Source organism: Pagrus pagrus, assembly GCF_965226575.1.
Source record: "Pagrus pagrus genome assembly, chromosome: 21".
Taxonomy (NCBI): Eukaryota; Metazoa; Chordata; class Actinopteri; order Spariformes; family Sparidae; genus Pagrus; species Pagrus pagrus.
The window spans coordinates 16901197-17187418 of record NC_140208.1 but is presented as its reverse complement, the minus strand read 5'-3'; the positions used below and the strand labels follow the sequence as shown (position 1 = coordinate 17187418).

The 286222-nt window shown below is 42.1% G+C and overlaps 18 protein-coding genes across 31 annotated transcripts in view; 7 read left to right on the top strand and 11 right to left on the bottom strand.

The window, feature by feature from the left end:
- Positions 1-14499: 14499 nt before the first annotated feature.
- rhbdf1b (rhomboid 5 homolog 1b) lies at positions 14500-54011 on the bottom strand. The gene is made up of 20 exons (XM_084341387.1): positions 53676-54011; positions 29765-29906; positions 29518-29663; positions 29116-29262; positions 22736-22964; positions 21514-21720; positions 20140-20262; positions 19404-19546; positions 19040-19288; positions 18821-18932; positions 18635-18709; positions 18321-18482; positions 18099-18199; positions 17860-17923; positions 17328-17422; positions 17042-17117; positions 16597-16697; positions 16301-16454; positions 15988-16211; positions 14500-15520 (listed from the first exon to the last, which is right to left on the bottom strand). The coding sequence occupies exons 2-20, from the start codon at positions 29876-29878 to the stop codon at positions 15325-15327; spliced, it is 2718 nt and encodes a 905-aa protein (XP_084197513.1). The 5' UTR covers positions 29879-29906; positions 53676-54011; the 3' UTR covers positions 14500-15324.
- A 10304-nt stretch (positions 54012-64315) lies between these two features.
- hbae4 (hemoglobin alpha embryonic-4) lies at positions 64316-68244 on the top strand. Its single transcript, XM_084342685.1, has 3 exons — positions 64316-64616; positions 66928-67132; positions 67985-68244. The coding sequence occupies exons 1-3, from the start codon at positions 64525-64527 to the stop codon at positions 68111-68113; spliced, it is 426 nt and encodes a 141-aa protein (XP_084198811.1). The 5' UTR covers positions 64316-64524; the 3' UTR covers positions 68114-68244.
- A 3588-nt stretch (positions 68245-71832) lies between these two features.
- On the bottom strand, positions 71833-72632 carry LOC311250456 (hemoglobin subunit beta-1-like). Its single transcript, XM_084342151.1, has 3 exons — positions 72495-72632; positions 72170-72392; positions 71833-72063 (listed from the first exon to the last, which is right to left on the bottom strand). The coding sequence occupies exons 1-3, from the start codon at positions 72584-72586 to the stop codon at positions 71935-71937; spliced, it is 444 nt and encodes a 147-aa protein (XP_084198277.1). The 5' UTR covers positions 72587-72632; the 3' UTR covers positions 71833-71934.
- A 2454-nt stretch (positions 72633-75086) lies between these two features.
- On the top strand, positions 75087-77065 carry hbae5 (hemoglobin, alpha embryonic 5). Its single transcript, XM_084342684.1, has 3 exons — positions 75087-75209; positions 76303-76510; positions 76848-77065. Exons 1-3 carry the CDS (start codon positions 75115-75117, stop codon positions 76974-76976), a joined length of 432 nt encoding a protein of 143 aa, XP_084198810.1. The 5' UTR covers positions 75087-75114; the 3' UTR covers positions 76977-77065.
- Positions 77066-77228: 163 nt separating this feature from the next.
- On the bottom strand, positions 77229-79484 carry aqp8a.2 (aquaporin 8a, tandem duplicate 2). The gene is made up of 5 exons (XM_084342165.1): positions 79064-79484; positions 78843-78969; positions 78468-78682; positions 77481-77615; positions 77229-77388 (listed from the first exon to the last, which is right to left on the bottom strand). The coding sequence occupies exons 1-5, from the start codon at positions 79327-79329 to the stop codon at positions 77346-77348; spliced, it is 786 nt and encodes a 261-aa protein (XP_084198291.1). The 5' UTR covers positions 79330-79484; the 3' UTR covers positions 77229-77345.
- A 2686-nt stretch (positions 79485-82170) lies between these two features.
- Positions 82171-86426, bottom strand: aqp8a.1 (aquaporin 8a, tandem duplicate 1). The gene is made up of 5 exons (XM_084341820.1): positions 86111-86426; positions 85321-85447; positions 84005-84213; positions 83565-83699; positions 82171-82429 (listed from the first exon to the last, which is right to left on the bottom strand). Exons 1-5 carry the CDS (start codon positions 86377-86379, stop codon positions 82387-82389), a joined length of 783 nt encoding a protein of 260 aa, XP_084197946.1. The 5' UTR covers positions 86380-86426; the 3' UTR covers positions 82171-82386.
- Positions 86427-89588: 3162 nt separating this feature from the next.
- On the bottom strand, positions 89589-98734 carry lcmt1 (leucine carboxyl methyltransferase 1). The gene is made up of 11 exons (XM_084342249.1): positions 98350-98734; positions 97142-97233; positions 96778-96899; positions 96566-96642; positions 94596-94657; positions 94370-94472; positions 93132-93252; positions 92653-92754; positions 92452-92543; positions 90995-91092; positions 89589-90762 (listed from the first exon to the last, which is right to left on the bottom strand). Exons 1-11 carry the CDS (start codon positions 98433-98435, stop codon positions 90740-90742), a joined length of 978 nt encoding a protein of 325 aa, XP_084198375.1. The 5' UTR covers positions 98436-98734; the 3' UTR covers positions 89589-90739.
- Positions 98735-101740: 3006 nt separating this feature from the next.
- arhgap17a (Rho GTPase activating protein 17a) lies at positions 101741-141180 on the top strand. 4 transcript variants are annotated; one of them, XM_084343206.1, is made up of 22 exons: positions 101741-102343; positions 113302-113341; positions 118895-118999; positions 119209-119241; positions 119685-119761; positions 120454-120565; positions 121322-121398; positions 121860-121977; positions 122785-122853; positions 123052-123133; positions 124198-124325; positions 126291-126402; positions 127260-127341; positions 127514-127594; positions 127678-127791; positions 127995-128086; positions 129710-129857; positions 130163-130447; positions 131139-131287; positions 136283-136816; positions 136915-136936; positions 138607-138710. In XM_084343206.1, the coding sequence occupies exons 1-21, from the start codon at positions 102291-102293 to the stop codon at positions 136917-136919; spliced, it is 2496 nt and encodes an 831-aa protein (XP_084199332.1). In that variant the 5' UTR covers positions 101741-102290; the 3' UTR covers positions 136920-136936; positions 138607-138710. The 4 variants fall into 4 exon arrangements, with proteins under 4 accessions (XP_084199332.1, XP_084199331.1, XP_084199330.1 ...); XM_084343204.1 differs by lacking the exon at positions 136915-136936 and having other exon boundaries at positions 101742-102343; positions 138607-141180; XM_084343205.1 differs by lacking the exons at positions 119209-119241; positions 136915-136936 and having other exon boundaries at positions 138607-141180.
- Positions 141181-142243: 1063 nt separating this feature from the next.
- Positions 142244-183676, bottom strand: grid2ipb (glutamate receptor, ionotropic, delta 2 (Grid2) interacting protein, b). Of its 8 annotated transcripts, none has more exons than XM_084341585.1 (26): positions 183589-183676; positions 180213-180466; positions 179362-179691; positions 178275-178429; positions 167205-167483; positions 163929-164014; positions 161429-161498; positions 158075-158227; positions 157744-157899; positions 156944-157095; positions 156639-156773; positions 155231-155316; positions 154805-154955; positions 153808-154109; positions 152706-152750; positions 151448-152191; positions 149222-149374; positions 148723-148810; positions 148144-148233; positions 147444-147640; positions 147203-147358; positions 147043-147129; positions 146832-146961; positions 146415-146533; positions 145585-145749; positions 142244-145347 (listed from the first exon to the last, which is right to left on the bottom strand). In XM_084341585.1, the coding sequence occupies exons 2-26, from the start codon at positions 180456-180458 to the stop codon at positions 145276-145278; spliced, it is 4347 nt and encodes a 1448-aa protein (XP_084197711.1). In that variant the 5' UTR covers positions 180459-180466; positions 183589-183676; the 3' UTR covers positions 142244-145275. The 8 variants fall into 8 exon arrangements, with proteins under 8 accessions (XP_084197711.1, XP_084197706.1, XP_084197707.1 ...); XM_084341580.1 differs by lacking the exon at positions 183589-183676 and adding an exon at positions 181240-181358; XM_084341581.1 differs by lacking the exon at positions 183589-183676 and adding an exon at positions 181240-181358 and having other exon boundaries at positions 148144-148221.
- Positions 183677-184503: 827 nt separating this feature from the next.
- Positions 184504-187103, top strand: zdhhc4 (zDHHC palmitoyltransferase 4). The gene is made up of 7 exons (XM_084341590.1): positions 184504-184686; positions 184974-185103; positions 185192-185265; positions 185380-185558; positions 186126-186251; positions 186357-186601; positions 186690-187103. The coding sequence occupies exons 2-7, from the start codon at positions 184981-184983 to the stop codon at positions 186987-186989; spliced, it is 1047 nt and encodes a 348-aa protein (XP_084197716.1). The 5' UTR covers positions 184504-184686; positions 184974-184980; the 3' UTR covers positions 186990-187103.
- A 710-nt stretch (positions 187104-187813) lies between these two features.
- pgp (phosphoglycolate phosphatase) lies at positions 187814-191099 on the top strand. The gene is made up of 2 exons (XM_084342315.1): positions 187814-188819; positions 189962-191099. Exons 1-2 carry the CDS (start codon positions 188225-188227, stop codon positions 190285-190287), a joined length of 921 nt encoding a protein of 306 aa, XP_084198441.1. The 5' UTR covers positions 187814-188224; the 3' UTR covers positions 190288-191099.
- A 622-nt stretch (positions 191100-191721) lies between these two features.
- bricd5 (BRICHOS domain containing 5) lies at positions 191722-197393 on the top strand. Of its 2 annotated transcripts, XM_084342317.1 has the most exons (6): positions 191722-191948; positions 192202-192339; positions 192427-192576; positions 193725-193832; positions 195053-195203; positions 196704-197393. In XM_084342317.1, the coding sequence occupies exons 1-6, from the start codon at positions 191895-191897 to the stop codon at positions 196796-196798; spliced, it is 696 nt and encodes a 231-aa protein (XP_084198443.1). In that variant the 5' UTR covers positions 191722-191894; the 3' UTR covers positions 196799-197393. The 2 variants fall into 2 exon arrangements, with proteins under 2 accessions (XP_084198443.1, XP_084198442.1); XM_084342316.1 differs by lacking the exon at positions 191722-191948 and having other exon boundaries at positions 191970-192339.
- Positions 197263-201879, bottom strand: mlst8 (MTOR associated protein, LST8 homolog). The gene is made up of 8 exons (XM_084342314.1): positions 201118-201879; positions 200645-200818; positions 200209-200260; positions 199552-199790; positions 199284-199436; positions 199059-199183; positions 198783-198946; positions 197263-198008 (listed from the first exon to the last, which is right to left on the bottom strand). Exons 2-8 carry the CDS (start codon positions 200771-200773, stop codon positions 197890-197892), a joined length of 981 nt encoding a protein of 326 aa, XP_084198440.1. The 5' UTR covers positions 200774-200818; positions 201118-201879; the 3' UTR covers positions 197263-197889.
- Positions 201880-202218: 339 nt separating this feature from the next.
- meiob (meiosis specific with OB-fold) lies at positions 202219-209866 on the bottom strand. 3 transcript variants are annotated; one of them, XM_084342311.1, is made up of 14 exons: positions 209808-209866; positions 209369-209483; positions 209076-209133; positions 208771-208902; positions 208335-208407; positions 207972-208167; positions 206208-206308; positions 205952-206004; positions 205669-205764; positions 205381-205473; positions 203374-203518; positions 203075-203261; positions 202748-202834; positions 202219-202661 (listed from the first exon to the last, which is right to left on the bottom strand). In XM_084342311.1, exons 2-14 carry the CDS (start codon positions 209423-209425, stop codon positions 202548-202550), a joined length of 1392 nt encoding a protein of 463 aa, XP_084198437.1. In that variant the 5' UTR covers positions 209426-209483; positions 209808-209866; the 3' UTR covers positions 202219-202547. The 3 variants fall into 3 exon arrangements, with proteins under 3 accessions (XP_084198437.1, XP_084198439.1, XP_084198438.1); XM_084342313.1 differs by lacking the exon at positions 209808-209866 and adding an exon at positions 209770-209792; XM_084342312.1 differs by lacking the exon at positions 209808-209866 and adding an exon at positions 209699-209789.
- A 25019-nt stretch (positions 209867-234885) lies between these two features.
- On the bottom strand, positions 234886-258190 carry LOC311250789 (heparan sulfate glucosamine 3-O-sulfotransferase 6-like). Its single transcript, XM_084342837.1, has 2 exons — positions 257374-258190; positions 234886-236745 (listed from the first exon to the last, which is right to left on the bottom strand). The coding sequence occupies exons 1-2, from the start codon at positions 257850-257852 to the stop codon at positions 236127-236129; spliced, it is 1098 nt and encodes a 365-aa protein (XP_084198963.1). The 5' UTR covers positions 257853-258190; the 3' UTR covers positions 234886-236126.
- Positions 258191-276408: 18218 nt separating this feature from the next.
- Positions 276409-278967, bottom strand: msrb1b (methionine sulfoxide reductase B1b). Its single transcript, XM_084341566.1, has 4 exons — positions 278777-278967; positions 277862-278004; positions 277605-277722; positions 276409-277364 (listed from the first exon to the last, which is right to left on the bottom strand). Exons 1-4 carry the CDS (start codon positions 278829-278831, stop codon positions 277348-277350), a joined length of 333 nt encoding a protein of 110 aa, XP_084197692.1. The 5' UTR covers positions 278832-278967; the 3' UTR covers positions 276409-277347.
- A 1002-nt stretch (positions 278968-279969) lies between these two features.
- neurl2 (neuralized E3 ubiquitin protein ligase 2) lies at positions 279970-282097 on the bottom strand. The gene is made up of 3 exons (XM_084341837.1): positions 281988-282097; positions 281077-281901; positions 279970-280296 (listed from the first exon to the last, which is right to left on the bottom strand). The coding sequence occupies exons 2-3, from the start codon at positions 281864-281866 to the stop codon at positions 280181-280183; spliced, it is 906 nt and encodes a 301-aa protein (XP_084197963.1). The 5' UTR covers positions 281867-281901; positions 281988-282097; the 3' UTR covers positions 279970-280180.
- A 4051-nt stretch (positions 282098-286148) lies between these two features.
- tex2l (testis expressed 2, like) overlaps positions 286149-286222 on the top strand; it is a 17226-nt gene continuing 17152 nt past the window's right edge. Inside the window, exon 1 of the mRNA XM_084342113.1 lies at positions 286149-286219. The gene's annotated coding sequence lies outside the window, so the exon portion shown is untranslated. The remainder of the gene's footprint in view (positions 286220-286222) is intronic.

Genomic DNA, 286222 nt, shown 5'->3' with positions numbered 1-286222 from the left:
TTAAATGACTCTAAATCTTTCTGCACTGCAGCGAGTGCCCGTGTCGTCCCAGTGTGTCCGACTGTGGTCTGTTTGGACGCCTCCGGTGTATGTTAAATGGATAAAAGGAGCGAACACAAATGAGGCGATTGCAAATAAAAGCTTCTCAAGGTTTTCGGGAAGAGGTGAATAGATGATGTCAGGAGGCTATACGAGAGAAAAAAGCAGGCAAACACATGTGACAGGGGCGGTAAAAAGGAGCGAGACAATCACAAGCAACAGTAATTACACATTGATTGGTCTGGCAAATTAAATGTAAGCATCTTTGAACCTACGAGCAGCCTGTTAAAGTTGCAGCAGACATGGAGGAAACTACAGTACAGTACGTTCACCGCGGCAAATTTCATTTTCTCGATGTCCTGTCAGCAAACAAAGGGGAGACCTCTTTTGTCGAGGCTCCAATTCCTCCGCTACGCCCCTTCTGTGCTTCCCTGTGATTAGGTTCAAAGCACATCATGGGGGTGAGGGGCGTGAAATCATTTGTGGTTGTAATTATGGGCTCCCCTCTCCAGAGTAATCATGAGCTATTAAAAACCACCCTCAGCTCAGCACCCCAACAATGCCAGTTAACATCCATGTTCCTCTGGGAGGCGGCGGGGAAGAGGCCAACGACCCGCAAACTGCAGTGGGCACGGCGGCTTTGTGTGTGTGTGTGTGTGTGTGTGTGTGTGTGTGTGGCAAGCACATGCTTTTGACTTTTGTGTGCACTGAGAGACATCAAGTATAAACTGACATATTACAATGAGTCGCAACAGGTAGTATAAGTTAAAGTCTGTTCACGGTAAGTTGGACCTCTGCAGTGTTTTCACATTACCTCAAGCAGCCAATGACTGTGGAGACGTTAGCTGTAGCTAGCTAGCGACCTTCACACCAACCAGGAGTCTGTGTGCTTGTTCGTGCTGCAGTTGATCCTCAGATATGTCAGAACTCACCTGTAATCCAACTTTCAACTTGTGCAGTTTGTGCAGCGTGGAACGGCCTTTGTGTCTACCATCACCACCCCTAAGCCCCAAACTCTTGGTGGCCTACCCCAAGATTTTCAGTGATCCCTTCTGGCCACCCCTGGACTTCCCTTGGCCGTGCTGATACGTCTGGGAGTCTTCAAGAGCGGTGAAGTCTGGACATTTGGATGCAGCCATTAGCTTCGGTTGAACTCCATCTCTTAGGGCCCAGGCCTTACCAAACCAAACATACGGCGACGAAGGCCGACTGTGGCGTCGCCTCACATTTGGGACGCTCACAGACGGCCCTGACATTGGTCAGCCTGGTGTGTCATTGTGTTAGGGCAGTATCGCTACACAATCTAGCTACTATTGACAGGAGGAATGAGGAAGAAGGACTTTTTATTACACAAAAGTGTCACCTAAACATTTCCAATGTCAGGAGGAGTATATATCCTATATGAAGAAGGAGGGTAAGTGTCTCTTTCCGCCCCCCACTCCCTCCCTCCCTCCCTCTGACAGTTTCATAGGCTTCTTGCCTCCCCTCGTAGCACCCTGGTTGAATGAACACAATCCCATTATCAGTGACAGTCAATTAAACATCTAAATGCCAAATTCTGAATGCTTGATGCTGCGACACAGAGGGCAATTGAAGATCGCTGGCCAAGGACTGATTGGCCCTTCCAAGCCAGGGAGGGGAGAGTTATGGCAAAGACGATTTGTGAATGAGTATGTTCAGCGTGGAATATCAAAGTCCTTAGATATCTTTTAAAAAAACAAACAAAGGTATGACAATTTACCAGAATAAACCTCCAAACTGATGCCCCATAATCTGCTTTACTAGGACAAGAGCGAGCGAAGAGAGGGCTGGAGGTGACAGAAAGCTGGCATTTCAGATCAGTTCTCCTCGTCCACATGACAACTCGAGATCAACTTTCTTTCCAAAAGTACACCTGCCATCTCCGAAGGAAAATGACAGATAGTAAAGGTTGGTTGTCAGTACAGTCGTAGCCTTACAGAGACACAGAGAGGGCTGCGTCTCACGAGGTGGTCCTAGTGCCTGCAAAGACTACAGCAAACAACGCAAGTGGGAGAAGAAGAGGACGAGAGACTGGGAAGAAAGGAAAAAGGTCGTATCGGCCGTGTGCTTTATTGAGAGGGAACTAGTGAAAATTTCTGCCACATTGTGTTGACACAGCGGGGAGCGAGGGACGGGAGAGGAGCAAAGAAAAAGAGTGAGAGGAGGAGTGTTTATTCTCTTTTTCTTCCCTCCTCTACTCGCTCTTTTCCCTCCCTTTTTGTCCTTTTCGGCGGTGTATGTGCTTGTGCGTCCGTCTGTGTGTGTGTGTGTGTTTGTGTGTGTGTGTGTGTGTACGCACACTCTGTGGCACACTTGAATCTTTTACTGATTACCTCACACACGTCACGTCTTTCTGAAGGGCTTTTAACGGTGGAGGATTATCAGGCAGCCGGAGCCTTTTAACCCTTTCTCTGCCCTCCCTGCTCCGACCGGGCGGCTCATAAATGCTCCTATTATGTCTCCCTCCAAAAAAGGTGCAATGTGCAATTTTTTCCCTCCACCTTTGTAACAAAAACTACAAGGGTGTGGTGGCATAATGCACCGACTGGCAGCCAAAGGACTAACGCTCTGCAGCTTCAGTCCCTATGAAGAGCTTCTGGATGTATAGTAGCCGATAACCCCACATGTCATGGAGAGTTCAACGGCATATTTAGCTAACACTGGTAGCATATTTCAAAAATATGGCAGGCTAACGCACTCATTTATTTGTTGCCATGAATTATTGGTCCTGTTTTTGTGTATATATAATGCTCAAGAGATTCACATGGTGGCCATTTTCCTCTGGCATCACGCTCAAGTCCTATAAATGTTGGGACTCAGCTAGCATTAGCATTCAACCGATTCCTAGTTAGCATTACTGTTTGATACGGTTTCAAATATGACAGGAATTCCTTCTGAAATATCATCACACATCTTGGAAACATTTATTTAAGCCTGGAAGTGAAACACAGTGGATGAAATCCAACGCTAACATTAGCTTGGAAGTGGTTAAATGCTAAGGTTAGCAGATGGGCTATCAAATATGTCATTCTACCCTGATTTATGGCACAATGTCCTTTCAGAGTTTCACTATCATCATCTTTTCAGCTGCCGATCAATCGGGAAGAAGTGAAATGTTAAACATTTTGTCACATTCACTATGTTTATATGTCTTTCCACAAAAACGTATCCTCTCTCTCACATTGGCAGTGGCGTTTCTTAGCTCGCTGCTCCTCATCTTCTCTTGAGGTTACACTAGCTGCTACTAGCATATTTGCATGATAGCCTATCTGTGGTTTTGCTATATGTAGCCAAAAATACAAGGTAGAAAATGAATTTAATGTCAATAAACATAGTTATTCATAGATTCACAAGTGAATTTCACACTTAAAAGACACAAATAAAGCAAAGCAGTAAAAAACAGTTTGGAGGGAGACTATGTTGACAGGCTGGTGGATATTGGCTCACCTAGCATGACGTTTTCACTTATTTTGTGGGTTACAAAGTAATCTGGGTTGAAGAAATTACAATCAAAGACATGTCCAGTTGTCATCAACCAGTCAACACTGCTGCTGCCCTTAGATGCCATTAGGCACTAAGCCAGTCATTTTTCATAGTAGCTATAATTATGAGCCATTTCTCTTATAGATAACAACAACACAATCCATGAACAACCCTTCTAAATATAGCATAATTTTAAAAAATAAAATAAAAAAAACCTAACTGCATTTCCATTAGCAGAGGTGAATCCTGAATATCAGTGCTTCAAAGCTTCCTGTTACAACAACACAATAAAGCACTTGATATTATAATGCACCAATTAATGGCCTTGCAATTGGAGCTGTACTGTATATAATTATATCTGGGATGATGTTTGATGCTATGGAGGTCAAATATGTTGCATTCTGTGATGAAACTGAAATATTCGTGCCAACCAATTAGTATGTAATTGATAAATGTGTTCAGAGACCTATTTCCATTTCCCATTTTTTGCTGATCCTCACTCCTCTGACGAGCAGCTAACGGTTGTACTTTGTCTTTATGGAGCTAGGTTTGAGTGAATATACACTGTGATATATGCTCAAACTGAAGACCCTCATAAATATAGACGCTCAAGGCCTCTGTTAGCTTCCATGTGTGCCATCTCTGAGGTGGTCGGGTGTCTCTTCTCCCTCCCTCCCCTTCCCATGTTTTCCTCTGTTTTATGTGTGTCCTGCCCATCCTCTTCTATTCAACCCCCTGTTTACCATGACAATAGCTGCCTGCCGAGACCTTCTCCCTTCTTCTCTGACCACCGCTGGCTGCTGGCAGGGGCCCATTCACTGCTGCAACCCACCCCGGACCATAAAGAGCCTGGCAGGACCGGCTAAGGTCCCCCTGTAAACAGCCCAGCACCGCACTTGTTGTGTCTGCTCGCTATACTATGAGGGACGGAGGCAGGATGGTGGAGCTGTTGGGTTTATGTACTTGGTTTTGTCAGGGGTTAAAGAGGAGGGGTTTGGTTTTATGTACCTAATAGCACAGACCTGCAGGTTGAATGGACAGGAAAACTGTTAAGGACAAATTGTTCGGCATTTAACTTGAAAGGAAGAATAAAGGAAATGGTGGATGACCAGATTGTTTCAAGACTAGACATGGTAATAGCAGGCTGAGTGCTCCACAGCAGCATGTCACTGTTGGTTTTTCATCCAACGTAGGAACTATTCCACATGTGTGAAAGGTTCACATTGTGCATTCAGCATTAAAGTTATCAAAAAGAGGGAGAGTAGGTTTTGTTTGTTTTTTGACATTGATACAAAAAATTAAATCGCGTTAAATCGCTTTAACAGCCACTCAGAGCGTCAACCAGCTGGGCCCCACACACTACCTTTGCTTTGATTTAGCACCACGACTCTGCACTTGAGTTACTTCCTGTCATGCTCTGTATTGTGGGGTAACGTACAGAATGTTACAGGATTAGCCCGCTCGTTCCTGTGAGTTTTGACGGTCTGGTCATTTGCCCTCACTAGTTAACCCAACAAGGAGAAACCGCTAACGCTAGCTAGACCACGTTCTGCATTACGTGGGACGAACACAACGCGGAGTGTGCACGGCCCACAGGTGAGTCAACGAGCTAGGCTAACTAGCTTCCGCTCTACATGTGGAAGCTAGTTAGCCTAGCTTGCTAGCTTCCACTTTCCGAGTGGAATAGGAAATTAACAGAACAAATGTTATTGTGTCTTGCGTCTTGCAAGCTTCGGCAAAAGTTACGTCGGAAAGACGTAGTATGGGGAGTGTTTGCTAATTGGGAAGACGTCTGGCAAACGTCTTCCCAACTATCTGGGAAGCGGCTTTAATTGTAACATAACAACAGACAGCACAAGAGCTAAAATTAACATCACGCCGGCACAGTAGCTCTCAGGTGACATTCAGCTGCTGCTGAAACACTTTGGACAGCCTAAAAACTTCGCTTCTAAATGGCTTCCGCTATTAAAAAAAAATAAAAAATTAATTTTTCAAATGAAAATTTGCACAATAACTGCATTACAGCTCACTTTTCCTCACACACAAACTGAGGAGAATTCAACTGAACTATAACTGTAATGACGACCCCACAGCCAGCCGTCCCCACAGATTCTGGAGATTACTCTGTCTTGTGCCCATGATTGCCAAATTAGGAGAAAAAAACCTCTTCCACAAAACGTTGCCCCCCTCTCCTTGACGATGGCTGGAGGTCAGATGGGTTAGCAGGCGACTGTAGCCTCTTTAGCAGAAGCCACACATGATTGGCCTCGTCTGAAGAGCAGCGCTCTCGCCAAAATCAGCAATTTAGTCGCAGGGCATTCACGAGGTCTCGATTTGATTGGAGGAGAGGTCGTGTTTGTGTGTACGAATGTGCGTGTGCATGTGCATGCCTCAGACCTTGGGAGGGCTGACTGTGCAAGCCCGAGCTTGCCCGGGCCGATGCCACAAAGCCTGTCAGAAATGAACGATGATGACGGCGCGAGAGCCGAGAAAGCAGAGGAGGATATTCGCCAGTTATTTTTATTAGAACAAATACACACCCAACTGTGGAAACAAAGGCTGTGATATACAATACGGCCGCGCTCATCGGCATTTTTCTGTCACAAAATCTGAGCTGTAATCGCTCCGTTGAACAGAGAGAGAGAGGAAACAAAGAGCGAGGTGCTTATCTGGAGGAAGAGCTTCATCCAACTGTTATTGACGCAGGTGACCCGCAGTAAACAGATTGTTTGGAGTGTTTGAGATAAAACTAGTACAGGTTGTGTGTGCAGAGTGTGTGTGTTCTCTCTACCTCACACAAGCAGCAAGAAAAGTGATTAAGCAACAAACTAAAGTGGGGTTTACAGATAAGCCATGAGAGGAAAGAGGTTGATTTAACCACAGTCCTTTTAAACAACGCAAATGTAGGGATCTGTTGGAGGTGAGGGGTCGCTTGTGTGGAGCTTTCCGCTGGTTTAAAGGAGCAGTATGTAGCTTTTGGGAAGACATTTTAATCAGAAGAGAAAGATCTTCATTGACTGATGTTTTACACCTAAACAACCTGACCTTAAAGGACAATTTCATACTGTTTTATTTTGTTTATATGTGGCGGACCCTGCCACCTTTCTAGCTGTAAACAGTGTTCTGGGGACCTTATTTTCCTCTGAGAACAGCTTGTTTATTCAGTTTTGAAAAAATAAATATTTATGAGTTTGTTTTATTACCTCATTAATGTTAGATATTAAAATTCTGAGTTTGAATTTCTTCTCCCAAACTACATAATGCCCCTTTAACCGTGCCAGCGGAAGACTCTTCCTCTCATACCAAGTCCAAGACACTTCAGTCGGGAGATTTTTAGCTGATTGACCAAGTTCATGATAAATTTGAAACTCCCCTCGAAATGGTTTTTCCTCCCCAACGGACGAGGACCAATCAATACTGTCGCACACCAACATCAGAACTTTCAAGCAAGTTTCAGAAATGGAAAGTGAGGCGGGGGAAATTGCACTTTATATGGAGTTCTGAAGATTATAGCGAGGACTCTGATGATAGTGTTTAGCGTGGGCTCATCTTATGGTGCACGGCGCCTTCCAAAAATATTCATGAGACATTGATTTGGCTGTCAAATTGTGTCTCGGACGGGCGGGGCTCTGATTCGCTGCTCTGGAGGAGGCAGATGAGATGTTAAGACATTTGGAGAAGTGAAATTGCCATTGAGGTTGATTTACATTGTGATGAGTACGACAGTGAGGGATGAACGCTTGCTCTTTGCATAAATTTGTTATATATTAATGGAAGCAAACATACAGCGCCTGATTTTTGGGAGCTTTCAGAATCTGGTCCTATTTCACGGTTGTCTTGTTACGAAAAAACGCTGATGATTGACCAGCAAAAATGTCCCTCGGTCATGCTCGGGGAAGTGGAACGCCGCGTCCTGCTCTGAGACGTGAAGGTGTGTAGACCTTGTGGTTAATTTGTAAGTAGCATTTTACTGTTGTTTAACGTCAAGGTGGGGTTTGACATGAGATAACAGGGAAACACAACTATAAATTAACCAGATTTGAGCTTTTGGCACTTGCATTTTGGGCAGATTTAACCTAAGCAAACTAAAAATGCAGCAGCAGAGTCAAATGCTCAAGTCTAAGTGCACAGTAGTTGTGATTTCACCTTTGCTGCGTGTGCATGTCCTTCTCCTCCACCTGTGCTGAGTCATGACGGCCCATCACACCATCTCGACTGATTGGCAACAGCCAGCAGCCGCTCCTCTGTCCAGGCAGGCCTGGACTTGCCTCGTACAATGATTAGTCCTGCTTGTCTTACACCGGACACAATGGTCCCCTCCGCGCAGCTATGCATCGCTATTGACCCATCGCTAACTAATTGGAACAGAATGAAACGAACACGGCGAACCGGACCGTTTCTTTAAGAACAATAAGACAAGCACAGTGTGGGAGAGCCACATTCCTCTGATGACTGTAACGACTGTGGGCCACGCTGGACATGTGACGAGCTCACTTTCACTTCACCATGTGAAAGCTGTATGTTTGTCAGTGAAAAAAAACAACTTTTTTTTGACTTTTTAAAAGAATTTCCAATAAATTACCAGAATAAGGCCGGTAGCTCTATTAAAGGGGTGATATGGAAGAATTGTAGTTTAACATTTAACTAAAATTAATTGAAAATTAACTGAAATTTTCAACAGAATGTAAACAAATAGCAGTTTTGACACAATGATGGCCCAAACACTAGCTGCACGGCTATCAAAGCTAGCTAGCTAAGAGCAGCTACAGTTAGCAGCTACAGTTAGCAGTTACCTCGGTGATATAGTGCCTCCAATTTGTTTCGAGTGGCCTATCAATTTGACAGACAATTTTTTACATATTGCACCTTTAATATTACGCTTGATTGTAGAAATGATTCAAATACAGACGGTCTCCTGGATTCATAGACTGGGCAGAATCGGGTCAGCTCAGAAACACAGGGCTGTCGTAGCTTGGCAATGTTCATGTGGTGGGAAGCCAGTGAGGGATCACATCCACGACACTGTTCCAGAGAACGCTACTGGATGTGGAAATGTTGTCATGTTTTGTAAATATGTTGTGTTTTGCAAAATATTGTTATATTTCCATATATATTTTATATATATATGTTGCATTTTGACCCTCAGGGCCACCGTACTCTCAAAATGAAATTAAACAAAGTCACATAATGGAGGCCAAGTCATAAATATCCAAAGATAACATGAAATTCTCAAAGGCCAAAAGCTCATGTTCCTCTAGTATCCTACAGTACACCTATTGTACCCCCAATGCTACTGGACAGTGCATCATTAACATTAACACACTTGGGCACCTGCTGGGAGGCAGGTTGTCTCTGGATGGAGACAGTGTGATCCTCACATCTTCTCTCACCTCGTTTCTTCTTCGTGTTCTTTTTTTATTTCTTGACATGCTTCTCTCTTCCTCTGTTTCCTCTGTGGCTCCCATGTGTGCTGCGTGAAGATCGGATAACAATTCCATGAAAATTAATCCGGTGAGACGTAACCCACACAGAGGGGGAGGAGGGGGGAGGAGGAGGAGGAGGAGGGGGAGGTCGCGTGCACTTACGTACACAGAATAAGAGCGAGTACGAGAGGATTACCAACCATCAGAGAGATTCTCAAAGGGCATTCAAGGAAAGAGTATTGTTAGAGTGATCACTAATGAGATGTGTGCGTGTAGGTGCACCTGTGTGTGTGCGCATGCATGTGTGTGTGTGTGTGTGTGTGTGTAATTAGCGACTGGGAGCCAATGAGTGGAGGATAAGAGCAGGCCTTCAGTGCGGCTGGAGGACACATGGCAAGGAATAGGAGTTGTCCTCTGGAGATGACAGGGAAGTGTGTGTGTGTGTGGAGGCAGCGGGTCACTCAGGAAGCAAGTCATGCTACAGCGCTATATAGGATCAGGCTGTCTCCCCTGTTGATGCATCTCCAAAGAATTCAACGCAACCTGATGTTGCTGTTGCCTGACACAAACTCTATTATAGCTGCTTAATGCGAGACAAAGCCATTGTCTTGTCTTGCTGCCGCTTCCTTGGCTGTTAAAAGCAGTTGTGTGACGCACTGAAAAGACGTCTAATAGTTCTCCTCACAGGGTCCAACTGGTCACGTATGGACTGAAGGGTCCTGACACACCGGGCCGACACACCGGGCCGACGGGTGGCACGATACAATAAAGGTTTGTATATCAGCAGTAATCTTCCGCCACCAGATATTAGTTTAGATGATTACGTTGATCTTAAAAATTGAGGTGAATTATGACTTGTAATTACATGGACAGATGGAAGACATGTGCAAGTACTGCGATTAAAAGGAGCTCCTTGGGGAGGCTGCTGGAAAGTAAGGAAGCTGAACCTATTCAGAAAATGAAGGATGATCTTCTTAATTAACATGCACATTGGCGGTATATATAGACTTACCTTTGCATCTACAAGAGAACGGGTGGATGAAAAGAGTGAGGACTAACTGGTTGCTCAGGTCACAGCCACTTCCCTGTGATTTTCTATAGGAACCATCAAGGACTAGCTCCCTTGCAGTGGATGAGGCAGCCGGGTATGGCTACTTCCTGGAGGCAGTACAGATCAAGTTGCTCGTACAGAAGTGGCAAAGTGAGTCCTAAAGTATTTTGAGGTCTGATTTTTAGGTTGGCTTTAAAAACAGGAGTGTAAATCGGAGTAATTATTAAATCATCTAGATCTAAATTTATTCTGTTACAGCAGCCGGACAGGCTGAAATTGAAATGTATCAATTTGCCGCAGAGTGAACTAAATACCTGAAATTATAACAATGAGGTCATTAGTCTTAAACACGGATGAAAACACACACACACATGCAGACGACGTTTGTCACTGTCAGTCCAGGTGGTGTATAGGACCATGTGGTTTCGGGGGGGGGAGGGACCTATAACATTACTCTCCATCAACCCTGCCATAGGTGGGATCATCAGACAGGTGCGTGCTAGGCCTCCCCCACCTCCTCCCCACTCTCACACACACAAATACAAACACCCTTCCCCCCTCCTTTGGTTGGCCCCCTTCACCTGATGGCCACGGTGCTGAGTCTGAGGAGATTGAGTGTGTATTTGTCAGTGTGAGTGTGTGTGTGTGTGTGTGTGTGTGTGTGTGTGTGGGTTGTTCCAGGCACAATGAAGAGAGAGGGTCTGTCAGTGGCCACCTGTTGGCCAGCTGTCAGGGTCCCATTTCAGGGTCGCCTTTCCATGAAGACGTAACAGCAACTACGTCTATCTATCTATCCATCTATCTATCTATCTATCTATCTATCTATCTATCTATCTATCTATCTATCTATCTATCTATCTATCTTTCCGTATGTCTGTCTGTCTGGGCATTGATGTGGGGGACCTGATTTTTAATTTGCGACAACTACTTATTAAAAGCTGACATGAGGCGAGGAGGACGAGTAGGAATAGGGGGAGGACTGAGGAGTATCTACGAGGCATCTAAAGTGTGTCTCGTTTGATGCTGATCAATGGCTCGTAGATACCATCCTCTTCATGTCACATTTCCATCTCTATAGGAGCCGTGATGGAGGGTCGGAGGTGTGGAGGGGGGAATTGGAAAAACCAAGTAATGAATGAGTGATGGAAATTGGGAGGCATGAAATGGACAGGAGGAGGAGGAGGAGGAGGAGGAGGAGGACGTGACGGGATGGAGCTGGACTGGAGAAGGGAGAAGTGCTTGTGTGTGGGAGGAAGGGGGGAGGTGGGTGGAAGGCTGGAGGAGAAGGGAGAGATAATTTCCTCTGAGGAGTCTGCGGGGGATGAGGGGCGGCTGTGAGTGGGGGGAGGGGGTCTAATGGCTTCGGGTGCTGCCTCGATTAGGCCGAGCACCCACTGGATGAAAGAATAAGACAAGTCCTGAGATAATTTTGCAGGATCTGTATGTTGGCGGGGTCATTAATTTGTCGCTATTAGCTGCTCCGCCACACAAGAGTTTAAAGAAGAGGAGGCGGACACAGAGCGTCAGATCACATAATGTTGTATGTGTAATTTGATATTTAGATCACGCTTAAAGCTGCTGTGAGCTGTAATTTATAATAACAATCAAATCAAATTCAAATGACACTGCACAGCTTTCTTTCACGTCATTGTTTTGGGTTTCTTGCCCACGACTTTACTATTTTAGTTCGCTCTTATGCTCTCAAAGCACTAAACAGCTGAACAACACAGTTATCGACTAGCTGGAGAACATGATTGAGCATTTAGCCCTGCCCCTTTTTGGGACTCAAAAAGAGGCGGGCCTAAATAATCCAAATGGCTTTCGGTCTTTCTGGCAACAGGAACGTGGTGTATGCACGCTCTCCTCTATAGAAAAATTTGTCTGGCCCAGTGACCAGAGTTTGGTTCACAGGTGGTTCAGATCTGGTAGCCAGAACATGGCCGGCCATGACAGAGAAATATCTCAGCCAAATGTATGATAATATCTGGGCCAGAATCCAGGCCTATGTCATGGCCACCTGTGTTCTGGCTATAAGATCTGGATCACCTCTGGACAGTGATTCACTGCTGTATTTGGGTCAAGTGTAAGTGGGCTGTGAGGCCAATCACAAGGTCAGACCAGTTTGCCACGTGGTACCTTTCAGATTTGAGCAGACTAGTAACTAATTGGGCTGTAAAAATACAACGGAAGGACGGCAAGAGGATGTTTTTGCCCAGATATTAACTGGACATCCGCTGGCTGCATCAGAGGCCCAGACATGTTGGCTGTTAACACTGGAGGCTAAATCGTCGTCAGACCACCTCACATCGAACTCTCCTATCGTTTCTCTTTTTGATTCGTCACCTCGGTCAATAAAATGCCAGCGGTAACAGGCTCTTCCCCCTTCAGCACACACGAATGTCAAGACTTCATAAAGAAGGTCACTCCAAAAAGCCGGACAGAAAGTCCTCCATCTTCCCTCAAATAACCTGATGACCAAAATGTCAAACGGTTTGACGATCAATAACACTGGATAGCCACGGCAAAGGTCTCATCGCTCTCTCTCTCTCTCTCTCTGTATTTCTGTTGCAGTCTCAGAAAAGTGAGTTTTCTGAGAAGTAAAGCATCACCCAGAATTTTTACTTCCTGCATTTTATTAAAACATTTTGACTGTGTGACCTCTGACCTCACTGTGTAGGAGAGATCGCTGCAAAATTAGAATCAATGCAGTGTTTCGTGCCCGAAATATGCAAGTTCGGCTGTTGTACTTTGTATGCAGACCGGCGTCGTCTGTGTTTGTGCTCTCAGGGCTCCTCTCTAACATGAGCACACTCTTATTTAGACTCAATTACAGACAAGACTTAATGAATGCCACAGCAATCGTGTGTGTGTGTGTGTGTGTGCACTCAAAGAGAAAGCAAAGGAAGGGACAGGATGAATAAACCCAGTGGTATAACACACAGGGAGCATCGGGGAGCACCAATGAGAGTTCTGCACGCTAATAAACCTTCCGCTCAAATTAATGACATTGAAATCCCAAAGAACAACACGGCAATGTCGCAGTAATTCGGGCTTTATACCCTCTCAGCAGCGTTGACGTTGTACCCTTGCTGCCAGGATCAACCTGGAAGTTATTGGGCTTGGGTTGCCATCTAGTGGGGGTTCACAGAGCACAACACACCTCCGGTCTTTTCTCATTTCCCTGTTTGTACCAAGTCCTCAGGTAATTTAAGGGAGAGGATCAACTCCTCAGTAAGGAACCTGTGGGTAAAGTTTAGATTCCTTTGTTTTGTTTAGAACTTATTAGGAAGAAATTTTTAAATAATTTAAAATTCAGAGCCCATCTAATGAAGGAAAACAATGCCTTACTAACGAGCTGTTGATAACAGTCACAGCTTACTGTGATGTACTGTTTGTACTCACAATCACAGCCTTCTTGCTGTTGCTGCCTTTCAAGTTCATCCTAGTATCAGTTCAAGGCAGCTGCTGCATGAAGGCCGAGGACCATCATCATAGAGACTTTAGCCATTTGAGCAAGCAGTGCAATCTTACCTGTAGTCATGTGATCAGTTGTATGGAGGCTTATTCTTCTGGGATTTATTTTAGTAGAACTATCGCAGTAAAACTCCTATGCTCCAGGTGAGGCTCGAACTCACAACCTCGGCATCACTCTGCAGGTTACTGTCTTATAAGTACCGCGCGCTGACCGATTGCGCCACTGGAGCTCTACAGCATAGTGTTACTATCTTGACCGACCTCCCACTGTTGACTGTCTGTTGAAAGGAAACCTGTTTGATCGATTAACATGACAAGAGTATGATGCCTTAGAGCTGCTGTAAGGATTTGCACTCAAAACCTAAAGCTGGTTGCATCTTGTTAGTTCACCGTCAAACAGAGGTCAGCATTCATATTTTGCTCTTTTTGTTGAGAAAGTACAATCATTCAAAGAGATGTGATGATCACTCAAATGAGTGGCGGACTATTTTTACTCAGCCACCATGGTAAAACTCCTGTGCTCCAGGTGAGGCTCGAACTCACAACCTCGGCATCACTCTGCAGGTTACTGTCTTATAAGTACCGCGCGCTGACCGATTGCACCACTGGAGCCTGTTGAGTTAAGTGTTCCTGAAACAGACCGCTGACTTTACCTGCACAATATTGGCATAATTGACTGGTTGACTATTTCTACTGAAGTAAGCATAATGGACTTACAATTGAGTATTTTTACCTTTAGGGTATTGCTAAGAAGTTCCTTTGCTAGTCCACAAGGGGGAGCTATGAGGTATAAAATGATGGGTGAACACAGCTTCTCCCACTACTCCAGGTTAATTTCATACAGATTATTTAGATTGCATAAAGCTGTGAATGTGACTGTACTGTCTATTTCCTTGTTATGTGATGTTCAGAGTGACGCCAAGCCTCATCTGGAGCAGCAGAGTTTAGCTTTCCTCCTATGAAGATGCATCCTATTGGATCAGACAATAAAACTGACTGTCTCTTCTTTCTTTTATTGTCAGGTAGCTAAAACGCCACCACATTGAATATAAAAAACACAAACTCACCTCAATAAAAGCTATTCACAACGGAGCTGATTAACATACAAGTGTGTTCTGAAATGATGTAACACAGGGTGAATATAAAAAAACAGTTCATTTGTGATTGAAGTGCTTAAAGGCTGTGGTGGGAACTATGTCTCCAGTGAGGTGAGGGGGAAAAGGCAGTTCAGCCATCAAATACTGAAGTAAAAACATATTTTACATGACTCAAACGATACAGTCTGGTTCATGGCACAAACATACATCGTGTGTGGTCGTGTGTCAATAAGGCACATTTACGCATTTTAGAGTCTCATTTCTTGGCGAGTTTTAACTCTGAAGACATCCAGTAAATGGACAAAACCGTTGAGACATCAGTAAAAAAAAGTACAAAACAGAGCTTGCTGGAGCTGTCTCAGGGTGTGTGTTCCTTTTGGCCACTGAGGGGCGCTGTTCAGCCCGTTTCACCACAGAAGAGGTAAATAAAACAACTGTCTGTAACTCTCCTGCGGTGTGACTGCTCGTTGATTAGCCCAGCTAGAGATCAGTCACACATAAATCGACCGTCAGTTCCTTTCAGTCAACTTTACATTGTTAGTTTGGCTTTCATGCATAGCCTTTATTCAGAGTGGCTCCGTTGTACCTTTAAAAACAAACAGGTCCACATGAAATACTGCTCATTATTTCCAAGAGAAAAGCTGCTGCACCATATCCAACTTCATCGACGTGACCAGAAATGTCATGACCAGTCCGGAGTCAGCGCACATCCAGCTGACGTTTCATTGGCTGACCATCAAAGGAGGTGAGCGTTCAGGTCGTACTTCTCGCAGAACTTGTCCGTGATGGGGATGCAGGTGAGGTACTCGCACCAGTCGCACTTCACGGGGTAGACGTAGAAGAGGACGGCCAGGGCGGAGAGCAGACCCAGGAAGACCAGCAGGAAGATGCAGATCTGGACACGCTTCCGGTACATGTCGGACTGCCCGAAGCTGAGGAGGAAAAACCTGTGTTATGCTAGATCCTGTCATACAGAACACCCAAATAGACATTTAGGAGGTGCAAGCTTTTCATCCCAGAGTGTTTTATTCACGTACTTGCTGAGCGTTGGATGAGAACATCACTACCATTCTCCTATATGTTCATAAATTATGAAGCTACAGCCAGGAGACAGTTAGCGTAGCTTAGCATAAAGACTGGAGGCAGCAGGAAACGGCTAGCCAAAGGTGAAAAAACATTTGGAGCTTTAGAAGCGCTGGTAGGTTTCTTTCCTTTGGGCGGAGACAGGCTAGGTGTTTTCCACTGTTTCCAGGCTAAATGCTAAGCTAAGCTAATCACCTGCTGGCTGTCGCTTCATAAATAATTATCTGGCTCCTTTTCCTAACTATCTAACAACAGAGAGGGCACGGAAACATTCTCTCTGCGAGCAAACCCGACACACATCCCCATCGTCACCTACCTGATGTACGGCAGGAAGGCGAAGGACAGGAAGAACCCCGACACGAAGCCGCAGATGTGGGCGAAGTTGTCGATCCAAGGGAGCAAACCAAATGAGAAGAAGAAGACGGAGATGGCCAGCAGCTTGGCGAAGGCTCGCCACGGTCGCTCGAGGATCTGCCAGCTCTGAAACAGCTCCACGAACAGACAGGCAAGGATGCCAAACTGGCTGCCTGCAGGACCCACCTGAGACAAAACGGAGGAAACAGGTCGTTGACAAAGAGTATTCATAGTAACAGCCGGCAAAGCTTCTGGGGTTTTTAGATACGTCGTACCTCGGCTCTGTAGGGCAGGAAGATGGATGAGGCCAAATTGCCTGTGACGCCGCTGAGCATGTAGATGATGGAGACTCTCAGCCAGCCAGCCAGCTTCTCTATGTCCCTCAGCACCGTCATCTGGAAAAACACTGACACCAGGCAGTGAAGGATCCTGCAGAACCAGACAGAACCGTTATTTTTAATCTCTGGATCAAATCCACACAATTTACAGTCGCAACTGTGATTCAAGCAGATAAAACAGATGCTGCTTTAAATATTCAGTCCTATTGTGAGATGGAGCGAGGTTCAGTCACCCAGCATGAAGAAAGAGAGACAGCCAGAGTCTGGAGAACTGGTCTGGGATCTCCGGGTTGAGGAAAGGCAGCAAACCGCACACGTCGTCCATGCAGGCCACCTGGAAGAGAGAGTCGCAGTCAGGAAGATAAAGCCAGGACTGAAAGAGGCAGCTTCAGATCCACTGCCACCCTGTGGAGGAAAACCAGACTGCTGAGTTCAGTCCAAAGTGCTGTCAGTCCACAGCTCTCTGCAGAGCTCCAGTGGCGCAATCGGTCAGCGCGCGGTACTTATAAGACAGTCACCTGCAGGGCGATGCCGAGGTTGTGAGTTCGAGCCTCACCTGGAGCAGCGATGTTTTAAACTCATAGAAACAGCCACTGATGTATGAACAGCGAATAAAAAGCAGCGGCCACATTGATGAGAGAAAAAGGATTTGAAAATAGGAGTGAGTGTTCGTCCCACCTGAGAGCAGAGAGTAGCCTCCTCGTGGAAGTAGCCGTGCATGAAGTCGCAGTACTCTCTAGAGGTGATTTCACATCTGCAACATTAAACACATCATTAGCTTCAACAGCAGCAGCTCACAGGAAGCATTACCAATGTTTCAGGATTGACCATTAGCGATAAATATAAAGCCAGTCTTGTTTGCTTATGTAGGTCGTACAGAGGCATCACTATTAAAATGTGATTGTTTTGGTTCACTGTAGTATACTTGACATCTAAGCATGAGAACGGTCACATGGATCCTTACCGTCCTTTGGTTCCGATGCAGCAGGGCCGGCCTGTGATGGTGCAGTCTATGTGGGGGAGGTTGGTGTGATTCCCAGAGTTGTACCTCGTACAAACCTGCAGATTATAACCAGGAAAGTGTTGATTTTTTAAAACATTAAGTCCAAACATCTGGCCAGTGTGTAGAAGAAATCTGCAATCAGACATCAATCTGTTAAACTGAGGGACTCGAGTCACTGTTTTAATGACTTGACGGAGAAATTCATGATTCGAGACCTGATTTAAACTTAATTGTTTGATTACATTTATTCGACTGAATTTCAATAATCGCAGTACAAATTCAATTCACTACCTTTTGAACAAGTTGGATAAATTGGCTTATTATTTCATTATGACGCACATACTCGAGACTCACATTTCTGATGGCTAATGAGATGACTGTGTGACTGAAAGGCACCTCAGATTATCTGATCTGAGTAAGGAACAGTTAACATACAATATTAAAGTATCAGCTGTACGCTCCAACTGTTTACATGTGAATGCACTGTACTTACCGGCCACTTGGTGATGTCATCAGGCCACTCATGAGGTGAAACTGACGCTGGCTCCAGACAAATCCTACAAAATCAAGAGCAAAAGTAAAAAAACAGAACTTTCTCGTAATGTGGACTTAAATTATGTCTGTTTTGCATTTAGACGACTTGACATACTGTGTCTCTTGCCTGCATTATGATCCCTACAACAGTATCGACAAGGGTACTACTAGTTCTAGATGACAGTATTTTTATGTTACCTGGGGTCCTGATGGCAGACTGAACCATATTGGCGGAGCGTACCATTCAGATGGGGAGCACTGTGATGCTGAGGCCACTTCACCCACACTGCCAGGGTACTCTGCAAGAAGACAGGCACATAAATGGAAAGAGGTAAGAGCATTTATAGCTGAATGCTTTGGGTCAGAACAATATAATGACCCTTCTGTGAGTGTATAAGGTCGTCAGTCGGTCCCACTGACCGAACACTCCTCCTGTAAAGTCTGCAGGCAGCCGGAGCGATCGTTCCTCACGCAGCAGCCGGACTCCCTCTCCCTCGCTCTCTTCTCCTGGATCAGTTTGTGGATCTCTCGGTCTTGACGCATGCAGGGGGAAAACTTGGCTCCCAGGTGGATCAGCGCCTCCTGCAGGACGACATCACAGCTCGGTGAGAAGCACCCCTTGATTGGGAATCACGGATCTAGACAACTCGAGCTTTATACGCTGGAGGTTTTTCCCATTTGACCACCAAACTTAAAAGATAGAAGATAATAGATGGAGGATAGAAAATACTTACTGAGCTCGGACCAACCCAGAAGTTTTGTTGCTGCACGAACTTAACGTTTTCATAAACTCCCTTGTTCCTTAACACCTAAAAAAAAAGTTTTAAATTAGTATTTCTGATTATTGTCAAACATTCTCCAAAGGAATTCAACACAAATGTACCGATCTCATCATCATGAATGCTATAAAATATACTCACAGAGTCGACAGTTTCATGTTGTGAGAAGCCCACAGGAGCGATGCCGTAGATAGTGACGGCCAGAATGGTGATGACCAAGTGGACAAATGTGATCCAGTAGGTAAAGAAAGGCCTGGGGAGGACAGAGGGACAACTTCAGGCTCCATTTGCTGGCGAAACAATTTAATTTCACATCACCAGGCTGTCATCTTAAGAAGAAAACAGAATCAGCTGTCATACCTGTGATCATCCATGTCCTCTATCTGCCTTTTGACGAAGCTGTCGATGCGCTTGCGGTACGTCCGGTTTGTGAGACGACCGACCATGCCGAGCCCGTAGGGCCTCTTCTCTTTGGCAAACAGTTTCTTAACGGGAACCACGATCCTCTGTCCCCGCTGCTGATTGACACTCACAACTTCCTGTTTCAGACGCACCTTAGGTTGGACCAGGGAGCCATCTTTTGCCTTCCGCCATCCCCGCTCTAAGGGCCTGGATTCAGGAGGAGGAATCAGGCATTGTAAATGAATGTGTCAAATGGAGAATGTTTCAGTCAGAGCATGACAGTATAAAACACATGCGCATATAAATAATGCTGTCAACCCACAGCATGAGGTGACTCCTCTCCAGTTCGTTCTTATCCAGCGCACTTCCTGTGAGCTCGCTCTCGTCCAGCTGTTGGAGGGCTGCCTCCGATGGAGTCTCAAAAACCTCATCGGCATAGCTGGACAACTCATCCTGCAGGCCCTCCTGCAAAGACGACAACTAAGTTAGTAGGATTTCAAATCTGACTGACTCTGAATATATTCTGTGATTTGAATCAGCTGATTGGATCTATTTCGCTTTTAGCTTTGCCCAAAGACGATACTTACGTTGAGCTAACTAGTAAAAGCAGCAGTTTAACAAGCTTTTCTGACGGCAACAAGCACATAGACGAAGAATGGCTTAAAGGTGCAATATGTAAGAATTGGCCACCATTCAAATTCATACACGAAACAAATGCAGGGCAGCATTTCACAGGCATAACCATTAGCTGCAGCTAACTGTAGCTGTAAGCACTAGGGAAGTGTTTCATGTTTATAATGCTAACACATGAGCTTTGGACCAAGACAGGCCAGGGCTAGCTGGTTAGCATGCTAACTTACACGATACATATATATATATATAGTATATATTTATTTGTCACAACGTCAAAACTATTATTTCTTCACATTTTGTTGAAAGGTTTTAGTTACTTTCTTAAAAAAAAACTTTTCAACTGAAATCTTACATATTGCACCTTTAAGTGACAATAAAAAAAAAAGGTAATCCTGGCAGTGTGTGGAAGTGTGTCCACTGCTCACTCTGGTGAAGAAGGAAGTGTCCAGATCATCCGGGAAGTCCACAGTGTCGTCTTCAAAGAAACTAGGAGGCATGAAACTCCGTCTGCGACATCGCCCGGCGGTGCCGTCGCCTAACGTCCGGCCCTAACAAGCAATCACACACAACTGTCATCACTGTTATTACACAATGATGGTACTGTAGAAGCGATCAGACGCTGCAACACATACAGTACATCCTGGGCCTGACAGTTTATCTGGAGGAATCCCCTAGTGCACGTCCTTAATGATTGTGTCTGATGGTTACGTAGCAGCGTTGACCTCTATCTGTGGATTAGCTTCTGCAATATTCTGCAATCCAGCAGAAAGCTGAGCATTCGCTGTGTATTATCACGGACCATCTGCTGGTGAAACTCCCCCAGTATTTCCCCGCCCAACACACACTCGCAGATACTATCACTGAACATCCATTCATCTCTTTATGTGTGTGTGAGACTCATCTGTGCTCTACTGTAAGATAGTTCGCCCGAGTTTAATCCGCAATAAGACAAGCTGATCTCATATTTTATATAACATGCCCACACACACAGGAGAAATGAAAAACATCCATTCATGTGTCCTGACATCAGAATATAACAGATGTACTTTTTCTAGGAATCTCTTCACAAAACATAATGGAGATTAAAGTGTGTGCATGAGCGTGATGAACTGCGTTCATATATCCCGAGTTCAATCTCTTTTTCACAGAAAAACGCTGCAGTCTTTATCAGACTGAAGAGAGTGAGCTGATGCTGATTGTTGTTTGTCTGTACTGTAGCATTTCAATAGTATCAGTGTGACATACAATAGTGCCAGTGGCGGACTCAGGATGTTTGAGGGGCAGGGGCCATAAAAAAGGGCACCAGCTGTATGTGGTGGGGCACCAGCATGCAGAAAATCAAAATATTTATAGTAAAGAGAGGGCACTTGACCACATTTTGCCCACTGGAAGGGCACCCTGGTGGGTAGTTTGTCATGTTTTCTCCACTTGAAGCGCACCGTAGAGGTCACTTTATTACGTTTTCTCTACTGGAAGGGCACCCTAGAGGACACTTTATTATGTTTTCTCCACTTTAGGGGCACCTTAGAGGATACTTTATCTTGTTTTCTCCACAGGAAGGGCAGCCCACATGGCACTTTATCACGTTGACATTTCATCATGTTTAATCTACCATGGGGGCATCCAAGAGGGCACTTTTGCAACCTTTTTCTGAACATGGGGGCACCAGGGGGGGTGATTGTCCCATATTCATATTGTGCAGAAAAGGCAAGTCATTTCAAGCACATATTTTGCAAAGCACAGAATTTCAGGGGGAAAATTCAAACTGAAGTCTACTGTATATACAGTAAAATAAACACCTTCATTAGCGCTGCTGCAGCTTTGAGGCTCATGACTGCGACAGACTCCCGTTTGCGTCGTCGTGGCAGCCGGTTGAGGGCGGAGCGGGAGCTGGAAAAGGAGCAGAGGGAGGCGGTGCCGGGCGTGATGGGCGTTTGCGGAACACTGAAGCCGTCTACCTCTTCCACCATGCGGAAGGCACGACCCCGGGCCAGGGGGTCTACGATCTGCACACACACAGCACGCACGTGTTGGTTCACAGCTCTGATTTCATAATTAATTGTTAAGCCACACACAACAGTAAACACACAGTGACAGAACAGGGACAAGCAGGGATGCACAGAGCACACATCTAAACCAGGGTTCGACTGATGTACCAGGAAGAAAGATGCCTAATTGCAATTAAAGATTTGAGTGACAAATGTTATGAGCTAATTTTTAAGATCTATATCGTTATAAACATTATTTTAATTGGTTGACAAATGCTTCACAATGTCAGCAGAGATTTACCTACTACAAATGTACACTACCACCCAGTGCTGCTATGGGTAACCAAGACTGAACATCGTCTATGGTGTGTTTGAAGGTGTGTAGCTTCTAAAAAAATGTGTATTCCTATTTTATTCCAACAGAACAATGTTGACAAGACGTCACTGGAGGAAGTTAACGGTTTAGTCTACTAGAGCATCTACTAAAAAGTGCTCTGCATTTACTGAAATATCTGTAATACGTAGACGAGGACTACAGTTTCTTTTAAACAATTCTACTTATTATAACGTATCCGAAACTCTTTTTTTTTTTACATTTATGATAAAATAATTAGAAAAAGTTAGGAGAAGCAAGCCCAAGAGTTGAGTTAAAACAAGCATATTTTAGGCTACTAGCACTTAGGGCGCTATGCTAGCATGCTATGAGCTAAAACAGAATTTATAGAAAAAAATGGGCTGTTAGAGGCTCGCGTAAGCATTTCAACGGTTCACAGAGTAAACCAATGTGCCAGAATCCAAACACAAAAACACTGCTAAGCTAACAGAGCAAGCTAGCTCACTGGCTAACTTGCCAAAAAAGTTCATGTTTTTGCGTCATGTATAAGTCTTCAAAAAAGTCGTCAGTTGAACCCGAGACAAGATGACAAAGCAAAGAGCGAAAGCGAGCGCCGGAAAGCTAATGTGAAATAAAGGCAGAGAGTGAACTGTGTCATCTCTTCCTCCATCCCTCGGACGGCCCCGGGCGCTGGCCTACCCTCTGCATGCCATAGTGGTGGTGACTGGGGTGGTGGGGTGGGAGGTAGAGGGGAGGGGGGGTCTCAGTGCTGGCCAGGGAGAGGTTGTCCTGGCTGTGTAGCTCCATCTCCCGCATCACCTGCGTCTTTAGACCCCCGTACAGATGGCTGCAGTGCTGCAAGCTCTTCCTCCTCCATCGCTGGGTGCTGTCGCTGTCTTTGCTCACCCCGAACCAGTCAGCCGTACCCCTAAAGAGAGGACTCCGGTTAGTACATGAGCACAGTTTTTGTTTGATCATGGGAAGAGAGAAGTTCACGGCAGAGAGCAATCAACTGTTCATTGGACTGAAAAGTGTTGGCTGGTATTTTGGGACAGCAAACTTCTTTCATATTTTGCCGTTTCCATCAACCTTGACCATGCTAACATACTAATACTGAGCTGCTATAACGTTTACCATGTTCTCCATCCTAGCTTAGCATGTTAGCATGATAGCCGTTGCTAAATAGGGGCGGCAATAGCTCAGTCCGTTGGGACTTGGCTTGGGGACTCAAACGTGGCCGGTTCAAGTCCCCCCTCGGACCAAAAACTATGATGTGGCCTAATAATGGAGAATACTGGTTCACATCCTGGGCATTTCCAAGGTGCCCTTGAGCAAGGCACCACACCCTAATGTGGCAGCCCTTTCACTCATTCTCCTCTATACACTGTGTGTGGGTGTGCATGTGAGTGATAAAATAACAAAAAGGATTTCTCCTTGTGAGATGAAAATAGTATAATAAAAAATACAAATGAGGGTGATGCAAATGTCCAGTTACTTCTGACTCTGCAAACAAACACAATACAAACACTGTTGTCTTTATTCTGTTTCATTTTTTTCCATAATCTGCTTCAGCCTTTAGAAAATCTGGGCCCCGCTGAGTATTTCTCTGACAGACTGAGTCATACATCCCTCCTGATTAGCAGAACAATGTGCTGATCAAGTTGACTGATTGCAGCTGGTTGTTGGACACTTGATGGTTTAATTGGTTTTGCTTGTCGATTGCGTTCTCGTTTACTGATGAAAAAGACACAGAGCACCTGGTATGCAGTATTTTGATACAGCATGTCAACATATCAGATGAAGAAACCCTCATAGATTCAGCTCCCTTCTAGTACTTTTCTCTTTCCTCCATCTTTATCTGTATCCGTGCAGCTTAGAGAGGCTGAAGGAAAAAAATACTTCTTGATCCTCGTACGACCCACTGCCCTCTGTCCTTTCAGCAGTAAAGAAGCAGCTGTTGCATGACAGTCCTCCAGCTGATGACCTGACTTTGCTGTGTGTGTTTGTGCGCATCCCTAATTTAAAAAAATAAATGTGCATTCGCTGTGTGCATCCAGGTCCCTTTTTTTTCCCAGGAAACAGAGCCTGCGTGCCAGGCTGCGTGCTCGAGAGGGGGGAGGCCACTTTGGGGAGACTGTTTGGAAAGCAGAACACTCAGTAATAAACACTCAGGCCTCATCACCAAGAAAGACGCCAGCTGGGGAAGCCTTTTAAGGCTGCACAGGGGCAGAGCGGGGGTGGCGTAACGCTGATTGTTGTCCCTCCAGAGAGGAATGTCTCAGAAAGAAGACAGGTTTGGTTTCAGGCTGGGCCTCTCGCAGCAGGAAGGTGTAAACAGAGGTCGGAATATGAATATAATTGAATGATAACTCTTCAAAACATCTCGGTTGGATAACAATTGAGATTGAAATAACATCCGCTGACGGTAAAACCAACGCAAACACTCGCCCACACGGTGATTCAATTCCTCTTTCAAGATAGATGACATTTGTTTGTGTGTGTTTGTTTAGATAAGCAGGTTTTTGTTTGTGTGCACACATGCACCGCAGGGCAACGCGGGTCAAACCGGCCTACGCAAAAACCATAAATAAAATATTTCATGACCGGTTGACGACAACACAAATCCATCAGCCATGAAAGATTAAAGCGAGGGTTAAGCCACATTAGCTTTCATATCCTCAAGGTAAGGCTGGTACATATGAAGCATCAATCCACTGTAGCATAATTACAGGCTCAGACAGAGTGCATTTCATCAGGGAGGAGAGGCCAAAGGGCAGATATACAATCCGAACAAACGCGGTGACTGAACAAACAGAGAATGGTAATAGGTATTAGGTTTCTGATTGGATACATACGCCAACAAGAGGGTTTTAATGCTACATCATGTCGCAGGACTCCAGAGTAACTTTTCGTTTAGGTGCGCCAAAGAGTACACTTTAATTGAATTTCTTAACATATCATGAAAATGATTGTAAACAGGAATGACGTGCACGTAAATGTTTTTCTGCAATTAAATCACAGTACATGCAACAAGTGTTGGAAACCCCTGAAGACAGGCCTAACGTTTGTACAGAAAATATCCAAAGTGGTGATCAGCAGCGTACTTTAAGACATGTTGATGGAAAAGTCGGGTCATGTTGCGTAGTGCACAAAGCTCTTCTGGAGCGTCACAGCAAACAATAACAACAACAACAGCAAAAAGATTCAGACAGGGTGCATGCTAACGCTTGTAGGTTAGCAGCTAAGCTAAGGGTGTAAATAACTTTTCATTAAATGTTGGGTTTTCCGGAGACTTGGAGCTGTATTTTATGTTTTTCTTTACATTTTAAAACAAGTCCCCATTTACTGCAGTTGTTTAGGAGAATGCTTCAACATTGGTTTCCTGTGAAGCTCCAGAACTTCCCCCAACTTTCCCCCGGCACGAGGGTGAGGAGATCATTACTGAATTTTCAGTTTTGGGTGAACTTGTCCTTTAAGTACACTTTGCTGCTCTGTTAATACTACTATGCACCTTTACTTGATCATTTTAAATGCAAGAATGCTGGTTTCTGTACGTCGTAACATGTTTTTCAGGCAAACTGTTTCCGCTCCTTTTTACAGTTTTTATCTTGAAGATAAGCTAAGCTGAGTAACTGCTCGCTCTTGTTTGTGTAATTTTATTGTCCTGAGCAGAGTGCTATCAGTCTTCTCATCAAAGTCTGAAAAAAACTGTTTTCCCAAAATGTCATTCTGCTCCTTAAAGTTTCTTTTCTACTTTGCCTACTGTGAAAAGAAAGTGCCAGCAGTATTTCATCAGTCTCAGCTACATTTTGTACTTTATTCTAACAAAACTCCACAATAAATGAAAAACAGCAGCTTTATTCAACATTTCCATCCTCTAGCCAGACTGTCTGAAGCTGACTCAGACCAGCATACTTCAGTTCAGTTCAGTATCTTCCACCGCAGCATACTCACCTGTCTAGAGAGCTCCAGGAGGGGTTTAGGGTCTGGGTCATACCTGAGGGGGGCAGGGACTGTGGAGCTGTATATCCTCCATCACCAGCATCACTAACACACTGTCCCCGCTTACCCCCTGACCAGAACTAAACCCTGATCCGCCGAGCGCAAACTGATCCCCCGCGGCTCACACATACAGTGTTCCATGAGGGGATTTCCTGATATCCAGGGCAGCAGTACCTTGTAAGGCACACTGTTACGCAAAGAGAGGATGATCACCACATGTCCAGACCCTGTGTAGCGTCCCGCACCAGCATAATCAAAGGCTAGAGGAAAAGCCGGCTGTGATCTCCTCTGTCTGCCAGGAAACGCATCTCTGCAATGAGCTCCCTCGCTGAGGGCTTCCAGTCTTCCACCAGCTGGACCTGGTCAGTCTGGCTCTTAAATTTCCTGACCTTGCATCCCCAGCGCACAACGAGTTTCCAGATGACTGTGTGAGAGAGTGTGTGAATGCGTCTGGCGCTGGCAGGCCTCCAAGTATCCCTCCTCTGGAGTTCGCGTAAAAGGATGTGACCTACTGGGCAGAGAGGACAGCAGCTCTGGTCCTTGTCAAACTCAATACTCCCCCATGAGGAGCCCCAACGGTCTCTGTCAATGAGGTCCCCTCCTCTCTCTCCGTGTGTGTGTTGTGTGTTAAGTGTGTGTAAACACCAGTTCTCCCTCTGACACACCAGTGCTCCACAGGAAACGGGAGATTAGAAGGAGGGGAGACGGGACATCATACATATTAGGAGGGAGGAGGAGAGAGGGAGGGAGGGCACTGAGACATGCCTGGACACGACACACACACTCACACACTTGATGGTTTAGCCTGAACTCCACCTTCATGTCAGCAGTCAAAAGAAGTCTAACTGGGCGTGTGAAGCTCAGTGCAAACAACCTATGATCACGAGCCACCGGTGCAGCTGAGGTAACTTATTGTCCAGCCTCTCAGAAGTAAAGGGGCACTATGTAGTTTTGGAGAAAGGTGGCGGGGTCCGCCAAATATAAACAAAGTAAAACAGTATGAAGTTGCGTCGTCCTTTAAGGTCAGTTTGTTTAATGGCTCCTATTCATGAAAAATGACTCATGACGAGCTTTTTTTTTTGTTGTCCCGCAGCTCAACAAACACCAGCGCGCCCTCCCTCCGTTCCCCTCCGAGCTGCGAGTCTGCAGCGAATCACACACTGACACACACACTTTGTTTGAAGAGCGAAGATTTATCCTGTATTTACGCTCTCGTCTGAGGAGGAGGAGGAGGAGGAGGCACCTCAGCTAACCCCCAACAAGTCATGTGCACACACACACACACACACACACATAAAACATCTTCTCATAAACATCAAGCGCATTAATTCTCCCTCACACACACACGTACGAGGCTAGTAAACCTCTGCATGATAAAGTTAAGATGCTCCTTTGAAGGCAGCGTCTCAAGGTTTTCGTTTTGGCTCGGCGTTCAAACGTTTACGTTCAGCTGGGACGGGCCACTTTGATGTGGCTCGCACGCCGTGTGAGGAACACAGATAGCCTCTGTGAGTAATTGTATTATTTCGTCTGCCTCCAACCATGCGGTCCTGCGTGCCACCTGGACTGATACTAATGCAGCGTGTGTGTGTGAGAGCTTATGAGCAGCTTTCATGTGTCACACACGTTGTTCACAGCGTCACATCTGTGACACAAAGAGGACGGATACAGACATCAAGAGGGGAAAAAGAAGGTTTTGTTGAAGAAACAACAGTACATTTCCAGTCGGGCTGGCCTGGATGCTTTGAACCTTGGATCGTTGCCATGGTAATCATTGTCCATATTAGTATTTGAGTGCTCTGAGGGTTTTCTGAAAAGGAAGACGCACCGAACACTGTTGTGTTCAATTCGTCTCAAAAGCCGCACAAATGAAACCAGGCCTCTGCAGGCGATGCGTAAAACATCGTTGCGTGGGAACATTTCTGCCCAGCGTGGGCAGATGCAGTCTCGGGAACACGGGGCTGCGTTGTGACCTTTCTCTATACACATTCAATAGTTCAAGACTCTTGAAGCATCCAAGGCCCAAAAATTGTATTTGAGACAGCCCTTATTACCTTTGCCAGGTAGATAATATTTTAACCCATGTCCGTTTGTTGGTTTGTCAGCAGGATTACACAAAAACTAAAGAACGGATTTCCACCAAACTTGGATGGAGGATGAGTCTCGGCGCAGAATAGACCCCATTAACGTTTGGTGCAGATTCGGATAAAGGGACAGTTCCAGGTTGTTGTTTTTTCACACTGGAATATTTTCAACATTTTGGTTTGGTGAAAAACATCAGGTGTATTTAGATGGCTGGTATCTGAGTCAGTAGAACATGATGTGGCTCTTAGATCTGGCAACTTGAATTATGATTAAGCAGTTATGGGTGGTTTAAAATTAGGGCTGTTGAGTTTGACTCAAAGGGGCATGCTGGACCTTGGCGGAGGTATGCACTCTTTCTAGTTTTATATGTGCTGAAAATATCTGACAGACATGGTTTGTTGTTTTGGCCACATGAGGCAGTCCAATCAATGACATACAACCTCCTCAGTTAATATGGTGGAATTTTTATACATCAAGCAGATATAGAACACGTTTAGTGTCCATTTGGAGTCGGGTTTCTGGCCACCTGATGAATTAACTCTCAGATTTACTCTCCTTTTAGCTCTGTTTTTTGTCTCCAAAGCTCCTGAGAGAAACATCTGGCTTTTTAGCTGCTACTATGCGCCATTATATTCAACAGCTCATGCTAGCTTTATGTGTTGTTTGGTGTTGAAAAGGTAACTTATAGGTTTGACTGTTGCTAGAAACCTAAAACCACACTATGAGTGAATTAAAACAGTAAAACTGCGGTGCACTGAAACCAAAACAGTAAGCTGAACAACACTAAAACAGCAGAGTGTCAGTTTTAATTTTCTGTGGGTTAGTCACAAGGACAGACTTGTCCTACCTGTACATTAGACTACACATTTGATCATTTGTTTTTATTAGAATTTCGCTAATAACAGGTGTAAGTTGGACCATAATTGCAGTAAAATGAAAGGCCCGTCTCTTTTTCTTCACCTCCCTCCCTCCCTCCTCCACCTCGCCTGTACCTGATGATCTGTTTGGGTATAGATGAGCGCCGCCGGGTCAGTATTTTGGGGATGCAGGACCGCCTCCGGACGGTCGACACCCTCCTGGGGCCCCTCTGGCCCTTCGGGGGAACTGTGTTGACCCGCTCAAAACGTACCCTTTTCTCACTTAACACACATTGACGCATGCAGAGAAGAAGACAGGGAGGCAGAGGGGGGAATCAAAGAAAAGGGAGGAGAAGAGAAAAGAAAAGGGAGGAAGATTAATTAGTGCGAATCAGAAAGGAGGCAGCAGCTTAAATTAGTTTTGTTAAAGATTTATTAGCGGGGAAATATTATTAGAATTAGAAAGAAGGTGACATGCTGAGGGAAATTAGCAGCTGGAGAACATCAGCAGAGAGGACAGAGGAACCTGTCTCTTACCTCCTGACAGACTGTGTGAAGGAGGGCAGTCTCTCCAGAGGAGGTCTGAGGTAGTTGTTGGAAGTTTCCAAGGCAGCCATGCAGGTCTGAGGGTTTTCCCCCGGCATGCTGACACTGCGCAGGCGCTTTACCGGCTGCAACACACACTAAAACACACAAACACATGATGCATTAGTATGTGAATGTGAAATATGTCATAGTCTACAGTTGTAGTATTCTGACTTGTATTTGACTCTTGTGTTTTTACCTGGGTGTGTGCGGGCGTGTCGTCCGGCGTCAGCTGGATGGTCGGGATGTCCAGTTTGAGCCATGGCGGCTTTTTCCTCTGCAGGCTGCTGTTCCTGCTGCCCGGCTCATCCATGCTCGCTAGCACCCCCTACGCCTGCCAGCTGCACAACACAGACAAAGGAAATGGGTTTGTGGGACGACACTCAGTCAAAATACCATCGCAGACACATAACGGCAAAAAATAAAAAATAAAAGATCCGTCTGTCTGTTGAGTAATTATGGACAGTGGACAGAATGTGAACAGAATCAACAGTAATCCACGTCTCGGGACCGTCTGGAACAGATTAATCCAAATGTTTAAAACTACCAGTCTGCCAGCCGCCGTCAGCATCTTCTCCAGATAATCTGCCACATAAGGCAGAGTGACAACATCTACACTGGACTTCTCTAATTAACTCGATGGACCCAGTCCAGTCCTTTCAGTCAGGGCGCCATGCACCCGGGGGCGACACTGTATTGTCTCTAGTTGTCCCAATTGGATTACTGGATGATTAATTTAAAGATTTATTCCAATACAGTCACTTATTGACTTGTTAAAGTCACGTAATCCAAGTATCAAGTATCAAAGTAATGTAACTTGTTTACTTTCCGCTACTTTTGGATCACCTCAATACCAAACATGCAAATAAAGACGAGAAAATAAATCATTCAGATGTCTAGTAGTTGTTTAGTCTAAATCTAGTCTATGTAGATAATATTAGAAAAATGGTAGAAAATGTTGATCAGTGTGCCGAAGCCCAAGATGACGTCCTCAAAAGTCTTGTCATGTACAAGTCTTTTTCAGTTTAGTCGTAGAGGAGAAGAGAAACTAGAAAAAAATGTACATTTAAGAAGCTGGAAACACTCAAACTGAAACTGATTCACTGATAGTCAGAATAGTTGGGGATTTATTTAGTAGTTGAAAAGTAATCGGTTAATCGTTGCAGCTCTGATGTCAATGACGGTTGACTTTTGAGTCTCATTCCCAACCCTTTCATTTAGCAGCCTACCCGACCAACAACCCCAAAGCATCAGTATTTTATGAGTTTGTAATGGGACTCAAATCAACCATCTGACAAACAGAACCTTTGAGTGTTTTCTCTAAGTTCACTGCATGAGCCGATGGCGAAATGAAATGTGGATGGAGCCAAATGGGCTGTGACTGAACAGAAAGAACAACAGCTTTTTTTGGTCAATAAACAAAGCCAGCTGCTGTGTCCTCAAAAAATGCCTTTATTTTGAAAAAGTAAATAACTTCACAACGTGAACATTTAGCCAAATATACATTTTCAAGGACGGCCCAAAGATGAGTTGGGATGAAAGCACTTTACCTTTAAATAGACTGCATTATAGTTTTATTGCTTGCTTTTTTTTTAGGTGTATTTGTATATTAATGCTGGAACAACATTTATTTTAATCCTATAATAACATCTTGAGTGATCGTCACTGAAGATTTGCATATTTCTGTAGGTACCAGTGTCATTTTGTGTGTATTTTGGGTTCCTGCATTGTTAAGCTGACAAACTGAGAGGGCGGCCTTATACGTAGCCCAATTGCGCTGAATAATATCATGTGAATATATTAAAATGGGCTGTAGAGGGTTCATATCAAACCAGGTGAATCAATGTAACAAATAACAGAAGTGCACTTCAGGTCTCTCTGCTCTGATCCCTGCAGAATAATCTCATATCCACTTTCTGTAAACACGTCAGAGTTTTGTCCTGTGACGGCCCAGATTAAAACTCCAGTGCTCCAGGTGAGGCTCGAACTCACAACCTCGGCATCGCTCTGCTGGCTACTGTCTTATAAGTACCGCGCGCTGACCGATTGCGCCACTGGAGCTCTGTACAATGCAGACAATTCAGCAGTGTTTTGGAGGGGCAGCAGTGCAGCTGTGCTCCAGCACCACTAGATGGTGCTAGGCTTCTAATAAGGCCACACGGCATGGCCTCCAGCATAAAGACAGACTGAAGGATTGGCGGTCAGAGTGTAGGAGGCCACCTACTAACAGACAGTGTGTCAAACAGAGAAAGCCTCGTAGATCGAACAACGGAGCTGCACAAACAGAGAGAGCCGCAGAATAGTCAGCCAAAGCCTCGACTTATCCTGTCGTTAATGGGTTTACGGGTAAAGCAAGACATTTGGAGAGAGAACGGGGTTTTCCTGCTTTAACTGTTCAGTGGGAGGTTTATGGGAATAATCAAGTTTCAGGCCAGCGAGCCAACGAGGCAGCATTTATAGTGGTACCTTTAAATGTGAAGGGCCAACACAAACATCATTTCTTTCCATGTTGACTTGTGCATTTTTTGAAAGCTGCTGAGCACACACTCAGCACCTTTTCTGCTGCTTACTGTGTCATCGGTACCGCATAGTACCTTTATCATGACTGAATGGCTCCTCGCTTCATTGTATAAAGTGCTGAGGCTCCACTTCACCACCACATATTTAGCCGCGTCAGAAAAGAATAGCTACGCCTATATAAAGCCTTGTGGACGACCAATACACAATCTGACTGTCTGTTCTCATGCAGCACATAATGCAGCTCACAGTGATAATGATACCACATTTACCACTTAAAATTCATTTTTTAAACAATGCTTTCATTGATTGTAGACAGATTCTTGACGCAGAAGCAGGCACATTTCTAGCCGATGACATGAAAATGTAGCTGTAGCTGGCAGATTGTATCAGCTGTGGCTAGCTGGCTTATTGAGTTAACGTTAGGTTCGTGATTCGGTTGGAAATGCTGCCTCAAGCTGACACTTTTACAACATGACAGAAAGAAAGAAACAGCATTGTTCTTGTATTGCAACCAATGTGTGGTTCGATATCTAATTTTATTGTAAAACTATGCCCTGAACGTAGGAACACTTGATTATCACTGTAGGAAGTTGGCTAGTTAGCCAGGCATGCTAACATTTGCGGCTTACATTATCGCAAACACATGTATGGTTGAGTTCTTGTGTTTTAGGTCCTCAAAAGGCTAAAGGATCACCACTCTACAAAGGTCGCACATCACCCAAGAGCCCCACGAATGCTGCTTAAAGGTGTGATTTGTAGAATGCGACCAGGATTCGGAGGTAGCTCCTAAAACACAGGGGGCAGCTTATCACCGGAGGAAACAACAACTGCTGCTCTTCGCTAGCTATCCTTGGCTATCCTTGCCTGTACAAGGTGGTATTACGAGACAGGACGGGCCAGGGGTAGCTGCTAGCATGCTAACTTCAGTAGACACCTCTGCAACACAATACATAGACGTCTTCGACATAACACTGTGTTCTCACTCTGTTGATAATGGTAGTTCATTTTTTGAATGTTTTAAACTAAAACTCTCGCCATATCTTACAAGTTGCTCCATTAACAAGTAGAAAAGTCGAAAGCTTAATAGACCTGCAGTGCTTTTTGCTGTGTACTGTATTTACTGTGGTGCAGAGGCCAACGCAAAGATGTGAACAGCCGTATGTTTGTGTCTATTTAATCTATTAAACAACGCAAATAGGAGGAGGGAGTCGGGTTGCAGAGCCAAATCTTTTGGAGGAATAAACACCCAGAATCACATCGGACTCTGCTCTGATTTGTCGCTGTTTAGCAACAAAACAAGAGCTCAGAGATGCCTTTTTAACTCTGTGGGTGGGATGTAATACTGATACTAATAAGCTCATATCAGTTGATATATTAGCTCGGATGATTTAGGCTACAAGACAAATAATATAGATTTTGTCTCTTGAAGGAATCATGAACGAGGCGAAAGTAATAATGGTCTACCTCTAATAAGAGCCTGTAGTATAGGTGAAAAAAGACCTTTATTGGTAGTTTTATAGCATGTCTGCTTGTCTGTATCGTCTGTCTGCACACTTGGTCTTTTCCAAATGTTTTTCCCCCCGTCCACTTTACTAAAACGACATTTAATGGGAAGTAATGTCTCTCGGGCCAAGGGGAAGTCGTTGAGCAGAAGTGGAAGGACTATTACCAAATAATGGGACATCTGCGTGGGGCTCGGGTGAGCTCTAACGAGCGACCACCAATGAGGAGCTCCTGTAGATCTCAGCTGGGAATCATTCTGATTCACCACCGTGAGTGAAATTATATAGTCTCCCCTCTCTCGCCACGAAGCAATCAGCCGAACAATAATCTCCTCCGTCATACGTGGAGCCGATATTAAAACTTCTGGCCAAAGCCGACTCTAACGAGCCGAAAGACGTCGAACACGGGCAGCTGGACGACTTCTTGATTTCCAACGTCGGCACACTCGCGTTACATCAACAAATCAGTTTATGCGCCCGTTTACACTAAATGGTATTAATCTCTTCTCTGGTGTATCAGCTCTCACGCAGACTGCCTTTCTATTAAGATAAGGATCTCCTACATTTCCCAGGAAGCTCTGCAGCAATGCCTGCAGAGCATGTGTGAACCTGTGGCTCCTGGTAGAAGGTGGGTGTGGGACAAATAAAAAGCGTGATTACTCAGCTATCAGATGGGAGTTACAGTGCAACAAGAGCATGAGCCGAGCACGTGTTCCCACGCAGTTAAACAACTGTCAAACACATCGCGGCTTGTTCGTCACATACTGATCTACTGAGGTTACAGGAGGTGTGGATGTTTGTATTTCTGTCTTTTACAGGGGATTTGACCCGGTTTCAGTCTTTGATTTAGATTCAGAGTTACACACTAGATCACTTTATTCTCCAAATCTTTTGAGCTTCGTGCCGTTTATCAGCGTCTATATATAACTTGTGTAATCCCACAATTTAGGGGTAGTTAAAGAATTAGATATACAAGGTGAAATTATAGATGTTAAGTCTTATTTTAATACTGAAGGTTAAAGCTGTGTAGCATTTCTCCACAACTATTGGATGGGTCTTCTTTGGGGGATCACTCTTCCTCTTGTGCCACTTTTAGATTCACACTTATTCTCCTGAAATGTCTCGACAATGATTTTTCTGCTAGGAAATACATTCGTAGTGCCCAGAGGATGAATCCTAATGACTCCGGTGAACCGTTAACTTTTCCGCTACTGTCATCGTCAGGTCACATTCCCATCAGCCTCAGATTATGTTGTTAGTGCTAAATATCAAACGTTAGCCTCAGAGAGCCGCTAACATGCCCTCAGAAGGATTTGAAGGACGTGATAATGACAGAAAACATACACGTGATGTCGTTAACTCTGCACCTCGACTAAACAAATACCTTGTGACAGGACGCAAAGTCGAATTATCCTCCTCATTTTTCATTTTTAGGATATGTTGATACACTGTTTGTCGTTTGAATATACACCCATGTAGCTCTAAAGCCACGCTACACCAAGTTGACTTTAATTCCTTTCTCCTCTCAGCTGCCCGTGTCGGTGTTTTGGTCTCTCTGTGGTCACATGTGGAAGCCAGCGCGTTCTGTTACGGTCACAGAGGATAAACACAGCCCTGCAAATAGAAACCTCCACCAGAACAATCCATAACCACATCCTTTGCTTATTCTGTGGTGGTGATGGTGTTTGTGTGCACGCTGACAGGAGCAAGGAGGCACTCAGATGTAACTTCTGCAGTCGAGCATCCTGCAGGGTGCACACAAACGCATACGGTACACGAACACTCACTTGTCAGCCTCGGCTTCAGTGGCACGCATCAGGTTCTCTTGCGGTTCTCCATGCGGCTAAAGAAGAGCAGCTTTGTGCCGCTTTTTCATCTTGTTTCCATCGTCCGCCATTTGATACTCCGTGAATCAGGATCTCTATCTTTTTTTTTCTCTAGTTGGGTTTTCATGACAGGCAGATTAGGGGATGTAATCCCTGTGCTGCACACCACATGGCATTACCCTGCTGTCAGCCCACAGACGTCCTGATTGGACGGGGCAACAGCAAGCCAGCAGGAAGTCTCAGACACCGAGATACTCACTGTCAAAGAGGAAGAAGTGAAAGTTACTGTGATCACCAAAATGTTCTTTCGGGGCCAGCTGCTGGGCTTTCAAGGAGCTGTTTTACTTCGTTTATATGTGGCGGACCCCGCCACCTTTCGCCTGTGAGAACAGCTTGTTTATCCAGTTATGGAAAAGATAAATTTTTTCTGGGTTTGTTTGTTTGTTACCTCATTAATATTGTAAATATTAAAATTATGAGTTTGAATTTCTTCTCCAAAACTACACACTGCCCCTTTAAGATTTAAATGATGTTATTTTGATTCTACTTGGACTGAGATTAGAAAAATTGCTGTTTTATCAAATCAAAATCCGAGCTGACAAGAAAGCACCCTGAGATAACTGTTGTGGTTCACGCCATCAGTAGCGTCAGGTGATAGCTGCTTCCTTCTAAGAAGTATCACAGGAAACTGCAGCGCTGCAGCCTGATGTGCCTATAGGCGACTGCGGCAGCAGAGCGCCGTAACTGGATCCTCCTCACACAGGGTGACAGTTCCTGACATGCCGGGACAGAATCAAACAAAGGCACCCGAGCAAGACTTGTCCTGACACTGCTCCCTAATTCTGGTCTGTGAGGCACCGAGTCACTGCAGCTGCATGTCGATAAGCTTTAATATTCACTACATCTTTATGTTTAGCAGACCTCTCCCCCTCCCCCTCTCTTTCTTTCTTTCTTTCTTTCTTTCTTTCTTTCTGTCTTCTCTTCTCTCTCTCTGTTTTTTCATTCACTCTGCTGCTTAAAGGTGCAATAAAGAACAGGCAGTAGCTGTCTCTGCAGCACATGATATCAAAACTGTTACTTCTTCACATTCTGTTGGTAATTTTAGTTTTGAATGTTTTAAACTTAAAGGATAAGTACCGTTTTTTACAACCTGGACCTTATTTCTGGCAAAACATATGGTCATTTACTCACCCAGATAACTTTGGTGTCATTCGGCGTCGTTCGGACGAAATTAGATCCAGTGTAGCGGCGATATATCCATATAATGGGAGAGACGGGGCAGCGACACACAGCCTCTATATAACGCATTATCTGCCACGAAACTAGTTCATTTCATCAATATTTTGTTATGAAATGCTAGGGCTATTAGCCTCTGAGTCCGGGCTCGTCTATTGTCAACATCCGGGGTCTGTAGGCTGATCTACTACCTCTGACCTGGAAGATGTCGTCTCTGAGCTGCGCGCGCACCCGCGACAGCGCGGCTTGTTTACCTGTAGCTGCTACTGCTAGTTTGACCCCGGATGTTGATAACGGACGAGCCCGGACTCAGAGGGGAATAGCGCTAGCATTTCATAACAAAATATTGATGAAATTAACTAGTTTCGTGGCAGATAATGCGTTATATAGAGGCTGTGTGTCGCTGCCCCGTCTCTCCCATTATATGGATATATCGCCGCTACACTGGATCTAATTTCGTCCGAACGACGCCGAATGACACCAAAGTTATCTGGGTGAGTAAATGACCATATGTTTTGCCAGAAATAAGGTCCAGGTTGTAAAAAACGGTACTTATCCTTTAAATTCTTCATTAGCCTATTGTTGAATTGAATTAACCTATGATTGACTGTAGCCAGCTAACTGCTAACACACCTGCTAGCCAGATGAGTGCCAGTCAGTCACAATAGTAATAGCATTTTTTTTCATTCTACACTATTTCATTCAATAAAGAGTTATTTGAGAAAAAACTAAAACTAAGCGAGCTATCACGCTTGTTCACGGTCAGTTAGAAAGCTTGTTAGCTTAGCTCGGTCGCTAATGGATAAACTATAAATAAACTACATGCAACCCACTCTTTTGTCAGGGCTGGGTATACACCATTTATACACGGTGAGGTGAAATAGAAGCAACTTGTGCAACACAGATACAAATCTACAATAGCTTCCTCCATTCTGAACTCTCCGGTTCTTCACTGCCTCAGACTAAAGCGCTGTCGAGCTGGCTCGCCATCTGTTTGTCAAAGGTTCATCAAAGTTCAACTTGACACAAATAAGTTGCGTGCATTTACTTGGTCTCCGCGAGCTAATCCACTAATCGCTGCCATTCTATTGGAATTAACTGAATTAACATTGAAATTGCATTTCAAATGCAGGTGTGACCAGGCTTAAATACTATGATTACACGCTTTGTAGAGCCTGACATTCTGATTAAAAGAATTCTTAGGCCTGGCTGAGTCTGACTTCCTTGAATCTTTTACAGATTACTCTGTCCAAAGCCATTTACTCAAATCTGTATGATATTGCCATCGAGCAACAATAGCTGCCAACCAAAATCTGTTCCTTATTGAAAGACCTATAACTTTGGCTACTTTGGCTGCATTTGTGCAGGCTCTGTGCAAGCCAGATACCTGCTAAATTTCAGGCCCAACCAGATATTTCTTTTTATTGGACAGGTGAATGTTACATTGGGAGTCAAGAGTCGACCTCTTTTCCTTTCTCTCCGAGAGGAAGGTGCTGTAAAACTGACAATTACCAGAGCACGTCCAAGTTAATTGGTCGGGGACTCCGCAGCGGATTAATTCTCAGACAGTCCAGGTAGGTTCGAACATCATTACAGACATTGTTCTGCTCTAATAGGCACTACGACCTGCTCAACAGCACCCGTGGGTCAATTTAACTTCAGGTTGATGCTGTTTTTCCAGGATGGTGCTTGCAACTTGCAGAAGTTGTGGTCATGGGAACTCACCGACTGCAGTTTAACAGAAAGTTGCCTGCTTCAGGTGAAACTGAGGTCTTGAACAACATGGGTAAGCACACTGCACTGATTGATTCCTCTAAAGCATGTTTCCTCAATGACTCAAGGTGATGCCTTCAAATAGATTTTATCTGACCAACAATCCGATAAACAATTGAAACAAGTGTAGAAAATACATTCAGGACAGTATTTCATATGTTGTTTTGAAGTTGTACAGTAGTTTGAACCAGGCTAGCTGTTTCCCCCTACTTACAGTCTTTATGCTAAGCTATGCTACTTGGCTGCTGGCTGTAGCTTTATATAAGTTGTACAAATGTCAGAGTGGTAACGATCTTGTTATCTAAGTCTCAACAAGCGTGAGCGTGTTTTTCCAAATGTCAAATCTGTACTTTTAAAGGTGCCATATGTAAGAGTTGGCCACCTGTTGAAATTATACTACCATCAATTCAAAAGGCTGTTAGCTTGTTAGCCCAGTTAGCCGTGCAGCTAGCCAGACTACCAGGGGGAGTGTAGGCGTTTCGACCACTAGCATAGAAGCTCTGGATGACTGGAAGAAAGAGGTTTTCAGGCTAGCTGGTTAGCATGCTAGCTTCAGGCGACATAAGCGACATAATATCAAAACTGTTATTCAGTATTCTGTCATGATAATGATAACTTTAAACAAAGATTGTTACATACTGCATCTTAAAGATATTTCAACCTCCAGCATCCAAAATTCCTGCACTGTGATGTCAATAAATTGCACACAACACACTCATGTTCTCCACTAATATGTCTTTGTTTGTGTTTTCCTCTTAAATCAGAATGTGTTACTTCCTGTTTGTGACCATACCTTACATCAAAACCCGTTTGGACATAAAGAAACACATCGGGAGCGTTCATGTGCCCTACAGAACGATCTACAGAGCCTTCTTCACGGGCAAATCCATCATCCTGTTTGCTCTGATGTAACAAAGCATGAGCGGGTCACATAGATTAACTGTGAGTTATGCTGTGTGTGCTTTTACACTCCACCCCCACCGTAGGACCTGGGCCAGATGTTACAGTCATAACACAGCAGGTCATTTCCTTTCTGTTTGCATACTTCTGCTGTAGTTATGAGTGTGTGTGTGTGTGTGTGTGTGTGTGTGTCATCTGCTGCTACCTACTCAAACAAACACAAATAAATGATTAAACATCTGCCACAACTGGAGCAGAACATTTGTTATTCCAGAGAGCAATACTGTACATGACGAGTGGCATCAATGGCAATCAATATTTCATTTAAATTCTACTTGACTTATTCACTTCCTGAAACCTTCGTGACTCCACATTATCATCCCTTTTATATTGTCATCAATGGTTTCCTGTAATCATGCCAACATCCTCTACGGAGTAAAGTACAACCTGCTAATCGTCTCATATCTGCAGTCATTATGCAGAGGAATTCAACGAGACATCTGATATTTACCTGCACCCATCCCGGGAGAAGCGAGGACGGGATTTGGGAAGTTTAAATGGTTCGATAATTCTCCGAAATCCACAGACACCTGGGCTCATAATGAGTTGAAACCTGTCCGTCTGTCTAAACGCGTCTTGCGGCGTCCGTCTTTCATCTTCTTGCCGCAGATGACGCAAGAGCAAGCGGTTCATTAGTCAACCAGGGGTGCCGACACGAGTTCTACCAGATTACACGCACACAAGACAACACACACAGGACGCTGCTATTTAAATCTACTGTATATGTGGTATTTATAGTACACTTACAAAACAATACCATCAAATGTGACACATCAGTAAAATTAAACAACATTAAAATTACTGCTGTCACTATCTTTGTCATCGCTTCTTAAAATGAAAACCATATTTTCCTAGACCCCTCTTACCTCCTGTCACACAAAGGCCTTTGAAGCCTTGTATCCCTTTACCCACTCCCTGGTGACGCTTGGTTTTCTCATTCACTTTACTGTAGAGGATGAGCATTTTTTCCATCTGCTTTTCAATCCTTACACCATCTGCCTCTGTGAGAAATTCTCAAAGGCTTTGAATCCATTTTAGTAGTAAAAACAGTGCCCTGTACCCTCTCCTGTAAAGCATCGGCAACAGTCCACACTCAAATACAATCTGGTCTTTCCATCGGCGGTATCATTTGTTTACAGTCAGTATGAATTTATTGTTCTATTAATGTTTGATTGCGAGCTTGTGAGATTAAATTGTGGTCTGTTATTAAGTGCTGCTATGTAATATCGGTCAGTGTTATGCAATGATCAGTAATTGTGCAAGTTGTAGCTGTCAGCTTCTTGGCTTTCCCTCCAAGGCGCTCGCATTAACTGAGCAAAGATTAGCTCTGAGGTAGATGACTAATTCTTTGTGTGCCGCAACCTGCAACCCTTTCCTGCCTGCTGCAGCACGAGAGACACGAGAGCTGTGATCGTGGTTGATCGGGCTGGTTGTAATACAGTATATCATCATCCACAACCCAGTCCGTACACCTGTCCCAGCCTTTCTCCCATTTCAGTGAGATGGGAATGTCAGGGACCTGTCTTTGGTGACTAAAAGTGTGTTGTCGAGGTTGTTTATGAAGTCATACAGCGGTGTAACATAAGGGGTTCCTCTGCGACCGGTGATGTGCCGGTGAATAATGAATGATGAGGTGTATGAAATATTTACACCATAAGGAGCAGATTACATCATAAATGTAAGTAAACTGTGCTGTGTATGTATAAATATTTGCAAAAGGCTGCCCGAGACAAGCTCATGCACAATTCAGTTAGCTCATCTGGTCCCAAACACGGCAGATTGAAGACATGAACGCAGGCAGGGGTGAAATGTTAGCAAGGCAGGCTGAATTTGTATAAATACAAGGATGTTCAGATTAATTTCAGCGCTGTCTACAGTGCATGGCAATTTTTGCTTACTTGTCATTCTGAAGTAAATACTGATTGCACAGTGTATTGGCTGTAGAGAAATGACACCATCCGCAAAATTAAGGTCCTATTCAGGCACAACGGAAGTGCGTCTGCCATTACACAGTCAAAACAGGAAGAGGCATTGTTTTCCCCGGTCACTATCCTCAGGTAATAGTGAAACAACTGGAATAACCATGGAAACTCAGAGAGTGATTAGAAACAGAGGTTAAACCAGCCATATTGCTAACACAGCGTTAGTACCACAGGGAAACGCTAGGAGGGGGGCATGTTGCAACTTTAAGCAACAAGCTAACGCTATCGTAAGTTGCAGTTTCACTTTTTAAAACGATGATAAGCAGGTTCCCGTTTATCCAAGTTTCCCATCTGTGGCGTTGAATCCGAAATGATTCCACACGTTACTTCTGAGACCACGATCATCAATTCAGGCCGTTAGCTGTTTTACGTTAGCCAAGTGAGCAACAATTAGCCTGGTTTATTGAGTGCAAGAGCAAGTACATTCCCTTACGGACAGTCCATTTTAGGAAACACCTTTGCTGTGAGGGAACAAACTCTTGCACTTGCACAGAGTTTTTAATTAAAACTGATTTTAACAGATCAAATATTTAATAGATATTAATATTTTTCACATTGCAGCAGTAGTTTAAATTTCAATAAAAGTAACATTATGCATTATCAAGATTTGGCCTGACAGATGTTTCTAGAGAAAAAAAGACAAATTCATTATACAAATTAAAAAAATAAATAAATAAATAACTGTTTATGCTGTTTTATTTTGTGAGATAAAATGCTTCTTTTCTACATTTGTAGCATCCCTGATTATTAATCAGTTTTTACAATCTGAGCATGCCGGGCACAGTGACACTCGAAGCCTCCAGACACTAAACTCATTTTATGTACATGGCTGCCAGCATGTGAAGCTACCAGCAAACATTTAATGGTTCCAGCTTCCCAAATGTGAAATGATGCTGCTTCTGCTTGTCTTATGTTATAGTAACTTGAATATCCCTGGATTGTGGACTTTTGATCGGACAAACCAGGACATCTGATGACATCCCCCTTGCGCCGTTTTACTAACTGCCAGATTAACTGTAAATGAAAATAATCTGTCGCTGCAGCTGATATGGCTGAACTGATCACGAAGCCTATACGCTTAAGAAACATGTTTTTCTCCTCTGGTTGAATGTCCTTTGGCCTTAATACAAAAGGGAACAGCACAAAAAAAGCTGCTTAACTACACAGAGATAAACAGCAGCGCAGACAATCAGGACGGATCAGAGGTCAGGCCCACATGCTTTGTCTTCCTCCGAGGGCGATCATGTCTCTACTCAGCTGTGTAAGCAGGGGAGATTTAATTGCCACCTTGAAACCAGGGCTCACGTTCATCCACTCCTGGTTTTGCTTAGTCAAAAAGTCTCCGATCTTTCTAACAGTGACAAATGTCTCCTGGTGAATCAATTAAAAGATGATGAAAGGGTTGGCTGAGGCCATCAAGTGCTTCCTACTGTAGATTGACACGTGGCCTCGGGGAAAAGCAGCTTTTGAAATCACCGAATATTCAAAGCCCCCGACCGACCGACTGCACTTCACTCCACACCCACACCTTTCTGTGGAAGCAGTCTGCACAGGAAGACGAGTCAAGAAAAAAAAAGTGCTATCAAATTAAACCTCAAGGCAACCGTTGCTGGCACCTGTCACGATCTTAAAAAAATATATATGTATTCAAAAGTCCTGTATGCTTTCATTATGGCTGGAAATGCTCCACCACAGTGTTAACATGATAATAATGACAGTAAAACTCAGGCCTCCAGCCTTAAACTGTCTGCATCAAGGCAGAGAGAGGAGAAAAATACAACAACAGATGGAGAGAGATGACAAAAGCAGAGAAAGGACTGAATGTCATGTTGGGAGGAGATGTAAGGTAGTAAGTGAGCAGTAAAAAAAGAAAAGCTGCACCAAGTCGAGGAGAGAAGAAACAACAGGAAGTCCACTGCTGCAGAGAAAATAAACAACACCACACTGTGTGGGGGGAAATGGACGTGGAAGAGACGCGTTTTCTGTCTTGATCAAAAACGGTTTACAGCGTACATGCATGTCTAAACAACATGTGACACCCATTTTGCATAGTTTCACTGTGCGGGCTTGCAGGACGATGTGTGCATAAGTGTGTATACGCATGCATGTTTGCGCTTGTTAATTCATACCACTATGCATGGGGTGAGTAGGCAGGTCTGCCTGTCTGCTAGTGCCAAACATCTGCATTAGTTTACCAGTATGTCTCCGAGCCACTTTCACATCACACTGAGTCATTTGATCCATTGTTAATATGATAATCGCGAGTATTGATTATAGCGGCTTTAGGTTTTCTGGTCCGCCTCAGAAAACATCCGTCTTCTACAGTATTTTTCAATGACTGGATCAAATTGTCAAAACAAGAAAAACATGTCTGTGGGTGAAATCATTTCACATTCTGATTAATTCACTGACAGGTTAAACAGCAAGAAATAACTGGCAGCTGCACAGCAGTGCAGCAGAAATGATTTAATGGGAAAAAATATTCCCGAACAGAAAAAAGCAAGCAACTGCCATTCATCACTCCGAATGCTCCAACACCTCATGGCTCATTCAGCTGCCAACAATGCCACTGGAGAGAGTATAATGGTTTCTCAGCTCCTCCGCTAGTGTAAGACTTAAGAGGATAGAGCTGAGTTTCCTCAGCAGAGAGGACGTCTGGCTGCTGCCTGACAGTCTAGTCTTTTATAAAGTAGGAGCTGGTGACAGGAGAGACGGCAGGATGATGTGAGGGAAGACGAGCAGATGAAAGAGGGAGAGGAAGAGTAGCAGGGATTAAAACGTAAGAGGCACAGAGAGTGAAAGATGAGAAATATATCTGACGTTAATGCTGCACGATTTGTATGCTAATTATTTTTTCTAAATGATGATGAAATGCTAATGTGATGGTGGTTAAGGTAGTGATAGATTTGTTTTATTGCAGCTCCACAGTTAACAGTCGTCCCACAATCCCTTCCTTCTTTTAGCATTTGTAGTCCAAAAGAGGTGTTAGAACAGTTAGCTTAGCCTAAAAAAAGCTTTCTTAGCTTCCTAATTAGCCAAGAGGCTGCTAGCAAACGCACTCACAATATTTAGCGCAAATTGATTGTAAGCAGCAAGATTGAGTCTTTTCAGCCAAAAAATAGCCAAAACTCTCGGAGCAACCATGGTCACTCAACGTTGCTAACATTTAGCATCTCCAACATGGCTGCCTGAGGGTGTGCTAGTTCCAATTTCTCACCAGAAGTTCATAGAAATGTGAACTTTGGACTACAGTTGTAGTCCAAAAGAGCTTCAGTGTGAGAACAGTTAGCTTAGCCTAAAAAAAGCTTTCTTAGCTCGCTAATTAGCCAAGAGGCTGCTAGCAAACACACTCTAAATTAGCACAAAATGATTGTAAGCAGCAAATTTATTCTTTTCTGCCAAAACTCTCGGAGCAACCATAGTCATTCAACGTTGCTAACATTTAGCATCTCCAACATGGCTGCCTGAAGGTGTGCTAGTTGCATTTTCTCACCACAAGTTAACATAAATGTGAACTTTCTTCCTGCCTTTTCTGGTGCTCTTTTATATGCTTCATAATCTTTGTCGCTCTCACTCTTTTTTTTGTTTCAGCGTACTATTAGCATTTTTTTTTTCTTCCTTCCTATGACAGCTACACCTGTGCTGACACAGCATTCGTGCAAATCAGTGACAGTGACATAAAAGAGTAAAAGCAGGTTCACACATGCTATTTTTACTTCGCAGTTGAGTCTTTTGTATTAAACTCGCTCCTTTTCCCTGTTCCTTTTTTAAAACTGGGTGTTGCCCTGAATATAAATGAATGCACTGTAACTGGGATGACAGTCTTTTAAAAAACATTTCCTTTCTGATGCTCTTACTTTATATTGTGGGAATATTCTGATGCCACAATTTTACTCGGCGATTTGTTCTTTTCCTTTCAGCAGCATTAACTACCCTCCTGTGCTGAAGAGCAGCTGAGGCCAGAGTTCCCTCAAGTTCCCAATATCCTGAGGAGATTTACCAGGGATTACAGATTATATTAGAGGTGCAAACAGAACGACACCAGAGTTACGTCTGTACAATACAGCATGTTTAACGGACCTCACAGAGAATGTGAGTGCATCCTTGTTAGAGTCCATGTACGACCTTCGGACTGCTGGCCCCTCTGCCAAGAACTACAAGAGCTTCAATGAAGAACACAGAAAAGGCAGAACTCCAACACTTTTGTTACACAACAGGGCAAACTAAACTTATAATTATGAGGTTTTCATAATAGAGGTCAAGTCTTTTTAAAGTCTATATAAGCACTACCATGTTTTTAAGTCTAGCATGACCATCGGATCAAAAGCGATCAGTACAGCCACAGTGTCCTGTTTACGGACTTGCAGGCATCATCACCCTCGTGCTTATGCCCGTAAAATCAATTATCAGCCAAAAGGATAACAGTGGAGGACTCCATTGACCTGCATCTGTAGAATAAGCAACGCTGAGGCCCTGTGAGTCACTGGGAAACAATTTTCTGAACACCCTGCTTTCAGAAACCACTCAGAATTACGCAATCCTCATTAAAACATCTATCCGAGGAAAGATGCCAAAGCAAAATCTCCCTCGTCAGCCCTGTCTTCTGGAAATCACATGAGAAATGTTGTGCCACCCACGTTACATTTTTGTATCCACATAATGCCAAATGTTCTAATTCCCCTTCGATATCTGTTACTGTGATGGAAAGTCTGCTGGAGGCAACAAGAGCATGATTATGGTTTCTGTGGTTTTGGTTAAAAAAAAGAAAAAATCTTATTATTTGAAGCCCAAGACAGCATGTGTTTATTTTACTGACACTCCAAACCACAATCTTTATCTAATGATAAAACAGCAATAACCCATATTTTCATGTTAACAATGGATTACACAGCGTCAGCTTCACTCTTCTGGTTCACTGCTCTCATCGGCATTCATTTTCCTGTAACTACAGCTAAGCTACATGACCGGCACCAAGCAGTTGACAAACAAAAAGAAGTTAGCTGGTGAACAAAGTGGAGCATTTAGCAGCTAAAGAGCTAAATATTTTATTGTATTAGGAGTTGGTGGAGACCAAAAAAGAGCTAAAAGAAGAGTGAACAGACTTGTGTTGATCAGGTGGAACGAAACCAGCCGATATCAGAATTTTAAACATTGATACAATACTAGTATAAAAGAAAAATGTCAAAAGTCAGAGGCGCAGTGCCCTACAAAGGCATAAAACAGTAGTTTAGTTTAGTTCTGACTGAAAATGATATTTTAAATGTCTGTTTTATATCGTGACAAAATGTCCTGAGTTCATTCTTGTTCTCAGAAAAAAAGCGAAGACATAAAAATGACTTGAACAGTACATATTGTTCTACCTTTAACGCATTTGGCTGGACAGTCAAAAAACTGAACACCCATCAACACCTTTGTGGATCTGATTGTAGATCAGTTTTTTATTGCTTTGGTACGTCTGACGCTGTGGAATGAAGATATTGTGTCATTTTAAACGTGTGGTATCGAAATAAGTAGGAAGGGAGGTTTTTGCTTGTGTTACCCCCCCTTTTCCCTCCTATCAAAACAATTCATTTCTATGAGACAGGTTTGCCCTCAAATTCACACAGTCTTACAGTGATTTCTGAACAGATCCACTGGAAGTTTCTCAAGGGCACAGTATTGACGAAAGAGTGGAAAACACCGCTTACTGACTTTCCCACTACAGTCATCTCTAGCCACGGATTTAAACCGGCATTGTCCTGCTCTCACACGCTCCCACAGCTGTGAACGAATCCAGTGTTTTCTCTAAATGTGCCTTTGATGGCGAATCTGAGCCTTGTCGATCAGACTGCAACAGACCTGCCGACGCATGGAGACATTTCTTTTGTTCCTGTGTTGACACTTCCAAAATTCAGTACATCCACTCTGGGGGAGAAAGGTATAAGATCCCCACAAACAATTTTCCACAAGTGGGCTGCCAAATCTGTGATAGAAAGCACAAGGGAACGTCAAATAAAGAGCTATTTCCAGGCCAACTTCAAATTGCTTCTTTTGTGCATCCAACAAAAACCCAAAGACTCTTTATTTACTATCATAAATGACAAGGAACAGCAGCAGATCCTACAATTGACAAGTTGGAACCAGCAAACGTTGCTGAAAAGATTACTAATTCATTATCAAAACAGTCGGCAATTAATTGACAGATCGTTGCAGCTCTGCCCTCGTGTAAAACTGCTTAAATCTGTCGCTCTAGAATGGATGGCTGGTGTGTGATATACAGAAAATTCACGTATACATTAAATCCCGTAGTAAAACAGAAACAGACGTGGAAAGAGCGACTGAGTGAGGAGTTGACAGGCAGGACGAGAGACAAAGGGAGCCGCTCAGCTGACCCTCGTACGAAGCCGCTTTGTGTCGGCTGCATGGTGACAGGAAGGTCATCGTCACAATAAGTGTCTACTCAAGTATGGCCTCGCCTGGAGACATGAATAGACCTCCTCAGCAGCCATCCATCCCTCCCGCCATCCCTCCTTCCTGCCGCCCGTCTACGCAGCCAGCAGACTCGTGCTGCGCGCTCCAATACAACAGCTTCCTCTGTTGGCTGGCCTTGTATGAAAACTTAATGGTAATTGCCCACAGATGCCACATAGGGGACGATAGTGGGGAGAGAGAGGATTGGCTTTGAAAAGAATATTTTGAGGAAAAATGGAGGTCATAATTGTGGTTTGAAAGAAACAGAGAGGATCTTCATGGAGAAGTCTGGAGTCTCTCAGGAGAACACTGGCCCGGGGACAGGATTGTCATCAGATGGACACTGAAGGAGAGTTCGGAGAGTATAATATATGCCACATAATGGGCAGATTAAAATTCCTTTTTGGCAGGCAGTTTGCTATTCATCCAGGCTTTTTGTTACAAGTTCACCAAAAAGACGACGGGTTCCTCGGAAAAGCTTAATGGACTAAATCTCAGCGATGGATAAGACGGGCATTATTCCACGTTTCCTTAATGAATAATGAAAACAACAAACAGTTTGTTAATTTGTCTCTCAAAACATCTGAGCTGAAATAGTTAGATAAAAGTAGGCTAACAGAAAAGGCTTGATGTGATTGAATGAAATGTAAGTATTTAGCTAAAAGCGATGCATAAATGGCTAATAAAGATAGCTAGATCAGAGGTAATGGTTGAAACATCTAAGAAGAACGAATGCGAACACGACCACAAAGAGCTTAACACTGACTCATCAGTCGCACGAAACAAATTATCATTACAATCAATCAAAAGTGTTAAACAACATCCAGGTTCACTTTGCAGTAATTCATCAGAGCAGCGAGTGGCCATTTCAGGAGAAAATAAAACTTAATGAGTTTTTTTAAGCAGCTAAAAGTAGATACAAACATGAGCCCACAGTGTGCAGACCAACTCCGCTCAGCGATTTCCTCAGGTAACCCTGAAGTGGTTCAATATTATTGCACAGGTGCATCTATTGACCGTGACCGAAATTAATGACCCATATATATATATATATATATATAAATGTATAGTGGCCCATGGTGGTTATACTGTACAACCATTAGTGGTTACAAATACAGTACATATTCAATAGTTTTCTTAAATACCACCAGTTTCAGTTGACACATTCAGAAGCTTCTTTCAAGTCAGGTCTTCATTTATTCTCCCGTGTTCCTCAGGGAACCTGTTTAAGCAGCTTCAACCGAGCATATGGAAAAGATAAGTGCACGACGGTACATCTGGACATTTTTCATCAGCCCTATCCCATCAACCCTTAATTCAGTGATCTACCCCTGACCTCTCAGTGACCCATCTGTCCAAACACTGATCCTTCACTTTAACTTTCCACAATCTATTTGATGTACAGTGCTGTTTTCACTCATCGACTCTATAGCCTTTCTATTTCTGTCTCCATCTCTAGGATGGAGGAGGAAAATTAAACCAGCAGCGACACAGTGGGGAGCGGACGTCAGATTAAAATAATACTGCAAAGATTAGTATCTGCAAATGTATGTTTGTAACTCAGATAGCAATAGTACTGAGTACGGATTATTAAAAATATCCCTTAACTATCATGATCTGATGTTTGGTTTTTCATTTATTTATCTGTAAAGTAAGAATAGCATGAGTGTATGAACTCACTACAGATGTACTGTATCTGCCATGCTGATAGGGCCACTCTGGCTCTGATACAGGGTGATGATTATGATATGTGGGGAAAAGGAAGAAAGAGAGAGAAGAGAGAATTAAAGAAACTCTGTCCAGATTGTTAGGGATCAGCTCATATCTTGATCATTTGGTCTTTCGGGGGACGCAAAGACATTGGACTCTGGTGGACACAGCAGTCCTGACACACACTGCACTGTGAAAATAGATTGAACCTTTCCTAGGGTGCACTGAGGTGACTTCCTCACCTGCAACGGTTTGATATCTCGGTCAATAGACACCATCTGAAGGCAGCGCCTATGTTCTTTAACTGAAGTGATGACGTCACTATCAAACCACAGTTACGCACAACAGATAGTCGCAGAACAACCACAGACACCTCTGCAAACTTTCAGGTCTGATGATAACTCTGATCAGTTTCAGCTGAACATGTGTCAACCAATGTGTGAGACTTTGGAAAAGGTCACAGTCAAATAAATATCATCACAACACTTCTCTCTCTGCCTAATAATGCCCTCAGGACCGTCCATCCTCTCCTGGTATCTTCATCCAAAGATCATCAGGCAACCAGGTGAAATGTCTGGGGCGCCATCTTCTTTTCAACAAGCCTGGTCAGAGAGTGTTCCTCGAGCTCTGCATGGCTGCAACCTGCGTTGCACTGCTAGGTTCACAGAAATAGAGCCTTCGGCCATGCTAGCCACTGTGTGGGGCTATACTTAGGCAGAGCGGTGCTTTGAGCTAACGTCAGCATCCTAACACACTTTCAGCGATGATGCTTATGTGCTGAAGTTCAGCAGGAACAATGGTTACTGTTCCCAAGCTTAGGTTAGCACATTAGCATGCTAACATTTGTTATATATTATTTTGGATACGGACTATGTTCCGAAGGAGTAGGAAAAAAATCTGAATACGGCAGCTATTTAAAAGTCGAGTAAGATATCGAGAACGTCTCCTTTAGCTCTACACGCTGCTGTTTCCTGCTTTTGTTAAAGTAACTTTAGTCAAAAATTCTATTTAAATATCTTGACAGGCGTGTTTTAGATGAAAGAGCTTCTTGTGCAGTGACAAGCAGCAGCAGAAAACACAAGAAAGAGAAACAGTGCAGCTTGTGGGTACTGGAGAAGAACCACTCATGGGCAAACTGCCATGAAATATGCATTGTAAGAATGCTGGAGGGCTCCTGTAAAAAAAACAAACCAGTTTTTTTAGCCTGATCCACCCGTACAAACAGGAAGATGCATTTCACTTCACAGAGAATTAAAGCTGCTGTTGTCGCTGCCGCTTCTTTTCTATCAAACCTGTTCAAACACGCTGAACACAGAAGACACAAATAGATAAAAACACACCTGCAAAAAGCCACCGTGCACACAGACACCTACTTTATTTACACTTACTCACGCACAGAGTGGCAGTTCACACCAGATGAAACATCTACCAAGGCTGCTGACAGCTTCCTGCTTAGAGCTGTGTGTGTGTGTGTGTGTTCTACTTTTGTCTTCAGACTGTGTGAGGCTGTGAATGTGTCAGTTGTGATTTCAACTCAGTCACAGTCAGGACACGTTTTAATATTGTAAAGCAGAGCTAATTTTCACATGTGACGATGCTTGTAAGTTCACAGATAACACTGAAAATCATTAAGACCTAATTTGGGCTCAGCTTAAAGGATAATTTGGACTTTAAGTGTGATTTCTCATGCCAGAAATAGCAAATAAGACCTTTTCCAACTCACAGGAAGCGTGATTGAAACAATTGTGGATTTTTTCCCCTATCCCAGAAAGATATGGGGTTCAGCCAGCCCTTTCTCAAGCACACAGACAAATATGACCTAGTGACAGTTCTCACATGAGAGGATTGTCTTCATGTAATGTTTGTAGTGAACTGGATATCTTTTGGTTTTACACCCGAAAATAGCAGCAACGATTAGTTGATCAATTGATTAGTTGATAGAAAGACAATTATTTTCCAACCATGTTGATTAGATTGATTTTTAGTGCCGATAGTAGGAAGTAAAAGATTCTGATATTGGTCAGTGAACATTTTTTGCAATGGTACCTCAAATTTAGTTATCAAACACAAAGATATGTAACAGAGGCAGGATGTTACACCAGTGCACTGAAACAGTAAACATACTGGGAATTTAAAAATTATCCCATCTGGCTGTAATTTTGATAATCAATTGATCTTTTCAGTCATTTTTCAGGCAACAATGTCAAACGTTTCCTGGTTCCAGCTTCTTAAATGTGATGATTTGCTGCTTTACTTTGTCATTTATGACAGTAAATGAAGAGTCTTTAGGTTTTGGACTCTTGATTGGACAAAAGAAGCATGTGAAGACGTCGCTTTGGGCTCTGGGGAATCGTGATGAGCATTTTTCCCAAGTTGTGATATTTTACAGACTAAATAAAGAATTGATTGATCGTGGAAATAATGAATCGATGATGAAAATATGTAACATAACTAGTTGCAGGCCTAGACCCAAAGATCTTCTGTACGTAGGTCAGACAAAAAAAGATGTAACTGTCGTCTTCTGCTTCACAACACATTAACCGAGAAAAACAGCAGCAGATGAATCGGTAATGAAAATCATCAGTTGCAGCTAAAATTGTTGCCAAAATGAGATATTTTAACATTTTGCTAACTCATTTACCTCCATTTGGTTCCTAACAGAAAACAACTGGAGATTTAGTTAGTGAAAAACAATTCATCACTGTGGATACAAAGCAAGAAGTGCAGCCTGTATCATTCAGAATGCTACAAAAAGGTCTGTTTTGCAGACGATATTTCAGTTTTTTCAACGTTCAACATACTTTCCCACAATAACAATTCACAGTTACTGAAAGACTTTTCCTTTCAAAGTAAAACACCAAATCAACAGCTACCATTCTCTGTGGCTACATCGTCCTTTACATTTCTTGATGTCAGCAACAAGGCGCTCCCACACAGGACAGTGTTTAATGAAACAAACACGGATTATAGAATGATCGCTGCTTCGCCGGAAGTAACTTTTATTCATTTTGGTGGAACAAATGTCTCATAATGACATAAAAGAGTGAGGCATGGGTAGAAGATTAGAGTCTGAGAGGTCCTTACAGAGAAAAAAACATGTGTGTGTGTGTGTGTGTGTGTGTGTGTGTGTGAGACAATTAACTCCTCATTAACTCAACACTGAGCCTCCATGTATGAGCACTGCAGGTCAAACACTGGCCACTAATCCGGTCTCCCTCAGTAACTCTACAGTTCCAGGTGTGTGTGCTGCATGAGAGTGTGTGTGTGTGTGTGTGTGTGTGTGTGTGTGTGTGCTCGCTCCTGCCATCTGGCCCAAAAGTCTGCTTCCTACCATCTTTCCTAACAGGAAGCCAAAACAAATCCTTGATGACACGGGTCACTGCTTTAATTGTCTCTGTGGGATTTCTGCCCAGCCAGCAACCCGAAGCGCCCTCGTCCATCTAAGCAGCACCGGAGCCTGGAGCATCCAGAACCCATTCGTCTCTCTTAGAACCTGGACGAGTGTGCGTGGGAGTGTGTGCATCATGTAACGTATGTGCATGCACTTTTGACTTGATTTACTACAGCATTGTGGAGCGCAGACTATAGAGGGGATTCAAGGTACTGGATGTTCTCCCTCCTTTTCTCTCAGTCTCACACACACACACACACACACACACACACACACCTCACTGGATCTATACTAATAAAGCCCTGATGACTTCCATAGAAGAGGTAAGCATCAATGAAACAGGATGAATCATGAGAGGGAGAAAATCCCCTGGTGTTTGTGTGTTTGTGTGTGTGACAGACAGACAGACAGACAGACACACACACACACACACACGCACACCTGTTCCTCTCACTTTCAGCCTGACATGAACCTGACCAGAGGCTTCACAAGATTATGACATTTTAATTTGAAAGGCTTGAAGACAGTCCACATGTGTGAAAGTCTCATCATGCACAAACTGTCACCCATGGGTCCCCCCCTCTCCCCCTATGAGACCCCACCCAGAGACCCCCGTGTGCTGCAGCGCCGGTGAAACCCTGCAAACCTGCACTGAGAGCACCGTGCAGGCAGCGAGCTGCTCCAGCGAGGTGCGCACTCGCTGACAGCCGGTGTGTGAGGCACCGGGCTCGGTCTCACTCGCACCGTTCCCCCCGCTCACCTTCAAACTGAGTCCGGCTCCCGCAGCCCGGCACGGCACGGCACGGCCCCCAAGGCTCCCCGCCGGTGAGATGCTCACACGCCGGTCACTTCATAAGTTATCCCTGCCACACATCACGAGGAAGAGTAGTTTCACTATCAGGCTCGAGCTCCAGATGTTGGCGAGGGCGGTGTTCCCATACAGATGTCAGAAAGCAGCCGAGAGAAGCCTCCGAAGAACACCGGGTCGTCTGCGGCTGTCCGCCCGCCGCACCGGCTCAGAGTTTCGGTGTGACTGTGGAGTGTCCCCCGGTCTGTCCCCGCTGCTGCTGCTGCTGCTGCCGCCGCCGCTGGATGACAGGACACAGACCGAGGAGGACCGACTGACTGGGCCTCACAGCCCCGCCTAGCGGTGACACCGAGCACCTGCAGGTAACAGAGTGCATCCTGTTAAAATCTGAGGGCTCGTTGTAATTATGAGCTTTTACATAATTGAGTAGTGACAAAGACTAGACGTCCCATCTGGTCTGAATGTTGTGTCATCTGTTCACTGTGTTTTCATTATTAAATACACAAACAGCTGCTGAAGAAAATGAATACAAGCTAATGTCACAGGGGCGTAAATCCCAGGGGGGTCACAAACCACCCCCACCCCAACCCCCCAAAAGACTTTTTTTTTTTAAAAATATAAAAAATATTATTTGTCCCCTAATAGATAACTGGAAACACAACAATTTAATATAACTATATTAATAACACAAAAAAAAGCACTTGCCCCTTTAGCCCTCGGCAGTGGCAGATGATGCAGGTAGCCTACACTGACATTGGCGCCCAATAGGGGGCAGCGTATCGCCAAAGTAATCTAACTGCTGCTAGCTCAGTTAGCCGTGCAGCTAGCAGACAGACCGGGTCTCTGGAGCAGTGGAGGAGTGTTGGTGTTTACGCTGCCGGCACAAGAGCTTTGATCCATAACACCCTGGGGCTAGCTTGTTAGCATGCTAACTTCAGTAGATATCTAATAGACGTCATAACATCAAAGCTTTTATTTACATTCTATTAATTTAGGTACTTTTGGATTTGTTGACTAAAATTCTTACATATTGCATCTTTAAATATGCCAATACATATTCAGCCATTTTCCCCTGACGTGACACGCAGGTGTCTGAAAGTGAAATGTACTGAATGTCATCAAACGGTAATATTAACTCGGTAGTAGGTGAATGCTAATGTTAGTTAATGGGTTATCAAATATGTTTTATTAAGACATTTTCTCCAGATTTCTGTCATTTTTTTCTGTTGCTAATCAATTAAGAAGTGTTGAATAATGAGGAAAATGGCCACCGTGCAAATATGGCCTATTATCCAGATTATACTGTAAAATATTGTTTTTTATCTATCTTTACTTTGTCATTCACGTATTAATGTTTAAGTATTTTAGAATACCAGCTCAAGTAACTGAAACATAAAAATATAAATTTTATGTGTACTTTTTCTTTAACCACTGGTTTTGCCAGCCTTCTCCTGTCACTGTGTCTGGGTGAGTTTTAATTTAAACTATTAAACATTAATCACTTTTTACTCTTGACAGCAAATTGAAGAACTGCCTTCATTGCTGCAAGTTAAATCTGAATCCACTGCTCAACATTCTTTATACATTACACATCTTGAAATATGTCAAAAAAATCAAGAATGATAATTTAATCTTAAACTGGCCCAACTTTGTGCTCAAGAGAGGCCAGACTGACACAGATGTCTGAGTCCTCACTGGTCACCTGGTGTTCATTTAGTCCCCACGTCCCATTGTTCCCACGCAGACAGCCATGTTTACTTTAACAAGTTAAATTGGATTAGAAATATGCACATGTTTTGCTCAGTGTTTGCTCTGAATTACTTGGTCTAAGTGCCATTGTTTGTCAGATGACAATGAGCATGGGCAGGTGAAAGTTAGGTACTTTCCAGTCAGATGCCTGAGGAACTGCACCGCTGAACACACACATTAAAGGTGCAGTATGTAGTTTTGGGGAAGTCATTTTAATCAGAAGAGAAAAATCTTCATTCACTGTTTTTTTTTTTATCTTTAAATATGCTTAATAATGCTAAAATGTTTATGCTTATGTTTACTTTGTTTATATGTGGCGGACCCTGCCACCTTTCTAGCTTTAAACAGTGTTCTGGGACCATATTTTCCTCTGAAGACAGCTTGTTCATTCAGTCATGGAAAAGATAAATATTTTCTGAGTTTGTATTATTACCTCATTTATATTGTAAATATTAAAATTCTGAGTTTGAATTTATCCTCCAAAAATACGTAGTACCCCTTTAAATTAAATTAGAAGTATGTTTTGCTCAGTGAGCAACACAGGTAAAAGTCTGGTACTTTCCAGTCAGATGCCTAAAGAACTAAAATGCTGCACCCACACATTAACTGTAATTTCTGCCCTCCTCAAGTGCACCCACCCTTCTTCTTCTTCTTATCCCAGTGTTTTGGTCTGATTGACGAATAGCTCTTCATAAAACCTGCAGCCCGGGGCCCCAAATTTATGTTCAAATGTCTGATGTGCTCGCTACGTAGAAAACATTGTGCATTGAGACTTTAGAAATACAGGCACATGCCCCTCTGTTTCCCCTGCGGGGTCGGTGTCCTGTTCCCTCAGCGCCTCACAGCCAATAGCAACCTCTGATGGGTTCATCTGACCACCGTCTCTTGTCACCACCGTTCACCACAACGTTCAGTCACTGCCACAGTGTGGTCGTCACAATTGAAAAGAAACAGCACACGGGGTACAGCTCAGTACAGAGGATCATTTCTGTGGTTCTCTGTACAGGCCTGACCAGGTGTGTCTGGGTGTGGTAGAGATGGATTCTCACTTTTGGTGTGGTGATTAATAGCTGAAAAAATTAATTATGTAATTGATGCCTCATGGCAATAGAGAAAATAAAGAAACACAGGCAGTGTTAGTGGCTTCACTGTCCTGAACCTCAATAACAACTTCAACCATTTTAAGCAGCAGCGTGTTGTTTCTGGTTGTGCCAAAAAGCCTGCACATGATTTCACTTGAGGAAATCATAAAAACACTCTCAGTGCATGTATTTGTTCACAAGGATCTTCATGTTAAGTGTGCACATCTTCTGTTCGCCTCTCGCAACACACATTTTGCCCTTTCAGCCTCAAATTTGGAGTTCACGTTCATCCCTCCTATGGTTATACAGCAGAATATGGTGTGGCAGTTGCTTTATCTCACAATAGCTCTGAGTGCTGAACACAGATATGCTGCGGACAGTAAGAATGTTGAGTGTGTCGTACTTGACTTCCACTACAAGGCAACAAAGGAAGACGCCGAGGTTCGGTCACGTGACGTTTTCTGTTTATCTGTTAAAGAAATGTCTTAAAGAAACTCTTGTTTGGAAAAAAAGCATCTGGTTTTGTGCACAAGCTTTACCACCAACAGTCAAACAGATGTGTGTGTGCACATATGCAAAAGAGATACAGTAAACGTCTTCGCTGCTTTGATTCTGCCTCTGTTCTCTGCAGGCACTGAGGAGCCTTGACCCCATAATGTCTGACTGAAGTACACAAGGAGCAGGGTCGCTGGATGGAGCGGTAGCATTAGCGTGGTATCAAACTTTCATTTAATCTCCTGGTTTTAATTTGTGTTTGGTGCTCAGAACCTTAAAGGTGCAATATGTAAGATTGGTGTTGAAATACAATGAGAAGAAATAACAGTATTGACATTATGACGTCTGTGTTTTATGTTGCAGAGATAGTACTTACTGAAGTTAGCATGCTAACCAGCCAACCTGGCCCAAAGCTCCCATGCTAGCAGTATAAACACCTTCCCCAGTGCTACAAGCTCCCAGTCTGGACCGCTAGATGCACGGCTAACTATGCTAACTAGCCAACGGCAGCCACAGTTAGCAGCAGTTGGCGGTTACTCTTCTGATAAGAAGAAGTAAAGTTGGTGTCACGTGGCATCTGCGATCAACAGTTTCTACAGTTTGCACGGGTTTTTTTTGTTGTTTTGACGTGAATCCAGTGAAGGTGCGAGATGGGGCGCCTCATTTAGAGGCTGAATATTATCAATAACACCTTTTAATTATTGCTTCATTTAAAAATGACATATTCCATGTGGAATGTTTCAAAGGGCGGGCGTGTTTTGAAAGTCTCCCTGCCAAAAAGCAATGTTCGAGTGTGTAAGCCGTGTGCGTGTGCTGGTGTGTAGAGAGAGTGCATGGGTGTGTGTTGTGTTTCCTGAGCTGAGCAGAGCGACCGCGTTTCCTCCCGCTGCCTGTTCAGTTGCAAGTTGCTCGGTTACATGCAGCACCGCCGTGCCGCATTAAAATCTCCTGCTGGAGGCCAGGACAGGATGCTGTACTGGCAAAAGAAATGGGCCCATACATGGGAGGGACTGGGCCTCGGCTTCTATACTGGTGAGTCACCAGTAAAGACAGGAGGAAACCGCCTGTGCTCAGGTCGAGTTTCTCTGGTGGTTTGATGCATTTTTGTTCCAGTTTTAGATTATTCTGCTGCAGTCGTACTTCATGTCTGGCAGGAGTTTAAGCTGATTCACTCATGCTTACACATGCACACCAGCGTCTGCCCACATGCAGTTTCTGAACACTATTTGCTTTGCCCTTTGTTGTGTTGCACGCTGAGTGGGAGTGACATTACGTGCAGGACATACAGAGAACTGCTTCCCTTTTGTAAAAACTGATTACAATGCGTAGCTGCAGGAAACGAGCTTTAAGGATAATCAGCCAGGGCAGGAAACAGGCGAGAGTTGCAAAAGGTGGGTTTCATGCCTTAGGATGCTTTTATAGACCTAATTATGAATTGATTATCCGCTTCAAACTGCCGTCTCTTTTCCTCGCTGTTATCATATGGAAACAGTTTTTTTTAAAAAGTGCAGAGGATTCAGCACAATAAAACTCAGGAACTAATTAAAATACCTAACCACTCTGGTTGGTTACATTTAAAAGGCCCATGAGGACCACACGGACCTTTGCATCTAAAGCTTCTTCAGGTGATATAACACACAAACATATAACTGACTTTGTCCTAAAGTCTGTATCCCTGTGTGTCAGTGTAAAAGAGTTTCTGTTGAGCTTTGCTTTTAGCAATGAAAAAATACATACAATATCTATTCCAGCATCACAATATAATGACAAAAGTCCTGTGGTGTTAAAATAAACAGTGTTTAACCATCATCCTTTACCTTATAGCTCCATCTTGTGGAGTAATAAAGGAACTATGTTTGTGAGGTTTCTTAAGGTGTGATCTGATAACCAGACCGCTTTTTCAGTTTCTTGTTTTCTGTCTTATCCACTTCTGTGTTTCTTTAATTCTTAATTGAAAACAGTAAATTATTTTTCAAACAGCTAGAGACTGCCAGCTGTCTTCCTCCTCCTCCTCCTCCTCTTCTTTTTCCTCTTCTTCTTGTCCATTCTCTTGTTCTTGTGATTAAGAGAATAAATATTCATGGTCTCTTGATGAAACATACCCTCAACAGCAGAATAATTCACTGTGCTGGCTGGTTATCAAGGACTGTGATGTATTATACTGTATGACCATCCTGCATTTCATTAATACACACAGGAGTCACAGAGGCTGGTTAGCTTTCAGGTCTAAATGTGTTTTTCAATTAAAACATATTCCGTGTTTTTCATTTTGGCTCAGTGTAAATCGCTAAGGTCGGTTAATCCGGCCCTGGTTGGAGCAGATAAATGATGTGGGGCTGTTTGTAATGAATAAAATGAAGTGCAAACATCTGGTGTGTGGATTTATGAGATTTATGTACGACTACACCACCTGCTGCACATCAGGATATATATGTACAGTATGTTCAGCAAAGAAATGGGTAATACCAATAACCTTAAAGGAGCACTATGTATTTTTTTATGATTTTTTATTATTATTATTAGGACAGCAGTTAATATAAGAAGACAAATATGCATACAAAGTCAGTTTAAACTCTTCTGCAGTCGTCGCTTTGTAGTTTTGAGGAAGACTTTTTTTTTTTTTGCTTTTTCCATTTGTGAAGCCAAAACAAACTAAATAAATAAACTGTCTTTGTTTTCATGACTGAATAAACCGAATAAACAAACTGACCTTAAAGGACAACACAAGTTCATACTGTTTTACTTAGTTTGTATGTGGCGGACCCTGCCATGTTTCTAGCTTTTCTAGCTGTTCTAGTTTTAAGTACTTGGTACCATTTTAAGATCCTTGTGCTTTGAATTTCTGCTTCTATTTTATGCAATGATCTCTACTAATACAATACAATGAAAAAATATATAAATGCAGAACTAATAATGGAGTATTTCTACCTTGAGGTATTGCTATGAAAAAAATCTTCCTCCACAAGGTGGAGCTATGAGATGCAAAATGATGAGTTCCCTCTAAAAACCCAGGGTCTGTTCATTAAATGAAGATTATTTACACAACATGAACATATAACTGTGGAGGAGTAAATCTGAAGTTCTTTTGTTTGTGATTGTGTGATAATTGACAACAGAGTGAAAGAAGCTCAAGTGGCACAATCGGTCAGCGCACGGTACTTATAAGACAGTAACTTGCAGAGTGATGCCGAGGTTGTGAGTTCGAGCCTCACCTGGAGCAGAGATCTTTCACTTTCTGGTTGTATCCTCTGTGACCAGCCAACAAAAGACATATAAATAGCTAAAACGTCACCACATTCAATAAAAAACAAAACACCAGTCCACCTCAGTAACACCTAATAACAATATGTAGATCCTAGTGAGCTTGTTATAGTTTAAGCATCATCGGTCAACAGTCTCATTACTGAAAAGGCCACACATGCAGTTTAACTTTGACCAGCTGCTGCATGAAGGCCTGTAGTCATTGAGTGGTTCAGTCATTTGAATATGCAGTTTAGAGAGATATACAGCTTTCAGTCAATGTCTAAGCTACTTTTACCAAACCACCATGGTAAAACTCCAGTGCTCCAGGTGAGGCTCGAACTCACAACCTCGGCATCACTCTGCAGGTTACTGTCTTATATGTACCGTGCGCTGACCGATTGTGCCACTTGAGCTTCTTTCACTCTGTTGTCAATTATCACACAATCACACAAAAAAAGAACTTCAGCTTTACTCCTCCACGGTTATATGAATGAATATATAATATGCATTTCAATATTAATGAGGTAATAATACAGACTCAGAGATATTTATTTTCTCCATAACTGAATAAACGAAACTGAATAAATAAAGAAGCTGTTCTCAGAGGAATATAAGGTCCCAAGATCACTATTTGAAGCTAGAAAGGTGGCAGGGTCCGCCACATATAAACAGAGTAAAACAGTATGAAATTGTGTTGTCCTTTAAGGTCAGTTTGTCAATTCAGTTTGTTGAGGCATTTAAAAAAAACAGTCAATGAAGATCTTTCGCTTCTGATTAAAATGTCTTTCCCTAAAACTACATAGTGCACCTTTAATATGCCAATGATACCATCACCCACCAACCACAGTACAAGAATTCAAGTCATTAAAACCCAGCTCTGATTTAAAACATAACTAATATACCCTAAAGCACACTGTAACTGTAGACTACACTACAGTTAAACAGTTAAACTTAACTAGTTTAATTAAATGTCAAATCTCACAGCCAGTGTTAATGAGGAACTTCACAATCAACAGGCTCCAGTGGCGCAATCGGTCAGCGCGCGGTACTTATAAGACAGTAACCTGCAGAGTGATGCCGAGGTTGTGAGTTCGAGCCTCACCTGGAGCACAGGAGTTTTACCACAGTGGGTAAAAACGATTCTCTAACTGGCACCTCTGAATGATCCCAAGAGGCCGGTATGTTGAGATAAAGCCAGTAATCACACCACTCACTAACTAGAGTGACTAAATTACTCAAACAAAGACAATAGGCACAAACTCCTCTGATTAAAGGTGCATTATGTAGTATTGGGGAATCTAAATAAACAAACTTTCTTTGTTTTCATGACTGAATAAACTGAATAAACAAACTGACCCTTAAAGGAGGAACGAGTTTAATACTGTTTTACTTTGTTTATATGTGGCGGACCCTGCCACTGTTCTGACTTTAAACAGTCATCTGGGGACCTTCATTTCCTCTGAGAACAGCTTGTTTATACAGTTATGGAAAAAATAAATATTTCTGAGTTTGTAGTATTACCTTGTGTGTGTGAGATTGAACATCTGTAAATAATGGATCCCATGACTCAACCAACAGTCAATCAAATCCCCAGTGGTCAAGAAATAAAATGGTAAATCTTGATCATCACACAGTTTGATGATTGGACTACTTTGACCACTAAAAAGGCATTATGTACCACCTACCTGTATGTTTAGCTTGTCACCGGGAAGTCTCAAACGTAAATCTCTGCATCTGCTGAACTAACAAGTTTTAAGTTTTGAGTGCAAACCTGCTCAACACATTACAGCAGCTCTAATGCGTACTGCTCTTGTCATGTTAATCAATGGTGAGAGTCAGTGAGACTGACTGACTGAAGCATTGTTTCCTTTCAGGACTGTCAGACTGTCAACAGTGTGAGGTTATCAAGATAGTGAACTCATCCTACGGAGCTCCAGTGGCGCAATCGGTCAGCGCGCGGTACTTATAAGACAGTAACCTGCAGAGTGATGCCGAGGTTGTGAGTTCGAGCCTCACCTGGAGCAGGCAAGTTTTAGTCCTGCATCATATTTACTTCAGTAGTAGTAGAGAGTAGCATAAAATAGGAACAGTCAAGTAAAGCACAAGAAGAAAAGAGAAACTGTTATCAAAACCCATATGAATTTACCCTGAAATAGAAACTGTGGAATTAGAGATGGTGAGTCTGTGCCGCTGCGCTAACCTGCGGGGTGATGCTGAGGTTGTGAGTTGGAGCCTCACCTGGTGCAGCAGACTTTTACATCCAGCAGGTGAGATCATTTACCGAGTTAGGCCAGTGAGCATCTTCAGTGTGAACGTGAAGGTATTTGGCTAAGTCAGATGATGTTGTAGAGCAAAACAATATTCACCCCTTCATCATGGTTCAGGTTCATTCTCGCTGAAAACTCACATTAATGTACAGTGTCATTTTTAGCATAATATTCAACATTAAAAGTCCATTTCAGTCAAATAAATTGTAATTTGTTTTTCTTTTGCGAAAATGACAACTGTGAAAATGTGTTTCATATGTACGTTACCTTCAAAACACTATAATTAGTTAAACAGTTTGATGACTGTAGACACAATAACAGAAAACTGATTCTAGCTTTTTTTTGGGGGGGGGGTCTACTTAAAAAACTTCATTTCAGCTGTGAGACCAGCCGACCACATGGGACAAAAGGCATGACTGTGCATTTTTTGAGGACATGATATAGCCTCTTTATGCTGAGTCAACCTTCATCTCCACTGGGTATCAGCTGAAAGCTCTGCTGATGCGTTCAAGAGATCAACCTGTGTATCCTTGTGACGGATGTAAACATTATGGCATATAAGGGCGGAGGGAGGTTGTGCAAGGTCACTCTAATGACTGTGAAGCCTTCTGGAGGTGATGTGATAACCTCAACTGGCACAGACTTCCAACTCTCTGCCACCTGGAGCTTTGACTCTCTCTTACTGCAGAGACAACCTACTCATGAAAATCGTCTATTTAATCTGACATAATCTAATTTATGGTCATCTACTCTACTAAAGTCTCAACTCAGTGGTGTCACAGGAGCTCCTCTGCATGGTGCTGTCAGTACAAGTGCATGAAGAAATGACCCACGCTGTGTAAAGTCCTCTGTGTGACGCAGCTCGACGGTCCTAGCAGTAGTCTATCTGATGCAGACTGGCCTCACGCCCGCTGTCCTCTGACCAGCAGCTTATGGAGCTGCAGATAGAGAGTTTATCTGGCCTCCAACACACGTATAGTGTAGTCATGAAGCCTCTGACTCATATTTAATCATTTTTCCTCCTTGTCATGGTGGAGAAAAAGACATTTTTAAAGGAACATTTCACTCAAAAGTGAAAATTCAGTCATTGTTGACTGACCCCCGTGCCGACTGGAAAGTTGTGGAAAGTTTCAAAGTCCTCAAAACATTTCAGGAGGTTCGCTGCAAAACAGCATTGCAGCATTTTCCTAAACAACTCAAGTAGATGGGGACTTGTTTTAAGACATAAAAAAACATTGGAGCCAAGACTTGGATTACACAAGACAAGCTGTAAAGAGTCATTTTCTGGTTTTGTTTCACTTGTTTTTTTACGTTTTAAAACAAGTCCCCATCTACTTCAGCTGTTTAGGAGAATGCTGCAAGAAGCTTCGGAAATGCTTGGTGGACTCGAGACTTCAACCAGCTTTCCATCAGCATGAAGGCGGATAATGACTGAATTTTCACTTTTGGGTGAAGTGTTCCAGACAGTTTTAAGGACTGCAGCTGCAGGCAATCATAGCTCAAGGAAATAATGACTTGTCCTTATCTGATTATATGATATATGTTTATGCCTTTTTAGCAACCATCCAGCAGATATAGCACTTCAACCTGCTAAAGAAAATCAACATAAACAACAAGAAGTGGCACCTAAAGGTCCAGCAGCACTTTGAGGTCAGCAGCCTCATGAATGATGTAGGAATACCAGCGTGACGCACGTTAAGCAGCAGATAGCGCAGTGGAGTGGAGCCTCCACCCTGTCCTGGCTGTAGACCGATAACAGAGGAGGGAAACAACACCACCATTTCACCACGTTTTCTCCAGACAGGGACAGAATTATTACTTCATCTCATTCACTCTCCATCCGTCTCTGCGTTAATGTGTTCATTCAAAATGGTTGATTGACACCTCTTACACACATATTGACGGCGCCTGCTGTGAATCTGACTTTGACCTCGGCTGTGAAGTCGTTTCACGTCTCCGGCTGCAATGCTCTCAAAGAGGGAGAAAGATCTCATTAGAGAATTATGGACGAAACTGATGCCTGTGGCAGAAGATATCGGGTCTGATGCGCTAACTAGGTAGGTCCACAAGATGTTTCCACAATAAAAACTTTACAGACTGTTCAGCAGCAAGTCTGGTGTGTGTTTATACATGTTCAAGGAGCACTATGTAGTTTTGGAGAAGAAATTCAAACTCAGAATTTTAATGTTTACAACATTAATGAGGTAATAATACAAACTCATGCATATTTATTTTTTCAATAACTGCATAATCAAGCTGTCCTCAGAGGAAAATAAGGTCCACAGAACACTGTTTGAAGCTAGAAAGGTGGCAGGGTCCGCCACATATAAACAAAGAAAAACAGTATGAAATTGTGTTGTCCTTTAAGGTCAGTTTGTTTATTCAGTTTACTCAGTCATTAAAACAAAGAGAGTTTGTTTATTTTGTTTGTTTAGGCATAAAAAAAAAAATCAGTCAATGAAGATCTTTCTCTTCTTCCCCAAAACTACGTAGTGCACCTTTAGGGCCTCCAACCAGATCTTAATCTCAGCTCAGCAAATAAACGTGCCGTATGAAGATAGGCCCCAGTGACCCTTTATTAATGACTTAATCAAAATGTGTGACTAAAAGACTGATGCTTTTTAACCTTTATCAATATGTTATTGGAAACCTGAGACTTGATGTCCACACTGCAACAAATTGAAACTAAAAGACAAGAAATAAACACTTTATTAAAGGATGAGTTCACCCAAAAATGAAAAAAATCAGTCATTATTAACTCCACTCATGCCGATGGAAAGTCAGGTGAAGTTTCGTAGTCCACAAATCATTTCTAGAGCTTCACAGCAAAACAGCTTTGCAGCGCGCTCCTAAACAACTGAGATGGGGACTTGTTTTAAAACGTGAACAAACTACCGATGTTTAAATGAGTGTCATGCTGGGGCGTGACTCTGAACTTGAGATAGTGTTTTAGATGCTGGCAGCGATCCAAGATCAGTGACATGTTCAAATGAGTTCACACTGATGATGATGATGATGATGATGATGATGATTACGATGATGATGATGGTGATGGCAGCAGAAGGAGTGGTCAAAATCAATCTCCATGTCTCACCTTCTCTGATCATTAATAAAGTGTTTGTACTTCAAACAGAAAAGTGCCTTAATGCCAGTGATGGAAGAAGTATTTAGACCCTTAACTTAAAGGAGCACTATGTAGTTTTGGGGAAGTCATTTTAATCAGAAGAGAAAGATCTTCATTGGCTGATTGTTTATGCTGAAACAAACTAAATAAACAAACTCTCTTTGTTTTCATGTCTGAATAAACAAACTGACCTTAAAGGGCAGCACAGTTTATACTGTTTTACTTTGTTTATATGTGGCGGACCCTGCCACCTTTAGTTCAGTTATGGAAAAAATAAATATTTCTGAGTTTGTATTATTACCTAATATTGTATCATTAAAATTCTGAGTTTGAATTTCTTCTCCAAAATGTCATAGTGCCCCTTGAAGAAAAAGTACCATACTAAGAAGTATTATCAGCAAAATTTGAAGTATCCAAAGTAAAAGTAGTCATTGTGCAGTAAAATATTCCCTGTCAGTGTTTTACTGTTATATCTGATATTTTTGGATTGATATAACTGTGTATTTTGCATTTTACCTTTGTTGATGTTCAAGGTTGAGCATATTTTAAAGGGGCTTCATGTATAAAGTAGTGATTTAGCAGTATTAATCACTTTTTTTGATTTCCATATATGAGCAGATTGTAGCGTGATGTGTCTCTCAGTTGTCTATACAAGCCTGTAGATGCTAACAGAGAGCGGCAATAGCTGAAGTAGCTTAGAGGTAGAAACAGAAACTAAGAACAAGCTTCCAGCACAAACAAAGAAGTTCCCCAGAGCCCCTTTAATTACTTTATATACTTTACTTTTCATACTTTACTTTACTAATTACTATATATACTTAGTTAAATCTACAGCAATGCATCTATAATAATCTATCAGATCATCATTTGTTTGTTGTGTTGCTGTCCAATGAGAACCACATATCTCTTAACAAGTGAACTATTCATGAGCTCAGAAAAACTGGGTTTATCCAGGAACACTTGACTCTTCAGTTCATCACAAACAATCAACATCTCCATGTTTGGAGAAACATGGTTTCCACTGGACAGGAAGGTTATGATTAAATGTAATCTGAAACTTGAACTTACAAGCTGTCGGACAAATGTTTTGGAGTACAAAGCACAATATCTAAAAGTACAAGTACCTCGAATTTGTACTTAAGTACTTTAGTACATGTATTTAGTTACATTCCACCGGTGTTGATTGCAGTTGAAATCCTGATTCATTCATCTAAATGTCACTTTTCCCATCATCTCTTCCACAGGATGTTTGCCACCTTCCCAGGCACCAAGACGTACTTCTCCCACCTGGACATCAGCCCTCGCTCCGCTCACCTGCTCTATCACGGGAAGAAGATCGTTCTGGCCATAGCAGAGGGAGCCCAGGACATCGACCAGCTGGCCGTCAGCCTGGCTCCCCTGCAGACCTTGCACGCCTACCAGCTCCGGATAGACCCCACCAACTTCAAGGTGCCTTTAACTCCATCCAGCATCAACCCTGCTGATTATCCACACTCATAATGAGGCTCAATTAATCACTGCCTGAATGTCCTGGAGGTTTTGTCAATACTTAGAGGAGGTATAGAGTAACAGAAAGTGGAAATACTCAAGTACAAATACCTTAAGTACAATGTTTGAGCGAATATACTGTTACATTCTATCACCGTCCATTGGAAACACAACGCAAACACTTAGCAGATAAATACTGGCACTCATTTGTCATCTCTACAAGTGTTTTCATACCATCCTACCATCCTGACATTAATGGTGACCAAGAGCAGCCTGAGACATATCAATGTATTTAAGGCATCATATACAAAAAGCCTACTGGACAGCAGACTGACTGTTAGAAATACTGCAATAGCACCACCATCTGGTGAGATTATGCACAAGATGCACAGTCTTTAAGAGTGCAAACAGTCCTAAATGACAGACTTCACCAGCAAAATGAGTGGTAAAATGAAAAATCCAGAAAAGTGACGGGGTCACTGTTGAAGCACGGACATGCCACTTGAAGGTACCAGGGAGTTCTCAGTGTTCCTGTAAACAGAGGACCTGCTCATCAATTGAAAATAAGTCAGTGGTGCTGTTTTGATAGTAGGCCAGTCTCTGATATCTAAAGGTGTAAATACAGCACTGACAGAGCGTCACCCAGGGATGCAGATCTCAACACAGTGAGGCTCATATCAGTCACAAGAACAGTGTGAGCACATAAAACTTTTAAAACTTTTTACTGACATCTGAATATGTTTGTTAACCCTTGAACTGTGTACTTGATGAGAATAGTCCTTCATCAGTAACCACCCTGCTCCCTCTCTGCAGCTTTTCTCCCACTGTATGCTCGTCGCTCTGGCCGCTCACATGGGCGACGACTTCACGCCGGTTGCTCACGCAGCGATCGACAAGTACCTGTCAGCCTTCGCAGCCGTGCTCGCCGAGAAATACAGATGAGACCCAGCCATGTCGTTTCTTTTAGGGAGTATACGAACTATTTATAATGCAATATGATATTAAGTATTTATATATGTGTGAATGGTACAATGCAATGTTTTGTAATAATAAAAATGTGCAATAGGCACCTCTCCTGTTGTTGTGTTTTATGTGTTTTACATGTTTTTATGCATTAATTAACTAAATGACGTCCTGCTGACCATTCTGACATCACACCATGAGTCATCAGGTTGATTGTAGTCAACATTTCTGAGATAAATGTTGTAATTTTTTTTTTTTTGCTCGAATATGATCAGCTTACAGCTTTAGTTTCCACTTTAAAAATTACAATTGTTACACAGACATATGAAGGGCTTGTTCTTTCATTATGTTCCCCTACTTAATGTTAGATAGCACTACTGAGATGTACTACATCACCCTGTGTCTCTAAAAGGCCTGATCAGCCGCTATGTCCCCCCTAAACGTTTGTTAGGTTCAGGGTTAGTTTATTTAGAGACGCCCACAAAGCTCAGATTATACCTTGAACCCTGGGTGTAATGTTGACCATGTTTACCATCCCAGTTTAGCCTGTTAGCATGTTATATTTACGCTAGTACTTATAAACCAGAAGCTCAGATCATTGTGATTGTCCTTAGTTAAGCAGGTATTTAGTCATAAAACAAATACTGGTTGACATTTTGGGCATCAAATATAACACAGATAATCCTCAGAGGAATATGAGTGTCTGCACCAAATTTCTTTCCATTCAGTAGTTGTTGAGATATTTCAGAAAAGTGGTCAACTGACTGACGGACCAGCATTACCATGTTTAGAGCCAGGCTGTCACCATGAGTTGATGTCCAAAGTTAATGCTGTTAATCTTCAGTTATTGCTGGAGTCCATTTTACAATGCCATACCTCATGAACATCCATTAGATGGGATGGGATTGGATAAGATGGGTGTGGGGTGGAGGGTTTGTATTAAGGGGTGGGTAAGAATTCACTTTGCTGATGAAAGATTGTATTATTTTGTGTTACAACATTTTACCAAGTGGTGGCGCTGTTGCAGAATTTATAAACACAATCAAACAAATACAGTCGAAGTGTTTCTCTGGTCCTGAAATAAAATTGTGACAAAAAGTGATCCAGCTCTGGTGCTGAAAGACGCCAGCGTGAGTGAGATCAGAGCTGTTCCTGATGCCCAACTACGTGCACCTGCATGGATGAACCCATATCAACACCAGTACCCCGACTCACTTTGAGTACTGTAACTAACAGAGCTTTCTGTGATGCTGAACTCAAGCAACATCAACTGTGGAGCTGTCTGTGGTGCTAAAATAAAATGGACATTTTAATGTGGAGCTGTCTGTGGTTCTGAAATGAGATAAAATGAAACACAGAGCTGTTACAGGTGATGAAAGAGGTCAGATTTAATGTGGAGCTGTGTGTGGTGATGAAATGCAACGGACAGCTGATGCTTCTCAAGGTGCTATAGGAGTGAATCCATAGACAGAGGTAACAATCAAACACAGAGTCACACACTGTTTGCTGATGCCTCTTCCTCTGTCATATGACGCCCCCTGCTGGTTTCAATAAGCAGCTGCACAGTGTTTCTGGAGCACTGCCTCACAGCCTGCTTGTTGGAAAAAAGACCTCAGGCCAGTCTGAGTGGGCGGGGCCAAGAGGTCATGTCTGAGGTCCTTCATCCAATCAGCTGTAGATACTAAGTGTGCCAGTATTTCTGTCTTTGAGCTCTTTTTTTAATTCCTGTTGCTATTATTATTTTTTAACAATTTCTGACAGTTTCAGAGACAAATTTTTACAATAAAATGATTAGAAATGTACTTGGCTTGTGTTGAAGCTGTTTTATCTTCTATATTTGATATCATGCGTGGACACCAGCAACAACTGTGAAGGTCGATCTATGGTTTTCAAATAATTCATTAATATAAAATCATAACTACAAACAGGTGACACGGCAAACAATACTCTCATACGTCCTGGTTTCTGCGTCTGTTTGGAGCTGATCACACTCAGTTGTTTGGGCGTAAATTAGGTCATGTCATCCTGTCAGGTGTCCTCATGTCACTTTGACCACTCTTCAAACTGAGGCATGGTTGGGTGTCTGAGCTCTTATCAGGTTTGAGCTGCAGCCTGAGATAATACAAGTGCGAGATGAGTTCAAGCGTCACGGAAAAAGAAGACCTCAGGACTCAGTCAACTCAGCTCAAGATAGCAAAGTCTGAATTTGTTATGTACACCGATGGACTTGGGGAGATAAAACACGATAGGTGCCCTTTGTGTAGGCTAAATGCTCGAAACGACATGCTAGCTCATTGTTTAGTTTTATTACAGGGGTGTAGAAGTTATAATTGAATTCTGGTCACATAATAAAACATATTAACCAGGGTTTGGAACTGTTTGACCATAAATGCATCACCACTGTCTGCATGCTGCTGCCTTTTTATTTGTTTTTACAGTAATACCTAATTGTCAGTAAATATGAATGTACAAATCATAAAATTAAAGGAGCACTAAGTAGTTTTGGGGAAGACATTTTATTGGAGGAGAAAGATCTTTATTAACTGATTTTAAACAAACTTATTAAACAAACTCTCTTTAAAGGACAACACAATTTCATACTGTTTTACTTTGTTTATATGTGCCACCTTTCGTATTATTACCACATTAATATTATAAATACTACAATACTGAGTTTGAATTTCTTCTCCAAAACTACATAGCGCCCATTTAAGTAGTGCTTGATTATATATATATATAATGCGTTGGCGCCTGCGCAGATATCAAGCAACTGAGAATCATCACTTCTTGACTGATCATCTGTTAAGTGTGAACTGATCACATAAAGTCATAGTAACTTCAAGAGAAAGAAATTCATGATAACACCCTGCATTTTGGGGACGCTGCGTTCCCACCACTTTTTGAAATGGCCAATTTTGCCCCCATCACTTTTTCTTTTCTTTTTAAGCATAAATTGTTAAAAAATGTTCTGAAAAATGACTTGCACCAAGAAATGTTGATAAAATGAGGACAGCTGACTCTGAACTGAACCGGGGATGTACAGTAACATTGCCATTGTTTGATTAACATGCTGTTGTAGATGTAATGGATGACTGTTACTTGGTCGGTCAGCATTATTATTATATTTTTGTACTGTCGACTCTGTGGTGCAATTCTTCTCCCGCCTTATTATCTACTCTGACCATACTGATCTCCACATTTCATTGCGCAAATCATATTGAAGACACTGGTGCACCCATGTTCAAAAACATTACCACTGCGCAAGTGCCCTCTTGGATGTGAGAATGGCAGATAAATACATAATAAAGTGCCCTCTAGGGCGCCCCACCCCAAAGCCACAGCTGGTGCCCAAATAATATTTTGCCCCTACCCCACAAACATCCTGAGTCTGCCACTGGTTAAATATCATTTAAAAAATGTCTCTTCATCTGAACTCTTATGTCAGCCCTGATGATCTAACAACCACCCTAACAGGAGAGTAACTCAGGAAATCCAAAGTGCTACAGACTCATGTTAGCTGTAGGTCACCATCACTTTATCATTCACTCAATTCATGTCCTCATTTGAATAACGTCGAATATCTATAATGCCAATTTCTTATAAGGGTCTTTCATTTTCAATCAGTAGCCTACCAGATGGCTGTGCGTAATTACGCACGCGTAAAAGAAAGAAAACGCGAACGACAAATGAGCTTTACTTCAGTGGGCCTTTATTTATTTTTTTTTATGGAGGAGACACATAACACATGGAAAACAGAGGTGAGAGCTCCTTCATGCGTCCAGGTGAGGAGGCTGCTGGCTTTAGTGGTACTGCCTTCCCAGAGCAGACACCACCACGGCCAGGAACTTCTGGAAGATGGCCTGGGTCTCGGCGGTGAAGTCCTTGCCCATCTTGGCGGCGATGACGATGGTCAGGCAGTCAGAGAGCAGCTAAGGGAAAAAAACAAACATTAGATGTCTTGCATATATGTATTCTGTGTCATATTTACATTGACATGGAACAACTGCAGTATGAAATCTGGCGGGTTTATTTTACTTTGAAGTTGTCGGGGTCGACGTGCAGCTTCTCGGAGTGCAGCACGCTCAGCTCGGCGTAGGTGGCCTTGATCTTGTCCATGTTCTTCACGGCCCGGTCCAGGCCGTGCAGCACCGTGATGCCGTGGGCTGCGATGTTCGGGTTGCTCTTGATGGCCTCGGCGTTGTAGAGGTTACCGAAGGCGCCGAAATACCTCAGGGTCCAGGGGTAGACGATCAGACACCTGGAAGAGGAGAAGAGACGGGGGATGGATTCTGATGGATGCTGCAGAAGATGAATCTCAACTTCTACAACTCATATCTGCTGTATGTCAGGAGGGGTGTACCTGCACAGAGCCTTGGGACCGATGTCCTCATAGTCCAGGTTGGAGAAGATGCTGTTGATGGTGCTAAGCTCCTGCTCGGACCACACGACCATGGTGGATCTGGTTTGATTTGTTTTTCGCTTGGAGGAAAAAAAGAAAACAAGCGGAATAGTGGGTCAACTGAACCCCCGGGGTCTATTTAACCGCGCCGCAGCTGCCCCCGCCCTGAAGGAGAGGTCCGCTGTGATAGGCTGGAGATAAAGCGTGTGAGATAAACGTCACACCTCCGTCAGAAGTGTCTGGAATATTTTTTATATAGTTTATTAATATTCAGATTTAACTTGAACAGAAAGCAGTTAATTAGGCAATCTGTTGATTGGGATACATTTAATTTACTGTCACAGGTTCCTGTGCAGCTGCAAGTTTGAACTCTTTCTTTAAGTCATTTTCTTTGTATTATTAAATCAAATGAATCATCTACATAGGTACAACTTCACACAAGGACTCTTTTCTAAATTGTAGTTTTCCAGTTTTTAAGACGTTATCCTTGTGAAAATCTCTCCAGAGTTCCTCCAGCTCCTGTTAACCTGCAGGACTGGGCTTGATTTCAGCAGTCAGGACAGTAACTGTGCCCTGAACTCTCTCCCTACTTTTGGTTCTCTTATTTTATTTAATCAGTTATTGCATTTAAAGCAGCAGCTTTTCAGTCATTAAAGGGGCACTATGTAGTTTTTGGACAAGAAATTCAAACTCAGAATGTCAGTGTTTTGAGGTGTTATATTAATGAGGCCATAATACAGACGCAGAAATATTTATTGTTTCCAGAACTGAGTGAACATCTGTTCTCAGAGGAAAATAAGGTCAACAGAAGCGAAGAGTGGCAGGGTCCGCCAAATGTATTTTTTAAAGTATGAATTTGTGCTGTCCTTTAAGGTCAGTTTGTTTATTCAGTCATGAAAATTAATTTAAAAAATTAATTTAGTTTGTTTAGACATAAATTAACTGTTGATTGAGTGTGTGAACTATGCACGACCATTTTGTTTATGGTGAGCAAAAGGAATTCATGATACTTTCTGCATTATTACATGTATTTGATCAGCATGAGCCATGTTTAAATCAAGCACTACTTAAAGGGGCACTATGTAGTTTTAGAGAAGAAATTCAAACTCATGTTAATATTTACAATATTAATGAGGTAATAATACAAACTCAGAAATATCTATTTTTTCTGTAACTGAATAAACAAGCTGTTCTCAGAGGAAAATAAGATCGTCAGAGCACTGTTTGAAGCTAGAAAGGTGGCAGGGTCCGCCACATATAAACAAAGTAAAACAGTATGAACTTGTGGTGTCCTTTAAGGTCAGCTTGTTTATTCAGTTTATTCAGTCATGAAAACAAAGATGGGTTGTTTATTTAGTATGGTTAGGCATACAATAAGATATTTCTCTTCTTCCCCAAAACTACATAGTGCACCTTTAAGGGACCATATTGATATCCATCAGTCATTATTGGTTAAATTAGCACGTGTTGATATTTTATTGAAAGCAACAGAAAACCTTCCATCCATCTATCCATCCATCCATCCACCCTAAATAAATAAATAAACAGCTTTTGTCAGCACTATGCTTGAGTAACAACAGTTATGACAACAATCCTAGTTTCCAATAAATTATAATAAGTGTGTGTGCTATGAGACCAGATGTCAGATGTCACTGACTTTGCCAAGCGCTGCGACAGTGTTTGGTGCCAGTGTGTGCGTTATCTGTGGAGCCACACTGGTGTTATCTGCAGCAGCGCCCCCTCCGCCCAGACACACACTGCCAAAACTCACATATGTTTTGATTAAGAAAATACTTGAGGCTGGTGATAAAGCTGCTGAGCGCTATTTCGCCCCCTTGATAGGAAAAAAAAATTAATGGCCGGAGCCAAGAAATGCCGAATTAAAAAATAAATCACTGATAAATCCTGGAGGGCTTTCACAGCTGCAGCGCGCTTAGATTTATAGACTTAATTAGGCTTTTATTTTGTAGGAAATTTTCATCGAGTCAATGCCTTTTCTTTGCGGGACAAAAAAGACGAAATAAATAAATGTTTTCGTCTGTTTGATGATGAAGCCGGATGTGCTTTCGACTGATTGTTTGTATCCTTAGATGACCCGTCGTTTTTTTCTGACTTTCTGCTTTAAATGTTTTGCGAAAATTGTTTAAATCAAATTAAAAAAACTCAACTAAATTATTAGAAGGAAGTTCATAAAAGTGACTGCTCTTTTCTTGAAATAAAGTCTTGCGTATGTCTTTGTTGACAATTGTTACGATCTGTTTCTCAGGTCAGGTTTGGTGATATTAACCCTCCAGCCTGTGACCTGAGATGCCCTCCGTCACCTCCCCAAACTTCTACTAACAGACCATAAGACAACATGTGGGGTGAGGACTCTTACACATTACACGAGCTGATTCATGCCAACTGAAGCCCCTGATGGGAGCAGCTGATAGCGCCCCTCACTGGCATCAGGCCACCTGACCTGCGTCAGCCGAGTTGGCCTGGCCTCCCTGGGGTGGGTGTGACTCTCCAGCCAACTGAATTTAAGCAGAGGCCCGGCCCTGAGATCACCATCCGATCCAGGTGCAAAGAGAGAACCAAGATGAGTTTGACTGAGAAAGACAAGGCTACCGTCAAGGCCCTGTGGGCCAAAATCTCCAAGTCGGCTGATGCTATTGGGGCTGACGCTCTTAGCAGGTGAGTAGTTCATGGCGCGCTTTTACTTCATGTATTCATTTATTTTACAGCCGTTTAGCTGTTTAATTGAGGAAATATAACGCCTATCACTGATATTAACGTGATATTCTCGCATCAATTTGATTTAAAAGTTTAGTTTCTGGTGCAACAAATTGAATGCAACCAATCTAAAGGAGCACTATGTAGTTTTGGGGACGAAATTCGTTTTAATGACTGAATAAGCTGAATAAACAAACTGACCTTAAAGAACAACACAATTTCATACTGTTTTACAGCTTGTTTACTCACTTGTGGAAAAAATAGATATTTCTGAGTTTGTATTATTATCTCATTAATATTGTAATATTAAAATGCACATTATATGTTATATATGCATTATGCATGTATATATGTTTGAATTTCTTCTCTAAACCTACGTAGTGCCCTTTAAATAAAAAACAAAAAACACGAGCGATAAACCTGTCTAAAAGTTCAAGATTGAAAACTAATCTGTTCTTAATCTAAATTAAAAATTATGTTTAATTATCACTTAATCTGTCGATTACTTTCTCAATTAATCGATTTGGTTTTTGTCTATAAAATGGTGGAAAATCTCGATCGCTGTTTCCCAAAGTCCAAGATGACGTCTTCAAGAAACCAGAAAATATTCACATTTAACCAGCTGGAATCAGAGAATTTTGAATATTGTTTTTCTTAAAAAAAAACACTCAAAACGATTAACTGATTAAATAGCTTTGGATTCATTTAATAGATGACAAATAATCAATTAGTTGTTGCATTTACTCATTTTAATACAAAGTAGCTCATGTGAATCTTTAATGATAGCACAAATGTACACAGATTATAGAGTTGATTTTTTAATGGAGCGTCGTCATTTACTCACGTCAACGACCAAAGAACAGCTCGTGCTCCAGGTGAGGCTCGAACTCTAACTCGGCATCACTCTGCAGGTTACTGTCTTATAAGTACCGCGCGCTGACCGATTGCGCCACTGGAGCGCCCTCTGTGTGGATATTAATGCAGATCAACCATTAAACGTCGTAACATTAGCGAGACAGTAGTAAACATGTGTCATTGGTCTCCTCCTCCGCAGGATGCTCACCGTCTATCCGCAAAGCAAGACTTACTTCTCCCACTGGCCGGACCTGAATCCCGGCTCTGCCAACGTCAAGGCGCACGGAAAGAGGGTGATGGGTGGAGTCGCCCTGGCTGTGTCCAAGATCGACAACCTGACCCAAGGCCTGCTGGATCTCAGCGAGCAGCACGCCTTCCAGTTGAGGGTGGACCCCGCCAACTTCAAGGTGAGACGGGGGTCGTCTGACACCACGTAGACCTACATTATGATATGGTCGTACAGTGCAGGATATGTGTCGAGGATCTGGATCTCACTATGACTGGTTTACGCACAAATTACGCACTCCCGCCGCAGAAATTGCAGCTTTAATATCTTAATTTCTTTGTTTTCCAAATCTGACTCACCAGTTTTGTGATGCTGGCCTCGGAGCATGTTCTGCACTACATTGGCATTTTAAGTTTTAATGGGAGGACAGTGGATATAACCGACTTTTTCCAATTCAAGTTATATAAACTAAACCTACATATATATTTTTTGATCCAATTATTTCCCGTCATCCGCAGCTCCTGTCCCACTGCATCCTTGTGGTCATCTCCATCAAGTTCCCCCAAGACTTCACCCCAGAGGCCCACGTCGCCTTGGATAAATTCCTGGTCGCCTTGGCCCTGGCTCTCTCTGAGAAATACCGCTAGGCTGCCCGCAGTGTGGCATGAGGTCTGCCACCATGGTGTAACCCATGGTGACAAATGAAAGAATAAACTGCATGCAGTAGAAAGCCTGACTCACTTGTGTCTTTTACTTCTCCTGGCATCACTTCACACATGCACAAGTAACAGTTTCATGTCTACATGCTTTTATTTATTTTTTTACTGCTTTATGGGCAGAGGAATAAATGAAGAGAGTATTAATGTGTTTTCATCTTTATTTCATATGAAAAATTCACATAATTGTCACACAGTTTGACATGGAAGAAAGAAAAGTGCAGTACATCATAAAAGATAGATAGTGTTCACAGGTTTAGTGTCGTCTGCAGGACAATAAACACGCAACAGGGGCTGTTATTATTTCATAATGACTCGTAACTTATCATCGCCGAGAATGATCCTGCAATAGAAGAGAGACATTATGACCGTTATCGCTCATTTTATTTATTTATTAATTCAGTTGCGACATCCCAACATCCTGTCGAGGCTTACCTGACCAGGGCAGCGGCCACCAGACCTCCTCCTATGGGTCCCACCCAGTAGACCCAGTGGTAGGTCCAGTAGTTGGTCATCAAAGCCGGACCGAAAGCTCTGGCAGGGTTCAGACACGTTCCTGATATATCCCCCCTGCAAGAAAAAATAGAAGTAAAATTATTATTATTATTTTATTTTTATTTTTTTAATCTATGTCTCAGGTCTCAGTCCTAACTTTATCACAAACTCAGGGTCGAGATAAAACACAGGGTAGAATAAATGACACAGTAAAGCGCAATAAAACTTTAGCAGCAAAACTGTCAAAAAATAATAATGTAGTCATTTTTAAAAAATATATCTTTTCATAGCAGTAAGTCCGGTTAAAGTGATTTTTTTTATGGTTACACCACTTGAACGAAACCGTGGTGGAGCAGAATCAAAATAAGTTTTGGAAATAATTATATTCTGAAATAAATGAAAAGTGCATACATTTGCGGAAAAAAACACATCAAATTAATACAATTATCAAACAGCAAATATATTCCTGATAAAAATAAAACAAGGAAATGTAACTTCCTGGAGAAGGATCAGTTTGATCAGGTCAAATATCTTTGATCCGGTTGGCGTCCGACCCAAAGCGTCAGTATTTTACGATCTTTGGATGAGACTCAACAATTAACTATTTTTCTTAGGAAGTTACAACATCAATACAACCGCAATAAAAATATAGATAAAAAGTGAACATGCGTCACTTCACCTTTAATGTCTTTCATGTTTTGGCGTAAAAGAAACTTCAAAAGCTCGCCGTGATAAACTCCGATGTCACTTTTTCATGTTGGGAAACTTTATTTTGAAACTTTCTTTTACTTTGAAAGGAGCGTTATGCTGGATCAGAGAAACCATGGCACTGACAGTGTCAGCTGGCTGCTTTGTAATCCAGTTCTGTGTAAATGTTTAACACGGTTAAGCACAATAAACATCATGACCATCAGCCTTTCAGCTCACCCTGCCAGGATGTTAATGATGACGGTGCAGCCCACGAGGAAAGGGGCCAGCGGAGTCTTCGTCTTGCTGTTGACTGCCACCAGCAGCACCACCATGGTGACCAAGCAAGTCATGGCAACCTCCCCAAAGATGGCTCCGTACAGCTGGCTCTCCGACTTGAGGATGTCGAACGCTGCTCCTGTGGCGTTCAGGTAGCGATCTGCAGGGGTCATCATCTATGGAAACGTATCGTAAGGATTATCTTTCAGGTTTTATTTGTTTATCTGTTACACTCAATCAGTTGTTGTTGTGTTGTGTTGTTTGTGTGTTGCGTTGTACGTGTGTAATAGAGTCAAAAACACTTTCAGAATATTGTGCAGTTAATGTTCACCCGACCTTGGCCATCCCGGCTCCCAGCACTCCTCCAATCAGCTGGCTGATCAGGTAGAGTGCCATCGTCGTCAGCTTGATGCCTCCACACAGGTAGATGGCAATGGTGAAGGGAGGGTTAAAATGAGAGCCGCTAGAGGAAGGGGGAAAGTTGAGATTTCGAATCGTACTCAAACGATATGATTCAGATTATTATACAGCAAATGCATGATACACAAACTGCCTACCTGATGTTATCCATGACCGCCACCATCACTGCCACAGCCAGTCCGTGCACCAGGGCTGGCTGCAGCCGTCCAGCCGCTGGCACATTCTCGATCACGGACACACAGCCAATGAAAACGAAGAACATGGTCCCCACTATCTCGGCCATGCAGGGCTGGATCAGCATCTCGTACTTGTTGGGAGGTTTGGACACAGGGGGCTTCTTGCCCTTCTCCAACAGAGCAGAGTCTGTGTCTTCCATTTCCATTTCCATTTTCTCAACTCCCATTGATGCTCCTTTGATTTCTGCCCGGATGAGACTTCTGTTTGCTCTGCACCTGCACCCGACTCAGTGTGTGGACAAAGTCAAGTGTGCAGCGAGGTGTTGCGGTTATTTATAATCATCACCAGCAGCTGGGACACTGAACCTGAATTGCGCCACAGGTCATAAAACATCAAAGGTGAAGCATATATCAATACAGTCCTCGCCCTAAACAGGTCCTTTGACACCTTCCCAGCATCGTCCTCAGATGGAGTGAGGCCAGGTCAATCCAGGCCTTAAAGGAGTCCTCAAAGGGACCTTTTGTAAAAGGGTTAATCAAGTTCAAAACAAAACACGAGCTGATCACGGTTGACCTCAGTCACGAGGGTTGGAAGGATCAAGAAGTGCACTTTACTGATCGTCATTGTTTCGTTGCTTGGATGCACAGTAGCCTATGTAGATAAGACAGACCTGGACCATAGACTACACTACTCAATATGTGCTATTGTCTTTGCACACTCTACATTCAAGGTACCTAAGTGTGTTTCAATCAAGTTATACAAATTATTATGAGATTATCTTTATATTGAGTACTTTTACATTTTATATGTACATACATATAAGTATATTTATCAAGTACATTTTGTCGTACTGTAATTTGATAAGAAACACTCTCAATTTAATACTCGTGCCTCTATTTGACCCACACAAGCAAACAAGACCATCAGCAAGAATATTGGCTATTATTATAGACTTACTATAGTTATTCTTTATAAAATTATTTTTTTTTAAATGTATGCTTCAGATAAATCAAGGGGTGCCACAGCCTAAGGGAAAGAAGTTACTCTGTAGTCTGGGGGTATGGCACTAAAACAAAATTTACTTTGTTTCACCATTGTCATATTACAGTTCAATCTTTCAACTGAAAGCAATGCACCCCGACAAACAGTTGTGTTTGAAGAAGAAAAATAGTGTTAAAAAGACGCTGCGTCTTGCTTTCACTTGCTTAAGAAACAAATGTATGTGCTGGTCAGATTAAGACATTTACCAAGGCGATAGTTCTAATATCACTTTTGTCCACAGGGGGCGCCAGAGTCAACAAATAATACAAGTTCTTTGTAGCTGCTTTAAGTATGATTTTAACTGCATCTTTACATTTTCACGCTTCTTCATCCTTCTATTGTACTACTATATGTGGGACATGTACTTTTTACTCCATTACATTTATGTAATTGACAGCTGTGGTTAAATTTTACTTAGCTGATAAAGACTTTATAATAAAAACCTTGTGAATACAAGTTGAACCTTGGTACCTTTACCATTAATCATCTCATGACCCCACAGGTTTATCTCTTCACCTTTTGGACAGGCTGACCCATAGTAATCAATTACACAACATAAGGGCGCACTAAGTTGTTAGATGTAGTGACCACATTACAATACTACTCATACATTGCCTCATCAGTGTTATCTACAATCTGATGATGTCATATGTTCCGCAGAATGAGTATTTTTTACTTTTGATAATCTAAGTACATTTTAATGATGATAATACTCGAGTACTTTTACTTAAGTGCATGACTTTATCTTGTAGTGTAGTATTTTACATTGTTGTTGACTTTGAAGACAAGGTATGGTTTTGAGGTACTTGTACTATACTTGAGTATTTGTTGTTCATGCAACTTTATTCATTCTTATCAAGCTATTTTAGACTATAATTGGGTCTATGGCCTCAAGTTAAATATTATTTGTAACAGTTTAAAATGAAGTTTCCGTTTTCATAATTGTAGTGCAGCAACGTGGCTCATTTACCCCTCTTACAGGCTGAAAAAAAACAATGAACAATGAAACAATGAAAAACAAACTTTTAAATATTTAATTGCACTTATTATTTCATTTGTTTAAATGAAAAACTTTTAGAACCCAGTTGTAGACAGTCGGGTTTAATAATTGGTGAGTTTTGCAGATGACATACTGCCCAAACTAGCTCCACCTCAACCAACTGTGACAGTAAAAGGCCAGTCACACATTATTGCATCATTGATACAGTAATGACCCAATAATAAAATACACGTGTGTCATAAAACATACAAGTACTTATTACTTCTACTTTTGATACATTTTTTCCTGATAATACCTTTGTGCTTTGACTTAACTAAGCCTTTGAAAGCACATCTTTTACTTTACTTTTTATGGAATATTTTTATATTGTGGTATGATATTCTGAATATTTCATCCAACAGGCACCAAATAAAGGAATATCTTTTGTAGGAACTGTCCTCGTCCCTCTGGAGGCTTCTAGTGGCCTCACACTTGGTGTTTCGTCCCCTCTTTATTAAAATGTGTACCTTTTATTTATATTCAAACATATTCAAATAGTGCATTATGCATTTTATCATACATCTTTAATGAAACAAATACTGTTATATTCACTTTCTGCATGATTGCACCTGTCTTTTACCAGCACAGAGTGGGTGGCTTGGCTGGTGTGGGTGCACATTGCTGATGATCCACATTCATCATTATCACAACCATCATCGTCCATCTGTTAGGATGCATATGTGCACTTTTGAGATGCATCTCGAAGGCCACCAGTTTATGATTCAAATCTAGATTTATTGTATAGTGTAGTGCCATGTCCTTGCACCATCTTTTAAGTAATAAAGCTATAAAAGCGTAGTTTTCCATTTGGGACTTTGACCAGAACAAGGAGAACTAGCTGACAGTTGAAAAGATAACAGAAAGTGTGAGCGTTTGTATGAAATGGTATGTATGGAATTTATTATCAAATGTCTCTGGACCTCTTCCAGCATCATCATCATCCCACAAGTAAAGTCTGAGTTAAGCTTAGCAATCAAATCCATATCATATCATCACACACTTTATTGAATCTTAAAATACAAACAAGTCATTTAGCCAATGATTACAGCTGGTTCAAGGACATATATATTTGCACACATTTTTCCGACAAATTAAAATTTTACATGTTTAATTGTTGTATTGTATGAACATTTAAATACAAAAGCCGTTGTCAAGTCAGTCGGGATGTCTTCTCTCTTTCTTCCTCTTTAATAAATTAGATGTTCACTTAAACACGACCCGGGTTTTATGATCACCAAACACAAGCCTGCAAAAGAGTGATACTGAATTAGTCAAATGCTCAACATGACATGAAAGACATGAAACAAACACAAAGATATGTAAAATGGATACAAAGAGATGCAAAACAAATATTTTTTTTTAAAAACACAGAAGAGAAACAAAACTACTAGGATACAAACAGTGACCACGACTGGATACAAAGCAATCAAACAAGGATGCAAAACAACGAAAAAGAGACAAAAAAAAACCATCAAATGGACATAAAACAACTACAAAGAAACTCAAAATGACTACAAAGAGACTCAAAACAACTACAATTACCAACCAAGAGACAAATAAATACCACAGAGAGTTGTTAAACAACTACAAAGAAACCTTAAAATCACTTATAATGACTGCAATTGTTAGTGTCTCTGACAAGTCAGGTTGTTTTGATGCCACATAGGAGGCGTTGGGGGCTTTTGTGGCCATGGCCCCATTGTCTTAACTCAAAGGGGTCATGCAGGAGGTCAGATTGTAGTAATGCTAAAGCTCATTGGGTGGAGCCACAGGATCGCAGCTATTTGGCCATGTGTAAGGTTAGACTGAAGTCCAGTGAAAAGGGAGGAGGGAGGTTGCTGCTGTTACTACTGAATATCTTTCGAGGAATAATCTATTTGGCAATGCACCTTTCAGCTTTAAACCAGCCCCTTATCTTTACACCTGTATATCTACAGCAGATAGCTGACCTTTCAGTGTGTCATGTGAACTGAGAAGTTCATTCTCTCCAATCTTAACACTTAGCACTGTTAACGTTTGCACATCCCAAACCAACCTGATTCGCATTATGAATTATTGACATTATGACCATTGTTCTGCTAAAGAGAAAAAAAGAAAAGCTGCTTGTCTTGCGCCACCCATTTTTATTTAACTCAACCAGTCAGGTTACTTCTGCTTCTACAGCAATCCTGCCCCTGCAGAATATATTATAACCTAAACAGCAATTTACTTAAATTATTCATTCTCATAAACAAACAAAAGCCACATTTAACATTTACACATTGAGTGTTACATAACTAGCCCACTCAAGAATTTATCATATAAAAAAAAAATGTTAAAAAGTCTGTGAAAAGTCATGGAGGAAAATGCTGAATCGCCACTTTGTTCTTAACTATACATACCTGATGAGGGAGACGGTGCACAGTGCACCGCAAATAGGTCCAACCCAGTATATCCAGTGATGGTCCCAGTGGTTGTTGACCACTGCAGGACCAAAGGCTCGGGCAGGGTTCATGCAGGCTCCAGACACCGGGCCTCTGAAACAACAGCCGGACAAACAACACTGTAACACAGCGGCTGACCAGAGTGACACAGCTCGACAGCCTGCTTCTCACTTTCAAAGTAGCAGCAACCTTTTTAACAACAAACACACCCAAAATAGAAAAGTAAGAGATGTGATAGTGGGCTGCAGGCCTTAGCATTAAATGGGTGTAACATGGATGAAAGAAATAAAGGAATTAGTATTTCAAGCTGCTCTACCATTGCTTTACACATTCATGTTGGAAAATAAAATATCATCACTCTTATGGGTCCATAATCTTCTTCCCTACTGAGGTCTTACCCAGCAAATATGTTGGCTGTCACAGTGAGGCCGATGCAGAGAGGAGCCAATGGAGAGCGAGTCTGGCCGTTGATGGCCCCCATGCACACCACCATGGTGAGGAAGGCGGTCATTATCACCTCTGCCAGGGTGGCCGCTGCCAGGTCTTTGTTGGTTACATCAAAGGCGCCTCCAAGGGCAGCATCGGACGCGTTGAGGGGGAACACTCCCTGAAATCACAGCAAATTGAACATATATCATCCAGCGCATGATGAACCTGACTGGAGTGAAAAAAGTTATCATTTAATTTTTAAGCCTTCATTGTTATTCTACTCAACAAAGCAAGTTTTTATCAGGATTAAAGGCCACTAAAGATACTAGTTGTTTATTGTTTTGTTGGGTAAAAACTTTCAGGATAATGAGAATATAAATCCAAATTTGAACTCACTGTGTCAAAGTTATAAAATAAGGAAAATTTTGAGTCAATATTACCGGATAATACATACGATACAGAAGTATCAACTGCCGTACCAACAGATTACAGAGCAGCTTCTTTCTTGGGACTCCTCAATTCATCCTCCACACTCCACTGTAAAATCATTTTTCTGAGATTTATTATTTATTCATCCATTTCTATAGTTTTTCTTTTGTGAGTACCATAAAGGGAATACAACTTGCATGTCCTAGTCCAGTCCTGTGATGTAGAATGATGAATAAAAGAACGTTGTACCACAATTTTTACCTACTAAGTCAAAATGAGATGAGTCAACATTTGGATTGAGGCATAATTAAGAGATAAATCAAAATTTTAAGTCACTAAGTCAACATTATGAGACAGTATGTGAAAATATTGATTTATCATCCAATATTTGACCTTACTGTGTCAAAGTTATGAGATATGTTAAACATTTTGAGTCAGAATTACGGGACAATATGTCAACATTTTCAATTGCTAAATTAAGATTTTGAGATACTAAGCCAAGGTCTGTTTGCTCAGCTGCCGTCTGGCAAACGAATCCGCTTCCTTACCACCAGACAACAGAGCAGCATCCTCCACACTCAAACATTTGTATAGTTTTCATGTACAACTCTGTGTTGTTGAATAATGAATAAAAGAACCTTATAATTTTGGTCAAGTGAGTCAAACTTATGAAATAATAAGTTAACATTTGGATTGAAGTTAAAATAAGATGTAAGTCAAATTTAATATCACTAGGTCAACATTAAAAATTTAACTTACTATGAGTATTTTTTATATTTATCATGACTAACTTTTGTTATTTTTCTTTTTCTTTTTTTTTTTCTTGGCATATTTGGGCGTCCACAGTTTTGCTCACCATGCTCAGACCAGCTCCAGCCATCCCTCCCAACATCTGAGCCACGACGTAGGGCCCAAGCAGAAGAAGCTCCATCCCTCCGCACATGTAGGCACTCAGAGACACCGCAGGGTTGAAGTGGCCCCCGCTGCAGTAAACATATTGAACTTTAGTCTCTGAACATCTTTGAAATGAGGTTATAAACTGATAATGACAGCACCTATCCATCGTGCATTGGATAAACAGATTTTCTGAACAATTATTTGTGTTTGTACAAACTTTGTTGTAATCAAATAGAGTAAGTCAGGTGGAAAATGATAAAAACCTAATCAAACTTTCTTAAAGGTGCACTATGTTGTTTTGTGGAAGAAATTTTAAGCCTTTTATGTCTAAACAAACTAAATAAACAAACTCTCTTTGTTTACATGACTGAATAAACTGAATAAACAAACTGACCTTAAAGGACAACACAATTTCATACTTGTTTATATGTGGCGGACCCTGCCACCTTTCAAGCTTCAAACAGTGTTCTGGGGACCTTATTTTCCTCTGAGATCAGCTTGTTTACTCAGTTATGAGGAAAAAAATGTTATTATTAGCTCATTAATATTGTACATATTAAAATTCTGACTTTGAATTTTGTCTCCAAAACTACATAGTGCCCCTTTAATAAAGCTAGCCAAATCCACTTTAAATTATCGACATGACCTTACTTATATTGTAAAAACAATAAAATCTTTCAACCCATTGACATACAATATCAAACATTTAAAACACAACAACAACACTGAATGTCATCATCAGTCGTTACCTGATTTGCCCAAAAATCTGGATCATCACTCCCAGTGCCAGCCCATGTGCCACAGCAGGCTGGATGATACCAGCTGTTCCCGTGTTCCCAACGACAGAAGCACAGCCCACAAACACGAACATGGCTGTCCCGAACAGCTCGGCCAGGCAGGGCTGCACATACTGCTCAAAGATGCTTCTCTTCTTGTTCGTCTTAGTGTCTCTCTCTGCCGCCGGCTCTCCCATGTCTGTCACTGTGAAGACCTCTGACTTGGTTTCTGCCCCTGACATACTGAATTGCAATAAATCTACCTTGACGGAGATGTTCCACTGATGGACCACAGCCTACGACTAGGTGCTCTGATATGGTCACAGTTATGTATATAAGACATTCTTAGGGTGATAGGACATACGCACATCCCCATTTTTTTTCCCTCTGATGCCCCACCTTCCTGCAATTGTTTATATTCCCAAGACTCCTCTCACTCAATCATGTGGAGCTCATAAAAATACTAGCACTGTCAGTGTCAGAGATACATGCAGATAAGGACGAGGGGTGTCATATCAGTCAACAGCACAACAACAACCACTTCCTCTAGTTTTCTTCCAGTTAGAGTTGCATAAACTTTGTTTTTATTACCCGTAATAACTGATTTTTTCAGGAAAGTGGAGCTATGAACTCAACACTCATTATGTAATATCACTTTTAGGTTGATGAGGTGGTGGAAGAAGTAGTCAGATCTTTAACTTCAGTAAAAGTTGCAATACTAGAGTGTAAGAAAAACCTTACTTGAGTACAAAGCACAAAAGTATTCACATCAAAATACACTTACTACCAAAAGTAAAATAATAGCATATTTCATAATTATAAATATTATATAACTGGACTTTAATTAGTTATGTTAAATACATAACTATGTATACAACTGTGTACCCCTAGTAAAGGTAAACCTTATTTTAATTACTTATCTCAACCTAGGATAATATATAATAATGTAATTGTTAATTTAGATTTTGTATTAATAATCTCTAAACTCAGTACTAAATCAAACTATTAAATACATTTAGTGAAGTTAAATGTACTAAAATTTCTCCCAAAATGTAGGTTTTGAAATATACAATATAATCTCCCTCCATAGAATACCATTAAATATATATACAGATATACAGAAGACATGACAATGTCAACTACAGCCCTGACCACAACCCTCTTCCACACGTGTTTATTATCAGATAGATAACAAATGGTTATGGTTATCACCTCATAGGTCAGTTTAATGTTTAATGTCTCTCTAGAAACAGTTTTGAGATAACCCTCCGATTTTTAATTAGCTTGTAAATCTGCAATATAAATAATAACCGTGGCTGTCAGATAAATGTAGTACATGAAGTGAAAAGTGCAATATTTCCCTCTGAAATGTCACAATACCACATTGTAACTATACTGTAAGCGCCTTTTGAGTCAACCAAGGACATTTTACAAATCAAGATAAGAAAATCAGCACCTAATGAGAGATAACAGTGGGAAGAAAGATGATAACAGTAATGTTCACAACAAAGAACAACAGCCAAAATAACACATCCATAATACAGCCTACACATTATAAAGCAGCAGGCTCATCTGAGGCAGGTGAGGTTTCAGGTATGACTTAAAGCAGGTGTGTAGGGGTGGAGAAGGTTGGATGCACCGAGCTATGGCGAGAGCTATAACCAGATTTTGGAGCCAGTGCAGCGCTGTAGTCTTTTCATCCTCCACATGCACCAAGGAGGAGGGCGTGACAGGTATGAAGATGATTTGGTGATGTGTTTGATGCACGTCAGAGGGCGGAGGGTCAGAGAGTGCATTCCAAAGTTACACCAAGATTTTTGACCACAGAAACAGAGGAAGTAATAAAATCAGGTGTGGAAAATATTTGTACAGGGGACTTTACGAAAGTGTGGCCGGGGAGGCGTTGAGGACAACACAGATGTATCCTGATTACGTTTAAGATAATTGCAGGTCAACAGAGCACTAATATCATGGGAGTTTGCCCGAGGGCTTGGTGTGTATGTAAAGTTGTTATTCATCAGAATTGCACTGAAAACTGAGGCCAAGCTGACGCATTTAATGCCCAAGAGGGAGAACAGTAATGTATACATGATGAAGATGTTACTGTGTGACGTGACCCTAGAGCTGACTGGAGGGTTTGCTCAAGGAGTTATCATAACATTTACAATATAAATGAGGTAATAATACAAACTCAGAAAATATTTATCTTTTCCAAAACTGAGTAAACAAGCTGGTCTTGGAGGAAAATAAGGTCCCCAGATCACTGTTTGAAGCTAGAAAGGTGGCAGGGTCCGCCACATATAAACAAAGTAAAACAGTATAGAATTGTGCTCTCCTTTAAGGTCAGTTTGTATATTTGGTCATGGAAATGACAAGCGTTTATTTTAGTTTGTTTAAGCATAAAAAAAATCTGTCAAATCTTTTTTTTTTAAATTTTAATTTCTTCCACAAAACTACACAGGGCACCTTTAACACCTAATAAAACTACCTAATAAAAGTATAACATAAGATACAAAAAAGGCAATATAACTAATGTCTAACTAATTTACTCAAGAGTAAGTACAGTTTTAAAGTACTTGTGCTTTACTTGAATTTTCCATCTTGTGCTTATTCATACTTCCACTCCACGACATTCTGGAGGCAAATATTGTACTTTTTTACTCCATTACATTCATTTATTAGCTTTAGTTACTAGTAATTTAGCAAACTGCTGCACCAGAGGCAAAGTAATGCACTTTTAAATTAATTTATTTTATCAGCAATTGGATTTAAAAAGCACTAATTCAAACAATCTCAGGAATGCTAAATATCTGACCTGATAATCAGCCGGGTATACAGTATATACACTACATACATGTACAGTAAATATAGGTATGATTTACTTTTACTTGTACTTTTGATAATTAAGTAGATTTCTATCAGGAATATTAGTTTTGATTCTTAGGTACGTTAAATATCACATACTTTCACACATTTGACCAATGTAAACTTCTACCACAATATGTTGAAGTATGACTTTCAGGAACATTTTACAACACTGATATTATAATATGGTACATAATTATGGAATATGTGATATAGTTTAAGGTACAGTGTAGCGATATAGTATAACAACAGAATAATACAACAATATAACACACGGTGTAACATAGTATGTAAGAAATAAAACATGAAGTATAGCGTGTTATAATACAATAGACTCATACAATATAGTACGCGTATGATGTATTGTGATATACAACAAAATATATCAAGTTTCTCATCAGTCCAAAAGAGAGACAGTGGAGAGGGAGGGTTGCCTGATTGTCTCAGGTCAATCAAACACTGTGTGAGACGTGCCACACAATCAGCTCATTATACTGATATCTTTCCCTCCCACTGCAGATAAGACATCTGATAATTACATATCAGGGTCAATAACAATGTACATAAATGAACAAAGACACAGTCGTACACAAAAGGAAATTTTTATTCAACTGCACTTGATCAGCATTATTCAAATATAATCTATCACAAACTAGTCAGTCATGTCCTCTTTGCTGTTTTAAAGCTAAGCTCAAGAATAGAAACTATTTTAAAGGGTAACTTTTACACATTAAAGTGTGTTTACAGGTCTTGGGGAGTGCTACTGCATATGTGGAAAAAAGCAGTATAAAGCCTTTTGTAGCTCCAGTAGAAGCTGCATGTTATCTGATACATTTCTTCCAATGATGTCATTCAGTGGATATGTTGCATTGTGGGTAATGCAGGCAGCAGGTTTTGAAAAGCAGTCTGCTGGTTTAGAATTGCACTTCTGTAACACTGCTGAACTCATTACGGACAGTTTGAAAACGGAGATATCATCTTTTTAATTCCACACATTCTTCTTCCTTCTCAGAACCTGGTGCCTACATTACCCACAATGCAACCTTGCCACAGGGTGACATCACTGGAGGCAATTTATGAGATTACATGCAGCTTTCTCTGGCGACACAAAAGACTTTATACTACTTTTTTCCCACATATGCAGTAGTACTCCCCAAGACCTGTTAACACTTTAATGTGTAAAATTACCGGAGTTACCCTTTAAGGGCAACTGTAAATTAACTAGTAGTTGCATGTAACGCACTCTAGTTCGAGACTACTTCTATGGCATGCATACAGGTTTTGTAAGAAAATGAATCTGGGAGGTACAACTGATTAATAAATAAAATCAAAATAAGCACATAAAAACCAGACAAGGACAAATATATGACATCTGAAATTCTTCAAGCTTCGCACATTCTTTAATCATTCATCAGCGATTGCGTTGTCACAGAATTACAAAATATGTCAGAAGGCAAATTAATAAAACAAACTTGTTTTACAGTTGGTAATTCAGTGCCAGTGTAGTGACAAACCTCTTCACCTCTTAGCTCAGTGACACTAGCTCACAAAGGACGCTCATGAAATCACATTCTGCTGATGCCCAGAGTTTTGACACCGGAACAGTTCCCGGATGAGAGCTTGATGGAGAATAAGGGTTTCCTCTTTTCCCGATGTCTCCCTTTATACATCTTCTCCTGTTGTTGATTTTGGCCTACACACATGTAAAGCGGGTCCAACAGTGGCGCGGGCTCACAATCAAAATGCCAACTGAGACAGACCTGAGGAAACAGAACACGACCTGTTCTTGTAAATGACCGCAGGACAGGTTCAAGCTGGACGGATGGGTGGATATGTGAAAAACTAACACATATGAGTAAAGCTAAGTAAACAAACTAAAAGGACAGCATGGCGCCATAGTGGTCACAGTTGATCCTTGAACTGAGCAATCATTGTTTCATTTTTCCTACTACAGCTACCCATTCATTTAAATGTAACGTAATTGTGAATTACCCAGGTTGAGTTTATCCTTTGTGGCCCAGCAGATGCTGTAGTGTTGAAGAAGTTGTTGCAACAGCTCCCGCTCATCCAGGAACTCCAGACGCTCAATTCTACAAGAAATAAAATAAATCAAGTATTTAATTTGATGTTTTTTTAGTTTATTAGGATCCCCATTAGCTGACTGCGTGACGTTAGCTAGACAAAACGTACTTGATTAACATTGCATTTCTCTAACTTTTGTTTTTGTTTTTTGCTCTGTTTTTCTATCTCCTCATAACATCTGTATTTCTGTAACATCTGATGCCTCTTCATTCTGATCTTTTCTGTTTTACTGCTAATCATCTTGTGTGGCCTGCCCTCTTCCAGGTCACCACAGTGGAGAGGTCGTGTGGCTCGGGCACCACTTGTCAATGCCTCGGCCTGCTCAGACGTCTCCTGGATCCACACACTTTACATATATTATAATTTGTGTCAGATATTCTGTCAATGCAATTTGCAAAATGTGATTTTGTTGTTCTGTTCTGTACATGCGACATCTATTGCAGGTCTGTCCATCCTGGGAGAGGGATCCCTCCTCTGTGGCTCCTCCTGAGGTTTCTTCCATCATTTTTTTTTCTCCACCTGTTAAAAGGTTTTTTTTCTCAATATGGCAAGTTTTTCCTCACTTGAATCGAGGATGAAGTTCACTGTACACTTTGTAAAGCCCACTGAGGCAATGTGATGGTGATTTTGGGCTATAAAAATAAAATTGATTGAAATTTGAAATTTATTTTATTTTATTTGATTAGACTTCAAATTTGGGGTACTACCGAGTAGACAGATTTTTTAAGAAATAGGGAAAATTCATTCAGCTGAGATTTTAGTTCTCATGGTTCAAGCTCCAAAAATCTGGATGCCACACTTTCCAAAATTAAACTTGGTAACGCCTAATGATGGACCCTCTGCCTGGTAATGTTGAATGGCGACGGATACTTCTGTATCACTTGCCAGAGAGCTAAAAACAAAAAAAACGACTTTATATGGCGCAGTTTGGAAGATGAATTGTGGAGTCTCACAGACTTAGGAAAGAAGCTGCTCTGTAGTCTGGTGCTACGGCAGTGTATACTCCTGTATCGCAGGGCAGCAGGGTGCACAGACTGTGGCTGACAAACCATGCTAATGACATTGTGTCTTCAGTCAGGATGCTTTCTATCCCACCTCTTTGAAAGTTAACAAGAACTTAGCCCAGGAATTTTGCCTTCTTAAGTTTCCTTAAGAAATACAGCTGTTGCTGAGCTTTATTTACCAAGGTTGAGGTGTGTGATGACCATGACAGGTTCTCTGTGATGCTGATTGCCAGTCGTTCCCCTTTTGACGAGCAAATTGATTTTCATGTTTAAAAATTGAGCACCCCTTTAAAAGCTCACCCTGCTATCAACAGATTGTAACAAAGCACCTCTGAACAAGCATATGACAAAAAAGATACTTACCGCCCCACATCATCCTGGGGCAGCATACTGTAGACCGTCATCATGTCCAGAGCATCGGCATGTTCCCAGCCTGTCTTCAGAAACCGCTCCTTCTGCAATCAACACCCATTGAAATACATCATGTCTGGATATTAAAACAAACAAAAAAAAAAAAACAACAAAAAAAAACTAAAAAGGTACAAGAAGCATCAGATGGTTTACCTGAGAATCCAGAGACTGGCAGATCTCCACTCCTGCCAGGGTACACTGGCGACGCTGCAGGTTCTCAATCATCACCTGGCCAAATCGATCGCTCATGTTCACCTGGATACACAGATCATATCGTGTGGATGAAGCATTACTTAGGCCACATTATTAAATCTCAGCTGGAGCCATATTCATCCACTAATTGTATATACGATGAGGAACATTTAAGTAAAAAAAAAGACATGTGATAATTACAAAAATTGTGACTATATACTACTCAGAGAAAATAAGTAATACACCACAGATGCACAAAAGAGAAAACTGAAGCATTTCTTGAGCATTACAGCATGTTAAGTTATTCTAGTAGATGCCTGAAATAAAATTATGATCCTGAAAATGAACATAATGTGTCTCCTTTAAGATGTGACATGGATAACAGAAGCCAACAACAGTGTTTTCCTCTGTCCCAAAATGAAATAATTTGCTGTGTTTACCTGTTCGTAATTGATGAACATGGCAGTGTGGAAGGTGTCTGCTGCCCAGCGAACTAGATTGGAGGACTGGGAGGGCGTCATGTAGACCAGCACACACTCTGACAGGAGCAATGTGGGTAATCTGGGAGTGAGGAGTGAAGGCAAACAATCCTTCAAATCTGTTACTTTTATCTTGAGAAATGTTAGAATTTTTCTTTATCTGGAGCCAAATATGCATCAAAGTAAACCTAACCTCTGTGCTGAGGCACAAAGATACACGACCATTAAACAGGATTTGCTTCAATCAGTTGGGCACAATAAAACCAATAAAAACTCTGGAGTGTTTATCCTTTGTATTCTCAGATCTTAAAACTACTTACACAATAAAATATTTTATATTCACAGAGGAATATAACATTTTCACTCTAACCTTTAGTGACGGTAGGCAGAAAACAAAAGTAATGACTCCTCGCTCCTTAACAATAAAGACTAATAAAACCTACTCATTCACACCCGGCAGCTTCCTGTAAAAGAGAGCCTCCCTCTTTGTCAAACTTCCCTGGATAAATAAACATAATAATGTGTGAGTTATGAGCTGAGGTGAATCAGTGTGCCAGCCTGAGCTCTCCATGCCATAGAAAACATCCTATCATAGAAAAAAGGATGTCTGTGCCTTCCAACATCCTACTATAAAAGACTGATGTGTCTTGGTCCACTACTTCTGATGAAACATTACTCCACCCAAACTCTTTTCAGCATCACACACTCAGCCCCTGGAGAGCTATATTTATGTCAGTTACAGTAGATTCCAATGATGACAAGTTTCACAGTGGAAAAAATGATAAAAACAGCCACAGAAACTTGCCACCGCCTTCATTGTAGTAGCATTATTTTAGCTAAACATTCTGAGCATAGAGACATATTTACATCTCACAGGGTGTCAAAACATACATTTGAGGTGGGGTTTCTTTTTAAATCAAGCTATAGACGTAAGACATACAATACATCTAGATTACAGTCATACTGACGCATTATAGAGTGTGTCTGTTATCTAGAGTTGCTCACATAGAGAAAACAGAGATAAGCTTCAGTTCTTGGACTTAATAAGACATGCTGGCAAAACAAATGACAACTGGCAGAGAGAAGTACAAGGGATTCATTTATTACTTTAAATATAATAACACCAGCTTCGGATTAATTTACTCTTTCTTCCAAAACTAAAGCATGAAACAAAGATGAGCAAATGTATATTAACTTACTCTGGATTAAGCTGGAACTTCTTCAGTTTTTCATCCAAATTAGAGATGTCTCTGAGGTCGGCCCCAATGATACAGAAACGGTCCGAGTCGAGGCTGTGGGCATCTGAGTGAACAAAAACACAAACATAAACTGTAAAGAAGTTGGAAAAGATACTAAACAAAGAAAAGTATTATTACCTAAACCACACAGATATGCCATTTAATGGCTGCATCTTTTGTTCATTACCTAAGAGTAAGGAGTCTGTGGAGTGGGTTTCAATGAGGGGTTTGGAGAGTGGCGGTTTTGTCCTGGAAAATATAAAAAGACATCATTACAATTCATAACCATAACTGCACGTCAACAATTAACCTAAAACTACACAATAATAAGGCACTTTACATGCTACACTCAAAAACTGTCTATGAACCACCTATAGATTACATATACTCTGTTGCTAATACATTTAATCTGTACATATACTCTATATATACATACTCAGTTGTTATACTAACTGTTCTACAATAAATCCTAGGTTTTAGTGTTTAGATTTTGTTGAAATTTTTGTAGGTGTTATCAAACTTAACTTATATTAACATATTATAATATCATGTCGGTAGTGGTCGGTAAAGACGCTACAAAGTCAGTTTTATGCCATATATATATATATATATATACACACACAAACATATTTATATACATATATACATATATATATATATATATATATATATATATATATATATATATATATACTACGGAAGCCCTAAAGGGCCATGATTTCATAAATTTTTTTCCTACATTTTCCTGTGATAACGAGTTAATTTCATTTGTTTTCTCGAGATCTCGAGTTATTATCTCGAAATAACAACTGCCGTTTTCGCAAGATAACAGGAATATTTTCTCGAGATAACGAAACTTTGTTTTCCCGAGTTAACGATATAATTAATTTGAGATCTCGAGATAATGACTGTGATATGATAGGCCTGAGATTATGGAGACGCCCGGGACCTCGTAGCTGGTCAGCTATGTAGTTAACGACGACGTCAGGCTCACTTAGATTGCGCCGCTGATATAGCTGAAGCCTTTTTAGATTACGCACACTAATGTGTATATTATCTGTAATAGCAAGGCATAATGCTATTTCAGCCTGTGTCAGGCCTTGATTGAAAAGATATGTGACGCGGTGATCGATATGCTCCTGCTCCTCTGACATTGCTACACTGAATGATGTTTCCTGCAGTGATTTAATATACTTCACTATTGTTTTGTTTTCTCAAGATCTCGAATTAATTATACAGTTATCTCGGGAAAACAAAGTTTCGTTATCTCGAGAATTTATCCCGTGATCTCGGGAAAACGGCAGTTGTTATTTCGAGATAATAACTCGAGATCTGGCGAAAACAAATGAAATTAACTCGTTATCACAGGAAAACGGAGGAAACAAAAAGTCTGAATGCATGGCCCTTTAGGGCTTCTGTAATATACATATATATGTGTATATATATATATATATATATATATATATATATATATATATATATATATATACACATACATATTTATTTATACATATTTATTTATTTATTATTTATTTTTTGACTGTAGTGTTTTTTGGCTTCGTTTTCATGGTAGTAAATTTGATACTAACTAACACTAGCACAAAAATGCTGCATTCCAGCTATTTTTGACTGAACTACTCTTAATTACAATTATAAAGACCTTAATCTGAATACTGGCAGTTAGTATTTGCATATAATAGACATATATTATATCTATAAACATCCTTAAATACATGACATGATAACATACAGTATAAACACACAGCAACTGTTCCTTGGATTCTTTTAAGCACCAGCTGTAAATGTAGAGATGTTTCACTTCTGTTAACAAGGAGCACTGTCTCCCTCTACAGATCTCAACCGCACATCGCAATACCACAAACATAGGGGAAAAAAATCATACACTTGTGCTGCTTAATGTACTTCTTTACAACGACAGTTATTCTAACAAACTAAAGCCTACATTAGAAATGTGATTTTCCTTGTTATTATGCAAGTTTACATAGTAACATAATGAAGAATCAAAAACCATCAAAAACCAGTTCTTCTAATTTGTTAGGGAAGCTTGCAGCTGCTCTGGTGATGTACTGCAAATGGTACAGTGGATGAGAATAAGCACTACTAATAATAACTATAATAATAACATGCTCGCCTTACTTAATATTGTGTATTTTCCTGGCCACAACTGCTGGAAAGTCAACTTCAAAGAACTTCCGTGGAAGGAGGTTTTCATCCTGTAACACACACACACACACACACACACACACATACACACACACACTTTGAAGACAATACAGTGTATTTGACGCAGCCAAGTCAAATCTGAGGAGTCACTTGCTAAATCCTATTTAGACCAGAGTGCTGCAAACCTTTAGTCTCCAAAATGTTGTGTCCAGTCCAGCACCCACGTTGATTACTTGACAGTCGCACTCTGCTTTCCTAATAAACGCGTCGAGGAGATGGTTAACTCCTTTCACACGGGCATAGTAACCTGCCAAACGAGATACGGGGGCATTGAAATATCCAAAAACACAAATATGGAGGCCTTTTTAAATATTATGACAAACTGGGTGGGAGGATTTACTGCTGATAACTCCTTAGTAAGCACAATGTAAAGTGAGGTGTTGATGCTGTGACTTGTAGTACCAAATATTAAGATTATGAGTTGTACAACATGAGTTACATTTGAATAAAGTAAAACTGTGTGTAAAAAGAACAGACTATATCACTTACCTCTGTTGATTTCAGGTGCCTTCCGCTCCCCTACAGATCTTGCAAAATACTGGATATAAGGGTCCTTCCAGTAGCTTTTACTGGTAGCAAACCTAGAATGCCAATTATACATTTGATGAGGAGGTGACATGCATGATTCAAGCTCTGAGGAAAACAATATTTTTGGTAATATCTCTGAATCAAATGACTCCTTGAAATTTAAAAAAAGGATGCTAGTAGGGATAATTGCATAAAAATCAAGACCAAGCAGAACTGTTTTTAGATATGTGCAGTTTGAGTGCTTCATTTTGGGTCTTTCCGGTCCATACTATATGTTCTGATCCATACATATACATATGTTCCTTAATAAATCATGGACAGCAGAGTGTACACAGCCTGCCCACCATGGGATACCCTTGTTGCTCTGTGTATGCCGGCAGTAATTCATTATAGTTTCTTGTAGACATTCTCCAGTCTCAAAATCTGGCTTCACATTAGTTTACAGCTGAGTATCAAAACATCAACAATAAGCTTGGAGGATTTAAGGATGTACCTGGGCATAATAATTTGATCATAACTGACATGCTGCCCCTTTAATGTTAGCTAACGTTACTTTTTTATGTGTAGCTATGATGTTAAAGTAATAGGTGCAGTACACTTCTTCAACTTGAAATGTGCACTAAGTGGTTTTGAGGAAGAAATTTTAATTTACAATTTCAGATTTTCATGACTGAATAATCAACTGAACACAATTTCATACTGTTTTACTTTGTTTATATTGCAGGGCCCTTCTGAGCACCTTTAAAGGGGCACTATGTAGTTTTGGAAAAGAAATTCAAACTCAGAATTTTAACATTTACAATATTTATGAGGTAATAATACAAACTCAGAAATATGAATTTTTTCCATAACAGAGGAAAACAAGCTGTTCTCGGAGGACAATAAGGTCCCCAAAACACTGTTTGAAGCTAGAAAGGTGGCAGGGTCCGCCACATATAAACAAAGTGGGAAAACTGTGTTGTCCTTTAAGGTCAGTATGTTTAATCAGTTTATTCAGTCGGGAAAACAAAGAGAGATTTCATTTTTTTCAATGAAGATCTTTCTCTTCTGATTAAAATGTCTTGCCCCAAACTACATAGTGCACCTTTACGTTATCTTAACATGATGCTAATAAAGCCTTAACAGTAACATTAAATGATGTACATAGCTACTGCACATCCTGCTGGTACCTTTTGCATGTGGTTGCATCGTCGCAGGTCGCCCTCACTGCCTCATCTGAAGTATCCGTGTCTGTGAAGGGTTGCCGAGCTGCCATTAATGATCCTTGTCCCAACGTTATGTGGCCAGCATGAACAAAAACCTCGCCCACCTGCTTTAACGTTACACTGGCTAGCTACAACAAGCTAGCTAACTGGCTGTCTCGAGTTGACAGGTGGCCTTCTTATAGCAAAACGGGGAGGAAGAAGAATAAAACCGTGAGCATTATCGGGTTACTCAGCTACCTGTGTGTGGTAGAAAAACTGCAAGTTGGATGAAAGTGAGCAGTATTTAAAGAGGGGGTAATGTTTTGCTGGCTAATAACAAGTTGCACGGAGCCAGAAATGAACGGACAGTTCCGACCAGATGACACTTCCGGTTGGTATTTTTCAGAATAAAGGCATCACAGAAAAAGCTCTCATTTGGCACACAAATAAAATAAAACTAGAACTAAATGCAACGCGCTGCACCCGTCTCAGCAGTGTTGTGTGTGTTAAAATGTGTGTCTAAATGTCTAAGCTGTGTCCGTGTTTACACTGAGCATCATCTTTTGATAGACAGAAATAGGCTTGCACTGGTTGACTTTTAACCTGAAATTGATAAATATTAACCATAAGCACAGACAGATGGTTGTGGAAACTTGCTTAATGTCACTTTGTTTTCCGTATGACCCATTTCCATTCATACTCTTCTTGTAGTTTTTAAAATAGTATAGTAGGTATCTTCTTCACCAAATTCATACTTTGGTAAATGGAGGTGAAGTGATTCTACAGAATAATCAGCAATCAAATCCACTGAGAGAAACGCCTGAAAACAGGCAACAAGGATGATATAAGAGAGTGGTTTGGTGTCACACTCAGGGGGAACATCAAAAAGGTGCAGAACAGTGACAGAACATCAAGCCTTATGTGAAATCTGGGATCTGAAGCCCTGCTGACACCTTTCATCAAAAATTGTGTGGTGATGCTTCTCAGACAATTAAGAATTCATTTGTGGCATCTGAGGAGTGTCAGAAAGCCTGATGCAGCACGTAGAAAGTCACATGAAAGACTTGTCCTACTTGTTGAAGAAACTTCAGCAGCTTTATTAATAATCCATTTGAAAAGCCACAAAAGGGAGAAACCAAAATGATGGAAATCTAGTTTGTTGGTCTCAGATAGTGTCCAAAGTGGCGGCAAAATAATGCACAAATTGCAAAGGAAACACATGTGGGATGCCAAGTGGACTGGAGATAATATGACCTCATTTTCCATTGAATTTTTTCTCTCTTTTAAAGGATTCTTTTAAAGTTTTTCTGTAATATGCGGACTGTCATACTGCATCAATCATTAAAAATGTGTGTAGAAATCTAACAGGAAGTTCAATCAAAACTGATGTTAATTGTCAGATTTAAAGAAAAAGAGGATATTATGATGGAGATACACACTTAGGACTCATAATACTGCACAGTCATGAGTTAATTCCAGAGTGTGCAAGCAATTATTGCTATACTTTTAGCAACTGCTGCCTAATACAATACACGTTACAACATTATGTTTTTTTTTTACCTTAAAATAACAGCTTCTAATTTTGATGCTATAGTGTCTTATAGAGTGAACGGTGTCTGTCACAGCCACTCTGCATGGGATTTGTATTTACCACAGTAGTTGCACTCAGAAACTGTGGGGGGCGCCACATCACACAAAATGCCAATTTCTACATAATGTTGCATAACATAATGTTATCATCATTAGAAAATAGCAACCTATATTGCCTTCACATGCAAAGCCACTAAAAAAAAGTATGCTACTTACAGAACCAATCTGGAGCACATGCACCATTTAAAGGATAAGTTCAACCAAAATGAAAATTCAGTCATTATCTACACAGCCTCATGCTGTTGGAAAGTTGTGTGAAGTTTTGTAGTCCACAAAACATTTCTGGAGCTTTACAGCAAAATGGCGTTGCAGAATTCCCCTTAAACAAATGAAGTAGATGGGGACTTGTTTTAAAATCTTAAGAACAACAACAACAACAACAACAACAACATAATATGGCTCCATGCATGTTGTCCAGTGCAAGCAAGTGTCCGGAAGCCCAGAGATGCCCGAATTTATTTGACAAAGACGTTATTTACACCGTTGATGTTCAGTCAGGTTCCAGACGGGGTGTGTGCTGAAGCTTTTAGCTTCGCAGCTACAGTCAAGATTTCATCTTTAAAAAGGGTTAAAATAACCTCGTTTTAAGTCAATTTGAGATCTAAGGGTTTCCAGAGACTTGGATTAGAGCCTATACCAAAGGAACTCTATGGAGCAATTTTATATATCTTTTTCAGTCGATTTTTATTCATTTAATTTTTTATTTATTTCACATTTTAAAGGTGCACTATGTAGTTTTGGAGAAGAAATTCAGACTCCAAATTTTGAATATTTACAATAATAATGCAGTAATAACACAAACTCAGACCACTGTTTGAAGCTAGAAAGGTGGCAGGGTCCACCAAATATAAACAAAGTAAACCAGTATGAAATTGTGTTGTCCTTTAATGTCAGTTTGTTTTTTCAGTTTATTCAGTCATGAAAACGAAATGAGTTTGTCTATTTAGTTTGTGTAGGCATTGAAAAATGAATAAAAATTAAAAAAACATTTAAACAATTATTTCCCAAAACCACTACTAAAAGTGGCTCCATACATCTTGTCCAGCCCGATCCAAGTGTCTGGAGGCCCTGAGATCCAAAATTGATTTGAAAAGACTATATTTGCTCCCTTGATGCACAATTGAGCTGGTGCACCCACTTCAGACAGGGCGCACGCTTTTAACACTTTTATCTCAGCAGTCACAGTAAAGATTTCATCTTAAAAAAAAAGGTTTCATAAACATCTTTTCAAATCAATTTGGGATCTCAGGGCTTGCAGAGACTTGGATTACGCTATTTTATGTTTTGTTTTGTTTTTGTTTTTTACATTTTAAAACAAGTCCCCATCTACCTCAGTTGTGTGAGAGAACGTCACAGCGCTGTTTTGCCCTGAAGCTCCGGGAATGTTTTGTTGGACTACAAAACTTCACACAACTTTCTTTCCGCATTGGTGTGAGTAGATATGACTTTTCATGACATTTTCATTTTTGGGTGAACTTATCCTTTAATGTGTTTTTGGCATATGAACGCACCATTAAAGTTAAGCCTGTTCTCTAGTTTTATTAATCTGCATGAGCACTACAAACACATGCACATTTATGAATGAACGAGTCAATTAGTTTTTGTTATTATGGCATTGTTTTTATAGTGGTGAATGATTTTCTTTCCCATGTGTGTGTGTCCGGGCTCCTCCTGTCAGTGTCCAGGGGGAGGTGTTGCTGTCTGGCAGATGCTGCGGTGCTCCAACGTTACTTCCTGCCGCTCTCTCCCCCTCTCCTCTCCCCCTCTCCTCTCCTCTCCTCCTCTCTGTGCTGGCAGTGAGCAGAGGTGAGCTGCTGCCGCCGCCGCTGCTGATCACTCGGCTCCCTGCTCCGCTCTGGGGAAGAAGAAAAAACGGATTATCCAGCTCGGTAACGTTAGCTCGTCGGCTAACGGTCAACACAGCGACCGAGAAGAGCCATGAAAAGCCGCCGGAGCCGGTGAAAGTTAGCCACGGCTCACTTGGGGACTTTAATGTGCGGATACAAACCAAAAAGGAGGTTCGCGGATCATGCCGTCGCCCCCAACGGGAACTTTTCTCTAGAATTTCCACTTGGGAAAGGCTAGCTTAGGGGCTAGCGAGGCTACAAACTATTTTTAATTGGCTTTGGGCTCCATGGCTCTCGCTTGTTTTTCCCTGTCATAGCGACAGCCTGGGAAATTAAAAAACGGGGGGAGAGGCCCTGTGAACTTCATGACAAACCAAAGCCCGGCTTTGAAGCGTTACTTCGGAAGGACGGACTGGCAAGGGAGCGAAAATGAAGAAGCAGTTCAATCGGATGAAACAGCTCGCCAATCAGACAGTTGGCAGGCAAGTACTGAAGTCAGCACTGTTCACTGAAGCTCATTAGCAGACTAGCAAACACACTTTTCCTTTTCCTCTCCCCGACGTGACTTCCAGAGCTGAACACAAAACCCTTCACCATACTTTTACTTTGCTTTACTTTCTAGCTGTTGCACAAGTAATCACACGAGCTGATAGAGAAAGTGATGGCAAGGAGGACTCTCTCAATGCTAATGGCACTGTGCATATACAAGCAGGATGGGGGGGATTGCTTTCCTTTGGTGTGTGCAGGCATCCACACTGCTGTCCTCCCCAAAACACTGAATCAGACAGCAGTGTTGGCACTGTCTGCAGGGGACATAAGCAGCACAGAGGAGCTCAATGATGGTGCAGTTTCTCTCCTTCAGTAGGGTCAGTCACTGTCTATCACTGGGAGGTCCCATTCTGTACAAAATAACAGAAGTGTCTGGCAAATTTTGGAAAACATAGTAAGGTATGTGGTAGGAATGTCCGGTATGGATATCTGAGATGTTCCCACTCTGCCAACAGACACCTATAGATTTTTGCAAGAGCCTTCTCAAACTGTAAATGTTTGAGGGTAAGGATTTTAGACATGTCAACTGTATGGGATTTGGGTTTGCTGTGTATTGTGTCAGCTACGAGGTCGCAAAAATGCTGGTTTTAGTTCAAAATATTATTGGGCTTACCCTGATTGTTTTCAGTTTTCAGTGGACTGCAACTGATTTTCGGGGCCACTAGGGAGTAAAAAAATTCTGATATTGTTACAGATATTCTTGGTTACACATAACATGATCCCTCAAATGTGGTTGTCAAACACTTACTGTACCTACGTAATTCAGGCAGGTTATGTTGCAGTTTTACAAAAACCTTTACTGTCCATCAGGTCACTGACACGGTAAGCTTCATTGGGAAGTTATCCTTTGTTAGCATTCTGTAAAAAAGTTTTTGTAGTGGCAAATATTGGACATTATATACATCTATACTTATATATTTGTGAGAAACCATCATCGGCTGACTGACACATCGGTCTGGCTGTAGGTTTCAATGGTGATCCTTGATTGGAAATCTGTGGAAGTCAGCTGAATGTGTTTTTTTTTTACCTTCATCTGATAGACAGTATTCATTTAAGATAGCAAAGGTTGCTTTTGAGCGAAAACAAGCAGACATAATCACGGCTACAGACAAACTTTTCACGTTTGCATGCGCCGGTGCGCCTAACTTTTTAGGATGCACCAGTGCATAATTTAGGTGCACCCAATATTATATTTTCATTTACTGAAGTTACACAGTATGTAAAAGATTGTTAACAGGAATAAATTCAATACATTTAAATTACTTGAAAAAGTCATCAGCTACATTTCAGGCACATCAGTGCGACCAAAATCTTACCCTGGAGATGTGAACAATACATTGAAACAACCTAAAATTCCCTTAATTTGGCCGAACTAAATATTTAATAGATTTTAGTAGAACCTTCTGAGTTTGAGATTTTATTTCATCACCAACATGAGGGACATAAGATGCTCAAGCCTCCTCAGGTAGTCCACCAAGTGCTCGCTCGCTTGACATTTTACATAATTCCTCCGTCTGCGTAGCAGTCATTAAAGAATGTATTTACCTGATACCTTGCTGTTATCCATGTTGATAAGTTCCTCATCAGTAAATCAAATGTTTGGCATGCTGTCACATTGCATCACTAACTTTGATCCTAACACTAACTGAAAATGGCTGTCACACACATGCACAAGGAGGTGGAGACGTGTCAACAGATTCTGTGCGGGCCTGACGAGGCCGACATCAGATCAGTTGATAACAGATACCAAATTCTAACAATGTATTGGTGCTTTACAAGCCAAGGTCCAGACATCTGCTGCCCAGGACAAGTCTGCTCATACTTGCCCCTGTGCAGCGGAGTTCAGATGTCAACCGAGGGCAAAGAGATGAGAACGAGAATTGTAACAGGACTGATACGCAGCAGTAGATGACAGACAGAAAGGTTTTACTTTCACTCTGCGCTGATATAATGGCACTAAGAGCATCCCCATTAGACGCCCAGCTTCAACCGCCAGACATCAATCGTAAAACACATTGAATAAATTAATGTGAGTAAGCTATGTATAAGTATCTGTCTGTGTCCACTCGCCCTGAATTAAAAACACACTGCAGTGTCTGAGCAGTTAAGTGAATGGATCGACTGTCTGAAAAAGAGTATATATCCGAACAATGACAGTGTGTTCTCCAGTGTTTAGGCTTGTTAACTGGGGCCGTTATGCTGTCGTGTGATGACACACAGTGTCCCTCTGTAACTGGATATATGAAGTAGCAGTGGCTTCAGCCTGGACAGAAGGGCGAGACATGTCAGAGGATGTTTTCATCATGAGAGCTTTTGTTGTTGTTAGTGTCTGTATATGGGCGTCAACTGTGTTTGGCACCTCAGGCAGACAGCGGGTGCACCCTGTGCTGGGCAGTAGCAGATGAAGCTACAGACATGAAAACAACAATGTGTCCTTTTTAAATTGTCATCTAAAAATAATCAATTACCGAGACAAAGATAATCTTGCATCCCATAATTTTTAAAGGGAATACATAATGGATGACATGGTGCTGCTAGTAAAGAGTCGACCATCAGAAAGAAATAAGAGAGGCTTTGTAGAAAAAAGGAAGCTCTGTTCATTAAAGCAGGATGTGGCTCTTTATCCGAGGAATAAACATTTTTAGGAAACTACTTTGGTTCTCCGGTAACTTTGAATGAGCTTTAGTCTAGAGATGCACCGACTCACTTTTTTTTCAGTTCTGATGCAATTCTGATACCTGAATATGAATATCTGCTGATACCAATGCTTTATTTGTATTTAAGTAGATCCTGAACAATATATCAGTCAATACAGCAATTTCCTCAAGATAACTTGAGCAGCTCTATTTGGAAAGAATTACTCATTCTAGAGATGATTAGGGTGATTATGGAGGTAGAGGAGTGCTGGCCCTGCTTTGTTGGATAAATTGATCAAGAGTTATTGTGGTTCGCTGTGCCTCCATGTCTTTCTTGGCTCCCATTTATCTGTCCAAGGACCCTTAAATCGGACTGAATTATGTTTTATTAGATGGACGTCTCTTTAATCATGGAAAATGAGACCAGCGCATGTTTTGCTTTTGTATGAAGCAGTAAAAAGCTGTAGCATGATGTGTTTGAGTTAGTATATTTTACATTGATATATAGTGCAGCCTTCTCAGTTAGCCAGTATTACAGGCCGATTGGCTTATCACAGATAAATTGGTATCAGTGTATGTTTTCTAATATGTGGTGATACTGTATGAATTAATACTGTATGAATTGTATTTTTTTAAGAGATTATAATGCAGAAAAAGATAATTTGGGTCATTTATAATGATTAATTTCCCAGCAAAGTTTACTGTTTCAGTGCACTCATATCATTTAAAGTTGCAATATGTAAGAACTTTAGTTTAAACCATTAAAAAAACTTAAATTATCAATAAAATGTTAAAAAAGAAATAACAGTTTTGATGTTGTGTCAAAGACAAATATGTATTTTGGTGCAGAGATATCTTTTGAAGTAAGCATACTAACCAGCTAGCCACTAGCCACTTTTTCATCTCATGAGGTAATAGTCCAGTAGTAAACAACACCACCACTCCCTCGGTGCTCCAAGCTCCTGGTCCAGGCGAAAAAGAGCGGGAGCTATATGGCTAGCTTAGCTAACTAGCTAATGGCAGCTACAGTTAAGAGCAGTTGTTGGTTACTCTGGTAAAACGCTGCCCCCTATTTGTTTGGAGTATTAATTCAACAGGTCGCAGATTCTTACATATTGCACCTTTTTAAGACCATAACGTTTATTGCTATATAAATATCCTGCCTCCATTAAATATCTTTATAACATATCTTTGCATTTGATAACCACATTTGAGAAATCACTGCAAAATATGTGCATATATCGTCTGATATATTGATATGGAGTTTTTTACCCCGTAATATCCCCATCGACCTCAAAAGTCGAGTGTCGGTGAGACTTAAGTTTCAAGACTAAAATACTGTACCTTCCATTTAAGGAAATGTTGAGTTAGCCAACTGTTGCTAGCTCACTCAGTTGCAGACTGTCTCGTGTTACTTTATGGTGGGCCGTTACTCGTAGAGTTCTGGGTGGTATTTTTGACATATTATAAATCGCATGATTAGATGACTCATTCAGAACAGTCGATTGGATGTCTGAAAATTAAAATGATCACAGGTAAGCAGACAAATCAGGGGGCGTTGTTAATAGACTGATGAAAACAGGGTGATTGGCAGAGATGCACTACATAGTAATTATCTTCTTGCCATCTCTGTAGTGTTTATTTGATGGCAACACCATCAGCAGAGTCTACAAAGAGATGTTTCTTCCTACAGCCAAAACTCAAGACCAAGAGAACCAGGGCAGCTGGAATACTCATAATTTCCCCTGTGCAATAAATTAGAACTGGAGAGGGTGTAATGGAGAAAACAGACATTTGTGTGTGTGTGTGTGTGTGTGTGTGTGTGTGCAGTAGTTGGTTGCTCTTTGGTATGCACAAGCAGGGTTAATCGCACACTCACATACATGCCCTGTTGTTAAATGAGTGATATGTCAGCGTTTGGATTAGGGCAACGTAAGCATGCTCTGCTTTGTCCATTAAGTGTGTGTCTGCATCTGCAAAAATTAGGAGTGCAAAGGCCCTCTGCGCTGCCCCCTGGGTTCCTGTGATTGTGCAAAGGCAGAACACTGTGTCCAGCGAGCAGCCGCTCCGAGGAGGAAATCTCTCCTTCTTCTTCTGCAAACAGGAAACTGCCTCCCAGAGTCATGCTAGTGGCTTTCTAGTGAAGAGAAGAGAGAGCTGGGGAGATTGATGTGAAGAGAGAGGTTGAAACTGAGGCACGGGGAAAAAACAGCATGTGATTGATGTCAGGGAACATGGCAAGGAGTTTTAGCTCTTTGTGGAAGCTTATTTCAGTTGTTATCTTTTAACTCTCTGGCCCTATGTGCAGGTTTACTGCAGGTTAATGTGGTCAGATAGTAGCACATTTAAAGGCGATAACATATGAATAGGGTGTATAACCACTATCTGCATGAAGATAAACTAACAGTCATGCAGATTGAAGTCCGAATTTCGCACTGTGTAGGGGATGCTTAAGAGTTTACATTTACTCTGTTTTGCTTGTGATAAGGACATCACGTCCTACTGTCCAGTTATCAGCCTTAGATAAGTTTTTGATTTAGCATTAGAGGAAGGAATTTGGCCCGGTACAATCAAGTGTCAACATTCGTCACTCTAATGGTTGGTTGCTAGACTGTCCTATTTGCATGCAGTTGAGTCATAGTTATGCAAATTCAGTTCCGGCAATTGGTTTGTCGACTTGCCATATCCATCATGCAACGCACATCCAGATCTCAGAGCCTTCTCTCCATAGCAAATGAAAAGGATCTGACAACTTGACATCCATCAACAGATCCAATTTGCACCTGCAAGGCCGTGTTCAGACCAGCTGGAGCTCTGCGTGCAAAACCCAGCCTTCTCAGGCCACGTCCACACGGACGTGGGTATTTCTTAACACAAAGCTTTTTCTATTCGTTATGGCCTATTCACTGAAAATGGAGCTTTTGGAAAACGCCGTCCAGGGTGAGGATATTCATAAACACCGTTTTCAGTTTTCATGTCTGGACGGCCAGGAACTGAGAGATTTTTTGGAACAATGACGCAGACACACACGTTTATTTGTGTTTATAGCATCATTGGAAAAAACGCAAACTCGAAGTATGTGTTATGAAATCGGAGTACTTAAGTTTATACACTGACAGAATGGATGTTGTTTGACATTATATTTAGAAAGACGCAAGTCAGTGTACGTGTAGACTAGGCCTTATTCATTTGCCTGTCTGTTGACTGAATCATGCTGCTGTGCTGTGAGACATCATCCTACACAGGGCCGATCACATGCATGTTTCCTCGCTATTGCACGACAGCTAAACTAGTTGGAGCAGTGACAACTTTCCAAAGCTGTAAAGTCCTGGCTGTTTGTATTCCAAACGGTTGTGCAGTGTGTGGGTGTCTGATAAGCCTTTAAATGCATTAATCTGTTACTCAAACTGGACTTCCTGTATTGCTTTTCGTTGTCTCACTGGTAATTAACAGGCTCTGACCAATGCAGGCCCTTTAACCCAGGTCTGTTTTTGGTCTAAATCCCTGCTAAGGCTCAGTTCAGCAGGTGACACTGATTGATCGATAACATTATACAATCACTTTGCAGTAATTAACCAGAGCAGCATGTTGCAAAATGTTGCGACAATGAGCCACGCCTTTATTACTTCAGCTAACTTCCACCACATTAGTGTGAGCACTGCATCACTTCAGTTTATCCTGGTTGGTAAGGTAGTTGTTTTGCCACACCAGAGTAGCACCAGTCAGTGAATCAGCACAGACATTAGCTTACAACCACTCAGAATCTCTTAACTACAGGTGCCTTTCTCTGAAGCTCACTGGTCACCAAACTGGGGTTGACAAAATCCTAAATCATTCACTTATCACCCAATGCACTGTACTAAGAGTACTCAGAGTCCATATCTAACAACAACAATCTTCTAACTAGCACCGTGTTTTGTGCTCTAATATAGATGTATTGTATTTGGAAGTCCTTAAGTCACTCGAGAGGGAGTCGTATTGAAAAGAAACTTTTCCCAGAGGGATCAGCAAAAAGGTCACTGTTGAATTAACCAGGATGGGTGACTCTGGGCGTTTCCCCTGTGTTTAACCAGGCCAGTGCCTTGAGGACATAGAGGTGTGTCGGCCGGGATCCCTTTGTGGTGCTGCTACAAACAGACGCAAGATATGAGGCCGGGCTGTTTGTTTACAGTCGAAGTAATTTTTGCTATCATCCAAATTATAAATTGGTAAGACAGGAAAAACGTCACAGGACTGTGGCAAAAATGAGGATGTTTACTTCCATCCTGAGATATGATTTAAACTGTCCCAAAGTAAATGCTGACTGTTATTATAACATGTTTTTTCTACAACAAAACTAGTTTGATAACTATAAGAATCGCAGGTATGGATCATCTTCTCATTTCTACACTGAAACTTCGTCAGAGATTGTCATGGTTTCTTCCCAGCTGTATTTTTTTTTAGGCGGGTAGAAGGTTTAACTTTTCCTTTCCTGGAATGATGAGACACCCTTCAAATAGAGCCCTGTTAATTATTAATGATTTGAGTCATATTTCAAGCAAAATGATAAATATTTGCTGATTCAGGTTTCTCAAATGTGAGGATATTTTTCTTTTTTGTCTTCAGTGACAGTAAACTCAATATGTATGGTCTGTCAGTTGGACACAAACAGCTAGTCTATGACATCATGGGGTGTCTGGGACATTCTGAAGGACTGTTCTCACTTTTTTCTCACATTTTAGCCGATAGACAAAATGATGAATCATGTTAGATCATTGGTGTATAAATATCTGCCAGGAAGGAAGCATCCTGCTCTGTCATGCCCTTTGACACAACAATACACATTGGATAAAAATGGCTTTAATTCAGTGTTTACCTATGTTCTGCCTGCACTTGCCCAGGTCTAATGTTAGCGTAAGAGCTCACATAATCAGCCGCATTAGGGAAGTAGTATGGGCTGAGTCACTCAATTATTCTCCAGCTCCTTTCATCTGGGTCCAGTATCCATTACCTTATGCCTTAAGCTGCCAACTGTTGCAACCCTTAGAGGCAGACCCTCCCTGCGTTGAGTGGCCGGTAACAGCCGCTCTATTGTGCTTATGGCCACCGTATTCACTTACTCCCCTCTCCACTCTTGATAGTAGGTCGCCATGGTTACCATTCTGATGCAGCGGGCCACGGCTGTGCAGCGAGGATCTCTTGTTGTGAAGAAGTCACATGCAGTGCACAGTGACACACTTTTCCTCCAACGGCTGCTGCTTCAGTGAGGCACGGTGGGGTCGGCTCTGTTCACTGTAGGTCAGCTGATGCCGGCAAAACAATTGTTGTTTTGTTTGTTGTTGTTTGCGCTCTGTCCGGGCTGCGCTCAGCCTATTTTTGCCTCAGTGATGCAGCGCTTTTTGGGGTTGCTTTTACAAGAACTTTGAATATAAGTATCTTCACATGTGTTCTGATCTCTCAATTACAACCAGATTAGGGCATTGTTTGCGAGAGCCATGTAAACACCCTCATTAAAAAATGAGTAATTTCAAGGTAATTTGTGTGCGTATAAACATCCTGAATGATCAGTTTGTATAGGCCATGCATGATCCATAGGCGTGTATTCATGGAAGAACAAGTCTGCTTGATGAACACATTGTTATTGTAGATTTGGCCCTCGACAGGACCACATAAAGAGCTCTTCAGCATGTAGACTTCACCAGAACATGGATTCTATACTGTGGCTTTATAATCAGGCTCTGTATGTGTGTGGCTCTTTTCCCCCCTCAGCTAGTTGGAAACCTTGTCTGTAGGTTTCTGTGGGTTATAGGTCCTCACTCTGCACGTGTGACCTCACCAACTTGGCGACGGCTCCCCTCCAGCGAAATCTTTCCATTCATCTCCAGCCTCAAGATTTTTCTGGTTTTGGCACTTTTAGGAGTCTCAACCCTCCCACCCCCACCCCAAAACATCTCTGTATTTATATTTCTTTCCTTTAAACCCCCGAACTGTCGTCCCTTTTCTGTCAGTCTCTTTCTGTTTCTCCCCGCTCCCTGCCTCTGTGTTGTAATTGAAAGCAGCTGTGACGAGGTTACCATAGTTCATAGAGAGCAGATTTTGGAGGAGGGCCCGGCTTCGTTTAGAGCTCCAGTTTCCCAAAATGCAAGCGACTGTCCGCAGGGCACTTCAGTGAGAAAGCTGAAAGTGTGCACATTAGTTGGGCACAACAGTACATGCACAGTCTTCATTCTGCACAACAGTGAAGCGACAGAAAATTTAACAATAGAGTCACGTAAGAGTGAGGTCTGCTCATTAGCTCCATTTCCAAAGTGGTATTATGCAATTCACGTTGGATCAGTCAGACATCACTCATCCAGCTTTACTGTGATTCAAGTTTACAGTAAGTTACAGTGTAGGGTTACATCCAAAGAATTGCTGCAGTACTTTTACATTAGCACTAAGTCGTGTGGTGGGAACTTTCTCTTTATGTGCAGACTCTAAGCGTTCACCACCACTTACAACACTTAAACATTAAACTAAAATTGACAGTGGTTAGCCTAGGGTTGTAGAGTGGACATTATGCAACGGGGCTCATATTTGAACGTTTGTCTAATGGTCATGGATTCCCATAATAGTGTGCATTAGCAAACTGTAAAAAGTGCAATATGTAAGAATTGTCCACCTGTTGAATTCATACTCACATGCTGTGAGTTAGCAGCCGTATGCTGCCCCACAAACAGAGGGCAGCATACGGTATTACTAGAGTAACTGCTAACTGCTGCTAACTACAGCTGCTGTTTGCTGCCTAGCTCAGTTAGACATGCAGCCAGTGGTCAGGGCTGGGAGTTCAGAGAACTGGGGGGAGTGTTGGTGTTTACACCGCTAACACAGGAGCTTTGGAGCAGGATGGGACAGGGCTAGCTGGTTAGCATGCTAACTTTAGTTGATATCTCTGCAACATGCAGTGCCCCATACACTTAGACTTGAAATAGCTCGTGAATTTCTCCATTTGCATCATTAAACACAATATTGCATTAAAGGTAGTTCATTTTCCGCCATTTTGCTAACTTAACTCACATTGCTTTATTGACAATACAGTACGTCACCCAAGGAAGAGCCTGCTGAAGTAATTCATCCAATCAGCATAGTCATGTTGGTTACATCATTCTGTTTGTATGTTTAAGTCGCATGGATCTGTTGGTTAACGAGATTATGTCAAGTTTAGAAACAGAAGTAATAGGACGTTAAATACTGCAATCTGAAGTCATAGATTGTGGACGCCTTTGAGATAAAGAATAGTCAAGATTGCCAACCCCAAACACAAATTGATGTCATTATATTGTTGAAAACTTGACCTCCTCTCAGGGTAAAAGACAGATTTTAAATCTGCATAAAGATCACTGGTACTGGATCAGTATGGTAATTATATTAGCAGTTACCCTGAGTTGATGTATCAGAATCCATATCAGTAGAGTAAAGGTCACATTAGTGCATCAACTATCTGACAAATAGGCAGATAAAACATCTTTTTTTCCTTCTTATCCACATGTGAAACGTATCATCCATCTGCATCTACAACACAGATAACACAGCTCTTTTGCTACATGAGTCTGTCCTACAGTCGTCTCCAGTTACTGACCCCCTGACTGCTGTGTTGCCTTTCCCTCGCAGTAGCCACAGTAGCCCCATGTGAAGGTGTTGATAAGCAGTATGAGCCGAGCCTGTGTTTCCAAGCCTTCTCCCTTTAAGTGAATCTAATCTGTCTGACCTCTCCAAGTCCAACTATTAGTTTACTATTAATAGGCTCAAGCAGAGCAGGACTGTGCGGCTACCATGTGCACGACACTGTGAGCCCGGCTAGCTGTGGCTTAAGTAAATCAAAGCACGTTGAGCAGCGAGAACATGCCTCGTCATGTATCTTAACAGAATCTCTGCTTTAGTAATAGTTGTTATCAGATATTATCCAAGCTTGTCACAGTTGATGCAGCTGCAGCAGTGTCATCTGCAGTGAGACATGTTTTGCCTCCAGCCTGTTACTTGGCTGGTTGGGCCATGGCAACCAAGCAAAGAGAGCCACCCTCTCCTGAAGCATTCCCACGAATCCCCAGATCAATAACGTGACACTATTTTGGTGTTCAAGCTGAGCCTGAAAACCAGTCTGTCAGGAGCGATGTCATTTGTCTAGCTACCAGACATTGTCACAGTCACTGCACGGTGTGTTGAAGTCCAACTATTTATGCTCTGCCGTTGTCTGTCAGTGCTAATCTGCGATCTCTGTTGTCTTTTCTCACCCACAGAGCGGAGAAAACAGAAGTCCTCAGCGATGACCTCCTGCAGGTAAATCATTAATCTGACTTTAGAGACTGACCAGCTCTTAACACTGGAATGGTCTGCATCTGTTAGGCAGCAGCTGCAGTCCCACGCACCAGTTTCTGTCCCTTCTGAATCAAATCAGTCGGTTTCACAAAGTATTTTCTTCCTGGCGATGTAGGCAATACAAGCAGAAATCAGTTCTACACAAATATAACACAAAAAAATAAAATGTTAAAAAATATTTTGGCTGTTCTTAAAAGCCAGAATTTTGACTTGGTGTAGTTTATAGTTTTCCACTCTTTGTTACACAATCTTTAGTAATAATCTTAATCAAATGCTATAAAAACTAGAGACCATCTTGCCATGGGATCACAACCAGCCACCAATATGTTCATGATCAGATCCATGAGTACTCAGTTGTGATTTCTAAATTGTTACATGAGTACTCAGCAGTGATTTCTACATTATTACATGAGAACTCAGTAGTCATGGGTTGGACCATGCCCATTTTCAATATCAACCTTTATTTTGATCTCAACTACACAACTGTAAAATTTCCTGATTGTATCTTACACAGTTGAGGTGCTATTGTGTTGACAAAAATCAGCCTGGGCTACAACAGGTGTCTCCAGGACCACAGTTTGCCATGATGACGCACACAGACTGACGAAGTGAAAAACATTAGTAGCCGACTCTGATCGGCTGGTAATTAACATAAATTTAGTGCTCTTACTGATTCATTTAACAATTATTGAACCCATATTTGTCTCATGAAGTTCTTTTTCATGTCTTTTCTCAACACCAGTTAAGGTGCGTTCACACCGGACCTTTTATTTTTGTTGCTGGCGACAAGTTTACATATTAAGTCAATGCAAACGAGCGACTGAGCGGTTAATCGCTCAGGCGAAATGTCGCTGGGGCTCTGAGCGACAGCGTCCGAGCGACGGAGCGAAAAGGGCTCAATCGCTCTGTCGCTCGAGATGAGAAACCCCAAGTCTCTGGCCGTCAGACGCTTGTCGCTCAGCGCTGATTGGCTGCCGTAATCTATGTGTAACTATGACAACTACTGAAACCATGGAAACGTAATACAACTCCGCCGGTCCGGAAGAGCAAAGCCGGCATTTACGTTGACACACACACACCAGAGACAAATGGCCAGGCGCTCCTCAGCTGGGATGGGGCGCCTGTAGTTGGTGTCCAACCGGGCAATCCTGCCTCCGATTCTCGCCAACAGCTCGTCAAACTGGGCCGTTGTCAGCCGCGTATACCGTTGAAAACGGGAAGAAATGAGCGCCTCTGAGCGAAGTGAAATTCACTGGAATCGCTTGAATGACGTTATCAGAGTGATCTGTTGAATTGTGCCGATGAGCGACTGCAGCTGAGCAACAGAGCGACTTTTTTGGAGCGACAGCGACAAAAATAAAAGGTCCGGTGTGAACGCACCTTTAGCTTTCTTCTCTCCCAGAGAACTCATCTGCTGCACATGTGCACTGACTTGTCCTAATGTTACAGTCTCACCGGGGCAGTACTGGATGCAAAACAAACACTAAAGCAGTGAGTGCTTCTCACAATACACATGCTAAATTTAGTTTAAATAGAGTCTGATTAAAGCTTAAAGAGCAGCTGGACCATGTGCTGACTAGACCCATAAGTATGCATGTTTTCATACCAACCATACAGCAGCTGACATCACTGATTAGATCCTGCTCTCTGGTTGACGATTGCCTTTAACCTTCAAACCTTCAAACTCTTGGGACTGTTGCTGACACATGGCCAAGAAGCACATCTGTAGTAACAAGAAGGGCTGCGGATGTGTCTACCATGTATGACTGACATACATCTACAGTATATAGCTCTGTGTGTGCGTGGGAAAGCTGCTGGTGCAGGTGGGGTCGAGACAAAATCCTGGCTGCACAGCAAAGACATTCCTGAGATGAAGATCGTCTTTGTGTTTGAATGGGAGGCGTCATAAACAAACTCAGCTGGCTTTGCATTACTGCTTGAGAACACCCAAAGGAACAATGTCTGACACCCTTTAATCTTTTCTATTCTTATTAATATTATTCACCCCACCCTCTTTAATGGCCGCTGCATAAACAAGAGAAGCACATTGGTCTCTCCGGGGTGATACAGGCCTTCATACAGGCAAATTGTATTTGAGTGACAGCTAGAACATCAGAGTTAGAGCCAGCATGAGTTGCTGTAATGCAAGTAGACACGCTAACAGTGGTGACTAAGCACTTAGGATACTTTTCACCGGAGAGGATGTTATAGTTCCAAGTCTGACAATTGAATTTCACTGTGCCTCAGACACACAGTTGTTCTGCCTTTTCTCTGGAAATCAGCTGTTGAGACTCTTTTGGCTTTGTCTCTCACTTCACAGGAACAATGCTGTCTGATAAAAGGGTAAAGGGAGGACAGTTTGAAATCGATGTGTCGCTTCTCGATTCAACAGAAATTCTCAGTTTATTCTTTGGTGAACAGAAAAGCCAACCCTCAATATTTGTGCAGTCTTGCTGTGTGAGCTGTGCTCTTTTCTTAGCTTCCCACTACAGATGGGAATTGTCTTCATCATTTCCCTGAATGGTCTTCCAGGGAAGTGATAGTGATCATTTTTACTGTGAAATTTTCAGTTTATCACCGACATCTACAAACCCTGGAAGCAACATCTGAGATTCGCTTTGTCTGAGTTTTAACTTTGCTTAGTTCATCGTGCACATCGTCTGCACCCAGTCAACTCTGTGTGGTCACCCAGTGGGTCCCTTCATTTGATCCCATTTACATCCCAGGTGCGAGTCCTCGGCATTTGGCTTATTCTTAGCCTCTTCGTCTCAAGCCCTTTTTTGAATACGTTCCTCCATGGTGCCAAAGAGCCACCCGGCATTCTTGTTCCAGCTGTCCATTCCTTGCTGCTCCCGTACATATCATATCAGCTCACCCACAGGGGGCATACCCACCAGAAATACACCAGAAATTCCAGGGTGCCTGCTTGCACACATGGTGCCTACTTGCATGTTTATTCATTCCTTCAACCTTTATTAAAAAGATGATTTTCAATGATGTTGAGAGTACACTTCTAGATATAATATGTAACAATTCTTCTTATAAATGTTTACAAACGAAAACATGTAATTGTTGAGTTGTGTACTTTCTCACAATGTCCACAAAGTCCACAAATGCAACTAAACATAACTTGAATGAAACTGAAACATTATCTCGTCCTTGAACGACTCAGGCTGGATGAATTTTCATATGCAATGATGGTTGTTTAATGGTGTTCACCGCCAGAGAAGTGTTTTTTACAGCAGGAGCATTTGTGTGATTCATGTAATCAGGGGTGTGTTTATTCACCCCAAACAGCCAGAGTACTTTACTGTACATTAGCCTTAAGCTAGCAAGCAAAAACATGTGGTAGGTGTCAGTATCGGTGCCTTTGCATTCAGGCAAATTACTGATCTCAGCACTCGTGTGTGCAACAAAGAAACTAAAAGCAGCTTTCCCAAGTTATGCTTTTGCATTCGGGACTTTCAGTCACTTAAATGAGTCAAACATTGACTAAGGGACCAAGTGATGCGTGATGCTTTTGTACGTAGGCTTTAAGAGTTCTGTAAATAAATAGAAACCAATGTCTGTCACATCTTACTGTTAGCCAACCCACCCTTTTAAGACAAAATGCAGTGGTTTCACAACTGAGACAGAGCTGTCACCAGTCATGAGTAATATAAAAAAAAGGTAGCAACCAGCTGTTTTGAACACCTCTGCCATATATCCCAAATATAAACAAAGACTAATTTGTCTGCCATCAGTGGCTCACTGCATAACTCCACCATTAATGCATCATGTTATTTTTGTTCATTCTAGACTTGTCCAGACATGTTCACGCCCTTTCACTTGGGAACCAATAAACAAATACAGACAGAAATACAGACACCCTCTGTCTTTTCCCCCCGTCTGTCCCACTCAGTATTGGGATTCCCTGCTCGGTGATGCGTCATGGGATTGACCATGTGTTGACGTCATCACATTGCAGGAGGAAACACACACCCTGCCGCCTGCCTTTTGCCCTAGGTTCTCCCACTCCTCCGCATGTTTTATTTTTTGACTGTATGGTGGTGTGTGTCCAAGCCCAGTCTGTGACAATGAAAGGAAGAAGAATACTCCCGGTGCCATGTAACCCAAACATTTCCAGTACACCCACGCAGGAACATCGCCCCTCTCGGAGCACCGGGGAGGGGAATCCCCTGCTCGTTCTGTGCCAGGTACTAACAGGGCTGAGACTACGCAGCGTTCCCAAGCCTTTAGCCTATGGAAGCAGAGTGTTTCTCTGTGTGTATACATGTGTGAGTGTGCGTTTGGCGAAGTTTGTATTTGAGCCAGCTGTTTTGGGAATGCCGGGGGCCACCACAGGTCGGGAATGACGTAAGAGCGCGAGAACAGAGGGAGGGAAAGGAGGAGGGGGGGTGTACAGAGGCGGATATCTGCTGTGGAATTCCTGAGATCCGACTCCGTTCTGTTTTTGGAACACAATTGTTTGGTATTTGGTTGATCCTCCCTTTGCATTTGTCTCCCTCCGTTTCTGCTCATTTTGCCCTCTAGACCTCAGTGTTCCCATTTATATTTGGAGCACTGTTTGTCCCGACTCTTGAGGACATGTTTGTCCCTTGAGAGGCTCCCGCTGTCTCTCATCAGTTGGGTTTTTTTAATGTCAAAAAACACAAGACACACCTGTTCTGTTTGGAAATGATGCATGCGATCTGCTTTTGACTTTCTCACAAGAGCTGCCAACATAAACCAGTTCTTCACATCGCCACACTTTATAAAGTAGAGTCAAACAGTAACTTGCAATCATCAGTTCTATTCATGGGGTGACACAGCCAGCCTAATGTTGACGCTGACTGTCGCAGTCAGACACCTGGCTTGACAAGGACAGTGAATAGTCATCCTGCAGAGCTTCAGTTGGCCTCTGTCATTAAGCCAGAATAGCCGTGACTCCCATCAATGCCAGTATTATATGTTGACAGGCTAAAAGCACAGAGTGGATCTGTGTAGTTAGGCAAGCAGACAGGAGAAAGCCTGTGTAATCAAAAAGACCTTTTTTAAAGAAACCTCTCGGCCTCGGTCGCAGCCCAGCGGCCGTTGCTATAGAGACACTTCCGATGAGTCATGTGTTTCACAGATAACATTCCAGCGTTGTTCCGCGGGGACAAGCCTTATCCATCATGCATGACCTTTGACCTCTGACTCCCTCAAGGCAGCTACAAATTAAATCTGTACATGGAGCTGGACCTCATCAGCCATCGACAGCACAGAAACTGTCGGGTTGGTTTATGGAGACGATGTTGGTGTCGATGAGATCAAGCTAAAAATGTGGCAGGCTGTAGTCCAGGCCCAGTACTTAAGGTTTATTACAATGAAGCTTGTGTTATGGTTTAATTTTAAAGAACACAAATCTTTACAATGAAGCTTTTAAATATGAAATTGTCATCTAACCTGCAGCTTTTTACATGTTGCACCTGGCTGTGGGGAAGATATTTGCTTAAGATCCGTTTCTGATCCTTTTTTTTGTCCTTTGCACAGATTGAACGGCGCATGGAGTTGGTGCGTGTGGTGTCCCACAACACACACAAGAGGATGGTGTCATGTCTACAGGGACACATCGGTGCAGATGCAGAGAAGAGACATGTGAGACATCAAAGCCTTTGTCATAGCTCCAGTTGACCTTTTAAAACAAACTAACCAGATCAACTGCTCCAGGATGTGTAAAAAGTTAATTTTCGCCTCCCCCACAAATTTTGAGTTGTCACTGTTTTCAAAGTGTCCACAGTAGGCTTTCAGTCGATGATTTGTTTTTTGTGTTTTCTACCCCACACCACCAAAAAAATGCACTACAGTCCGTACCACGCCTCTATACAGGAAATGGTCAGGTAAAAACACTGATTATTATTCCTCCACCTCTCTGGTTCTCGGCACCACTTGCTCCATTTCCCATTCAGACATCTGTCATCTTTATTCACCGTGCATGAACCTCTTGCCTTTGGGATTCTCTGGTAAAAACAGGATGTTGAACACTCATAAATGTTTTACACTATTGTGTAACTTTTGAAATTGATAGACGTCTGACTTCCCTAGTTTGCATCTTTAATCCCATTTAACGTCTGTATTTTCCTCCTGTGCTCAGAAAGCTCTCTTCCTATTTCCTGGCTGTGAATTTACTGTTCAATGGAAAGTCCTTGGTGAATTTTCCATTGGCTTGAACATCAAATACTGAAACTGCTGTATAGAAATGGCTGCTTTTTGTGCATGTCTGTATGCATATGTCTAATCATTGTGTGCATCTGTTTTTCTTCTACACACACACACACAACAGAAAAAGCTTCCTCTGACTTCACTATCCCAGGCGATGGTGGAAGGTGGGAACCAGCTGGGAGAAGACTCCTTGATAGGGTGAGTTTGTGATTGATTGACGGGCCGGATAACCAATCGCTCCTCCTTGGCAACTGTTGTTAATGGAGCAGATGCACCCCAGGGAGTGTGAAATATGAGGCCACGCATTTAGGGCAAGCAATCTGCCCAGTTTTGTTTTCTGTAGACGGGACTTTCAGCAGTTCCCTTTCCATGAGATTCAGATCACCCATTGTGACCGAAAGCAACACGCAAAACGGGAGCAGACAGATCAGAGTTGAGGATCTAGAAAGTGAATGTCTCCAAATGTAAGCAGCAGCGAGCGTGTCTGTCTGGAAGTAATGAGGAAGGGAAAGTACGCCAGTTGGTCTGCTAGTAAATGTGATGCACTCATGTAAACAGTCAGCTTAGACTGTGTTGTTCTTCATTTCAAAGCTTTCATTGGCCCAAAACCCAGATTCATGTAGACGAACTTGCACTAGGTCGCTGTGTGCGCCTCGCTTTGGGCAGCTAGAAATGATGATGTTACAATAACCTGGTTTTGTTTTCCGTTATTGACTGGGAACAGAGGAAAAGCTGCTGTCCCAGATTGTCATCCCTCTGTGTTTTTGTATTTTGTCAGGAAGACCTCATGTCGTCAATAGTGCTGGCATGATAATGAGACATGACTAGACAGACTTATGTTGAGGTTTTAACACCCTTCCCTCTTGTTGCGCTGATGCGTGTGTTCACAGGAAGATGATGGAAGTGTGCGGCGATGCAGAGAACCGCCTGGCGTCAGAGCTGATGCTACATGAGCTGCAGATAGAGAAGGACGTTCTGGATCCCCTCAGCCAGCTAGCAGAGGTAAGAACCCTCACAGCAACTAAACACAAGTTAAATATTTAAAACACTTTCTCAGCTCTTTGCTTGTTTTTGAGTGCAGTCACACCCCTACTATTTGCTTTCTTTGGTCTAATAATAGTGGAATAGATTATTTAATAGGATTTTTGTATTTCTGTCGTTTGGGCTGACACTGTATGGGTGCAAATGGAGTAGAGCTTTCAACAGAGGTTGAATGGACTCGAAAAGTATGTTCCACATCGACCTGTTTTGGTAATGTGATCCTGTGAGGTTGGATAAGTGAAAACAAACTGATGCCAATCCTGGTAACACTGGCTAAGCATGAGGCCTTTTCTCTTTGTCATGACAGACTGTGGGTTTGCCACCTGTTCATTTTGTTATGCCAAGTTTTTCAAACACAAGTAACTTTCGACGATCAGACATCTGTAACTTTGTACCTGTAAACACAACATCCCAAATCATATTGAGTTGTTTTCACGTACAAGGTTGTACCTTGCACCTCTGGGCCGAGACCTCCATTTACAGGCTTCTAACTGTGATTCTTCTGCAACGTTATTGTTAACACCAGTTCAAAAACTGAATAAGAGTAAATGCTCCAACACTTTGAATCAACCATTAAATACCTGCAAACAGTCAGTGGTATTTCTATTATTTTCTTGTTTCAAAGAAAAGTTCAGTGGAAAAATCTTCCTCCAGGAAGAACAATCAGAACAATCGTCTCATTCAACTTGTGTGTGTTGTGGATCTATTTTTTTGTAGGTGGACATTCCCAACATCCTGAAGCAGAGAAAACAGCTGGCCAAATTGGTGCTGGACTATGATTCTGCCAGAGCAAGGTTTATCTCCGCCTACAGCTGACTCTTTTTAGTATATGCCTCCAGACCATACTTTAGGACTTGTACAATGTCTTGCAAGCTTAGAAAATGCTTGATTTTCAGCATAATCTGGTGTTTCATCTACAGCCTCCTGGTGACGAAATTGGCACGAGTTAAATAATCATGATCAAAACATACAATCAAATTATTCACAATTGCATTTATAGTAATGAAGATGTGACAATAAATGCTCCGAGAGTCTTTTGAGGTTCTCAAGAATCGGTTTAGTTACCTTAAAACAGTTTGAAGTTATCTCTTAAAACTGTACGAACCCTGACTCTTAAACAGTGTAATAATCTTAAAACAACTTTAATCAAAGCCATATTAGTGTCCATATTAGGCCTGGATTATTTCTATATCAATGAGTTTGTCTCATCCCATTTTTCTAATTTTCCATTTTTCCCTCGTCTCCCCAAACTCAGATGGTTGCAGGCAACCAAGTCAATAATCTCAGGAACAAACACTCAGGCACTGACGGCCAAGGCTGACCTACTCAAGGAGGAGATGGATGAGGCCATGAACAAAGTGGAGCTTTGCAAGGTAACCAGCATGAATGTAGAAGACTCGGGTGTCTTGAAATGGAAAATATTATGGTCTTATTTATCAAAGTCATAGCAGGGAATACCACCAGTTATGCACAGTTGGGGTCATGAAAAGAACCTTTGCTAGGTGGTTTGGAAAACTGGCTTGATGTCATTATATGCAGATGACACGCTTTTAATAAATGAAGGCAATGTAGTATGTGGTTTATTTTCCAGCCCTGCGTCTTACACTAGTAGAAAAGCTAGTGTCTTAGATCCTGAGTGAATGTGTAGGCCAGCGGTCATTTATGGCCTTATGAGTTAACGAAACTCGAAGTAGTCAACAACTGGACTTCCCGAGACCCTTGGGCCCCCTGACCCAGTTTGCTGACACACACAAATGACTGGAAGTGCCCCGTCAGCTCAGCGTGTGTGTTTGCATCTCCTGAATTGAATCACTGGTGAGTTTCAGAGCTTAGCGGCCGCCTGATGTGTCAGGTTTTCTGTCCAGGAAGCACAGGGCCTTGTGTTTCCCCTTCACAAGTTCTCCCTCCCAGCCTCACTGAGTACTGCCAACAGCGGGAGGATTTATGACTCACGCTGAGCACGGAGCAGAGGCTTAGCTGACCGCTGACGTCTGTCATTGTGCCACCTGAAATCCACATTCGTTTGATGGATGAGATGGAAGATGTTTGTTAAATTATTAAGAGTTTAGAGCAGCAAAGTGACCCTTCTTGTTCTTACTGTAAAGTCTCACTGTGAAGATCATGCTTATCATCTCTCAGTGCTAAATCTAACAGTCTAAATTCCTGTCTTTATCACGCAGGATCAACTGGCTGCAGACATGTACAGCTTTTTCTCAAAAGAAGGGGACTATGCCCGCTACTTTGTAACAGTGAGTACAGCATGTCAACAAGCCGAACATGTGTTTCTGTGGGAATGTTCACAGCTGCACAGGAACTGGGGAACATAGACTTGGCCAGCCATTTTATTTACTTTGCTGTCATGTCTTTTACTGCTCGTCTGATTCGACTCTCCACCCCCCCACCCCCCATCTATTCCTCTCTGTGGTTTCTGTTTTTTGTTTCTGTAGCTCTTAGAAGCTCAAGCTGATTACCACAGAAAGTCTCTCACTGTTCTGGAGAATGTCTTGCCAACCATCCAGGCACAGCAAGGTAATAATACATTCATGCACACGCAAAACACTGCAGCGCTGTTGGAAGAAGTTGCATACAAGACGGCTCTGTGTGGCGCATGATGTAGGACCTCTTGACATGTTTCCTGGAGAACGCACGTGTGCCTTTTCCCCTGTTTTTCTCTGGTTCCTGTGTTGTTTGGTGTCCCTTTAAACAACCCTTTTCCTGTTGCACACTGGGGACGCTTGTGCCCAAAGGTGTTGCTAGGACGAGAAACAGTTTCTCATTCACTTTTCCAACTGGCTTGAGAAATGAAACCAGCTACTGTACCTTTCAATTATATCACTCTGCTGTGTTTTTCTACCAGAAGTTGTTCCAGTTGCGGTAATAGTTAAAGGCCACAACTGAGGCCCAGATATTAAAGAATAGTCTTTTGTTTTCACCGCTCTGCCCTCCAGAAGTAATCAAATTTTCCGTTTTGCAAACATGTCTCCTCCCTAAGCTCCTTCACTAGGTTTTTTGTCTTTTTCTCACTCGTGTGTGCCGTGTCTTATTCAAGGACCTTGTTTTTTTTTTTTTTCTGTGCTGAACACATGTGGTCCAAACCAGACGAGCCTGGTCTCCCAGCATGTGGCGATGACTCACGAGCTCCACACACACACACACACACACACACACACACACACCCCTGCTCACATCGCACCCACCTGGGTTTTTGCGAGCTCTTCCCCCCCCCCCTACTCGCTCCTCTGCCTCATGTTCACTTGCACATTATTAGCTCAAACACACACATGCACAGATAAACACAGAGCAACGGCTGGCTCGGAGCATGTGGTTATTATTTGACAGCACCCTGTAAGGGGAGTGAGGACTGGTTTGGGAACTGGCCCCAGGGAGAGCTGTTGACCCAGAAATCTGCCATCCAGAGCAGCAACAGCCTTGTTCACAGAGTTGATTTTTTTAGATATTTATTTATTTATGCATACCAGCGTGGTAGACGGGGCACACAAATATTCTGCAACAGCTTCAGATTTGAAACAGTACGAATTAAATTAAAGTGTTGGCTCAGTGTATGGCTGACTCTGTCTCTTCTTTGTGTGCAGACTCGTGGACAGAGAAGCCTGCATTTGGCACCGGGCTGGACGAGCACCTGAAAAGGAGCGGAAGAGAGATCGCCCTGCCGTTAGAGGCCTGTGTCATGATGCTTCTAGAGACTGGCATGAAGGAGGAGGTAAGAGACGGGGGAGGGTTAGACAGGGAGAGGACAAGGAAATATGCCCTGTTTGTAGCAATGTGATGTACAGATTAGGGGTGTCACAGTTTCAATTTTGAATCGATCAAAATCTACTTTCAAGTTCGATCATGACCTGCAAGAAGCCAACTGGATACAGTCAAACTGTTGTTGTAAAATACCCCTATCCCTTTATTCTCATTAGAACTAAAAATCAATTAATCCATCAACAGACAGTTATTTTGACAATTAAGTGATCAACAGAATGCTACCAAATAACGGTTATGATGCAATGTCAAAGACGTGTATGTCCAAAGCTCCTGTGCTGGCAGTGTAAACACCAACACTCCCAAGGTAATCCGGCTGGCTGCAGGACTAACTGAGCTAACAAGCTTACAGTGGTAGTCACTGTTTTTTTTTTACATATTCAACAAGTCACCAGTACTTCCATATTTCACCTTTAAGTCATTTTGAAACAAAAATGCCAAAAAATCCACCGGTTCCAGCTTGTTAGAAGTGAATAATAGCTGTTTTTTTTTGTTTTCTGTAATGGCTATTTTGAATACATAAGACATGAAGGTGGCAGCTTGTGCTCTGGGAAAATGTAACAGGCATTTTTCACTATTCTCAGACATTTTATTACAGACAATTATTCCAGTCAGTTTTATCAAGCTTGTATTCAGTGGCAACTCTGTAAGCCTCTGTACGTTCTCTTCCCAGAACCAAAGTCGTTTTTTGCAGACTCGAGGAGATATTTCCCTCGCAAATTTGGAGGTGGAGACCAAAACTGAGCTCAAAGTAATGTGAATTTTGGCCTCCATTTTGTATTCATCAGCTGGCCAAAGACACAACTGATGTTTGCTAATAAATAATGTACCAACTTTTATCAGTTTTTACTTAAATTTGTTACATTTTGCTTTTATCTAGTTTTTTTCTTGATTTTTTTCTTTCCACTCAGGTATTTTATATGCAAATTGAAAATAAGCTTAAAAAGATGGAAACCCATCTTATGTCTGGGCTGTTTGTAGAAGCCAATAACTCTATTGATGTCTGAGGTCAGTTGTTTTGCAGCTTGGTTTCAGCTTTAAACAACAACCAACCATCTGACATTTGTGATTTACAAGTCACTTGTTATCTTTCTTTCAGCTGATTCCCTGTACAGTATTTCATAACACAGGATGAGATTTTGTTTGTTCAACTGACTTGACAGCTCTTGTGTCACCATGGAAGAAAGAGAAGTGCTGACGTAGCTCATTAAATGTCACATGGAGCTGTGGCTGCGATTAGAGGCTCCACTGTACATTGATATAATTGAAACCAAGCTGTAAATTGTTTGTTCACATGGACATCTTAAGGCGGACAGACGAGATGTAAACAGGGGAAACTCCTGCATTTCCAAAATACTCTTCCAAAGAAAGTGTCACCCGTTATGTTGCAGTGCTGATTTATGAAATGTTTGTGATGTCCCCTCCCCGAAACAAATTTAGAATACAATAGAATCTACTTGTCTCCTGTCCATAAATCAGATTCCTGTGTGTGTGTGTGTGTGTGTGTGTTTGTGTGTGTACGTGTCTTTGCAGAGAGAGTGCAAGTGTTAACTGCAAGGCACATTATTTGTCTCCCTATTTATTCCCTGGTGAGTCCAGTCTGTGTCATTATGGTGTGAAGACAGCCTTTGTTTATGTGTCAAAGTAAAGAGCTTGCTGTGCTGTGAGTGGTGGGTGTGTTTGTTTGCCAATTTTAAGGTTTCATTATGTGCAGCTGGCAGGGGGAGTTTATGTAGTGGATTTATACAGAGCCTATCTGTAATTGAACGGTAGGGAAGTGTGTGTGAGTGAGTACATTTCAGTGAAAGCACAGGGTTTGTGTGCGCATTGAATGGCTTCATGTATCTTTGTTGTTGCACACTGGTGATGTTGCTGTGGTTTATTTGTCCGTGTGTGTGTGTGTGTTTTTTTGTGTCAGGGTCTATTCAGGATCGCAGCAGGGGCATCCAAGCTAAAGAAGCTAAAGGCAGCGCTGGATTGTTCCACGTCGCAACTGGAGGAGTTCTACTCCGACCCCCATGCTGTCGCTGGTACGTCCCAAACCAGAGCAATAGTTAAAGAAAATGATCTTTTCTTCTTTATTTCAATCTATACATGCTTCAGCAAAAAAAATCTATTCCCACTTAAACATTCCCAAACAAGTTAGGTTGTGTTACTTTGTGCAGTGCAGTTGAAATGTATTTAAATGCAAGTATTTGTGTTTTCTTGTCATCTCAGAATCTACAAGTCACAGTCTTAGCATAGGAATTCACAATCAAAGATGTCTATCTCCCTTTGCAGAGAAACTGTTTCAGCTCTTCTTGAAATCAATTGACCCTTCCAAAGTCCAAAAGGACCGCCTTTTCTTTCCCCGTGGTCCAATAACAGTTAAGCAAGCTTAGTACCCTGGTGTACCTCCATCAACTTTCCCGTTTACTGTTCAACTTACATGTTTAGAATAGAAACTATCAATCTGGTTAAACAGGACCAGTGACGCCATGTTTCTTGTCAAGCTTGTCCGACCTAGCAGCCGTAACTAAAGGGGAGCAGGACTTGTCTAGTCGATCTATCAGTGAGCTGTCAATGATGATGATGAGTAATGCTTTGAGTCATTTTTTAAGAATAAATCCAAATTCTCTTCAGCTTCTCTGAGGTGAACATTTCCTGGTTTCTTGACTCCTTTATGACAGTAAGCCGAAATCTTTGGGTTGTGGACAAAACAAGACATTTGAGGACGCCACCTCAGATTTGGAAAAAAGTGATCATCATTATGTACCAGACAATGAATTGATAAACGAAGAAAATTGACGGTTCGATCGATAATGAAAATAATCATTAGTTGCAGCTGTGATTTTAGGTGATGTTTTTTGCCAATCAGTCAATAATCTGTGTGAATATGTGGTTTCAGGAGCACTGAAGTCCTACCTGAGGGAACTCCCTGAACCTCTCATGAGTTACCAGCTTTATGACGATTGGATTCAGGCATCCAGGCAAGGCTCATAATATTATTACTGCAAGTGAAATGTACCAGTATTGAGTGCATCTGTCACTGTACAGCAAAGAGTAATGACAGGATAATTAATTTGGGACACTGGGCCGTCTGGACACTGGACTAATAATGTGCTCTGCTTTCAATCATCTTACATTTTCTCTCTTTTCCAGTGTGACAGACCCAGACAAGAGGCTCCAGGCACTCTGGATTGTTTGTGATAAGCTACCAAAGAACAACAAAACCAACCTGAGGTTAGTTCAGAGAAGTCATGACAGCAGTGCTTCGGTTTCCTCTGTTGCACCTGTGCTCATAAGCTACCGTGTTTTTCCTGCAGGTATCTGGTGAAGTTTCTATCCAAACTGGCTCAGGACAGCGAGGTGAACAAAATGACTCCGAGCAACATCGCCATCGTCCTGGGGCCCAACCTGCTCTGGGCCAAGACTGAGGGGTGAGAGAAGAAGATGATATTGCTAATACATTATTACATCTTAGTTTAAAAACGAGAAGTAAAGTAATGATCTCCGAGAGGCACCGTCCTAGTTCAGGGTGGTGGAGATTTCTACAAACGACAGTCTGTTATTTTAGCTTCTGCCAACAGCTCATTAAGCTAGAAAGCATCTCATTTTTGCTCGTCTGTACGTGTCCACCCAGGAGTCTGGCTGAGATGGCTGCCGCTACCTCTGTGCACGTGGTGGCCATCGTGGAGCCCATCATTCAGCATGCTGACTGGTTCTTTCCTGAGGGTAGGTTCTGTGGATGTTGAACTCAAAGGCTACAATGACAACTTATCAAACAGATGGCATATATTCCCCTTAAGTGCAAAGTACATAAACCAAAGTCTATGTACTTTCTTATGTTTATAAATTATTTACATTTATCTTTATCTCTTTATCAGGCTAATGAAAATCAGTCGACCTTTAGTCCCTGTATGGGACAAGGCCAATAAGATGGTGGACTATCTGCACTGTCATCAGCATAACTGACCATCTCTGGTGCTCATACAGTCAGGGATGAAAGTTCAGTGACTTGTGCTGCACTTCGGTTGATTCCTGGCTATTTACTACCTGTTGGTACGAGTCTAAGCTTGACTCTCGAATCCCTTATTTGATATTTTCTCGCTCCTAGATCCTCACTCGAACCGGAAGTCATTGTGGTCCACTGTCTTGCATCGTTCTCAAGTTTTATGTTTTGTTTTCTGAATCACCATTCAGTTCAAAATCTGTGTTAAGTTAAAGGACCACAAACAACTTTTTCCATTTGTCAGAAACACTTTATCGTCACGATCTTTTATTGGCCGATGGATACAATTAAATTCAGGGAGAGAGACTTTGTCAGCAAGAAAACATCTATCATCATTTTTTTGCAGGATTATTCATCGTCTTTACAATTCAGTCACATTAGGCTGATCGATATTTTCCATAACTTGAAAAATCAATGAATCCAGATGTATATGATGAATAGATAATATAAAGGCGTGCTGCCAGCAGAAATGGTTGCTGTGCCTCTGAGCAGGACACAGTGCGTCTAAATATAGGCAAGAATTCAGCTTGTTATTCATGTGCAGTTGTTTGTTAAACGGGTAAGAGGCTGCAGAGAGAAAACACGGCTGCTCAGCACTGATAACTGTGCGCCCCTGTTAGTATAAGCACAGTGCACGTGTGGGCTTCAACAGTCTCTACAGCTGTTAAAGCCAACGGACAGCTGATCCAGCTGCGATCTGTTGCCGACGTTACTGAAACGGACGCGACTTTGTGTGGCGTTAAAACATATTTCCTCACATGGTTTCCTTGCATCTCCACGTATTCTCGTCAGGAGCCTCTCCTGTGATGGACTGTTGACCTGTGAAAGGTGTTTGCCCCACGTAAGAATAAGGAATATGTAGGAATGTAGTGCTCATGCCAGTCGAGAACAAATAAAACTGAAAATAAGAATCTTTCAAGACTGTCACTTGACTCTCTCCCCAGTGTTCATTTTGTTTCGCTAGGCTTTGCAGAGAATGTGTGACTGGTCATATGATGTCAGCTCCTCTTTACCCATAAAACCTTTTGTTGCGGGGTTGTTTCCTGAATTTGGATCATGTTACAAACCATCTAACAAGCTGCACCAGGGCTCACTTGGATGAACACCAAGCCCCTCATGGTCTAGTGTCAAATAAGGCTGTCCAGTCATCACATTTCAGGTTATAAAAGTGAAAAAAACAAAAAAGTCATACAAACAAAAGTCATCTTTCGCTTGCGAGTGTTTTCAATTTGCTGTGTAATTCGACAAAGGAAGTGAAGTCCCCACCCCTTTCCTGCAGTACCCTTGTACAAGTTTTAAGGCTTTGGTTTTGGTTTCTGCAAATCTCTCCTCCTCTGCTCCTTCAGATGTGGAGTTCAATGTGTCCGGCATGTTTGCGATGCCCACACCTGCATCCAACCACAACAATCACCTTGACTACGACTGCGGCACCATAGAGAGGAAGAGGCCCATCAGCATGGTGGGACCGGAGAACGACACGACGCGCAAAGACAAGTAATGAACCTGGAGTGTCTCCTTGGAAACCTCCTTGTTTCCAAGGTTTCTCTGACTCATAACATTTCAACCCCAATTAATTGCTTTGGGAATAATTTTGGCTTTTTCTGGTCCCTTTCTTTTGCTTCTCTTAAAATTCGGGTACATTTGATAGAGTCCTTATAATATGATCCTTAACACTGTTTTTAATAACTTCTCTCTGTGCTCTGGGATTACGGTGATTCTAATCTGTCACTCTCTGATCAAAGCTTCGGTGTTTTTGTTTCCCCCCCCCCCCTCACTGTCTCCCCGCTCTCCCTGTGTAGCACCCCTAACAAGCACTCGGACCACACCCTCCGTAGAGGCAGTAACACCTTAGGTAGAAAGCAGCACACTTCACCTGCCTTCCAGCCTCCTTTACCCCCTGTGGAGGCTCCGGGGCAGGGGCACGTGGCCGGGCAGGTCCCCCAGCCCTCCGCTGAGCCCCAGCCCCAGCCACACGCTCCATCAGGGGGTTCGGGGCCTGAAGCTTCCCAGCATAGCTTGGCGCAGAATCTGGCTGCTCTGGCAGCCGCTCAGCAGCTTCTAGCCCAGCACACAGAGGAGCTCAGGTAAGGGCTGATCTCTGGAGAATGACACAGCATGCCAGACAAGAAAGATACTTTGAGTGGTGAGCTTATGGGAAGACATTAGTGCCTTCTCCCTGCACGGCTGAGGTCAGGCTGATCGAAGTGTAGTGGATTGTTAATGCATGCGTCACTGGTATCCTGCAGACACAGCCTCTTCTCGTGGTCACTTTGTGTTTCTGTAGAAAAACCACAAGTTTTCTTACACCACCACCAGTTCCAGCTATGCAGACTTGTCTAAGTTCAGCCCACAGACACGGCACAACAATGGCTTCTGTCATTCTCGCAGGGCCTCTCGACTTCCCATCCCTCCGCTTTCCTCCCCAAATCTCTGGAATCAGCAGGACCTTCACACTAACTGGCCCAAACTGCTTTGAAAAGGCTGGACATTGGTGCCTGTTATGCAACCACTGAAGGGTGTCTTTGATTTAGTTGGTGAAAGGACAACATTCATATCCAGACAGATAACGCTATTCAGCTCAGCATTCTTGTGGTCCCACAGACTGTTGGGAAGGTACTTTCAGATGAGACACCCAGATTAGTTTCGCGAGGTTTACTATTCTGCTCAAAGAATCACCAAAAACCATCCGGCAGTGGATGTTGTTGTGTAAGCAGAGTCCAGAGTGTCAGAAAGCTTGTAGGTTTAAATTCTTTCTTTTTGTCTTCTTCCCCAAAGCAACCCAAAGCTGCGTGACTCCACGCCCGCCCAGACCCCTCTGCTCCAGAGGAACGGCTCTGGAGGCGGGGGCCAGGCACCAGGGCAGCTGGGCGCTGGGACTCCCGGGGCTGGACCCATGGGGCCCAGTCCGCATATGATGCGCAGAGGTAAGAGGACATTCCTGCCATCCACACCATAACAAGTATTCAGTTGAAGTAGACTGAACATGAAGACGTTTTAAAACCTGTTTTACTTCCATTTTGGGAAATATGTCAAAATTCTTGTCATTTTACGAGAAGCTAAGAATGTTAATCCATAAAGTAACTCCTCATACAGTGCTGTTAGTGCTAAAACGTCCACACTCACAGCTCATCTGTCATGCAGCTGCCAGACCAGACTGCTCTGATAGTAATTCCACTGTGCACTCATCTTTAAATGGAAAGATTCTCAGACCTTCTCGATCATTGGTGGAGCTGCAAGCAGCAACAGAGCGCAGCAGAGCCAAGTTTGAGACAACTTGCACTACAAAGCAAGTGAGAAAAGCAGAAAAGGAGAAAAAGACAAGAAAAGGAAATGGGAAGACCTAATAAAACCAGTGGAGCCGAATCTGAGACAATGGTGGAGGCTATGAACGCATTGAGAGAGGAGATAAAGGAAATGCTTAAGACAAGCATGACCGAAATCATGAAGAAGATGGAACCTCTCCAAAAGATGACGGCTGAAATCAAACAGCTCCAAGAAGAGAATGCAAAAAAAGACCAGCTGCTAAAGGAGCTGGGGAACAGAGTGGAGGACCTGGAACAGCAAGGGAGACTCAACGAGGTGATTGTGACGGGCCTCAAGATTAAGCATCAGACCTACGCAAAGGCAGCTGCGACGGCGACCAACTCGTTGGAGCCTGATGAATCAGATATCAAATCTGTGGAGAAACAGGTGTCTGAGTTCCTGGCTGGCAAAGATATCGATGTGGATTTCAACAACGTGGAAGTATGTCACCTCTTACCCCGGAGGAAGGACTCTGGAACACGAGCTGTCGTGCTGAGATTCACCAACAGAAAATACAAGACAGCACTGCTGAAGCAGGGCAGGAAGCTCAAAGGCTCGGACGTCTACATCAACGAGAATCTCACCAGAAAGAATGCGAGCATCGCCAGAAAAGCTCGACAACTGAAGAAAGGAGGCAAGATCCAACACACCTGGACGGCGAACTGCAGAATCTACATCAAAATGAATGGATCTTCACCAGAAGACGTCAAAATAATGCAAATCAGGAGTGAGGAAGAACTGGACAAATTCAACAATTAAGGTATGGCTGACGATCTCTCCATAACTACAGAGCAACAAAGGTTAAGGGTTCTTACACAGTACAAAAAGACAATGAATATAACAGAGAGGATTGCCACACATGAAAATGTGGAGCTGATAACACATCAACATGTGAAACACACCTTAACAGACCCGAATGAAGGAATTGACCCGGAAAATCACTTCTACTGTAACATGACTGAGAAATGCCAATACTACACGGATGAGAAATACAATGGGAGCATTGAGATGGAGGGGAAACTGTCTCTCATTCACTTTAATAGCCGGAGTCTATATACCAACTTTGACCACATCAAGGAATACCTACACCACTTCAAAAATCCTTTCAACATCATTGCGGTGTCGGAAACATGGATTAATGAAGACAAAGGCGCAGATTTTTGCCTGGAAGGATATAAGCTTGTTTGTGTGAACAGAAGAAACAAAGGTGGAGGTGGAGTGGCCCTTTTCATTGACAATAACATCAAGTTCGAGACGGTACAAAATATGTCTATAGCTGTTGAATATTTAATGGAATGTGTGACAATTGAAATCTGTATTGCAAAAGGTAGAAATATATTGATAAGTTGTGTTTACAAAGCACCAGACTCCAAGATAGATGATTTCAATGAATGTGTGGGTGGGATATTCTCAGAAACTAGCCAAAAGAGGGTATTCATCTGTGGTGATGTAAATATTGACCTACTTAACCCAAAAAATAATACGATGATAGATGAGTTTACCAATACGATGTATTCGATGGGCCTACAACCTCTCATTACACGACCAAGTAGAATCACTACCCACAGTGCCACTTTAATCGATAACATTTTCACTAATATTATGGGGAACGACATAACAAGCGGACTACTGATAAATGACATAAGTGACCACCTACCAATCTTTGCTATCTATGACTGGAAACACACTGTGAGAAGAATACAGACCAACTGTACGTATAGAAGGGTTAGGAATGACAAAGGATTGAATACACTAAAAAATGAATTAATAAGGCAAAACTGGAGCAGTGTTTACAATACAACAGATGTGAATGATGCATATGATGCCTTTTTGCATATATTTAAAACATTGTATGACAAGCACTGTCCGGTAGAAAAAAGAAAAACTAAACAGAGCAAAGACATGAAACCTTGGCTGACAAAAACATTGATAAATGCCTGCAAGAAGAAAAACACCCTGTACAGACAATACATAACATTAAGGACGGACCAGGCAGAAATGAGATACAAACGATACAGAAACAAACTAAATAATATCCTAAATAATCACAAAAAAGAATATTACAGTAATCTACTAGCAGAAAACAGGAACTATACCAAAAAACTATGGGATATTCTAAATGATGTGATCAAGAACAAAAACTCAAAACCCAGCTACCCTCCCTACTTTAAGGATAATAATATGAAAGAAGACAATATGGAAATCATAGCAGAAAGATTCAACAACTTCTTTGTTAATGTGGGGCCAGATCTAGCCAAGGACATTCCTGACTCACCCCTACACTGGGACCACTTTGATAAGGAGAGAGGCAGAAATCCCAGCACAATGTTTCTCACACCAGTGAAGGACACAGAGATTAGACACCTGGTCAACAAATGCGTATCCAAAACATCCACTGATGTCAATGACCTCGACATGAAGCTAATAAAGACAGTTTTAGATGGAATCATTTCACCTCTCACATATATCTGCAACCTGTCATTCCAAACTGGAGTATTTCCTACCAAAATGAAAGTTGCAAAAGTGGTCCCACTGTACAAGAAAGGTGATATACATGAATTTACAAATTACAGACCAGTCTCAATACTGCCGCAACTGTCTAAAATCCTAGAGAAATTATTTAACAATAGACTAGATAGCTTTATCAACAAACATAATCTATTATACGATAGCCAATATGGATTCAGAACGAAACACTCAACTGCTCTAGCTCTAACGGAATCTGTGGAATTCATCACTGATGCTATTGACCAAAAATTACACTCAATAGGAATCTTTATAGATCTAAAAAAGGCATTTGACACAATTAACCATGATATTTTGGTAGCTAAACTGGAAAGATATGGTGTTAGAGGCATAGTGTTGACGTGGGTCAAGAGCTACCTACACAAGAGATCCCAATATGTTAAAATGGGAGAGAACTCATCAACTTGTTTGGAGATAGTCTGTGGGGTCCCGCAGGGGTCGGTACTGGGTCCAAAGCTGTTTATACTATATATAAATGATATATACAAAGTAACCAATATTTTGAAATTAATATTATTCGCAGATGATACAAATATTTTTTGTTCGGGGAACGATTTGAACCAATTAGTGGAAACAGTCAATAATGAAATGGCCAAGCTCCACTTGTGGTTCAATATAAATAAACTATCACTAAATCTAGAGAAAACTAAATACATGCTATATGGGAAGAAGGGCCACAACAAGAGTATTAACATTCAAGTCAATGGAGTGAATATCGAAAGGGTCAATGAATACAAAGTGTTGGGGGTGACTATCGATGACAGGTTAAATTGGAAAACCCACATTAAACACTTAAAAAGCAAACTTGCCAGGAGTGTGTCCATACTTTGGAAAGCGCAAAAACTACTTAATCAAAAAGCACTATATCTGTTGTACTGTGCACTAGTCTCTCCACACCTACAATACTGTGCAGAGGTCTGGGGACACACGTATAAAGGTAACACACATCCCCTGCTAATGCTTCAAAAAAAGGCTTTGAGAATTCTACATTTTGCCAACTACAGGGAACACACCAATCAATTATATATCAAATCAAAATTACTCAAATTACCTGATTTAATAAACTACCGCACAGTACAAATGATGTACAAGGCTGCCAACAAAAGCCTCCCTCACAACTTACAAACACTATTCCTACATAGACAGGAGGGACACAATCTGAGAGGGAACTTTGTTTTCAGAAAGAGAAAGGTACGAACTACATTAAAGTCTTTTACCATGTCGGTCATGGGTGTCAGACAATGGAATAATCTTGATGAGGAACTCAAAAAATCTGCAAATCTGAGTGTTTTCAAAAAAAAGTATGTAAATATGATTATTGATCGTTATAAACTGAACCAACAAGAGAGTCTGGTAAAGGTCAGAGGCAGGAATCAGCAAACGCTATGTTGAGACTACAGGGAAGACTAAACAAGTACCAACTGTACCCAAACAATAGCTGACACTGAAAAGTACAAATATCCACTTTTGTGAAGAATTCAACTGACTCTGTTGACTGTCTAGAGCTGGACTGCAGCTCTGTTCACTGCATGCTGCTGTAACATGTACGTCAAAATACAAAAGAAATATAACTTGTGGAAATAATGTATTCTGTGGGCAACGGGGGCGGGACTAGATAAGCATCTGCTTCTCCCGCTTTCCCTTTCGGCCATGTGTACTACCTGATTTTTAACTAAGATGATGTGTGATGATGACTGTCTAATAACATGCCGAAATAAATAAATAAATAAATAAATCACTTACAAAGCGAGGCTTTTGTGTAGTGCTGGCCTACATTTATGAGCTCCTGAGGCTTTATGAACTCAATAGTTCATCCTGATGTCAAAGGTAGAGCTAGCTGGCAGGGACACTGTTTATTTGACTATTAATTGATGCACAGTTTTGTTTTTTTTGGGCTCTTAAAGAAGAAGTTTGACATTTTGTGAAATAGGCAGCCGTGTGTTGTGTGCGGTTGCTTTTACATTTAAAGGTACAATATGTAAGAATGGACCTCCTGTTGAATTCATCTCAAAAAACAAACAGGGGGCAGCGTACCACCAGAGCTTTCCTTTTTCCCCCAATAATCACATGATTCACCATCATTCTTTCAGGTACCAAGAAGCAGGCTCCTGCCCCTCCCAAACCAACAAACCCTCCACCCAGCCAGCCCTGTAATTCATCCAACCACGCCTCCTTCTCAGGCTCCTCCCAGTCCCTCAGCCCCACCCCCAGACCCCTGTCCAGCCACTCGCCCACCTCGCCCACCTCTCCCACCTCGCAGCCATGTGCCACACCCAGACGCCACTCCAGCAACCAGCCCCCGATCCAGGCGCCCAGCCACCCGCCCCCGGAGCCCCCGACACAGGCCAGTCCTCCGCCGCAGCCGGCGTCACTCGGCGGCGAACAGAGGAGCGCCGACCCCTCACCTCCGGGCACCCCGACCCCTCCGGACACCCCTCCTCCCTCCACCACGAGCCAGGATGCAGTCGCCCCTCCGTCCCCGTCTCCATACCAGTCGGGCTCGCTCCCCCGGCCACGGCCCGTCCCAAAACCCCGGAACAGACCGAGCGTCCCACCACCGCCGCAGCCCAACACACAGGCCAGTGATACCAACGGGATCTGTGCCGCTGCGTACAAGATGATGGGTGAGTGTGGACTCTCATGTCAGATGTTTTACTATTAACTCACCGTCAGTACTAATGTGCTCTCTGTCTAACAGTCCTGCGTTGTAATACCTCCACAGGTTAAAGCTGCATTTGTACGAGGTTTGTTGTTAATTGACCTTTTCACTAGCAGCACCTGCACTCGTTGTTACCCATCACCACGGCCATTTTGTTCTGCCTGCTGCCTCTGTCACATATCATTTAGCCGGCCCTGATGCACCACTGTCACACTGTCACACAGCCCTGTTTGCTTTTTAGCACGGGACCTTATACTGTCCTATTAAAGAATAAGTGTAGAGCTTCAACGATTAGTTGATCAATGGAAAAAATAAATGCAGCCCCAGACGAGGGAACAAACCACAAGAGGGAAGATGAACTGTTAGTCTGAAGCCACGTATATTACAGAATACTGACAAACAGCTTCTTCTCATACACTGTCTTCTATATGTTACCTTGTTCCTTTACTGCTGCGCAGCATGTCATTATCTACTCACCCTCATGCTGATGGAAAGTCAGGTGAAGTTTTTGTAGTCCACAAAACATTTCTGGAGCTTCACAGCAAAAAGCACTGCAGCGTTCTCCTAGACAACAGACTGGGAGACTTGTTTTAAAAGGTGAAAAGAAAAGAAAATGGGTCCATTCAGCTTGTCCAGCATAATCCAAGTCTCCAGAAGCCCTGAGATCCTATATTGATTCGCAAAGTCGAGCTTGTGCACCCACTTCAGACAAGGTGTGTGCTAATGCTTTTAGCTTAGCAGCTACATTGAAGATTTTGGCTTGTATGAGTAAGGCTGTAAACAATGTGTTTTCAAATATATTTGAGATTTTTTATGGTCTATGAAAGTTCAACCGACTTTCAATCAGCATGACTGAATTTCCATTTTTGGGTGAACTTATCCTTTAATGAAATTAGCCACATCCTGTCAATACAGCTAAAATGTTTTAGTTGGTTTACATTTCTTCATATAGATATGATATTTTCATGTGTAATATGACGTGTTGTTATCAGGGCTGTCATTTATCACGAGTCACTCATCTTCATTCCCAGTCAGAGACTTGAGTTCTTGTTCTTTTAACTTGTGAATCATCTCATATTGTTTGTTACTGAGTTTTTAAGCCACTGTCGCTGTGACACGCACGTGTAACCCTGACACGCATGTTTATAACTGGTATGTGCTCGTCTCGTCACTAACGTCCCGGCAGATCAACATGTTCACGGTGTACGAACAGCTCGTATCTAACACACACACACACTTTCGGCTCTTATCTCAGGCGATGTGTTCACAAGTAAACTGGGGATTTCCAGCTCCATTTTCTCTGCTGCTCTCCTCTCACACTTCACATTTTCCATCCACTCTCACTGCCCGCCGCCTGTAGCTCACAGTCTGTGGCTGAACACCGCCCCCTGCTGTTCAAACCCCGACAGAAGAGCCGAGCCGCTGTGAGAGCTTATGGAAAATATTACACATCTGCATGGGATGGCATAATTACAGCGGCTTTAAATGTTTTCATACTCCAGGACGAGGCTGCATGTGTTTGTGATTATGGCCATTGTTCGTATACTGTGGACTTAAACAGCGTGTGTGTCTCTGTGGGATGTTTATGTAGCGCTCTGCATGCATGAGAATCACATTACCTTTACTTACTAACACAAACGGTAACCGAGAGGATCTTTTCTAGTTGATTTATTTCTATTTAAAGATCTTTTTGCGACAGAGAAGCCTTCTAAGATGGTTCGATTTCTCCTCACTGTCTTTTCTCTTGCTCTGTAGACCCGGCGATGTCTTTCAAAGGGCTGAGTCGAGCGTTGGTCCCTGAGCTCGCTGTAGACCAGCAGCCAGCGACCTCCTCCTCTTCCTCCTCCTCCTCCTCCTCCCTCCTGTCTCTGCCCAAAGACTGTGACCTGGACACTGAGAGCACTGTCCTATAAAGAGGAGGCGACGACACGCTCCGGTCCAGCTCCCCCACGCTTCTCCTCCTCCTCCTCCTCCTCCTTCATCATCATACACACACCTCATTTAATCTGCCCCCAGAATAAACCTCTGCTGTTAGGATCTCCCAGTCCAGCCTGTATGAAGGACTGTAATGTGACGTAATGCTCCTCCTGGCAGCCACGATGGAGGTCAGCTACTCTCGGTAAACAGTGGTTATAATAGTTGATTGTGTTTGTGTGACTGTTGCAACAAAATTGAATAGTAATAGTTAATCTGTCGATTATTTTCTCAATTAACCGATTGGTTGTTTGGGCCATAAAATGTCCGAAAATGGTGGAAAATGTCCACGTCGACGTCCCCAAATGTCTCGTTACGTCCACAAGCCAAAGATATTCAGTTTACCAACAAACAGGAGTAAAGAAACCACAAAATATTCACACTTAAGAAGCTGGAATCAGACAGAATTGACTGATTCATCGATTGTCAAAATAGTTGTTGATTAACTAAATAGTTGACAGCTAATCTAATCATCGTTGCAGCTCTACTTATTCGAATGTTAGCTAACACTTGTAACAGTTCCTACACACATATAAACATCTGTAAGTCAAGTTAGGTACATGTCAAGGTCAAGTCCTTACTTTCTTTATCAATAAGTTGTTTTTAAGCAAAAACACCCCAAAAAATGAGCACACGTGCAGGCATTTTTCAGTATTTTGGGACATTTTACAAACCAAATAATTTGAAAAAAAGCAAATAATAAAATAATCAACAGATTTAAAAATGCAGCTAAAAATCAGTCAATCGGCAGATAAAAAATAGCAACAAAAATAGCAACAATAGCAAGTGCCATTTTCTTTGACTATTTTTGGACATTTTCCAGACTGAGAAAATAATCAGGAAACAGTGTTTAAACTGACCTCCAGCACTACGATCTTCTCCATCTATAGCTTTCATTAGCCTTTATGTCCTCAGAGTCCTCCTGACCTCCATCATGGTGCCAGACGCCTCTACACTGCAACACACACCACCGCCACCTCTGTCATTATAGCGCCCCCTCCCAACAGATCAAGCTCCAGACAATCAACAGCAAACAGCAGAGGAGTCTCCAGCAACGACGCATCGCTTTATAAATGGAAGAATGAGGGGAGAGACGCCAAAACATGGACTGACGAGACTCGTTTGGGATTTGGTGTGAGGGTTTCTTTTTTTTTTTCTTTTTTTTTTTAATGTTGAAAAAAAGGTCTTAGAGCAGGAAATGAAAAAAATAAAGAGGAAATTCTACAGCGCAGGGCGGGAGAGGGGGAAAGTCAGCAGGTAGAAGTAGAAACCAAAACTGTTGCTTCAAGTGTAGCTGGTGACTGCAGGTTTCCAGTCGTCTCACACACTTTGATTATTCACCCTTTTTTTATTTGTACGGATCTTCTCCCCCCCCTCACTCCTGTATTTATTTACCGATTTCACAACACACATTCCCTGTGGCTTTGACATAATTAATGCAGTCTTTAAATGTAAATCATGCCTTATCGGTTCCTCCCAGAACCACGTTATAAGCATTATATATTTACTGTATGGAGGATATACTTGGCTCCTGATACCACAGTATTTTTTCCAAGAAGCTGTCTTGGCAACGAGTATGTTTTTTTTTCAGGGATGTAAGGAAGGTGATCGGACCCGTCTTGTGTGGTTGTGTAATTTAAATGTGTTTGGGTTGATTTCTTTCGGGTCTTCTGAGCAGAAGTAGCAGGGTGAGCCGCCCTCCCAGCCTGAACACGCTCAGTATTTTTCGCCCCTTTCAACCTTTTTGTGTTCAGACAGGCTGCGTGTGAGTGAATGTAGCGAAAGGACGATTCTTACCAGCCTCTTCATCCCGAACAAAAGACGCATAAACAGCTGATGTTGCACTTGGCCAACAAGTGGTTTCCTAGTGTTTTTTTTTTTCAGTCTTTCCCACTGAGCTGAGCACAGTGCTGTGAAACCTCAGTAGTGATGTGGTGTCAGACGTTTGCCAGGTGAAAAGATTAAATAAATGCTTTGTTGTATTTTTTCTGTGTAAGCTTTTCTTTTTTTTAAGGCTTTTTGGATGTGTGAGCCAATATGGTACCGGTGGAGAAAGTGTCGGATGCTGCGGAGTTGCCCTGAAGTTTCTTTTTCAGAGACGATCGAGCGTTATGATCCCCTCCTTTTCTCTCGCTCCTGTACCTTCGCTGCCTTATCCCTGAGCATCAGGAGCTTTCTCGAGCTCCTCAAGACGAACAAATGCCATTAAACTAGAAATGATAATGCTGCGTTTTTAAGCTCCATAGTTTTGTATGTATGCCGTCTGGTGAGCTTAAATATGGAATAAAAACATGTAATAAGAATGCTTGGTTATACCCCCTTTCCAAAGAAAATAAAGTATATGAAGAAACTATATCTGCTCGTCACGTCTGTGTTTGTGTATATACAAATATATATATATAAGGAAAAATTGAGAAACCAATACTGATATTGTTGCCTCGAAGGTAATGCTAGAAAACTGTATGTGCTAATAGCATCTTAAAATGTTAGCATTTTTCAGTTGTAACTAGACCAAAGTTAGAGAGCCATGCTAGCAGCTCTACTTAGACACATATGAGCTAAATGCTTACTTTAGGGCGCTAACAATTCTGATGCTAAGCATGTATGTTTAACACTTTCACCATTTTAGTTTAGCCTAGCAGGTTGACATTTGATAATAAGTGTGAAACACTTGGCTACCTGTCATACTCAAAACAAATAGGGGGCAGTATGTCACCCAAGTAACCGCTAACTGCTGCTAACTTTAGCAGCAATTAGCTAGTTAGTTCAGTTAGCTGTGCAGCTAGTAGTTGGGACAGGGAGCTCACCAGGGAAATGTTGCTGTTTACATTGTTAGCACAGGAGCTTGGGACCGCGACCGGACGAGGCTAACTGGTTAGCATGCTAACTTCAGTAACAGTAGATCTGCAACACTCTACACATACTTCATGAAGTAGAAACTTGTTTTTTTAGCTAGCAGCTCTATGAGGCACATTTGAGCTGAATGATAACTTGAGCATGCTAACATGCTCACGATGATAAAGCTAAACATGCTGATGCTAAACGTGTATGTTAACGGTTTTTAAAAATGTGTCCTTGTGGGGGCGCTAAAAGTCTGTGGAACACCAAACTGAACAAAAATCATCCTCTTGGGACCATGAATGTCTCTATGACATCGCAATCCATCCAGTAGTTTTTGAGATATTTCAGTGGTGGAGAACTGAGCTGCTAGCATGTTTGAGAATTGCTAATTTGTACACAAATTTATAATTAGATGTCTTTTCTCTGACATCTCCTGACTTCCATATATTAAACCGTCAAATCCAGACCTAAAATAATCAGGTACATACAGTAAACAAGGAATATCACGTACTGTTACCAGAGATGTCTATGCTAACATCAGAGGTTATTCATCAGAAGGCACAGATGAATCGGGCAGTTTCTACTTTCAAGCATGATATTTTTATAGATCAAAAACATATCCATTGTTTGAAAGCATTGAACGAAACATAAAAGGTCAAACAATCACAAAAACATGAGCAACTTCCCATGAAAACATATAAAACAGTTATAAAAGGGAACCTTTCGGCAACCGATAAATAAACCTAACCAGACTAACAGAAATGTATTTATTTCAAACTTAAATATCCAGGGAGGGTAAATGCTACCAGCTGCACATCTTAATACATTAACTGCACCAACATGCAATCGATCTGGACAAGAAAACACTGTTACCACACTAGTAGCAGCTAGGAATGCATTTTTACGAGATAACACTCACCTCGTAAGCCTGACTAAAGCTGCGCATAGAGAATAAATCAGATGGTAATTTTCCTGATGACACTCCTGAATAAGAAAATAAATTAGAAGTTGGAGGACACACAAGCGTATAATACAAAGTGATGAGCGGTGCATAGCAAAAACAGTCAATTTACAACCTCAACAATAATTCATTAACATAAATACAACACAGCTACAGGTACACTGTACTGTAGATGAGTCATGAGATCACCAGAGAAGCAGGAAATGACCATTTACAGTCGGATGTTTTTCTATTTATCCACATGCGTTTGATGTTCATTCATTAGGCCGTTTCACATTAAACCTGCCTTTTATCTCTCTGCACTGACAACAAGTAGTTATCACTCTAATTGTGGGAAAAAAAACAAGGATTTGCTATTCCACCCACACGCTTCATGAAACAGATGATTTTGGAGCCAACTTCGCACCATGTGCTGATGTAGTCAGTGTTACCTCACTGTGAAAGGTGCAACATTGTTCATTTGAGTGATGTTTTGCAAATAAATGTGTGTTGTCAAATACATTTGGATTCGATTAAGTCTTAACAGGCAGGAGAAAGGCTGACGACAAAGGACTCAACTGTTGTTTTAGAGGATTCCCAGTTCACGTGCTGCAAACTGGCCTAACTGGACAGATTTCAGTGGCTCGGGATTGAGCCCAGTTGGGATGCGATGAACCTCCATGGATGACCTTGTGTTTGAGACACTCGAGAAAATGTAATGATGTCTTCATCATTAATTACACTTGTATGGGGAGCTGGGGCCAAAGTTAACCACGACCACCTTCTGGTTCACGAGCAGCAATGTGGCTAATGCTGTGTTTGTATGGACACGTTTCATCGGCATCTAGAAATGCAGAAAATTATGGAGAACAAGCCGGGCCAAATAACTGACATTTTTTCAGCCTAATAGATAAATGAGATATTTAACCACTGCGATGAATAATGCTGAAGTCAAAACGTGCAGAGTTTTGGGTTGCTTACTTGATCTTTTATTTCTTAGATCAAGTCCATGAAGGCTTTCATTTTTAGATCCAAAAATAACTAGTGTGCAAGTTAAATACAAGTTTAAATATAAATTGTGACTTCTTAAAGGTGCAATATGTAAGAATTGGCCAGCTGTACTCCAAACAAAAAGGAGGCAGCATATCACCTCAGTAAACACTCATTGCTGCTAACTGTAGCTGCTAGTAGCTAGTTAGCTTGGTTAGCCATGCATCTACTGATCCAGACTGGGAGCTCAGAGCACCAGGGGGGTGTTGGCGTTTACATCGTTATCACAGGAGCTTTGGACCAGGACAGGCGAGGCTAGCTAGTTAGCATGCTAACCTCAGTAGATATCACTGCAACACAATACATATGCGTCATGAAGTCAAAACTGTTATTTTTACATTCCAGTGATAATTTATTACATTTTTTAATGTTCTAACATATTGTACCTTTAAGTTAGTTGGATTCCAGCGTGAAAAGCTTCATACTGTATTTATTTCAGGCTATCTTTACACCGCTAGCACAGGAGCTTTGGACTGGCTGGGTTGGGGCTAGCTAGTAAGCATGCTAACTTCAGTAGATATCCCAGCAACACAATTTAGTCAAAATTGTCTTTTTCTTCCACAATCTGTTGATAATTTTAGTTTTGTTTTTTTCTAAGTCTCTTATATATTGCACCATTCAAGGAAAATAAAAAAACAAACTCGAAATCATACCTCGTCTTATTTTTATTGCTTTAGCTGTAAGTTTGTTTGTTTTTATATTGAGAATTCAATAGCAGTTAAAATTCACAATAAGTTAGTCAGATGAAATCTTACAAGTTTTGTGGCCGTCCTTTGCTTCCACAGCTGCTGCAAAGGATAAAAGTGAATCTGCTGGGTGAAGATGACTTTGACTTCAGCTGTAAATGGAGTTTTTTTATTATTTTTTTTAATTACAATTCCCATAATAGGTGCCCTATGATTTCACAGTTGGTTAGAGAATGACCACATCTATGAGTCTAGATCAGCACTGTGGATACTTGATGTTGTTATCTACTATTTTCAAATCGAATCCTGCTGTACGGGAGGCAGTGAACGCACCTCTGTGTGAACAGTCGGATCACTCGGAGCGGTCCGGCCCGAGCCGGGCTCTAAACTAAACTACACTTGTGAATCACCTCGATTCCTGATAGCTGTCTGCGGACTACATCTACGCTTAATCTTTACAATTTTTCAAATATGATCTGATAGAAAATATAAACTTTATATAGTCATATATTAAACATAGTAATTAATCTGTAAATATTCAGACCAGTTGTTTTCATTATCGACATCTCAGAGCCATCAAATATATGGATGGTTCCTCTCATGTGTCTTGTACTATCTGCCATGTAAGAGATGTAAATAAAGTGAAGACCGGTTTGAGTCGTCAGTGTGCGGTGAGTTCCTGTTGACCTGTGGACACCTGAATGTTCTGCTCTACCCAGCACCTGAAATAACAGCAATGCTGCACATTAACTGTTGTGACTATCTACAGATAGATACAGTGTACTTCCATTCTGTTTGCTATAGATGATGCAGTCTCTCTTCCTCTCTCTGTTGGTTTGAGTGTCTCTGTGTGTGATCTTGGCACTTTGGTTGTGGCGAGCAGAGTGAAAGTGGAGCCAGCCGGCCTCTCGGTTTTGGCCCGACATCTTGCTTCTACCAGGCCAGAGGGGAAGACAGTCTGGGGCTTCTGGGGTTTTCTGGAGTCTGGGTCTCACTGAGAGCTCTCTGCAAGACAAAACCCATAATCTCATCTGATTTATGCCTATTTTACCGTATTATTTTCAGATTCAGAGCACATTTGCTTATTCCACAGACAGCAGCACTTTGTGGCTTTATCTCTTTATAGCTGCAGGCTGCTGTCACTCTGTGAGAGAGAAGGGGGGGGGGGCCCTGAATCTGTCAAACATCTGCTGTGTAAATCAAAAGATGAGTTGTCAAATTCATCCGAGCTGCGCAGCTCACCTCAAACTTGGTGATGAAGTCTGAAAAGATGCCGAAGAAGGCCTCTGTTTTGGTGGACTTGCCGTCCTCTCCGAAGTAGGAGGCCACCTTGGAGAACTCCTCCATGGCTCGGGTCTGCAGGGACTCCAGAGACTGGATCGCGGGATGGCTGTTCTCCAAAAAGCTCTGTGGGAGGATTTTTACACATTAAAGTCTGTTTTCTTGTCATGAGAGGTACTACTAGCAATGTCTACTACTAATTATGTCTACTACTAATTATGTCTTCTGCGGCTCTGGAGGAGCTTTGTACGGGTGCTAATTAGCTGCATTATGAAAAAGTAGTATTCAGAGTTTCAGGGTGTGACTCACACATTCGTTGAGTCCCTCAACTTTATGTTTGTAGTAGTAAATTGCTGGAGAACCGCTTTAAAGTATGGCAGCTCCACTGGTTTCAAAAGAAGTCCGGTTATATTGAAGCTTATGAGAAAAGGACCCTACTTCTTACTTGATTTATTACCAAAGTAAACAATTTCCTAATGAGTTTATGGTCTCAATCACTAGTTTCAAGTCTTCTTCATTACAGCATGATGTTCATTTTGTAAATTATTGTCTCATTTAGAGTAAAATAGCTGACAAAGCAGGTTGTTTAAAGGTGTGGCTACCTTCTGATAGACAAGTCGCTAGCACTGCTTGTCCAGATGTCTCTGGTCAAAGCTAAGCGGCAAAGCTAGTTTCCCCAGATGTCAAGCAATCAGTAGCTTGTATGAAAAAGTATATATGTAGCAGCTTTTCAAAAACTCACAATTTTCCATATATTTGATGGGTATTATATATTTAAGCAGTTAGCGTACGCTCATGACGGAGGCAAAATGGTCCTCAGAGGTGGGTGGGATCTTCAAACAGGCCGTCCTGATGTCCTGAATGGTTGTGTGAAGGTCACTCAGCTCTGCTGTGATGGCCCTCTGGTTCACTGAACAAGACGCATGTACAAACAAGGTGATGAGTTACCGAAGAAGTTATTAAACAACTGCGTTTGATTGAATGATTGTAAAAGTAGCAACAAGGAAACGTGCTAATCAAACAACATGTCTTGTTGTGCAATGTCAAAATGAAATATAGAACTATGATCCTGTTATTAAAACAGTTATTGGAACAAAACACAGCTTAAATCTACTTTAAAATAGAGGCTTTAAGTGAAGTGTGAGCATCAGACTGAATGAAAGGAGAGCCGAGTTATTAAAAGCCCTCCTGCTGTAACATCATCGTACCCTTGGCTGCCAGAGCCACTGTTGTGAGGTCTCTGGAAAAGTTGAGCAGCTCAGGGAAGTGTTGGCACAGAGACTTGGCCAGAATGTGGAGAAAGGTGGATTTCCCGTCCACCGTTTTGGTCGTGCTCAGCTGCAAGAAAGAAGGCGAGAATGAACGACTGAAATCTAATATTGAGATGAACATGACATGGTTGAAGCACAGGTGTCGTACCTCAGTCAGGAAGTTGATCTTAAAACTGGTTGTCCTGTTGCTCTTGGGCTGACCATTGTTCAGGTAATTTCCCATTGCAAGTACAAACTGTGGGAAAAAACACTTAATAACCACTATTAACACCCAGGACATGCATTCTTTCCCTGCTCTAGATGTTTACCTCCAGGATTTTGGCCAGTTTCTTGCTGCTCTTCAGCTCCACTGAAGCCTTGTAGATGTAATCGTACGCGACCTTCATCTCCTCCGTCCTCTCCTGCAGGGTCGTCTTGAAATGGAGGCTCCGCAGACGGGTCTTATACTCCGGCACCATCAGCATCTGAAACAAAGACACACATTAATTCACTCAAATCGTTCTATCTTGCTTTCTATGACTTTGCCTGTGAGGTTTTTTGAGGCTGTACCTGGAAGATGAACTGGTCGGGCTCGCTCAGTTTGGCCGGGTCCTGGTCGAACTGCTCATACTGTTTGACCTCCTCTTCATCGGGGGCGTAGAGCAGCAGCTGCTTGATGTGAGCGGGCTCCAGCCTGTCGGTGGTCATGTTCATCAAGATCTGACGCAGCTCGCTGACGGAGAGCTTCAGATGGGCGATGAGGATGGCTGCAGAGAAGAAGAGGAGGAGGAGGAGGAGGAGGAGGAGGAGGAGGAGAAGACGTGGAAGATTTAACTCTCTTTTATCAGATTACAAAGAGGATCAGTGTGTGCCCGACTGCAGACAAAACCTTTCATCTCCCTCTGATGATGTGACCTTTTCCACGTGTATTGTTCTCATTTCTTACTAAGCTTCTGTGTCAGATTGATTATGAAATCAAAACTCTGTGCAACTTTCTTGAACAGTGTCATATTACAGTAACAGTAATAATGCAGGAATACATAAAATGACTCCATGAATCTATTGCCTCGTTATCAGGAAGGAACAATAACGGCGTCTTCAGCGTAATACATTGTCTTGTGTTTACTAGGTTTACATTTGTGCGGGGCAGTGTGTTTTGTGCTCCTCTTGGTCAACAAAGTAATTGAAAATAGTTCAACATCATATGTTATAATCAGCAGTCTTATACACTTGAGCCTCGACCTGTCAGGTGTCCGTGTGGTGTACTCACAGGCGTTGTAGGCTTTCTTATGAGACAGAATCTCCACCACGTCTTTCTTTTTAAAGTTCTCTGGCAGGAAGGCTGGCTCTGGAGGAGAGACTGATAATTTCAACAAACACTGTAAGGGTGTGTTCTCCTGGCACCAGGGGTCAATAAACACACACACACACACACTGGCTACATGTGGCAGGTTGATGGGTTAATAACACAGCGCTGCTATTTGAGTCACCGGAGGTCAAAAATGTCGGAGGTATCTACAGTAAATAAGAGAGGTGTGTTTCTCCTCTGGCAGAGCTGTGTTATTACAGAGCGGGAGGGGAGTGGGGGGGTAATGGTGCCTTGTGGAGAATGGATTTGATGAACAGGTGAATGGAGCAGCTCCAAAACAGGTAATGGAGAACACCATAACTGTGAAAGGTACAAACAAAACAGGAGATGTCAACACAAACACAAAGATTCACTTTCACTGTGAACTAGTCCTGAGTTGGAGTGTTATCACTGTATGACATTAAGCGTGATGCACATAAAGAGGCTGTTGATGATGATGATGATGCTGATGCTGTATGATGAAGGCTGACAACTACTTACTGGATCTGCGTTGAGTCCCGAAGTGCAGATCGAGGTCCAAGTACTTCACCATGTCAGTGAGCTTGTCATATTCTGAATCCTCTCCGAGCTAAAGAGAGATAAAACACACACTCTGTACTCTCCACAGACACAGCTGAAGCTTTATAAACCATTTAATAAGCAGTGTTAGCAGGTCTTTTCATATAAACACATATCAGACATTATCCACGTCTGGTGGGGTTGTAAAGTGGGACAGAAGAGTCCGGCGTTTGTATTTGTAGTGTACGAGCAGCTGAGATCCACCATGTTTTCTGTTTACTCATGACTCATCGAGACACAACAGAGTACATGAGTAGGTCTCTTCAAAAATGTAGGAGGAGTGAGAACATTCACAGCCAAGGTGGGAAAATTCACAAGTTAACTTAAGTGTTTACTGTATTTACAGTTAATGTTAGATTTTTTCAGACAGAGCCGTGCATGCTTTATCGAAGAACAGCAATGTAATGAGTTCACTGCTCACCTGACCCCATATGGTTCCCTCGGAGTTCTCCACCTGCTCCCAGCGCAGCCTCTTCACGCTCATGTGGTTGGCGTCCGAGGCGTGGGAGCCCGACTTGGGCAGCGGAGGAGGCTCACAGGGCGGAGGCAGGGGTGGAGGTGGGGGCGGCTGTGCCTTGGAGATCAAGAAATGCTCTTTTTTTAAACTTAAAAGATATTTTAAAGCAGGAAGTTCGTGCATTGTGCGCATACAGCTGCTCACGAGTGAAGTTTTTCAGAGAGCGAGCTTTTTATTCAAACTCTGGTGTTTGAATCATCTCAACCCTCAGGGGATACAGTGAACTCATGAGTTGTTAAATCTCTCCGACAGTCGCAGCAGACAAAATGAACATCCAATTAGGCTTGGCCCACAGAGGTGTGATCACACTCAATTTTTCAGCAGACGCTGTTGTTTGATTGAGATTTACCTTATTTTTCTTCCGTGTTTACTGTGATCTTTAGTTCACTTCTCTTGAAATGTGCCACAGAAGCAAACAGTGGGTGAGCTGCCAAAAGCTGCAGGATGATTTCTGCTCCGTCAGTCTCGTGGTTTTTTCCATTCGCGTTCACATATTGTGAGGTGCCAAATATAACAGTAAAGCTTTAAAGTATCAGCCTGCATGATGCCGCTTCTCCACTTTTTCTACGACACTTCTGTTGCTAGGTGCTCTCTGCTGTGCTACAGCTGTGCTCTCTGTGTTTTAACTTTCCGTGACGATTCATTCGTGTCATATGTGATATTTATATCACTCCAGGGTTTGAACACAATGAATTTTCAAAAAATCCCCATAATAATTTACCCCATTTCCATGACTGTATTTAAAGGAGCTCTGTGGAACTGGAGGCTGGTTGTTAGTTTATGTTAGTGCACTTCTTTTTGTTGGCTACTGTTGCTCTCTGTAAGCAGAGCAGAGAGAAGCACTGAGCCAATGAAAACAAGATTAATACATGTACAATGGATACAGATTGTTGATGAAGGTTCTCAGTCATCCAGGTCATGGTAATACTAAGTGCTGCATTGTAGGCGACTGGACTTGTTTCAGTTTCTTGAAGACGTTTCACCTCTCATCCAAGAGGCTTCTTCAGTTCTAACTAACTGGAGGAGTTGCAGGCTTTTAAACTCTGTGTGGGAGTGTCCTTACAGAGTCGTTAAGGACACGTGTGAGCTCTGAGTGTCAGAGTTGTCAGGGCCACTTGTGGGTCGTTCACTGACCCGGCCTTCATGTGGGTTGTTAGAGCCCAGGTGTGAATGGTTTATCAGACAACATGTTTTATTTATATTAAAATAACTTCATTTATATATCATTTAGAAACAAGCTGCTGCTGTGGAGCTTTCATAAACTCTCTCATTTATGTCGGTACGCCATAAAGCTGTTAATTGATATTTTCGGTGATTTACAAGCATACATAAGCTTTCACCTGCGCCACTTCCCAATCCTCTGTTATATCAACAACTCCATTTGATTACACATGAGCAAAATAAACCAATATTGAACTGAGTGGTAGGAGGCATGCTGCTGGGTCATAAAAAATGTCATTCTGATCAATAGCGGGTGGGATGCAGGTGGGAGAAATACATCTTTAATGAGGTAAAAAGACATTACCAACTGCGATCCCCCTGCAGCAGAAACGATAGATCTATCTCTCCATTAAGAGAGCCAGCCAAGGTGCATCAGCTTTTATTCACTAATTATTTAAATCTCCGGACACATGGAGAGGATCAGTCAGAATTTCATGTTAAATAATGTTCTGTGTTCATTTACACACCAAAAGGTCACACAGCTGCATCAGCTGTCTTAAAGTTTTTATTTCAGATGCTAAAAGTTTAATTCTGTTTCCTCTGGAGAGTTTCCTCTATCCTGTCAGGTTTATAACTACAGGTTTTTAGTTTTGCTGCTTAAATGTGCCATGGTATTTGTTACATGCCATTCCTGCATGCATTGAAAATAGTTAAAATAACTGAAACTGAGTGTGTGTACGTTGTAAACCAGCTTATATAGGTGTATCTAACTATTTGATTAATGTGCTCTAAATAGCAGGAAACACAGCTGCAGTCACCTTCTGCTGCCTAAAGATACAGCAGCAGTGCGCCATCAGTGCGCCTGACCCGCCTCACTTTAAGACCAACTTGCCCAGGGTCGCACAGGTGGTCATCATCATTATTTACAGTCATCATGTTTTTAAAAACTTTTGTAAAAGTAGATGTTACCTGTTGCGATTGGTGCTCCTGCCGTGTGCTCTCATAGATCTTAGTGTGACTGGGGAGGGTGGAGTGGGTGGCCGGAGGCTGGGAGAGCAGCGGGGGGCCTTGGCTCTTACACTGGGACGGGCTGTGATCCTCCAGGGATGGCGGCAGCGGGCCCTGGTAGCTGTGTTGGTGGTGGAGCTGGTGGTGCCTCTGGAGGACGAGCTGGCTCGGTCTCAGCGGCTGAGGGGAGGGCTGGGGGGACGGCTGGAGAGTGGGCTGGGGCTGGCTGAGCTGCCGGGGGAGGTAGCGCGAAGGCTGGGCGGAGCGCAGGGTGGTGGAGACCAGGGTGGTGGTGTGGACGTGCGAGAGGCGGGTGGCTTGGAAGCGCTGGTGAGTTTTGTCTGCTTCTTCTCTGGTGGGGAGCACTTTGTGGAGAGGAGAGCGGCTGGATAGGATGGTCCTTGGAGGGGGCGGGGGAGGAGGGATGATGGGGTGGTGGGGCTGGAAGGGCATCCGACTTCGGGGGACGTGCTCTGGGGAGAAGCGGACTGGCGGCATGGGGTCAGTGAACTGAGCGGGAGGCGGTATGAGGGCCTGGAAAGGCGGGGGAGGTGGGGGGCTCTGGGTGGGAGGCGGCGGGATGGGTTCAGATCCTGACGAGTAAGTGGGGGAGGAGGCTTCGTCGCTGCTACTGTGATCCTCGCTGCTGCCACTGCTGAGCTGCCGGGGCATGAAGCCCAGGTCCTGGTCGTCCTGGAAACTCATCTGCAGGGAGGAGAGGCGCACCATCAGACCTGATAATCACAACTTTCACCTCCATATACACTAAAATCAAGGTGTTAAAAAATGCACGGCGTCTGTTTTTTAGTTTTATAAGCTTGCTTATTAATCTACTTATGGAGCAGAAAAAACGTGAAAGCAACCAAATGAAATAACTCCTAATCTGCATCATTTGTAAACACATGCACTTAATAATCAGTACACCAACCCATCTATTAATGTAACACAAGAAAATAAAGAAATAAATGAAGTTGATTTTAAAATGCTATACTAAAAACAGTTTTAAAGTACGTACGCTTCCAAGTGAAATATCTAAATATGCTGCTCTCCCAGTTTCCCAGACGACAAACACTAAACCACCCTGACAAAGACGTGACACAGCTACGTTTGTTCGATGATAAAACATCAGCCAGGTCCTCATCATATGCTTAGATTTCTACTGAATAGGCAGATATAAAATTAGACTCTACTTTATAACCGAGTATCATGTTTTACTTACAGGCACCCCTCTTCTTCTGAAACCATGACAACCACCTTGATATATCTGTTCATGTGACACAAGTGTTCATTGTAGCGTACATTAGAGCTGCTCTAATGTAAACATGCATCACTACAACGTTATGACTTTAATCAGATGTGAATTTGCTTATTATATATTTGATAATAGGCAAATGCACGTAAGTTTTGCTACATTTAATATTTTTGCATTAAAAGAAGTAAAACAGTAACTATGAGACATTAGTTTAACTGTCATGAACAAGTGAAATAATGAGTGTGGCAATGAAGGTATAAAATACAAGTATTACTAAAGATTACTCAGAGTCTCTATGGCTTACAGACATTTTTACAATGGTGTCATTAATATGAAATTATTTCTTTACATTTTTAATTTCATTTAGATTAAAAATTAAATTTAGTGCCAACATTATTCCCAGCCTTATGATTCCTTGCATGATAGATGGCCGCAGCTTTGGATTATTCCTTTCAATGAAACTGCAAGTTAGTGGTCTGCTACAGGTCTCTTCCCTTTTCTGAGAGCTTTATGGGAACTAAATGATGAGGGAACACAGCCTGTTATACTTTGAACGACATCATGTGGTGATACTTCATCTTTCGACTACAGGGGGATGGAAAGACAACATCAGGAAGTGGCCTCCGGTAACGTCCAGTGGGATATTTAGCTAGTTTAGTGATTCTACCGATGGTGATGTGATGAAAAATGTACAAAGCTAAAGAAGTTGAGACACCTTGTCCGTCTAAAAGCAGATATAAGGCCAACAGTTCTTTTGAACTTGTGTCCGTTAAGTTAACTTAGTTTGGTTTGACCATATTATCCTGTGTTAACTCTCACAGGTGGTGTTCACACATCATTTATTTCTCAAAAAAGCTCCATCACAGCTGAAGCATACCGCTAACTCTCACAGGAATAACTGAAGCTGTGCCCATAATTCATTGTATTATGATGCAAGGAATAACAAGGTACTAAAACGCAACTCTACAATGTTAACATTGTCAACATAACTTAAGAGGACCTTAATATAAAAACAAAGCATGTACTCTATGACTGATGAAGCAGTTAGGTAGAGGCGGATCTTCCTTACCTCCTCATAGTCGTTCTCCCCGGGTACGAAGTCGTCCACCAGAGTGACCCGGTGGCCCAGCTGCTCGCTCAAAGCATCCAGGAACTTGTCTGTGTCCCGGCTGCGAGGCGGGCGGGAGAAGGTGAACAGCTTCTTGCGGCGGGTCAGCGTGTTAGGGCCGCTGTCAGAGTGCTGCGGGGAAGCCGGTGGGCTTTCTAAGCTGACGTACGGGTTGGAGTCCACACTGCTCTGGTGGTGGATCTCATACACGGGAGTCGGGAGAGGCTCCTTCCAGGATAGGGACAGGCCGGACTTACGGTTACCTGTACAGAAGGAAATCAAAGATGGCTGCAGTCGTCGTGGTGCGCGTAGGCATGTGACGCTCGCACTGAAGATGTTTACACCTTATATATTATGCTATTCATTCCCTCGCGAAATTATGCGTGACATTCTCGATCATGTTGTCGCCTTGAGGATGATCTCGGCTGAGAGGTTGCCATGGCAACATAAAGATAAACCACAGGCTTATGTATATGCACATATAGATTGTAGAATTTGAATGAGTTCTAACTTAAACACATTCAAATATCTGCGGTTCTCCTGCCACGTTGACTCAGATCGGCACAAACAACTTGTTTAAACATCCAAGATGATTTTAGAAATGTTAAATCAACCATAGACACAAGGCTGCAGACGAGGCGATCATGCGAGCATAATTAATATATGTGAATTTTTTTGTAGGTCACGTTTGTCACCTTAATGACCATCATTACCAATCACACTAACGCTTTCCCACATTCAGCAGCTTGTGTTTACAGCAAATCTAATGTGACCGTCATGTGCCATCGAGACTCAAAGTCCTCCACTTTACAGTCCTGCCGGATATGTCATCCGATTTCAATAATTCACCACTAAATGGCACATGGTTGTGAGCCATTGATGAAAGCATGTGTCTGAAAGCATATGCGCAGTGTGTGTGTGATTGAGTGTTTGGGCGTGTGTGTCAGCCCCAGAGTACCTGTGAGAGGCGGGAGTGTAAGCGGGGAGAGAGAGCGCCCGTAGGCCTCAGTCTGTCCCGGGCCCTCGGGCTCTGCCGAGGAGCCGCCCTGCAGTGGCGACACACTCTTCCCTGCGTACACGTTCTCCAGCTCCGTGTACACACCTGTCATCTACGGGTGGAGGGCATGATCAGCTGGTTAGCGCACAATCGCTGCGACACATTTTTTTGCTTTGAGGGTCTGCTGCGTTGAAGCTTTTTAGGAACAATTTTCTGACGGCAGGTTAAACTGCAGTCATAAATCAGATTTAATGCCTCATGTTGAATTGCAGTAATTACGAGCAGACCCTCAAATGATGTGAGACCAGAGAGCACACACAACATAACTAGCATTCATTATGCCAGTCGCTGAATAGCTCGGCGCTGAAAAGCTGCGGTAATACCTACATGACTGAGGTCAGGGGACTCGGGGAAGGAGGTTCCATCTCCTGACTGCCTCTCCTCCGGGCTCCCATTTTCATCCACATGAATTCCTAAAGCACAATAAGGCATGAACAGTGACACATGGACAAAAGCCTCCTCCTTTCTATCCACCCCCAGCCAGGAGGGGAGAGAGGACGGAGTAGAGCAGAAGAGCGTGGAGGCAGCAGAAGGCAAAAGCTTGGCAATGGAAAACAAGGGAAACCATGAATGAACAACCTGATGCCTCAAACTGGAAACAAACAGTGTGTGTGCTTCCAAACCGATAGCTCGGGGGCAAAGACAGCTGAGACATGGAGTTGGTGTTTGAACTGGTGATGGCAATTTTTGTCTTATGTAACCTTTATGTGTTCACAGAGGATTTGCTGGGCACATGTCTTAATCTACTGCATGTACTAACAATTACACACGATCCCACATGGGAGCTGACCAGTGCAAACACAGCCTTATTACTGAGCGCTGAGCAGCTCACTGATTCATGATTCAGTTCAGAAGCTCCTCCGCTGTCTCTACCTAGATTTTCCTTGTAGGACCAAGGATTCTAAATCAGAACAGATCCAATAATACTGAATAAAAGATAAGGAGTAGATTAAAAAATAATGTAAAAAAAAAAAAAACCCAACTCATTTTACAGTTGGTGTTAAACCTGGAATAAGGGATCTTTTTGGCTGCTTGGTGGCAGCGGAAAGTTATGGAGAAACATTAACATTCATGAGGAGTCGTGTTTCAGGCAACCGGGAGAATGGAAGCTCAATATTCACCCTCTTTTAGATCGTTTTTAGTCTCTACCAGGGAAATATCTGTCTCTTTAATAAATGCTAAATGCTCCACTGTGTTCAGAAGCTATTACTTCTGTTAATTACTTTGATACTAAACAACACACGAGCATAATTACTGTGAGAGTGTTATCTTAGCATTTAGCTCAAAGCACTTCTGTGAACAAGTACAACCTCAACAGGAGTGCTAACAAGGGGCTGTAGACTTTTAGACCCAATACCAATATACTCCTTGCCCCTAAAGCTTAGCCCTTGCCCTTCATTTTGTGTGTTCACGGGTTAGTGTGTCCGGATTCTTGTTGGGAAAGAGGCATAGGAGTAGTGTTAGTGCTGCATGGCCCTCCAAACAGAGGTTTTTCAGAAAGAAACAGATAATAACATCTGTAAAATAAAAAAGGGTTGATGTCCCAGAGCAACAAGCCTCTGTGCAGTTAAGATTGTCTTAAATTCCCATTCGGGCGACAAGTTTCTGATCCAGAATGGCGCTGGAAATTAAAAGCTTCATCTAAATGCGACCAGCTCCGTGGAGATTGTAGTGATTTTGTGCTACGGGGCAGTAAATCGCTGTGCTCGTTGTTGTTACTGTATAAGCAGCGTACCCATTCCCAGGTGAGTCCCGATGATGCAGTCGTCGGAGCTCCTCTCTCGGACGCAGCTACGGTACGACGTCCCCGTCACACGCATGGAGCTGCTCCGCCGGTGGTGCTCCGGACCCACGTCGGGCTCCAATGCGGCTGCAAAACACACACGCTCAGCATTAAGTTGTTGTTATTCACAAGTTAATTATGCACAGCTGCTCCTCAGTGCCTGTGTTAATTATAAAAAACACCAGTTGGTTAATGATCGAAGCTCTGTATTTTTACATATGCTGTTTGTGTGTTTCATGTTGTGTTTTGAAGCTCACCACTGCTCTTGCAGCCCAGGAAGCGGGACAACTTGCTCTGACAGCGCTCCTGTTCGTCGTAGGTCAGGAGCTGGTGGATAAACTGCCAGATCAGCTGTTTGGCCGGAGTGTCCAACACCGGAAACACATCCACTATGAGAGTGTCCACATTCCTGCAAACAATAACCATCCATATACATACACATCATCTTACATAACCGAGCCATGTTTACTGCTGGGTAACTGACTTAGCTTTGATTTATATTCTTTGCTCTAAAGCCACAAATATCTCCGAACGAGATCCGGGAAGAAAAAAGATTATGTAAAGGTGGGAGGATAACAGGGATGTCAGTTATGGTAGGATTTATGCCTCTGGGTGTTTACACTGTATGTACATAGTGTAGAACTCGCTTGGTATTTTGTTTTTAATCCTGCAGCATCACATGTTTGTATCATCTGCCGAGCTGCTGCTCCATCCCTCTTTCCTCTCGTTCAGCCCTTCATCCTCGAGGACACGTTACCAGAGCCAACAGGGAGGAATAAACTTCCTGCTTAGCTATGCGCATTTGCTTTTCCTCTCCATCATTCATTTCCTCCATCTCTCTCTTTCGCCTACATTAAGTGCACATTTCGCAGCCTGATATATCGACTATGGTAAAAACACAGTTTCCCAGGCAACAGCTGATTTTCAGTATATGCAATGTAAGCTAGTTAGTTACCAGACTTTTAGCACAAAGGTAGTTTGACAGATGCTGAAACTGAACTTAAAGCTGCAGTTTTACTCCTTTTGCAGATCACCTCTGTCCCTCTATCCCACTGACCTGTGCTGGAAGAAGGTCTCCAGGGCCTTGCAGACCGTGTACCTCTCCTGGATGGTCAGCAGGTGCTCCAGCTGCTGGCTGAAGGTCCGCCCGTGGACTTTAATGCTCGGCGGAAGAATCTCTGCCACCCACTGCAGAGAACTGAGGGCCGGAGACCTTTAAGGTGTAAGATTAGCATTGTAAGTATTGTTTCTCCTTTGTTCTCCATCTTTTATCAACAAATGCTCTTCACAGAGGGATCTCGTGTTAGTTTGTTTGTCCCTGCAGACCATAGGACCATAATGCTGGAAAATATCAAATTAAAAAGTCAGGTTTGTTGTCGTGTTTTGACCTGGAGCGTGGTAACGTTGTGGGGGCCATGCTTGGAGACTCCTCTGGGTCAGTTTGGTCTGAGGAGTATTCAGACGGACCCTCCTCCACCACCAGGGTGGGCATCGCCCCACTGCCCTGCAACATGGACACCACCTTCTCATGGGAACAGTTCCTAGAAAGAGAGACAGAACAAAAGAGCGGACGTGAGAGGGACGGTGGTAGATGATGGAAAGTTGGTGGACTCTGGACGATAAAGCAGATGGACAGGAGGAATAAAATCAACTGTATGACAGAGGGAAACATGTAACAGTGCTATAAGACAGAAAGCAAAAACCAAATGATACAAATTTTGACAGCTAAGTACAAGCTTGAAAGAAGACCCTTAAAGGGTAATTTCACCAATTTTACACATTAAAGTGTGTTTACAGGTCTTGGAGAGTACAACTGCATATGTGAAAACAGTAGTATAAAGTAGCTCCAGAGAAAGCTATGTGTAATCTGAGTAACTGCCTCTAGTGATAACACTCTGTGGCTAAGTTGCATTGTGGGTAATGTAGGCACCAGGTTCTGAAAAGGAACCATTTCTTTTTAAACTGTCCAACAGTGTCATAGTGCAATGTGCAATGTAGACCAGCGTACTGCTTTTCGAAACATGGTTCCTACATTACCCACAATGCAGCTCAGCCACTAAGTGACATCACTGGAGGAAATTTAACAGATCACATGCAGCTTCCTCTGGAGACACAACATGCTTTATACTGCTTTTTTCACATATGCAGTAGTACTGAGAGCTTGAAACACACTTTAATGTGTGAAATCGGTAGTTACCCTTTAAGTAGAACTGATTTGAACTAAAACAAAAAATCATGCAAAAGATACATAATCACCAATCTCTAAGAAACTAATTAAAAATCTCAATTTGCCAGACAAGTTCATCTGAAGCCAAATAGTTACACTGTGAAATGCACTGATTCCTGGCACTGAATCTGCCCAGCAACATGGCAACTCCTCTTCAAGACCCTGCAAGACTCATTTCACACTTATATTATGGCACAGTGTGAGAACATCTTATTCTTCACATGAGACACTGTTTTGACAGGGTGAGTCTGAGTCCAAGCCCAAGCCATTATGATGGACTGTATGATTTCAGATGAACTAATTCACTTTGGTGAAGATAGAGGATTCCTAGAAGTTTTAATACTCCTGAGATGAGGACTGTGCAAACACGTTTTTATAGATACCATACACCGTATGCTCACAACATTGAAATTTCTCACATATCTTCTATATCTTTCTTTCTCTCTCTCTCTGGTGAATAACTCTTTTTTTGCTGATCACCTCCTACTGCTGCAGCACCATGTTATCACGGAGAGCAGCAAAATTATACTGTGCCAATCAAATCAGTGCATCAGGCAGCCATGGGAACGGCTCTGCGATTCTTCCTTCACGTGGATGTCAGGGTTGAAGAGTTAGTAATAATGTTTCTTCACTCAGCACTGGATATACTGTCTGAAATATTGATAGATATACTGTATTTGTTTAGCGCATATAGGTACGATTCATTTCATCCACGCTGAATCTCTTATCTGCACGCCCACGCTCACTCTCTGAGAATCCAGAGGCAGAAGGTCAAGAAGTTGTAAAGTCCACAAAATATCTACAACTACTCCCACAAGAAAAGTTCTGTTTACATAAAGGCTTCGTGTACACGTGCATCGACCCATCCACACTGTACAGGGTCTCAGGATGGTGTTGTGTTATGAACATTAAGCCGCTTTAGGCAAACTGTCATATACTGTGGGGCTATACTGTGACTTGACAGCACAGATGTGCATGTCAGAGGTAAATAGGAGAATACAGTGAAATTCAAATTTAAAAGAATAGTTTGGAAATATTCACTTTCTTGCCGAGAGTTAGATAAGAAGACTGATACCACTCATGTCTGTATGCTAATCAGGACGCTACAGCCTGCAGCCAATTAGCTAATAAGACTGTAAACAGGGAACAGCTTACCCTGCTCCATTCCTCTCCAGTGCATAAATCCCTGTAAAACCACAACCTGCCATTTAGAGTTTGTGTAAAGGCTAAACAAACAAGATATGACATGCCAATTAGTGAGCTTTGGAGGTGCTGGTAGATTGATTTTGTTACTGTGATATGAACTAGGCTAGCTGTTTTCACCAGCCACTAGCTGTTTACAGAGACTTGGATGAATAACTTTCTCGTGTCGGTACACTAAATATGAAGCTGAAGCCAGCAGTCAGTAAGCTGGAAACAGGAAACAGCTGGACCCTGCTCCATTCCTTTCCAGCACACACTGGTGGGTGGATATTGTTACTGTTGGACAGAGCAATGCTAGCTGTTTTGGCTAGCTACGAGCTGTTTGCAGAGACTTGAATAAGAAGGCAGCTAGATAGCCTAGCCTAGCACAAAGAGTGGAAGAGACATTGTGCAATGGTGACAAAATCTGTGATGGGGGTTATATGACAGACTGTATCTTTGCCAGACTCAGCTACCTCTGAGAGTCTTATTGTCACAGTGTCTAGCACAAAACCCCCGTAACACCACAACTTGTCGTTTTTACACTTACATGGATGTACTGCACATTAAACAAATGAGATCTATGTGTAGTGACCTTTCAAGGTGCTGGTGGGCGAGCTTTGGACAGAGCCTCGCTAGGCGTTACCAAGTCTTTTTTGCTAAGCTGAGCTAACTGGCTGCTGGGTGTAGCTTCTTATTAAGTGCACAGACATGAGAGTGTTATTGATCTTCGCATCTAACTCTTGGCAAGAAAGTAAGAGGTGTATTTGCCAATACGTTGAATTATTCAGCCTGTTCAAGTACGTACATCTGTCCATGTGTTACATTTTCCCTAAATTAGTTTTATTAGGTTTATAATGTAATTACTTCTACATTAATATCTCCCTTCAAGTCTGTCTCTTTCCTCAGGACCACAAATACTTCAAACAAAATCAAAGGAGTTAGATTTAATAATCTGTGAAGCTACATATTTGGGAAGGATATTTTCAAGGCTGAGACTTTGATTTTCTCCTGTAGTGAGGATGACTGACAGGAGACAGACGCAATGCACATACTGCTTTAAAGCTTAAAAAATTGGCTCAGAAATAGTAAAATAATGATTCAAGAGAAACTACAACAGAACCAAATAAAAGCTGCTCTGTGACAGATTATTGGCCACTGTAAAAGATGTGTTTCACAGTGGCAGCAGATGGCTTCTGCTGGAGGAAGCTAAGCCCTGCGACCTCAACATATACTTTCGAAGTTCAAGAACTTGGACAACAGGCAAAGACAAAAATACTACTACTCCTGCTGTTGCTGCTAATAACAATAATGTAATCCATTGAAGACAAACCTCATGTCCAGTCCATTGAGGAAGAGGATACGGTCGCCTGTTTTCAGTCCGCATTCTTCAGCAGGACTATCTGAGAGGGAGACAATGATGGCAGAAAATCAAACATCAATCACAGATTGAAAATGGATCCTGGCACAAAAATCACCGGCTAACAAGGTGCGCCGAACAGACGGGCACAACAGGGAAGGATGGTGACTAATTTGACGCTGTCAATCTGCGTATGGCATCCAACAAAGCCCATCAACAAACAAGATCTCCGTGATAAATCTCATTACGTAAGGAAACAGCGCTGTCAAAACAATCCCTGGTGGAATCTGTTCTGAATGCACTGTACCCGTCCACCATCGCCTCCTCATCTGTCAACTCACTGCTAAATTCTCCTCACACTAAACGTCATGTCTATTTTTTTTTCAACCCGAACTTTGGATGGAACAAACTCCTTGTGTGTTAACGTAGTGTTTGTGAGTTCAGGCACATTCACAGGCCATGAGACAGACTTGAAATCACAGAGTTTGCAGTTTCCTGGTTAGCAGTAAAGGATCTGTGTACAGATCACGATGAGAGACATGCTAGTATCCACCCCCACTATGTCCATATCAACCTCCATAAGGCCCACTGAGTCAGTCCGCCCTGGCTGCTTCAGCACATGATGGTGGGAGATGGTGGTGGGCGGGAACGGTGCCGTCATCATCAAATACACACACATAGCACACACCACCCTCCTCGCAGACGAACCTGGCAAATTCCCTTAACAGCAACTTCACAGCCTCGCTTGTCTGCTACTTTTATTTGTGAGAGCAATAACAGTTAATTAAAAAAACATTTTAATGGCTGGAATTTAGAAAAAAAAGAAGAAAGTAATTAACATAGTTCACAAAAAGCTCTTAGTGGCAATAAGTGTTTGATTTTCATGCCAATGATCTCTCTGGTAAAAAGCAGCTGGTTGTATTTTATCTACAAAAAAGTCATTTAGCAGTGCAAAGTGAGGGTAAACTCACCCTTCAGATAAAAAAATGAAACAACACAAACATCTGAATTACTGACCTTAGGTGACTAATAAACAGGGCTTTGTAGTTGTTCATTTTGTTTCAGTTCTGATCTATATCTATAAAGAAAGGCTGTTTGAATCAACACCAGATGCTAGAAATGATCTAGAACAATCCAGTGACCTTAAAGGATTCATTTGGCATTTTTGGGAAATAAGTGTATTCGCTTTCTTGTCGAGAGTTAGATGAGAAGACTGATAACTTCTTGTATCTGCCTAGCCAATATAATGCTACAGGCAGTATCCAGCCAGCATAGCATAGCACAGAGACAGGAAACTGGGAAAAAGTCAGCCTGGCTGTTTCCAAAGGTAACAAAATCCGCTTCTAAAGCGCAACATGAATCATATCTAGTTTGATTTATCCATAAACTACAATTTGTGTTTTTTTAATTGATGGCTATGTCAAGAAATATAAATATCTAAAAAACACAAATGGTAATTTTTACACTCAAGATGTAAAACGTATAAAATGTAAAACTTTAGACATCTTATCATGAGTTTAAGGGATGTTTTCAGGGGGATTTTATTACCTTCGAACAGAGTTAGCTTATGCTAAGCTAAGCTAACTGCTAACTGTATCCTCATACGAAATGGACTGATGCAAATGTGGTGTCGATCTTCTCGTCTAACTCTTGGCAAGAAAGTGGAAATGCATATTTTTCGAAATGTTGAACTTCTAAAAAAATATGTTGATATTTCTATGAAGTGGCATCTGATTGAATTTTAGTTTGTAGAAGTATTACAGTGCAAAATTTACCCTTATCAGTGGGTTTCCATTAAATAAACTAACAAAACAGTACATGATAAGAAAATGTATACTTTATTAAGTATGACAAAACTATATGATGTTAATGAAACATCCCCTTATTTGTTTTATATCTCATGTGTCAGAGGCTTGAATTTTTACCTGCTTTTCTAAATCACTAAATCCTACAAAACTATGATGCATCATGACAATTTGATTAGAACCCCAGCATGATCTGATAGTACTGAACATAACATAAATATAACAATATAAACAATATAATATATATAACATATATACAACATAAAAACAAACATAACTCAAAAAGTTATATACTCCCAAAATCAGTTAAACTCAAACAGGATATTGAGGAAGCTGAAACTCCAGATCAGAGTCTGTGTAAAGTCTCTGAATGTAACTGCATAGTGCTGCCTGCCTGCTATAAGTCGCTGTAACTGAACAGTACAGCTTGTTCTGAGTGTTTTCCTGTTAACATTTCATTGGTGAGTCAGACAAATCCACTTCCTGGTACACTCATACTCACACACACAAACACCTCCTGATCACCTTCAACCCCCAGCGGCTGGCACCACAACAGACTCACCCACATAAAACGCATCCGCCCGTCCTCCCTCACCAGCCAACACAGAACACAAAGAGGAGGCATCTATCAGGACCGCACTGTACTGGTTTTTATATAGAAGCAGTACCTGGGATGACGGAGTCGATGCAGACGGGAGCGTGACCCCGCAGAGTGAAGCCGAAGTTCTTCTTCCCCCTGTAGACACGAACGATCCTGATAAAAGGCAGGAAGTGAGATTTACACAGTCATGGAAATAATTCCTGACTTATCTATGAATTACATACTCTATTTGAGCTGAGCTACTTAATTTCCTTTATAAAGCTGAGCCGATTTCTTCTGTTTTTATGTTCCGGAAAATAAATTCATGTCATCATCTCATCTCTCTCAGTTTGAGGGTTTGTTTTATTCTAAAATTTGAAACACTTTCAACAGTTTGTTCACACTTCATGTCGTTCTAAACTGTCCCGTTTCGGCTGATGCATAAAATAACAAAAAGCTAGTTCAGCGTCACTTCAAGCAATGTTAACTTATTTTTCATCCTCAGATGTTGAGCAGAGGTTAGAAAATAAATTCAAAACACTAATTTTCCTCATCAATCCCATAATGACTATTAATGTTGCTGGGTTTGCATGCAATGATTCATTATCATTATCAATTAACATGTCAATTATCTTTTCGATCCATTGATTTAGGGTTGGTACCTAAAACAGGCGACCTTAAGTAGGAAAAGTGTGAGAAATCTTTCAAAATTTCCCAGAGTTGTCTTCAAATTTGTCCAACCAACAGTCCAAAACCCAAAGATTTTCAGTCAAAATGATGTAAAACAGAGAAAAGTGACAAAGTCTCACACCTGAAAAGCTGTAGCAAGTGACTGTTCCATATTTGATTGACTGAAATATTAATCAGGTATCACAACTGTCGTCAATCCACTGAGCAATGAATCCCTTCAGCATCAAGTGTGACGTCACTTAGCGACGCTGATGCTTAACAGCCTCTCTGTGAATGGACTGGAGGCCCAGCTGTCTCTGCTGTTTACAGGGCTGTTGTTGTTGCTTCACTTTTGTTTTCATTTGTCACTTCCTGCTGGTGGGAGTCTGAACAAGTGGAGATATGACGCTCGTCTTTCCTGCTACCCTGACTTTGAGATTTAGACTGACAAACACAAACACAGGATTTTTCTTTTCCGTCTTTAAACAATCCAAATTAGTCCAGCCTCAAACTCCACATCACTCCACTCGTCTTGCTCTGCGTTTTATTCTCCAGCCTCTGGTGTGAAATAAAAATAATTCAGGACAGACTCGATGTAGAAAAAAGCTTTGACATTTTGCTGATGGTGGTGCTTTGCTCTCCTTCACCCCAGTGGGGGAGCACACGTGGATCCTCACGTTACATCAAAATTAAGACACTTGTGCTGTCGATCCACATTGCGTTGCCATGGAAACGACTCAAGGCAACACTGTCCCTCCATGTAAACACAGGGGGAAGACAGGAAAAGATGACGATGGGAGGGAAAACAGACAGATTCGTTGTGTGATAGCCGTGGTTACTGGCTGGTTATGTAAGACGAGCTAAATGCAGAGGGGATTTGGGTGCTGCGTGTGTGTGTGTGTGTGTGTGTGTGTGTGTGTGTGTGTGTGTGTGTGTGTGTGTGTGGAGTGTGTTGGGATGTGCAGCCACTTAAAGAGCCGCAGCATCATCCTCGAGTGTCCATGACTATCGGGCCGCTCAAGGCCTCTGCCGATTCTCATCACTACAGCAGCTGCACTTCTTTTAAATGGTTTCACATTATTTTCACAAGTAAACAATAATAATTTTCAAATAATCGATTAGTTGTTTGGTCTTTAAAATATCAGAAAATTGTGAAAAATGCCTGTATTTATTCCCAAGATGATGTCCTCAATTGTCTTGCTTCTCCCCAACCCAACGATATTCATTTTACTCTCATAGGAGTAAAGAAACCAGAAGATATTCATATTTAGGAAGCTGGAATCAGAGCTTTATCTTTTTTTTCCTCCCAAAAAGACTCAAACTGATCAAAGGTGTTATTGATAACTAAACATCGCATCCCATCTCACCCCTACCATAACATTCACATCACAACACCGCTGTTGTTTGACTCATCCGCACTAGCTAACGTTAACAAAAAACAGCTTACGTTAAAGGGGCACTACGCAGTTCTGGAGAAGAAATTCAAACTTACAATTGTAATATTTACAATACTAATGAGGCAGTAATACAAACTTCAATTATTATTTTTTTTTCCCATAACTGAATGAACAAGCTGTTCTCAGATGAAAATAAGGTCCCCAGAATACTGTTTATTCAGTCATGAAAACAAAGAGAGTTTGTTTATTTAGTTTGTTTAAGCATCAAAAAAATCAGTCCATATAGATCAGACTCAAACTGATTAATTGATCATCAAAATAGTTGGTAATTAATTGAACACTTGACGACTAATCAATGAATTATTGCAGTTCTATTTCATTCCTTAATGAAACCATTGAAACATCTGCTGCTGGCTCATTGTGCAGAATAGACAATGGGTAATCTATAGTGATTGATTTTGAGTATATATATATATATATATATATATATATATATATATATATATGTATCTATCTACAGTTGAGACAGTGTTATGCAACACAACTTCTTCTACTGACTGTGCCACTCACAGTACACCACATGATGTAACCTCTTCAATAAAACACAATCAGCTCCTGTTCTTGTGTCACTGCTGATATGATGTTACGTGACACTTGACATATTCAGCCAGTCGCACGTTTTCACTCCCGTGTCGATGAATCTGGGGGTCTTGGTTTGACGGCCTCAGCGTGTGGGTGTGTGGGAGTGCACTGCCACCCCTGTAATCCTGCACTTCACTGTGGTGTTATTAATGGGACAGTCGTGTAATCAGCGTGTTGGTGCGTGGAGGATGAGCGGTAGAGGTTAAATGGTCAGGGGCTCTACAACATTGGGGGATTAACATGTTGAATAGGTGAGGAGATACAGCTTTTTACTCAGTCTTAAGGAGCTAAAGACTTGATTATTTCGCTAAATGAAAAATGCACCTGAGCAATTCCTAACTTATATTGAAGGGTGAACATACATCTTCTCAAAAACACAGATTTAACGTTCTCTAAGTGCAACTTTGTGATGAGACTGTATGAGCTATATGACAGAAGAATCTGGACATGACAGAAAAGCAGCGAGGATGGGAAAAAGCCACATTTTCCCGCATCCGATACACATTTTTAAAAGATTCTGCCTGTTAATAAAGTAAATCTTTGGCTGCTGCATCATGTGTTGAGATGAACCTGTTGGGAGCCTCGTTTCCAACAGTAAACAACACTTAACACAAAGCCAAAGAGACTCATTATCTGTGAAATTCATGTGTGCTCACCTCTGATTGGGTCCGATAGGGGGATGCGGAGGTATCCCAGAGACGGACTTCCTCGAGCACCTGTCTCTCTCAGCGTCGCCCCTTCCACCAGGTTCTCCATCTCTGGGCACCGAGCTGGCCCGTTTGGACCCGTGGCGGCGATCGGAGTGATCCTCGCTCCGACTGCGCCGGATCCTGCCCTGCGGCTCGCTGATGCTCTTGCTGCGGCAGAGTCGGTTGATCACGTTCTGGGACACGGCCTCGTCGAAGCGCTGCCGGTGCTTCTTGGGAATGAAGATTCTGGTAAACATGGTGGCATGTGAGGAAAATAAAAGGGGGTGATGTTAGTTTTTTATTGTCCAAAGGATTGCCTCAGAAAGAGAAGGAAAGAAGACGGATCTACATCACAGATCCACCTCGATCCATTTTGAGTCCACAACCAAAAACCTTGAATTTCCAGTAAAGTCAAACATCCGGCATGAGCAGAAATTAAAAAAGTGCTGATCAACTTGATCGCTGCTGAAATAATCGTCTCGCTCAATCAACAGGCTCCCTCCTTCAAGACTCAAGATACAAAGAAGCGATAAAGGCTTGTGATGGACAGATGAGGTGGTCTTTCCCTGCTGTCCCCAGAGAGAAGAAAGAAAGAGAAGTTAAATATGAAGCCAGAGAGAAAAGATCTTTCTCTGAGGAGAGAGACTCTTGGCTTCACTCGCTGCTTGCTGGGGTCTCACTGCTGCAGCGTGAGGTACCAGAGCCAGAATACAGCAAGAGAAAAAGGTGTGGGAGTGAGCGAGCATGGGATTTCTCCACTGCCATCTCTCTCTCTCTCTCTCTCTCTCTCTCTCTCTCTACTGTATCTCATTATCACTCTCTCGCTCTCCTACGCTTCCGTCCACGCCTCACCTCTGTGGCACTTCTTTCAGCGTGAGCGCGGAGCAGGAAGCCGTCATCATCTCGGACCTCACCAGTTTTACCATTGTTTAACCCACAACAAATTGATTTTTTCTTGTAGCTTTATGAGGTAAAAGACAAGCATCATTAACCAATTCAAGGGCAGGACTCTGTAGCTGGACAGGTTTTAGCTAAATTAATCACTCCGGTATTTTTCCAACAGCTTCATCACATGATAAAAAAGCTCAGCTGGTGACATTTTACCAACACACTAACAAGGGGAAAAAACATCACACGAGAACCTCGGTACTCTTCTTTTTCTCTTAAAGGGGTAGTACAAGGATTTAGCGTTACACTTTCATAAAGTCAGGAAACTTGTTTGACTGTTATATACAGCTACAGCAATAATATCTCATATTACAGAGGAAAGCATATGTGTACAGTGTCAATGTTAAGGGCCTGTCAGCTGTATGATTTCTCTGTTGGCACTATTTTGTTTGTATTATTCTTATTTTAGTTTATTTATTTCAATCTGTGTGATATTGATATGGAAAACTCTTGTTTTTGTTGAATATTAACATTAAAAAAAAGTCCAAAACGATACAGCAGAGGTCCAGATATGCTGACTTTTAGTCCATGTTATGGATCAAGCACCAAAAATCCAGGAGCCTACAAACCCTGTATTGCAGCTCGATAAAATCTTATATCACACTCTGGCTTTCTTGCCAAGAGTTAGATAAGTGGATTGATACCAGTCTCATGTGTGTGTATAGTAAATATAAATCTACAGAAAGCAGACAGACCTAACATGCGGTTCTGCCTCGTCTTGAAGTCAATGGGTTTTTCGATGAGATGCCTAAAACAAGGTCTGTGGTTAACACAAGCTAAAGAGATTTTCATGTTTTGTTCTATGACACAAATTGCATCAGTACATACCCCACGCTGGAATCATAAAGCATTCATGTATCTTAAAAAAGGTGGTTGCTAACAACTGGCTTAATGAGACTTGTAGATTGATCAACTACATTAGCTTTGTACTTCTGGTGATTGCGGTTACGCTTCATAAATGATAAAAGTGGTGTTCATCAGTGAAGATTAACTAGCTGAACAAAATGTGTAGGTGTGATCATAAATCATAAACCTGTGTTTGCCAAAGAGCTTATTTTCTGCAAAAATCCAAAATCCAATTGAAAAATCCCATAGGCTTTTTATCGAGGGAACCAGGGCGATGCTAACTTCTGTGTTAGCCTACATCCCTGCAGCAGACACTACACAGACTGAGCACAAGGGGAATGGACAGATCCTTCTATAAGCATCGCTAAATCTCTTTGATTAACACAATACATCTTGTTTGTTTAATCTGTGCACAAACCATAAAGTATATTAAAAAAGACCAGCTGTGGTTATGTGCCAGGAAGCAGGGGAGCCAAGCTAGCTGTTTCATCTTGTTTCTAGTCATTGTGCTAAGTTAAGCAAATTGGCTCCTGGCTGTATGCTCATATTTAATGTACAGATATGAGAGTGGTATTAATCTTGTCATCTAACTCTCAGTAGGAAAGTTATTAACATATCCCCCAAAATGTCAAACTATACCTATATCTTCTATACCAACCCCTACTAAACAGACTTAATGTACATTTTGTGGCACAATACACTTGCAAAACGTCAAAGAGAGGAACACGTGAGGACTGTCGGTGCTGTTCCACATGAAGAACTGACTGTTCCTGAACCGCAGCTCAAAACAAAAGGAGTCGTCCTCCACACACAAAGACTCAGCCGACAACAGAAAACCACTTTTAATTCAAGCGATCAAAACTGCTGCCAGGGGACAAGACAACCAGCCACCCACACAAACACTTTCTATAGCTATACTTGTGAGGATGTTCACACTGTAGCCAACTAAACGTAACCCTAGTTTGTTGCCAAGCATCCGTTGTCTTACCACCAGACTACAGAGCAGCTTCTCTTCTCAGGCTGAGACTCCTGAACTCCGCCATAAAAAACTGTTTTATTTTTCTTATGTAGCATCAGGAGTCTACAATTCACATTTAATTCTACAACTAGGTGCTGTCAAACGACAATTAAAGGAGACCTATTTGTCATTCCCTTTCCTTGTGCATGTAAAAGGTCTTGAAAAAGGTTACAGTCAGCACCAACAGAAGCTCCTCTTTCCCACAGAAAACTCTGCTCCTGAAACGCGTTGTCACGTTTGCAGGGTCGCGGGGGCGGCTGGAGCCAATCCCAGCCGACATCGGGCGAGCAGCTGTGGCTCAGGAGGTAGAGCAGTCGCCCACCGAACGGAAGGTCGGTGGTTTGATTCCAGGCTCCTGCCATGCGTGCATATGAATGGTTATCGCTCCTGATGAGAAGGTGGCACCTTGCACGGTAGCCTCTGTCACTAGTGTGTGAATGTGTGTGTGAATGGGTGAATGCTGACTTGTGTTGTAAAGCGTTTTGAGTGGTCACGAAGACTAGAAAGGCACTATATAAGCACAGTCCATTACCATTTACACCCTGGACCAGCCGCCAGTTCATCACAGGATGAGCATAGTACGTCTCATTTAAATTAACCTTGAACTTGAAAAAGGCAACATGATTTGTTCAAGCCAGCTCTAAATGAAATGTGAAAAATGTAGATGAACTGGTTAAACTGAATAAAAAACAAAACAAAATCCCAGCTGATACAACAAGCAGGTCAGAAGTTAATTGTTTGATCCCATATTTATTAAATCACAGTGGCATTAAGCCTCAACTGAGAGCAGAGCTCAAACTCACATTTGCACAAACAAGCGTTTTCAATCCCACCTACACTTGTCTGTTGTGTTCCTACTAGCTGATTCGCCGCTGATCAGATGAATCAGCCACAAGCAGACTGGGTGTAGCGGTGCCTGTGAAAAACAGCACCAGTGGAGTAATTAGCAACAAAGTCGCTGATAGAGACAAGAGAGAGAGAGAGAGAGATAACAGCCAACACTGTACATGTCCACGCGAAGCTAATTAAGCAGCATAAAAACAACTTTGACAGCTAAATAAAGCAATTAGGACACACTCATTGTACAGAAAGAAGGAGAGAGAGGGAGAGAGAGAGAGAAATTTCATAGAAAATGTGAGGCTTGGCTGCTGTTCATTTCATTATCCAGAGTTGTTTGAGCACTTTGTTAAAAAGATGCTCAGGTGAATTAGAGCACCTTCAGCCCTGTGATGTTCCTGCTGTGTTGCATTTAATGAAAACTCATTTACATGTGGAACATAAAGGTCAGCTGCTGTTATAACAGCACTGCGCGCCTGTATGAAGAGCCTGACTGTGAAAAGGACTGCACACCACATATTCACTCTTCAGCACAGTAGTTGTCGAGACAGGCCTATGCAAAAAGAAACGATGAAATACAGCCTGACAGTCTTTTTTAGGCTGATGCAGACATCAATCAAAATAAATGTAACAGCTGATCATTTTTTACTATCAACACATAACGTAAACATTTCTTTAGCCTTTCTGCATTGCGATTTCTTGTAACATATCAGTCAAAACATATACTGATGTGGATAAATCTGTGATGCCTGCTGATAATATCAGCTATGCCACTCTAGATCTGATCTGACCAGGCAGCAAAGTAAGTATCTGTCCTAAAAAAACAAAAAGAAAACACCACTGACTTTGAATGATAGCTTCCCATTTTTTTAAACACACTAATGAGTAAGTAATCTTTTTATGTGATGCACGTAGATGCTGCCAAAAGGTCAGAAATAGTCTCCATAGATGATAGACTGTGGTCCACACAAACTGAGGCCAACTCTTGCTGCTCGTCCGTATTAAGATGCAGATGCTGTAACTGCAGTTGGGCTCAAATCAGCCCACTAGTATTATATACTGCAGGAGATGCAGTACTTCGCAAAATGCTTCTTTACAGAGCGATTGAGTAAATATATTATATAACTCAAAAACATACAGAAAATACAGAGACATTTCCAACTGGGCCCCCCTGTGGTAGTATCAAGAATTACAGTGGTAGACAATAACGTGCTGCTGTCCTCTGTGCAGGAGCTCTCCATTCAGCACCACAACAACACAAACAGAACCGCAGTTATTGACATGAGTTTCTTGCCTCCTGCGTTAATTGTGTATTTTGTCCTGTCTTAACTGCTCACAGCAGGTTCAGTGTGGTGAAAAATAATCAAAACAAACAATTAAATACTCAAAAGTGACACTTACTAACTTAACACATTATGATCAGCTCAGCAAGTTCAGAGAGAGGTTTCCGATGTCCGAGAAAATAACCCTGATGACGTCACGGTGATGACATCATGTTAACCTTGGTTGTATCTCGGCCTCAGATGGGTTGTTTTGTTTTTTGAGACAATTTTTATGAAATGTTTGATGTTTTATTTTGGTGTCAGTTTCACAAAAGTTGACGCGAACTGAGAGGAAACAATGTATAAAAAAGTGCAGAGAGTCAAAGTTTACACCACAAGGATCATGAACTGACTGTAGTGAGTTTAGAGCGCCTGCATGTTTTAATAAAAATACAGATTTTTGGCACCAGTGAGTCATAATAATCATATTGCAAGAGGAAGCAGTACAATAACACATAATTGCAGTTACAAAAGCCTCTTATCTTGAATAATATTACAAACTCAGCACGAAGGAGGCCTTTTTCTGTCATTACAACAATTTGAAGGATGTTAAATTTGCATCAAATTACCAAATATACATATGTTGGCTTTCAGATACCGGTTATCCTTTTAAAAACACACAGAATGTTTTCTAACTGAATTAAAATTAGCTTTAGCATTGAGCTGTCGCCTTTATGAAATGGCGGATGTCTCATTTTTTGGAACAAATCTGTTCAGTAAAAGATATAGGCCACATATTCTTGGCTCTGCTATCACTGTCTCTGCAGAGTGTGATGGGGTTTGAGGTGTACATGTCTCTGAGACGGTGCTGCCTGAGCACAGACTACTGGCTACAATGAGCAGACTCCTGAGATATTTATAAATGTTCTGTAGTGATGTAGGTGTAGCAACCCACACAGTCCCTTACTGTTTGCTATCGATGCTTCCCTGCTATTTGTCATCTATTCTTAACACAGTGCTAATATGTCTCCGTCTGTCACGCAAATACAGTTCATGTCTGTGTGAAGATGTGTGTATGTGTGTGTCGCCACCACTATCAGCATTATGCTCTTAGAAATGCAACTTTGCACCTCAGATTGCACAGACATCTGTTGAAACAGCAACCTCATCAGAAAAAGTTTTCCGCGTCAACTCTCGGAAACTAGATGAGTGCTCTGATTTGACCTCATTTATAAAGAACGGAGATCTATAATTATCTGAAGGAGCTTTGTGGAGGAGGAAGCAAGCAGGGAGGAAGGGATGGATTTCTCAAAAGGGAGGAATGACAAGCAGAAAACCACAAAGGCGAGACCTCATTTCATTTCGACTGTCCAGACACGGCTTGAATGTCAAAAGTCTGAGACTAATGCCACGGCTGGACCCGTATTGAGAGGTGTGAAATAACGGAGAGAATCTATTTGTCCTGCGTCTCTTGCCAAAAAAGGGAAGCACAGTGGTGGGTCCCACATTTAAGGATAAAGCGAGTGGGATTAAAAGATAATTATATGATTCCAAAGCTGTTACGAGCATCACTGGGGTCGCTGGTCTGTGTCCAGGGTCAAAAGTACATGATTAAAAATTGTTTTGGTGAAAAAAGTCAGCACAGTGGATTAATGAGGGATTCTGATTAAACGGTGCAATATGTAGGAACTGGCCCCCTGTCAAACTCATTGTCAAAACAAATAGGGGGCAGCAGATCACCAGAGTAACGGCTAACTGCTGCTAACTGTAGCTGCCGTTTGCTAGTTAGCTTGCGGTCCAGGCTGGGTAATGATACATGGAGAATGCATTCACAACATTTGGTCAATCAGATAAAAAGCCCTGCTTGCTGTCAGCTACCCTCAGATAAACTGGAGTCAATTTGGGGGCGACTGCGAACCTGACTACACTGTATGAGCTTAGTACTGTGTTTTGAAAGTGTCCAAAGTGCCTATGATATGGTTTTTATTTTAACGAGGCTCTGTGGTACCACTGTGTTGGGCTGGAAGCTGGATCTCAGCAGACTCCATTTCTAAACTAACGTTAGCTTCTGCTGCTCTCTGTTAGCGGAGCAGAGAGAGGCACTGAGCAGAGGCACTCGAGAATGTGTATAAAGTCACAAAAATATGATGGACAGTCGCTTAAAAATCTGACCCAAGTCGTTCACAAAGAAATCCACAGTCCAGCAGCGTTAAACAGCTAAAACAAATCGTCCACAGGCTTGTATAGGCAACCGAGAGAGAGTCTCAATTTTTCACATCACGTTACAATCCGCTCACATATGGCCAATAAATATAATTAATGTAATTAATGTTAATTGCTCCAAATTGTTACATATGCCCCTTTAAGCTGCTTATCAACTGCTGACCCAATACACTACATATGTTCTGTTAACAATTTGACACTGAAGTTCAAAAATGAAATATAATTAAACGTGCATCCTTTTAAGATAACAAAGAGAAATCAAAAAAACCCTCTTTGCCTTGCACTGGATGAAAAGTCAGACAATCAATCGCAAACGAATAATTTTGAGGGGGGCATGACTCATGGACCGACTGACAAACTGGCACTGCCATGTCTTAAACCCTGCAACATAAAGCAGTCTAACTCTACCATTAAAGACAAATGGATTATGTTTAAGCTGATGAAAAGAGACAACTTGTTCCCCTCCAAGTTCTGAATGCACCGGCCTTAGTACTGCTTGTGCTCATCACCCACTTTAATGAGAACAATTTACAAAGGCACTTGTGAGCCACTGATGTTTCTCATCTTTGCAGCTCAGCAGTGGTTGCAAACAAGATGCAGCAGCTGCCTCCTAGAGTTACGATTAAACACCATCATTATCAGCACTGCTGAGAGAGAAAGCTTTGTGCACAGCATGCACCGTAGGAATGAAAGAAATCTACATGACCTTAAAGGTGCATTACGTAGTTTTGGGGAAGACATTTTAATCAGAAGAGAAAGATCTTCATTGATTTGATTGATTTTTTATGCTTAAACAGACTAAATAAACAAACTCTCTTTGTTTTCATGACTGAATAAACTGGATAAACAAACTTACCTTAAAAAGACAACACAATTTCATACTGTTTTACTTTGTTTATATGTGGCGGACCCTGCCACCTTTCTAGCTCCAAACAATGTTCAGGGGACCTTATTTTCCTCTGAGAACAGCTTGTTTATTCAGAAAAAATAAATATTTCAATAGTTTGTATTATTAATATTTTAAATATTACAATTTTGAGTTTCTTCTCCAAAACGACATATTGCCCCTTTAATGTTACCCATGCAGCTACTGTCAGACATCATGTGTTACAGAAAAAAGCCAAAATTGTCCTTCTGTTTTCAGATAACATTCACAGACAGATGAAGTTTAAAAGGAATATTTATGTACTCTGTAAGATCAACATTCAGCCCCAAAGCACACAGGGACACGCACACATGAACACACAGGCACACACCCTCAAACACGTGGCAGAGATGACATTTTAAAAGCAGAGCATCAGTCATCCTACTGACAAGGGGACAATAGCACAATAGCGTTTCTTTATGTTGCTTACTGTGTTATAACAAGCAGTCTCCGCCCCAGTGTGGTCGCACCACATTAAACTATACATGAACACACTGTTTGCTGTTTACTTGAATTAATAATTTATAGATTTAAAACTCGAAATTGCCTTGAAGAAAGCTTTGAAAACAGCTCGGGAATAGAGGATTTTGAAGCAAAAAACATCAGATATGAAACATCAACAGCAGCTGTCGCCTCGCACCGTCTCAGTTTGCATTAAAAATTCACTCGCCTCCCACTTCACATACATAATTACACTAATGGCACTTTGTAAAAACAAAAATACATAAATTCCCTCAAACAAAAACCTGCAACCGCATTTTCATAAAATCCTGATGCAAGCAAAATGCAATCGAAAAGAATGGAAAGGTATACTCACCCCAGACAATTCATTGTGTTTAGCTGTCACCCATAGCTCTGAAATGAACTAAAGCGCTAACTTGCACCATGTAAGAGTGACACCTACTGCTTCTGCGCTGCTTCTCTGAGGGGGGGTTAAAAGATATGGTGGGACCTTGGTGCATGCGGGAGGCTGTCTTTACCAAGTGTCAGGGGAAACGGCCACCACAGATATAGAGAGCGAGAGAGAAAGAGAGAGACAGAGAGAGAGAGAAAGGGGGAACAGCGCGAGCTCTGAGCAGAATAATGAGAAGAAAACCTATCAGAGAAAAAACACAACCCCCCCTAAGAGAGCGAGAGAGAGAGAGGGGGAGAGAGAGAGGTGAGAGAGTTGTGAGATGGGTGGGTGGGGGATGAAAAAAAACACACAGAGATGGTGTTATTATTAATTTTGGTGCTGGTGCAAATAGGAGTGTCTTTCATAATACAATCTAGGAGTTCTCAGCCGACGGAGTTTTGAATTATTAATGACCAATATAAGGCAGAGAAAAAATCCAATTCAAGAAAGGGAACCGACCAAACTACCTCAGCGCTGACCTCATACTGCTGGAAACCCTTCTTACGGTGTATTAATACCGCTCAGAGTGGTGTAGTAGTGGAGGGAGCCAGCGTAGTAAGAGAACAAAAGGTTTGATTGGCTCCACTTGTGGAAGAAGTGCAATCTGTGGACAAACTGTCTGGGGACTTTGAGAGAGGCAGGAGTTCTGGTCATTCTGGCACAGAACCACCACACACACAGAACTCGGGCTACCTGAGTGCTTCTTCACGTTCAGTCCTGTGCCGTTCTTCCATTTTGTGGAAACATGCAGCCACACACCTTCAAATAAAACCTGCTGGCTGCAGCTCCAGCTTTTTGTCCTGTCTGTTTTTTTTTTCTGGAAGGGACTGCAGGACACCGAGCAGCATGACCACCAGAGTACTCATCTCAATCTGTTTTTAGCTCATCAGCTGCCAATCCTCATTTACCGCTAAAAACTCTAAGCTCGGGCCACCTCCATGTCAGTTTCACTAACACTGATCGCACTTTAAGCGACTTGGAGCATCAGTGTGGACTTACCCACCAGGTGGTAGATGGGGCCCACCTAAACCCAAAAAATAGCTCTGAAATGGCTGGCAGCAGACGAGACCCCGCTCATATCCATCTGCAGCAGAGCGACCAACAGGGAAAGCCTGTTTACGTGGTCATTATGAATTAAATCCCTGCAGATTATTTTACTTTTCCCTGGGGCTACAATACCAAGAGTGAGAGTAATAACCGATCAACACCGGAAGCTTTGCAACTATCTTTGGATCACAGTCTGTACTAGGAAGGTAACACAAGAGTTTTTGGGAAGTATTTTGACTTTAAAGGTGCAATATGTAAGAATTACCTGTTGAATTCATACTCCAAACAAATAGGGGGCAGCATATCACCAGGGTAACCGCTGACTGCTGCTAACTGTAGCTGCAGTTACCTAGTTAGCAGTCATATTAGCGTACACAAGTATGCCAGCTCTGTGTGCTCAAGCCACCACCCCAGGAGCCTTGGGCCGCTGGGGCTAGCTGGTTAGCATGCTAACTTCAATAGATGACTCTGCAACAAAACACATAGATATCTTTTACTGAACTTAAAACTTGATATTTCCTCCAATTCTGTTGATAATTTCAGCTGATGTTTGAATGTTTTAAATTAAAATCATACATAATGCACTTTTAATAGACAGTTTGACAGCACAGGATGACAGGAAACGTGGGGAGAGACACGATGAGTCTTAGACTGCCCAAGATAATACTTTTTCTGGTCAATGGGTAGCAACTCTCAAGGGGTGGGTTGGTGTATCCAGGCAGGAAACAAGAATGATGCTCTCCAGTACACTATCATGAAACCACTGACGTTTTCTCTGAGACATGCCACCACAAAATCTGAAAAATACTGGAAAGACTGGAAACCTCATTTGAATCTGAAGTAATTTCAAGCATTTCCTCAATGATCACCAGCTATGATGACCCTGTCTGTTGTGTTTTTGGCAGAAAACAATAAGATAAAGTTAAAACAAAAAGAGGATCACGCTCTCTACAGAATGTTCAGTCATCTTCTGACCAGCAGTCTATCCTACACAATGTTTGGCAATGTATTGACACCTGATACGTGCGGCTCTCACCTGATGCTGGCTATGAGCTGTCGATGCTCATCAGTGGTGAGTATGTCGGGCAGGACCGAGGCCAACCACTCGACCCTCTTCTCAGCTGCGTACTGCTTCAGCACGCTGAAGAGTTTCTCTTTCACTTCAGGCTCGTCGCCGAGAATCTGCTCGACCTGATGGAGATTGGATAGAACAGTTAAGAGGCTCGGAGCAGTTTGAGAATGAGTCAGTAAAAAGATTTAAAACAGGGGAAAATGCTGTCACCTCATAGTGCCAGATTGTTTCCATAACAACACTTCTACATCTTTATTTTGAAGCAGAAACATATTACATTACAGATACATATTTATTTATGTATTAATAATTCACGTTTTCCCGTTCATCCAAACAATTTCAACAGTTTTTTTAACACTAGAAACTATTTGTTGGAAATTTCACACATACTTGTAACTTTGTTGAGGATTTAGCAGAGCTACTGAACACCCTGTTATAAGGAAACTCCTTAAGTTCTACTAGAACATTTACAAAGACATTTTTTATTTATATTTTGGTCCCCATGTCACTGAAAACCTGGGTTCAAAATATAAGTATTTCTCTATAAAATCTTTGATATAAGTTTGATCTGATTTAATTGGCGGCAGCATCTCCTTGGCAACACAAGGAGGCAAGCGCGCCTCACTTTTCTCTTATGTTTGACACCTGGATTGTTGCACAGTGTGACTGGGTAACAAACAAGCTGTCAGAAGGATATTTATACCACCTGGGATGATATAATGTAACTAAACAAGCCATCTGAAGGATAGCACCTGGTTACAATGTAGACGACTGAAACCTTTGCCCCAAAGCATGAAATGACATTGTCGCAAGGCTCTTTAATTCAAGCTCATTGTCAGTGTCAAGCACCCTACCACAAATCAGGCTTTATCAGAATCAAATACAGTATTTTTCAACTGCGCTCTGCCCAGTAGGAAGAGCACAAAAAAACATGGTTTGCTCACAGTAAAAAGCTGATTAAGAAAGAACATTTTAAGGGTTTTTAAACTAAACTAACTAAACCGAATCAGATATCGCACTTTACCGACACTCAGCTGTCTATCTATCGTACCTTCCGGTTGAACTCCAGAGCTTTATGTTTACGGTCCAGTCTCGCCACCTCTCCTCCCATCTGACTGTCCTCTATGCTGATGCTGTGTTTCTGCCTTGGGCCGAGGCACAGCACCCCCAAACGGAGCGTCCTCCCCTGGGAGGCCTTGATCAGCGCCGCGGCTGTCTCGTGCTGCCTGACGGGGATGCCGTTGACCTCCATGACGTAATCCCCGGCCCTCAGACCTGCGCGACCGGCTGGAGAGCAAGGCGAGCAGTCCTCCACCAGCAGGGGGCAGTCTCCCACGATGGTGAATCCAAAACGACCATCCGGACCCGGTATGATGTCCATCTGTAAGGCAGGAAATAAATATGAATTTTATTTAACTGAGCCAGAACACACCCCTCAGTCACTCTGGATACATGGTTACTGTACTATGATGAGTAACTCCACAGGCATTAAAGGTCCCATATTGTAGAAAAGTGAAGTTTCCATTTGATTTTTGATTATAAAGCAGGTCTCTGTGATATAATAGCACAGCCATGGTGGCAAAAACACCGGCACCGCTGATGCGGAATAATGTCGGTTGGTGCTTCCTCAGGCCTATGAGAGCTGATCGATCAGAGCAGACTGGGATTTTTGGGAGGGAGGCCTTAAAGAGACAGGCACAAAAAAAGAGCATGAATGAAGGTGCTGCAGCAATGGAAAGTATGATGAAAAATGTGTTTTTTAAACAATAAAGCATGTTTAAACATGTTTAAACATGTTCTAGTAGACACCAAAAATAAAAAAATTAACCTGAAAATGAGCACAATATGGGACCTTTAAACCACGTATGCATTACTGCTGTGATGGATTCAAAGCGGTCAGACCTGCTGTATGCGGGACACCACTCCGATACTGGGAGGGATGTTCTTCTGAGTCTGGGCGATGGCGATGACAGCCTGGGGACCCAGCGTCGACACATTGTGACCCTCGATCTCCAGGACCTGGTCCCCGGCCTGCAACCCCGCCAGGTGGGCGCTGCTGCCCTCCTCCACGGACAGGATGTAACTGGGTCCAGTCCCACCCAGCTGGAAGCCGAACTCATCGGGCCAGCCCTGATTGTTCGACGGCATGCTGAGGACTAAAGGCAGGAGAGGGAAAAGGTGAGGTGAGGTGAGGTGCGAGAAAGAAAGGATAATCCGAGGGTTTCAGAGAGCGGACTGCAGACAAAAATGCAGAGGAAAAAAATGCAGAAAAACACACACTTACCCACGGTGGCCAATATATTCAAGTCTATCGACATTGCAAAAACCCCTTTGGATCAAATAATCCTTTGCATGCCTGAGCTCCGACTCAAGGCACTCGTTCCCTGTCTCTCCTCCTGTGTCTCAGGTTGTACTATTGAGTGCAGCTCTGTAACCCTCCACCCTGAACCATGACACACTCTCTAACCCTGACCTGGTTCACAAACTCAGCAGCAGCAAATCAAATTAAGCCATCGCACAGAATGTGACCTTAATTAGTTTGAGAGACAAAAGTTCCTCCAGCAATTTTTTTTTTTTTTTACACAGTGCACATTCAAGTCTGCCCTGTTGAATGGTAATTATGTAATAAGGTAACAGAGCACACCACTGAGTAAGAGATACAAAATAACCAGATGAGGTAAACTAGCAAATATGGAGGCAGTGAAGGGCCAAATTTTGGACTAGAATATTAAAATGAGATTGAATTATTCGACATGTGGCAGTTTTCAAAAACATCTCTAATATGACAAATACAGAGTTACACATATTGACATGTTAGATTTGGCTAAATATAATCAACCATAAACCCTCTGGCGCAGCTGGCAGCTAATGATGTGCTCCAAAACCACAGCAGGACTCACACAGTGGACGTAGCTGATAAACGACTTACAGAAATCTTTAGCTGGATACCGAGCGCCTCGTTTGCTCTGCCGAAAAGAGTATCGGCCTTTTTTGTTTTGCAAAAACTTCTTCATCTTGACTCTCAGATAGCAGGTGGCCTGCTAGCAGCCTGATGTCCAATCTGTCTTCTCAGATATAATGATAGAAAAAAAGCACTCCCCTGTGATCACCCTACAACCCAAAGTCAAACAGAAAGGGTGACGAACTCAAAACGTCGCCCCATTCTTCCACACTGAAGCCACGGCCGTGTCCTCATGTGCAAAGGGTGAGTGTGCACAAGAAGCGAGCGCAGTCTCTCTGCGAGTGTGTCAAGGAGTTATTCCTGCGTCTCATCCCTGATTCATCCTAGGGCCAGCATGCCTGCACAGTGTTAATCAGAAAACTGGGACGCGTGCACCCGCGCACCTCGCTTCCTTAATAATTCTCTCTCCAAAAAGGGTATTGTGAGGCCTCATTTTTCTATAAATACACCAATGTGTCTTTTTCCTCCTCCTCCTCTCTCGGCTAGGTGGCTCTCCGAGGGACCGCTCCTGGCCCAGAATCACTCTGCGTCGATGCGAGGGAGCCTGATGAGCACTAATTGGAGCGTCTGCTTGCCTGGAATTCTGCGTGTCCGTGTGTGTGAGCACGCTGAAGTGTTCAGTCCATTGAGAAGGAGCAGGGGCAATTTAAGAGTTTAGCCTGTAGGATTAGTAGGATTATGAGCTGAATCTTCTCCTCCACCCCCCCTGTCATTAATACTGAACGAGCACATGCTCCCCTCCTTCAATGGCTGTGTACATTGACTATAGTGGAACCATACTTTGTGCAAGTGTGCATACCATAGGGCATGTTTTATGTAGTGGTAAGTGAGAATGTGTGACAAAACACTGCAGTGTCATGATACAGTCTGTATCAGAGGCTGAATTTAGATCAAAGAGGAAGTCCAGCTGAGAATTGGTGTCATCTATGCATCGTATAGCAAACAGCAAGTATTGCTGTCTGCCAGAGAGCGTTTTGAAATCCCAAATCATTAAAAAACTTTCATATCCATTTGGCTTAAAGGTGCAATATGTAAGAAATGACCACCTGTCGATTGTTATGCGTTTTGGTGATTGCTTTTTTTATAATGTTTACTTCGTGACCCCTGTTTCCAGTCACACCAGGCAGTTTTAACAAAAAGGCAATTACAAACCCAATGCACTCTATCCACCCAGCAACAAATGGGCATGTTAGCAACTAGCTGGTGAACTGAGTGAGACATTTAGCAGCAAAAGACCCAGATACATTTTTCAGGACCAGGTGGAGAACAAAACAGAGCCAGTAGAGTGAACACTACTCACAGAAAAACAACTCCAAATGAAATGAAATGTTGCTCCTTGTCTGCTTGATAATTAAACAGGCTATTGCTCGTTACACATTAGGCTTAACAACCTTTAAAAGGCAAGGTTCAAAGACCCTTAACATCCATCTCCATAACATCTGTGGTACTTTTCTTTAACTTGATAGTGTGGGATGACTTCAACCTTTATCATTCTCATTTAGTTCCTGAAGTTTGGTGATCTCACATAATACACATCTAAACCCAACTAACCCAAACACAGTGAAGGTCAAATCAGCCAGAATAACTGTGCAGGGCCGTCACAAATGAACACCAGTACCAGTCAAAAGCAGTTTGTTATAAGAATAACATTTTCTGAGTTAAGTTTTTAGAAAAGGGAACATTGTTCGCAGTGAATTTTAAAGACACATTTTTGTGTTAAGTCGATAATGAGTGCAGTCTGTAAGTTTAAAAGAGAATTCACTCCAGCTGAAGAGAAAGTGCAGAGGAAGCCTGCAGGTTAGTGGAGTGTAAACTGTCATTAGTGGCAAAGCACCCAATAAGAAACAGGCCGTCCGGTACCAACTGAATAATTAAACACAAATGGCCGTATCTCCAAACAGACCCGGTTCACTTCAATCAAACTCTCCTCTTACACTGCAGTCAAGACGGGTACTCGTGTGTGACATGATGGCAGACTGAAAACTGACACAAATCAAACTGTCTCTGCCTCTTCATACATTTAATAAAACTGTAATAAATCCTTCTTCTGTGAAATAATTTATACATTTGAGCATATATATTATACTTTAGATGTTTTAATATTAAAAAACAAAGGAAGTAAAAGAATTCATCTTTACAACAAGCAAAACTAGCGCTCCATTAGTCATGAATGAGGCGAAAATTATTCAGGAACACTTCTCAACCCTGAACAGTAACTGCAAACACACTCCATTGATAGTGACCGCCCACATGTCTAATGTTCAGTCGGAAACATCTTAAATGATCAACACACCAGCACAGCCACACACTCCGTACCTTTTTAAACAGCATCCACAGATGTGCGTGCAGATCTCCTGAGTAATGCTCCCCTCTCCAGCACTGTGAGTCGTAATATGAGTGTCGGGCCATGTCGGCAACCAGATCCAACAGGTGTCTTGTGATGCCTCGTTGCATTGTGTGGACTGGACGGCAGTGACAGAGAGAAAACAATACTCAGTTACTTAAAGTTAGTTACTTATGCAGGATCTGAGGCCAAACTGTGGAAAACAGTCCAGTGTTTTGAAGCGGTCTGATTTCATGTCGGACTTGGAGGGATTAAAGGATAAATTCACCCAAAAATGAATAAACGAATGAACAAACTGACCTTAAAGGACAACACAAGTTCATACTGTTTTACTTTGTTTATATGTGGCGGACCCTGCCACCTTTCTAGCTTCAAACAGTGTTCTGGGGACCTTAATTTCCTCTGAGAACAGCTTGTTTACTCAGTTATGGAAAAAAAGAATATTTCGGAGTTTGTATTATTACCTCATTAATATTGTAAATATTAAAATTCAGAGTTTGAATTTCTTCTCCAAAACGACATAGTGCCTCTTTAATGTGTTTTTTTAAATGTGATGAACTGACCAGGGGAATGCTTAAATGCATCACATCTCCCTTTCATTCAAAAAAGTCTGTCAATGTGAATATGTGGTGTTTACAGTTGAAAGGATATGTTTTATAGAAAAATAAAGGATTTTAAAAAGGGGAAAGACATTAAAGACACAAAACATTACAGTCTGACTACTCATGAAACTTTGAAAACTCTCTAAGTAGATTTCTTTGGCTGCATTCTCAACTATTAGTACGTTTTAAAGAGCTATGTAAGTGTGAATTTTGTCAACATTATGTGTAACTATTAAATATCATGTTTACATGGACAGACACTCCTCCTACCTCCCTGCAGCAGCACGTTAGCACAGCCCCTCAGCTGTTAGCCTGGAATTTAGCTACTTCGATGCTAAGGAAGTAGCTAGCTAGCGGTGTTTACAGAGCATGTCCATGGACCGAAAGTGAAGCTGGCGCTATCCAAACCAACCATGTTGACGTGAGATAAAACACTGAAAGGCAGCTATGTGTGACCTCGACTAGAAGGTAAAAGAAAACGATAAGTGTAAACAGCTTTAGCACGTAGAGAAAGCGGGAATAGATAGGCAGGTTTGCTAACACTGGGCACTGACGTAGGTTAGCATGCTAACGTAAACTTGTTCATTTGAGTCGTTTTCGCAGACACACCCTGCGTTATTTAGCTCAAAAGTCTTCACAGTGTTTAAACTAAACGCACAGAAAAACTTAATAGGGCTTCTTGTTGAGTTTGCTACCTGTTCGTTGAGAGTTTCGACCATAAACACCTGTTGTGTTGTGTCTCTTGACGCTGCCAGGTGAGACATGGATTTCCTCACCCTGTTCGCCATCTACGTCGTGGTGGTGCTGACATGTATAGTCCTCGTCTGCAGGTACTCAGGCCAGCAGCAAACTCCATTTAGCATCGTCTTCAACTGTGTAGCAAAGGTAAGAAAAGAAGCATTTTAACTGTGTTTCCACGACCCGACACTGTGTGGCGCTGTTCCACTGGTTTTTACATCAAATGTCTTCACAGGTAGTTTCACCTTTTACACCAAAATGGCTCCAGAAGTTGTCACAGTGGAGCTTACACAGGCTGTTCCATCAAAGGTTTGTGGTTAAATGAAGTCAATATATTCTGTATTATGTTCTAATGTTACATGTTACAGCTATAATCCTGCATATTTGCCTTCACTCTTCTTCGTCACTTGCTTCTAATTGCAGGAACAACATGTTCATCTACCTGCACTTCCTGCTGGAGGCCGCAGTGTACGCAGAGTTCACCTACGAGGTGTTTGGCTTCTGCAGGGAGATGGACACCACCCTGACCAGCCTGTCGGTGCCTTACGTCCTGCTGGCCGTCAAGACCTTCTTCTTCTACCTCTGCATCAAGAGAGATCCAGGTCAATTTAGCTCAAGCGTATTCAAAATGATCTCATCCTGGCATGCTCGACATCCATTCTTCGTCAGCGTGCTGTCATATTTTGGAGTCTGAGGAGTAATTACACGTCGTTTTCATTTTGTCACTGGGGGGCTAAAACAATTTTATGGTTATCAAGGGACAGGCGGCACAGCGTCACCCTTGGTGCAGTAAAGCAAGCAAATGTATCCTCATGTGAGTCCACGTCTTGGGAATGCCAGGTGTAGCTACTGAGCTCATTTCCACTCTCTGTTCTGTCTTCTGTTATGCTCCTGACACCAAACTCGACTCAGAACATCTGTCTCTTTTCACATTTTGGTTTAGTTTACATTTGTTTTAAAGCTGCAGTTAATAGAAATATTATCGAGAGTGTAATATAGCAAAGTGTAATATCCAAATCAAAGCAGCTGGAATTGTTTTCATAAAGGTATCATTTTTAAAAGTACTGTAGTGCTGCAGAGATGCCCCGGCCTTCAAATCCTGCTCTCCTGTATATGTTTTGCTTTACACTATAGTATTTTTCTCAACTCTCTCCTCTTGACTCTTGCAGGCACAGTGACAAAGAAGAAAGTCGCCGGCCAGCTGCACATCTATCCGTATGACAGGAGGCTGTTCCACCCGGGAGTCTCCTGTCCAACCTGCCAGCTTGTCAAACCGGCTCGCTCCAAACACTGCAGTGAGTACCGGCTGTTCGCTTCCCTTTGGGTTTGATAATTAAACAAACATTGCACTCATCGTTGCTGCGCTCGGTGCTCACAGGAAAACGCTGTCTGTGTTTCAGGGGTCTGCAACAGGTGCGTCCAACGTTTTGACCACCACTGCGTCTGGGTGAACAACTGCATCGGTGCTCAGAACACAGGTTACTTCCTGCTTTACCTCTTCAGTGTGTGCGCCATGGCAGGCGACATCGCTCTGCTAACAGGAGACATGCTGCTTCATGCCGTGCTGAGGTCGGGGCTTCTGTCGGCCAGTTATATAGATGATCACGGCCAGCAGCAGCCAGCGGGGCCTCTGTTTGTTGTACAGGTGAGACCTATGACTGCTGACATACTGTGTATTACATATGTTGTATCTCATGTTGGACTTGATTTTAATTTGCCATCTGTCCCTCCAGCATCTGTTCCTGACCTTCCCCCGGATCGTCTTCATGTTGGGATTTCTGGTCTTCGTCTTCTTCCTCCTGGCGGGTTACGCCCTGTTCCATTCCTACCTGGCCCTCGTCAACCAGACCTCCAATGAGTGGTACAAAAGTCGAGGCTACGTCTGTCAGCACTGCCACCCAACTACAACGGCAGACCACCTCTGTAACCCGGCGCCAGACCACTCTAAAAGACACTACTACAGCAGAGGGCTGCTCCGAAACCTGGGAGAGATTTTCTTCCCTCTGAAACCTGTTCGGAAAAAAGACAACTGAATAAAGACACTACCTTCTGTGCTGTTATGCTGCATTTACTGTACATCTCCTTTTGTTTACTGTCCTGAAGAACTCCTGCTGACTAAAGAAATAAAGTTTATGTCAGTGATTTCAGTACGGGCTCTGGTGTCTATCTCCCACAAGGTGTCACTAACTGAATCCTCTGACAACATTAGCATCAACACAGAATTAATCCTTGTTGCATCGGATTATTGTTAATCAAATGTTCTACCTGACAGCTTAGGATACATCATTTAATTCCTTTTTATTCTTTGTTCCCCATCAACTAAAGCATTAACACTTCCAACGCTGGAGTAAACAACATATATCCTCTCATTATTCTCTTGAAATGTCTTTAATACATGATGAAGGAATTGGAGTTAGAAAGGAATTATTTTTTCTTTTTTAAATTATGCATGGGTATATTTTAAGGGTAGGTAGAGGGCAGATAAATAAATAAATGATTTCTAAAGTTAAAATTGCAAAAGAAACTCAGTATCATGCTTAAAATACCAAACACTTGTCAGATGCTGCAATATATTGTTCTCCTTTGTATATTTAAAGAAAAGAAAAGATTAAATCTACTTCCTGGAATCCTTTGTCTGGGACACAAAGGCATGTTTTCAAATGGTGATCTAGTTGTAGGTATGCAAAACATTTCCATACACAAGTTTACAGACCATACAATGACAGAAACATAAAAGGAGTGTTCAAGGTCAATGGGAATTTTCATTTTTTCATTCTATGTCTAAAGCTTTCATAGCATTATGGGTAACTTTTCCCCCTACATTTCTTTAGCATAAGGCTCTCATTGTTTTCCTACTTTTTTAAATTTAGTAATAGTTATGAAACTTATAAAACCCCAGTGTCGTGTCCCAGTTATTTGAAAAATTACACGAACATGTTTTGAGGCGGGGATAGTGACAATCTCTTGACCGGAAGTGGGACGGCTCTTCTTCGTGTGTGTGGTTCCTGTCGCTTTAAGCCGGTGCGGAAGTAACTGCAGGATTGGAGCAACTCTCAGAGAAAGGTCAGGCTTTCTATCAGGCACAACTGCAACACAAACCAAACCGGTTGTGTTGTTTCCCCCTCACAAATATAAAGCTCAGGGTTTACGTACAGCACGACGTACTTTATGACAGCGCCTGCCAGCCGTCCTAACTCCGCTCGCAACGTGCACTGACGGGCAGCTTTTGGTTTTGAAGTGTGACAGCGGCTCGGCTGAACTCGTCCCGATGTCTGGGTCCAAATGTGCTCGGCTGACCGGAGCGTTAGTGAAACAACTGCTGGAGTCGGTGGACTGCGTGCTGTTTGACTGCGACGGGGTCATCTGGCGGGGGGACCAGGCCATCCCCGGCGCCGCGGAGGTCATTAACCTGCTGAAGGAGAAGGGGAAGAAGGTCTTCTTCGTCACCAACAACAGCACCAAGACGAGGAAGATGTACGCCGACAAGATGACAACTCTGGGGTTCAACGCGAAGGAGGAGGAGGTGTTCGGGACCGCGTACTGCTCCGCCATGTACCTGAAGACGGTGTGCAAGCTGCAGGGCAAAGTGTACCTGATAGGGAGCGACGCGATGAGGCAGGAGCTGGAGGCGGTGGGGATCCAGCAGACCGGGGTGGGGCCTGACCTCATCACCGGGAAGCAGCTCGACTGGGCCAACGTGAATCTGGACCCCGAGGTGAAGGCGGTGCTGGTCGGCTTCGATGAACATTTCAGCTACATGAAGCTGAACAGAGCCCTGCAGTACCTGAGCCAGCAGGGCTGCCTGTTCGTGGGAACCAACAGGGACACCAGGCTGCCCCTGGAGGGAGGCAAGGCGGTGCCAGGTAGGGGGGCTCACTGGGTGCTCCTGACCACATTATACATGGTGGCTTGATGCATGTTGACCAGATTACCAACAAGATTGCCCTTAAATACACAATGAATGATTCAATTATATTCTATGACCTGATAAAAAAAAAAAAAATACAACTTAAAGGAGCAATATGTAGTTTTGGGGAAGAAATTTAAATCATAAGAGAAAAATCTTCACATTTTTTTATGCCAAAACAAAGTAAACAAACTTTATTTGTTTTCATGACTTAAAGGACAACACAATTTCATACTGTTTTACTTTGTTTATATGTGGCGGACCCTGCCACCTTTCTAGCTTCAAACAGTAAACACCTTATTTTCCTCTGAGAACAGCTTGTTTATTAAGTGTTTGTGTTATTACCTAATTATTATTATTATTATTGTAAATATTAAAATTCCGAGTTTGAATTTATTTTCCGAAACTACGCAGTGCCCCCTTTAAATGTTAAAGGGTATATTCACCCAAAAATTTAAATTCAGGCATTATCTACTGGCACCCATGCCGATGGAAAGTCGGGTGAAGTTTTATAGTCCACCAAACATTTCTGGAGCTTCACAGGAAAACGGAGTTGCAGCGTTCTCCTAAACAACTGAAGCAGATGGAGACTTGTTTTTAAATGTAAAAAACATAAAACCCAAGTGTTCAAAAGCCCCAACATCCCTTACTGATTAGAAAAGATATTATTTCCCCTCCTAGACACTAGAGGTGTCACGATTCTCCAAATCCACATTTTCGATTTTGATTTTTGAATCAATCAGGTCATAGCATATAAGTTACTCATTCGTCATCTGGCCATGCCAGTACACATATCTTTTCTCTCATTGTGTTGAGGTTAGGATGGAGGCAAGCCGAGAGAGCTGAGGCTTATCAATACTATAATCGTACACTCTCATACTTTGCATACACTTGTCAGATGCTACACTTTCTCATTTGTATAAACCAAATGAGATGAAATCTTCATCCTGGAAAGCCTTTTGTCCAGGACACAAAGGCATGTGTTCTTGTTGTAGGTATGCAAAATGTTTCTATAGACAGGTTTTACATGCTTGAACCTACAACAATACAATGACAGAAATATGTCAAGGTCAAGGTCCCCTCTTCTCCTCCTCCCAGGTACAGGCTGCCTGCTGCAGGCCGTCGAGACAGCGGCCCAGCGCCAGGCCGAGACGGTGGGCAAACCCAACCACTACATGTTCGACTGCGTGGCCTCCCAGTTCGGCGTGGAGCGCGAGCGCTGCCTGATGGTGGGCGACCGCCTCGACACGGACATCATGCTGGGCTCCAACTGCGGCCTCAAGACCCTGCTCACTCTCACGGGAGTCAGCACTGTGGCGGACGCCGAGGCCCACCAGAAGAGCGGCTGCGCGGAGAGGCAGGGGATGGTGCCAGATTATTACGTGGAGAGCATCGCTGACCTTCTTCCTGCTCTGCAGGGATGAAACCACAGTGTGGCTCAAGGAGTATTCACATCTAAAAAGGGAATATATTTTATTAATGTTAATATGACGAAAATCATCTCTATAACAAAGTCACAACCAAGCTGCCAGCTGCCGTGTGACAGAGGAGAAAAAGACTATTATTAAACTACACCATTACTAAAACCTGCTACGCTAATACTATATTGATATTTTATTATTAATAACACAAGAACAATGTTTTCCAGTATTGTTTCAGTGTATTTTAAGTGTTCAAAAGACTCAAGGAGTACAGCGTATGTTCTTTTTTTTAGTAAAGTGAGTTTAAAGGGGCACTATGTAGTTTTGGAGAAGAAATTCAAACTCAGAATTTTAATATTTAAATATAAATGAGATAATTATACAAACTCAGAAATATTTATCTTTTGATAACTGAATAAACATGCTGTTCTCAGAGGAAAATAAGGTCCCCAGAACACTGTTAGAAGCTAGAAAGGTGGCAGGGTCCGCCACATATAAACAAAGTAAAACAGCATGAAATTGTGTTGTTCTTTTTAAGGTAAGTTTGTTTATTTAGTCATGAAATCAAATACTTGGTTTATTTAGTGTGTTTAGTCATTTAGTTTTTCTCTTCCCAAAAAAACTACATAGTGCACCTTTAAAATCCTTTACCCTGTCTGTGATGCAATCTCCACTGAGGCAACTACAAGTCAAACACAAAGAGGGAAATGAGCACGCAACATGTGTGCTGACAGTGTGGTAATATATGTGTGTTCAGGTTTACAGCTCTGCTCCAAAGTCTATAAATAACAGCCACACAATGGGGCTAAACGGCACTGAACGGGTCTGGGTTTTTTTTAATGTTATTTACACACCTCACACTCGCAGTTACTTTCTCGGGATGGTGCAATGATACCTCGTTTTCTCACGTCATTTCTGAAACCGTCATTAACAGACTGCCATACATGTTGTAAAGGTAATCCAATCTTTCTTCTACCATGTTTTTTTTATGACTTGTCCTCGACTCCCAGAATCACTGAAAGCAATGTTTGAATTCGTAATAAAACACAAACTATCTTCACCAAATCAGCGTCTGCTCTCTGTGGTTTACTTCAAAGTGAACACAGCAAACTTCCCTCTAAGTCACCTTGGGCTGTCATCAGCTGGAAGCCTCAACAGTCACAACCATGCGCTTATCACCTCTCACCTGATGAGAGAGGCTTCCCAAGCTGCGCCTGCCTCACCCCTTTGTCCATTGTCTGGTCCTGGGGAGGGTGGCCAATTCCTCTAAGGGAAGTGGAAAGATGGATAATGTTCGAGAGGCATATTAAGTCGTATCAGGCAGGGGAGACATAAAAAAAGGAGGAAATTACCGGAAGACAGAAGTTGAAAATTGAGTCTGGCAAAACGCAGAGTTTTGTGTGAAGTGGGTGACTGTTTTGGGAGGGAAACGGTGAGGCCAAAGGAGGAGGAGGAGGAGGTGGGTGAAGGGGGGAGGAGGAGGTCTGCAGGGACAAAGAGAAGCTGGCCAGGTGTACCGAGTCTCAGTCAGCGCTGGTCATGATCGCAGCTCCATGCCGATAGCTGCGAGAAGGGAGCAGTCCGAGTGAGGAGCCGTCAAGGGACACAGGATGGTGAGGTGTTGGAAACATTCAGACAACCGTTTGGAGGAAGCACAGTGCACGGTAAGCACATGGCTTTTAATTTGAAGAGTAGGTTCTGACCAAGGAAAAGTGCATATTAGCTGGTAAATGGGTTAAGGCAAGGAAACTTTTGCTACACTACAAGCGTAGAGTAATAGGACGTGATTTAATGTTGATGCTTCGAGTACAAATCTCAGCAGCCAGTCAAAATGAGGTTGACGTTTGTGTTTATGAGATGATGAGCACCGTTTTAAAAGCTTGTCACTGGTCCTTGTGTGTGGACACGTCTTTTCAGGATGGGGACTCTGCTGCGTCCTCCCAGTCCCACTTCCCACACAAAGCATTCTGGGTCATCCTCTCGGCCTCTCTGCTCCTGATCATCGTTGCCCTCGGCTTGACGGGGCATCTGGGGCAGTCGCAACCTCACTCTCAGGTATACATGGCTGTCGAACCCTCAATATTGTCCCAGTGGGTATTTCGGACCTTGTTTACATCAACATGTGTCTTTTGCTTTTGTCAGTCTTCACAGATTGTCCGGATCACCGTTCCAGATCAGACTGGGGTTCTGATCAACCAGTCGGCCGTTGTGGACCAGCAGAATGACCTGGTGACCTTCTGTGTAACCTCACCAGCAAATCAGACGTCCACTGTGCTCTTTGACATCAAGCATGTACGTCTAAGTGATACGCATAAGATTTGTGATACCGTACTGTCTTATATCCATGTGTTGGTGTTTTTCCTTGGAACATGATGATTAATGTTGCTCCAGGACTATCACTGTCTGCAACTGACCAATCATCTTTTTGTAATGACATAGCTTTGTGACTCAGTAAAAAGTGAACAAGTTATCCTTCCTAATGTTGTGGTTAACACAGTAAAAGGGTCTATTTTAACCTAAACCATCTCTTCCTGAAGTATTTTAGTTCCCTTAACCCTAACAAAGTACTTTTGTTCACTAAACCTAAACAAGAAATTTTGTTGGCTAAGTATTTTAGATCCCAAAACATAACCAAGTATATTTTGGTCGTAAAACTAACCTAGTATTTTAGTGCCCTAAACCTAAACAAGTATTTCTGGTGCCTAAACCTAACCAATCTGTGACAGAAAGCAGGGAAAAAAATAATCAAAATTGAACAAGTGAACTTAATTAGTGCAAAAATAATTAGTCTACATTATAACATTCAGTCTCAGATGGGACACAACCCCGGTCCCCTGGGTGAGGGTTTATATACTCAGGCCATTCAGCCACAGCAGCTTGCTCACAATGCGTATTTTGTTGCTTTTTGGCTCTGGAGCAACATTTATTATGATTTAACTTAATGTTACACTTTGGACCAATTGTTTTTGCACCAAGTTCATTTATTTTCCTTTTTTCTCCTGCTTTCTGACGCAGATTTTTTTTTAGGCACTTTTGGAGAACTAAAAACTTGGTTAGGTTTAGGGAACAATAGTACTTTTCCAGTCAATATAATGACACAAGTTCTGTTCACAATTCTTGCAGCCTTTGGGCTATCTAGTGAACCAGCCATCATTTCCAACAGTTTTGGGCGGAACTATCATAATCAAGGATGTGTCATCAATAGATTGTGCTGAACTGCCCACTTTGGTTCCCTCTATTTTTTGGCTTCTGGCTGGGAACCAACTTACCAGGTTCTGAACCAATTAACTTAAGTTGAAAAGTACTGAACAGTACAAAATTAGATGCACAAAAGGGAGCAGAACCGTTCCATGTTGGCAGAATAGTGTGCATGCCTGGAAAAAAAGTGTCTGCACATCACGTTGGGGAAACCTGACTGATTGTGTGCTCTTGTGTTGCAGGGTTTGATCTGTTACAAACCTGTGGACCAGGAGAGCTGCTTCCTGCGAAAGATGGAGAAGTCCGACTACGACAATGTGCACTCCCTCCTCCACGAGTCGACACACAAGGTAACGGGTGGCGACATTTCAGCACGTGAGAACCGAGCAGCCGTGTCATACAATAGGGTTTCCCTCACTGCGTCCAGGACATGTGAGACTACAAAGCTCGACATGAAAAACGTACTAAAGGGTGAATAAAAGAGAGAGAAAGTGGTGGTTGCCCTTTAAGCTCTGCCAGGTGTTTCAAAAGCCGCCCGGGCTAATGAGTGAATTGGCATTTCTGACTCATAACAGAAGCAAATGCACCACTGAGCCAGGACCTGCTGGGTCTCATAGGTTTTTTTGCATGAGTTCCTCCCCGCTCCGTACAAAGAGAGGGGTGAAAGGCAGAGTCTTGAAGAGTAAGTAGTCTCCCTCTTTGCCTCCACGGCTGAATTCCTCAGCACATCTGATCCCTCCAGGCCCCCTTGGTGTTGCCCGGGATCTTCTTACAGGAGGCAGTGAGCCTGAGCCCTGATGTGGGCACAATGGCCGCTCTGTGTGAGGGATCATTGGCTTTTAAGACTTCACTGTTGGATTAAAATACAGCCTGTGGCGAATACCTGGATCTGTAATATTGACATCCGTAGTCAGTCTTAATTGTGATTTGACAATATGTGCAGGTGAAAGACCACCGCTGAGTTGTGGGACCTCGCAGGTAAACTGAGATGGAGTCTTGTTTCTCCGTCTTATCATCTTTTGCACAATAGCTCATTTCCACGCATCAAAAGCTGAGTCTCTGAGTTTTTGTGATCCGGTCCTGCGGTGTCACGTATCTCATACAGCTCCTCGGTATTCAAACGTAGCTGTTGATTGCGGTCATTTAATCTATGATAGCAGGTCCAGGCCCTGTATGGATGGAGAGTAGCTGTGGATGGTCCTTCTATTCTGCAGCACAATGGGCTTCTTGGTTGTAACGTGACCCACTCGAGCATAACAGCACTTTAAGTGGTTCACTATCAGAGCCAATCAGAAGTGTAAGTGGTGCAATTACACACAGCCTTTGTGACGAATAAGAGCGCAAATGTGATGCCGTGTTGACCTCATCAGCGAAGATATCGGGCTAATAGCAGCTTAGGTTTCAGCCTTCCTCATATCTCACTCGCTTATTCATTTTACATTCAGTATTGAGTTGAATATGATTTCTCACACTTCTTAAATGACGCCGCAGCTTCAGAGTCTCTATTCATTCCTGCAGTTTCTCTGTTGTTGATTCTCTGTTGAGATGTTGTGATTACCGTCCTCTGCAGAATCATTTCCAGCTGTCTGGGAACGAGACCCAGAGGCAGACAGAGTTCCTGGGAGTGCTGGCGGCCAGTCAGGTGGACGTGTCCACGCTGGAGGAGCCTCTCCAGGCTCTGTGTCAGGACAGGTCTATCCACTGGACCAAGAGGGCCGAGGGTAAGAACAGCCAGACCTCACAGGCAATAACATCAAATGTTGTGTTAAAAAAAAGGCTCTGACAAATGTGAGGACAATGATCACAAACAACCGTTAAAGATTCTATATCCCCCGTCACGCTGGACAAAAGAAACACTAACACCCACCAACATCTGCCTTTTGTCTTGTCTTTGCAAATGACTCTGCAGTAGTCACCGGTGTTTATCAGCAGTGAAGGAAACATACCACCGAGGTGAACTAGAGAGACCACAAATGCACCATCTACTCTCGTTTGATTGACATTTGCTAAAAGCTACAGTGCCCAGCTGCTTCATTAGCCACACCCTTTCTAACAGTACATATATATAAAACATATATCATACTATATATTTTTAACTTGTTTTTACGTATCCATTTCTTCCGTAGAAACAACTGGGCTTCAAGCAGACTGCTTAAGACATGGTTCAGTGAAAGACTACAACATTATTGGTTTTGGTCTTTTAATGAGATTTACTGAAAATAAGAAAAATATCAAATTTTTCGACCTTATCTTTTAAATCCTTGTCCAATAAGTAAAACAAACAACCACTGATTTCTAAAATGGTCTCATGGGAGTAGCAGAATTTCCCCTGCCTAGAGAGAATCAAGTAAACCTTTACTTAAAATCAAACTAGTGGGGCTACAACTAATGACTATTAGACTATTATAATTGTAAGTACAATATCACTCAGTAGAGCGCATACCTCAGCCAAGGCCCAACAGTCCCATAATCCAATATCAAATTTGATAGCCTTATATCACTCTAAATTTTAAACCACCCGTAACTGCTTACCATAATTTAAAATCACCAGATCTAGGACCAGCACTCACTCTTAGATACCAGTCACCAGAGAAATTAACGAAAATGTTGAAAAAAGCCCTAGCTTGCAATTTTAAAGAAAGCGAGTAAAACAAGTCCTGCATCTGCCCCTTTATCAAGAAGTCATCTTCAATGTATTTGTTTTGTCTGACCACAAAACCTAAGGATATTAAATAAAAGATAGTGAACTGAAAGCGTCTCATCTTATTATGGAGTCAGTATGCACTCCTAATGCATCACCTTGGAATTATGGGAAAATGGCCGAACACACATCATGGTGATCCACTGTAAATTTTTATTTTTGACATTTTGGGTGAAAATGAATGAATGAAAAAATGTCATCTTATCATAATATTAGTTAAGTATGCATGCTAACACACCAGTGGAGCTCAGGGATCCATTAGTCAGTTCCCACAGACACTGTATGCACACAGCTTTTAAATTTAGTCAGCTGGCAGCGTGTCAGGCTGAAACCTAAGCTTAATCTATGATGCCCAGTGACCTTTACACTGATGCAGTAAATGACAGGCTGAACGTTACACTTGTACTCACTCAACCGTCTACACTGGGGTACAAAAACACAATAATCAGGCCACTGACTGAGCCTGAATGGTTTCTTATGTTTGTTGTTTTTTTTGATGTGTGTCCTGTGTTGTTTTCAGGCCCGGGCAAACAGAGGCTGGTCTACTTCTGCATCGACATCTGCTTCCCCAGCAACATCTGCGTGTCTGTGTGCTTCTACTACCTACCAGAGTGACTGTGTATTCTCTTCCTCTCCTCCCAGCACAAGATCAGGGAAACAAAGTTGTCTTTTTAGCTCCCTCTACAAGAAAAAAACAAAAAAACCGACAGAACAAAAGCCAGCTTTGACTGTTTCCTTTGTGCCATACAGCCGCCAGTAAACCAGTGAAGCAGCCAACTCTCCCAGTCCGTTTCCATCCTTCCGAGAGAGAAGAGATGGAGACAGGCTGTCACGTTTATCGCCAGAGCCCCGTCGTCACTCCCTTCATGTGTAATACCCTCTCTGGTGGCACACTTCAGAGATTACAGAAGAAAGATCCCCTTTTTTGTGTTTCCTGTAACCCACTGCTGCAGTGTAATTATGTGTAACTGTTCCTGTTGCGATCTGAGTGTTTCAATCCATCTAATAAAAGACTGTTGTGGATTTTTTGGCCACTGTTTCTTCAATAGAATGAAAAAAGGAGAAAACACAAGCTGTAATTATTTCTATGAATGACGTCTTTACTGTGGATTCTCTTTATGTACATCACTTTCTCTTGAACCTCGCTGACCCACATGTGATTATTAAGAAGAGCACAACTTTGAATTAAGAAAATTAAATGAATCAAACATATCACACATGAGAAATACATAAATTCCACAGCACATCCAGGTAAAAGTGAATAATGTGGTCCTTTTGATATAATAAATATGGTGCTGTATAAAACTGAGTTGAAGGTGAAATGGAAATTAAAAACAAAGGGATCGATCATTCTCACATATTTCAATCAGACCCATTTTCATACTGTTGGTACATACACTTTTCCATGTGCCCACTTAAAGTTGCTGCAAAATGGTGTGCTGTTCCTTTAAGCAGGATTTGGCCTGTACTCTCCTGTTTATACTTACAGGTACCTGTCAAGGAAGAGCCCTGTAGACATCCTGGTGGCTGAGATTCATCGTAATGTTCAAACACTTTCTCAGGATGATCATTTCTGGGAAAAATGTTAAAGAACTCCAACTGATGCCGACCGCACATCTTCCAAAGAGTCCTCGTTCCACCTCTGCACACACCGTCTCCTCACTCTTTCTTCTTCCTCCTCCTCCTCCTCCTCCTCCTCCTCCTCCTCAGCCCAGCACACTGTCATTGAAGGCCAGACACACCACGGCCTTCTGGTGGCCGCTGTATTCCCTCTTGATCTCCCCGGTCTCCACGCACCACAGACGAGCCAGGTTGTCTGAGGAGGCTGTTGGATGGAAACAAAGAGTCAGAACCTGATATTCACCTAAATATAAATTTACACTCAAGTTATCAAACCTCTACCTGCTTCCCTAACAGCACTTAGTACTTTCGGAGCGGTATTTAGGGAAACAACGTTTACTGAGAAAACTTTCACAAACTGTTTCAAATCCTTATCAAAATGACTAAAATGCATCCTCTTTGTTAACCCTCCATTCCTGTCCTTTGCTGAGGTTTTTGCCATTTTCACTGATTGTTATTTTTTAGTCGACACAGCGTTCAATAAAATATTAAAGGTAGATTAATTAACTTCAATTTACATTATTTAGAAGTGATAAATTTGATCAACCTTTGTATTTCCACTGGACCCATTACTCCCTGTTAATGATCTTTTCATTCGCTCCTGAAATGAGCAGCACTTTGTAAAGTCTGTTTCAATCTGAGCTCTATAAATTCATCATCGGTCGCCCTACTGACATTTTTAAATGTTACCACTAATGATGGTTTACAGGTACGTGTGATGAATTAGTGGTACAGGCGCTATAAATGGCCTCAGCCATGCGTCAGGGTCACATGTTAGGACAGCTGTTCTGATGCTGTTGCAGAGCCTCGCTGATGCAACAAATCTTTTCAGTTTTTCTTCTTTGCTATTCCTTTCATTGACAGATAAACCTCCACAGACTTTTATGAATCTGGCCAAGACAATTTAATGAGTGTAAGGCTAGTCGCTGACTTTGCCCTGTGGTGATCACCCCTTTGCCATGTTTGCTCATGTACTGACCAGTGACAATATACTGGGAGTCTCCAGAGAAAGCGCAGTCCCACATCCAGCCTCGAGACGTCTCTCCGGGATTGTTGCTCTTGATGCTCAGCTCTGTCATCAGCGAGAAGTTGGACGTCCTCCAGATCTTACAGGTCTGGTCTGCTGAGCAGGTGGCCAACAGACTGGAGATGACAACAAACAGGAAACAATCAGTATCACTTGAACAACATCACGGCAGGAAATCATCTTTCTTATAATTGTTTTAACAATAGAAAGTCTTATAGAGGCACTCACGTGGAGTCAGGGCTGAACTTGCAGCGGAGCGAGTAGCGTTTGTGTGCAGGAATCTTAGTCTTAGGAATGAGCTGAGTCACTTCATCTCCGATGCCTCCAGCGAGGTTCCACACATAACAGTTCCCCTGTTAGAGGAGCACAAAAGGAACGAAAGAGGCCGTTTTAATCATTTCACTCAACTTTAAACAAAAAAGGGCAGCCTGTTCAAACTGTTTGGATACCGACCGAGCTGTTGACTGCTGCCATGTAACTGGCATCTGGGTCAATGTGAACTGAGTTGACTGAGACCTCTGGCTCAGGAATCAGCTGTTCATTGTGGTCGGTCTTCAGATCCCAGATATGAATCACTCCGCTCTGGTCTCCGACAATCAGCTCCGCCTAAAAAAAACATACAACACTGGCTGTTTACAGACTTGTTTGAGCAGTAAGCACATACTCTAATTGTTTGACAATAACGTTAAAACCAAACATACATGTTAGATCCTCGTCTCACCTGGTTTGGATGCAGGCAAACACAGTTGATTGGAGCATTGACCTGGAATATCCTCTGACACTGGAGATTTCTTGACCTCAGATCCCATATGCGAGCCATGCAGTCTTCTCCTCCCGTGTACATCCAGCGTCCATCTTCATGGAAGCCCACAGATGTGATGTTCTTGCTGACGCCATCGTAGTTGATCACCGGGTTGGGGTTGTTGGAGTTCAGATCGTACATGCGGATGTGCTGATAACCTGAAACAAAGAGTGTGAATTTATACGAATACAATATTAATGAGGTAATAACACAATCTCTGAATAACTGAATAAACAAGCTGTTCTCAGAGGAAAATAAGGTCCCAGAACACTGTTTGAAGCTAGAAAGGTGGCAGGGTCCGCCACATATAAACAAAGTAAAACAGTATGAATTTGTGTTTGTGTTTGTGGTCAGTTTGTTTATTCAGTCATGAAAACAAAGAGAGTTTGTTTATTTAGTTTGTTTAGGCATACAAAAAATATGTCAATGAAAATCCTTCTCTTCTGATTATAATGTCTTCCCCAAAACTACATAGTGCTCCTTTAACTGTGCAATGCAAGCTGTGTATAAAACATGACACTAATATGAGAAATGAAGAAGTGAGGAAATGAGGTTTGAGAACAGTTCTTAACCAACCTGCAGCTGCAATCATACTCCTGTCAGGTGTGACCTCAAGTGAATTGACTTGCTGGAAGCAAATGTTAAGGAAGTGGATTGTTTGGTTTTAGGTTGTTTCTATATTTTACAGCTCAGTTCAAATTTGCCAATTTGAACAAGTCTCTCTTTGTGCTGAAAAGCAGTGGGACACACTGTAGTGATGATGCCATCTACAGACAAATCATGGAGCTGCTCCAGAGACAGTAAACAACAGCTCCTTTAACAGCATCCATGTCAAATTTACTGAACCATGAGGGAAATCAGCTCCTCAATGTGTCAGCTGAAACTCTAATCTTGACTTTGGGTTTCCATGTAGGACAGTATGTCTGTGTTTATGATCTGTCTACTGTCCAAAATCATTTAAATACCACATTGATTTGTCGTTGTAACCGTCGGTTAGTCAGAGTAAGGATACAGAGTCCTGGTGCTGGACCGTCCTGGTGCAGATCCCGCTGTGGGCCTGCCAGAATCGGACCGTGTGGTCGTATCCAGCCGTGGCCAGAATGACCGGGTCGCTGCCCACCGTCCCCTGGTTCACATTCATGCTTCACTGCTGGCTGTCACTGCTCGGAGTGAGGCATGTATGACACTGCAGAGAAATATAGGAGACAGTCAGCTGCTGCAGTTTTCTGACTGCTGTTAAATGTCAACTTTCAACAGGGACGTGGTTTATTGTGATACTGTGGAAATAAAAGACACAACTTCTAAGGTTAAGGCTAACGTTAGCAAAGCAGCCTCGCGATGTTAAACGGCTATGCAATTCAGACACTTTGCTAACGTCTCTACTTCAAAGCTAACACATTGTGACTGTCACGATAGTTCACTGTGTGATAACATTTGTGTCAATTTAAACTACGTGGCTACAAAAATTTGACAAGTTTTGATTACCTTCAGTTGTTCGTGTTGACCACAAATCAGTACGTCCCCGTAGTGTGTCCCCTCAGCAACAAACGACGGTGATTAAAAGGTTCCGTGTTGATAACATGTGCTTTGCCGCCACCTACTGACTGATTTCTATCACAGCAAAATGGTCATTGTCAAGACTGTCAGAAAAATGTTCATTCACTCAAAAATAGCATAAAAATTAAGAACCACGGTAAAAGTATTATGCAGCATGTTCCCTTGCATTATCATTATTGATGAATTAATGTGTACAGCATTTTAAACGTATAATATGTAAGAATCAGCCACCTGTCAAAGTCATAAAAAAAAATAGGCAGCAGCATAACAGCAGAGTAACCGCTAACTGCTGCTAATTGGAGCTGCCCATAGCTAGTTAGCTTAATTAGCAGTGCAGCTAGCGGTCTGGATTTTGGCCACAGACATCTGGGCAGGGTGTTGGCGTTTACTCCCCTAGCGCCGGAGCTTTAGACCGAGAAAGGGCCGGGTCCAGCTGGTCAGCATGCTAATTTCAGTAGATATCTCTGCAACACAGTACTTAGAAGTCATAACATCAAAACTGTCATTTCTTCACAGTATGTTGACAATTTCTGCTTGTTTGTGTTATGTTTTCAACAAAAATTCGTACATACAGCGCCTTTAATGTTCCAGTTGGTAAAAATACAAATAATTTTAATAACTTTATATACTTCAGTGTCTTGATAATTTCCCCCTGTGGTTCTGTAAAGTCTGTAAATGTTCTTAACCAAAATTAATAAATCATAATTGATCTTTATTATATTTTGTATTAATAATCAGAATCTGCAAAGTAACCAGCAACTGAAGTTATTAATTGAATTTATAGAAGTAAAAAAAAAAAAGAAAGAAGAAAAAAACAGTATTTGCCTCTCAAATGGAGTGGAGTAGAAGCAGAGAGCAGCAATACACAGAATTACTCAAGTATAGAAGTGAGGTACCTTTAAAGCTGTGCTGAGATGCAGTCTATCAGTACAACAAAGTGTGTTTTCTAATATGGATATTATTTTAAATAAAAAACTGAATGACATTTGGTTTAAGTAATAACTGAGTCAAAATAACCAAGAGTAAATCTAACAACAAACTTAAATTAAGTTTTATTTGTAAGTGTGGTGTTTTCTTTAATTAAATATCCGTTCATGGAAAAATATATTTGACATAACATATCGACAAATGACTGATTTACACTGGTACAACAGAACGTTCTTTAATAAATATATTTAAATAAATAAGTTAAATAAATACATAAATAATGCAGAGAAGGCATCTATCCTCAAAACACAAAGTCAACATGTGTAAATGACTATGGTCATTGTTAACATCTCAGTCAGAACAGAACCACACAGCAGTGAAAGAAGCCAAATACAACGTGCGCTCTCCTGCTCAGTCGGTGCGAGTTGTGATCACAGCCGCTGCAGCAGGGCAGACATGTGCTGCTTCACCTCTCCTGGATCAGCCAGTGTGCAGGCCAGGATCACCCCTCTGATCCCACTCCTAATTTTAGTGGACGGGAGGATCTACAACATATCATAAGAATCTTTAAACGTGTGTTTTTATAGCTCACCCTCACTGCAGCAGAGCACTGAAAGCCACAGTACAGTACCTTCACATATATTTTGCATCTCTCCAAAAGAAACTTCCACTTCATTGCAGTCCGCTGGTCATCAGTCAACATGGTAAACTCGTCTGTCTGCAACAGATGATGTGAAGAGCACAGATGCTAAACCTTTCATAACACTAGTTTATTTGATTTATATAAAATCTGACACAACTTTCTGGAGCCTAACTTAAAAGCTCTCCACAACAGCATAGTCGGAAACATATTTTGTCATGAACCGGTATTCTTCTCTCCTCTCTCATGTGATCTTATTCATATAAATACATGCAGAATTAAGGCTGAATAATCATCCCCATGTGAAGTTGTACTAACTGTGTAGCCGAGTGCCTGTTCTGCCACGGGGCTCCTGAGGGCGCAGCCGTGCAGGGTGCCAGTGTGGTCTGTGAAGTCCACCAGCAGGTCGAAGCCTGTGGAGGCTGAAAAGACCTGATCTCTCCCTGGACACAGCTGGTTGGTGCAGCTCTGTGCATCTTCAATCACCTGAAACTTACACCTGGAACTGAGACAGGAACGAGAACAGACTGAGCAGAGAATTGTTTATTAGATGAATGTGTTTATTCATATGATTGATGTGGAACATCAGAGTTGTGTTCATATTTGTGTGAGCTCACCAGCGAGTCCTGATGACTTTTGAAACAGAAGAGTCGAGGTCGAGTTTGGAGATGAAGCTGTATGTGATGCCAAAGAAAGCCTCTGGGTTCTCCTGAGCCTTCTCCTTAAGCTGAGTCACTGTGTACACATCAGTGATGGAATCCACTGCACAGACAGAAAGAGCAGCACAACCTCACACATTAATGTCTGCAGTCTGTCTCTCTCACAGGCTGCTCTTGTCAATGACAATTATCAGGAACAATTAAGGACAGGATGGTGATAAACGTTCTATCTTTTTTAAGAAGTACAAATGAGAGCACAATATCCACCTTAAGTCCAATACATGATGAGGGAAAAACTACACGTATGATGCATAACAAAGAACAATTTTCTAAAAAGATTTCAGTGAAGATTTAAAAACAATCACACTGACCAAATGTACTCTCATGAAAAGAGCAAAACAATCAGTCTGTTAGTTCCTCTATCAATACTGCTTGATTCCCACAAAATCAAATAGCTCTCAGCCTCCAGGCTCATTTGGTCTTACTGAAGATGTAAATCTTTAAAACTGACTCACGAGTCAGTCCAGTTGCCAGGATGTAATGTTAGCAGTCAATGTTTTTGCAAACTAAAGATACGTCCAAGGTTAAAGTGTGTACCAAACGTGGCAGATCACTTTCACAGTATATGCTTATTAGCTGTCTTTCACACCAGGAGGCTGAGGGGACGATGGTGCCATTATTACAGCCAACAAGGCTGCCAAACGGCCGACCGCAGTGAGAGTCACACCAGTAGATATTTTTAATGATACCTGGGGAAATTTCTGGCTGTTTTTGTGGTGACAAAATGAGGTGTTTTGATCAGGAGACCTCAGGATATTTTGAGTCATTTTTGTGGAGTAAAAAGCGGGTGTTTTTTTAAGGAGACCTGCAGACATTTCCATCCAATTCTTAACCCAAACCAAGCGGTTTCTGTGCCTAAACCTAAACAGAGCAGTGTGACAAGAGAGAAATAGAACCTTTAAAATTAAACCTAAACAAATGTAAAGTTACAACGTAAAGAAACGTTAAGTTTCAACTTATCTGTGGTTTAGCAGAAATGTACTTAGCCGACATTTATTCTGGCGATTGGGTTGCATAAATATATAGTTTACTTTCTAAAAGAAGGGTTAGTCATTTCCGAAGATGGATGGGCACAGCGGTTTTTAAGAAATGTTACTGTAACAGGAGTGAACTGTGCTTTTGAGTACAATTTTCCACCCAGTGATTTGGTGCTAGTGTATTCACAGCACAATGGTGATATATATCGAATCGACTGAAAATCAAGTACTTGTTCCCATTTATTCGATTGAAACAGTACAAAGACTAATATACAAACTATAATTAATGTTTTAAATATATGCTTATTCTGCAACATATTTAAAACAGGGACAGGGGCAACAAAAAACCCGGGAAAGTTGTGGAATAATCCAAAAACACAGTTCACAGGTAAACAGGTTCATTGGTATCAGGTGATAGTATCATGATGAGTGAGTGTGAAAGGGGCATTCTCAAAAGGATCAGTCGTTCACAAGCAAGGATGGGGTGAGGTTCACCACTTTGTGAAACACATGATTGTATAAAGGATATTACTACATGGGCTGAGAAACTGTTTGTAAATGATTACATCCTGTTTTTATTTATGTTTTACACAGTGCCCTGACTTTTTTAGAATTGGGGTTGTAGTTTTGGTCTTTTCATTGGATTTGTTGACAGTGACAGAACATCACAACACTTGTTGTTTTAAAGAGTTTTGAAAAAATATGATTTGGGACATATTGTGGCCAGAACTGAATCATTTTACACTTTTACAAGTTACCTGTATCATAGATATTAACATTATAACTCGACAACTCCACCCGAGGAAATTTAAAAGAGAGACAGAAACGCAAGAAATAGTAAAAATAAGAGCCAACACGGGGAATATTGTACCTAAAGACACAGCAAGACTTCGACTCATTCTAATAGTACCAGTGTAAGAAGAATTACCAGTCACATCTTCTGGCTTCTCATCTTGATCCAGTGCACCAGACTCTGATGCTTCTTTAGCGTAGCTGAACAGCAGGCTGGCCTCTCTGGTGTCTGACGGCAAATGATTGACAGCAGCAAAATGACAATATTCTACTTCACAGCAGGAAGATGATGTGTTTTTCTTACACTGCACACCATGACTGCTTGGTTTGCTCCCAAAATAGCATTTCATTTCATTTGATCAATTGAATGCTAAATAGTTTTGTCAGATCCTGTGTGTCTGTGAATGCTGCTGTGATATCTTACCGGGATTGACAGTGATAATGGTTTTCGAGTTAACGGTGGCTGCCATGCTGTTGCGAAAGCTGTCAAAGCTAATCTTTGCATCGGCTATGAAGAGCACTTTGAATGGAGAATAAAAGTTAAAACAACAGTAAGTTATCTTAAACATAAACACACAGTTACAGCTCAGATATCCGCCTCCACGCCTCTCTTCAGTACAGTGTGTTAATGGGATGTGACAGGCAGGAATAACAGTGAAATAAAGATTCATGTTGCGGCTGGGAATGAGCAGAGGTTGTTAACCTACCCGTCTCCTTTGGTATCAGAGTTTGCACGAGTTGAATGGCCTCTCTGTCCCAGCTGTGAGTGAAACAGAGGTCAGGGGGAGCACAGTGAAAATCAAACACACATGCAGGTTAATTTAAAGCTTCATGTCACCGGAGTACACTTGCGGTAACTTAAAGATACATGATGGAGATCCACTGAGTTGGAATATGGCACAAAAGCAACACAAGTAATAAATCTTTAGTCATTTTCCAAATGAATAAATGAGCGTGACGCACCAGACGAGCGGGAAGGAGGAGACAGAGTCATCAAAGAGCTTCACTTCCAGCCTCTGGCCTTTGCGTCTGTCTGAAGTGGTGAACTGCTTCGGCTCTCCGATCTGTACAATGTAAACAGAATCATCTGAAGTTCCTATCGCAGTATCTCCACTTCCTGTCAGAAAAGCACTGACATGAAGTTCAGGCTCTGGCCCCTCTCTGAACTCTGAGGCAGATCTTTGGGGCCATTATGGTAAGTCGGCATGTTCCACGCAGACAAAACAGACACAATGTGGTCTATTACGCAATTTATAAGATACGGATTAGGTCCATTTATAAACTTTGATATGCATGATTTTTAAATATTTGCTCAGCGTCCGCACTCAAGCTGTCAAAAACGTCCCACTTCAAGCTTATCAGGCCTCCCACTCTGGCCTCAGTGAGAGCTTCCAGGACCTTTCCATGACTGAGGTTCATAATGCCACATTGGACGACGTTTTAACAACCGTTTCCTTCTTGTTAATGTTGTTTTTGAGTTCAGGAAACTTTAACAACCCATTTTCCACCATAGCCGAGCTCACTGCGGAGAAAAAGACAGTTGAAAAACCACCATTTAATGCGATCAGTGTGTAGAAAAATCATGGTTTCTAAATGAGTCGATCAATTTTCCTCATGTTCCCTGTTAGAAAAACACCCCTAAAAATGTTCATTACCAGTTGGAACCATGATTAAGTAAACGACCAACACTTCGATGAATGTTAATCATGGCTGTTGGCCCCCGAAATCTTCCCAGCTGGATTCAAACTCAGTTGGTCATTTAAACATAATACAAATTTGAAAAAACAAAAACGGGGCATTGAAAAAATAAAATAATAAAGAAAAAAAGTAATTGCCCTCAGTTCAGAGCTGTGAGACATATTTTTATGAAGAAAGCGGTTTTCTCCACAGCTACAGTCCCTGTTAGTCCTACTGGATCAAAGTGCTGACACCAGTATTTTGCATTTTATTAGAATTGTTTAATTTCAAGATGTTTTGTGTCTATATATAGTAAAATCTGATGAAAAAACATGCCTGATTTAAAAAAGAAGAACGTTTGTAATTAAGACACCATTTTAATAATTTGAGAAATGATTAAGGTTTATTGACTTATATAACCTTTAAGCTTAGGTTGAACAGATTTTAGAGAAATTAAGCATTTAATGATAATCTAAGAAATTAAATTACAATAAGCAAAAATACTAATGTAGGCACTGAAAGACCATTTATATTTCAGAGTTCAAAGGGTTAACAATCAACCAAACCAACCACAGAAGAGGAGCAGATACCTTTTTCTTCACCAAGACTGACTTTAACACAACAGTATGAAAAGAAATTATCTCTTCTGATTCCCCCAAACCACATAGTGTACCTTTTAACGTACAACGTAAGGTTTAATATTTGTGAAAATATACTCCTTTGCTTTCTTGCCGAGAGTTAGTTAGTATGTCATGTCTGAATGTGGTTAGGTAACACTTCTAAAACTCTTTAAAGAATATGTCATATCTTGTTCTGGCCACGAAACAGCCAGGCACATAACCCCCATTGTTTCTCTACATGCATACAGAAAAGCATTCTGGGAAATGTGTCAACATTAATAAAAGCAGATGAGGCAGGTTGGTGGAAATGTGGGCACACTAAACAAGTTAATTCAAAGACTGTGAAAGTGAAAGTGCGAATGCATTCAAATGTGAACTTCTCCTTCAATGCTAATGAACACTGACAGACCGTGGCCTTCAGGCGCCTTACCGACTTCACTGCAGCCAGTACATTTATCACCGTGCCATCCAGCTTCTGCCCGTTGGCCACAATGTCTCCCAGAGAGTAAAAATCTCTGGAGTCCTTCACTGGCAGGTGGATCAGCGGCAGGAGCCTGTCCATGGTGTCAGTGTCAGCACACAGATACACCTGGGAGTGAGCCTCCGCCACCAGCAGCCTGTAGAGGCTGAGACAGCAGATACAGGCACTTTGAACCAGTAAGTCTGTCAGACATTACACACGGTTACATCATATTTCACACAGCGTTACACTGTGTTAACATCGCTACCCTACAGGTATCTAAAAGCACCGCAGGGTGAGGATGACTTAACATCTACTGAGAGTGTTAATTACCTTGGTGTTGTGGGACAGAATCTCTCTCCTTTCTCTGGGTCTTTGGTTGCAACTAAAGGATTCTCGATGGTTACTGAAAAAGTAATAAGAAACAACTTTGTTCAAGGAAATAAAGTTCATGTTTTTGTGCCAGATTTCAGGTTATTAAATATTCTTTTAAAGTTTGTGTTTTTTATATTTGGTGCAGCTTGATTTTCATTTGACAAGATGCAGATTTCACTGTAATTGAAGATTTTGCAATCAAGGGCAGTGACTTTCTTAGTTTAATTTGATGACATTCAAGCACTCAAAATGGGAGAGTTTAGGAGTAAATAGGATTAGTGATAAATCAGGAAACTACATAATGATAATTATAAAAAAAAATCCATGCACTTCTGTGGCAATCAATAAAAAAGATGTTTAAGACTTGTGGGAACTTCCAGAGTGATTTCCTCACCACAGTCTCCAACGCTGAAGCTGCCGGAGAGCACGTTGATGTATCCATCGTTTCCCCAGGCTGTCACATTAATAAAGAAGTCAGGAGAGTCCTTGACTGTGAAGCTAAAAGTGAATCTGTCCACACCAATATCTGAAAATTAGACATACAGGTTAAGTCAGTGTTGCAGGTCAATGGAAAATAAGAGGAGACGAAGGCCCAGAGAGTGGGTATTCATTGATCTGTTCTCCAGAAGAGGGGGCTGGTGTACAACACACTGAGGTGTCAGTGACAGCTTGGGTGACCGCATATAGAAAGATACTTACTCTTTCTGTCAGGAAAGCTTTTTACATCAGATTTCCCAATGACGATGCCGGCCACTTTCTGAAAAACATTACAAGGATGATGACAGTGAGCAGACTTGTATATTTTGAGAGGCGAACACAGCTTATAAAGCAAACAGGCCTGGAATAACATTAAACACTGTTACACCAGTGTCTAACCACAATTAAATTTTATCACTCCTGGCTATAAGACACTGATTAATTTAAAGTTACGGCTGTTGTAAAAGAAAAACACATTAAATTGCTGTAACTGGCTGAAAATGATCTGAACTCACCGGATGGGAGAAGTTGGGATGCAGCTCAGAGATGGCGATGAAGGTGTGAGCAGCCATTTTGTTTCTTCATTAATAAACCTAATATCTAGCGCAGTTTTTATAACATTTACAGACCCTGAAAGGTGAAGGAAAGCAAATAAAACAGTGACAGTTAGCAGGTTGGTTTTAATTCCACTTGGGAAACTGTGTTAGACCCTCTGTTTTCTACAAGAGGTTAGCTCAAAACTAATACACAAGAGTAGCTTGTTGACTAATTTGTTAGCTAACAGTGAAACTAGTAATGTTAGCTGACTTGTTCACTGTCCTCACTCCTCTACATAGCCTACATACCTCTGACTGACGACATGAAGTGACTCTTTATAAGAATTATTGTCCCCTAGTTGGATTAAATCAGCTTGTACCTCAGACATTCAGCTGTTTAAAGCAGTCTTATTTGTACCTGGGTCTGTTTTCCTCGCAGTCTTTTCGCGGCATTGCGGGGCTCAGATGATGCCTTCACATGCAGTGGTAAATATAACAATTTCAAGCAAAGCTTATCTGCAGAGAAATGGATCAGTAAAAAATGCATGTTTGACAGAAAGAGGGTTTGTCACATGTGTAGGTTTTAGCCATCTGTTTAATAGTATCCTATAAAACTCTGTATTTATTGGTTCATTGGTTTATTTGAAGGATCCGCATTAGATGATGGCGTGGCAATCAGATCATCTCAATGTGGTCCAAACATGAGTCTATATTTGAGTATAGTTTAAAGGACAAAAATGATTTAAAGCTCATTTTCAGGTTCATAATTGTTACTAGAATAGGTCTACATGCTTCAATGTTCAAAAACACATCAGTTTTCTCATGCTGTCCAATGTTGCAGCACTGTTTTCACCCCATGTATGAAACACTCTCCCCCCTTACCAATACCCAGTGTGCTCCGATTGGTCAGCTCACACACGCCTGAACCAGCACCGCTAACAACAACAGAGCAGCTGTGATAAATCAATTCTTACCAATTCTACCAAATTATCCACAAGGCATAAATAACGCAAATGTGTGACATGGTGAAGTGGTGTGATGTCACAAAGTCACGGAATTAAAGGTGGGACTACAGACGAGGCGTTTCATGAGCGGTGTTTTCGTGGGAGAGAGGAGCTTCTGTTAGTGTGGACTTTGACCTTTTTAACTTTCAAGATCTTTTACATGCACTAGAGCCTATGCAAAACACTGAAGGCAATGAATTACCACCTCTCACTATGATCAGTTAAAATCTTTAGGATAAAACACCCTTTACACGAAGAGACCTGCACTCGCCTGATGTTTTGCCAGACTTTACGTGATGTTGCCTAGGAGGAAATCTATAATTTCAACACACATTCAGTACGGTAAACATCTGTACAGCTGTGCAAACATGCAGGAAATGGGACTGAACAATACAACTGCTGTCACTGATGGACCCGTTGACTGGAAGCTGTCACTTATACACACATTCCCCACACGCATGATATTTGTACACAATGTGAGTCACTTTTTTTCATACAGCGTAAAGCATCTCTGCTGCGCCTCAGACTTTGATATCGCCTTGATAATCCGTCCCAGTCATCATTCACAGCGGGGGATTTGTTCCTCAGACGGTTTTGCTGAGACGACTCTGACAGTTTCCTGGTTTGTTTTGATAGCACAAAGCTGTATCTGACATGCGATACTGTCTCATACACCTAGGCAGGGATCAAAAGGTGTAACAGTAAACCATATTCAGCTTCCTGCAGCCTTGTTCCTCTTCCACGGTGACTAATCCTCGCAGTCGTGCGTTTGGATCTGATATCTCAACCCTGTGACTAATGTTGATTTTCAGGCAGTAATACGTCTGTTGATGTGATTCTACGGTCAATGTGTTCCTAATCACTGATATGGAAGAGTGCAGCAGCTGCCGTGAAGGCATTCATAACACAGAAGCACAAAGTCAACACAGTGCGATTAGTCCTCTCATGTCAGCCTGGTGTGTAACGCTCCATCAGTGTATCGATGGACTTTGTATAATGTTGTTTAATGTGAAACCTGGACTGATTGAATACATTTACCTACACAGAGGCATCGATTTGCTATTTGCACCTGCACTTGGCTATTCAAATGAAACAAAATTTCAAATTCTAATTTCATTAGTGTTTTTCTGACTACAGTTTGTGAGTCCATTAATCACACCGTGCTTCACTGTAAAGCGTCATCAGATAAATCAAGTTACTTTTGGTTCAGTGATTCATCCATAATGAATTCATGCCCTCTGTTAATCTGTCATCAATCACACTCTGATCGAATAGCCGGTCAGTGATTTAAATAACATATTTGAATTTTTTTATAAGCAAGTCTTCTGGTCTGTCCCTTCCGATGGCACGACTTAATTCAGAGCAGGGCAGGAAGCACCCACAGGGTGTCCTCTCTGCAGGAATGTGCTCTGATTGGGTGGCCTCTCAGCCGCAGGTCGGCTCCCTGGAGAGCCGGCAGCCGTCTGACCACTCCTTGGCTATTAATCTATCATCTCATTGTGCGTATGTGTGTGTGTGTTCTGCCATGCATGTCAGTGCGGGTTATATGTTGTATGTATACACCTACAGTACATTGTCAAACAGGCGTGATGAACACAGGGCTGTTCAAAATTCAAAACGATGCCAAGTAACTGCATTCAGAGGTGATAGTTTGTGTGGTTGTGATGTCCATGTTAGAGGTCAGCACTTTCTTAAGCTGACTGAAATATGCAGCTTATCCAGCTCAGCTAATATAAGCTGACAGTTCATTTCTTTGTTGTTCTTCAGTAGGAATTCTGAAACATCGATCACCGTCTTGTTGTGAAGACATTTGGTGCTTTTTAAAAAGACTGCGCATGCTGCTTGGATTAATGACATGAGCTTCATTTGGAAACACAAGCGTCACATCAGAAATCCAAACACCACGTTCAAAACATGTTTCACAAAGAATGTGACTGTTTAAAATAGTTAAGCCCTCTTCTTCTTCTGTTTACTCTATATATGAATGTTTTCAATTAAATTGTTTTTATTGGTTGACTATATGTGTCAACAGTTATACGATCTATACGCTGCCATTTCGTCCTGGCCATAAGAAAACGTATCTCAAGAGACTTTCTGAGTATATAAAGGTTAAAAAGCAAGTAAAGAATTAAAAGAGAAAGGTGAAATGATGATAGATAAGTAGGTGATGTACACAAAAACTTTAGCTCATAGAGATTCAGGCCAAATGTACAACAATCAAATTTTGAATCCAAAACTTAAAGTATATATAAAATATCTACGTTTGTAGATGCCAATACAAAGTGAACCACACCCACCACTCAACTATGTTTTAAGTAACAGAATATGTACTTTCAATTTTACAAATTAAGTGTGTTTACAGGTCTTGTGGAGTAATACCGCATAAGTGAAAATATATTATACGGCTTTTGTGGCTGCAGAGGGAGCTGCATGTAATCCGATAAATTGCCTCGAGTGATGTCACACTTTTTAAGCTGTTCATAATGAGTCCAACAGTGTGACGGGAGTGCAATGTGCCACTGAATGACATCACTGGAGGCAATTTGTCAGATTACATGCAACTTCCTCTGGATTCACAATAGGATTTATACTACTTTTTCTTTTATTAACATATGCACATTAAACACACTTTAATGTGTAAAATTGGAGTTACCCTTTAAGTTCTCACTGATATTACAACTATTAAATGGGAAGATTACTATGGGCCGACTTAACTACCACATGATTATTACTATCCTTATTATTTAAGTTTGGCATATATTTTAGCTTCTCTATTATATATTTATATTTATATATTATATAATTATTAGGACAAATTATACATTTGGATAGTCACACATTTGTAAGAAAACTATAGCTAATGTTATGTAAAGTATGTTTATTGAATAAATATATAAACATTAAAATAAAATTTTAGATTAAAGATTCTTTTGTATTTTTGTATTTGTAGAATATCTAAAATATATGTTAAACATGATTTCATGTAGGCAGTTGATGTTCTTCTCACCTGTGTTTAGATCCTGCCCAGCGTTTCACTGCATCTTGCTTTGCAAAACATGAGAATATTAAGTATGATGCATTGATATACTAGGCAAATAAAGTAGCTCTACTTAAACCACCTACAACATTAAACTACTTCTCACATGTTAATGCATCAGTCGTAAAAACACAGTCCAACAATCCACGAATATGATCCTGAGTTATATAACCCAGACAGTAGTCATCCTGAATTGGTCATCAGTGCCGTAACTTTTATAGACTTTGAGTACATTTTTCTGATCATGTGTTCCTGCACTTGAGCGTTTTTTAATGCAACTGTCCACTGGACCTCCTCGATGGCACCAGACAGGAGATTTGTGGTTCGGCTGCACACCCTGTGTAAAACATAAGAGGAGAGGAGGGAGTACAGACAGCAGCGGCTGCTCAGAGGCATGGCAACACAGAAACAACACAAGCAAGGCCAAGTCCTTTCAGAGCTGCAGGGATTGAAAGGATGTGACAGCTACAGATTCCCTCTGTAGTTTTCTGTGTTCTTTCATTGTCCAACAACAGAGCTGCACAGACGTGTGGTTTCATCTTAATGACCATTAGTAAACAGGAAGTCCAAGAGCCGGTGTTTACACTGCATCCATATGTGATGCACCAAAGAACTCTTCACAGTGGGGTTTTACAGTATTGTAACTTGCTGTGGAGGAAGTGGCCAGACAAGTTGTATTATTTGGGGTTTTAGTTCACATGTACGCACACATATGTATGAGACAGTAGAGCTTTTGTTAAGAATGAAATAAGTTGTGTCAGTGCACCAGCTCCTGAAAGAGATATCCTGTAAAGATCTAATGGAACCAATCATCATTCTTTTATTGAATCCGATCATTAAAACATATTGGGCTGTATGAGCGCTGCTGCTCGGTGAGCAATATCTTGGCACGGCCCGGACTTCTACATCCAAGTATAGCTTTTGCAGTCGTTGGCAGCAGCCCGCGCAGTCTTTATTGGCTTCCAGAAGTGGAAGACGTCCAAACTACAAGTATGCGTACGCTGTAATTTCCCTGCCACCTGTGTGACTTACTATACTGTAGCCACTGCACCGTTGGGTCCACTCACAGCCATTGAATCCAGCTGGCCTCCGGTAGAACAATGCACTCTGTCTCCTCGTCCCCGTGTCCAGTGAGGGGGGTGGCGGTGTACGACTGTGGAGGAAACCTTAAATGATGTTAATAACATGCTGTTGAAAAGCAGCAGAAAGAAAGAAATCAGTGGCATGCATGATGTCAGATCCCATCATTATGCCACCATACTGAGGTAATGGGAGGAACATTCTGGCGTTGGTCGTGTTATTGCCATGGGTCGTCTTGTTTTGCAGGTCCAACCGCGATGAGACTTTTAAGACAGGAAATATTATATTACAGGACATTTAAATGAAAACTAAATGAGGGGGAAATTCAAAGTGACATTTCTGATGCAAAACACAACCGAAATACAACAAACCCTTTTGTGTTTTCAGCGAACGTTTCCATGCTGTTACCCGCTGAATGAAAAGCTGCTCTGATGCAGCTGTGGTTTGGTCGCTTTTATGTCGCAGTCAACACAAAACAGGTATCACCACCTACACACCCAGCTCAGGCATGTTTTCTGTCTTCCGGGCTGTCTGGCTCGCACAGTTATGGCCTTAATCCAAAATTGCGGTGTCCTCTTGCATGCGTTAGAAAAAGTGGGGGAGGGGCAGGAAATTCAGTCTGCGGCACGGCTTCTCAAAAACCAGCAACCATGGTCATCAGGGAGGTTGAGCCAAGAACTGGCTGTGTATGGATAATGTAAAAAAAAATGACAAACAATTAAACGTCCCCTAAAGTTTCCAAGTAGTAGTAGTAGTAGTTTCCAGCAACACAGGACGAACGTGAGTTCACTCCTCAAGCAGTTCCAGTGAAACTGTCTGCTAACCGTTCAAATGAATGCACGACAGCCTGTTTCTAAAATGAGTGGCATTATGAGCTGGTTAGCTAGCTCGTCTTGGTTTTTAAAGATACCTTCAAGTTAGATTTAATGTTTCTTAACTGCACGCAATGTTATTTACAATGAATCTTGCCGGCATAACGTTAGCTTTCTGGCTAATGGAGACGTGAACTCAGATAGTAATGGCTTCAGGCTGCCACCTTGACTGGATCGTCATCCATACTTTAATTTTACAGGAGATTTTGTGCACTTTGGAAGATAAAATAGCATTATAAAGTGAGGTTTATAGGGAACCAATCTAAACGCCAATGGTGTCATTATTCTTTAGCCACATGTACTTCATAATAATACGTTAAAGCAAAAAGCTTAGTTAAAGGTGCAATATGCAAGAATTGGCCAACTCATTTTCAAGACAAATACAGGGCAGCATATCACCAGAGCAACTGCTGCTAACTGTAGCTGTCCTTAGCGAGTTAGCGTAGTTAACCGTGCAGTCAGCGGCAGCGGCGGTTCTAGCTTGCATGACGCCCTGGGCGAAATTGTTATTATTTGTATATTTTTTATCATTATTCCTCCATATTGCACAGTGTGTCCATATTGTTCATAAGTCTTATGTGTACTGTCTTCATTCAACATACGAAAAGGGACAAAATGATGCTTAATCAAACCAGACAGACTGCGTAATAAATAAGGTCCATTATTGAGCATTGTATGCTATTATGTATCCTAATCTCCGCCAATGCAATGCACAAAGAAAATGGCCACTCCAAATTTGTTTAAAACTCTGTATAAAACGCACCGAATGTCAATTCTTTGTGTACTTACCACTAAAACAGTAGACTTTGACATTAAGTATGTAGGATACTGTATAGGGTTAGTCTGTATGGACTTAGGACACAAGAGAAGAGTCAGCCATGTGAGGCTGTACTACGTGGCGCCTTAACGTCAGCACGCTAACATGCCACTGTTAAGCAGGTATAACGTTCGCTATGCCAATATTGGATAATTAGTGCAATCACAAAGTACATCTGATTCTGATGGGAATGTAATTAGCTCTGCAGTTATTTGGTCATTAATCAAACTATTGGAGAAATTATACTTGGACCTGTTGGTGGTGTTGGAAGGAACAAGAATGGAACGCACAGTGTAATGGGATAGTTTATGGACAGTAGTGAGGTCTTTGTTAATTCATCCTGAGTCTGATTTTCTCAGTGTAAGTGAGTGTATAGTTGAGCTTCAGCAGCTAGTGAGTGCATTTTATCACCCACGCTGTGTATTTAATATGTGCGAGTGAGCATATGTAGTTTTTATTATCGAGCATCACTCAATTCAAACCTTTTCTGCACGCAGACAGAAAAAATCCTCCCTGATATACTGCCACTGTCGATTTAATGTTACCCAGAGAAATTTTCACCCATTCGTCATTTTAACTGTGGAAGGGCCCAGAGCTGTATTTCAGCTACATCAAAGCCCGTCCTGCTGTCCCAGTCTATCGCAAACGTCTTCACAACATCCACCGTTTAGGCAGTTCCCCTCTGACAAGCCCTGACAGAAATATCACGCTCCAGATTTGACCCTCCGAGTCTTTTATTTTTTACAAAATCGTCAAGAAAAAAAATCTTTGAAGTGTTTTTTTTCTTCCTCAAATGAGGGTAGAGACACATTTCTTCAATTAGGACCGAGTGATATATGTAACAGAAGCTTTCATTTCTTCTGCCGCATGTGCTCCACTGAACAATGAAATCATTATATTCTGGAGCATCGCCCCAAAACGTGGTAGAAAGCAGGACACAGTTTCACGCTGTTATGGCATTTATGAGCTGATTGTTAAATGATTTCAGTGTTGCTGTGTTTAGGTGCTGATTTTACAGCATGAAGGACTGATGTTCTGTGTCAAGCATCATCTGTAGGGCCTGGACATATGCAGACAATCTGCTTTTCTGTTACTTATAATGGAATATTGTATCTGGGGAGTTTCATTAGGGAATGAAATATGCAACGTTTGAATAAAAGTGACGTGAAGTCTAGTAAAATACCTACTGTTTGGAGTATAAAACTCATTATGGTGGATTATTGGACTTATTTTAATAGTTTGACTTCCTACAGAACCAGATTGAAGAATGAATCATTTGTAATTTTTTTTTTTCAAATGTGGAATGAAACACTGGAATTTTTGTCCTCTAAGTTTCCACGGTTAGAAATGTTCGGCATTTTTATTCATATCCATTGTTGGTGCTCATCGTGTGGTTATAAGCGTCTCAGTTTTTCCCTTTTACTTATCGTAGCTATGAACTGTTTCCAGAAGGGTTTAAAATGCAGAATAACAGAGTCATTTATATCGTGATGTCTCGAGATCTCAAGGTTATTCTGCCCGTCAACAACAGATCTCTGCTGCTTCGCAATGGATGTTGAGCTGAGTCAATACGTTTCTCTGTTGCTCAAGCTAATGTATCACATCAGACGGAAAGGCCATTAATCTAGCAGAAACACCACACTACACCACGTATCTGATCTGTATTATTTGAGACGTCCGTTCAGTCACTAGTGACTCATTGAACGGTTGCCAGACGTGGGACTTATGTTCGAAAACAGAACTGCTGTAAATAGAAAACACACAGTGGGCCTGTGTAATTGACCGTATTCACACAGCGGTCGTTTTCCTCTGACTCTCACTGTGGGACGCTCAAAGGTTGTACTGCTGTGTTCCAGGTTGCAACCGTACGAACAGTTAAACACAGTTATCTGACAAATTGTTATCATTTCACCTTCTCCAGACTGATCAGCACCTGAAAAGACGATGGGTAGTGAAAATCCAGAGGGCAATTTTTTAAGGTAAAAGCATATTTGATGACCCGTTAGCTTTTGTGAGACAACAGCTAACAATAGCATCCAGCCACTGTCGAGCTAACATTACTGTTTGACAGTGTTACACGATACGATAGATGATATATGATACAGTATATCTTTAAAGACATAATTGGACACTTCGGAAAAGAAAGATAGATTCCTTTCTCATGTCTGTCCGTTCAATTAAGCTCCAGCTAGCAGCCAGTTGGCCCACTTAGCATGAAACCCCCTGCAGAACCATGATGCTTTGCAGGTCACTGGGGAGGTTACAAGGCGAATGATCATGGGTGATACTTCTGGTGTTTGGCCGAACTGGCATAAATAAAGTATTGTAATAACTGACGCAATGACAGCACGTCGAGGCTTTAGACGCTCTAGCTAATGGGCTAAAGTCGCTAACCTAGATCTTCATGAATGAATGAATGATGGGTCCTGTTACACTGGAAAATGCTGGTTCCGGATGTGAGGTTGTTTTAGCTTTGGCTGGAGTGAGGCTAACTGCTTCCCCGTTTCCAGTGGTTACACCCCGCTTTTCCGAAACCCTGCTGTTCCGAAAATAGACTTCCATTCATCGTAATGGCGTGGTTTCCCATTTTTTCTAAAGACCCCGCTATTCTGAAAAGGCTATTGTGGAACCCCTGACCCTATTGGGAAGTAATTGGAACTTGAAAGTTGGATTCGGAACAGCGGTGTGTCGGAGTGGGGTGTTTCGGAACGTCAAGCTGTTCCCGTTTCCAGTCTGCATGCTAAGCTAGGCTAACCCTCTCCTGACCGTAGCTTCATATTAAGCAGACAAATACGACAGTGGCATCAATCTCCTCTACTAACTCTTGGCAAGAAAGTGAGTACGGCAAACGTTATTTTTATTTGGCATAGTTGTCTTGCTTGTAAAAGTAGCCTAATACAGCCAACAGCTTGTTAGCTTGACGTTTGCATGCGGACATGAGAGCGGTCCTTTCGCCGAACTCTCAGCAGGAAAGCTATTAACGTGTTTTCCAAACTCTTCCTTTAACTCTTGTTTTAAACAGAGCAGTATAAGTGTATGAAATATGTAAATGACAAACTTTCCCAAACTTGAGGCTTGTATATCAAGAGAAGAATAAAGAGAGACCAGATGTTCTGGTCAGATTCTGCAGGAGTGAGTTATGTGTGAGACGCTGCAGCTCTGCGGTGCTTCTCTAATAACTAAATTACAAATTGTATCTAATGTAATTATGAGACTGATGCAGGAGAAATGCATCAGAGTCAGACAATGCCCCTGCTGAAATGTCCATAATGAGGCTTGCATTTCAGCGCTGCACTGATGCATCAGACGCCTGTAAGAGCGAGCCATGCCGCTCTGAACTCGTGACTTGGACGTCACTTAGGCCTTCTTCAAACCGAACGCTGCCATTAGAGGGAAAAGGCTCCGTCTCATCTGACTCTCCCAGTCTTCTCTCCTCGGGATGGTACTAACATCACATATGGAAGACATCACGCTGTTACAGAGCTGCTCTCCTCACCGAGCACTAATAACAGTGTGGCTATGGGTTTAATAAAAAGGAATGGAACAAATTATGGCCCCATCCCAGCCAGGGCCATCATGTACTGCAGCGCATTAGCGTGGCCTCAGCAGCCAGTCCCGACCAGCAGAGACTAGGAGGGATGACAGGGAGAGAGGGGGAGGATGTGACTGGGAAGGGCCAAGCTTCCCAGCAATAACCAGTCGGGCTCTCGGGGCTCGGTGCTGTGGTGGAGAGGGGGAACACACAGAGAGATATATAGAGAGAGAGGCAGCCTGTGGGCAGCGCAGAGACGGGCTCTGCCTGGGGTAATGGGATGTCAACAGCAGTTTGACAAAGGATGTTAAGCTGGGTCTTGATTAAAATGGAAGCAAGAGTATGTCATGCTCAGCTAAATACATGAATAAATGAAAAACGCAGGGAGTCTCCGGGGATTTAAGAGTGAAGAGAAGGAGAGGGAAACAGGAAGATGCAGAGCTGCAGGAATGTAAAAATGGAGACGGGAGAAATTAAACGGAAGGCGAGTTATTAACTTCAGCGAGTGATTGATCAAGCTAGAATCTTGAAATAATAGTCAAAGGCAGAAAAGGGCAGGCCCGACTTGTTGATTTGATCTAAAATCTCTCAAGTTTTTCCATCTGCGTCGGGGCCCCCAGAGAGGTCGCAAGATGAGGACGAGAGAGGATTGAAAACATGTTCTGTTGTGTTGTTTTTACCAGACTTTTCTAAAATTATGATTTTAAAATAGTAGTTTTAGCTTTTTATGCTTGCAGAAATCAGTCAAATGTAAAAATCTGAAAAGGGCAAAATCTTGTCGCCGTATGTTTTAAAGTGTCATTTTAAGTCACAAATGAGGCGGACAGGCACTCAAACTGCATCTGTTTTTATCATGAACAGTCCACTTAGATGTGCAGATGAGACGGGAACACATGCACAAAACGTTGCTGCTATTGATTTAATCAAAACAAAAATTCAAATGAAGAAAAAAATTACTTATTTCTGAGTGAAAACAACACTCTCTTCAAACATGCTCAGATTTAGTTTCTTGTGCATTTCGACTACATATTCTGTGGGTTTATTTTACATGAGAGATGTACAGATGTTTACTAGATTAGCAAGACTTTCTTTCATTCACCAAAGTCAAGATTAAACTGTAGATTTCATATTTTAGGCAGTTTTCCGAAAAGTTGATGGTGGATCTAAAACATGCTCCTGTCAGTGATGGTGCAAAAATGAATCTGACACAGCTTCAATCTTTGCTGTTTCTTTGATATTAACGGTCAGTTTAAAATATAATAACTGTTGATAAATAAATGCCACCTTCAATTCAAACCATCACTTTCGGTTTTTCCGTCAGAGAGCCATTCTAGTCAAAACCTAATCCGTACATCCTATGCAGGCCACCAAAACATGGCTCCGTGAGGCAGCCGTAAGCCGTCCATCTGTACCAGAGACACTTCACATTCCCAGAGATCAATGTGTGGCGGCCCGGACGAACCATAATCCCCCCCCCCAACCGCCAAACCCTCCCATTGTGCACAGTCAATCCCAGCGCTCGGCTCTGAGAGGCTGACACTAACACGCAGGTAATAGAGCACATCGTAACCAGCACATGAACAGCCGCTGCAGGCGTGATCAATAGGCAGCTAAAGGAACAGGTAATATGATATTGATGGACCCACAATTACAAGGACGCTGAGCAGATGTATGGGATTTTATGTGTGCGTGTGTGTTTGTGTCTCTGCAGCCAGCCAGCCATGCATGCATGTGTGTCTGAGTTAATATATCTTTTTACAACACAAATGTATCTCCGGCCAACTCGACACGCCGTTGCATTGGAAACAGCCGCTCTCCAGGCTGCAGCTCGCTGGGGCTGATCAGTCTGACACACTGGGGCAGTCAGGAGGCCTAAAGGAAATCAATTACACTGTTACTGTTTTTAATATCAGGGCTGCATTGGCACTAAGTCATAAATGAGTCCCCATTAACACATATATCAGCTGTTACTGAGGAACAAACAAGCAGGGAAATTTCCCAAATGATCTGTTACAGTTGGATTAGCTTTCAAGTCGCTCGTACGAAATGCTCAGTGTTGTGCAGAAGCATTTAAGTGAACCAGTTCAGCTGACAGGGCCGAGCAGCAGTGAGCCCTTTCAATGAAAATCCTTGTAGATGTAATTATTCCGACATATAGGTATGTAATCCCGAGGCCAGAGTGAAATACCAGAAGTCCAACTCTGGTGGTCCAGAGTATAACGTCACTGACAGTGAAGGGGAAAACGACTTAGAGGTCAAAATAAATGTCCCAAAAAGAGAGCGGGAGCGCAAATCAGGCGAGCTGGTGTCTCCTAATCCAAATATAACAGATGTCTGTGTGGGTTCATTGAAACAGAGCAGTTTGAAAGGCAGACAGAGACGGTGAGCTGGCATGGAGGTCCATATCGAGTGACCACTATAGTGAAAAGGTGAAGGAGACGGTAGCAAAATGTTGAATTTAACCCAGACGGTCTTTCTTCCAAATATAAATCTGCTGCCTTCACAGGCTTAATCCTGAAACAGTGACTCACAGGTCAGATTCAGAGGATGGAACGGCGCACTTGTCCTGATGGAGCCATTAGGATTCCCCGCATTGCTGTAGGTCTGAACTAACCTGTCATCTCCTGCGCTGGCAGCTGACCTAAGGACAGACATCAGGTCTGCCCACCCATGAAGCACCAGCACCCACTTTCTCTGCCAACTGCACCGCTCACGTCTTCGTCTGCTCCGTCGTTCTCTTAATCAAGCTTGATTGACTTTACATTTATATAAATAGACAAGCGGCAATATGGTCATTAAGATGGTGATCACTGAGAGGGAACTCCAAGGTGGTCCCAGTGGTGGGGCTGAGACCCCCATGAGAGGTGACATGTCAGGGTGAGGCTCCCTGTGAGTGTCAAGACAGCTATGTCAAATTGAAAAAAAAACATAATTTTGCCTGGAGGGGTGTACCTGACGCTAAATGTTTAGATCTGACAGTAGCTTTTTAAAGGTCATGTTGACAACATTTAAAAAAAATAATGCATATACAGAGCTTGTAGAAAGGTGCATAATAAAAGTATCACTTTTCCTTAAAATATTATTATGATTGTGAATTAATCCTTTTAAAAAATCAAAATGATTCAAAATGATTGTTTTGTTCATCTCTGTGTAAGAATTCTGACAGTTGGTTCCGGCTTCTAACAAGGTTTGTCAGCCAATAGGAGAGCGCCGTTGGATCAACAGTGTTTCGTTAGCATCAAGTTGCCAGTTTGTGGGGGGAAAAAATGAATGAGTTCTATGCGTCCTGCATACTGCACTGCCCTAACGTTAGCTAGCTAGTGTTGGCAACGCTAATGTTAGCTTGCATTAGCAACAGTAATGGAAGCTGGCATGAGCAACATTAATGTTAGTTAGCATTTGCAATATTAACGTTAGCCAGTGATAGCAACATTAACATTAGCTAGCATTAGCAACGTTAACATTAGCTCACATTAGCAACGTTAATGTAAGCTAGCATTAACAACATTAGCGTCAGCTTGCATTAGCAACATTAGCTAGCTGGCATTAGCAACTTCTGGTAGTGCAACAAAATGGCAACCACTTGAGGGGCAGATGATTCAAACAACAGTGGTGTGATGTGAATGCAATGAAAGCGGGGGATGGAAAGCCTCAGTTTAGTTTCTGAATGTTATCAATAAAACATTTAACGAGCAATATTGTGTCGAATGTTGCATGTTTCAGTTTCAACAGATGTCTGAAAATCACCATCTTAATAAGTGTTTTCAAGGTAACATAATGCTGCAGAATGAAGTTGTGTGTAAAGGAGCGAGAATCAATCATGAGACTAAATGAGCCAAATATGTCGAAAACTGCACTACAAGGAGACAGAGAAGTTAAAGTTAAACCCACAAACTAGATTTATTCAGCTGGTATTTACTCCATGGTTAGTGTATCTCATTATAACGTGCTTCTGTTATTTTGTCTAACTCACTGGCCTACACAGAATTTATATTCAGACGTCAGAGACTTTTATGACACTAGATGAACAGTTACGTGATCACCGAAGTTATTAGAATCCATCCTGGGCAGGAACGTCGGCGGCCAACCAAAATGCATGAAGTCTGCCCAATAGCTGGCTTATAGATAGAGATATTTCACTCAGCCAAAAACGTCAGCCTTGTGGTGGCACTAAAGCAAAAGTCAGAGGATCACTAATGTCATACGTATCCACGCTCTGTTAACCATGAATATCTCTGCACGAAATATCATAGCAATCAATCATTTATTAAATCTGTGGATCAACCAACCAACCGACCGACATTTTCATTCCCAGAGCCGTGCTTCTAGCCTGGCTAAATATCTTGCATGTGCTATCAACACATTTTTAACACTTTCAGTGCAGTTTATGATGTGCAGCTGCGTCAGTGCCTGTATTATCTCTTTCTAAACATTTTTCGACAGTGCTGTGGATGCCTGAGTCGACCACGAGGCCCATTACTCATTTGACTTAATCAAAACGTGCTGATATCAGCGGTGATGTTTGTCTTTCCAACCTATTCTCATCTGCTCAAATTCTAAATCACTGGGATTAATGGCAATTTAATGGATATATAATTTTCCCTTTGTTAATATCTGGCTTGTCTTATCCCTCAAACCAACGGATGTCAGTGTGCTGTCTGTCTGAGGAGCAGATAAAGAGCAATCGTGACTACACTGTCAGTATCTTCATACTATATAGTTTTTATTGATGATTTAAATCGTGAAAGATATTCACATCTGTTTGTAGTTATAGTCTGTGATCTTCTATCTCTACTTTCCTATCACGGAGGGAAAGGAAAAGAAAGATGGAAAATGTGTGTGGCCAACGATTTCTATTTTTCTTGGGACCTCTCGTCTCATTTCTCTCCACGGCGTTGAAGGCCTGACCTGGACACTGGACTCGTTCCCTCTTCCTCCATCCTCCCCTAATCGCCCTCGTCTCATCTTTTTGCTCTCCCGCTCTCTCTCAATCACCCTTTTACCCGTCTGTGCGGCCCCAATCTGCATCAATCCGTCTCTTTTCCTCTGTCTCTGTGGCAAAACTAGTCGGTAAATCGCGGGCTGGTGTGTGTCTGCGTTGGCGTTTTCCCGTGTGTGTGACATGCTTCTTATTGAACACTGGCCATAAATCTCTGACCTCCTCGCAGCCTCTGAGTAAAGCGCTCCGATATTAAATAATGAGACCCGGGTAGGTGATCCGGTCCCCTGTCAGGCCCCCCGAGGGATGAGATGTGATATTGTTCCCATCTCTGGCTCCAAAGCGGGAATTAACTGGAGCCTGGCTCTCAGCAGTTCACAGGAAGAGGCAGAGGACACAGTCTCCAGTGTGCTCGGGTAAGCGCTGGAGATAACAAAGCTTGATCATCTTCATACCGATGGATGCTATTTGCTTATGTTGAACTGCTGACATTCAGTCAGCATAAGCACACATTGACCGATATGAGCTTTTGAAAGGAAAATGAAACTAATGTGTATTTTAAAGAGCACTAGACTTACTACCGTTGTGATTTTGGAAACAAAATGGACATATTGTTAAGAAGATGGAAGCTTGGTAGCCCACTGGTGAAAGTCCACGTGACGTTAGCTAGCTATCGTTAACTTTGTGAGTGTAAGCGTACCACCTAAAATGCCTGAGCTACTGTTACAAGAGTTAATACGTTGATGCTACAGCGTACACACAGCAGCACACAGGACGTAGTTAGCATCGCATTCGCTAGCTGGTGTAGCTTTAAGACAAAGGTTAGCTTCAGCTAGGCTAGCTTAAAATGCTACTGCTTATAGAATTTACTGTAGTTGTTGTAGGTTTTGGTTAAACGCACAATATGTTGGCTAATTGTTGCCACGAGGAAAACAAACAAACAAGTTTGATGACGAGGTGACCAAATGACATGAAAAGCAGATGAAGAACACTGTCACCTTTAATTCAATCATAGATTTCTCTGTATTTTGTTTTTAAACATTTTAATGTGTAAATGTTACATATTATATCTTTCAGCCAGCTGGCCATGCACTCCTCTTGACTAGTCCTCTGATAATGCACACACACACACACACACACACACACACCAAAGACAAAAATATAAAAGATAAATAGAAGATTAAAATAAATTAAGTCTGAATTTATTTCAGTAACTGATTGGTGGTTAAAAAAAATAAAAATGAATAAAAATAATAATAATTAAAGACCTTTTTAAGTCTCAAGCCTTATATTTGTTTTTACATCCTATTTTAATTTCAGTCAACAATATCATTCATTAATGTAAACAATTATATTTTTGACCTGTGTGATGAGGCATTTTTTCAGTTCTGGGGCTCAACAGTAGTATAGAATTTAAAAAAGTATTTAAAACACCTGAAACAAAAGAAATACTAAAATAAAACTCCAGTCTACAAACCAAATTGATTGAAAAATGAACAAATGTTTGAGGTTTATCTTTGAGCTCTTTTAAGGAGGGGGTCTGTGGGACATATTCAATTGAACAAAGAAAAAAAAAGAGCAACAAATAAATGAATAAAATCAAAAGATACGAGGACAATGACAAGAAAAATAAATACTCCTTTTTTCTGTTTCAGTGTCAGAGATGAGCTTCTAATCAATTATAATATAATTTATAACTTAAGCATTAAATTATTGACAATTTTAGATGTTTTTTAAAAAAATTACCAAAACCTACAAACTAACATAGGCTATATAAATTGGTTGGATTGCCTCACACTAACAAGCAGAAAGTTCATGGCTCATGATTATTTGTCTTACAAATTTTAAAAAACAAACACTCCAACAACAACAGCAACAGCAGCAGCAATGATATCAATGAGCAGGGCTTTTTTTTTTCAGAAGGAGTTTTTACTTTTCTTCTCTGCATCGTTCTCCGAGCTGCTGAAAGACGATCAGGCCCCTGAAGACGCTCTCCGTCTCCTCAGCGAGAGCGAGAGGAAACTCCATCTGACCGAAGAGAGCCTTCAGAGAGAGACTCCAGTGTACGAGAGGAGACCTGACTCCCCAGACATCTGTTATGTTCAGTGGCATCTAATTTACCTTTTGGTGCAGAGGGAAAAACAAAGGACGAGAGGGATGGGAAATAGAGGTCTGTATGTGTGTGTTCGCTTCTGTCTCTGACTATTTTCACTTGAATTTATGCACCATGACTAGCGATTCAAGACATGTTTGACCAGAATGAGTAATGGAGATAATTCTATGACTGTGCATAAAAAAAGGAAAAGAAACTTCAGTGTAGAGCACAGCCCACACACTCTCACTCACAGACCGCTGGAGCCCCGGATCAGTCAAACTAATAACACACGACGACAGAGATATCACAGATTACGACTTGAATGCGTTCTGCAGCGTGCGGACCGACTGGAGGAAAGTCTCCCACGTCGCCTGTGAAGTAAACTCGACCGAGCAGCCTGGTGAGTTGTCAGAGTGCAGGCCCAGAAACAGCTGTGTAATGGCAGGTCTGTCACATGGAGTTACACACCGACACAGCAGGCTAATGAACACCCAGTAAACTACAGGGGGGAAGAGAAGGGAGCAGGCGAGGTGGGGGGTCAGTTTATTCAGCTCTTTGTGAGAAGTATTTAAATTGAGCGAAACAAAAGATGAAATTATATTGAATACAAACAATTAAATAATGAGTAAAGGAGTAATTATAAATTAATTCAATAACAACTGAATGTTTATTTAGTTTCTTTTATGTCTGTTTGAAGCACAGATCAAAGAGAATAACCTTAACATGACTTCCTGTGCTCCAGTGTTGTTGCATAATCATTTTTAGGAAGCAGAGACAGTTGCAGTTTGCTTACATTATCATATTTTTTACACAGTTTTTCCAGAATTTCACAAAAGTAATTATCAGTATACTTAAAGGAGCACTACGTAGTTTTGGGGGAGACACTTTAATCAGAAGAGACAGATCTTCATTGGGTGATTTTTTATGTCTAAACAAACTAAATAAACAAATTCTCTTTGTTTTCATGACTGAATAAACAAACTGACCTTAAAGGACAACACACACACTGTTTTACTTTGTTTATATGTGGCGGACCCTGCCACCTTTCTAGCTTCAAACAGTGTTCTGGACCTTATTTTCCTCTGAGAACAGCTTGTTTATTCAGTTATGGAAAAGATAAATATTTCTGAGTTTGTATTATTACCTCATTAATATTGTAAATATTACATAAAGTAGTAAATGTCTTCATAGTGCTCCTTTAATAATTAATGAGCACAGCTCATTATCAAAAAACAACTGCATATCCCCAGAAGGGCAACTAGCCTTTCTCCAAGAACGCCTCTTTCAGGAGTGTGACATGCACTTTAAGGGTCAAAGGTCGTCCATAGATACCCACTGTGGGGTCAGCTTCATTAGGTGTTAATGACCCTCCCTGAGGGCGAGTTGTCTGCCGTGCTTTCTACCTTTGTGCCCGACTCAGCAGCATTTACAAAGTTTATTATATCCACTCCAATCTTTTATTCTGTTCATCCTCCACTTTCTCTGTCCTCTTCCACTCCAGAAACACTGAATGACTGAACCACCAAACATCTTGGACCCGGAGCAACACAAAACCTCATTGAACTGGCTCTGCTGAACATATGGTGGAATCAATGAGAGGGTCCATTCATTAAGCAAACTGTCACCGGGAGGCCCTTCAAATGGAAAATAACATACACGAGCATGTAGCACAGGAACTTGGGTTTATTCCCAGTGATTTGTAATTAATGTACGTTACATGTCTTTGTTCTTCCCTTGATCTGCTAATTAGAGAGGAAGCTCGGGTGCAAATCCTCTCTGCTTTGCTGGAGGAATGCGCCCGTTGCAGCCAAAACCAAGTGTTTTCTCCTAATTTGAAGCTTGCTCGTCAAAGTAGAGAAGGCCTCATATTAAACCGATCACAGGCTGTATGATTTGGCGTCCATTCAGACAATTATGATAAACAGACAACAGCAGGACTGTGAGTTTTGAAGGACACCTTTTTGATGTCGAAGGCTTTGATTCCAGCTCCCTTTGGAGCTGACCAAGTTCTTGTTAGCGGGCTACGAGTGAGATTTAGCAGACGGACCGGCCCCTGGTTCAGTCACTGTACTCCGTGTGTAGTCTGCTCAAAATCCTTTGATTTGTTTTTTGGAATGAGCAAAAATATGTTAAGCGTTGGCATCAATAAACTGTATATTACAAATAGTGCTGTGTTTCAGTATTCAAATGAGAAAAAATATCAATAAAAAGCTGCTGTTTGTGACTCCAAACAGACACTTTATGAAACAACCCCACAAAACGACTACAAAGCGTTTGCAGTCTTTTTCTTTCTCCTAATTTGTATCTCTTTGTCGCTGTTTTGCGTTGCTTTGTAGTCGTTTTGAGTCTTTTTAGTTTCACTTTGCATTATTTGTAGTCCTTCAATCTTCAGATCGTTTTGTTTCTTTGTTTTGTTTTTTGAGTCGTGCGTCTCTTTGTTGCTGTTTTGCTCGTATTTTTCTTTGTAGTCAGGTTGCGTCTCATCGTGGTCATTTTGTGTTTTTTTTGTGATAATTTTTTCGTCTCTTTGTGGTGAACTTGTATCTATTTGTTCTTGTTTTGCTTCTTGTACTCATTTTCCATGTCTTTGTGGTCATTTTGCATTATTTGCAGTCCTTTAATCTCAATTTCATTTATTTCTTTGTTGTCTCTTTGTGGCCAAGTCTCTCAAGGGTGTGCGCTGTGTGTGTGTGTGTGTGTGTGTGTATCTTGTGCAAAGATCGTCATGGTTTCTACAACAGAAATACATGTTTTGACATAAACTCGCCAAAAGTCCTTCAACTTGTGACAAGTCGTCACGTAATAATTATCTGAAAATGTTTCCAGCCCGTGGGCAGTCCTGAACATTCAGCGTTCGGTGGTAAATCCTGAGAAATCATTTAGCTTCTATCAACAAAATGAATCGGAAAGTTACATACGATAGTGAGCGCTTAACACAAAAAATCAGGATAACGTCAGACAAAATGTGGTACGTGTTAATACAGGATCTTCTCGTTGAGAGTGGTGGAGTTAAGGTGTCAGACTCAGGTATGTCCGGCTGACAGCAGGCTCTCGCTCACACTTCCATACTCTGAGGTCAAAGGGCAACAGATGACCGCCAGGACACACCCCACCCAGACAGAAACCACTCTCAGTTGTTTCATTAAATCTATGCTTCTTTTCAGGGTTATGTTACATTTAGTGACCTACATTTCATATTGATGTATTATTTTGTGTCTGATTGAAATCACACTCAGCCGCAATCTGGCCAAACATTTGGCTTCATACATAATAATGTCACACTAAAGATTTCTCCCTGAACAATTTCCTCAATAATGACCAATTTAGCTCTATCATTCATAGTAAATGAGTCCATTACCGGGGACAGTAACAGATTGAAATCACTTTCCCCTCATCAGGTCTGAGAATAACCCGCTGCACATGAGGGTCAGATGACCATGAGCGACCCTGGTGGTGGAATGCACTTTGAACTCTGACCTCTGCGCAGGCCAGAGGGCTGATCCTGACCTCCGCTGAGGAAAGAGCCGAGCAGTGACCAGTGACCAGTTGCTCGAGTCACTTTGGGAGTGAGAGGAGATGTTGTTTGGGTCATTAAAGGGGAATGTGGACAGTAGGTGGACTATGTGTGGCTGCTCTGCTGTGGGAACAAAACAGACTTGTTTTGAGGACTCTAGGTCTTATTCACTGAGTTTCTGGAGAACAAGCGGGCAGGATTTTGTCAACTTATTACAATGAGCATGAACTTAAGAACTTAGAGTTACAAGTTTTCTTATGACACAGCTGTCACTGTATTTAATTTACACTACTGCTTTATCATATTTATATTTTAAGCCTATAAATGGCAAATCTGTCTGTTGGTCCCAACTGAAATATCTAAAAAAACGGCCGTGTGAATTGCCATAAGCTTTGGTATGACTATAAACTGTTTCCTGACGATGTATTCTTCTGACTTTCATGATTCCCAGACTTGTCCTCTTGTGCAACTCGTATGGTTTTGGCTGAAGTCCATCCCAAACAGTATTAGATGGATAACCATGAAGTTCGTTCTGAATTGCAATAACTTTGATGATCCCCTGATTTTCCATGTAGCTTCTGTCATCCGGCCATATTTTTCATTAGGTGAATAGTTTAATTTATGACCGAATACCAAAGCTCAACTAAGGACATTCCCATCCATCTTAGCTGTACATTGTACACTGTACATTGTGTACAAGCGCTAATTAGCTATTGTAAGCTAAAATAAGAGGGGGAACACGATTAACGTTATAATTGCTGCATGTCAGCATCGTCAGTGTGAGCATTAGCTCAAAACACTAAGTACAGCCTCACAGAGATGCTAGCATGCCTCTCGTTCATGTGCATGTCCGTGGTCAGTGTGCAAATAACTGTTGTGTCCGCTGGAAGATGTTTGTGGCCGATGCTCATGTTTTGGTCTTGTTCAGGAACTCAGTTGTGGTGATACTGTACATAAAGAACAAATGTTTCAGGTCGCGTTTAAACCAATGATGATACACATGAAAAAACTGGACCGGTCTTGATTTTGATCATGTGATGCCAGAATTCTTTTTCACTCATTGTAAGGGAAAGTATCCAATGTGAATAAATCTGATCACAGTGGAAACATGGGACTCCAAAAACTGCATAGCCCACATAAATACACAAAAAATTTTGGGATGGAAGGCAAAATTTAAACAAATAAACTAAAGGCCCATTTAGATACAACGCAACAAAGGCATTATTACCGACGTTGTTTTTACCTGTTCCCGTTTTCCGTTTGTTTGTTGGTTTGTAGGCAGGATTACACAAAAACTACTGAATGGATTTTCACGAAACGTGGATGAAGGATGGATCTCAGCCCAGAATAGACCCCGTTAACTTTTGGTGCAGATCCAGACAAAGGGACGAATTGAGGATTTTTCTCATTTTCTTTAACATTGTGAAATTTTCAAGATTTTTGTTACCTTTAACAGGCACATTTAACACGCTGGTATCTATGGGAACTGCTTTTCCTTGGCAAAGGTATGCACTCCGATGGCTCCAATGACTCTGTAAGGCCCAGTGCACCTGACTGAGCTGAGCCCAGTGGTGAACACTGCTTGTATCGTGTTGTGTCTGAAAGGCCCATAAGAATGAATTTGTATCAGTGTGAACATGCAGTAGGCATTGCCGTACGTTGCGTAACTGTCTGGCAAGTGTTGCGGTTCCTAAAAACTTCCCCCGGTCCTCCAACTGTTCCATGCCTGACTGAACCCATGCACTGCCCTGTGAGCAGCCTGGCAGACTGGCAGGCTGTCCCCAAGCAGCCATTCCTCTCCCGCCCGAGTGAGGACACTTGATCTCCTCAGTAAGGGTCACCAGTCGCTTTCATCAGGGGTGTAAAGATCTGAAGGGGTGACATTCGCCCATCCATCCCAATATCCGGGTTCAGCCTAATCCATGTGTGTTTGAGTCCTATGCACCCTCAGTGGAGCCAGACGCTCACATGGACCACTGACAGGAGGGTCATTGTGAGAGCGACAGAGAAATGTATCAGGAATGGAGCCAGGGCTTCTTGGATAAAGGCCTGTTCTGCAGACCTGCAGCTGAACCATCTTGTTTGCATATCAATACCTTTCAGGCCTGAATAACTTCAGTCAGCTGATGAATGAGAGATTTGCTGCTATCTCAAGTCTCAGGGCTCTTTGGTGCAGAGAGAGGCATAAAGGAAACTTTTCACCAGCGGGAAACTCGACGACATAGCCGGCTGGTTCCCTTTTACGCACTCCTCACCCATGAATGGGGTTGTGTGACTTGAGGATATTCTATAACTGGAGAGTATGCAGGGTGGAAAATGAACACCACCCACCTGTCAAACGCTAGAAACTTTTAACTAAAATTCCCTCGAGGTAACTGAGGATCATCTAAGGTCTATTCTGAAAATGTAGCTGGCTGCTGAGTTTTGAAATAAAAAGGTAACTTTTCTTGACCTGTTGGTGTTAATGGTCTTCTGATCCTGCTTTTGGCTTAATAAGCAATAATGAATCCTTTAGCCACTTTGGGAACAAGCTGTGAGCACGACACTAACATTTTACCACCTTTTATATTAAAGCTCTCAGCAAAGAGTTGTGTCTTTACTCATCTAACAGAATCAGAATAATTCATGTGGAGTCATGTTTCTGGCAACACCTGGCATATGTAAGTCAAATCATGTGCTCACTTTTTACCTCTTGTTTTGGTCTTCAGTAAAGTACATTTTCCCTAAACCTAATCAAGTATTTTTTGAGCCTAAACCTAACGAAAATGCAACCATTTGACAATGGTAACAACAGTCCAAAGAGGTCATGTTTCCACAAAAACTGTAAATTCAACCTTGTGATTCCAGCCCACATTTCTCTGGTGAATTTCACAACTTTATGACCTCTTCAGGGAGGTACCTTGTGAGGCATCGTAACCTGGGAATTGAGTTAAAGAGAGTTTTTCCATGGGCCTGGGTCGTTCCACGTGAGCCGCACCACGCCAAGCTGTGTGTGTCCACTACAGTCTTACAGCAGGGGTACCCGCGCTGCTGTGGTCCTTCTTACTAGCAGGGAGGAACGAACCCCCCGTGACGGAGCCATATCAGAAATGTTTCGTCATAGGCAAGCAACGAGGCAGCGAGAATGGAACAGCAGAAAGCACCAAGGGCTAATTGTTGATTATGTCAGCAGCTAGAAACCGCCCGCAGGTATTCAAGTTGAGCAAGGTAGGCAATGCTATTCACCTGGCCACCACATAGGAATGGAAAAACCAGTCCCAAACCAGTTGTGCCTGCGAAGGTTGTCTGCTGGTAGCTCTTCATCGCTCACAGTCTGGTCCAGCATCCACGCGTTCACCCTTGTGTATGTGTTCACGCCCTGCATCGATTACAGATGTATGGAAGATATATCAGGTGTTAAATAATATTTTACAAATGTATGATAGCGACCCGTGCTCGACCCCTGAGTTAAATCAAAGTGACAGTGGGACATGGTACGTATAAGCACATATCCCCACCGCCAATAAACTAAACAGGCAGTTATTGATCCGGACCATCTCCCTTCACTGGAGGTCCCAGAGGTTGAGAATGCAATATTAATGGATCGGGGGGGGGGCGGGGGGCAGTTGTTGTATGCCTGTGTGTGTTTATTTCTGAGCGAGTGTGTGCATGTGTGTGAGAGCATGCGATCACGCTCATAGCTCATGCAGGGCGACTCCATTAACCAGCGTGGCCGTGGCGGTCAGCAGTTTATGGCGACCAGGCTCACAGGTCAAGGGGGAGTGAAGAGGTCAAAGATTGCCATCCCCAAAGGTCTCCAATCACCCCAGTGAATTGATTGCTTACACATCAGAAAAGCCACTGCCCTGTGTTAGCTTCAAATTTAGCCCTGGATGCCTGTAGCCATATGACCCCCTCCTCGGCCACACTCTCCACCAACTTCATTCAGTCTCTGCACACTTCAACTTGGAAGTGTTTGACAAAGATTTACTGATCGCGCACTTCAAGGAAAACCTCAATTTTGACATTGAAACCACTCTTATATTTGTCAGTTCAATATGAGGCTACAGTTAGCTTAGCTCGACATAGAGACTGGGAACAGAAGGAAAGCTAACTTAGCTTTGTTTGAGGGTAACAAAATCTGGATTAAATAAAACACATTTGATTAGTTAGTCAGCTTTAGAGACACTGGTTGGGTCAGAAACAATCAGACTGTTTCCCCGTCTCCATGATTTATGCTGAGCTAAGCTAACTGGCTGCTATAGCTCCAGCTGTTGATTTACTCATGCTGTTTGTGTGTTAAACCCTTGATTTTATAATTGTGAGTGCAGGTTAAAGATTAAAGTAACATTCAACAATATTACACTGTAAATAAATGTTCGCTTTCCAACAAGTCATCCCTTAAAATCACACAACGCTGATTAACTGTATTTTCTTTGCTAATCATCTGGTGTCTGGCTGGTCGCTTCCAGGAAAAATGAAAATCATCTGCTAAACAGATGTATTGCGTAGTCCGGCCAGCAGCAATGTTGGTTTGTTTGGAATAAATACAAAGAGGATGAACTGAGGTTGACTGTAGAAATGAGGCCAAAACACATGTTTCAGAATAAAAGTTTTAGTCAGAATTTCCAGCAATATTTCAAATACAAAAGTCTCAGGAAAACATCTCAACAATAGTTTGTCATCTTATAAATTAGGCTTTTAGAAATACACAGTTGCATGTAAGTACCGCTTGTGGAGGTGAGTGTTGAAGAAGTGAAGTAGGAGACGATCACGAAACAGAGGTTGTGTGTAAAGAACTTAAATAAGAGCAGATTTACAGCACATGGTGGACTGTGTTTTACATTTCTGGTAACTGCACCTCTGCCAGGTATCCTCCTGCATTTGCTACATCTTTATTTTTTTACAGTCAGGGAAAAGGAGCTCGCATTGAATGAACTGAAGAAAAATAACTGCGCACTCTGTATAAACATGTCTATCATTTACCCAGCAGTGAACTGAACAATGTTGAAGGGATTTAAGTGATCCTTAAAGATTCATTTACGCCTCAACAACACACATTTACATTTCTTTTGATTGTACCGTTGTGCATAATTCAAAACCCTTTGCGTCTTTCCTCGCCGTTGCATCGTTTCTTCAGCAGAGCTCCTCAACATGTCATTTGGTTTATTGAAGCTTTTTGCTGTCAAGCCTTGTTACTCATTTGCCGTTTGGTATAACTTCAGTCACATCTCTTGGCAGTGGTGGCGTCTTTTTTCGATGTTATTTTCAATTTAGAGGCTGTGCTGTTAAGTGTTTTGGACAGCAATGAGAGCTTTGCATACCTCTGGCACTCGGGGTGCCGAGTGCTAGAAGTTCCAATTTAAAGTAAATAAGCACTATGCTTCAATGTGGCTTGTGTTTGTCGCACAGCAGCAGCAGCGTGAGCCCCGACCAGCGCTTCTCCAAAGCTTTTGTTTAGCATTGCTTTGTAAAGGTGCTCAGGGGATTCAAGGTCTCACAATCTTTTGTTAAAACTCCTGTTTGTAAGGTAGTCGATTTTAGAGTCTCTTTCGAAATCGTCAAATACTCACGCTTTAGGATTGTAGGTCGGGTTGACCGCCGGCCCAAAGCGTCAGTATTTGATGAATTCGGACACCTAAAGTCGTCATATTGTCGCCTAACTAACAAGTAGGAGCTTTAACATGGCTCTTGTAAATCCAGAGGAAGGCAGGAGTTTTCATAGTGTAGGAAATGAAGGAAAGGCATGTTTTGCACAGTAAAAGCTTTGGTAACACAAAATGCTTTCAAGGTATCCCTGTCTGGTTTTGGTAGTTGGCCTCAGAAGAATGCTACTAACAGTTTTTAAGAGCTTTGGTGAGTAGCTGTTCAGTCCCAGCCAAAATTGTGGCCAGTCATTTGGTAAAACTTGAGATTGAAGGGTCTGTAGAAGTCTCTGAGCCTGAGCAGGACCTCGGAGGGGATCTGGGGATGGGGCCTGCCCTTTGACTTCCCCAGGCAGCGTGGTCTGCTGCTCCCCTCGGGCTTCTTGAGGCAGGGGAAGCCTTTGGTCTGGTTGAAGTAGAAGTGCTTGTCTGTCACCACGCGTTTGAGTCCCAGGAAGTCCTGGACCCGGCCCATCTCGCCCGCCGGGTCCGTCACGAGGCGCTCTCCGCTGACAAAGAGGAGACGCGAGAGTGGGAAGAAGCGCAGCCAGTTCTCCAGGTGCTTGGCGTAGATGCCAATGCGCACGGCGCTCCAAGACGTGTCGATGAGGCCCGTGGTGGTGTTGCGGAAGGCCAGGTTCTGAAAGGACGGGAGCCCGGGAGATTTCGACAGAGTCTGGGTGTAATCAGAAACAGCCCGGGTCACAGGGTCACGCACCACCACGATGAGCTTGGTGTGGCGGCTCATGGAGAAGACGCGGCGAGGGGCCTCTTTGGTGATGAAGTAACTGGGAGTCTTCTCCATAGTGATCTGACCCTCCAGAGTGCGAGGCATCAGGTTCCTGCAGTGAAGAGAAGAAGAAAGACAGAAAGACATAGCGTGAGCGTCGACTTGAGAAAATACCAACACACTGCACAGCATGTTCTTCATCAAAAATGACATCCATACATCAGGATTAAATTAATACATCTGCTTGATTTTCTCATAATTCTCAAAGCATTCCTTTGATGATGCCTCTCTTACCTCGAAGGCTTTTTGATTTTGCTTTGTAATTACTGGGCTAAATCTGTGATTAGAGGGAGATAAACATGACATTAGGTTTCTGGCATTGATGGAGTGACCGTGTCAGCGCAGACCGGGAGGGAGTCTGCGAGTGGCTACTGTAGGAAAACCGCAAGGCTATATTAACCTCAGAAAAGTAATTTCCTCTCATCCGCTGCCTCCTCCTGAACAGACTCATAACTGCCGGGGCTCTCCCTCCGCTGCTGTCCCAAAGGACCGCAGTAACAGCCACATTACTGTCATACCGCTGGTATTTGTAGTCTTACAGCAGGGTTGGAGAAGTTATTAAATGATTTCCCCCTTTAGTGTGCCCTGCCAGCTAATCCTTATCACATAACGCTGTTGGGAAAGTTACTAAAAAATGTAACTGTTACATGTTATTCATTGACAAAGTATTGACAGTATTTTACTAGTAAATAAACAGCAAAAGTAATAAAAGTTAGCCACATGACTCGTTAACATTACTTTTATTAGTCAGCGCCATAAACAACTCCAAATGCTCAACACACATCACACATTCTGTATTTAACAGCTGTAGAAACAAAAAAACAAACAAGTAGCCAACCTTGTTTACAGATATTTAAGGACCATCAACAGCTAGCTTAACGTTAGCTTAAATAACTGATACCTGAATGTAGTTTAACAGCGATTAATGATAGAAAGCTAGCTAAGAACACGCTACATGGAAATAAGACAACTTGGAGCTACTGGACGGCACGTTTCCACTGTTTTGGTAGCCCTTGCATCAAGCTAGCAAGCTAACAGTGAGTTAGTGTCTAGCGTTATTTCCAACAGTAATCACATTATTGTAATACTGCACTTAATAATGTGCTTCTGCCCAACACTGGACATCAAATAACAAATGACTGTGAACTTGTTTTTACATATATCTCAGTGTCTCGTATAAAAGTATGGAAAAACAGCAGGTGATAGCAGTTTTCATGCGGCGACGTAGAAAGGATGGAGGGGATCGTTAACTGCAAAATGGACGTGAAGTTAGCTGAAACAATGACAGCGCTTACAGCAGCTTTAATTTTATCACTTACACCTGTGCTTCTCGTGACATGTCAGTGAAAAAAAGGCCTTTTGCTGAAATTTGGAAAATTCAGGCAGGAAAAAGACACTTTTACCTCAGAATAAAGTGGTTTGGATAACTTGGCGAAACATTTGGTGTATTTGGCATTTGACCTCTTGTCTCTTGGACTTTGTTACAGCGGTATTGCCTTGTTCCCATGAATTAACTTGAGTATACTGTTATCATTACTGATAGAAATAATGGCCAAAGTTACCAAAATAAGACCCAAGTTGTAATACACTGGAATTATCATTCAATTTACTGAATATTTTGGCTGCAGAAAAAAACAGGCACAAGTCCAAAAGTGTCCTGTAACAAACAGGTTAATATTGGCTTATGGTCGACATGTGTTCGCACTCAATCCTGGGTATTGCCTTTGGCCCTCTGATGGTTATTATCATCAGCGGTTGAGGTATTCTAGGCACACTTTGGCTTTTACGCACAGGGTTGCCCACTTCCTCCTGATCTTTACCCCTACTTAGATGACTCAGAGGCTGAGAAGACGTAGTAGTACCTCAAAGAGTTCAACAAACCCTGACCGATGTCTGTGCTTGACTGAGTCCTCATAAGTTGCCAGAGCAGATTGTATATAAAACGAGGGAAATGGGAGGGAAAGGAAAACCTATTTATCTCGTGTTCTTTATTTCATTCAAAAGCTACTGTAACACTCAAATGGAATCTAATAACCTCCGTTATAAGAAAATATCCTGCCAATTTTCCCCTCTTAAAAAAAACAACAGCCCCTTTAGTTGAGTTTAAAGAGGAGATTCAGATCTCGGGCTGAGTTTGTGCTATAGAAATCGAAGCGGTGAGGAATTCCAGTGTTGCAACTGTGAAAGATCCCTCAGCTAATTTCCATGCTTCCCTCCCCTCCCTCCTCAGCAGGCATGTGGTGATGGTTGGGTCGGAGACTTCGTGGTTGGTCTGTAAGTGAAGGGCTTATGGGGCTCTGAGCTCTGGTGTGTGGTGATGGAGCCGACTCCATGTTCCTCTCTCTCTGATCCAACACACACAGTCAGCTCCAAGTCCGGCATGTCCCCCTGGCATGAGGCTACGAGGGTAACACCAAGTACACAACTTATGGTATTCATGAGAAAACCTCTGAGTTGTATTACAGGGCCGGGGCTAAACAAAGCGGAGAAAGACACATCAAATACAAAAGGGAGAGAAAGTTTACAAAAACAACACTGTTTCTATGGCTAGACTCAACACTGGGATGTTTTACAATGAGCATGTCAGGCCAGAGCGTAAACCTTTCGCTCTGAAGCCAAGTTTCTGCGACGGGCATATTTCTGGTCACCGCATGACGAGACTGGCAGTATAGTTTTTATGAATCTAGATTCAAGAAGCTAAATTTCTGATTTTGGATCCAGGGACAGTTTAACAGCTCTGGCTTTGAGAGGAAATTCCGGGCTCGGATACTGTTACCCTCACGTGTCATCAGTCTATGAGGTTATTGTGCGTGCCCTTTTGGTTCATCCACTTCTCTCCTCAGCTCGCCTTGTTTACCTGTGTTCCCTACACTTTACTGACTGTAACTCTCAAGAGGCACCAAGGGAACATGCCTGGCAATTAAGTATTTCCAGGACAGGAAAAAGGGAGAGTTGCATCCTTTAATCAACACAGTTAAGCTGAAAGCTGAAATTCCTTGGTGTAATTGTCGGTGGAGTTTGCTTTTTTAAAAAATTTTTTTTTTACAAAATTCAACGTTCATTCATTTAATCATTTTACAGTAGGGTTGTATAACAAGATTAAAACTTGTAGTAGAGGTAGAGACGAGATAAAGCTTTATTTCTTTCCTTCAGTGTTTTAACAGGGTCTTATGCATGTGAAAAGTCATAGTCCAGAACCACAGAAGCTCCTCTCTCACACAGAAAACACTGCTCCTGAAACGCCTCATCAGTAATTCCCACCTTTAATTCCGTGACTTTGCGAGATCACACTACGTCATGTCACATATTTGCATAATTTATGCCTAGCGGCTAGTTCGGCATGTAAGAATTAATTCACCACAGCTGCTTTGTTGTTGTTAGCGGCGCTGGCTCAGACGTGTGTGAGCTGACCAATCAGAGGGGAGTGGGTATTCAGGAGGGGGGGCCTTAAAGAGACAGGAGCTAAAACTGATACTGAACTGAACTGGAATGGTATGATTGATGTTTTGGATTGTAGAATTGTGACTGTAGCATCATCTAAAACATTTTATGCAAAGGAATATGAAAAAACAAACAAACACACACACCACCAAACAGCAATATGTAAGATGTGGGATAGAGCAAGATATTTTTAGTATTTTTTGTATTTTTCTGTGGTTGCAGACAGCAACATCCAAACCCCGCAACCAGATCTGAAAACAAAACAACCGAGGTGCCAGTGTGTTTGCACTGTTTGGTGAATGTGTCATCAGTCTAATGGAAGCCACGGTGTTCCAGTCGAGGCTGAGTGGGGCTTCCATTGACATCGTGTTTACATTTCGGACCACTGGCCTGTAATCACAGGACAGCCTGGCTACGACAGAAAGCACAGGAGGAGGCCACACAGCGGTGCGGGGAGGAGGGCGTGCAGGGAAGCGATAGCAGGGGAGCAAAGCAGAAGAGTGGGCAAGACTAGAAAGAAAGGCGGCATGAGAGGTACAAGCACAGACGGAGAGAGGAAAAAAGCAGCAGAACTCCAAAAGGGCTCAAAATCCTCTCATTAACCTGGAGCCACTGTTCAGTAGCGTCTAATCTCGTCTTCTCTCATGAAGATAAAAAGCGTTTGATCTGTTTATCTGATATCAGCTGCTGTGAGCCGCCTCTGTGTGGTTTCCAAAGAGAGTTTAGAGGGACCTAGCGACCTGATGTTTGTTTTCATCACACCTTTACTGTTAGCATCTGGAGCAGGAATGCAGTCGAGGTTTGAAAGTGCGCAGATGTGCGTTTATCTGTGCATACAAATGTGTCCAGACGCTCTCACACGCTCACGTTTGGCTGTGCTCAGTGTGGGTGGGCCGGGCTTTATTAGCGCCCGTGTAAAGGACTGCAGGCTAATAGGTTACTGTTTATGAGTAGACATGAGGACGTATGCGGACCTACGTCAGGCTGGACAGGAGACGAGCAGGGACGACTTAATGCGGAGGTAGCAGACAGATTTTTTAAAAAGGCATTTTCCATTTCTGCAAGCCAAGCTGAGGTAACGACATATTTGGTCAAAAGTGAGTTAACACTTGATTCTTTTGACATTTTTATGACATAAAAAATGATTACGCCATAAAAGTGTAACATTTCCATGAAACGCTATGCAGAATTTGCAATTACTACAAAATGGAGCCACAGTAAAACGAAAGCCAAACCGCACTCTGCACTCCGGCTTGGTGAACTGGCCTCACCAACCACTTACTGCACCCTCTGCCACAGAGAGGCAGCTAAAAGCTAGCGAGTGGTCAGATACACACAGCTAGCTTTAGCTAAAGGTATATGTAACTTCTCTGCTTACAACTCGCTACTATCTGTAATTGGAAAAATATCACCTTCGCTGAACCGACATCTTTCTGTTCACACAACGAAAAACAAAAAAAGCATCATAGGTCTCCTTTAAAGTCTGAGAAGAAAGGGGGAAAGTCTCAGCTCTGTAGATTTGACTTTACTTTTAAAAGTTTTAAAAGTCTGTACCCACTTTTGTTAAATGATGATGGTAATTAAATCATCATATACATTTTAATAAATGTTAATTAGAAATGTTAGACATACACTTATCACTAAGAACTACAGGGGGTGTATCTTAAACTTTTTATTTGGTAACTTTTACTTCTATAAATAAACATTTTAAAATATCTAATGTCTTAACCAGGTGGAACAAACTGCCAATACACTAATGTCAGTTGAAAAAAAACCAAAAAACTTTTTTGTGACTTTTTTCTGGTTGTACCGAACTTGCACTGAACTGAGACCCTTAAACCGACTGAGCAATGACATCTGTGTACTGTTACACCCCTAAAATGAACTGTTAAGTATAAATAATAGAAAATAATCTATTCTCTTAAAAAAAAAGCTCAAAGAACACATCTGGACTGCAGCTACTGCATTGTCCTTGTAAACTCTTCAAACACAGGATGCATCTGCATTTGTAGATTTGTTATCTGTAGTCATGCAAATGAATTTTTGGGGGTAAAATGATGGAAAAGAGCTTTAAAAAATCACATCGCAGCCTGTCTATCTGTTTGGCAGCCTGAAAACCCCTCCCTGTCATCTTCACTGTTTCTGAAGTGACTTTATGAGGCAGATTGCTGCCTTGAATGACGGGTTTCACCAACTCAAGTGCTTATCAAGTGTGACTGTGTGTGTAGTTTAGAGTAAAAAGGGCACCTGCAGGCACCGTAAACACAGTGGTTATTATCGCTTTTGTAGTGGGAAGCACAAACTCCAGTCATTTTCATTTCTGTTTGTACACCACCCATCTCTCTCTCTCTCTCTCCCTCTGTGCTTTTCACTATGACATACACTCGCTCACGTAAACACAACGCACACACATACGCACAACAACCATCTGAACATGCCTTTCACAGGATGGATCCACATCTGGGAGCAATGAAGTCCTCAGTGTACGTGTGTGTTTGTGTGTGTGTGTATGGCGGAGATGAGGGAAGTGTTTCTGGGTTTAGGAAGTTTCCCTCTGGTCCCGGGGTTCGGAGCTCTGAAAGCTGTGATCCGTACCGGCTCTGCTGGGCCACAGGCCAGACCCCCGGACCCTCTTAATCCCCACCAGCCTGCACTGCTCGGAAATGGACTCTTCCATCCTGAAGGTCAACGGCAGATGGTTGTGATTCAGAGGGCGAGACCACCGGGGATCACGGGGGATCATGTAATGCAACATGTCATCATGTGCAGATCTCGCTCTCGTACATGCTACGTCTTTTTCCTTCCTTTCATCCCTCCGTTTCTCTTTCACTCACATCCTCGACTTTTTTTCCCCACTTTTCCTCATCTCCCTCTCCAGACTTCAAAGCCTCCACTTGGCCTCTACTGTATCCCTCAGAGCGAGACTGTTGTGAATACATTTGACATGTGTGAAGGAACTTTAAAACACATCCTCGACCACTACAGAGAAACACATGAAGACAGATACAGTGTGCCTGTGTGCGCCCAAAGATCTGTACAAGCTGCTGCGTGGAGGGAGAGGTTTGTCATTACTGACGGCAAATACAGGGCTGAGGAGCTTCGGTGGGCTGATTAGAAGTCAGCGGGGACTGTAAGCAGCTCAATAAAGAGGAGGTAAAGTAGTACTTCTCTTTGTGTCTGTTGGAGTCGGGCCATTGCATTAGTTGGATGGCCAATGTTCAGCCGTTTGTCAAATGTATCCATTGCTTTGTAAAAATAGAGAAAACTTCCATCCAGGATATTTATGTATTTTTTCAGGTACTCAAATGTCTGGTTATCAGGCTGCCAAATCAAGCCTAAAGTGATTAATGATAAGTAATTGCGTTTGGCTTCCATTGTAGACGAGTTTCAGAAGCTTTTTCCTGTAAAGAAGAAAACTCAGGTGGAAAATGTCTGTACAGTTTTAACAGGAATAAAAAAAAGGAGGCAACTGCAGCAGTGTCTACAAAATAAAATCTAAGACTTTTACAGAACTTAAAGGGGCTCTGTGGCGCTTCAGTGTCTCGCTGGAGGCCGGTCGTTTATTAGACTACGTTAGCGGACTCCTTTACTTGAGAGAGGCACTGAAGAGGAGGCACTGGAGAACGTGCATAAAGTCGCATCCTCTGAAAAATCTGACCCTTCACAAGAAAATCCACAGTCCAGCAGCTTGGAACAACTTCACAAGGTGTCATTGTCACGTCACATTACAATCAGCGCACATATGAGCCAATAAAAAATTGATCAACACATGTAAATTGCAAATAAATAAATACATAGAGCCCCTTTAAATACCACGCAGAATGCAATTTAATACTTTTCTAATGGTCACAGAATATCAGAAAACATGTCGGGACAACAAGGCCCACCTTAATGTATGAGGTTTATGAATTAATTGACACTTTTATGACACTTCTGTCAGGACCTATTGTATCTAACAAAAACTCCTTGTAATATAAGTCACATGAGCTGGATCAAGAATAACTCATTTTATAGTCTATGGCAGGCGAGAGAAAAATAGAGAACAATCCTTTTTATTACCTTCCCTGGTCTTTTAAAGACCTTCTCAAGATACCCTGTTCGACACTTCATATTGGCACAAGATATGACCCATCAGCCCCTTTCACAATATCTGTGTTACATAAACCCATATTGTTAGCACCTCATATTGCTCTATCTCACTCCAGCGTGTGTGTGGCGGACTATTACACACTCTGAAGGTTACAGTCTGGCTGACGCACCGGGGTGGCGAGGAGTATTTTTACCGAGGAGGTTTGCATCACTGGGGTAGGTCGGTAGGAAAGAGCTGAAGAATGTGTCTAGCTGAGGGGAAAAATAGAGGCGTAACAGTTAATAGAGACATCACAGCGCCGGAGAGCGAGCGAGTAAATCAGAAGTGGTCAGTCAGAGTTTCCTCTGAGAAACCAGGGCAGCACTAATGACAGATTAGAGATCTACATGTGTGCTCATGTGTGTGAATGCTGTTTAGCCTTTAGCATTAGCTTCCTAAATGTTTGAATTCCCCTTTGAAAAGCGTTTTGGGAAATATGCTTATTTGCTTTCTTGTAGGATGAGAAGATTGATATCGTTCTTCATGCCCGTACGCTAAATGTGAAGCTAGAGCTGGTAGCGTAGCTTAGCATAAAGACTGGAAACAGGGAAGGAACTACTGTAGCATGGCACGTTTTGTGTAGTCAGAACGAAAACTGTTCAAACATAACATTTCACCTTTTTATGGCGATTTATGTTTGGCAGAAGACCCCATAAAACAAAGTAAAACAAGACAGCTGTTTCCTGTCTTTGTGTTTCGCTAACTAACTGCCGACTATAGCTTAATATTTACATGTCTTCTTATCTATGAAATGACCAAACTACAGTACACATTTGAAAGCTTCTCTGAATGCAAAATATGAAGCTCAAGTTGGCAGCTAGCTTAGCATAAAGACAGGGAAACAGCTAGCCAGGCTGTCCAAAGGTGACTTGTTATATCTCATTAGCCTAATCGATATGAAAAAACAAAGTTTGAACATGACATTTCACCATTTTACGAGGGCTTATGTCTGGCAAGTGACCCCAGTAAAACAGTATAAGCGTCATTACAAACCTTTAGAGGTGCTGGCAGGCAGATTTTATTACATTCAAACGGAGCCAACCTAACTCTTTCCCTTTTTTAATGTCTTTGTGCTTAGCTAACTGAATGCTAACGATAGCTTAATATTAGAGGCATGAGAGTGGTATCGGTCTTCTCATCTGACAATTGGCAAAAATGACCATACTGTTGCTTTTACTGCTGTTTTGAAAGTTTCTCTGAACATCTTCTTTTAATTAACAGGATAATTAGACAACCACTAATGATCACAGGAAGAAAAACATAAGAGAAACTACAGAACAGGAAGACGGGATGCCGTGATTGTATCACTCTGATAGTGTAATGACCTGACATGAAGCCTGTTGTGTGTTTGAATGTGTATGTATGAGTGTAATGTGTCCATATGTGCGAGTGGAAGTGTGTGTCTGCATGTTGCCACTGATTGCTCCCACCCCTCCTGACTTATCAAATGGGAAAATCTCCAGTCGTGTTCCTGCCGGGCCCACAGTGGCCTACTTGTGTGGCTTTATCTCCCAGCTACCAGGGGCCTCGGGCCCCGCCCTGCCTTCATCCGATCTCCTGAACACAGGATGGAGGGGGGGACGGACGGATAGATCGCGTAGATCCTGAACCCTGTAATGTCACGGTGTCCTCGCCACAGTTACATAATTGGGCTGTTAGTAAGATGGTGTGATGAGGAGGGAATCAGTGTGGACTGAGTTTAGTTTAGTTAACTGGTCATTTAAATGTACGAATCCTCAAGAACAATAAAAAAAGTCAGTTACTCGATTAGCTGACTGACAGAAAACTGATTAGGAACAATTCTGATTGTTTAAATCATTTTAAAGGCACAGTATGTAATTTCTGTCTCTGTCAAAGCAAGAGACGTAAATAGAGGGAGTTGTTGTCTTTATTATTATTATTATTATTATGATCATATTCATTTTAGAAGTTAGCATGCTAACCAGCTAGCCCTGACCCGTAGCACCACAGTAACTCAGCAGTTTCTGCTCGCTCAATGTTTGAAAGGAAGCCAATTCTTACATATTGCATCTTTAAATATATTGATGTTTATTCTCCTTTGTCATTTTTCAGCATGTTATTACTTAGATAGTTAGATAGATAGATAGATAGATAGATATTTGTTTAGCCTTCAGTTCAGTCAGTCCAGTTAAAGATTAACCATGAGACAACATGTACAGACTTCAGTGTTTACCCTCCACCCTCAGTCTGCACCGGCGACAGAGAAAACAACCACGTTTTCACTAATTAAACAGCTTTTCTAAATGAGTACACACACACACACACACACACACACACACACACACACACACACACACACCTCAGAAACACTGTAATTGACTCAATATGGACGTTTGCTTGTCTGGCAACTCCCCAGGTTTCGACCAATAAGAACACTCAATACTGTCGGATCCCAAAAAACCCACTTCCGAAGACTTCCAGCCTGCCACTCCTTGTGGTTTCTCAGCTCATTGTTAGCAGCGTCTTAAGCTGCAAAAGGGAAATCACTGCTGGCAGAGGCACAGCTTTTACAACTGGAAACAGTCCATTCAGCGGTCTGCTTAGTGCCATCTATCAGGCTCATCAGACTGGACTCAACTGGGCCTTGGCTGCGTTTACACACACATCAAACATACAGGACGCAGTAGAGTTTGGATGGACATGAAGCGGGAGATGGTGTTGGCTTCCAGATTTCCTCCAATCACAGCGTCTTGTTTGATGTTTTTACTTGTCCTCCAATTCAGCTCCAGGTCTCGGTGCCAGAGTTTCAGGCGTAATTAATCTCATTTCCTCTCGAAACCAGCGCAGACATCACCGACAATTAACCAATTCCTCTAAGTTGGTTAAGTCGAACCGACGGGAGTTTTTCTAGCACGCTTATGCGGCAGACAAAGAGAGGTGTGTTTCACTGGAGGGATTCTCAGGGTGGCTGCAGGTTCTCACGACCTCCACCCCCTCTACGCAGAGAGTCAGACATTAAACAGAGATAGACACCAGGAGAGGTCCGCTGCCACACACACAGTCAATAATTATCAGCCTCTCCAGACAGACCAGTGATGGTTAACAGGGTGTGGGCTTGAGTCACTGTTTTGTCAAATGGAACTCAAAAGCTGTAACTATGGATTCACATATCTTCTTCAGTATGCACCTCTTTCATTGACAAAAATATTCATGATATTATATTCAGAGGCTTTACTCAAAGTAAAACAGTCGGGGAGAGAGCCTGAAGGCAACAGAATTCATCAAAATGATCATCTTGATTATATAAAACTGTAGAGCTCAAACAACTAATTGATAAATAAATTCCCAGTAAATTTTGGTTATAACCATTTTCATAATTTTATTTATTTGTAGAGGTAATTTTACTAGCAACAGTGCCAAACTACTCCTCACATCACTGAAGACTGGGTATCTTGTATTTTTGACTGTTTTGACCTCATCTTGGGCTTTAGGAACAGGCATTTTTCACCTTATCATCCGATATTGTTTCAGCCGAATAAGTTGTGATATGTGTCAAATTTATTTATTTTTTAACAGATAATAATGCAGAAAAAGGTGCTTGGGGTGATTTATAAATATTAAATCACAGGTCTGTTGTTAAAAATGTGCTTATGTACACATTTTGTGTGTCGCATTTTATTTTACTTCCTAATATTGACATCGGAATCAGCCGCAAAAATCCAGTATCAGCCATGCGCTAATTCTACAGAATAATAACTATATATATATATATATATATATATATATATATAAAACAGAAAAACCTTCATTACAGAGAATTGCCCCTTCTTAAATGTTACATATAGTATATATAGTGTGGTATTATTGAAAGGTTATTGGTGATGCATTCAAAGCAGTTCAATGTTGGGGATTTGTCTTAAAACTCACATGCCATGAAACAGTTTTTGTTCACTTTAATGGTTTCTTCTGTCCACACTGGCCACTAAGTGATCCCTTTTTATGTACGTGATGGGGGACAAAATCCACAGTCTTCATTCTGCACATTCTTGACTTCAGTGGGAGCTAATATTAAGCTCCAGTAGCAGACAAATCAAGTCAGTATCGTTTAGTTTTTTTAACACGAAATCCTGGCGTACTTTGTGTTACTATCCAACTAACTCTAACTCAGCATGGAAACACTCTGGTGACACACAAAGGGTACATTTTTGCGTTTGGATGAACGATAATTGGTTAATGGTCAGTAGCTGATCACAGTGAGCATGTACACACAGGCACGAGGCTGTTGATGTCTAATCAAAAACATTTTATCGTGTCATTAACTTGACAAGTGACAATAGAGTAGCAGTCGAATAAAAAGTAAAAACTTGTGAAAGTACATCAAAAAGTGCATAACGTGGCATTAAAGGGTCATAGTACCTCAAAACCGTACTGCACTTTAGAAAATGTACTTTTCACCACTGCACATATCTTGAAGGATCTGATGAGTGCATGTCACTAATTTTCTATCATTTTCTGTTCCTCTTCCACTTCCTGTTTCTAATATGACAGTTTCTTTCACATGCTGAGCTTGTTACTATTGTTACATTCTTAGAGAGAAGAGAAGAAATGAAAATAAGGAAGGAGGAGAGAAGTTGGAGGAAGTAGAATGATGATTTCGTTTTGGTCCAGTAAACACGGCAGCTCGTCAGCTCCCCTCATCTCTGTCTGTCTGTTTAACGAGGAAAAGTAGACTTGTGGTCGAGGAACAAACTCCCTCAGTCTGACAGTCTGGAATTAAAATCCAAGAGATTAAAACATTTGATAAACTTCATCTCTCTGCACTCTCTAACTGTGATCGAAGAGTTTCCCCAGTGCTCCTCTCTCACCAGTCATCTGAGGCCATTACGTCTGATTGGATGAGACGCGGCACGCTGCGAGGCGAAAGGTCGACCAGTGATAAGCTGTCAAAATATTGATGACTGAGTTGGATCAGACCCTTTTTTTTTTCACCACGTATAAATCCATACCTATCCTGCACCAATTTATCAAGTCATGTTTGATTATATCCGAACAGTTTTTCCAGCTTCATTTACATATCGTATTAATCCTGACAAAAACCTCTTTACATGTAAACCGCAGCGTGCGCCGCGTCATGTTTATGAGTTCTGACAGTTAGCGCTGCTCACGGTCGTGGACGCACACGACGACTAGTTTTTCCTTCATTGGCGGATGCAGCTTCGAATACTCGCAGAGCACTGAACCCTGTCTCCTGCACAAAGCCTTCTTTCTTCCAGCAAGATCTATACATTTCCTATTTTTCCGAATTCTTCCACGAAAGCCTCTCTTCCCAGCCTCTGCAACGTGCAGCTTCCAAGAATGTGAGCAGGGAGGAATTCAACCAGGGAATCCCCTGTGATTGGTAGAAGAGTCTAACAGGAAATAAAAACCTGGACATTCCTGTCTAGGTAGAGCTCTGCCGAATGATACAGCTATTTTTCTACGAGACAAAGAAACAAGTCGATAAGGAAAGAGATTTAGAGAGAGGCGAGGAAAAAGGCGAGGACTCCAGCGGCTTTACATTATACAGTTTGAGTGACCTGAACGAGCCAATAAATCCACTCCAGCAACACTCGGGCTGTGGGGCGTAAATGTCAGCGGAGTAACAGCTCCTTGTCAACAAGATTGAATATTCAGAAGTTAATTAATTTCTGCTGCAACAGCGTGATAAAGGCAGAGAGAGGGGGATCAATAGAAAGAACCTATTTTAGGCGATCGATATCGGGAAATGACATTTATATCTGCTGGATATTTACGGCATCAAGAAAATGTTGGAGAGACGCTGAGAGGAACAGGGGGAGTGGATGGACTTCAGGTAGAGCTGCTGCAGCAGTGTGAATGAATCCCAGCTCTCACACACACACACACACACACACACACATGCTCACACTCACCACTCACACCATGGCTGTCTAAACCCTCGTTCCCCACCACCAAACCACAGAATCGTTTCCAGTAGATGGCAAAGCCAAGGCTTTTCCACATATAAGCATTTTTTCTCAAACAATTTGCCAAATGCTTCCTTTAAGGATGTCCATGTGTTTTACTTGGTTACCAGCTGAAGACAGGGGCCAAGGCTCTCGCTCTCCGGGGCTTCACAGACACAGACAGCACTTTGAAATGAAGTGCGCTGTCAGAGAATAAATGTTTAAGTGATACTTTCCAGCCCCAGTTTCAGATGATGTTGTTGGCCTCACATGTAACGGCTCTGTTTCAGCTTGATATATGTGAATCACAGGGTACTTAACGTGTAATTGCACTAAATTAATAATATTTTTACAACTACATTTGATATCGGGAGGAGTGAAGTGGGCAGGAGGGCAGAAAGGGAGGCAAGAGAAGGAAAAGCAGGGGAGTCCGATGTGTCGGCTGATTATTTATAAGCCACTGAACAACATGTGGGGACAAGCTGATGTTGAGATATGTCAGTCAATACTCAACACATTATTACGCTACATTCATTTTTTTGTGTGAAGTGATGGGAGAGACGGTGGATGTAACCCCACAGCCCCGTCAGATGAACTTAAGTGCCCCTTCACTGACACCACTTGTCATGTTAAACATATGTACTTGAAAATTATATATATTTTATATTTTCTTTACTTTATATTATATATATATATGTGGATATTGTTAGCCTACTATTTTGTAAGTGTTAATGTTCAGGTCTGTTTGGTTTGCACCTGGAGTGAGAGAAGTTGGTATTTTAAACTATGTATCTCTAACTATTTACAATCATCTATCACTTCTAGCTAATCAACACTGTATCTATTAGCCTACTTTACGCTAGCTATTTTAACAATTTCAACAAATTATCTATTACATTTACAGTAGCTATCTCATCCATTACGTTTACCTCGCTATTTTAACCATTTAGCGTATCCATTATTAGTTTTACAGCGGCTAACTATTAAACATTTAATTAGTTACTTTTAGCAATTTATCTATTCTACTTTTTGCTACCTATTTGAACTATTTAGCATATCCATTAGCCTACTTTTAGGTAATTTTTTTAAAAACTAATTCAGGCATTACTTTTAGCTAGCTGTTTTGACCATTTATCCATGATACTTTGTGCTAATTAACAATTTAGCATTTACTTTTACCAACTATCTCAACCATTCATCCAATACTTTGAGAGCTGTTTGGACTTTTGCGCTCGCTTGCTAACTAGGCTAGTTTTCATGGAGTCTTACTCGCAATACGTAGAGTTCAGGGGACTCCAAGAAGTCGTCTAAATCAAGCGTTTAAACTGTTGTTGAAGTGTATTCTGCCGTCCAGAACACCTCCTGTTGGACATCGTGTTGGGCAAACATTGGGGGTTTGGGTTGAAATTACTACACCGTTTAGGTTATGGGACCTTTGTCGTCATGGTTACAGTAATAACCACATGGTTAAGGTTAAGGGAGAGTCATGCTTATGGTCAAAAGAGCCATCCATTCACATTAATCCTGACGTCATCAATCTGTGAACTTTGTAGCTCCTAACAACGAACTTTACTCACAACAAACTAGTGTCCTCATACGAATACCTACAGTAATTCTTGAAACAGTCTCTGTGATGCAGCTGACTCAATATATGTGGTATTTTTTAAATCATATCATAATTTTTGCTTTTGGAACAAGTACAAGTACTCCTGGTTGGGAAACAGGACCAGAGGATAGTTGTACATGCTTTGAAACATTTACATCCGTCTATAAAAATAGAAAAAGCCCCGGCAACTGTTATTGCTTGTCTGTGAGCCAGTGACCTACACAGCCCCTGGGTCCAATAAGCTTCCCCTATAGCACTAAAGGTTGAGGTGTAGCTGGAATACTAAAGCGCTCATCATAAACCAGCACTATAAGTTGAGGGGGCGGCTGGTCGGGGGTGTTGACTAATGCTTCATAAGGCCTTGTTTAACTGTGACTGGGGGCCTAATCCCTCTCAGCCACTCCGCACGTCCCTGAGCTGTCCATGTTAATGCCTGACCTGTCATTACACCGGTCCAATTCACACAGTGTTGACACGAGCTGTCGGCGGATTAGGACGGAGCAAAAACACACGTTTCATTATGACTTCAGAAGAGAGAAGGAGAGGCCGAGAAAAAAGAGGGGCGAGCACGTCATGTCTGTGTTAAGAGAGTACAAGGTAAGGTCAGTTTCCAACAACAGAAAGCAGTTAAAGGAACATGAAAAGGTCACAAGTCTCTGTTTGTAGTGTGTAGTATGCTTTGTCAGCATTCAGATGAGTACAGATGCTACAGCACGTTGCTTCAGCTGAATAAAGGCATTTCATTTTTATATTTACACGTCACTCTTGATTTATTACTCTAGGTAAATCTAAACGAGTGGGAAAACCATCTTTGATGCTTCTAACATTTTGTTTTTATTGCCTCGCAAAAACTATCCACACCAACATACTGGAGCAAATAATGCTGAACATGCAGGAAACAAGGAAAGAAAACAACAATTGGAAAGTATCAATGAGCACCACACTGATTTCCTGCCAGGGTTTAAAGGTGCAATATGTAGGAATTTTTGTTAAAAACATTCAAAAATGAACAGAAATGATCATCAAAATGTGAAGAAGTAACATGTTTGACATTACTGTGGTGAAATGCTGCCTGCTTTTTGTTTGGAGCAATTCTCACATACTGCACCTTTAATAAACTGAGCTTTGATCCAGATGAGCTCACCTCCACGTCATACATCCAATGGGATTCTGGTATTTTACTGAAGAGACGAGATCATTTGTGCTCCTCTGATGTCAGAGAGTTCTGATAATCTGTCTGAATCTATCAGGACATTAGTAAAACATCTGAAACCTGGTGGAAAATGTTGCACAGGATGGGGATATAAGGTTAGAATATGTATTTCTTTAGATTGTTTGTGTTCAGATGTTTTCTACAGCTTATCCTTCGCTTCATAGGATTATTTTCTGCTTATTATTTCTGGCTCTCTCTTCAGTTTTACCTTTTAAACCCCTCCACTAAGAATGATCTTATATCTGCTGAGAATAGCACCGAAAAGACAGAAAAACAAACAAACAAAAAAAAAAACAATGAAAAAAGGACACAAAGAAGTATTAGTTCTCCTTCATGACAAATCCTGCTCCTTTGAGGTTAAAATACTCTCATTAAAGAAGCAACTTTATATATGCGTGCTCAGGCGTGTGTGAGCTGATCAATTAGAGGAGACTGGGTATTTAGGAGGAGGGACCTGAAAGAGACAGGAGCTAAAACAGAGCGTTTCAGACAGAGGGGGAATACAGAGCTGCAGCGCTGGTCAGTGTGAGAAAACTGATGTGTTTTTTGAGCATTAAAGTATGTAAACCTATTCTAGTAGTAACCCAAAATAAAATTATGAGCCTGACATTGAGCATGATGTCTCCTTTAAGGAATCTCACATTGTGAGGAAAGAAGCTGCTCTGTAATCTGGTGGTAGGTCATCAGATACTTCTGTTTTGCTTGCCGTCTCCTTTATATTCTGAAATTGGAGATTTACGCACATTTTTTTAAACAAAATTCCTGCAAATTATACATTATTATAATTATTTTAAACTTTATCTGATTTCAGTTCCTCAAATGTGGAAAGTTGATGCTTTTCTTTGTCTCATATGTTAGTGAACTGATTATGTTTTTAAATTTGAAGATGGCCCCTTCTAATGGATATTTAATGGATGCAATCAGCAGATAAATTAATAATTGTCATTCAAAAATAACAGTTTAATCCACTGTAGAAGTGTGGGAAATCCCCCGCTGCTCTCTTCTGAACCCACAATTTCTTGTGCAGACATAACGTGTCACTTTCTCCCATCAATGATACAGCGGGAAGACAGTCAGACAGCCAAAAACTCTGGCTTTTCTCAGATCATCCTGTACGTTGGCTTCTGTGCTTTCCAACTACCTGAATAAACACACGTCTGAGCTGAAACTTCACAGAGGATTCACCTTTACACTCAAAGTTAAACTGCCTCAACAGGCTGCTGTCTACATCAAACAAGTCTGTATCATCATCACATATATTCGGTGCAGCAGGAAAACCCCAGCTTCCTCCACTTCCTGACAACCACGCTAAGTAATAAGAAAGCAAACCAACACTTTGATCTCACATGTCACTTAGTGGTGTTGCACCTGAGCCTCACGGTGAACAGATCATTACCCGGCTGTATTGATCTCTCCCTGCGTCTCTCTGTCTCTTTCTCTCATCCCACACCTCCATGTTCTCCTCTCTCTCCTCCTCCTCTCTTTATCAAACTGTCATTTACTCCCCGGATCTTTTTTCCTCGTTCTTCCTCCGTAATGGTTTCCCTCTGTCCGTCCCTCTCTGCCTCTTCCCTGCTGCGTTTCATCGGGAGAAATTAAAAAACGGAGGCTGTGAAAACCCACCTTCAGAAGCCCATTTTGGCTGATCCTCAAGCAAACACATGACCACCTGACTGAGGGGTCATCCACACTACCACCATCCACAACCACAACCCATCCTCCCTCTGTGATCAGGCTGGTATTGAAGCCCTCGGGGGACCAACGGTGGACACTTAGGGAGGCAGCGTGTCAGCTCAATAAACAGCAATTTATTGGCAGGGGACTGAATACGCTGCCATGCTTGGAAGCTATCAGCAGAGGCTCTTATTGGTGCTGAGAGATATTAATGAAGAGAGGAGCGGGACTGATCACACCAGCAGGGGATGATGTGAGTGTGTGTCTGTGTGTGTGTGCCAGCACAAAAACACACTTTGTTGCGGACTAAGTGGAGAGTGCATTTGAATTAGCTCTGTTTTTGTTACATCATGCTCAGTCGCAAATAATTCATTATTCATTGTAATAAGGGGACCCGAAAATACAGGATAATACAGGCCTGATTTGTTCACAGTGGTCGTAGATTGGGAGAAAATAGGCATGAAAAATGTGGACTGGAGAGCAAAATCAAATCTCACAATATTTTGGACCAAGTCCATCAATGTTGCAACAACAACACTGTCAGGATGACATTTGGTGCTTTCACAAAATGTTAACACAATAAGATTTTTGCTGAGTACTCTTCAGTACTGTGGATATAATGGCTAAGTGGGGAGAAACAAGCAATAGAAGAAGAAGCACAGTCTGGTAAGTTCAGAAAATGACATCACTTTACTGTTATCCATCCAATTAAACCAGAGAAAGACAACACTTAAAGGAGCACTGTGTAGTGTCGGGGAAGAAGTTCAAACTAATGACACAAACTCAGAAATATTTATATTTTCCATAACTGAATAAACATGCTGTTCTCAGAGGAAAAAAGGTCCCCAGAACACTGTTTGAAGCTAGAAAGGTGGCAGGGTCCGCCACATATTAACAAACAGTATGAAACTGTGTTGTCCTTTAAGGTCAGTTTGTTTATTCAGTTTATTCAGTCATGAAAACAAAGAGAGTTTGTTTATTTAGTTTGTTTGTCAATGAAGATCTCTCTCTTATGATTCAAATTTCTTCCTCAAAACTGCATATTGCACCTTTAAGTCACCAGTCGTCAAGACGATAACGATATAACTTGACATAGTGCCAAGCCCTACCTCATACTGTAACATTTATCAACGTATGAACCTTTTTTTAAACACATTTTTTCCATTTGAAGTTCAAAACAGTTTCCAAAGAAACGAAAGGAGCTCTTCACATTTCGCTCCGGCTCATCAGACAAAATCCACCTCATCAGACTGGTCAGACAAGATCCACTAAAGATGCTTAATGTGCAGCTATTAAAGATAAAAGACATATCATGCATATTTTCAAGCAACTTACAAGGAAATAGAGAGGAGCAGGGGACTTTTGGGACGCTTGTGGTGAAGGCCTCAGTCTACTTGATCTCTGCATAGTCTGATTTTACCACATTAACACTACTGAGTCTAATTCAATGTAAAACCCATCACAGGAATAGTTTGAGCTGTGTAAGAATTCACCTGGAGATGGGCAATATACTGATGTTATATGGTTATCATATGAGACTTTCTACACTGTAAAGTGATTTTACAAAAGAAAAAGTCGAGGAACAGTTTACCTCACAATTACCAAGTAGATTAATAAATTCAAGTTGTTAAAACTTTTTAACCCCATAAAACTTAAGTTTAATACCCTACTTGGTACTTCTGAGGTAATTGGTTTCCTGACTTTTTAAAAGTACAGCCAACTAAAATTCCCACTGCATCGTTGACGATTTTGGATATGGTTATATCGTGTTGTCTTTTCCTGGTTTGAAGGGCTGCATTACAGTAAAGTGATGTCATTTTCTGAACTTACCAGACTCTTCTAATACTCGTCTTTACCCACTTTGTCATTATATCCACATTACTGATGATTATTGATCAAGACATCTTATTGAATTAATGTTTTGTGAAAAATTCCAATACTCAATTTTGTCAAATGCAGACATACCGTATATTATATAACGCAATATATCCTAAAATATCACAAAAAAAATGAAGGCTGTATCATCAAGGCCTGGGTTCACCCTAAATCTACTTCTCTCTGTATATTTGTCGCTTTGGAGGAACCAGCTTAAAGGTGCAATATGTAGTTGTGAGGAAGAAAGTTTAATCAGAAGAGAAAGATCTTTATTGACTGATTGTTTTAATGTCTAAACAAACTAAATAAACAAACTCTCTTTGGTTTCATGACAGGGACAACACAATTTCATACTGTTTTACTTTGTTTATATGTGGTGGACCCTGCCACCTTTCTAACTTCAAACAGTGTTCTGGGGACCTTATTTTCCTCTGAGAACAGCTTGTTTATTCAAAAAATAAATATTTCTGAGTTTGTATTATTACCTCATTGTAAATATCAAGAGTTTGAATTTCTTCTCCAAAACTACATAGTGCCCCTTTAATAAAGAGAGAAGTCTTCTGTACATTATACAGATTTTGTTTAAAGGAAAATAAAATCTAAAACTCTAACTTCAACTTTCATTTCCAGACATTTCCCTCTGGAAAGTGACAGTAAGCAGCTCCAACTAATCTAATCAGACGTCTGTGACTTCTACCCTGAACTTTGACCCTCGCAGTTCATTACTGTTCCGCTCATGTGCCAGGCAGGAATACACCTCATTTAAAGTTAACATTATCGTATCATGTAATACAAATAAAAGACTGAGGACTGCTCACCTGTACCATTCCAGCCCCTTATCATAGAAGCGGTCAAAGAAGTGCGGCTCCGACCCGACGGCTCTCACGTCCGGATGGATGCGCAGGAACTCCAGCAGAGCCCGTGTGCCACCCTTCTTCACCCCGATGATGATGGCCTGAGGAAACTTTTTGCTGCCGAAGTTATTGGCTATAGAGATGTTGTTAGAAGGAGCATCGCTGTTCGTAAAGTCCGACAGCTGTTCCCGGACAAACGACACCTGAGACGCGTTATACGCGCCGGGCTGCTGCGCCGACGTCTGGTGTCCATCATTTACGACGATCTTGTTGTGATAATTACTCTGCTGGTCATAAATAGGCCTGGGCAGTGAGTCACAGTATCCGTTGAGGCAGTAGAAGAGGTACGTGAAGAGAATGATCATGGTAAAGAAGACGGACAGCTTGGACTGCACCTTCAGGTGTCCAAAGTTGAACGCAGCTCTCCATTTACTACATCCCATGAGTCGCAATCCTGAGCACGAGGACACAACGCAGGAAACATGTCATATCAGAGGACTTCATGCTAAAGACTGTGAAAGTTAAGTCAAACTGAGAGCGCTTTAGAGAAACCACCGAGCTCGGTGCGCAAGAGCAAGTGGCGCAGAAGTCGCCCCCCGCGCGTCAAAAGCCTCCACATGCTCCTCGGCCTATCTCACACGCCCTTTGCCTCTCTCTGGGTCCTCCAGAAGCATCGCAGACGACTCTCAGATCTTCCAGTGAGGTGGCTGTGTCCACGTCCCGCAGCGCTCCGTGCCTCCTGTGCGCTCCCGTGGCTCCTTTGGCAGCGTCTCTGCAGGAAACCCTCAGCAGCTCTTCTCCCCGTCTCACTGCCAAATCCACGCCCTGTCTATCATCCAACACGCCCCCTCCGCCCCGCAGCCCGTGCGACACTGAAACAACAGCAGAAAGATAATTAACAGGCGCGCTGCGCCCTCTCCAAGTCTCATCTTACTCTGTTTTGAAAGCAATTCCAGAGAAATATAGTCGTTAGTTTAATTGTATTTAATGCACGGGTAGAGGAGGGAGATATCTGGAACATGCTGAAGAAGGGATATTAGTTTTTGATTGCAGACCTAGGATGCAATTTCCCTTAATTTCCCCTTAAAATCACCACATCCACTGTGGAGCCTTCTACTCAGAGGCCTCCCTGCTCTGAGCTCCAGCTTGTATGTTGATGGGACCAGTGGCCACCTGCTGTCTGCTCGCCCTCCTGACCACACACCCCCATGGAGCCAGCCATGACACACACATTTAACCTTTACACTCCGGCCCAACAGGGACAGACAGGTGTGTCATCAGCTTTCTCTAATATCTTTCTCCCCTCGCATGTGTGTTCACATGAGACCAGAATTAACTTTTGTAAACAGGAAGTTACACAGGCCACCGTCAGCTCACCATCAGCTCCTCTGCCTATCAGTTTCTTGTGTGCAGTGCAGATACATGTTGTTGAAGATCAGAACAAAGATCTGTATGCATTTCTTTAGCAGTTTTGTTAAAGGGGCTCTATGTAACAATTTGCAGCAATTCACATGTAGAGGGCAGCATATCACCAGAACAACTACTAACTGCTGCTAACTGTAGCTATCGTTAACTAGTTGGCTCAGTTAGCCGTGCAGCTAGCGGTCCAGACTGGGAGCTAGACTTGGATGCTTTCAACTGAAATTCTTACATGTAGCACCTTTAGTCACTTTCCAACTGGCCATGTGTGAGCGGATTGTAAGGTGACGTCAGAAACGAGGCCTTCCCGTCTCTCTCGGTTGCGTATACAAGCCTGTGGATGGTCTGTTTAAGCTGTTTAAAGGTGTAATTTGTAGAATATTGCAAGGATTCAAAGGTAACTCCAAAAACATAGGGGGGGCTGCATGTCACCAGAGTAACGACAGCTGCTGCTCTTTGCAAGCTATCCTTGGCTGTAGCTCGCTACCACCAATTAGCTCATGGCTTTAAAAAAAAGAAATGTTTTAAAGGTGCAATATGTAAGAATTTTAGTTGAAAATGTTAAAAAATGAATTAAATTTTGAACATAATGTGAAGAAATAACCCTTTTGATGTTATGACTTCCAGGTATTGTTTTGCATGGCCAACTAAGCTAACTAGCTCAGGGTAGCTACAGTTAGTTAGCTGTTACTCTGGTGATATGCTGCCCCCTATTTGTTTTGAGAATACATTTGACATGTGGCCATACCTTACAAATTGCCCCTTTAAAGCTGCTGCTCCACAGAGCCCCTTTAAATGTTTTGTTTTGGGGAATAAATTTTAATCAGAAGAGAAAGATCTTCATTGACTGATTGTTTTAATGTCTAAACAAACAATCTTCGGTTTCATGACTGAAAGAACTGAATAAACAAACTGACCATAAAGGACAACACAATTTCATACTGTTTTACTTTGTTTATATGTGGCGGACCCTGCCACCTTTCTAGCTTCAAACAGTGTTCTGGGGACCTTATTTTCCTCTGAGGACAGTTTGTTTATTCAGTTATGGAAAAGATAAATATTTCTGAGTCTGTGTTATCACCTCATTAATATTGTAAATATAAAAATTCTGTGGTTGAATTTCTTCTCCAGAGCTACATAATGCCCCTTTTAGAAAAAAATGTGCCAGCCATGTGAGACATTTACCGAGACGCAGCTTTTTGAGGCAAAATCCTTTATATCTCCCAGTGAATCTGTTCCTGAACTTTGCCAAGAAAGCCTGAGGACACAGATTATATTTTCAGCGGCGGCGACACAGTCAGATAAAATGTCTCGGTCCCTCCCTCCCTGTGATACCGGTGCACTGGAGGTGCCGCCTGCTTTATCCCTGCAACCTGAAAATGCTCTCTGATGATCCTCGCAGTTTACAGCTGGTCCAACCAGTTTCTTTTTGAGCCTTCTCTAAATCAGACTTTAACCGCCACTGTCACCATCACAGTCTTGCGTGGAAATGTGACACGCACTCATATAGACTCACACGAGTCCACTGAACTGGATGGCACAGTGAACTGCTGATAAAGAATACAGACCGCAGATAAGAGAGGAGGCTCCTGTACAACTCACTCTACATATGTTAACCATTGAACCCGTACACCAGGCTGTATCGGCACCAGAACTGGAGTCAACGAACCGGCCCACGAGCCTCAGAGTGAAAACGACCAGACCAGACAGACAAAAACAGACAAAGGTCAGTCAGATGACAGGGAACACAAAACAGAGGTGATTTACAGTGGCTCTGACTCTGACGACAAGAAGACACATCAGGTTCAGGCGGGGAAACGAAGGTGTGCAGCAGGAGAGGAGCAAGAGGGAGGTCGGGCACCAGTCAGTGCCTTCCTCCAGAGGCCTGAGCAGGAGTCAGAACAGCTGATCTACTACTAGTCTAGTGATAGAGGACAGCGTCTGAGCGTGACACAATGCTTTACCATGAAGGGTGCAACTGCAGGGGACGATAATGACGGGAGCAAAAGACGAATATAACAAGTATAAAGAGTCAGAAAGTCTGCATCTGGAGGAGGTCGGGGTCGGCTGGGTGGATATTTTCCTTCATCTAACCAAATAATTTGCCTTTATTTTGAAAGTTTAACCATTGTGGCGATGTTGCGTCACAGTTATTGCTGAGCTGTTTGACGGGTAGGTGAGGCCGAGCACGACAGCGACAGGGTGAAAACCATCATTCAAACATTAGTCTAAAAATCAGGTTTTGGTGTCAGTCCATCAGAATGTCTTATCAGAGCTTATCTTATCCATTAGACACAGATGATGAACAACCATACAGGAGACATCAGTCACAGGAGACAAAGACAGACTGACCTGTCCCTCAAACACAGTAACACACCAGCCTGCATCACAGCAGCAGCTGGACTCTTTGCAGGTGTGTTGTTAGTGCAGCGCAATCCTGAGCTTCAGGAAAGACTCATCGTGCCGTGGTTGAGTTATCTTGGGTTGATCTTATTAAAGTTCACACCTCGCTTTCATTTTCCCCACATAGTTTTTGACAATAAATGTGTTACAGTATAAATCACAGTTTATTGGCACCTCCACCTTACATGTTTTAATATAAGTGAGGTGCTACATGGCAGAGCATCCATATGGATGATAAATCTGAAGGGGATGACAATATCCATCGACCGAGGCTTCTTCCAACCTGGCAGTCTGTCAATTTCTCCAAGTCTCTAAACAGAGAAGGCATCATTTACCCTTCTGTGCTCTCCGAGCTCTCCTCCGTATTGATCCGCCGCGATGTTGAAAAACAATCGGAGACGTGCCACTCTGTAGTCAAAGTGATCAATAATGTGAGCTTGCCTTGTGTTGTTTAATGTGCGCCGTACAGAGCTGGTCTGGGTTTTTGAAGGCAGTTTCTTTGTTTTTGTGCCTCATATATGTTTGTCCCAAAGATCTTTTTTTTTAACAGGCATCTGCCTTTAGATAACCAAGGAATTCAAAATTGAAATCTACAAACACATTTTCTTTCAGCATTCTTCTCCATTATTCAAAACATACGTTATTATGATTATTTATGTGATGGAATTACAGGATAGCTGTATCTACTAGATAGTCATGGCTCCATACAGCTCATCCGGTGTAATCCAAGTGTCCGGATCCCGAATTGATTTGAAAAGATGCAGTCCAGCTCCTTCCCAGCTCAGATGCGTGTTTACGCTTTTAGCTTGGCAGCTACAATTTCGGCTTTAAAAGGGTTGGAAACATAATGATAATAAAGATAATGACTGAATTTGCACTTTTGAGTGAATTTAACCTTTAAATGTATCACTGTTTTGCTAGTTAACTGTCTATCCATACACTTTTAATACTGAAATCAATCTAATAAATTAATTAAAAAAAAAATAAACTAGTGATTTAAAGAGTGATTACACCAAATTGTAAGAATTCCACTCGAGTCAAACACTAAATATCTTGAGCAGGAGTTTTGCGTTAGCAGGGTTTTGTCTCCTGATTGAATTTAGCTAATGCCTCATCTAGTTATGAGGAATAATGGCGGTATATAATGTCTGTCTAATCCAGACAGTGTGATGTATGGGAACTCTACTCTCTTTGACAGTTTACAGGAGAACACCTGAACTAAGGTATTCCCACAGACGCACACACACACACCTGTGTCAGTGACAGACATCCTCCTGTGTTGAATTCCTAGCCGCCTGTGTAAGGTCTGCGGCTGTGGGAAGGCAGACAGCTGTACAAAGCTCAGTGACTGTGTTGGTCTGTAATTCTCGGTAAAGTCCCTGTGACGACCTGCAGCGCTGCTTCAATGACAGGACGCCTTCCTCAACGCAGATCGGTCCAAGTTCGGACTTGTGTGGTCGGAAGTTCGGACTTGGCAGTTCCGTGTTGGTAATCCAAACTACTGTATGATCAGTCTGCAGTTGAGGCAGCGAGCTCAGCTGGGCTCTGGTGATCAGACTTCAACACAACTGTACCCTACTGTACTGTGATTAAATAATCTCAACCCAAAGTTAAATATATATTTAGTCTCTGACAGTGAGACCAATTCATGTTTGTGAAAATGTTGATCAGCCAGTTGTCTCCTGGCCGATTAAAGCAGTATTATGTAACTTTTCAGAATCACTCTGATGGTACAGTGTCTTTATCTTATCACTTGTTTCTGCGGTTTTAACTTCAGTGAGAGGGCAGCTTCACAGCGTTATGTACATGTTTACATCAAGATACAAGTTTTCAACACATAACATTGCACTCAGAAACTGTGGGGGGCGCCAAATTGCACAAAATTGCAACTTCTGCATAATGTTGCTTTAAAGTTTAGTCACTTAAAGTGAACTTGTTAATGAAGCTCAACAGTGAGGTTCCAGATGTGAAAATTCCCATTCGTTTTCTGAATTGAGGATTTTGATTGTTATCTATAATGTCACAACCATCCAAGATAAACTTATCACAAGCTATAAGGTTGTGGAAAAAATGTAATACACTCCCGCAGAAGTCAGTATATCAACTGTGTTATTAGACAAATAAGTGTCATTCGCAATGTCACAGAAAAGCACTTCACTACCCACAATCCTTAAGTGTAACAGTGAGGTCTCTGATGGATGAAGCCGACTGTTACTGTGGAAATGGTTACTGCACCTGCGAAAGTCGTGTTTGCTAGCGAGTTACTGCTACTGTACCACAATTGTATAGTTTACGTTACGTTTCCCACTGAGCAGCCGTGCACTAGTGTTTGTGAGTTGAAAGTCGGTGAGGAATCATTCGCAATGGTTCATGGGATGAGTAGTCCTTCACTCTTGAGATAATTATGTACACAGTCTTGTGCCTTTTTTTTCCCATTTCCCTTCAAATCTCTTAATAAAAGGACTTTCTGGAAACATCCATGTAGGAAACTCACTTCCAGAGACGAAGCCATTCACAAAGCTCTATAGAGAGATTTCCCACAGTGGTTCAATGAATTTTAAACCGATGTATGTATTTTCCACAGACGCTCTGTTTTGTGTCTCCTTTAAAAAGGCTTTCTGTTTTTGTGTTCTTCACAAAAGCAAATCCCCTCGCTGTTTCAGGTCAAAGTGAATACACCAGACATCTCAAGTTGTCCTGAAGGGCGTAGCAGTCATTGGCCCACCGGAGAATACAAAGCATTGTCCCGGTGTTGTACTGGATCACTGAGGATACAATACATGTGAAGAGCTGTCTTCAAATGGCCTGTTAACTCACCTGGATGGAATGTGTGTGTCTCTCTCCGTCACACACACACACACACACACACACACACACACACACACACACACGCACATGGAAACTTGTCACTAAATCCCCCCAGACATCATCACCATTAAAGGCCAGAGAGGATTAAAGTCAGAGTTACATGCAGGGCTTCTTTTTAAAGTCAGTCCAAGAGATTCAATCCAAAACTTTTGGAAGAAGCTGTTTCACTTTCCGGGTTGAAATCCTCGTGTTCAGACAGTCACAGCATTTTTAAATGTCAGCAGCAACCGCAGTTCATTTTTAGATGATCAGCAGTGAGGGTCGCCATGATGACTCCCGCCTCATCTGACTGATAAGTAGCAAAATTAGTGAATGAAAGTCTGAGTTTTCTCAAATCCTGAATGTTATTCAATCAAATTCCATTTTCCTTTAACATAGCTTCCAGTGATGGTGGCTTCGCGGACATATTACCACAAGTTTGTTGAGATAAGCTGTCAGAAATTCCAGATATCCCTGACGCGTAATTACTTAGACGGATGAGAAAGATTTTCCTCCCTCGGCTGCATGTAATTTTAACATTTTGACGTGTATGTGGCACAAGCCATAAGTCTATTATTAGAACTAGAAATCAAAGTCAGAGATGGCACCAACTCCTTCCAATGAGAGTTAGTTCATTTCCTGACTTGTGTGGTCCACTGGATATACTGGAGGCATTAGCATCTCTTTCTGCGGACCCTCCTGCTAATAGGCTTAACATAGAGATGATGTCACATCTATGAAAATAGCTTTATTAGGCGCTAAAGCCAAAACATTTTTTTCTAAAGTCACGCTAGCAATGCTGATACTTTGCAGTACTTTGAGCTAAATGTTCATGCTAACATGCGCACAATGACATATTGCCATTAGTGGTGATTTCTCTTGCGTTACTGTGGCGATCCTGGTGCTATCACAATGCCATTTGGCGTTTATCTGACGGAGACAGAGAAGCATGGACGCTCGCAATTCGTTCACAATTTCACGCTTGATTGATAGCACCGCTAACGTTAGCGGTACAGGCTAACATTAGCAACCAGTGCTCCTACCCTGCCAGTCTGTAGAGGAGCGGTGCCAACTGCAGCAACTTCAGTGCTGGACTTGAGTTAAATGTCGGCCGTCACCATCAAACGGGGAGAATGCGACATTGAAATACGCCAGAATGTGGGACCGTCATGCACAAATCGGCCATGACAATGTAACGTTAGCGAGCTATCTAGTTAGCTACCGAGACATCAGCAAACTGGTTATTAACTTATTATAAAGAAAAGGAACACAATACATTGAAACAGAGTTCTCATACTGTGTTAAGTACATTAATTATAGTATTAATTATAGTAGAGTATACAATTCTGTAATTACAAACAGGGAACATGAATACACCAACCGTCTGCCTGACATCACTGGACTCATGCTGGTAGTATGGATAAAAATATCTGAAATTTGCACTATAATTACTATTGCACTTACTACTATTACAATGACTTTAAATACTATTGAGCTTGTTTGTTGTTGGACGTACCGACTGTCAAAGGATTTACAGAAGATTCTTGTTTAATGGGGCTCTGTGAGAAAAAAACCATTGGGCCGCAGGGATTTTATAGTTGGCGTAGCGTGGTTTGCCACTAGGAAAAATGACAACAATGCTCTTTTTCTGGCTGTATCCAGCTCTGTGAATACAACTGTGCTTTAACCCCCTGCTGCGATAGTGCCATGCCCCACCTGGGACATAAACTTGGTCTGAACACGCCTCTTAACTCTGTCAACAAAACAATCAGGGAAAAAATGTTGCAGCAACTACTGCAAATCTTTGATTGACATTTAATCTCGTTAGGCGCAGAAAACACCGCAGGAATTTATGTACGTCTTGAAGTCAACAAACCCCCGCAGGTTTAAAACAAAGCCCAGATGTCAACCAATAGGAGAGCCCATGCAGTCCCAGCATCTGTGCACTGTGACTGTGTGTTGTGTGAAAGCCAGTGGCAGGGCCATACTCTGAGCCATAACTGCAGGGCAGAGCTCTGCGGCGGGCTGGGTAAGTATAGGGCACGGCAGCACTGTACATTATCACATGGGTGTGGCTACGAGCTCGCTGCTCGAAAATTGTTTTCAAGTGAGGAGTAAAGACGGCACGTAAAGTGCCAGGCATGCCTGCACAGGATCGTCGCCTCACTGTGTGACACGGGGAAACTTGGGGGTAACTATAAAAACAGTTTGCCAGTCTAAAGGTGCACTACGTAGCTTTAGGGAAGAAATTTGAATCAGAAGAGAAAGATCTTCACTGACTGATTTGTTTTTTATGCCTTAACAAACAAAATAAACAAACTGTCTTTGTTCTCATGACTGAATAAACTGAATAAACAAACTGACCTTAAAGGACAACACATTACTTTGTTTATATGTGGCGGACCCTGCCACCTTTCTAGCTTCCAACAGTGTTCTGGGGACCTTATTTTCCTCTGAGAACAGCTTGTTTACTCAGTTATAGAACAAATAAGTATTTCCAAGTTTGTATTATTACCTCATTAATATTGTAAATATTACAATTCTGAGTTTGAATTTCTTCTCCAAAACTACATAGTGCCCCTTTAAAGATGAGTCATCACAGAGGGAAAAGGTGAGTGTAGCTGCTTCCATGAAACCCGACCTGATGCCCTCCTGTCTTATCATATTTCCACTTTTACTGCAGGTCATTGTAGTTAAACAGCGGCCTTTGTCCCTAATGAAACTTCACAGTTTATATGCATTGGTCAAAGGCAGCAGGAGCAGCCTTTCTGTGTTTATTTCCTGACAGATTTTTATGATTTTTTTTCTTTTGCTGATTGTGTAAACTGTGATGGAAAAAGCATCTTGGCTGAGAGAAGAACTGGAGGGAGCAGATGGACTTCAGATGGTTCCTGCTTCGCGGAAACATTCTTTTTTTTTTGCACTAAACATATTTTGTTATTATAAACATCCTCTCTGAGTAATAGGATTGGGGGAAATCCATAATAATCTGTTGATCTGTGCTGACAGCATGCTGACCAATCGTATGGCTTCAGCTATTTTTGAGCCCATTCAAACAATGCAGGAGGAGATAACACTATTCAGATTCAGGTGTGTCATGCAACGTTTGAAATCCAGACAAAACAACACGGAGAGAAATCAGCTTATCGCTTGACGTCTGACATCTCTGTTGCTACAAGATCCAGAGAGGAAAGTGGCCGAAACGAAACGTCACATTCGCTGAGACGAGGAGTCGTTTTCTCCTGCAATTTAACAAAGCTTTAAAAAACAGTCCTCGGAAATAGAATACCATACAATACGAGTTGGAAAAAAAAGGGATGGTTTCTCGTCTTAAAACTCTTCCCTTTACAATGTCCACTTTTTGGAACAGGAAGGAATACAGCTGTCTCCAGCCATGTGCATTTTTGAGGGTTTGAAAAGATTTCATAAACCCAAAAGTTTTTACAATTTCCTGTCTCCATACAAAACACAGGGTCCTTTAACTAACACAAATAGCACCGAAACTGGAATTGCAAGGTCTTTATCCGCCTGCATTCATCTGTCGCAGAATTGATTTCTATCTTCAAGATCAGGTGTTTTGTGAAAAGGAGATTGCGAGCAGGGGAAAACAGCTTGCCTGATAAAAAATAGAGAAGGAGATAGAAACATTTTTTCCTACTTTCGGCCGATGAAACAAGATATAACATGTTAGTTGACCCTTTCTAAACCACTACCATGGCCTTGTGGAAGGCGTTGTGTTTATTCCGTCCCTGAAACCTGATGTAAAGAGTGGATGAGGCTCAACACCATCAGCAGACTATGTTTGTTCAAAGGTAACATTATGATGTAAAGTGTCATTATATTGATGCAACAATCTTCACAGTCACATCTTAGGTTAACCAATGTTAGCAAAACGCAAGTTACCTTTATAACGGTAAGTTTACATGAGGACGTTAGTTTAACGTCACCGACATCAGCCAGGTTTGCTTTCTCCTTATTTTTTATTGGTAACATGATTAAAAACATTTGGAAAAGGACAGGTAGGCTGCTTGCTGACACATTTTAAAGATGCTTTAAGAGGCCTTGTGAATATATCCTTCTTGAAGCTATGCAGTGGTGTAGGGATGACATATTTTTGTACGCTAACCCTGAAGTTAGTATCGCCCTGGTTCCTTCGACGAGAAGCCTATGGGATTTTTCCACTTGATTATGGATGATTGCAAATAAAAATCTCTGTGGCAAACACAAGTTTATAATGCTGACATGTTTTGTTCAGCAAGATCATCTTCATAGATGAACTTAATTAAATAATAAGAGGTAAAAAGCTAATGTTTGGCTTTAAACAGACTACATTTGGGTTGCATGACTCAAATGTCAGCACCACTAAGCATCTTACTACACAATTGTAGTCCCTTTTAGCCACTTGTTAGCAACCACTGTTAGACATATAAGCACTTTGTAGTTCAATTGTGGGAAATATTCACATTTTAGAAGCTTAAATCAAAGACTATATCTTTTTTTATTTTTTTCAGATTAAAGGTGCTATATGTAAGAATTAGCCACCTGTCAGATTCTTACACAAGACAAAAGGAGCAGCGTATCATCAAGGTGACATCTAACTGTCGCTGCCGTTAGCTAGTTAGCTCATTTAGCCGTGGTACAGAGTGGGAGCTCGGAGCACCAGGGTAGTGTTGGGGTTTACGCCACTGGCTGTGGACAGGATGGGCCAGGGCTAGCTGGTTAGCACGCTAACTTCAGTTGAAATCTCTGCTACACAATTCATAGACGGCGTAACAGGGAAATTATGTCTTTAAATTCTGTTGAAGTCAACTTATTAGTTAGTTTTTGAACTTTTTCAACTAAAATTTGCACATATTGCACCATTAATTTAATAGTCAGCAACCAATCGATTAACCGTCTCACCCTTAACTATTCCTTTAACCTCGAATCTTCATGTGAAGTTCGACAAAAACAAGTCAGGTCACCAGCCAACAGCTAAACACAGGAATGAGGGTAGAGTACAGGTGACGTCAGACCCTTTTAATGACAGCAGAGCTATCAGCTGATCTGTGCTCGACTCCGCAGCAGCAAGCAATCAGCTTCTTTGATAGGTTATCTAACAGGTGTAACTAAAGGTAATAAGACCACCGTGCAAAATGTGCCGATTAGAGCTGCCCTGCTCACAGGTTGTGTGAGTCCGCCTGTGTGTTCTCGCGTGCAGGCATCTCCCCGCTGACCTTTTTTCCCTCTACATCAAAATCAAACGTTTAGCCAAGAATCTTGGACGGCACGCTACAGCTCCCGTGCGATTTACTGCGCCGTGTGTAGAGGATTTCCAAAACCATACGATTCCATGATCTACGGTCATGATGTCATTCATGCAACAAAGACTGGCCTATAATCATCCTGGTCACTTCTTCTCTCTGCTATGAAATTCCACAGAGGAGGATGATATATCAGACTCTGGACTCGGCTGTAAATATAGAGCCACGCCGGGCTGGTAGACCATCTGATAGGTACTTGCAGAACCCAAGGACAAAATAAAAATGACTAATGCTCGCATCGGTCTCTCGTGGTGCTTGTGTGGATGCCTAAAATTGGAAAAAAAACGGGAGCTTTTTAGAGCCATAACTTCATCAGCACGCCTCAGAATCTTTTATTTGATTATACGACGCTTCAAGCTGCAGAAATCAATGGACTGTGGTGCACGAGGGGCCTCGGGAAAACTTCGAAAACTAGATCTCCAGCAGCCTCACCACAGAATTATACCTCTATGAGCTTGCGCCTGACCGACTGAAAGAGACAGGCAGCCTAAACAAACATGACCCCCTTAACCACTAGAACCACACACAAACAATGCTCACACACACACACACACACACACACACCAGCGTCTGCTCTCCAGGTCTGCAGCAGGAGGCCAAAAGAAAAGCTCCTGATTAAATAGTTTCAGAGCGTGCGTCGCTCCGGCTCGGGGAACTCGGCAGCTTTGAAGCCGGTCGCTGTGTTTGGTTGTTATCAGCACTCGGCGCTGAAGATAACGCAGTTGGACAGGACTCAGGGACGGTGTTTACAAACAGTCAGCGGCGATGTCAGGAGGCATTCAGGGTGAAGCAGAAATGTTGCTCAACCGACGGTAAATGAGACGGCGATGATCGGGCAGATGTAGCGTGAAACCTGGATGTGCGTCTACCTGCGACTGCCAGACACGCCGAGAAGCACTTTGCGTAAGCTTTGAATCGGTTCGTAGCTGCTCCTGTTTTTCATTTGATGGCTGGTAAAGGGTCAGTTCACCCAAATTAGACTTCTCGAGCAGTATTTAGAAGTGCAGATTTTCTTCTTTTGGTTCTCAAAGCGTCCAAAATTTACATTTCAAAGACTGAAACAGAGGCGACTGCACCAGTTCAGCTCAGGTCTGGCATTGGACCTTTATTGCGCGTCTGTCTGTCATCTCATCCTCCTTTACTGGCTGTCGTCTGTCTACTTTAACGATCCAATAAATGCATAAAATACTCAACAAAATCATTTTAAAAGCTTATCTTTCCAGAAACAATGTTGTGGTCTTTCAGCATAGCTATTTTCTACCAAGAAAAATAGCCCCTGATGACTTCAGAAGCTCTTGACTGTGTGCTATGTTTAAATGGGAGATTATATCAACCCTGTAAGCAAAGATAAAACAACATATTGACTTGCTAGATAAAACAAACAGTATACAAATCTTTAAAATTAGTGTTTTGAATGCAGACTTTCTAAAAAAAAAAGTAATGGATGAGTCGGAAAAATGAAACAGCAGCAGAGTGAGGGATTCTAGACAGCAACGTTGAAGGCGTCAAGGCGTCAGTATGCTGAAAACGAAGTGACAGCATCTGAAACTGCCTTCTTGCGCACCTTTCCAATGTGTGACCATTTTTGCAACTTTCGGATATTGACATTCTGACAAACGTTCCCGGAGAAAGACAGCAGGGTCTGAACTTCTCTCTTGAGCTCTTTATTCATTCTACACTCAAGAACTTCTGTTACTTTTCGTCTGTACAAATAAGTGCAGCACCATGAAAAAGGGAAAAAGGAAAGACTGTCTGAAATTTGAGCGATTACTGCTCCCTGACCTCTTGGCAGGGTGTTTCGCAGCACCTTCGAGTATCTGAAACAGTGTATTATACCTTTAGACATCGCTGGATGACATTGTTAAGTATACTCCAACTGCTGTCCATTTCATTTCTCTGGACTGAGTCGCTGCTGACTAGTCCTTTTGGGGAAAAATACATTTGGTGAACATCTAAAAACACGCAATCCTCTTAAACAGCAATATTGTGAAATACTGTGGTTACATATAGACACATGCAGAACATATGAACACTGAATCAGAGCCATTGTGAAACATCGGAGAAAGGCAATATGTCAGTAAAGTCCCTCGTTGCTTTCTAACTCAAATCCCATCTGGAGCCGAAAGGTGTCGATACGTCGCCGTCTGCGCCGCCTGTTCGCTGACTTATTGAGCAGCAGCTCAATGCTCTGGATCTGCGAGGATGATGTATGGTGAAACGTTTGTGGGATCCGCAGGGACCTGAGAGACGCTGCCGACGCTGGGGACACAGCAGTCCCGGTGAGCCGGGGCGCTGCAAGTCCACAGGCACCACGTGTCAGGACATCAAGATGGATGGTACAGATAGACTCTGTGTCCGGAGGCTTGGGGGTAATTCAGCCCAGATGCTGAGTGACTCTTGTCCCAGTGATGAACTGGTTAGCTGACAGTTTGACTTTTCCAGACAAATGTACAGATTTTGTTAACAGACCTGTTTTCTGAACTCATCGTGCAAGTAGGAACCGATTTCTTTTTTTTTTTGTCATTAATATCAACAGTTTAGGTGTCAGAATTAAAATCTCACACACATCTCTGATTATACTCTCTCTGTTTTGCAGGTCAGCTTACTCATTTAAAATACCACTAAACCCACAAAACAACAGCCTGAGTAGCACAAAGCAGGGTTGTCTCTGGTTTGACTTGAGACTTTAACGTTTGTGGAACCTGATATTTCAGGGTTGGGGTTGACGGATGAGTCAAATAAACACTTTTGACTTCTTTTCACTTGCATCTGTAAGTTAACAGTCACACCGGACTCAACTTACATCTCATATGTAATGTCATCTTTTTCTAAACCTTGCGAAGTAGTTCTGTTTAACCTAAACCAAACCAAACCAAACTGCGACTGTTACGTGTTCATTTATGTTAACACGATGACAGAAGTTATGGGAAGGAGTGGCAAATCACCTGCAAGCAAATTGGTCTTTGGCTTCCTGCACGGCAATGAATTTAAAGTGAAAAGCTGTGTTATTTGTAAGCAGATTGATAAGACCGAGTGTCTTTGAGGAAATTGGTTCTGTAATCTGAAGCTTGAATCAGTTCACTGCTGATATCAGGCTCCACTTTAGTCGAATTCAGCAGCTATGGCGCTGTGGGTCCGTCTTCATGGCGATGGCAGCTGAAGGCCCTGGGTATTATTGTCACAATTACACAAAAAGGACCCAGACGCAAGATGCACAGGCAGGAAGGCAGTATAACAAAAAAGGGGTCCACCCTGATGGAAAACTAGTTGGCTGCCAACAGCCGTTAAGCACTATATAATTACTTTTACGCAAAATGACATCACACACCTCTGACTGACAGCAAGTTTGGGCCTGATTTGTGAGGGATCATCACTCCAAAAAATGTAAATTACAACACATTTGTGACATCATCCTAAAAACCCAGGTTATCTGACTTCTTGTCAGGCACGACACCTCTAACATGCCGGTGTGGTAAACCCCTCCGTGTGAAGCAGCTGCCCCTATGAGTCGAGACATTTCCATCCGAATGTTTAATGTGTGTGTGTTTGAGTGTTTGTGTGTGTTTTGGCAGCCGTGCCCCTCTAATATGCCCTAATAACCATGATGTCATCCACCTGTTGTATGGCCCGGGGGCAGCGATGACTGATGGGACAATTTTGGATAATCATCTTATCTGATCTGGAGCTCATGAGCTGAAACCCGAAAGAAATTACAGACCGTAAATGTGAAAAGTCGTCTATTCCAAAATACTCTGGGGATTTGTCCACTTTGGGAAAAATTGTGTTTCTTCAAGTCTGTTTCTATGAAATAATGTTTATCAAGTCTGGAGAAGTGTTTGTTTTCATTAAATACTCAGATTTAGTTTAATTTACTCCTTCAATCATTTTGTGGTAGGGGATTTCTATCTAAGCTGTTTGTGTTTAATGGAAGGTTCACCTGTACAGCCCAGAAAGGGAAGGTGAGGGTCCCTGAATGCATCACAATGTTGAAAATGCTCAGAAAAGACCCTTTAGGAGGTGCAGCTGCCCTCTGAATAGCCTTTCCTTTTATTGTGTAGCTAGCTCTTTCATGTCTACACAAAAAAAAAGAAAATTCTCTCACTGAATCAAACATTAACCCGTCTTTAAATGTCTCAGGGCCGCCAGGTTAATGCAGCGCTGGAGCGACCCAACAGTGTACCGTCTGACCTTTGTGGAGGTTCACCATTAACCCCAAGTTCTGAGTAAAAGAAGAGCTCACACTTCTTTGAGAAAAAGATTTCTCCTCTGTGGAGGTCAATAGAAAACACAGTGTGAAACCCAAACTCTTAATAGAGATGAGAAGGTAAACCACGCTCATTTATTCGTCACGTAGTCGAGCATGAAATGCCAAGAGGAAGCATTTTATGAACCGCATCTCTGTTCAGTTCTGTTTGGTAGTTAGCATATTTGTGGTCGAGACACCTCGTTAGTGCCAAAACACTCCCTTTGAATTCTGGAAACGGACTTGTAAAGCAGTGACGGGAAGGTTGCTATCGTTTATCAATGTCAGCCTGAGAGGAAAAAAAAAAAAAACACGTGTCACACACACGTGTGTATTGTCTTTTTCCTGAGAATATTATAATACAAATAAAATATAGTCAGGTGTCTGTTGATAAAAAGAATGAAAAAAAGACGATGGGGGTAAAAGAAGAAAATCATTAGAGAGAAAGGTTAGTCAAGAATCAAAGGTCAAGCATTCTGGGAATCATTGAAGAGCACAAACTGAAGTAGAGATACAATGATGAAGTTAAAAATGAAAACAGTTTTGATAATGGCATGGATGAATCTACTTGAACATTCAGAGTCGAGAGGAAAAGTAGAGACTGAAGGAAAACAACAAAAAACAATGAAAACACCTTAGTAACCTTAATAATGGTCCTTCTTTCTTGTTTCATCTAGCTACATCAGTTTCACTTTTACAATGCTTTGGTTCATGACCATTTTCCCGTGATTATATATAAGAAAATGTTAGCATGCACGTCTTTTACAGTAAGGTGCGTTAAGTGGATCTTGAACATTGTGTCCCATGTGTGGGTAGAGGTCCTTATTTTACTTTTAGACCCAGTGAATTCATTGTTTTCAGGTATTTAACAGAAAATATTTCAGCTGCAGTTTGGTTAGGTTAAGGTGACAAAAACATCCAGTCAGGTGAAAGGAGATTAAGATTTGGACTCAATAAGTTGCTTTTGTTTTGTTGCTGTTTTTGTTGTTTTATTGATAAGTGATAGCTGGGTACCTCATTCAACCCCACATCAAAAGGCCCCAACAATCACCTTGAGCAGCAGTAGGAGAATGGGGGACGAAGTTGGTCTGAAAATCCTGAGGAAGCTGTTGTGGGAAGCAGAACTGAACCTAAAACAAATGACAGGTTTAACTACAGTCAGTAGATCAAAAAAGTGAATTGCGGCTGGAATGCACCAAACTTCACAGACTGATGAAATAACAGTGCGAGATGATTTAAGGGTTGTGTTTAATTACAGAATTCACCTCAGTTATCTGATGTGGCAATCACACTCTCGTCTCCCTGTACGCACTTTATGCTTATCTCACACAGCCACCGGGCTACTGTAGAGTTTGACAGGCAGAGCATAACACAGCCGCTGCCAAGGTTGTGGGTTTGATTACTAGCGGGACCACCAATGCTAAAAATGCATGCACTCACAGCGCAGTGAGGCAGGCTGGGTAAAAAACATCCACCAAATGGACTACGCTGCGTTAGGAGGATAAACTGCCGAGCGTTCGCCTGCCAAGACAACACAAGAGGAAATTTACTCAGCCGTGACAGCCTCAATGCAAGGTCGGGCTCCTCCACCACACTGAGGGCTGAAATTCATTTGAATACCTTTGGCAGCGTGCAGAAGTCGAGCTGGATGGATGTGGAGTGGCGCTCCAGAATATTCAAACTGTTGATGCTGAGAGTTCAACGGCATCGTACGAATGTTATGGTGACCTCTCGTAATTGCACACTACAAGAAGTGATGTTTTGAAAGAAAATACGCTTCAAACTTTACTTGTCTGTGGTGAGAGCAATAAAACTGTAAAAGGACTGTGTGTCTATTTGTGTGTGTTTTAGGACGCGTGTGTGTGTGTGAGTACTGTATGTGAGACATCAATACATCAATGCATGTGGTAACTTAAGGTGAAGAGAGACGTGAGAGATGTGTGGTGTCCAAGAGGAGTATGGCAGACAGTGTGTTGATTGGCACATGTTTTCCTGGGATTGTATTCGTGTGTGTGCTTGTGTGTGTGTGTGTGTGTGTATACTTCCTTTGTAATGATAGCCCTCAGTCTCTCTCCAGGCGGCCAGGCTACTCCTCTAAACCTCAGGGTGTTTGCCAGCCCCCGGAGCCCAGAGAATATGGCCTGCAGCTGGGCCACAGAGAGAGCCTGAGCCCCTGTCCGCCACTGACATGACCAATATCATAATTAATGCGAGACAACAAACACAGTCTGTGTTCATATATAAAAGGAAGCTTCTACACGTGCAGCAGTGGGAACATGCAGGTAGTACACCACATGCATGTATCACACTTTGTTGAAATCAGAGTTTTCATTAACTGGCAAAACTGGGGAACCTGCTCCATCTGTGGAGGAGTGGATGTGATGTAGAAGGATGAGAGCTCCATCTAGAGGTCAATCTGGAGAACAAGACTGCCTCACATACCTCTGCCAAGGCCCAACAGTCCAATTTAATCAAGTCTAATCCAATATCAAACTCTATAACCCTGTATCACTCTAAATATTAAACCAGCCATAACTGGCACCAAAAGTTAATGGGGGTCTATTCTGGGCCGAGACCTATCATCCACACAAATTTCGTGGAAATCTGGCCAGTAGTTTTTGTGTAATCGTGCTCACAAACCAACAAAACAAACCAACTCGAAACATGACAAACAAAAACATTATCTGTTTTGAGTGTTAAATCTTAAAAGCATAACATTTCCCTCTGATTTGCAGTGAAATACCTACATGTAGTAAATAAATCATGAGAGACAAAACAAAAATCTATCAAACTACAATTTATTTCTGTTATTTGTTTGTCGCTCCATATGAACACACTGACAGTAGAGGATAAATGCAAATGGTCCTTTTTTCATACAAAACTCTTGACTCAGGTGTGAGTTTTTCAAAGTAAAATGCAAATACACAAGAGGTCTGAGAGCAAGGGTGCATCCAGAAATCTTTTTTTTGTGACGGGGCAGAGGGGGCCACTGAAAATGTTGGTGTGGCTGCAAAAATGCAAGGGGGGGAGTGGGACACTGACAGATGGTCAAAACCGCCTGGCTGGCTGTTAATTTCATCTTATTTACATTCTTATGCACCTTGGGGGCGCAACTTACACTGTCACTGATTATTTTGCATTCTTCTACAGGTAAAACATATCGGTTCAAGTAAACCGGCTTACAATAGGTGACTAACAGAAATAAAAACATAGCTGATTCATTCAGTAGATTGACAGGGTTTTTTTTTTGCTATTGCATAATTGTGAAATAAGCATACAAAAGAGCAGCCTGACAAGAAATCTGGATTCTTCAGTGCATATATCATACGTTACAATTGTCTTCGGGAAGTTATAGAAAGTAAATGACGCAATATAATGTCAAATAAAACAGATAAAAAACCTGCTAAATGATTTTTTAAAACTGTTTTGTTGCTAAAATCACATGCGTCTATTCATACTTTTCTTAAGATGACATAATACTAATAATAAATCAAAGTTAATATGTATTTAACAATGAGGTATTCGAGGGATGTAACTTTTTTTGGAATATTTGCAGTGTGTGGTCCCGTCACCGTGTCACGGGCCGGTCAAAGATTCTTCAGCGGACAGGTCGTCCCTCTCAGGCCTTTCTCCTGTCCACGTCACCCGCTGACCAAACCTGTTCACTGATCCTGGACTGAGCAGCAGATTCAGCAGCTGGAGTGAAAACTCAGACCTCGCTCTTTATTGCTTGTCGTTGCCTGCGACGGAGACAAAAGACAAACACACTTACTGCCACTCTGCAAGCACGTGACGTAAGAAGAATGTGGACTAACATCTCTCTCTAGAAACAATGTCCTACTTAGCTGAAAGAATCTTGTTGGAGCCATTTTTCAATATTTTCTACTATTTTCTACGGGATGGTGAGATTATTTTCATGAAGTGGAAAAACTAACACATCTGACCTGGCTATGGCTCACTCATGTCTGTGGTCATCTTACCTTTGCTGGGGACAAACTTGAGCGAGTGGCTGAATATTCAAAAACGCGAGACTCCCTCTTGTGGGCCGTCATTTACAAACTCGTGGCCCAGACCGTTCCCACACTTGCCACACAGAACCTGTACGCATGAAACACAATCACATCAATGATGTCCTGTGATGGTACAGATGTTTAATCTGTGTGAATGACACAGCAGCAGTAAAACAGAGAGGGCTCAGAAAACCCACTGTTGGTAGATATGAGATCTTAAGTTGTACCTTGAAGGCTGTTAGAGTCTCCATCATCTTGGTGACGCTGTCCTCTCGGACGGTGTCGGTGAAAGCCGGCCAAGGAGACGAGTGGGGGAACTTGGACCGGCTGGAGAACAGCGGATGGCTGCACTGGGAGCACACGTACATACCTGCAGGGGACAGTCACTGTTAACAGTCGGTGCATTGTTTCACTTGAACCTGAAAAAGACGCCTGAAGATAAAGTAATCCTACAGGGCAGTGGTCACCAGCGTAGGTATGCCAAGGTAAGTCTGAGGGGTCACATAAAAAATTATTTTGTTCTTTTAGCTTTTTTTTTTTGCATTTCTTTCATTGAAATACCTGAGAGGGAGAAAAAACTTCATCTGAACAGCTAAAAACTAAAGCTAAAACTTGTGTCAAATTGCTTAAAGGTGCAATTCAAAAATGAACTAAAATTGTAAACAGAAAGTGAAGAAATAAGCTTGTTAGACATTATGACGTCTGGTGTTGTAGAAGTTAGCATGCTAACCAGCTAGCCTCGCCTGGAGCTAGGTCACAAGCTCCAGCGCTAGTGCTCCCAGTCCGGACTGCTAGCTACATGGCTAACTGAGCTAGCTAGCTAAGGGCAGCTACAGTTAGCAGCAGCTACTCTGGTGATATTTGTTTTGAATCTGACAGGAGGCCAATTTTCACATACTGCCCCTTTAATTTTCAGGGGTCACACTCCCAGGAAAAGGTTAGAAACACTGTAATAGGGCCATTTAACTCCCATTAACTATAGCTTTGAGGCTAGTACAACTTAATTACAAAAACTAAACAAAGTGAAGGTGGTCTGCTCTTCATGGATGGCCTATAACCCTGCTGCTGTCACACCACCTGCCCTTCGTCGTCGTTATGGAGGTTACATCACAACACCGCTCCCAGATCAGCAGCCTGCTCACCCAGCTTGAAATGATCCTTGTAGATCTCACTGCCGATGAACCGACAGAAAGACATGTCTGCACAGATCAGAGGCAGGTCAGATTAATCCGTAAATGGATTAGTTTTTCCTTCAAGTGGAGGTTGACAGCCGACCGGTGGGCACCGTGTTGTTGTCTCGTGTGAGGAGATCCAGGCTGGAGGTTTAATAACAGCAGCTCCGCCCACCGCAGTGATCAGCTCCGACACTAGAGGGCGGTGTGGGACAGCAGGAGGACACCTGGAGCCAAGATCAGTCAAACACTGAAGGGATAGATCAGACTAAAACACACTGTTCCTCCTTTTTCCAACTATGTCTTTGATTTTTGACAGTAACATCTGTATATACAGTAGACTTCATCATCTGGATTTGAGTTGTCCCTGAGTTCCCTGAGTTGTAGCAAATGTCCATATTTTCCAGTCAGCTCACCATGAAGTCCTGTTGTCTCTGTTACCCTAACATATGTTTTCCTCTTGTTCAACTTTTAATGTAACATTCTGACTATGTCAATTTGTTCACGTTATTTCTGGTAAAAACACAAATCCTCAGGTGACATTTCATGTATAAATGTAAACTTCCCCCAAAAACTATGTGAATCTGGACTGGTCACATTTAGGGTCGAAGGATAAGTTTGCCCTCTACTCAACCTCATGCCGATGGAAAGTCATGTGAAGTTTTGTGGCCCAGCGAAAAAAGCTTTGCAGCGTTCTCCTAAACAACTGAGGTAGATGGGGACTTATGGCTCCATAAACCATGTCCAGCATGATAAAGTCTCAATCAGCACAGAGATGGCAAGTTTTTATGAAAACACTTACACCCCACCTTAAGCCTAAATGACTGTAGCTGCTGTAGCTAAAAGAGTTAGCATGCACCCCGTTTCGTGTTTTAAAACAGGTCCCCATCGAAGCTGCTAAGAGAACTTAAGTGCATGTGATGTGATGAACTGATTTACTTGTCATATGATACAGATCTTTTAAAAAGCATCATGCATTCAGTTCGGTTGTAAACTGTGTTCGATAATTTAGAAACAAATATACTTTCATCGTCATGTAACATGTAAGTATGCATACTCTGTTCCTTAAGGTTACTGAAAGGGAGAAAGAAACTATGACTCATATCACAGTTATTCCTAAAGTACATATTGCGAGGGGAAGGTAGAATCACACAGACACTGAACCAATAATATGAATTTATTACAGTAGTTGTCATCTCAGACGAGTGGCACACGTTATCTGTGCCAGACTTTTATTAACAGCACAACCCTGTTTGCTTTTTATTTTTTTATAAATAAAACAGAGTTCCATCATGAAAATTAATATCCGTTTCTTGGTAGAAACCGGGAGAGAGCTCATATGATATTTATCTGTCCATTGCAGGTCTGTATCCTTCATTCGTACTTGCAGTAGTGCTTAAGTGCCTCTGGCAGCTCCAGCCAGTCAATGGCCATCCTGTGGACAATGTGCTTCTGGATGGCCTTCCTACACAACGTCTGCAAGGACGAGACTGAAGCAACAGAGACGGAGGCCAAAAAAGAGAAAGAGGAAATTGATTAGCAGGATAAAAGTTGTGATGAGAAATTAGTAGTAAATGTTGGACATGTATTTAAAGCATGAATGAATTAGTGAATGGATCCCTGGGCCAGTTAATATATCTCTTTGACGCAAAGTCAGTCAAATGACCACAAAGAGATTCAAAGTGATCACAGAGAGATTCAAACAACCACATAGAGACGCCAATGGAACGTAAAGTGATGTAGAACAACTACAAAGAGATGGGAAGTGACCACAAAGAGACATAGAACGACTACAGAGACTCAAAACAACCACAAAGACTCTAAATGGCTGCAAAGACATGCAAAACAACCACAGAGACACAAACCAACTGCAAAGAGACTCAAAACAACCACAACAAGCTGTAGAACAACTCCAAAGAGATGTGAAGTGACCACAATAAGACCCAAACATCCACAAAGAAGCACAAAACAACCACAAAGAGACACTAAACAAACACAAAGATACTCAAAACAACCACAAAGAGACTCAAAACAACCATAAAGAGACTCAAAACAACCACAAAGAGACACAAAACAACCACAAAGAGACTCAAAATGATGCTAAACAACTACAAACAACATCTCTGAGTCGTTTTTGTGTCCAAGAGCTCCGGCTCACCTGCAAAATGTTGAAAGAGTCTCGGTCAATATGCACACAGTAACATGTCTGTGCCCAGGGACCCATTGTTTCATTATCAGTCCATGATTAAAAGTATCACTGCGACACTCACATCCATACTCCACCTGGACGATCTGGACACACTTAGTAGCAGCAAAGACGTCCACCACAGCAAAGAGAGGCTGGACGGCCGGGATCCCCTTTGCGGAAGCTCCCATGTCCTCACCATTGATGATGATGTGCATGTCAGCCAGGTCTTGCCCTTTCTGCACATACAGCACTCCTATCCGGCTGCGTCTGGCCGTGGGAGGCAGGGCGTTGGTCTTATACAAGTCATCCAAAATGTGGCTGTAGCGTCCGGGCCTGCTGCGACCGACCAGCTTGTCTCTGGGGATCCGAACATTCTCAATGTACAAGTGAGAATCAGCGAAGAAAGTCTTTGTTTTACTGTTGTCGTTGCCTCCTCCTGCATCTCCGCCTCCACCTCCAGCTGTATCTTCAACCTCCCCTCGTCCGAGCCTGTGGCCCCCAGCCAGTCCTTCGTCTCCAGCCTCTGGAGCCTCTGCTACAACATCCTCTATGACCTTGTTGTGGTTGCGAGTGATGGCAAACACCCAGCTGTCTCCTAAGTCCGTCAGGTCTGGGATGGAGTATTCAGGTACTACCTCTAAGCCCCTGGGGTCCCTGGCAGTCAGGCCCACCCGGAGGTGGCCACACCAGCCCAGCTCCTTATCCTCAATCTCTATGAGGAAAATCTCCCCCGGCTTCAGAGGTTGTTTGCTGAAGCACACTCCATTTGCAAAGCTCTCCACCCGGGTGGCCTTGGTTCCTGAGAGGTCCAGTCTGACGTTGGTACCATGGATGGGGTGGAACTCCATGAACTGATCACAAAAGGGCTCCATTTTCACTTATGTTCGCACCAATTCAAGCAGTCACTCTATTTCAGGAGAAAGAAATGACCACGATCAATAAATACCCAGTTGGATAGCTCTCTAACAACACAACAAACAGACACAAACTTACCAGAACTCGACAGTCAGACAGTCTTGCAGCGTGTTTGCCAGCCAACACATGGTCCGAGTGGAGACGCAACAACTTGCACAGACAAGATCCCTGCTCTGCCTATCTGTGGGCCACTCACAGAAGCTTCTGGTACAAGGCTATTTTTGAACCGCTGCATATGTCAACAGATGGCAAGGTATGTGTGTGTGTGTGTGTGTGATGAGGGGGGTGGCCAACATGCACTTGCCTACAGTCATTCACACGCACAAAGATTGAGGTGGGGAGCAACAAAGCCCCCCGGGCCCTGCCGCTCATTCAATTTCTCAAACCCATGTAGTGAAGTAATAGCTGCGTAATTATCATACTACCATATGCCAGGGAGATATGTTAAACAGCAGGCCTTCCCACTCTAAATATAGTCGTGCCATGAAAATACAGTCTGGATTTGATTCTTATGTAAAGCAGCAATTAAAGTACTACGGCAAGATAAAGAGGTCTGTGGAGATTTATTGTGATAATGGAATTACAGATTAAGAGTATGAAGAGGGGTTATATTTAAAAGGGGAAAATCTCACAGCAGATGCTTTATATTCATTATATAAGGAGAATCCTGCACACTATGTCACTTGATATAAGTTCTGTCATATCTGTCTAAGGGATACGACACACAAGGCATCTCTGGCCCCAGTTGTTGTGGTGTGTCCCGCACCGTCAGCACTAGAAGGTCCTTGTCGGCGGCTTTTTGCCTGATTGAGCATGTAGAATTAATCCGAGCCTCTTCGCCATTTGCAGCTTTTTATCAGGCTTGATTAGAAGTGGCTATATTAGGGAGAGTCGTGTCAAAAAGTCCTCCCTGATCATAACAATGGTTTGTATATCCTCAGTCCGGAGTCTTGTGACAAATACAAACTACTGCTGCCCGGTGGTATGGAGAGTTGTTCCCTCTCATGCAGTCTGCTGTTGGCTGCAGCCTTTTCGGTGCGTTCGAGTACAGCGTTTTGGCCGAGACACAGGCAACAAGAGGCAACGCAACAGTCAGCTTTTGCCACAGCTAGGTCTTTCCTGTCAGTTAGGTGGGTCTGAGCTATAATGGTAGTTTCGTCAACTCATATCAGTTTGGTATACATGAATTTGAAGTCATTTGTCATTTGTTTTTTTTTTGATAATCCTAAGAAATTATTTCTATGCAGGAGGTGGGACAGAGATCATTGATCGGGATTGGAGCTTTAAAGGGGCTATGTGTAAAGAGTTTAGTGGAATCAGTCAAAAATATATTAAAATTGTCGACAGCCTGTGAAGAAACATAAGTTATGACATTATGACGTCTGTGTACTGTGTTAGATATCTACCGAAGTTAGCATGCTAGCCAGCTAGCCCTGGCCATCCTGGTCCTGGCCCTGGTCACCAAGTTCCGAGTCTAAACTGCTAGCTGCGCAGCTAACTCAGCTAACCCGCTCATGGCAGCTACAGTTTGCAGCAGACAGCGGTAACTCTGCTGATATGTTGCCCCTTATTTGTTTTGAGGATGAAGACTATGAGACTATGCAACTTTTCTGAAAAAGGAAATAACATTCTTTAAAATTCAAACCAATTTTTGAGAAATAAAACACACTAACTCACATTAGTGAGTACTGACCAACTTATGGTGGCTATTGCTAGCTAGCTTTAACAAAATGTACATAAATACTGCGATTAAATTACATTATGTGGTCACTAGCATTAGCATACCATTATATGCTAACTACTTGTCACCTCTCTGACTACCACAATATGATATGGAGAGTGCTTAGGTCATCAAAACACTAGAGATTTGTGTATCTTTTATTTTGTTCTGCTGTCTGTGGAAGTACCAATATGTTCCATATCCACAGTGCAGCACATGTTCCTCTGGTTGGCCCTGAGTTTCTACGATGAAGCACATGGTCATCCATGTCCCCAGGACAGAGCGAGTACCCAGCAGCCCCAGTAGCCTGTCTGTGTGCAGACCACCAGAAATCATGACACATATTCTATTTAAAATGTAGCATGACTTCTGGTGGTCTGCACACAGACACCAGGCTGAACAGCAGACACCGGATGCGCCAAGCTGAAGTCAGTAAGTTCGACTCATGTCTGGTTCACAACCTTAAAACTGCCAGGTCTGAGGTCAGCATGTATAATTCCCCTGGACCTCAGGTGGGAAAGGCCTGTAGTCATCTCTGCCATGGGGACACTTGTAGTTTCTGTCCTCCATGTAAGCATACAGGCTTTGATCCAGGAGTTCAAAGTTAAGCTAGATGTGGTCCTCATCAAAGAAAAATCCATTCCACTTCATGATATTGCAGGAATCTGGATCCAGACCTCTTCAGGATGGCAATTTCCTCTCTGGGCTGTCGAGTGATTTCAGGATTATTCTTGTTGACCAGCCAAGTCCTCCACCTTGTCCCACCTGCCAGGTGATACAGGGGAGATGCAGCGTGAAATCACTTTGTCTTATAGAGCAATTACATGAAATAGTTAAAGGTGGCCTTTAAGAGGATAATTTGTCATATTTTTGAATGTAGTCATTAATTTTAGTTCTACTTCTGAGCTGATGCAAGTGCTCACAGTGCAGTCCTGTCGTCAACTCAGCGCAGTTACATCTCACCTCACACTCGCTCCCCTGCTGTTTAAGCAGCACCTCAAGGTGTTTTACTCCCGTTTCCACAGTGATTAGATTGTGGACTGACGCTGCTGCTCTGCTGCTATCCTATCACGCTACGACCCCTGTGTAGACACCGTGGAAAGTGTCAGTAACATTTTGATTATGAACCGAGCTAAACATATAATACAGAAAAAAAGAATGATGTCACCACTGCAATGCCTTATTGACATTATCTCTAAGCAGGGGTGTAGTGCAAAAATCTGGGGCCTATATGAGGCCTGCGTGGGCCCCTCCCCTTTGAATGAAAATACTCACACCTTTTCAAATGCTGAATCAACAAGTATCACATGCAGCTACATTCATTATTAATAATGACGTTTTTATGATATATTTATTTAAAACTGCATAGTCTGTAGTTTCTGCACGTGTTTTTTTCATTAATATGCTGCAATAACTTGGTCCATGGTTTGAATTGGGTGCATGAGCTCAACCGAATGTCAAAGGTATAAATAACATCTTTTCAACTAAACTTCAATTCTTGAGTTGAACCACTTTATATATATTTTTTTGTTGTTTTTTTTTTTTTAATGTTTGAGAACAAGTCCCTTCAGTTGTTTTTTTTTATCAGAACGCTGCAACGCTGTTTTCCTGTGACGCTCCGGTAATGTTTTTGGACTACAAAACTTCCCCTGACTCTCAATCGGCATGTGGGTTGGCAGATAATTACTGCATTTTCATTTTTTTGGTGAACCTATCCTTTAAATGTAAGACTAAATCCTACAGAGGTAACAGATAATAACATAAGATACAGAGAGGATGTTAGGGTGAAAGTGATTAAAATCTCCAAACTTTATACTTTGCAGTCCTGAGTGAGTATTGTCAGCTATGCCTCCATCCAGCCAGGCTGCCCAGGAGCACCTCCTCCAGTCAGTGATGGATGGGGGGTTACTGTCTCTCACCCCAGCTGCAGTCTGCACCACCCTGCCCCGTTCTTCATATTGTCATATCTGGGGCTTCCACTGTGTTTTATGTAGGCCAAGCTGGAGGGAGGAGGGCGATAGATAGGGGGGGTCGATTCTTTCTTTTACCCTCCCTTTTCTTTCTTTCTTTCTTTCTTTCTTTCTCTCTCTCTTTCTTTCTTTCTTTCTTTCTTTCTTCCTCCCTCTCCACTTTATTACAAGGTGATTACACAGTTTTTGCACGGATGCTCACCATAATAGAAAACAACACTATTTAATCCCCGGGCTGAACTTTAGCTCTCGCCATGTTTTGTACAATTAGGCAGCATTTACACTCTGGATGCAGAGTCGTGTGGATGAGTCTGTTGGGGCTGCAGGACTCTTAATCTGGATTACCATGCAGCGCGGCCATGCTTTTTTATAATCAGTTTGGTGAGCTGTGATTCTCGGCAGCGCATGACACATCTGGATGGAGGCAGTCGGTTATAAGGGGAGGTGTGTGTGTGTGTGTGTGTGACTGCGTGAGAGAGCGAGAGAGAGAGAGTCAGAGGGAGAGAGAGCGAGGGCGATGAGACTCCTCAGTCCGCGGTCTTTGCGCACACAAATGGAAAGGGAAGTATCGGAGGAGCGGCGGGTTTAGTCACATTTCCATGCACAGAAATATTTTCCGGGTG

Excerpts from the sequence above, each read along its gene's own strand:
- arhgap17a (XM_084343204.1), top strand. The coding sequence starts at position 102,291 with ATGAAGAAGCAGTTCAATCGGATGAAACAGCTCGCCAATCAGACAGTT. Across the intron at positions 130,448-131,138 it reads CAGCACACAGAGGAGCTCAG|CAACCCAAAGCTGCGTGACT; the intron begins GTAAGGGCTGAT and ends TCTTCCCCAAAG. Across the intron at positions 136,817-138,606 it reads CGCTGCGTACAAGATGATGG|ACCCGGCGATGTCTTTCAAA; the intron begins GTGAGTGTGGAC and ends CTTGCTCTGTAG.
- mlst8 (XM_084342314.1), bottom strand. The coding sequence starts at position 200,773 with ATGAATGTGAACCAGGGGACGGTGGGCAGCGACCCGGTCATTCTGGCC. Across the intron at positions 199,791-200,208 it reads GAGTATGATTGCAGCTGCAG|GTTATCAGCACATCCGCATG; the intron begins GTTGGTTAAGAA and ends TCTTTGTTTCAG. Across the intron at positions 199,437-199,551 it reads TTTGCCTGCATCCAAACCAG|GCGGAGCTGATTGTCGGAGA; the intron begins GTGAGACGAGGA and ends TGTTTTTTTTAG.
- LOC311250456 (XM_084342151.1), bottom strand. The coding sequence starts at position 72,586 with ATGGTCGTGTGGTCCGAGCAGGAGCTTAGCACCATCAACAGCATCTTC. Across the intron at positions 72,393-72,494 it reads GGTCCCAAGGCTCTGTGCAG|GTGTCTGATCGTCTACCCCT; the intron begins GTACACCCCTCC and ends CTCCTCTTCCAG. Across the intron at positions 72,064-72,169 it reads TCGACCCCGACAACTTCAAA|CTGCTCTCTGACTGCCTGAC; the intron begins GTAAAATAAACC and ends TTTTTCCCTTAG.
- hbae5 (XM_084342684.1), top strand. The coding sequence starts at position 75,115 with ATGAGTTTGACTGAGAAAGACAAGGCTACCGTCAAGGCCCTGTGGGCC. Across the intron at positions 75,210-76,302 it reads GGGGCTGACGCTCTTAGCAG|GATGCTCACCGTCTATCCGC; the intron begins GTGAGTAGTTCA and ends CCTCCTCCGCAG. Across the intron at positions 76,511-76,847 it reads TGGACCCCGCCAACTTCAAG|CTCCTGTCCCACTGCATCCT; the intron begins GTGAGACGGGGG and ends CGTCATCCGCAG.
- rhbdf1b (XM_084341387.1), bottom strand. The coding sequence starts at position 29,878 with ATGGATGAGCCGGGCAGCAGGAACAGCAGCCTGCAGAGGAAAAAGCCG. Across the intron at positions 19,547-20,139 it reads ACACTTCCTTCTTCACCAGA|GAGGGCCTGCAGGATGAGTT; the intron begins GTGAGCAGTGGA and ends TCGTCTTTGCAG. Across the intron at positions 15,521-15,987 it reads GCCTTCCTGCCGTACATCAG|CTTCGGGCAGTCCGACATGT; the intron begins GTAGGTGACGAT and ends TTTCCTCCTCAG.
- aqp8a.2 (XM_084342165.1), bottom strand. The coding sequence starts at position 79,329 with ATGGGAGTTGAGAAAATGGAAATGGAAATGGAAGACACAGACTCTGCT. Across the intron at positions 77,616-78,467 it reads ATCATTAACATCCTGGCAGG|GGGGGATATATCAGGAACGT; the intron begins GTGAGCTGAAAG and ends TTTTTCTTGCAG. Across the intron at positions 77,389-77,480 it reads GTGGCCGCTGCCCTGGTCAG|GATCATTCTCGGCGATGATA; the intron begins GTAAGCCTCGAC and ends CTTCTATTGCAG.
- LOC311250789 (XM_084342837.1), bottom strand. The coding sequence starts at position 257,852 with ATGGGATGTAGTAAATGGAGAGCTGCGTTCAACTTTGGACACCTGAAG. Across the intron at positions 236,746-257,373 it reads AAGGGGCTGGAATGGTACAG|GAACCTGATGCCTCGCACTC; the intron begins GTGAGCAGTCCT and ends TCTTCACTGCAG.
- lcmt1 (XM_084342249.1), bottom strand. The coding sequence starts at position 98,435 with ATGGCAGCTCGGCAACCCTTCACAGACACGGATACTTCAGATGAGGCA. Across the intron at positions 97,234-98,349 it reads GATGCAACCACATGCAAAAG|GTTTGCTACCAGTAAAAGCT; the intron begins GTACCAGCAGGA and ends TTGGCATTCTAG. Across the intron at positions 96,900-97,141 it reads GGCACCTGAAATCAACAGAG|GTTACTATGCCCGTGTGAAA; the intron begins GTAAGTGATATA and ends CTCGTTTGGCAG.
- bricd5 (XM_084342316.1), top strand. The coding sequence starts at position 192,076 with ATGTTGATGCTTCGAGTACAAATCTCAGCAGCCAGTCAAAATGAGGTT. Across the intron at positions 192,340-192,426 it reads AGTCGCAACCTCACTCTCAG|TCTTCACAGATTGTCCGGAT; the intron begins GTATACATGGCT and ends TGCTTTTGTCAG. Across the intron at positions 192,577-193,724 it reads TGCTCTTTGACATCAAGCAT|GGTTTGATCTGTTACAAACC; the intron begins GTACGTCTAAGT and ends CTTGTGTTGCAG.
- pgp (XM_084342315.1), top strand. The coding sequence starts at position 188,225 with ATGTCTGGGTCCAAATGTGCTCGGCTGACCGGAGCGTTAGTGAAACAA. Across the intron at positions 188,820-189,961 it reads GGGAGGCAAGGCGGTGCCAG|GTACAGGCTGCCTGCTGCAG; the intron begins GTAGGGGGGCTC and ends TCCTCCTCCCAG.
- aqp8a.1 (XM_084341820.1), bottom strand. The coding sequence starts at position 86,379 with ATGTCAGGGGCAGAAACCAAGTCAGAGGTCTTCACAGTGACAGACATG. Across the intron at positions 83,700-84,004 it reads ACAGCCAACATATTTGCTGG|AGGCCCGGTGTCTGGAGCCT; the intron begins GTAAGACCTCAG and ends CTGTTGTTTCAG. Across the intron at positions 82,430-83,564 it reads TGCACCGTCTCCCTCATCAG|GCTTGTGTTTGGTGATCATA; the intron begins GTATGTATAGTT and ends ACTCTTTTGCAG.
- zdhhc4 (XM_084341590.1), top strand. The coding sequence starts at position 184,981 with ATGGATTTCCTCACCCTGTTCGCCATCTACGTCGTGGTGGTGCTGACA. Across the intron at positions 185,104-185,191 it reads TCTTCAACTGTGTAGCAAAG|GTAGTTTCACCTTTTACACC; the intron begins GTAAGAAAAGAA and ends ATGTCTTCACAG. Across the intron at positions 186,602-186,689 it reads GGCCTCTGTTTGTTGTACAG|CATCTGTTCCTGACCTTCCC; the intron begins GTGAGACCTATG and ends CTGTCCCTCCAG.
- hbae4 (XM_084342685.1), top strand. The coding sequence starts at position 64,525 with ATGCTCTCAAAGAGGGAGAAAGATCTCATTAGAGAATTATGGACGAAA. Across the intron at positions 64,617-66,927 it reads GGGTCTGATGCGCTAACTAG|GATGTTTGCCACCTTCCCAG; the intron begins GTAGGTCCACAA and ends TCTCTTCCACAG. Across the intron at positions 67,133-67,984 it reads TAGACCCCACCAACTTCAAG|CTTTTCTCCCACTGTATGCT; the intron begins GTGCCTTTAACT and ends CCCTCTCTGCAG.
- meiob (XM_084342311.1), bottom strand. The coding sequence starts at position 209,425 with ATGGCTGCTCACACCTTCATCGCCATCTCTGAGCTGCATCCCAACTTC. Across the intron at positions 209,134-209,368 it reads ATCCCAACTTCTCCCATCCG|AAAGTGGCCGGCATCGTCAT; the intron begins GTGAGTTCAGAT and ends AATGTTTTTCAG. Across the intron at positions 205,474-205,668 it reads CATTATCACTGTCAATCCCG|ACACCAGAGAGGCCAGCCTG; the intron begins GTAAGATATCAC and ends ATTTGCCGTCAG.
- grid2ipb (XM_084341580.1), bottom strand. The coding sequence starts at position 181,324 with ATGAAGAAGTTTTTGCAAAACAAAAAAGGCCGATACTCTTTTCGGCAG. Across the intron at positions 167,484-178,274 it reads CAGCTCATAGCCAGCATCAG|AATCTTCATTCCCAAGAAGC; the intron begins GTGAGAGCCGCA and ends CATGTTTACCAG. Across the intron at positions 148,811-149,221 it reads AGGGAACCATATGGGGTCAG|CTCGGAGAGGATTCAGAATA; the intron begins GTGAGCAGTGAA and ends ATCTCTCTTTAG.
- neurl2 (XM_084341837.1), bottom strand. The coding sequence starts at position 281,866 with ATGGAGCCCTTTTGTGATCAGTTCATGGAGTTCCACCCCATCCATGGT. Across the intron at positions 280,297-281,076 it reads CGTCCAGGTGGAGTATGGAT|TCTCGTCCTTGCAGACGTTG; the intron begins GTGAGTGTCGCA and ends CTGTTGCTTCAG.